Source organism: Pinus tabuliformis, chromosome 6 (assembly GCF_031772625.1).
Source record: "Pinus tabuliformis cultivar Carrire ecotype Pingquan chromosome 6, CPIR1, whole genome shotgun sequence".
Classification (NCBI taxonomy): Eukaryota; Viridiplantae; Streptophyta; class Pinopsida; order Pinales; family Pinaceae; genus Pinus; species Pinus tabuliformis.
This window is the reverse complement of record NC_142292.1, coordinates 287353299-287641656: the sequence shown is the minus strand read 5'-3', so window position 1 is coordinate 287641656 and position 288358 is coordinate 287353299.

Sequence of the window (288358 nt, the reverse complement as noted above, 5' to 3'; positions counted from 1 at the left end):
TCATCAGCTGGCTTTTCAAGTCACCAAAAATATAGCAAAGTATGAGGCTCTACTATTGGGCCTTAACGTAGCAAAAGACAGAGGAATCAAGAACATAAAGGTGTTTGGAGATGCTGATTTGATCATTCAGCAAGTAAATAGAACATTTCAAGCAAAGCATCCAAGGCTGAAAGCATACAGAGATGAGGTATGGAGACTCAAAGATTCCTTTGATAATTTCTATATTTCATATATCCCTAGAACCAAAAATCAGCTTGTTGATTCCCTTGCTGTGTCTGTTAGCATGTTTATCCCTCCGATTCCTCCCAGACTGGTTTATGAAGTGAAAATTAAATACAGACCATCCTTGCCTGATAATGTCCACCATTGGAAATTTTTTGAAGATGATGATGAAATAAATAGGTTTTTGCAAGTCGTTGATGAGTTTTCTGAAATTCAAATTGACCAAGAGAATGAAGCCTTGGAACAAAACGCCCAGTCCTAGCTTAGAAATAAAATTGGCAAAGATAACATTGTCGAGTTTCCCAGCAATCATATTCCTAAGGGTTTAATTCCTTTGGAAAGATTATTTGACTAGAATGATGTGCCTTACAAGACTTCCCAAAAATAAGATCAATCTGTAGTCTGTAAGCATGACATAGGGAGTCCAGTTCAGCCTAGATACATAAATCTATCCTCTCATCTATCTGTTCACCAAAGTTCTAAATATTGCAATTTAATGAAGCAATTTGTTGATGTCTTTGCCTGGGAATATAGTGACCTGAAAACCTACGATAAAAAGATCATTCAGCATAAAATCCCTCTAGAGAAAGACACCATACCTTTCAAGAAGAAGCTGAGACCAATAAATCCTATGCTCCTCCCTCTGATTGAAAAAGAAATTAAAAAGTTGCTGGCTGCGAAGAGTATAGTCCCTCTTAGATATTCCAAGTGGGTAGCCAACCAAGTAGTAGTGAGGAAGAAAAGTGGATAAATTACACTGTGTGTTGATTTCAGAAACCTAAACAAATGCTCTAAGAAAGATAATTACCCTCTTCCCAAGATGGGGCATTTTCTGCAAAAATTCTCAGGAGCCAAAGTGATGTCTTTCCTGGACGGAATTTTAGGCTTTAATCAGATTTCTATGCATCCAGATGACCAAGATAAGACTGCATTCACCACTCCTTGGGGCACTTTTATGTATGCCAAGATGCCTTTTGGGTTGATGAATGCTGGAGCAACCTTTCAGAGAGCTACGGATATAACATTTGTCGGAGAGAAGGATAAGTTTGTCCTTATCTACCTTGATGACATAATAGTATACTCCAATGGCCATGAAAACCATTTGCAACATTTGAAAAAAGTGTTTCTTAAGTGCAGAAGGTTTGGGATTTCAGTCAATCCTAAAGAATCACAATTTGCTTTAGAAGAAGGCAAGTTGTTGGGACATATTGTTTCTGCTGCAGGTGTCCGAATTGCCCCAGAAAGAGTAAGAGCATTACAGACTTTATCTGTCCCGAGATCAAAGAAGGATATTCAGTCCTTTCTGGGCAAGATTAATTTTGTGAGGAGGTTTATATCAAATTTTGCAGAATTAGTGAAGCATATTACCTCCATGTTGAAGAAGGGATTAGAGATAAAATGGACTGATTCAGCAAGAAGATCTTTCTAGTCCACCAAGAAAGCCATTATGGAAGCTCCCACTTTAATAAGTCCAGATTACATCAAGGAGTTCCATATATTTTCATTTGCCTATGAAGACACTATTGCAATAGTTTTATTGCAAGTAGATGAAGAAGGTTCAAAGCATCCAATGGCATTTTTTCAGAAAAAACTTAAGGGATGTTGAACTGAGGTATGATATCATTGAAAAACAAGCATATGCTCTTATCAAATCCTTGAAAGCTTTCAGAGTTTACATTCTGCATTCCAAGATAATTGCATATGTACCCTCTACTGCAGTAAAAGATGTCTTAACGCAACCTGATGCTGATGGAAGAAGGGCTAAATGGATTGCAAAGTTAATTGAATTTAATATAGAACTGAAGCCCACCAAACTAGTCAGAGGTCAGGGTATTGCCAGGTTTTTAGCTGAAGAAAATTGCAGAACATTGGACATAAACCTCATGGGCTCAATTTTAGAAAATGGTCAAACAAAAGAAGAAGAAGCAACTGAACCAAAAAAGAATCAGACACTAGCTACAAATCTAGCTTCTTGTGATTGGTATTATGTCATAGTTAAATTCTTGTTGAAGCTAGAAATTCCTCCAAGATCAAGCACAAGTCAAGCCAGAACTATTAAGCTTAGGACAGCTAAATATTACATTAATGAAAATCTACTCTACTGGAGCGATCGATCTGGAGTGCTTTTGAGGTGTCTGGACAAAGAATAGTCAATAGAAGTCATGCAGCAATTTCATTCCGACATGTGTGGAGGGCACCATTATTGGAAGACTACAGCCCATAAAATCCTCAGAGATGGATATTACTGGCCCTCCTTATTTTCTGATGTATTTTCATTCGTTAAATCTTGTGATAGGTGCCAAATATTTGAAGGAAAGCAGCAGTTGAAGTCCCTACCCTTAAAACCAATACATGCAAAAGGACCTTCTCAATAGTGGGGCTTGTATTTCATTGGAGAAATCAATCCACATTCCAGTGGCCAGCACAGATGGATATTAGTAGCCACTGGTTATTTCACTAAGTGGATTGAAGCAATCCCTACCAGAAAGGCTGATCATAAAGTGGTTTTGAAGTTTTTGACAGAGAATATCTTCACCAGATTTGGTTGTCCACATAAAATAGTCACAGATAATGCAGCAACCTTCAGGGAAAAAGAATTTGTAGAAATGTGTGATTCAATGGGTGTTAAACTGGTTCATTCCACCTCATATTATCCTCAAGGAAATGGTCTAGGAGAATCCTCTAATAAAAGCCTGATAAGGATAACCAAAACGTTGTTGGAGGTCAAAAAAAAGAATTGGGATTCCAAACTCAAATATGCACTGTGGGCTGACAGACTGACCATTAAAAAATCCACAGGGAATTCTCCTTTCAAGCAGGTATATGGTACTAATGTTGTATTCCCAATTCAGTTAACTTTCCCTGTGGAAAAATTCCTTCAAGAAGAGTAGAATGAGGAAGAAGACATGGAAAAAAGGATCACTGATTTGGCAGAGTTACATCAGATTAGAGAACAGCTGGTTGAAAAGGCTGCAACACATCAGAAAAAGATCAAGGATGCTTTTGATAGGAATACAAAGATAGACATTTTTCAAGTTGGAGATCTAGTTGTGAAATGGGATGCATTGAAAGAGACGAAAGGAAGTCATGGGAAGTTTGATGCTTTCTAGACAGGGCCTTTTATCATTGCCCAAATTCGAGGGAACAACCCCTTCATACTAAAAAGTATGGGAGGAGAGGCAATTTTTGATGGCCCAGTTAATGGGCGGTTTTTGAAAATTTATGTTGTTTAAGGTCTTTTGGCCTTAAAATTGTAAATATTTGATTTTATCAGTCTTAGTGTAGGTCCAGTCAGACTCCATGCCCAACGGAACACTAGGAATTTTGCTAATTTGTTTTCATTGGAATGGCATTGATATGTAGGTTCTCGAGACCTCACAGGGAGGGTCTCATCCCCAGAAGGAGATAGTGTTAGCTCTGCTATAGTTGGAGGAGCCGAGGTGGACTCGGTGCTTGATTTTGCTGAAAGGAGATTCTTGCTAGTAGCTTTAACCTTCCCCTATGCCTCATCTATCTCCCTTTCACCCCCATTTCCCGGGCCACTCGTTAAAATCCATATAATTCTTTTAACCCCGAGAGCGGAGTTTAGACCATCATATAGCTATATTCATATGGCCACACATGTTCACCGACTTTTTCCCGCCACTACAACCCTTATCCCGTGTGCTAAACCCCGTTCAGTTCTCCGTTGTCCGATCATTTGCCACATGATCCGATAGCATTTGCACCTCCCATCGCTGAAACATGCCCTTGCTTTAACTCGCGGGGAAAGCAGTTTCCCACCGATCCCATCCACCACGCATCGCTTTTATATTGGATCACTAGCCCATATACAGATACTGCCCACCTTCAAAAAGTAGTGAGGGAATACCGCCCACCACAGAAACTGCCTCCCCTCGCTCGCTAACGCTTACACAGCTTCATCGCTCGATGATCGTTGGATCTCCCCGCCCGAGATCCAATGGCCTGCGATCTCCCCACTCTCCTATCTCCCGATATCATACGTAAACTAATCCTTTCCGCTCATCTCCTGGATCCAATGGCTGATATTAGTTCTGGTCTTGTCCATGCATCTGCCATACTGTCTGTGCCACACTTGAATATTCTGTGTTGTCGAAGGATGAAGGCGATCATCTACCAGCTCTCTGCATAGTTAAGCTTCAACTACTGCATTCAACGCATTGTACACCCGAGAGAAAGAAGGACGATGCCAAAGAAGAAACTTACATTCAGCAGTTAAGGAATTCCGTCCTTTATGGCATTCCACCTGCTTGAGGAATAAAACAGAGTACTAGAGAATGTCAAATTCATTCATTGGGGTAGCAGATTGTAGAAGAGGCCCATTTTAGACAGTTAATGTGGTTGGTGGTCAGTTATGACCCCTCCACGCATAGGATAGAGAGAATTTTGGTAATCAACCTCTATATATGCCCAGAAACAAGATGTAATGAGGGTTGATGGTTGTTGTTTTGATGTAAGGTTCAACTTCTGGAGAGTGTAACCACTGTGGTACCTACAACATTTGGTCTTCATTTTTAGCTAATACAAGCTTCTTTTGCTGTTAATTTCTCACTTTCCACTTTCTACTTTGTTCTAGGCTGTGCCTGCTATGTATTTTTCATGTGCTCTTGATGTTTAGCGTTAGAGGGCCTGTCATCCCACCTCTGTGTTAGAACCTAGTATGTATCATTGGATGTGCTAAGCATGTTTCTTTTTACTTAGTGCCAGAGAGTTGTCATCCTGTCTGTGTATTAGGAAATAGATTTGCAGACGTCTTTACTAGTTGTAGCTGGCCATCACATGGTCTTGTGCATCTGTTGGTGTGGTCAGTATTCTTCACCTTCACCTATTCCTTAAACTGTGGGTGATTGGTGGTCTAAAGCCTTGTAGTCTAAGGGTGTTCACCCATGTCTGGGGTTAAGCATAGTAGAAGTGGTTATCTAGCTTGAATATGCATCATTCCTTTGATTCATCCACCTATTTCCAACATTTTTGTTGAGTTTGTAATGTTCCCGAGCATCTCTGAGATACAACCTAGGAGAGTTTCTTGGGGTGATAACAAGTACCATCAATTTCAAATGTTGATACATTTGGTGACCATATGTCACTCAGTCCCATTGAGATTGAATATGAACCCATCTACTTGACCTATTTGACACATTCTGATTTCAATTCCTTAATAAATTAGGTTGATCTTTCCAAATATTTGAGTTCATCTTCTAATCCTTTCACCAATAGATTCTATACTAATGAAAGCATCATGGAAAGCATGATGTGAGATGATGCACCATGGGACAATAACCATTGTCATTCCTCTTTACCGAAAACCCTCGAAAATAATATTAGAGATTTTTATTCACCCAATATTATTGATACATTTAAGGATTTTGTATTCATTCATGACATCAACTCTAAGAATAACTTAGAAAATATTGAAGAGACCATTACTCTTGACATTTCAATTAAACACAGAGTTATAAAAATTGTCCATATTGGTGCATCTTGTTCGTGTGACGAGGTCAATATTTGTAAAGTCCTTTTTCAAGAATTTCGCGACATTTTCGCCTTGATATGTGAAGATATGCTATTTATTGATCCAAATGTCATATCACATGACATAAAAAATTATGCAAATGCTAAGCTAGTTCGACAATGCTTACATCTGATTCACCTTAAGAAAGTTTTTGCAATTAAAGCATAATTTGGAAAACGTTTGCATGTTGGATTTACTTAACAAGTTCCTCTCACTGATTGGGTCTCCAACATAGGCCATGTGAGGAAGAAACAAGGAACTATTTGATTATGCATCGAATATCGAGATATTAACCATGCTTGTCCCAATGACAACTACCCAACCCCATTTATCAACCAAATTGTTGATGATTATGTTGGCACTATATTTTTTGTTTATGGATGACTTTTCAGGTTATAATAAAATCAACGTACTCCCATCGAATCAACATAAGACTGCATTTATTTGTCCATTGGGCACATTTACCTATCGTAAGATCCCTTTCAGCTTGAAGAATGTTGGTGCAACTTTATAGAAGGCAATGAATTATGCCTTTCATGATATCAAGCACATTGCACAACCTTCTTTGGATGATTTACTTGGCCACTCCAGACATCGTGAGGATTATCCGATGCATCTCAAGGTTATTTTCCTACATTATTAGCATTACAATATCAAAGTAAATCTGCACAAATGCATGTTTTGTGTCCAATCTAGTAGACTTATCGACTTCGTTGTGTCAAGCCAAGGAATCTGTATCAATCCACTCAAAGTATAGGTGGTTATTGGTTTTCCTGCACCTTTCTCACTTGTTCAATTACAACGCCTCCAAGGGAAGGCTAAATTTCTATGGAGATTTGTCTCAAACTATGCAGAATTGAAAAAAGGATTTAGTCAAATATTAAAGAAAGGGGTTCCCTTCCATTGGGATTATATAGCCCAAAATAATTTTAATGCCTTGAAAGATTTCCTAGTCTGAGCATAATCACTGTATCCCCCTTATTATTAACACAACTATTTCTTATATCTTGATGTAGCTATTACCACCATTGATATGGTATTGTTCCAAGGAGGTTTGTGTTTTTCCTAGAAGTTTTCTCATGGGTTTGAAATATTGTATGGACCATTCCATGCCATCCCATTACGCTTATCATGTGAGATGATGACGAGAGATAGTATAACCTTGGAGCATTGCGCCTTCGTACAGTCACCATATTTTCGCCATATCTCTTTAAGCCTATACCCAGTATCCATGAAAGTTCTAAAGCAGATGCGTGGAGGTGATATGAATAATACCACATAATTTTAGGTCCAAATGCTTCATGGTTTTTGATAAATGAGCCACTATCATCTATAGCAATTTTTGTATTTTCTCGAGATCTGTGAGTCCAATTTGGCTCAATTTTTTTGTGGGGAAGGGATAATATGATATTAATTACTTTTTTTTTCAAAAAATAAGCTCAAATTTATTTACCTTTTAGGAGATATTCAGAAAATACTTTCATTGCATAAAGAAGGTAGGGGAGGGGTTGCATGTTGAGACAGTTAGTCATTTGACTAGCACATTCGATTTCAAAGCTTCCAAAACTGAATTTTAGGATTGTGACAAGTGTCCTTGAGCATTAGGATGTTGAATATATACATCATTGTAAATATTTAATGTTGTGTTAAGAATTTAGTTAAATATTTCATTAGGTAAACTCATTCCTAGTTTTAAGCATAGCAAGTCTACATTCGCTGCATCAAGCTGATAACCATTTCTCATTTGGGAAATTAGGTTATGCTAGTTGGAAACTTAATTGTTTGATGTATATATTGTGTAAATATAATAGGAGAAATGTGTTGTTCATTGTGTCAGAGATAGTTCATGGTCTACAAATTATAAACATTTTTGAGATTAATGAAGCTTATGTGAATCAGAAGTACTTGATCTTGACTTTCAGAGATTCATGTGAATGTGTTCTTTATGTATGTTTCTTCTCTCGGTGTATGTTTCATTTGTCATATCAAATCCATCTTAGTATTTCATTCCTTTATATGTATCATATTCAATGCATATGTATCAAAACTCACCAAAAAATTGATGATAAGTTTATATATTCGATTAATTCTTCTATTGTTTTCTTAAGATTTACTTATGATTCATCCTAGTTAGATGCCCTAAGTTTGAAGCATCTATTTTCTTTCTTCAATCCATTATCTACAATGACATTTTTATCAGCATAATTAATACTTTATACCTTTCCTCTGAAATTTAACTCAATCAACCAAGTGTTTGCATGATTCATTAATCTCTACCCTTGGTGACTGCATGCCCAATGAATCTCTCTCTACCCTACCATTACACCTATAAAGTTTTCTATTTTCCTGAGATCTAGCCATTGTTATTCATTGAAAGCAGTCTTCAATGATTGAGTTGAAAGAGAGATCCCTCTCTGGGGTTGGAAGGACTAGTTTTCAATTCCGCATGTGGTTTTTGGTTACCTCTCGGTTTCCTTTGAACAACCAAAGGAAATTATAGAGTGCTAACATATTCTACACGAAAATCTCTAGGGGAAAATACTCTAAATGAATTGTTATTTTATAGGATTTTGATTTGGAATTTCTCAAATCCAAACCTAAAAATTCCTTAGTGTTTGTTGAACTGATATGTGAACTTCCCACATTTGAAACTAGGTTTACATCCAATGATTCTATTACTGACGAGTTGGTGTTTCTGATTGATTCATCAGATCCATGGTATGGATATATTATTATATATCTCCACACCTAATATTTCCATCCTAATACCTCTCTCTCTCATACGCGATGTATTCGATAATAGGATAGAAATTACATTAGAATCGGCGACACCCTATATTCCCATGGTATCAATATGATCTTAAGGTAGTGCCTCACTAATGAGGAGGCTGAGAAAGCTTTAAATAGATGTCATGCTAGAGCATGTGGCGGACATATGTGTGGTTATATCACTACCAAAAATATTTTGTGAGCCAGTTACATTTGGCCAACCATGTTTCAATTTTGCATCCTTGTAGTCCAAAAGTGTCATGCTTGCCAGATCTATCTTCATAATGCTCATGCTTCTCCTACTCATATGCATCTTATTATCATTTTTGGTCCCTTTATGAAATGGGGCATTGACTTCATTACTTGTGGCCCTCATTTGGTCAGGGGGCATGGCTACATTATTGTGGTTGTTGATCATTTGACCAAATGGGTTGAAGTGATGTATACATACAAAAACACTAGCAAAACACATGCATTATTTCTTTTCAATCATGTCTTGCTAGATTTGGTGTGCTGCAAGCAATCGTTACAGACCATGGTAAACATTTTCGAAATCACATGGTGTCTTAAATTACCACCAAGTTGGGCCTTCAAAATGATAGCTCGAATCCCTATTACCCACAAGCTAAAGGGCAGGTAAAATCCATTAACAAGGCTTTGAAGAAAATGTTCCAGTGCATCATAGGGTTTCATAAAATGAATTGGCACATCATTCGTTTCTCAGCTTTATGGGCATATTGAACATCTATTTGGACTGTGACTATATTTACATCCTTTGAGATGGTGTATGGTCTAGAAGCACTCCTTCCCATCGAATTTATGATTCCATATTTGAATCATGTTTTCGAGCTTATCCCCATAAATTCCATAGAAGAGGAGAATTTTTTTACATATAACACACATATATGTAACCTGATACGATGCCACAATGGCCAATGAGGCCCATAAGAAACACATCAAAGCACAATATAGCAAAAATTTTAAATCTCATTCCTTCTTAAAAGTGACCTTGTCTTTTTGTATGATGAGGAAGCCGATAAGTTAGGGGTTAGGAAGCTTGAACCGATGTGTCTAGGCATGTATATAGTCAAATTTATACTTGCAAAAGGGGATTATGAGCTGATCTATTTTGATGGAATCTCTTTGGCGTAGCCTAGAAATGGGTTGTACCTTAAAAATATTATGCCTATATTACCTTTTAATAGTAACTATGTACATCTTAGATAGGTATGTTAGTGCAAATCAAAGCGAACTTCACCACTTTTGGTAGATCTAACGTGATTGGAGGAAACTGGTTGTCCTCCAGCAATTAACATGCAACCAACAAAATTGAGAGTAAGAGTCAGGCATAAGGGAAGGTCTTACTCTCGTCTTATGCTTCTTTGTAGTTCGCGAGGAATTCACTGCAGACATAGCGAGCTTGAATTTGTCCATCATTCGCACGGTGAGGTTGCGCTCACCCGTCCTTCCACCAAATTCAATGGCTAGATTCAATCCTAAGTGTAGGAGAAAACTGATCCTATGGATCAACATGTCCGTGATTGGTATCGGTTCTCCCAACCATAGGCATACGTTGTGCACCAAACATAGCAATTGCTTGATCACCATTAAGGTTATGGGTGTGCGGTGCTAATGCGGCACCCATTGCAGGTTTAGAAGTCCTACTTTGTCCACCCCTCTAATCCACTTCTTTGGCTCCAGTGCAGTGACACCTGTATCTTTGTAGAACACTCGGGTTATAAAGGTGTCAGTTTCCAAGTGGGTAAATCACTCTATGTCTGCCGAATCCCAATCCTCCATCTTGAGAGAGGGTATGCGCAGCAATCACGGGCCTTCAAAGGTAATTTGGTGTGGCAACAATGGGGTATTCAACATAAATTTTCTCTCATTCGGATCCTTCAGGACCTTCACTTTACCTTGGCAGGGAGGGATGTACTCAGGAAGCTTTGAGATAGGGTCTAGACCCTCTATGTCAATGTCTTCTTAGCCCATATCCACATCTTTGCCCTCCTCAGATTCAAAATCTACCACCTTGCCTTTCTCCTGTGCAGTGGGATTTTCCTCCTTCTGGTTTTTTCTTGGTGACTCACACAACGATTGTGTTGCTTTCTGCTTATTCTTCTTTGTCTTGGGACCCTCTTTGGGTGGCATAGACCTTGGTATAGGCGACCTCTGTGATTTTGGCACTTCCGTAGCCATTTCTTCACTCACAACCTCTGGGGCAGCTCCCTTAGATGCCATTGATCCTCCAGCACTTGTGGTTTCGATGAGCACTAACATAAATCCTGTAATAAGCTCTTGGGTTGCTTTAGGCAACTTGTCAAATACTAAACTAGCCACAAAAACCTCGAAATAGTCAGGGTTCATGCGCGCCTGATATCTCAACACCTCAATTCTCAGAATGTAAAGTTTTTTCCCTTGGGCGGCCATCTGTAATTTATAGGAAATTTGATTTATAATCCGACCATTCCCCCCACAACCTGCTCATAAATGTTAGATTGGCAGCATATTTTCACAGATCTCACTCTTAAATTCTGACTTAAATGCTACCCAAACCCCCCCCCCGGCCCCCCCGCTCCATTTAGCCATTTTCCCACTGTCAACTCATGAATAATGACCATAACGCTCACTTTTTGGTTACCCTGCGTGGTCTCTCATTCTATAGTGCATCTCCCTTCGCGCTTCTATTGATACTGTGACATTCCTCCCTTCTGCGCAATTCCCCAGTCACGTAGCTCTACAGCCCAGGTAGTGTAGTTTATAGTCTCACACCTCCTTTCACCTGCCTAAAGCTTAAGACTGTGCTTCCATTCAACTTCACCAACTGAACTACTCCACCATCGGTAATTTCCTTGATGACATAGGGAGCTAGCCAATGCATCTGAAATTTTCTTGGAAATTTATCAAACTTGCTATCATATAATAACACTAAATCATTTACCTTGAAGGTGTGAAATTTGATGTGCCGATCATGCCATGCCTTTTCGTGCTCCTTTTGAACTTGTTGATGGAATCAAGCCAAAAATGTATCTTCTTCCAGCTCTATCGACTGCACAAACCTTTCTTATAGGGCTCCACGATCTGCCATTTCTATGAATGTCACTATGTGCAGACTAGGTACATTATACTCCATCCATGTCACAGCTTCTACGCCATAAACTAGCCTAAAAGGCATTTCTCTAGTAAGCTTTTTGCAAGTCATCCCGTAAGCCCATAGCACGCGGGTATGCGTACATCCCACTCATTTCTTTGTGCGTTGCAGACATTCATCAGTGCGTTCTCCAATACCTTATTAAATTCTTCCACTGTTCCATTAGCCTATGGGTGATATGGCGTACTCTTCTAATGATAAACTTGGACCTCCTCTGTCAACGCGTCGATCATCTCATTAAGGAAATGTGTATCGCGATCACTCATCAAAATCTTTGTGCAACCAAATCTAGTCAGCAAATACTCAAAGAGGAATTTTGTTGTTGTTTCCCCTATACAGTCCTTTACACGTTGCACCTCCACCCATCTGGTCAAATACTCAGTCGCGGTGATGATGTACCTCGCACCCATCTTCTTTCCTGGAGGATGAATTGGTCCTACAAAGTCAATCACCCACTTTTTGAATGACTGTAATGACATCTATAGATTCAGAGGTAGCTCATCCCTCCGTGATGTCCTACCCATCCTCTGACATTCACCACATGCCTTACAATAAGCATTTGAATCCTTATGAAGCATTGGCTACCATAGCCCAATACGTAAGATCTTTTGTGCTGTAGCTTTTCCTACATAATCTCCTCTCGCGGCTCCTCCATGAGCTTCATCAAGGATGATGTTCCATTCAAAGTCAATAGAATTTCATCTGAGCCCATTTTATATAAATTCCCTGCAATGACAGAAAAGTTTGTTGTGCACACCACTAGATCCTTCTTCTGTTGACTAGTATACCCTTCTGGAGTTGTCCCCATTGTTAGGACGTGTATGATATTTGCAAAGTGATTGTCCATGACACATACCGCAAAGAACTGTGTGCCAATCCTTCCTCCAAATTAGTGGGCTTCTCTCCTATTTCAATGCATGACAAATGATCCAGTCTGACATTCAATCATTCTGGCTTCACAATAACCTCAAAATCGTATTCCTGAAACAACAACAACCATTTGCATATCTCCCCCCCAATGCAGCCTTGTTCACCAAGTACTTCAATTGAGAATGGTCAGTATACATCTTAAAGTGTCTACCTAGGCAGTAGTGTCTGAACTTCTAGAGCGTGTACACCATTACCAACCCTTCGCACTCTATTTTTGAATAATTCTTCTCAACTTTAGGCAACTTCCTACTTGTGAATGCTATAGGATGACCCAATTCTCCTTCACCGGCCTATGTCAGTATTTCCCCGAGCGCAATACATGACACATCCACATGCACGTCAAATTCCTTCTTCCAATACAGGAAGACTAGGATCAGCGCGGTGACCATCGTTTCCTTCATAACAACTAAGATTTGATGACATTCTTCATTCCAATAGAATGTGGCATCCTTCTTTACTAGCTTCTCCACCAGTGTGGTAATTTGGGCATAGATTTTGATGAACTTTCTATAGTACACTATACGCCCCAAGGTTGCGTGCAACTATTTCACACTTCTTGGTGCCTCCAAATTGATTATAACCATGATCTTAGTAGGGTCTACCATCAAGCCTTGTCTGCATGCCATATTTCCCAACAGGATCCCAAAAGGGACATACAATAAGCATTTCTTCACATTGAGCATGATCTGATAAGCCCTTTAAGGTTTATTGATATACTTCTCTTAATCGTCCTTTAGACCTCTATGAAGGCCTACGACTGTCCTTCGCATACCCTAAATAGGTAGATTAGGCACTTACGTGCCTCTATAATTACTCTTACTTTTATATTTACCTAGGTTAGCTTAAGTATTGGATTACTTTAACATGCATTATGATTATCTTCGCATAAATAGATATTCTTAGTTGCATCCATATAACAAAGCAACACATATAGATTTGAACATTAATACAATATTAAATCATAAACCCAATATTCAACATGACATAATCGCATGCATTCATAACAGAAGTAAAATAACTCATACACAGGTAATTCTAGAATACTTCTTGTTACAGGGAAAAGTGTCTATTTAGAACTGCTCTATCCCACTAAGGTGTGATAGCTACCTTAGAAACAAACAGAGAAAAGCTACTTTTGTATTTCCTTTATGAATTATAGATAGAGAGGAATAGAAAGAACCAACCTGTGTCTTGCGCTAATCCTTTGATTCGATCCCTCTCTTCTTTGATAGTCTCCAGCTACCTGCTCCCTTGCACGCCCAGGTTCACAAAGTACCTGTAAGATCATAGAAGCATAGCACTATACAAAGACATGGATCTATATTCATAAACAACTTAGGATCAGATTTAAATTGACCATACAAATGTAACAATCATCAATGATACAAAAGCATGGAGGAGAACTCAAATAGCTTTTATTGATAGACAAGAAAAGATCCAGGAGGAGTTACAACCAGTGGTTCCGACCCAGCATCAACCTCCCAGCAAAGAAGCCCCTCTTCACCTCAAACAAAGCATAGATCACACAACAATCTGATGTTTGTCTCTAGAAACCAATAGCAATTCCTCACAATATGCAAAATTCGAGCCTCTGGATCTCTGGGATGAGGGATCCATATATAGATATCTGTAAGGAGGATGAGTCAGCTTGTGATTTGATTAGTGCTTTCTCTCTGTCAGTTCTTGCTTCCACTTGGAGATTGAGGGCCTCTTACTCATCCTTGGTCGAATTCAGTGAGGCAAGTGTCACAGGAGAAGATTCTGGAAGCTTCCATTGCCTCTCCACCTCGCGGAATGACAGTGCGATTTGTCGTTTCTCGCCCATCGCACCCCACAGAAGGGAGTTTTGAAATGCAACGCACCCTCATAGTGCATTTGGGTGAGATGCAATGCACCTAGCCAGTGGAGCAGCTGTAATGATCCTGTTCTGACCAATTTTGAGTAGTTTTTCATGGAGAACTTCTGGGAGAAGTTGTAATTTGTTGACCTTGTTCCTTTAGGGGTTAGAACAACACTTTTAGGGACTTAGGAGACCTTGGTTTATGGACATTTCATGCTTGGAGTTGTAGGGCACAAAAATGTCTATAACAGTTGCCCCCTAAAGTATGAGGCCGTTAACCTTTTGGTGTCGGGTGAAATGCTTTATTATGAGGATCTAAAGTTCTTTCAATGTTGGGAGGAGACCTGTAATAAGATACAATACAATACATTATCTTCATAATATTTTCATGATCTAGCTGAGGCAGGCATTCCCATGCTCAGCTTTATAAATCCATTTTCATGTACATAGGACAGACAACCATCTGAGTGTAGACTGATGACTCTGACAGAGCCATCATCCTTTTGGTAGGATGATTATCTGTGCTGCAATGCTGTACATTTAGTGTCTTTATTTCCCTGAATATATATCGCAGCCTAGATGGATGAAACTAGATCTGGGGTCTTCAATCTTGTCCGATCTTCACTCGAAGTACAAGTCGATCAATGTGAGAAATGTTCTGAAGTCGAACATGGAAAGACATCGCTTGATTACCAGTCAATGATGTAAAATGTTAACAAGCGCGAGAGGAATCACCGATAATGATAATGACCCTCAAGGTACTGCAATACAATTCACGTTGTGTGAATAAAGGACTTGGCGTCGAACACCACACAAAATCTTTCGGTCGAAGGCCATTGATGTAAACCTATCGCCGGAAGTTAGAAACTTGCCATTGAGGCATGCAAGCTTCAAAGTACTAAATGGGGTGTTCCTAGATCAACTTCTTGGATAATGAGCTGATGTCGACAAGAAGTGATCCGTCACAGGAGGGCCTTAATGAATCCCACATCAATGACATGGTACAGAGCAAATGATTTTGATGGAGGTGAAAACGATCTAGTGATATAAGGTTCAGGGTGGCGGTCATGAAAGAATGGAGTATAATGTATGGTAGTGGGTGAGACACAGGTGACTTTTCTAGATGACTTCTCTTGAACATATCGGCGACACTGATGTGATGGATTGGTAACATTAACCCCAAATGTGGATGGTATGGCGTGACCATGGTGTTGTGACTGGTGAATGAAACAACCCAACCCGACTCGGACACGGAGTGGAAGTGTCATGTTCAAGAGCGACTTGCTACCAATAAAGTTTCTTTGAGTTTTCTTCCCAATTTTTCCCCAGTCATTGCTGACCAGTACCTCTTTATTTTTGTCAAGCTTGAGGAGGAAAACATATGCTTGTTCTATAATTTGCCCTTCGGGCAAACCTATCGCTATGTTTTAACGAGCCTAGTGATAGTGAAACTTGTTCTCGTCTAAAGACAAGTTTGTCGCTATTAATCTTTTTAACGAGTTTGACAACAAAGATAATTCGGTCCTTTTCAATTTTAGAGAGTCTGAAAAGGAACGTAAAGGTAACTCCAAAATTCCTTTTTCGTCATCTAATCCCTTAAGTCCGAAAAGGTATAAAACAATAAAGAAGGGATGAATTTTCAATAGTTTTAATGAGCCGAACAAAACAAGCGCTCGATCTTTTTGTGTAATAATCCCTCAGGTCCAAAAAGATTAAAATCTAGAGGAGGGATAGCACTTCTTGTCCCTTTAATGAGCTGGAGAGGCCAATGGCTCAGCAATCTTTTCATATTTTACGAGTCAGTTGAAAAGAGTTTAAAGGAGACTCGTCTTTTGAGGAATGAGTGATAAAACGGGTAGTAGCTGATTCCAGGTAAGGTTTGGAATTTTCCAATCACGGCAGTGTCACAAGGATGGCTAGTGAAATCACTCTTCGCAACTGTTCCTCAAAATGGGTAAACAATCAAATGGAGGTGAATGATCGGCCAATGAAAAGTGGAGGTGATGGTGCAAACACGACCAAGGCTTTAATGTCTGAAGTACTACATTCACGACGGTTATTTACCGGGGAATAGTTCATTTTTTAATGAGCTTAAACGCGGGTGGAAACATTTGCTCATGTCTTATGTTTATTTTTTAACGAGCTTGAACTATGTGCTAAAACTGCTCGATGCGGGTTTATTTTTTAACGAGCTTGAACCTTACGGTAACACTGCTCGATTAATCCAGTCTTGTGATAAGAATGTCTCATATAAAACGGAAACTTTTAGAGTTTTTCCCCACATCCTTTCTTTATGCAAGTTAGGAAACGACCAATCCAAAAAACAGATAAATGATCACTTTTTGCTTGCACTCCAAAAGGTTTGCATGCCCCCAAGTATAAAACAGAGTTTCAAGGTTACCCCTTTTTTAGTCTGTTAAAACATTTGTTTTACCGAGAGAGGCCTACCTCTTACAGGTTACCCAAAGATTGTTCTATTCACAGCGCAAACAAAACACTTCTCCGGCGATGTCTACTGAGATAAACAAAGGTGAGCGGTGGTGCTCGCCACCTCACATAACTTTGACAAGAGAATCTTGTTCTAGAATAATGCCCTCTTCCAATCATGGATGGGGGTATAGACTAGTCATATTCTCCCGCAGAAACCTACCCTATACCCGAAGTTTTCCTGCCGAAGCAGACCAGGGTGCATGCCCCCTGGGTTTCAGTCATATCCCTCTGAATCACTCGGGCTCATCGGGAGGACGGACTAGAGATTGAGACATTTCTTGCGTGAAAAGACCATTCAGGGATGGTATATGACTATTTGCTATGTGTGATCCGGGAAATGAAAGTTGGTCTACAAGCTTGGCCATTCTTCCTTCGTGCGGAAAACTCATCACTCTAAAGAGTGATGAGACAATGGCTCTCATGCAATAAATATAGTCTCGTCCAAGGAGTAGATTGTAATCCAGGGGTCCTTGAACTACCATTACGTTCATGTGAATGGTTTTCCCGCTCAATTTTATGGGCACATTGGGAAGGATCCCTAACGGTCGACTGGTTCCTTTATCAAAGCCTGTTAGATTTCTCATCTCAGGCAAAAGTGATGGCGAAGCAAGCGCTTTCCAAGCAGTTGAGGAAAGGATACTCACAGAAGCCCCCTCATCTATGATGGTACCAGCCGTAACCATTCTATATATTTGAAAAATAATCCGGAATGGTATACTGGCCGGTAAACGGGGTCTGCCTAGTTTATTCCAGTCGAAGGAGACAACTAGGTTGCTTGGAGGTGGGACCGAATAGACGGCCAGGTATGACTCTGACGAACTTCCTTCCTGCGGTAAAGGAACGGGTAGATTGCCCCCATGTTCGTTGGAGTCTGTGCTTATGAAAATAATTTGGACGGTGTCATCCTTATTCTCTTCAGTGATTGTATCATCTGAAGACGGAACCTCTGAAGGCAAGACCGGGTCAACTGCCGCCTCGACCTTTTGACTTTCGTCTGGTATGGATTCAGATGGTTTATCCTCAATGATAGGTGCTTCGGCCGACCACCTGAGTGGGCCAGCCGGATTTTCAACTAGTGACAGACTCGATAAGAGTTTTTTGTATCCAGGAGGAAGTCGTAACGGTGAAACCGGACGATCATACAAAACTCTTTTAGCTTTGTCTAAGAAGGGACAACGGTGGACGACATGATCGCCTTCACACAGTTTACAAGGAAATCTATGTTTTCCTTTTTGTCCTGGGGCTTCACTTTCACTAGTTGACGGTGTGTTTTCAACATGATCATCAGAGGTTGACGACACCGGGTTGTGCAAACGAGGAGACCAGTCCCTTAAGATCCGAGGGATGCAAGGACAATCTCTATGATAGTGGTCTCCCTTGCAAATGACACATGGTGATTTAGGCTTGGATGGTGCAGCGTGTGGATTTTCATTAGACGACACTCGTTTGCCCCCATTCGCTTTTGGCTCCTTCTTCTTCTTCTTCTCTTTCTTCCTCTTTTCCTTCTTCTCCTTAGGAACTTGACTTTTGGCTTTACCAGCCCCATCAAGCGAAGAGGAAGGAGGAGAGGAAGAATTAGAGGAAGTAGAAGGTTGGTGGGTAACTCTGGACTTGTCTAATTGCTGATTTGATTGTTCAGGAATAGTGGTGTTCTGAACGATAGAGGTTGAGAAGAGCCATACAGGCAAACCAATTTTCAGTCCTGGAAGCGACAATGTGGCCATATGGGGTGCACCAACATCTCCCCAAGAGGAGAAGGGACTAGGATTTCCTCCAAGGAGAATTCCTTGGTTTGTGGACTCCATTTTCTCAACCCAAGATCAACGTAGGAAAGGGGTAATGAATATTCCGTTTAAAATAAATTTTTAGACGCTTTGACACAACTTGTTTTTTCAATTTTTAAGAGTCGAGAAAAAACAAAAGATGACTCTAGTCTCCTTCGATTTTTAATGAGCCTGAAGTGACAAGTGCTCAGATGGACCTTTCCCGTTAAGGAGTCTGAAAAGGAATGAAAGGGACTATTCTGGAAGTCTAGGTAGAGGGAGTAGCAAACCAATCGCAAAACTGCAGAATACTTTTTACGGTACGGCAATCAATCTTCCCGAATGTTGTGTTCAGTGCATTGCGATCGATAGGGCGGCAGACAGGGCTTCCTATGGATAAAGGATTTAAGCCTATAGGGGTCTCCCAAAATATACTCGACGGTACGTGGGAGCACAAGTCTATACTGGCACTTATCGTCTCAAAGTGGAGGAATCACCCAACCATCAGTGAGGACAACAGTTACCAGGCTTTACGACGCCGGAATACGTCTCCAGCCTAGACCTCTAAATGTTGTGCGTTAAGTTCCAAAGCGTTGTTAGATTCATTGAATTTATTTTAAGTTGATCTTGTTTATGAAGTTTGCCTTTCGGGTTCACCACGAGATGTAGATGTAATTCCTGAAATGCAATCTAAAGATGATAAACAAACTTTTTATCTCTTTTGTGCAATGAAAATCCTAGCTACTAGGGAAAAGAAAGACAGAGTCTTTTCACAAAGAGCAAAGAGCACACTATAAATGCACTTTCCTAAATCAAGCCAAACGTACTGTCTATATGCAAATGCACATGCATGTATTTGTTTTTGACTTTCTTAGTATTGACGCTAAAAATAAAGTTGATGTACAAATCTGAAATTATTTTCAAGCGACAAATATAAACAAGCTCTTTTTCGAAATCAAAAATAGAGATGATTACGACACCTTACGATTTTGAAATGAACACTCGTTCTTGACACTAGAAAATTACAAATTCAGACCAAAGGCAATAGTAACGGGATAATCGACCATCAACAGCAATCAAACTTTCTCCTATGATCGAAATCGACACTTGTGACAGATTCAAATCAAAGGACGACAGTACGACTATGCTACTTTTGCAAAGGAAAACTATAAACGACTCAACAAACACACAAAAACATCTACAGTTCTTTTGTACAAAGGAGGCGGAATAACAGCAAGGAAAAGGGGTTTCAAATAGACATATACTAATCACAGGTAGCAAAATTGAAGGATAGAACTGGAAAGAATGAAGCACAGGAACCACAGCTGCACAGAGCTAGTCTGATCAGCGCACCTGTAACACAGAGAATCTGAAATGTAGCGCAGGTTGTCCCTTCAGGAAGTGCGCTGAAATTCAGAATCTCTGAACAGTACCTGCGCTAGGCCAGAAACAAGACTCTGTCTGGGTTTCGGGTCATAGTTTGCAGTTCAGTCCTTGGTTTTTGGCTGAGTAAAAAGCAATCAGTAATGCAACAATCAGGGGTAGATCTAAGGAGGATCTAAGAACTATCACAAGGGAAATCAGATAGTTTGTGAATCAGCTGTTTAAATCATAAATAGATCCAGTGAATGGATTGAAGCAGCAGTTATCTACTTTGCATTTGTTATGGAAAATGCAGTTCGAATGCTACTTATAAGTTTATGAAACAAACAAAAAAGAATGATAAACAAACAAACTAATTATATCCCCAGTGGAGTCGTCATTTTGTTACAGGGAAAAGTGTCTATTTAGAACTGCTCTATCCCACTAAGGTGTGACAGCTACCTTAGAAACAAACAGAGAAAAGCTACTTTTGTATTTCCTTTATCAATTATAGATAGAGAGGAATAGAAAGAACCAACGTGTGTCTTGCGCTAATCCTTTGATTCGATCCCTCTCTTCTTTGATAATCTCCAGCTACCTGCTCCCTTGCATGCCCAACTTCACAAAGTACTTGTAAGATCACAGAAGCATATCACTATACAGACATGGATCTATATTCATAAACAACTTAGGATCAGATTTAAATTGACCATACAAATGTAACAAGCATCAATGATACAAAAGCATGGAGGAGAACTCAAATAGCTTTTATTGATAAACAAGAAAAGATCCAGGAGGAGTTACAACTAGTGGTTCCGACACAGCATCAACCTCCCAGCAAAGAAGTCCCTCTTCACCTCAAACAAAGTATAGATCACCCAACAATCTGATGTTTGTCTCTAGAAACCAACAACAATTCCTCACAATATGCAAAATTCTAGCCTCTGGATCTCTGGGATGAGGGATCCATATATAGATATCTGTAAGGAGGATGAGTCAGCTTTTGATTTGATTAGTGTCTTCTCTCTGTCAGTTCTTGCTTCCACTTTGAGACTGAGGGCCTCTTACTCATCCTTGGTGGAATTCAGTGAGGCAAGTGTCACAGGAGAAGATTCTGGAAGCTTCCATTGCCTATCCACCTTGCTGAATGACACTGCCATTTGTCATTTCTCACCCATCGCACCCCACATAAGGGAGTTTTGAAATGAAACACACCCTCACAGTGCATTTGGGTGAGATGCAACGCACCTAGCCAGTGGAGCAGCTGCAATGATCCTGTTTTGACCAATTTTGAGTAGTTTTTCATTGAGAACTTCTGGGAGAAGTTGTAATCTGTTGACCTTGTTCCTTTAGGGGTTAGAACAACACTTTTAGGGACTTAGGAGCCCTTGGTTTATGGACATTTCATGCTTGGAGTTGTAGGCCACAAAAATGTCTATAACACTTTTCTCTATTGATGTTCAGATATCTCTTATAGACTCTAACTACCCTGTTCACACAGCCACAGGGGTCCATACACTCAACTATGAACTTCTACCCTAGGCCTTTCCGCACTTAGCTGTAGAGCCTCTTTCCTACAATAAGACTCTTTGCTGTTAGCCCTCACAAACCCATTACATCAATAAATTTCCAAAAAATACTAAGAACTAAATATTGCCTTAGAATCTTCTAAGACTCTCCTTTTTATACATTCCCATGGTCTGCGGACCAAGGGTGGATCTGATAAAGTTGACACAAGTTACCTAAAATAAGGGCAGAAACCCTTGATGACTCTTTACATCTTCGTGCTTCGTGAGAATAAAATTCGGAGACTTTACATTCTTTACACAAAAATTGGGCCTTTAGCCCCAAAACATGGGCTTTTAACCTCAAAATTGACCCTAGGGGACCCATTCCCAACACATGTCCAGTCCGGAACCAATAAGACAAAAAAATTCATTTGAGCACATCCAACATATTTGCTAGCAGGTCCATGATATTCTAGTGAAATAAAATGCCAAGCAAAAGGAGCGACATGATAAACATCAGGTGCCACATAAGTTTCAGGTGGGCGAAAAGGTCTGGTTGGATTTGCAAACGGAACGCCTCACCGGAGCCTATCAAAAACTCATACCACTCCGATATGGTCCTTACACCATTAACAAGGTTGTGGGAGACAATGCATTTGGGCTCAACATTCCCCCATTCCTTGGCCTGCACCCAATGTTCAATGTGGACCACCATTGCTAAACACATCAGACATTACAGAACAACTCACACCTACAGACTTAAATCCATATTGCATGGAACAAGCCACAACTGATCGGATCATGGACAGGAAGATCAAGAACACCCAACAAGAAAGGATCCAACTATATCGAGTTGTCAAAGCAGGCCAACTCCTTCAATAGGGCAAGTGGCTCACCAGGGACCAAGTTCAGCAGAAGTTTCCTCAACTCATGGAGAAACTCAACGCAATGGGGACCATTGCTTCCTAAGGGGGGAGGAATGATCCAGGTGGATATTGGTGGCCACCTGCCTATTCCACTTGGACCCCCACCATCATTTCTTTCAGTTTTTCAGTTTCCTTATTTGTAGCACAATCTACTATTTTTGGAAGTTTTTCGGGTCCTGAACTTTCGGAGCCGTTTTGAGGCCCTAAACGACATTTTTTTTGGAAAATCGGGAGCAACATTGGTTGTAGACCAATGTCTAACACTCAAAAATTGTAGTCCTCAGATAGATATTTCTAACGAGGTATTGTGCGCGTTGTTAGTGTCGGTATCTTCATCCCTCCATCAGTGATCAAATTTCTCTTTTTTCATGCATATTAGGTGTCTCATCCGATCAGCTACACTCCATTAGGTCATGGATCATCTGATGGTAGTGGTTCTTTGTCAATTTCCCTCATGCCATTCATCATCTGCCCCATTTTCACATGTACAAGTCATTTGCTATCAGTTTTATTTCATTCCATTTGCAAAAGTCATTTTAGGGTTTTTAGGTCTCATTAGGTCTAGGGTTTGCCACCGTGGTCTTCAGAAACTCAATAAGAGGTCATCAGGCACATGAGGATGTATAATAAGTTCATAAAATCATAAATTTCACTGATGATTTGCTCCATAAAGGGTTTTTACCTCAAAACTCTATTTTGAGGTGAAAACAGAGTTTTTCTATTTCATGTACAAATTTTATGTAATTTTAATGTTTTCATATGTAATAAAGCTTCAACTACAGCCGTTGGTCACCTTGCCAACTCCAGCACTCCAGCCACTGCAAAGAAACAAAAACTTCCAAGCATCGGTTCATCCAATGATAAAATGAGCCAAATTGCAAAAACAGAGTTTTTAAAGCAAAGTGAAAAGAAACTTTAGGAAAGTGGGTTTGAAAAGGAAAAATTAAAGTCAAGATGGATATAAATTTCTCCTTGGTATTTGAAAACTTCATTTTGTGCAAGAGAGAAAGAGAAAGAGAGAAAATCGCATTTTGTGGGAGAAAGAGGGAAATCACAACAAAGCATCAAGTTTTTCACCGGCACTATGCACTTGGGCACTGGTGTGACGCACCTACCTAGCGCTACGCACTGGGTGCAGGTTTTGAATTGTAGTTTGAATGTGGGCTACGCATAGAAAGTGCGCTATGCACCTGGGTGTTGGCGCAGTGCATCTGCTGGTTGAACACCAAAACACATTGCATCGATTTTACAAGCCTCTAATTTTGCTAATAACATCTCAACAAGTAAGTTCACCCTCTCATATGGTCTAGAAATGGATTTTTTAATCCATTAAGATGATTTGAATGTTGAAAAAAATGAAACTCTAGTTGCCTCAAAGTTGTCTTGCCAAAATTGTTTAGGGTTTTGTTATTTTTGTTGTTTTTACATCCCTTGTTATGATTTTCCTATATCCCATCCCCCTGCACTAAATTTTCCTAATTCCCTTCTTCTTTCCCTCTCCCATTGACACTGACCTTACCCCCTATCACCAAACCCTAAGCCCTATACATAATTCCTACCATTCTCAAAACCATAATTCCCATTTCCCAAACCCTATCATTCCCTAAAACCTTTTTTTTCCATCACCCAAACCCTCCTTTGCATTTATACTATCAGTCAATCCTTTTATTCATAAAGAGAAAAAAACAGTCACCCTATACTTGAGAAAATCTCTTCATACTCATCATCCTACACTCCACGTTTGTAAGTATGGAAACAGATTCAGCACATGAGAGGGATGATGAAATTGTTATTGGCTCTTCCTTAGAGGCTCATGCACCAAGAAAACCACATAAAGGAGGAAAACAGATCTGGGAGGAGCCCGTCACTCTCATAGAGTTACTAACTTGCCCTCTTGTAGTAACTTGTTTTAAACAACAGTCTTGTTACCAGTTTTGTGAAATGGTGGAGAGGGTGAAAATTCACTTGTAGAAATTGCTTGAGAAAGCCAACAAGGAGAAAATGATGTTTCGCCACATGGCTTATCACTATTTGGCCCGGAACAAAATTTGCAAAACAAGGATAAGAAGCCTAAAAGCCAAGTTAAGGAGAAATTTGAGGACCAAGAAAGAGCAAGATAAGCTCAATATCTTGGTTGAAGCTTCATTGACCCAACATAGCACCTAACATAGATCACTCATGCCAAATTTCAAGAAATTTGGTGAAATTTTTGGCATTTTTTATTTTTTCAGGGAAAGAACAGGTTTTCCCGGCAGGTGCGTAGCGCCACCAGTGCTACGCTTTTGATGGGGACCTCCATTTGCATAAAACTTTGCATTTTTGGATTAATCATGAAAATTTATGGATGCTCAGAAATGGCTAGGACATTTTGACAAGTTCTGGGCCTCCAAAAGGGCCAAAAACACTAAAAAAATAACCTCTTTGCCACTTTTTGGCCACAGAGGAAGTAGTCTTGGGAGATTGCATTTTTGGAGGGGCAAATGAACTCCAAATCAAAAAAACAAATTTTCCAAGAAATTAGACTCACCGAGCTCTCCAATGAGCTATCCTGTACCTAATTTGGACTTCAGGAAGCCTTCCAAAAGTGGCTTGGAAAAAATGATATGGACAGAAAAATGGCGCTACGCACAGGATGAAAAATTGCCAATTTTTCCTGTTTGCTCAGAATTTCGCCTAGTTTTCTTCCAGTTTGAATTTTTCTCTCTTATAGTCAAATTCATGATGTGACATGATATAAATAGATGTACTATGATGTAAAACTGATAAAAATTGACTTAAGGCGGTAGATATATCAGTTGCAGGTGGTTTTGAGTTGAATGAATTAGTTTCATAAGTTTTAGAGGCAAGTTATTCCACTACCTACTTTTGTGTTCCTAGTTTAGATATGGTTGAAACCACCCCTTTTCTCATGCATTCAACTACTGATGGATAGCAGAGGTGGTTTGGATGTCTATATCATGTGTTTTTTAGTCATTTGTAAAGGTTGGACTCTTGTGGATGCTTTGAGCACTATTATACATCATTTCTACAATTTGGCAAGGAAATAGACCAGGGTTTGCCCCAATTTGTGGGATTCTTGTGGAAAGGTGAATTAGTATTGTTTTTTCCTCTGTGATTCAAGTTATCATATGTCTATGTGTGCCATTATCTCTCTCTTTTCTGCATAACTAAAATAAATCAAGTATAAAGGTGGAATTCATTGATGTTTCAAAGCTCTGCCTTGGGGTTTATTTAGCTTTACATGTTTTCTACTATTTGAAGAGGAATCATGACCCCCTCATTCTCTCTCCAACTCCTCACCAATATGAAGACTCACAATTACACCTAATTTAAATTACTAAAACATTTTCCTACCTCGCTCCACAGAAACCTCTGCAAATTAGAGTTCATTCCCCGGACCCAAAACTGCCTTTCACATCTGATCCAGCTAACAACCATAAAAATAAATCAAACTCCTCTGAGCATATGCCTAGCCTAAAATTAGTCTTTATATTAGTCATCTCAAGCTTTACTTGCCATATTGTTTTGAGATTGACAAGGAGAGAGCCCTCTCCCGACCTGGTAGGGCTAGCTATCAGGTTAAGCATGGTTTGATGTTACCCTAGACCTATCTTTCTCAACGTGAGGTAGATATAGTCCATAACACATGTCAAACATAGATCGTATGCAAAAGCTATGACCCTAGGAAGTTAATGTACCAATTTACCCAAATGGAGCCCATAGTTTGGCACTTCATCTCCTAGGGTTATTTTTTGGATGTTTGGGGTTTTCCATTTTTTATCAATAATAAATAGGCCTTGGATCCTCATTGTAACAAAGTTTAGAGGCATGTAGTCGCCACATCTCTTCTCAAAGATAAGCTATCATTGCCCAAGTTAGTGTTATTTCCATTATGTTTGTAAGCATATTTCAGTATTTTATATTAATGAAATGAAGTGTTATCACTACTACATATTTGTATTTATGGTTATATCTGTAACTTGTTGCATTCTTCTTTAAATCTAGATCATTATTCTGATGCTTCATTTTCTTCTTCTCCTACAACTTTTTGTATTTGACAAGGGAGAGGTTCACCATCTACTTGTGCTTCCATTTTGGTACCTGTGGATGCTTCATCAATCATAACATCTATACTTTCAACAGTATTTTGGAGCAATTTATTTTAATATTTATATCCTTTCCTTCTGGAAGAGTATCCAAGCAGGATTCCTTCATCAGCTCTAGATTCAAACTTTATAACATTATCATCATTTTTCATTTTAAAACATTTTCTTCTAAATATTCTAAAGTGTTTGATGGTTGTAGGCTTACCATACCGAAGTTCATATGGAGTTTTATCACTATTTACTCGAACATGAGACTTCTTGAGCATATCCATGATTGTATGTACTGCTTCTCCCCAAAAGGTGTGAGGTGTTCCTGACTCATCAAGCATGCCTCGTGCCATTTTTTGAGCTATTATGTTCATTATTTCTATCATTGCATTTCATTGAGGAAATTTAGCTATGAAAAACCACCTTTTGATGCCATGTTATTCACAAAAATTGAAAAATCCATCTCATATAAACTCTTCTCCTCTATCAGATCTAAGACATTTATTTCTAGACCGAAATCATTTTCTACCAAGCCTTGAATATTTTAAACTTTTCAAATTTTTCGTATTTATACTTTAGTAAACCAATCCAACACATTCTTGTAAAATCATGAATAAATAATATGAAGTATTGTTCACCACACAGAGACTTATTTCTCATAGGTTCACATAAATCATTGTGAACAAGTTCAAGGTGTTTAATTGAAGTGCCTTCTTTAGCTTTAAACTAAAATTTGGATTGCTTACCAAATTGACATGATTTTCAAATGCTGTTTCCAGGTGGAAGAATTTTGGGCAAGTCATGAACTACTTGTTGGCATTATGATGCATGTGTTGTACTTGATGGAAACCCACTTGTAGCAGAACAAATCTCTTATATATGGTAACTAAATGAATCTACAAGAGAGATATCAGATGTGTTAGAATGTATGATAGTAGTGCTTATAGATGTGATGAAATGCAAGGTAGCCTCAAGGAATCAGTTCAGAAGGCAACTCGCTCAGATGAAAGATCACAACATAGTAGGTAAACAGCAAAGAATTACAGTTCAAACTACAAAGAATGAAGAAAGAGAGGTATACGCAGGTTCGCCTTGACCAACCTACATATACATGCAGGTTAACAGAACAAAAGGAGCATATAACGTACACACGCACTTTCACAAAAGGAAAACCGCATTTTGGTCCAAAGTATTTGGTCCATGGTATTTGGTTCGAGGCATTGACCCTAGGTATTTGATCCAAGGTATTCGTCCTAAGTGGTTTTGGTGCATTGTATTGAGAAAGGGCTAAAACTATAAAAGGAGGAGAAGATCATTAGGCCATCAGACAGAAGCATTGAATATCTGATGAATAGTAAGATGTAGTATGCAGGTTATTGGGTTATCGTGCATTGCTGGATCAGAACCAAGGATGAACCTTAGCATTTTATGAAGGATGAGATGTAATGATGTAGCAGATCTTAAGGCTTGAAATGATTTATCTTTATATGGTTTGATCATGTATAATCTAGACCTGAATACTGATGCATGTATTACTCTGTAAATGTTATGATCTAGGTATAATGAAGTCTAGAATAGTTGCAAAATTATGAATGAATATTTACAGATGTATATGCTAGTTGACTTTGGTAAAAGTGCATATACACGCAGGTTCTACACATCTAAGTAGTGTATACCTTATGAACTATGATGTTTGTGTTAAAAAATTGACTGCATAACATAAATAATTTCTGAGCGGAATAAATATAAAAATAACCAGAAGCAACCATAAACACATAAATACAAATGTTTATCTGGGAAAACCCAAAATCAGGGGAAAAACCAAACCTAATAAGATCTTATTAGCATTGGCCAAAACCCTGGCCAATCCGACCAAGTGAGCCTTCACCGCTCACCTCCAGGTCTTGCATTACAATGAAGTCCTTCCAGCCTTTTATAAGCTCCATTACATATAATACCACAGGCAGAATACTATGGGTGCACAATACCATGTGCCCCAAAACCATCACTGTTTAACCTCATCAACTTTGACTCTATCCCGAGTCAATTTTACCTAACAATTCCCCCCTTAAACTTGACTTGGGGTTCCTTGACTAACTCCAGCCAAACTTGCTAAGTGAGGTAATCCCACTCACTCTAGCTCTTACCCCCCTTAGAGTTTTTACCTGGGGTATTGTTAACCCAACATCGCCCTATCACCTAAGTCTAACCTAGAATTTACCTGTGATTACCCACTGGTAGACATGCCTTACTAGGTCTTACAGTAGTATGCCCATTTACATGCAATAATTTTGACTTCATTGTATTATTTTTTTTTTTTTTTTTTTTTGTTGCGATTCTAACCCATCCTCTCTCAATTTTGGGCATCCTTGCTTCGTTCCTTTTCTACCTTCTTGCCAAGTTTAACTTCCTTTAATTTCTGAGATGAAGCCTTGAAACCCTCACCTGGGGTGACTTCACCAAGAGGGTTGGATTCTCCAACGGCTTCGAGGGAGCCAATCGCCCTCTCCGCCAAACAAGGAACAAAACGCAACCAATCAAGATGGCTAGAGATGTAGTCAAGAGCATCAACAGTTGCGAATTTTCCCTCAAAACAAAAGTCGACCCCATCATCGCCCCTAGATCCCCCCTTTCCATTTACGAAAAGATCCAAAACATAGTCAAGCCGAGATATCTCTAGCAAGCTCTTACCCAAGCCCTGGGCACCGCTCTCCACGATGTTCAAATTACCCTGCATTCGGAAGGATCAAGAAAACCATGGAAAAGTGACAAGAAATAGGATCTCTCTCAGATATTCGAACCTGTAACCAGCTTCAACGACCTACGAGTATCTCATCACCAAAGTCCTGTACCTCAGACCTAACATGCCTCCAATGCGTTATCGACGTCTCATGCCAGACTCTTGGAAGTCGATATTGTGATCCACACCAGATCTTACTAGCTCTAGCTCCTTCATAATGAGAAGCGGTGCTTCCTCTGCTGCTTGTGACTCTAGCTTTGTCAACGCACTTCAATCCATAGTATGTTGTAGAATCTCAGACCTCGTCACTTGATCCGTGGCCTTAACCATTACTACTCGCTCTAAACTTGAGATTTACACCATATTTGACTTTATGGAAGCGCGCAACCACAGAATTTACATCTTCAGACATCAGATGTGACATATCTATTCAAATCACTCTCTTTCCACAATGTTTCAACATCATGAATGATATTGGCTAATAAAATGAACCACGATCTTGTAAGGAAATTGGCTCTGATACCAGTTGTTAAGAAATTTACTGCATAACATAAATAATTACTGAGAGGAATAAATATAAAAATAACCAGCAACAACCATAAACACATAAACAAAATTTTTTATCCGGGGAGACCCCAAATCAGGGGAAAAACCCAACCTAATAAGATCTTATTAGCATTGGCCAAAACCCTGGCCAAGCCGACCAAGTGAGCCTTCATTGCTCACCTCCAGGTCTTGCATTACAATGAAGTCCTTCTAGCCTTTTATAAGCTCCATTACATATAATACCACAGGCAGAATACTATGGGTGCACAATACCATGTGCCCCAAAACCATCACTGTTTAACCTCATTAACTTTGTCTCTATCCTGAGTCAAGTTTACCTAACAATTTCCAGTTGTTAGAAAATTATATATTATGGAGCAATGGAACACATAAAATATTGTAGAAATATAAACATAGAAAACACATAAAAAAAGAGAGACACAGATATACATGGTTCACCCAGTTTGGGCTACGTCCACCCAGAACAGCCAGTCCTTCCTTTCTATTATCTAGCAATATGAAGAGACACAACCTACAACAAATCCGTTGTAATCTCCTCTGTTTTCTTTCACAGTCTCACCTCTCTGTTTCTCGCTTGGAGAATACACATCCATATCATAGCCTCAAATACAATGCCCTCATACAAAGAGAGGGATTGCCTTCTGGGGCAAAAAAACCTAAACTAAACATAAGTTCTACCGTCAGATCATCTGCCTAATGAACGGCCTAGATTGACTAGAAAGTACTATACTTTTACAAGGCAATTTTACATCTACTTCTGGCTTCGGGGGCACTGTCCCTGAACCCCCACTAGCCCCCGGACCCCCCAGCCGGCGGGATTGTCCCCTCCAGACCCCCACGGGGGGGATAAGTCCCCCCCGTACCCCCTCACATGGAGGGGTGTACAAACTTCTCGGGGTATCCATCCGGCTGAAACAAAAAGACCTCAAAACAATCATGCTCCACACACAACAGTTTGAAGTTATAGTTGGTTTTGGCTGTTGATACAAAGTTCTGGGTTTTTCTTTATCTTCTGGTGACTGCATTCTAGTGATAGTGTTCAGATTGATTGAGTGTGACTTATCATTATGTGATCTAATGGACTAGATCTGATTGCTAACACATGTTTTATCCTTTATATGTGATGATCTGGGTATATCTAATGTTGGAAAGAGCAGCTAAGTTATAAGTAAGTATTTGCAGATCTATACGCTGGTTCGCTTTGATGAAGTTGCATATACCCACTGGTTTGACTCTTCCAAGTTGCGTATGCACTCTGATGCATGAGTTTGAGATTACAGCTGTATCTGAATGATGAGGCAGTGTTCTGAGTACAGATCTGTGTACTGGTTACAATGATCTATTCGTTCTAGCTAATTGATTGAATTTGATTAAGTTTGAATGAATGGTTGATTCAAATGTGATAGAGGTTTAGTAAGTATTTCATTTAGTTGTGTTAGAGACTCTGTTACCGGGAACAGTGTCTATGCAGAGCTGCTAATCCCACTAAGGCTGGTAGGTACCTTAGAAACAAACAAACTAAAACTACTTTCATTTTCCTTTATGAGAGATAGATGAGAGAAGAATAAAGGAGACCAACCTTTGTCTTGCGCTTGGTTCCTTGCTCGATTCCTCTCTCTTCTGATAGTCCTTTGCTACTTGCTTTCTAGTATACCCAGCTTCACAGAGTACTTGTAGAATCAAAGCAGCATAACACTATATGAGAACATAGATCTATTATCATAAGCAATATAGGATCAGATGTATATTAACCACACAAATGCATAAAACATCAATCACACAAGTGTATGGAGGAAAACTTGAATAGATTTATTGATAATCAAGAAAGAGCCAAGAGAATTACAACCAATTGTTCTGACCCAGCATCATCCTCTCAACAAGAAGCCCTTCTTCACCTCATGAAAAGCTTATATCACCCAACACTATGGTATTGCACCAAGAAACCAGCAGCACTTCCTTACAAGATACAAAATTCCAACCCTCGGATCTCTCGAATGAGGGATCCATATATAGATGTCTGCAAGGTAGGTGAGTTAGCTTTTGAGATTTGATTAGTGTCTTCCCTCTGATAGTTCTTGATTCCACTGGGATATTGATGATCTCTTACTCATCCCTGGTCGAATTCAGAGAGGCAAGTGTCACAAGAGAAGTTTCTAGAAGATTTCATGCTTCTCCACCTTGCGGATTAACCCTGCCATTTGTCCCTTCTCACCCATTGCACCCCATAGAAGGGATTTTTGACATGCAATGCACCTACTGTGTGTATTTATTTGAGATGCAACGCACTATGCCTATGGAGCAGGTGAAATGGTCCAGTTTTGACCAGTTCTGAGTGGTTTTTCATGGAGAACTTCTGGGAGAAGATGTAATCAGTTGACCTTGTTATTTTAGGGGTTGGAACAACACCTTTAGGGACTTAGGAGCCCTCAGTTTATGGACATTTATGCTTGGGGTTGCAGTGCCCAAAAATGTCTATAACAATTGCCCCCTAACGCATGAGGTCATTAATCTTTTTGATGTCGGGTGAAATGCTTTATCATGAGGATCCGAAGTTCTTTCAAGCTAGAAGGAGACCTGTAATAAGATACAATACAATACATTATCTTCATAATATTTTCATGATCTAGCTGAGGCGGGCATTCCCATGCTCAGCCTTATAAATTCATTTTTCATGTACATGAGACAGACAATCGTCTGAGTGTAGACTGATGATTCTGGTAGAGCCATCATCCCTTAGATTGGATGATTATCTGTGCAGCAATTATGTACATTTGATGTCTTTATTTTCCTGAATATATATCGTAGCCCGGATGGATGAAACTAGATTCGGGGTCTTCAATCTCGTTCGATCTTCACTCAAAGTACAAGTCGATCCATGTGAGAGATGTTCTGGAGTCAAACATGGAAAGACATCGCCTGATTACCAGCCAATGATGTAATCCATTAACAGCCGTGAGAGGAATCACCGATAATGATGATGACCCTCAAGGTACTACAGTACAATTTACATGGTGTGAATAAAGGACTTGGCATCGAACACCATGCAAAATCTTTCGGTCGAAGGCCATTGATGTAAACCTGTCACCGGAAGTGAGAAACTTGCCATTGAGGCATGCAAGCGTCAAAGTACTGAAAGGGTTGTTCCTATATCGACTTCTTGGATAATGAGCTGATGTCGACAAGAAGTGATCTGTAATAGGAGGGCCTTAATGAACCCCACATCAATGACATGGAATGGAGCAAATGATTTTAATGGAGGTGAAAATGATCTGGTGATATAAGGTTCAGGGTGGCGGTCATGAAAGAATGGAGCGTAAAAGTATTGCAGTGGGTGAGACACAGGTGAATTCTGTGAGTGACTTCTCTTGAACATAACGGCGACACTAACATGATGGATTGGTAGCATTAACCCCAAATGTGGATGGTGTGATGGAACCATGGTGATGTGACCAGTGAATGGAACAACCCAACCCGACTTGGATGCAGAGTGAAAGTGTCATGTTCAAGAGCAACTTGCTACCAACAAAGTTTCTTCAAGATTTCTTCCCAATTTTTTCCCAGTAATTGCTAACCAGTACCTCTTTATTTCTGTCAAGCTTGAGGAGGATAACATATGCTTGTTCTATAATTTTCCCTTCGGGCAAACCCATCACTATGTTTTAATGAGCCTAGCGATAGTGAAACTCATTCTTGTCTGTTATGGACAAGTTTGTCGCTATTAGGTTTTAACGAGTTTAACGACAAAGATAACTCGGTCCTTTTAGATTTTAGAGAGTCTGAAAAGGGACGTAAAGGAAACTCCAAAAAAATCCTTTTTCGTCATCTAATCCCTTAAGTCCGAAAAAGTATAAAATAATACAGAAGGGATGAATTTTCGGTACTTTTAACGAGCCGAACAAAACAAGCGCTTGGTCTTCTTGTGTAATAATCCCTCAGGTCCAAAACGATTAAAATCAAAAGGAGGGATAGCACTTTTGGTCACTTTAACGAGCTGGTGAGGCCAATAGCTAGGCAATATTTTCATATTTTATGAGTCAGTTGAAAAGAGCTTAAAGGAGACTCATCTTTGAGGAACGAGTGATAAATTCGGGTAGCAGCTGATTCCAGGTAAGGTTTGGAATTTTCCAATCACGGCAGTGTCACAAGGATGGCTAACAAGATCACTCTTTGCAGATGTTCCTCAAAAGGGGTAAACAATCAAGTGGAGGTGAATGATCGGCCAATACAGAGTGAAGGTGATGATGAGAACACGACCAAGGCTTTAAAGGCTGAAGTACTACATTCACGACGGTTATTTACCGGAAATTGGTTTAGTTTTTATTTTAAAATGAGCTCAAACGCTGGGGGAAACACTTGCTCATTGCTTATGTTTATTTTTTAATGAGCTTGAAGTCCGCGTTAAAACTACTCGATTAATCCAGTTGCATAATAAGGATGTCTCATATATAGAAACGACATTATTTCAAAGCTTTGCCCCACATCCTTTCTTTATCCAAGTTAGGAAACGACCAATCCTGCGAGTTTAAAGGGTTAGAGGGCCTATAAATTTAAGAAATAAATGGTCACTCTTTGCTTGCATGCCAAAAGGTTTGCATGCCCCCGGGTATAGTGAAATAGAGTTTCAAGGTTACCCCTCAATTTGCAGACAAAGCATTTGTTTTATCGGGAAAGGCCTACCTTTTCAGGTTACCAAAGATTGTTCTATTTGTGCCACAAACAAAACACTTCTTCGGCGATGTCTACCGAAATAGACAAAGGTGAGTGGTGCAGACGCCTCCACTCACATAACTTTGACGAGGGAATCTTATTCTAGTCTAATCCCTTTTTCCTAAATGGACAGGTGTGTCAGACTAGTCATATATCCCTCGCGGAAACCTACCCTATACCTGAAGTTTTCCTGTCGAAACAAGCCAGGGTGCATGCCCCCTGGGTTTCAGTCATGCCCTCCGAATCACTCGCACTCATCAGGAGGATGGACTGGGGATTGACGAGACATTCCTTGCGTGAAAAGACCATTCAGGGATGGTATATGACTATTGGCTATGCATGAATCGGGGAATGAAAGCTGGTCTACGAGCTTGACCACTCTTCCTTCGTGTGGAAAACACATTACTCTAAAGAGTGAGGAGACAATGGCTCCCATGTAATAAATATAGTATCGTCCAAGGAGTAGATGTAATCCAGGGGTCCTTGGACTACCATTACGTTCATGTGAACGGTTTTCCCTCTCAATGTTATGGGCACATTGGGAAGGATCCCTAACGGTCGACTGGTTCCTTTGTCAAATCCTGTTAGATTTCTCATTTCAGGCAAAAGCGATGGTGAACCAAGAGCTTTCCAAGCAGTTGAGGAAAGGATACTCACAGAAGCCCCTTCATCTATGATGGTACCGACCATGACCATTCTATATACTTGAGCAATGATTCGGAATGGTACACTAGCTGGTAAACAGGGTCTGGCTAGTAGATTCCAGTCAAAGGAAACAACTAGGTTGCTTGGAGGTGGGACCGAATAGACGGTCGGGTACGACTCTGACGAAATTCCTTCCTGCAGTAAAGGAATGGGTAAGTTGCCCCCATGTTCATCGGAGTCTATGCTTACGAAAAGAATTTGGACGGTGTCATCTTTGTTCTCTTCGGTGACTGTATCATCTGAAGATGGAACCTCTCAAGGAAAGACCACGTCAAATACTGCCTCGACCTTTTGACTTTCATCTGCTATAGATTCAGATGGTTTTTCTTTAATGATAGGTACTTCGGCCGACCACAAGGGCATGTCAGCCAGATTTTCAACTAGTGACGGACTCGGCAAGAGTTTCTTATATCCAGGCGGGAGCCATAACGGTGAAATTGGACGGTCGTCCAAAACTCTTTTAGCCTCAGCTAAGAAGGGACAACGGTGGACGACATGATCGCCTTCACACAGTTTACAAGGAAATTTACATTTTCCTCTTTGTCCAGGGGCTTCACTTTCACTAGTTGAGGGTGTATTTTCAACATGATCATCAGAGGTTGACGACACCGAGTTGTACAAATAAGGAGACCAGTCCCTTAAGATCTGAGGGATGCAAGGACAATCTCGATGATAGTGGTCTCCTTTTCAAATGACACATGGCGATTTAGCCCTGGTCAGTGCAGTGTGTGGATTTTCGCTAGACGATGCTTGGTTGCCCCTTTTCACCTTTGGCTCCTTCTTATTCTTTTCCTTCTTCTTCCCAAGTACTTGATTTTTGGCTTTACCAGCTTCATCAAGCGAAGAGGAAGGAGGAGAGGAAGAATTGGATGAAGTAGAGGGTTGGGGAGTAACTCTGGAATCATTTAGTTGCTGACTTGATAGTTCAGGAATCGCGATGTTCTGAACGACGGAGGTTGAGAAGAGCCATATGGGAAAACCAATTGTCAATCCTGGAAGTGACAATGTGGCCATATGGGGTGCACCAACATCTCCCCAAGAGGAGAAGGGACTAGGATTTCCTCCAAGGGGAAGTCCTTGGTTGGTGGACTCCATTTTCCTCAAACTAAGACCAACATAGGAAAGGTGATGATTATTCCGTTTAAAATAAATTTTAGACGCTTTGACACAACTTATTTTTTCAATTTTGAGGAGTTGAGAAAAAACAAAATATGACTCTAGTTGCCTTCGATTTTTAATGAGCTTGAAGTGACAAGTGCTCAGATGGACCTTTTCCGTTAAGGAGTCTGAAAAGGAACGAAAGGGACTGCTCTAGAAATTTAGATAGAGGGATTATCAAACCAATCACAAAACTGCAGAATACTTTTTACGGTACGACAATCAATCTTCCCGAATGTTGTGTTCAGTGCATTGTGATCGATAGGGCGGCAGATGCGACTTCCTATGGATAAAGGATTAAGCCTATTGTGGTCTCCCAAAATACACTCGATGGCACGTGGGAGCACAAGTCCATACTGGCACTTATCGTCTCAAAGTGGAGGAATCACCCAACCAACAGTGAAAACAACAGTTACCAGGCTTTACGACGCCGGAATATGTCTCTAGCCTAGACTTCTAGATGTTGTGCATTAGGTTCCAAAGCGTTTTTAGATTCATTAAATTTATTTTATAGTTGATCTTGCTTAAGAAATTTGCCTTTCAGGTTCACTGCATGATGTAGATGTACAATTCCTAAAATGCAATCTAAGATGATAAACAATCGTTTAATCTTATTTTTGCAAATGAAAATCCTAGCTACTAAGGAAAGAGAGATGGCGTTCTTTCAACAAAGAGCAAAGAGCACATACTATATGCACTCTCCTAAATCAAACCGACAAACAGTCTAAATGCAAATGCACATGCATGTATTCCTTTTTAGCCTTCTTAATGTGTAAATGATAAAAAGAAAGCTAAGCACAAATCTGAATTATTTTTCAAAGCGACAATTACTAACAAGTTTCTTTTCAAAACAAAATGAGGACAATGACAACACTTTGCGATTTGGAATTGAAAACTTGCTTTCGACACTAGAAAAACTACTAATTCAGATCAAATACAATAGTAACAGGATAATCGACTATCAAGAACAATTAGATTCTCTTCTATGACTGAAAATGACACTTGCGACACTTTCAAATCAAGAAACGACAGTACAATTACAGTACTTCTTTATAAAGGAGAGGCGGAATAACAACAAGGAATAACAGTTCGTTGCACAACGGAGGCGGAATAACAGCAAGGAAAGGGGTTTCAAACAGAGGTGTACTGACTACAGGCAGCAAAACTGCTGAATAGAGCTGAAAAGAATGAACACAGAAACCAAAATTTAGGAACAAGGCCTTGTCTGATTAGCGCACCTGTAACATAGTCAAAATGAAATACAACGCACCTACTACACTCGAGAAGTGCATTGCATTTGAAGTTCATAGAACAGATAGTGCGCTGGACCAGGGATGAGACTTTGATTGGGTTCCGGGTCACAGTTTGTAGTTCAGTTCAGGGATTTTGGCTGAGCAAGTGGTAATCAGTAAATTAATCACAGGGGTAGATCAAAGGAGGTTACTAGAGCCACCACCAAGGCAATTAGAGAGCTTGTAAATCAATTGTTTAATTCATAAACAAATCCCAGAGATTGACTGAAGCAGCGTTGATCTACTTTGAAATTGCATAGCAAATGCAGTTCGAAGGCTAGCTAGCTTGACTTCAGGCTCCGTCTATAAGTTTATAAAGTAAACAAATGTAGATGAACAAACAACCTACTCTCTCCCCAGCGGAGTCGCCATTTTGTTACCGGGAACAGTGTTTATGCAGAGCTGCTAATCCCACTAAGGCTAGTAGCTACCTTAGAAACAAACAAACTAAAACTACTTTCATTTTCCTTTATGAGAGATAGATGAGAGAAGAATAAAGGAGACCAACCTCTGTCTTGCGCTTGGTTTCTTGCTCAATCCCTCTCTCTTCTGATAGTCCTTTGCTACTTGCTTTCTGCTATACCCAGCTTCACAGAGTACCTGTAGAATCAAAGCAGCATAACACTATACGAGAACATAGATCTATTATCATAAGCAATATAGGATCAGATGTATATTAACCACACAAATGCATAAAACATCAATCACACAAGTGTATGGAGGAAAACTTGAATAGCTTTATTGATAATCAAGAAAGAGCCAAGAGAATTACAACCAATTGTTCTGACCCAGCATCATCCTCTCAGCAAGAAGCCCTTCTTCACCTCATGAAAAGCTTAGATCACCCAACACTATGATATTTCACCAAGAAACCAGCAGCACTTCCTTACAAGATACAAAATTCCAGCCCCCGGATCTCTCGGATGAGGGATCCATATATAGATGTCTCCAAGGGAGGTGAGTCGACTTTTGAGATATGATTAGTGTCTTCCCTCTAATAGTTCTTGATTCCACTTGGATATTGATGATATCTTACTCATCCCTGGTCGAACTCAGAGAGGCAAGTGTCACAGGAGAAGTTTTTGGAAGATTCCATGCCTCTCGACCTTGCGGATTGACCCTGCCATTTGTCCCTTCTCGCCCATCGCACCCCATAAAAGGGATTTTTGACATGCAACGCACCTACTGTGTGTATTTAGGTGAGATGCAACACACTTTTCCTATGGAGCAGGTGAAATGGTCCCGTTTTGACCAGTTCTGAGTGTTTTTTCATGGAGAACTTCTGGGAGAAGCTGTAATCAGTTGACCTTGTTCTTTTAGGGGTTGGAACAACACCTTTAGGGACTTAGGACCCTTGGTTTATGGACATTTATGCTTGGGGTTGCAGTGCCCAAAAATGTCTATAACAGACTCATGGGGTCTCAGTGATTGAATTATTTTGGTTGATTCAAAAAGTAATGATTAAGTTTCAGTGATTGCAGTGGTGATTAATTATGGGTCTAGTATGAACATTGGATGAAACGAGGCCTTCAGATTATGGTGGTGTGTTCTAGGAGTATCTAGTATGAAAATTTATGAAACATGGTGCCTAAAGGAAGAGAGAAGGTTGTAGCATTTTGTAGGTAGGGGCCTATGTGCTGGTAAACATATCAGCTAGTACAAGAGCTAGGGGGTTGTAGCTCCCTTCAAGTAGAAGCTGGAGAACAAGAGAAGGTTGTAGCCTTCTGTAGGTAGAAGCCTACGTATTGGTATGAGTCTGCACTAGTACAATGTTGTAAACATATTTTCTTATTATTAAAAGAATACAAAGACAACAACAACAGGTGGTTTTTACCCACATTTGGTTTCCACCTTAAATCTTGGTGTTCATGTGTGTTTCTTATGTGTGATGGTTCTTTCTGTTATTAACTGCACATGGTTACTGTTTAATGTTTAATAAAGTACTGATGCACAGATTAAAGATCAACATATGATGAATTAGTTGAATCATTAGTTTGCTGGATATACACTTGTTTCCTTAAACACAGTTGCGTGCACACGCAGGTTACCTTCATTGAAGTAGCGTATATGAAATTGAGTATGAAGAAGAAAATGATTATTAACTTGACTAATACTGATTCACCCCCCTCTCAGTATTATTTCCAACACTACTCCATCTTGCTTGATTTGTATAATTGAGAGACGCTGTGGTAACCCAACCTTTTATGCCAAAGCTAACTTTCTTCATAGTTTCCTAAAAAATTGCGCTCTTTGTTTCCCTCTAGTATATATACATTTCCTAGAGTTTTGGCTCCCTTCATTATTGTCTTACCTATATCCAAATTGCTTACCACACAATGATTGCATCTGATTACGGATTCATGCCCCTGATTGCACATTTGACTTACACTGAACAATTTAAGTCTTAGCACATCAACAAATAATACATTCTCAACCTTGACCTTTTTCTTTAGAAACACATATCCTTTCCTTTTAATAGAAAAAGGTGAGTTATTACCAAGGGTCACATTCTTTTCTTTCTTTATTTCTTTAAAATAAACAAACTTATCTCTCTCACCTATCATATTCTTTGAACATCTCATGTCAATGTACCATAGATTCTTTTGATCTCTTGCATACAATGCTAGACCACAATTTTCAGATGAAGCAATTTTCTTTTTCGATACCTTCAGTAGTATTTTCTTTTGTTCTTGTTGATAAGATGTCTTCATCCTAATTTTGCATTTAGTTTCTTCATGACCAAATTTCTTGCAAATAGAACATTCTATTTCATTCTTAAGAGGTGAGAAAACAATATAAGAATATTTCTTTGTTTTGATAGCATTCTGTTCTTTTCTTGCTTCTCTAGTCATAATCATTTTACAAGAAACACAATGAACTCCTTTGTCACAAAAGTTATGAAAATTGAAGCATTGACAATTGAAGAAAGAATACCTAAGAGTATAATACCTTCTTGAGTAGATTTCCCTTTGTTCATGGAAAGGTTGTTTTGTATGAGAAGGATTTGATCCTCCATTCTTTTTGTAAGTTCTATAATTCTAATGATTGTTTCCTTTTACTCTGTTGACGTGGCTTCTTGTACTTATTTCAAAATATTCCATAGGCTTTTTTTTTCAGCATTCAGTTTCTACCCAAGACCTATCTTGATTAGACAAGAGAATTTCACTTTAATGATCTCTTATAAAGTTTCAGATCCATTAGCAAATCTAAGATTTAGAGCCTTTGTTTTCTCAAGTTACCTTCTTAGACCCACAATTTCAAGTTCTATGTTTTCAACGTTCCTTTCCTTTTCTTGGACTTGTTTCTTCAAATCTTCTTCAACTAATTTAGCTTCTTCTAGGCAAGTTTTTAGCTGAGTTATTCCTTTGACAAGGGTGTTTTCCTTATACATACTAATTTCATTTTTGTGATTCTTGTTTATGAACCTAATTCTATCAATTTCTTCTATTGAATCCATTAATACATCATTAGATTCTTCTACTCATTATCCTTCAAATGCCATAAGTAATTGACAATCCTATTCTAATTCATCGTCTTCATTATTAGAAGAATATGCACTATCTTGATGAGTATAGAAACTTTTCTTGCCATCAAAATTTCTTTTAACATTTTTCCTTGGAACATTATTCTCCTTCTCATGATTTTATTTATAAGTACATTTAGTGGCATAGTGACCTACTCTTCCATAAGAAAAATATTTAAAAGGAAGCTTACCCTTGAACCTTCTAGTTCCTACTTGGAGCTTCTTCATAAAACTCACTTCTTCTTCCCCTGAAATATAACATGTTCCTTAGGCTCTTTTTTTTATTTCCCTTTTTTTGTGGCTTTGAATGTCATTTCTATAATACCTATTGTACCTTGTTTTCTCATCTCATAAGTTGTCAAGATCTCATGAAGTTATTCAATAGTGAGATTCTTTAAATCCTACATTTCTTCAATAGCAGAGACTCTGGAATTGAACTTTGAGGTTAGAGACCTTAAAATCTTTTCAAAAACAGTATAATCCTTTATTTGTTCATCAATATTTTTCGTTGAGTTAACAATCTCGTCTAATCCAAGGAAGAATCTTTTAATACTTTTGTCGTCATGCATTCTAAGAGTCTAACAATGAATTCTAAATGTTTGAAGTTTAGCACTTTTTACCTTAGTGTCACCTTCATAGCTTTAAACAAGTTTGTCCCATATTTCCTTTGTAGTATTCAGCTACATGACTTTCACAAACTCAGATTCAATCAAATTCCCAAGGTAGAATTGACTACCTTTGCATTGATCTCATATTATTTCTTCTTTGCATCATATGTGGGAGTGGAGTTTATGTATTGATATACACCTTCAAAAGTTTCTCAAACATCATCTCCTAGTGCCTGCGAATATGCTCTCATTCTAACTTTCCAAAAATTAAATTTTGTCCCATTAAACAAAGATGCCATAATAGAAGATGCTCCCTCTTGATTTCTCATATTGAAGTATCTCCCTTTAAGCGATCAAGCTTCTTCTGAGAGACTTTCTATGATACCAATTGTTAGGAAAAATATTGGGAGAGTGGGGGGGGGGGGTGCAGGTGAATCAATATTTTAATTCACTATAAATTCAAATTTCATATATATATATAATTATGTACAGTACTGTTGTTAAAGCAACATGCTTGTGTACACAACTTTATTGAAGGAAACCCGCGTATATCAAGTTTAATAATTTTTTCATGTATTCCATCAGATGCTTAACTTTAGCCATTGTATCAATAACTTAATAATTTTCTAGTATGCAGTAAAAGATAGAAAAATGACATCACATAAGGAACACACAAAGAACACCAAGAATTCAGGTGGAAACCCTATGTGGGATAAAACCACCGTTGTCATTGTCTCAGTCTTATTTTTTATTATATTAATAAAAATTCCATTATACTTTGTACTAGTGCAGACTCTTACCATCACATAGGCACACACCTGTAGGAGGCTACAACCTCCTATTGTTCTCTAACCCCTATTGGAAGGGGGTTACAACCCCCTAAAATCATTTACCAACACCTACTGAAAGGGTTCTCCAACCTCATTACTAAAGGATGCAACCCTCAACTTCTTGTGGACCACTTTTAAGAATGTTTTAGACTAGATGAACCTGTTAAGAAATCATCAAACAACCTACAAGCCACTTTTAATCAAATTTTCATACTGGACCCACATCATCAATAATCCCAAACCAATATCCAAATAGAAATACTGAAATAGAATTATGAATTACTAAATCTATGTAAGTCAAATGAATCTCTGAAGCATGAAACTACTATATACAGATCCCTTCTAGAACAAATGAACTTCATAATATGTATACAAGTAATTTTAATACAACTTATGTATATACACGCTTCATATGCATAAAACCTACCTAGAGATCTCATATTATTGAACACTATATCTTTTGGCTAATTGAATCAATGTAACATTGAATCACCCACTGAATCAATTATTGAACCAATCAAATATCATTGAACCATATCCAAACATTATAACTGATCAATATAGCAATTAACCCAAACAACATTGCTGCATACAGATCAAGACATCATTGATAGAAAACAATAGATAAAACAGACATAATCAATAGTTATCATCAATCATCATTGTAAACCTTGACCAGATATGATTCCAAATATATATGCGCACTTATAATTAAGCAGACTAGCATATATACACACTTATGATGTGGAAAACCTGCGTATATATCTCAACATATTAAAAAATACATCGATGAATATATATGTGACTACACAAAAACATATCCACTTATGTATGTAACTATTCAAAATCATACCAACGTATAGATATTAAATCACTGAACTAATCCTTAGCTACAAATATAACACATACACACATAAATTACTACCAAATCATTGGATTACATTCATATCATATTATCACATATAACCACAGATTTATCATTAAACCAGCAAATCAAACAATCATATATTTGAACATGTCTTCAGATCTTTTAGATCTGAGTCTTCTCCTTGCTCTATGATGGACACCTATTTCAGATCTGATCCAATATGAATGAAAAAATTACTTACACCAGCAACACCTTGATCTCCATATCTTAATATAATTTTTTCCTTAGCCAATACCCTAGGTAAATCCTTTGGTAATTTCATAGTATTCGTTGATGGTATGAAATGAACATTGTCACTACAATCAATACAACCTTGTGCCATGGTTATGATCCCTGATATCTAGATTTCCATGGCTCGGATTTTGTAGAATTTTTCTCACAAGGCCCATGTATGTACATAAACCTTCTTCACAGGAACCGTGTGTACTTTCTCAAACATCACTTTTGTCATTCATTTGCAATTGAACTTCCATTTCTCTATCCATCTCCTTTGTATCATTTGTACTACTTTTCATTAGTTCCACAGTTATCAATGTTGACATAAAGTGCATCCAAGTAGTTTTCCATCAATAACAACACATTAGCCATAATACCAACATATGGAAGCAACACTTGTTGATAATGGTGTGTTGGAGCACACCAAAACTGACATTCCAAAGCCAACAACATTGGATGCATAACAGTTAGCCTAGTGGAAGAATTATACTGTAAAATCTAGGAGGATAATCCTGGAGGGTGTGAGAGACCACATAGTCTTGAATTTACATGGCAAGGAGACTCCCTTCGATATGTGGAAGGCCCTCACTGAGCTATTCAAAAATAACAGTGATGCAAGGAAATTGGCATTGAGGGACAAGCTTAGAAACATTTGCATGTAGAAAGGAGAAACCATTCCACATTACCTCTCTAGGTTCACTTAGTGTCGAGATGAGGTTATAAGAGTTGGAGAAAATATTCACTCTTCAAAAATAGTGAAGCTAGCTCTCTTAGGCCTTCTAAAATCTTGGTACAGCTACAAGGACTCTCTAAATGGAAGGGAAGATTTTCCAAAATGGAAGAGAATTTGGTCTGATCTGGTGCAAAAATAAATTCAGCAGAACACTAGAGATGGAGTAACTTCCAAATTTGAGGAGGAAGAGAATTTTTCCTCGGTTGAGAAGGGAAAGAAAGGAAAGGGCAAGAAGGCTCAAATAAAACCAGACATAATCCATAACAATGGAAGGGAGAAGGACTTGAGCAAGATAATATATTTTCACTGCCATGAATTGAGGCTGTTGTAGATCTAATCCAAAAGATATATGAGAATAGAAATAACCCAAGAATAACAAAATCGAAATATAGATAAATGCTTGTTTATTGATCAAAACCCTTAAGGTAGGGCAACACCATACATTCACTCCTTAAGGAAGGAGAACACTCCACAAGCCATATGCATGTTCATACAAGAATACTTCTCTTCATATCCCTCCATGTGGAGTCTCTAGCCTCTATATAGGCCTCATACATACAATACCATGCATCATTACCATGGTTTCCTCATACCATCAACTAATACCATGGGCCTACTACGTTATTATTAACTACTTGTGGTCCCTTACATGACATGGGTTAACCACCTTATTTATTACTATGGCCCATCCCATTATTACATTATTACCTTGGGTACCTCCCTTGGTACCCCATATTATCCCCCCTAGGTATATAAGATTCCACCCCCCTAAGTATGTTTCATCCCCGAAACATGGGAAGAACATAAATAATAAGATCTACTCAAAAGAGTAGTCCACTAATACCATGCACGTGCATCTAGCCAGCCAAGCGAAAGGTGAACCTTCGATCTCGTTGGTGCCTCGCTCGCTTGAGATGGAAGTTGACTGTGGCATCTCTTCTGTGTGTAGTAGGTGGATCATCGCTCCTCGTTATCCGTCATACGGGGGTTGTTGTCCTTGTGGCTAATTGGTTGCCATCTTGTTGGTTGTTGTCTTGCGGGGTGATGTGGGTGATGATATGTTGAAGTTTTAACCCACGGTGTCTTTTTCTTTAATTCACCTTGCTGTGGTGCCTGTTGTGGTGTCTTCTTTTCCAATATGACTTCAACCACTAAACCCTCATCAGATGTGTCAGCACCTGTTACCTTTTCTGCTTCCGCCTCTATTTGTGTTTGATTGTCGATCATCACTGGCTCATCATCAGATGTGTAAGTGTCATTCCCTGGAACATCTTCTGCTTCAGCCCCCTTGGACTCTACCTGTTTATTAATGGAAATATCCTGTAATATAATTTTCTTCTTTTTATACCAGAGCTTCAGGAATTTCTTCTGTACATTAATATTGATAGTACCCCCTAATTCCATCCAAGGGTATCCCAAAACAACATCCATGTTATCCATATCTGAAGCATAAAAATCACCATGAAACACATACTTATCCATAGAAAGCTTCAAATCCTTATAGATTTGAACCTCCTTATCATCAACCTCTGTATGTTCAATTTGTTTTGCTGGGACTTGCAATTTCTTTGCCAAGTTGACATTTATAAGATTTTGTTTGCAACTCGGATTGATAGACACAATGATTTTCTCCTTCTGAATCAATCCATGAACCCGCAATACAGAGATATCAGCCAAAAATAACCCTTTTTGTTCCTTGGTTTCCTTCATTCCTGTAAGAATAAAAGCTTTGCTAGGCTGTGTGTATGTTTGTGTGTGCTTATCCACAAGATTTGATTTACGGTCAAAGCACTCTATAAGAGATTTTTTGAAGGCATCCCAATTCTTAAAAGGTCCATTGCAACGCTGATGCCATTCCGCCCATTGGCATCGTTCATTTTCCAGGTACCTGGTCCCCTCCATAAGCTTAGTCCAATCATCTAGGATATGATTCAATTTGAAATACTGATCCATTTGTGCTAGCCATGTTGACGTGTGAGAACCGTTAAATTTATACAAGTCCCTCGAACTCCGATCTAGGCCCGCCATCACAAAAATATTGGTGAAAAATTGAAATGGTCACAGATCCATCAATATTGCTCAGAATCTCTATTATAACCTGTTTTTAGAAATGGAACAACCACTCTGCACCTGCCCATGTGGTAGAAATCTTGATCCAAGCACTTGAAATTTCAGATCTGCGCTGCTACTCTCCCGCCGTCACCCAAAATTTCTGCAAAAAGAGCTGATTTTAAATCAGCGATATCTCCCTCATCCGGACTCCGATTCGACTGATTTTTTTTTTGAAATCATGTGTTTTTTCACAAAGATTCCAGATCTACAACTAGATCTTGTATATCTGGCACCAGGACTTCTAGATCTGCACCGCAACTCACTGTCCTGAAAATTGTTTGCAACCCCACTGATTTTTAAATCAACGATATCTCCTTCATCTGGACTCCGATTCAATTGATTTTTTTTTTTGAATTTGGGTATTTTTTCACATGGAATATAGATCTGCAATTAGATTCTGTAGATCTGGCACCAAAACATACAGATCTGATCTGCAAATTTGCCGCCCCAGAAACCCTGCAAAAATGAAAAAAAAAAATTATCCACGGTTTTCCCAAGAAAGTGCTCCGATACCACTTGTTGTAGCTTTGATACCACTTGTTATAGATATGATCTAAAAATATAAGAGAACACAATATACCCAGAAATAAGATAGAAATAGATAGAAATGCTTCTTTATTATCAAACCCTTAAGGTAGGGCAACACCATACATTCACTCCTTAAGGAAGGAGAACACTCCACAAGCCATATGCTTGTTCATACAATAATCCTTTGACTATATTCCTCGACTTGGAGTCTCTAGCCTCTATATAGGTCTCATACATACAATACCATGGGTCATTACCATGGTTCCCTCATACCATCAACTAATACCATGGGCCCATTACATTATTACTAACTACTTGTGGTCCCTTACATGATATGGGTTAACCACCTTATTTATTACTATGGCCCATCCCATTATTACATTATTACCTTGGGTACCTTCCTTGGTACCCCATATTATCCCACCCAGGTATATAACATTCAACCCCCCTAAGCATGTTTCGTCCCCGAAACATGGGAAGAACACAAATAATAAGATCTACTCAAAAGAGTAGTCCACTGGTACCATGCACATGCATCTAGCCATCCAAGAGAAAGGTGAACCCTGGTGCCTCGCTCGCTTGAGATGGAAGTTGACCATGGCAGCTCTTCTGTGTTGATGTGTAGTAGGTGGATCTTCGCTCCTCGCTATCCGTCATACGGGGGTTGTTGTCCTTGTGACTACTTGGTTTCCATCTTGATGGTTGTCTTGCGGGGTGATGTGGGTGATGATATGTTGAAGTTTTAACCCACGATGTCTTTTTCTTTAATTCACCCTGCTGTGGTGCCTGTTGTTGTGTCTTCTTTTCCAATATGACTTCAACCACTGAATCCTCATAAGATGTGTCAGCACTTGTTACCTTTTCAGCTTCAGCCTCTGTTTGTGTTTGATTGTCGACCATCATATGCTCATCATCTGATATGTCAGTCCCTGGAACATCTTCTGTGTCAACCTCCATGGACTCTACCTGTTTATTGATGGAAATATCCTATAATGTAATTTTCTTCTTTTTATACCAGAGCTTCAGGAATTTCTTTTGCACATTAATATTGACCGTACCCACAGATTCCATCCAAGAATATCCCAAAACAACATCCATGTTATCCATATCTGAAGTAAAAAAGTCACAATGCAACACATACTTATCCATAGAAAGCTTCAAATCTTTATAAACTTGAACATCCTCATTATCAACCTATATGTTTTCAATGTGTTTTGTTGGAACTTGCAATTTTTTTGCCAAATTAACATTAATAAAATTATGCTTACAACTAGGATTTGTAGACACAACGATCTTCTCCTTTTGAATGAATCCATGAACCTTCAATAAGGAGATACCAGCAGAAAATAACCCTTTAGGTTCCTTGGGTTCCTTCTTTCCTGTCAAAATAAAATCTTTGCTAGGTTGTGTGTCTGTCTGTGTGAGCTTATCCACAAGATTAGCTTTACGGTCAAAGTGGTCCATAAGAGCTTTTGTGAATTTGTCCCAAGTCAAGGGCCTTCGACAGCGACGTTGATGCCCTTGCCACCATTGCAATCTTTCAATGTCTAAGTACATTGTTCCCACACTCAGTTGAGTCTCATCATCCATGATGTAATTCAATCTAAAACATTTCTCCATTTTTGCTATCCATTTGGCTGGATGAGAGCCATCAAATGGATACAAGTCCCTCAAATTCAGATCTAGGCGCACCATCACAAAAAATTGGCGAAAATTTGAAATGGTCACAATTCCATCAATATTGCTCAGAATCCCTATTATAACCTGTTTTCAGAAATGGAACAATCATTCTGCATCTTCCCATGTGATAGAAATCTTGATCCAGACACTAGAATTTCAGATCTGTGCTGCAACTCTCCCGCCGTCACCAAAATTTCTGCAAAAAAGAGCTGATTTTAAATCAGCGATATCTTCCTCATACGGACTCCAATTCGACTGATTTTTTTTTTGAATTTGTGTATTTTTTCACAAAGAATCCAAATCTACAATTATATTTTGTAGATATTGCACCAGGACGTCGAGATCTGCACCGAAAACTCGTTGCCCTGAAAAATTGTCTGCAACCCCACCAATTTTTAGATCAGTGATATCTCCTTCATCCGGACTCCGATTCAACCGATTTTTTTTTTGAAATCAGCTATGTTTTCACAAAGAATACAGATCTGCAATTATATTTTGCAGATTTTTCACAAATCCTGCAAAAAAAAAAAAAAAAAATCTCCACTTTTGTGCCCTAGAAAGTGCTCTGATACCACTTGTTGTAGCTCTGATACCACTTGTTGTAGATCTAATCCAAAAGATATATGAGAATAGAAATAACCCAAGAATAACAAGATCAAAATATAGATAAATGCTTCTTTATTGATCAAAACCCTTAAGGTAGGGCAACACCATACATTCACTCCTTAAGGAAGGAGAACACTCCACAAGCCATATGCCTGTTCATACAAGAATACCTCTCTTCATATCCCTTCATGTGGAGTCTCTAGCCTCTATATAGGCCTCACACATACAATACCATGCATCATTACCATGGTTTCCTCATACCATCAACTAATACTATGGGCCTATTACATTATTATTAACTACTTGTGGTCCCTTACATGACATGGGTTAACCACCTTATTTATTACTATGGCTCATCCCATTATTACATTATTAACTTGGGTACCTCCCTTGGTACCCCATATTATCCCCCCTAGGTATATAGGCCTTCTAAAATCTTGGTACAGCTACAAGGACTCTCTAAATGGAAGAGAATTTGGTCTGATCTGGTGCAAAAATAAATTCAGCAGAACACTAGAGATGGAGTAACTTCCAAATTTGAGGAGGAAGAGAATTTTTCCTCGGTTGAGAAGGGAAAGAAAGGAAAGGGCAAGAAGGCTCAAATAAAACCAGACATAATCCATAACAATGGAAGGGAGAAGGACTTGAGCAAGATAATATATTTTCACTGCCATGAATTGAGGCACTATACAACAAAGTGCCTACATAAGAATTCTAACAAGAAGACTTCAGGAGGAGCAAGAGGTGAAGCACTTACCTCACAATTTGAATTAGACTTCACCCTGATTACATGCATGGCTAACACTATAATGAGGAGTGTGTCGTATCTAGATTCAGGTGCCTCGTTCCATATGACAAGATCCAAAGAATTCTTCAGTAGCATAGAGGAGAAGGATCTCGAGATGCACATAGAATTTGGGGATGATGGGTGATACATTACTAAAGGAATTTCTACTGTAACCTTTAAGAGGGAGTTTGGCTCTCATCTTCATTTGAAATATGTTATGTATGTACCTAGGCTAAAGAAGAAATTGATATATGTAGCTGTGTTGGAGGACCATCGCTATGATGTTGGCTTCAGTAAGGGGAAGTATTTCTAAGACATATAGATACCTGGAAGGTGAAACATATTGGGTTTTGAGTGAAGAATCTCTACAAATTTGAGGTGGAATCTTGTGCTGCATTGAGTAGCAAGGAAAAAAGTGTACAGAGTCAAGATGTTGGAAAACTCTACCATATTCACATGGGACACTTACAACATGGGGCCTTAAAAGTCATGCAGTAGATTACCACTCGTCTCCCAAAATGCACCCTTGACCAGCATGATCTATGTAAGGGATCCACATTGGTAAAATATGTCAAATTGACCTTCGAGGGCAGAGATAGTAGAGCTGGAGCAATCTTGGTGTGAATCCACTCTAATGTATGTGACCATTTTCTACAGCCTCTACAACAAAACACAGGTATTATGTTATTTTTGTTGATGACTTTTCTAGAATATGTTGGATCTTCTTCATGGGTAAGAAGGATTATTTTTCCTCAAAAAGTATTGAATTCAAAGAATTGGTTGAAAAGGATATTGGTGAGAAAGTGAAATCCCTAAGAAATGTAAATGGAGGAGAATTCATTTTAACACATTCAAGGAATTTTGTGTGAAAGAGGGTATTAGAAGAGAACTGATAACACCGCATAATCCACAACAAAATGAGGTGGCTTAAAGGAAGAACACAAGCATAGTGGGAGCAGCAAGAGCCATGTTGCATGATCATTGGTTGCCATTTCATATATGGGCAGAAGCATTCAACACTAGAGTTTATTTATATAGTAAGAGCCCTCATAGAATACTTGGCAGGATCACACTCGAAGAAGCTTTCTCTGGGAGGAAGCCTGATATATCTCCTTTCATAATTTTTGGAGCTATTGTCTATTGTCATGTCTCCAAAGATAATAGGAAGAAACTTAAACCTACAACCGAGATGGTAAATTTTGTAGGATATAAAAATACACCACATAAGTATAGGGTGTATTGTCCCTCACTCGGGGTTACAGTAGTGAGGATAGATGTCAAGTTTTATGAGGAGAAGGCTATGAGATTCTCTCTACAACGAGATCTAAGTATCAAACAGGAGGAGGAGCTTTTAGTTCTGAAGGAGGAGACTCATGCAGATGTTGTGGAGTAGCCAGATATGGAGGAGGAGAGAGGAGGCTGAGTGGAGGCACCCACTCAAAAAAAATATTCTAGAGGGGGGAGGAAGATAACCAAAGAAGCTGACATATTGGTTTAGGATGCAAGGGAGCATGTGGGAGATCCTACATCTTAGTGCAAATTGAAGAGCTTACGAGACAAGTACACTAGGTATATGGCTCTGGTGAAACAATTCATTGAAACATAGCCTTTTTCATTTGAGGAAGCAGTTTCTCAACTAGTGTGGGTTGATGCCATGGTGGGGGAGTATGACTCCATCATGAAGAACAATGTATGGGAGGTGGTGCTGAGACGAGATAACAAGTCAGTGGTTGGTTCCAAATGGATCTACAAAGTGAAGCATGCAGCTAATGGGAACATTGAGAAGTATAAGGCCAGATATGTGGCCAGAGGTTTCTCGTAGGTAAAGAGAGTAGACTATGATGAAACATTTTTCCATAGTGCCAAGATATTCCTCAATCAGATCCATTCTAGCATTAGCTTCACAGATGGGGTAGAAGATACATTAGATGGATGTGAAGAATTCATTTCTCAATGGTCTTATTGAGGAAGAAATTTACGTAGATAATCCTGAGGAATTTGAGACATATGACATGGAGAGACATGTGTGTAGACTCAAGAGAGCCTTGTATGGTCTCAAACAAGCACCCCAAGAATGGTACACTCAAATCGATACATATCTTAGTGGACTAGGATTCGCCAAAATTGAAGGAGCTGCAAATATCTATCACATTGTGGTAGATTGCAAGTTATTTATCTTTTTATTGTATGTTGATTACTTGATACTTACAGGAGATGAGTAGTTGATCCGTTCTTGCAAGGAGGGCCTTGCGATAGAATTTGAGATGAAAGATATGGCATTGATGCATTACTTCCTTGGGTTGGAAGTATGGTAGGTTGATGGTAGATGTTTGTGAGTTAGGGGTATTATGCATGTTAAATACTTCACAGATTTCACATCGAGAACTGAAAGCCTCTGGACACACCTTTAGCTACAAACTAGAGGAAGGAGAGTGCTTGTTCAAGAGAAACAATAGATTCTACCATCTATAGACAACTTGTGGGATCTTTGATGTATTTAGTGAACACAAGGCCCAACATATGCTATGAAGTTAATCAATTGTGTTAGGCCATAATGAATCCTACCAAGTTGTATTAGAAGGCAACAAAGCATTTATTGAGGTACCTCAGGAGCACAACTAAGTATGGGTTATGATACAGAATGACAGAGGGAGTGAAGCTCCAAGGCTTCATCGATGAAAATTTGGCAAGGAGTCCATGAGACAAGAAAAGTACTTTAGGTGCTATCTTCAGTGTTGGGTCTGCAGCTATTTCTTAGTATAGCAGGAAAAAATATATATGGCACTCAGTTCAGTAGAGGCTGAATATATGGCTGCAATTCAAGCAACATGTGAGGTAATATGGATGAGGAAAATATGTGTGGGTCTTTTCAGTCAATAAATGGATGTAATAGTGGTTTATTGTGATAATCGGAGTTGTATCAAACTATCTGAGAATCTAGTATTTCATGAAAAATCCAAGCACATTGATATCAAGTACCATCACTTGTGGGATTTTGTGCAGAGGAGAATTATGATGCTACAATACATTCCAACTGAGGAGTGGGGTGTAGATATCTTGACAAAGACATTGCTAAAGAGAAAATTTGAATTCCACAAGTGCACGATAGGGGTGGTGCAGAGTCCCTTTCTTGCTAAGAGGGAGTGTTAGAAAATGTAATAAGAAAGGCTAAATTTGACTTATGCATTAGCTACATTTAGTAATTCAAATTTTCCACATGAGTAGGATGACTTGGATTGTAGTTAACCTGTGTGACATGGCCTTGTCTACTAGTGAGCTTAGTAAATTCAAGTTATAAAAGTAGATTTGTGTATGTAGTGATTCCTGAAATTTAACAATCTAGTTCATTTATTTTCAGTTTGAGTGAGTGAGTGAGCTCAAGTACCTAGTTGAGTTAGTTAAAGGACATTTGAGTAGTAGAAAATGTGTTAACTCAATGATCTCTTAGTTAAACTAGTTAATCAACTAGAAATAGTCCAGACATGCATGGAATTCAAATTGTGTACCTGGAGTGGAGAAAAATGCACATTGTAATTATCAATTATTTACTAGTTGAGTGTACACGCTTGACAGTTAAGTAGGTAAATCATTCCTTAGGAATTGCACAAGAAAATAAGACAAAATTTCCATCTTTTAGGAGCTAATTTCCTCTAGGATTGCTCAAGCAAATAGGAGCAAGCTAGGGCCATGAATTCGCTAAGTGTTGGTCTAAGCACGACAATCAACAAGATGAAAAGGTTATAGTGTACATTGTGCTTCATGATCGAAGCAAGATATTGTAATATTTTTTCATTCTCATATGATTAAACGAAAGCAACAAAGTGGTTTTTCCGAGTTGGATTCTCATGTAAATCATTGTGTTCTTGTGGTATTTTAATGGTTGAAAGTCATTGAATGTGTTTCTAAAACGTGTTTTTCATTCAGCAAAAAGTAGAGGAAATTTGTAATATCTTGTTTTCGGTTCAAATATATAAGTGATAGCAAATTTCTATTAATTTTAACATATTAATATTTTTTTTCTCTTTCAAATATTATTAAAAATAAAAATCTGTACAAAATTTTATCACAAAAAATCCTCTAAAATTATATATAAATTTATTTTAAATAAAAAACAATAAACAATGTCTTTAAATAGTAAAAACAACTTCCCTCCGGTTTTCCTCAGTGTAGTATACGATTACTATACACTATTATATTTTAGATTATAAATGTTAGATCCATATTGCATAAAAATAATATCTTTTTGAAGTAAAGAAAATCTCATTTTCAATATTAAAGAACATTGGAACCATTGTTATTATATACACAGCACTTCTCAAATGGAAAAACAATTTTTTTCTTCGTTATGAAAGCTACAATAAAAATTCTTATTTACCTAGAACAGCAATGCTTATTTATAAACCAGAAAAGTTGCTTTATATATTTAAATCATCGCATTATTTTTCTAAAGAGCAATCACGAACACTGGCTTCATTTGTTTAGAATATGAGTCAGATCATCACACTGTTTCCGTGCCTTATTTTAAAGAAGTTGTTATAATTGATTGTGGTGATCTGTCATGCTTTTTGTAAGCTTTCTCAAACTCCAAGCGCATATCAATTATAATCATGGCTTGGCTTTTTTTGTTTTTTTGCTCATATGAAAATTACACTCAGAAGGATGCAGAGTTAGGCTCCAATAATCATAATTATTGAAATGATTGATTTATGATTTATTCTTAACAGTTCTTATGGTGTCACTGTCTTTATGATTAACATGATTCATGTAACCACCAAACCATCATATTATGTAATATTTTGCAAAGTGTTGGCCTTTCTTTTGACTGACTTTATCTTTGATGCTTGCAACTTTTGTTTGCATTATTGTTGATGACATGAATATGATGAATTCAATTCAATCATAACAGAAATATCATAACAGAAATAATGATAACAGAAATATCATTATTGAATTCAATCATATTCCAATGATCAGAGAAGAATCGTAGAACGCAGGGAGTCCCATTAAAGAAAGCAAAGTTTGCTGGCGTTCCCAAAGTAGGGCCGTCTACTTTAAGTCCTTTTCGACCACATTTGCATTGCTGGTAGGGACGAACGAAATTGAAAAATTAAGACATACCTAATTTTTAGGGTTTTTAAGCTGATATGCCGACCCCAACCGCAAATACTAAACACAGTTAAGACGTTCTCGTAAAGAAATGGGATATCGAAAATCGCATAACTCTTTGATTTCATCATTGTGATTAGCGAAACAAGTGAAGAAATTGACCTACATCGATATAAGCGTTAAACATGAAAACGTCCTGAACCACATCGATATAAACTTTAAACATGAAAACGTACTGGCCATCTTGAAAATTAATAGCAAAGGACGGAACACATATCACATGTTAACGTACCGTCCATCTTCAAAACTAGTTAGAAAGAAAGGACCCAAACACACAGCACAGCAACCAACATTACAAGCATTCCTGCGACTTTTTTCGTCCATTATATCTTTCACGGGTTGTGTAAATACGGACACACCTACGATTTTTTTTAGTTCATAAATACTTATGATGGGCAGCGTAAATATGTTATAATATTGATTTGAAAATAATAGGAATTACGGCCGTATTTTGAGAAAAATGCAATGAAATATAAAAAATATTGAGGAAACACAAATATAGAAACCCATAAAACAAGAGAGACACTAATATACATGTTCAAGCTGAGAAACAATGAGTCTTTTTTTATATTATCCAGCGAAATGATGAGATACAACCTATAACCTATAACAAATCCACTGCAATTTCTTTTGGCTTACACCCAACCTCCTCTCTCTTTCTCAATAATCATATACAGCCACAATACAGTTCCCCGCATGTAAGCAAAGGGTTACCTTCTAGCAAAAAAAACTTAAATGAACAACCCAGATTCTCTACTAAATTACAATAATTTACAAGGTAATTTTTCATCTATTTTTAGCTTTGGAGGCACTCCTGAACCCTTATAGAGGGGCTCATAAAAGTCATCGTGGAACCCCTTCACCCCCACAAGTGATGTGATTAAATAGATGGTGTTGTTACCCCATTAAGAACAAAAATCCAACACTGTTGAAACAAAAAACCTCTCAACAATCACAAAGATAATAAGGCTCCACACCAACAAATTTCACTAAAATTTTTGATAATATGGGTTACTATTATTAAACATAGAATTCCGAGGCTCCCACAATAAAATTTCTTGAATTTTTTTAGAAAGAATTGTGAAATTTTGGCCTCATTAGACAAACTCTATCTTTGAAAACTAACATACTTGCATGCGAGGATATATATGCAAGTGACTTCTATCACTGAGTTAATTTGTATGATTAAATGCCACTTGAATGATTAACGATATTGACTTGAGGGTAGTCATGATCATGGAAACTAGAGGAGGTCATCATTCTACAACACAATAATCTATAGAGTTTAGTCAATTAAGAATATGTTGGAATGATCAATGGAACTAGTCAAATTTTTAAGGTAAAAATTTGGGTTATTGTTAATTAGACGGCTCAGGGATATATTCTTCCTTTCGATAGTCTTCCTAATCAAAGAAGACCCCTTAGAAGAATCTAATTTGGTTAAGAAAAATTATGTTTTTAATATAGAATCTAAAAAAGATAGGTTTGCCCTAAGAAGAATCTTAACACCCTTGAAAGCCTATAAATACAAGTCAGGTGACCTTCATTTGGTGATCATCAATCATTCTTCTCTCTTTGGTTTTGCTTGCACAAGGCTAGAGTGGTTCATGGAGATTGGTTTGTACAGGTCTGAAATTGCAGGTTCGAAGCTGGAACGTGTGATCTAGGGTTTTTATTTGCAGTCATAGGTTGCCAGAGAGAATCTTTGCTTGCAACTACACACATCCAGTCTTATCCATGCAGCTGGAGAGTTTCAACTTCACACATATATACTCTTTTTTTGCCAGTGGAAACTAGGATTTCATTTCATAGCTTGACCACAAAATTAAGTAGCTGACCATAGGCCTCTAAATAGGGTTTTAGTTATTATTATTGCTAGGTTCATTTCTTGGATGTTGTTTAGTTGATCTTGCTAGATAGTTTTGTGGTTGAAGAACTTGATTATTGTACTCTCTCTTTGTTGAATCATTCGATGACAATCTAATAAGTAGAATAATCTGAAAGGGTTTCCCCCTTGTGGTATATTTCCCTCGTCTCGGACCAATCCTGGTGTCTCTATATATGAATGTTTTTCTTCTATTGTTTCTTTATGTTCGGTGCAATGATGATTATATTGTTCTTTATATATAGTTTCATAAGTTGTTGAATAATGTTATGATGTTATTGAGTGAATTCAATATGTAAATAATGAAATGCAATTATCTAAAGACAAAAAAAATATAGCCCTAAGAAAAATTAACAATTAAAGTAAAGTTGAAGAAAAGCATCACTATATTGGTAATTTTTGTGAGATTTTTTAATTATAATTAGGAATTAATATTAAGTTTCAGGTAATTTTTTTTGAAAGTGCATGATTTCATTGATATACATTCAATAATGAGACTATAAGATATTGACCTTTTAGTAAATGTTCTTTAGGTTGACATTACATTTTTTTTATGTAATATGATTTACAACTACTTTTGATTGCTTAAGAATTTTTCTTCTTAGAATGTAAAGAGAAAGTTAATGCTCGAGACCCATGGTAAGTCTTAGAAATTGATTATTTTTTCTGGTGAAATTTATTTTACACATAATGAGGCAGTTTCAGGTAAGGGAGTTAAGTATGTAGTTTTCAATATTGTAGGCATTTCACTGCATTGGAAAAACAATTCTCAATGTTCCCTTTGGTCCTATTGCTTCTATTTAAACCCATCTCTCCTGAACAAAAGGAGGCTAATTAAGAAATACCTAAAGACATGTGGTAAGAGTGGAAATTTTATCTATGACACTACCAACTATTTACATGGCATGAGATTTAGTGTCTACTTCATAATAAAGCTACATGATTGACTATGGAGATAGAAGTTGCATGACTGACTATGGAGATACTGATAGGTAGCTACTATATAGAAGTTGTATCAAGCCAACATACCTAAAGGCATGTGGTAGGAGTGGAAATATTGTCTTTGAGACTACCAACTATTTCCATATAGTGAGATTTGGTGTCTACTTCATAATAAAGCTACATGATTGATTATGGAGATAAAAATTGCCTGATTGACTATGGATATAGTGATAGTTAGCTACTATATCGAAGTCGTATCAAGCCAACAACCAGAAAAATAGTGGCTAGAGTTAACTATAAGCAAAGACACTACTACAAGACTCCAAATTTTGCTATCCACTTCATCAATTTGTCTTCATATTTAAACCATCATCATGGAGCACTTCCATTTAGAAAAATACATAAACTTCTACCAGATTTGGAATTGTTCCATAAAATCAGTGAGCCATGTTAAAGAGTGGGTGGTCATCCATGAACCACCACCACTAGAATACATCGATTATATATCTCATTTGGATTGTGATATTGATTAAAGCACCATTTTAGAGAAAATAGTATCCCTTATATATTCTTCTACTCACATATAACCCTTTCTATAAAGGGGAATGTTGAAAACATAGTCCTCTTGGGTTATGTAAATTTAGAATATTAACTTATGTGCAAGGCTAAAAGCATGAACTGGATTTGAAAGGTAATGATGAGTCCAAGAGAGGTCTTAGATGAAACCAAGGGTCATTAAAGAAACTATTTATGTCTATCATATTAATAAGAAATGCAACTAAAGTTTATCTATCTCATTAGATTTTTATGTGTATGCTAAGAGTGGTATCATATCTAATAAAAGAGATAGATGATAAGCATGAGATCAATTTCTCATTCATATGTTAAACATCAATACAACATTTTGTCACACTTGTTTCATCTTCTAATATGTAGTTGGGATTTTTAACAACTTCTCAACTTCACTTGAGGCTTACAAAATGAATATTCTAAATTTACATAACCGAAGAGGATTATTTTCTAATATGCCTTGTTAATATCAAGCAATGTGTGTGAGTGCAAGAAGAGAATTGAAATAGAAATGTGGATAGGAGCCAATGGCTAGATGTTCTATCTTAAATTATGGTTTAAAGAATACCACAAATCAAATTGGTTGCAGAAATTGAATTATTCTGGTGGTGGTGGTGGTGTGGTTTGATGATTACCACCAAACACTCCAACTTGGATTGAAGTAGTTTTTGTAACAATTGTGAGTCTCCCTAGAAGTTGATGTCTTTTAAGAAATGGAAGTGCACCTTGATAATCATTAAACAAATTGGTAGCAAAAGTTGAATCCTTATACTGTTGGTGGTTTAATGCTACCCAACAACCAAATTGCACTCATGGAACATGAGGGTGGTGGTGATTTAAGTTTATCCAACAACTAAATTATGTTGATGTAACATGACCCTGTCTCTAGCTACAACTACAACTTTACTCTAGCTCTACCTCACTCACCTCTAGTTCTAGATATGGCTCATGCTCAATTGATATGACCTCAAATCTAGTAGTTGACTATCAATTCCCCTATTAAATAAAAGGTGAGAAGATGAAAAATATCTCCATTACAAGATGTGCTAATATTCAAGAATGAAGTCTAGCTTATGATGGATATATCTTGGCTGCTCAGAACTATTTGTTATCAACACAAAATCATCACCTAGCCATTTCTAACTAGGTGGATCGAAATACACCATGTAGATTTACCTTTACCATAGTAAAATCACTTTCACTGTGGAAAATAATTTAGTAGACCATTTTTATTAAATTATTTTCTTATTTAAATAAGAAAACCCCGTGAGAATAATTAGATAAATCATTTTTTATTTAATTTTCTCTAGGAATAATTATGAAATCATTATTTAAATAATTATCCCTTGCCACCTTTGACTAAATCCCTTAGGAATATTTAAATAAATCATTGTTTATTTAATTTTCCATATTTATGTTATTAGAATAATTATTAAATCACTATTTAATAATTATTTTGATTTCACACCATTCTTACTTCTCGTGAAATAATTAATAAATCGCTTTATTTGTTAATTATTTATAAATAAATGTATTTAACCATTTTAAGTATCTTTTCCCTCTCTAATAAATATAATAATGTATTCCAAGCAGTTAGATCTAAATTTAGTTAATATTATTTTATTATTCTCCATTTTCGATATTAACTCCATACTTTGTTATAAATAGAAGGTTTTTTCATTCATTCTTTAGCATGATCATAATCATCGTCAACATTATCGTCTTTTTTCTTTGAGCTCCCATTTTGAGTTCTCCATTTTTTGTTTGGGTTGTTTCACATATTGAGAGAGAAAATTATTTTTTGAAGCATTAAGGACATCAAATGACTCATCCCATGAGGGGACTTGCACACCCATCTGTAGCTCTCCTTCATTACGTGTTATTAATAAAATATTTATTCATTCAAATTATTTCCAATTGGGTTATTGCATTGGATTTTTTATATTGCTTCTTTTTATTCTCGATCGTCTATAGTTTTATTGTAGATTTGAATTACTAGCAGCCATCAACTTGTTGTTAGGGTCACTTGTCACCTAGTGACTTAAGTGAAGTGTTTTTGCTACACCTTTCAAGAAATTTTACGCTAATAAATTGTGACTCCACCAGTGTAGTAACAACGTTCTTGGGTGACTAAAGTTTCAGAAAAATTCAGGTTTTTCTACAAGTATTTTTTAGCCTCTCAATTTCTATTTATAGTATTAAACACTATTTTATCAAATTTTTGGATTCTGGTGGTTTTCTGGTCTTTTCCACAGGTCACGAGTACCAGTCGTGTAGGAGACAAAAAAATATGTGCAAGATCTGCCGATCGAGAGTCCCGAGAGCATAGCACAGTTTTTGGCCAAAAATATGTGTTTTCCTTAGTTTTAGGTCAGCAGTTACATTTTAGACCTTTTTGGAAAATTTTCAATTTTTTCACAGAATTGTCGAGAGTGCTATCTACAGACTAGATTGGGTACCTCACTTATGTTTTCAGTCTCCTTTAGGCCTAGATCAACTTGATTTGTCTCTTTGTGGAAAGAAAACACCCCTAGCGTTTAGAGTACACCTCTACATTGTTACAAACAAATTTAATGAGTGAGGAGTCTAGGGCTTTCAACATTTTCAGCCATTAATTTTCAGATCTAATCCATTACTTTTCAGATCTATTGGATAGGATTTTTCTACCTTTTCTCCATTTAGAGTTTGGGTCTACCTCTTCCCCCTTAGAATCCTATTGAGCATCCTAGGTCTTAGAGCTTCACACCTACATTTTGTAGCATTTTTCACCTCTGTTTTTTATTGTTTGTCTACATCATTTATAATAGATTAGAACCTTTAGATCCTAGTCCCTTGACATTAGATCTTTTAGGCCTATTTATGTGTCTTTCAGTAGCTTCTTTCCCTCTATTTCTTAGCTTCTTAGTAGCCCTTGTGGGTGGGGTTTTGTGTGCTTGATTGGTTGTTTATTTTCTATCATTTTTAGATTTATTTACAATATTTTAGCATTTTACTTTAAGCAACACATGGCATCATGAAAGATGATTAATTAACTCATCCACTTGACACATTATTTTCACAGACTCACATCCTAAGCAAACGTGAGCTTGGTTAACACTACCAAGCCAAGGCTTGAAACACTAAACCTTAATAAATCAACGAACATAGATTAAGCCCACTTGGGCACTGGGGCCAAACAAGGTTTGTAATGTAGGTGTAATATTGGTGGGATAGGCTTCCAATAACACCCATCGATCACTTTCATTGAAACATAGAAGTTGAAATGTTAGGGAGCTTAAAATCCTTCACCATCCCACGGTCAAAGCCAGAGTGCGTCAGAAACCCAATTTAAAGGGGGTTAGGCTAGGTCATCGCACGAGTTGTTCTCCTCGGGGCTACCCAACCCATGGTAGAGAATTTCATCTAGTGGTTTACTACCAAGAAGCTCAAGACTTGACCATCCCCATGGGACAAAGGTAACCATAGTGACCAATCTTAGGAAAACACCCTATAAGGCTTATTGTGGGAACCAATTGGTCCTCTACCCCACCTTTCTCTTAACAGCTCTGCCTGTGAGGATCAGAATTCATCAAGTAAGAAGTTCTTTGGAAGGCCATCTAAAACAGTAAATCTAGGATTGTTTCAGGATTTAGATCACCTACAGGCTAGATGTATTTTTTTTATAGGAAATGTTTTCTTGTATTAGAGTAACATCATTAAAATAGTGTTTACACTTGGCACCACCACACTAGGTGTTTTCTTGTTGTTTGTCTCTCTTTTATTACTATCATCACCCTTTAGTTCTTAGATCGTTATCCTATACACATCATTGTGCCCCCTAGGTGTTTATCGCATCTAATTCAAGGTCTTCACCCTCAATTCATGTTAGGACATACTCCTCCTCCTCGTCGAGTTAGAGTACATCCTCCAAATCCTCCATCGAGTCATCATTCTTATTCTAATTCTGATTATGCTGATTAATCTAGTTCATCCTATGATTTTCCATCTTCTCTACTGATATTGCCACCATGTCAGGCACCAATGTGGGTGTGGGAAACCAACTTGGGTGCCCCCACTAGTGAAACCCCCACCGGCGTGGTCACTCCTACTCCCTTGCTTCCTTTTATGGTTGGTTTAATTCTCCCTGATTTTAGTGAGCATATCAATGATTCTCTTATTCATGATCCCACATGGCCAACTATACCTACTAAACTCCCTTCATACATCCAAAATTTTGAAGGTAATACTGGAAAAGATCCAACTAATCATGTTCGCTCCTTCCACATGTGGCGTTTATCAAATTCTATTACTAAAGACTCCATTCATATTCATTTGTTCGAATGCATGCTCACTGGAGCTGTTGCTAAGTGGTATGTCAACTAGCCTAGAGCAACGCATTCCACTTTAGTGGCTCTTGCCACATATTTTTTTAATATTTGTAGTTACCTCTCCATTATGATATGATACCAAAATTTTGACTTCTTTCCGTCAAACTTCTTCCAATCGCATTTCCGACCATGTTCAAGAATGGTGTAGAAGGAGGAGTATATATAGAGTTCATGATTTTGAAGACTGAGTCTATATGGATTGGTTCCTTAGATCATTGTTGGCCCCCACTACTAAAGATTTCATGTCACACTTCCCCCATTTTGAGGAAGAGGCACTCTAAATAGCTTTAAAATTTGATCTGGTCTACACTCAATCAGGTTATGTTTACACTGTCATCCCTGATCTTCCTCGAGCTGGTGTTGCTAATGCACCAGGACCATTTCATGCCATGGATGGCATATTTGGAACCATTTCACACCCTCAATCATATGCTTCACCTCATATGAGTTATGGCCTACCTGAGGGAGGGACTAGTTCCACTTACAATTATCCCTCCCCCAATCCTCCTTAGGGAAACCCTTATCGAGTGCCCAGCACACCATATGAATATCCCCATACACATCAACAAATTGCGGGGCCAGTTGTTGCACTGCATTTTTATACCAATTTTTACCCATATCCTTATTATTAGTATGCAGAGCCTAGTGCTCCATCTCCTCTAACACCATCACCCCAACCCCCAATGCTTGCTCCCCCTCCACCACAACAACTACCTTCTCCAAAAGGACAAGTGTATGCTTAGTAGAGTGGACCCAATCCACTTAAACCAAATAAAAGGAACAAGGGGAAGGGTATTCACAACTAGTAGTCTCAAGGTAATCAAGGCAACTAGGGGCCTCCACCCAATGCCACTCAGGGTCCTCAACCTAATCTCGCAACCTAGCAACAGGGCAGTCAACCCAAGAAAAACAAGGCTCTTGATATGAATAATCCTTGTGCTTAATGCAACGTATATTGTAAGTATACCCATGAGTGTCCTCTTTTACCTCAGATGTAGAAAGTATGGGAAGCTTAAGCAGCTTCTCAAGGATCGCAACCACTGATCGTCCTTCCCCTCCTGCTTCATCTGAACCGGTAGCTCTTACCAATCCTTTCCCCCACTAAGGATATATAGCTACCCAACCTACACAAGGTCAGTAAACTCAACCAAATCCACCATTTGCTCACCATGGTTATTAGATTCTTATGATGAATTTTGATGAAGTAAATACTAAGAAAGTCAACCTTCAACCTTGGTCGCACCACTATAACAAGCCACCCGCTAAGTCAACAACTAAGTGCCAACCCAAAGTGTCCACCCAACCTCTCTTTTCATCTAATGGCACCTTACATAACCCTCAGCCTAAGGTTGAGGTTATTCCCAAGATCCCCAAAGGTCAGTTATGTCGAAATGTTGCTTCTACCAAAGCCGCCCATACATATAGCATAGTAGATGACTTAGCGTAGTCTCTTGCAGTGATGTGAATAACGGAAGTTCTGCAAATGTTCCCATCAAAAAGAAAAGATCTAACATCTACCTTGGTGTTTTGGATCCTCAAGACGATTAGATGATTGTATGCCATGTTGACAATTCACAAAATCCTCCCTTACCTTCATCTGTTTCATTTCAAATACCAGTCTCCGTTAGAAATTCCATTGTTCAACGATGTATCACTAACGGAGCCACACCCACCTATGTGATGGATGCTAGTGTTTGGAAGAAACTTGGATCCCCTGACCTATCCTTTTCCACCATCACTCATTGGGAACGGCATGGTCATCCTTCACAACCCCTTGGCTTATATCACAACTGCCCAGTCACAGTTGCTGACAAGACTGTTTGCATTGACTTTGAAGTCATTGATGCTCCCCTAGACTATAACATCCTTTTGGGTTGTAGTTATACTTTTGCCATGTCATCTATTGCATGTTTCGTTCATCTTAAGATTTTATTTCCCCACAATGGAAAGATCATTACAATTGATTAGTTGACATACTATGACCACAAAACCCAGACTTCACCTCAGTACAACATTTCTTCCATGGATGATAATAAGATTGTCTCTTTTGTCTCTCCAGAAGACTACAAAGGTTCCACCTTGCTTTTTGCTTACTATGGTCCACCTCCTACCCCCTCTGAGCCTAGCTCATCTAGTGCTTGCATGCTCCAAGCATTGAGGGCCACCCACAAATGGTCCAATATGCCTTCATAGTAGACCGCACCGCCACAACTTGTTGTGCCTAACTCAACACAGCATGTTGGTATTACTCCTCAAGGATCATTCCCTTTTGGTTGGTGTCTCTACTAATCCATTCCCACCCATAACCTTTCCCCTAAGCCTTAACCATTATGCAGTCTTTCCTCAAGGCCATTATCCTTCTCGTCAGATACCGTTCTTATTTCCACCTCTTGGAGTTATTCTACACCTGTGTTGGCTACATTGATTTTACTCAACATTACGTTGGGGGATCCCAGTCTGGTACATTGATTCCCTTGCAGACACTTTACTCAATCAATTGAAACCTTACAGTGCTTTGACCCTAGTCTAACTTATTGTTCCTACCGCTTCCTTTGCTTCATTTCCACAACAATCTCAACAAGAGCTTACTCCTATTGTGAAATTATATGGTGATGGGGGAAAATCCAAGGAAAAGGGAAATAAAGGTAAGCACCCCCCCACAAATCCATCTCCTCCAAAGCCACTAAAGACTCTTCCTCCTTGAAATTTGTGTGACGTTGTCTGTCATTCCACCAAAAATTGTCATGAATTTCGTCATGTTAAGGATGTGGTCACCGATACCTTCCCTGATTCTAACATTCCTGAGGTCCATGTCACCTCACCTAAGTTAGATAAGAAGAACAGATCATTATGCACAAACCACCCATGTGCTTTGTGTGATAATTGTGGCCACTCTTATCATCATTATCATTGTCTTGAAGATTTTCGTGATACACCTCAAGTGCTTCACAAATTAGAGGTCGCTCACAATCAATCTACCTCTCCATTACCTGCGAATTGTGGTCCCACTCCTACATCGAATCAGGTGGTCTCTCAAAAACCCATTATGATCCCTCCCACTAATGTCGAGATGATGGATAGTATTGCTCCTATTCTCTACCTATTATCATCCATGAGATCAATGCCTTGGAACTCCCTTCAAGTCTCCTCTTGTGATTTTGTTGAACCTTCTTCGACAAACAGCCCAGTCTGAACATTAGTAGATATTCTATCTACTATTCATATGCCTCCAAACCTTGACGATGCATTTGTGAACCGTGTCTCTCATTAATATGCTTCAGGTATCTCCTCGCCATCATCTGGCCCTTCTTCCTCCAGTCTGCCCATCTTCCATTCTGATGAAGAAATCATGGAAGCTATGACCACCCTTGATTACCATTGGGATGATATGCACCATGTGTGTACTTCATTCTATAGTAGGCCCATGACCAATATGTTGTGGAGTCCAAAGACTTCATTCATGGTGAATTTGATTGGTTCAAAAATCCCATTCCTACACCAAATGCTTTTGAAGAAGGAAATATGGCTAACATTTCCCCCACCATCAAAATCATCATTTTGAACAAACCATGGGTTGAAGAAAAAATTGTCTTGGGGGAATAGTGCACCACAGAAGAAATTGATGCTTACACTAAGCTATTCAAGGAATTCTGTGAATTTTCTCGCTTGGTCTTATTCTGAAATGCTCAGAATTGATCCCACCATTGTTGAACATCACATTGACACTTGGCTCAATACCATGCCCATCCACCAAAAACAAAGGCATATTCATCCTTCCAAATGTCAAGCTATCAAAGCTAAAATTGATAAGCTCAAGTAGGCTAGTTTCATATACCCCATTGAATACATCACATGGGTGTCCAATCCCATTCTCATTCTCAAGAAACAAGACACCATCTGTGTTTACACTAACTGCCTTGATCTAAACAAAGCCTATCCCAAAGACAAGTTTCCCACACCCTTCATAGACGAATTCATTGATGAGTGTGTGGGGCATGAGGTTATATCCTTTATGGATGTATTCTCTGGATATAACCAGATACATATCCATTATGACGATCAGTTGAAAACCACTTTCACTATTCCATGGGGAACTTTCTCTTACAAAGTCACGCCTTTTAGTTTGAAGAATGCTGGGGCCACTTCTTAGCATTCCATGTCCTACTGCTTTCATGACTTGGCTCATACTATCCTTACATATCTCAATGATCTCACCACTCATTCAAAAATTTCACTACAACACCTTTACGACTCCCATACCATGTTTCTATGATGTCTCAAGTACAAAATTTTCCTTAACCCCCTAAAGTGTGTCTTTTTCATTCCCATCGGCCACCTTTTAGGCTTCATTGTGTCCAAAGATGTTATTACTCTTGACCCACTCAAAGTTCAACCAATTATTGAACTTCTTCTTCCTCCTACCCTTTTCCAGTTACAAAGCCTCCAAGGCAAAGCTAACTTCCTTCATTGGTTTGTTCCTAACTATCCCACCATGGCTCATGGATTCCTTAGACTCCTTCGATCTACCATTCCATTCTTTTGGGACTACCAACCTCAAAAACCTTTTGATGCCCTAAAACATGCTCTCACTTCTTCTCCCTAGATTACTCCACCAAACTTTGAAAGGGATTTCATCTTCTACATCTTCGCATCCACCTATTTAGTTGTTGGGGTCCTGACACAAGAACTTGATTCCATAAGAATTGAACATGTCATATACTATGTTAGTAAGAACATTAATGGTTCCTCTATGTCCTATTTCCATGAAGAATAGCTAGCGTTAGCTATCGTGTTCTTTGTTCAGAAACTTCATCATTATATCCTTACATGTACCACCAAATTTGTGACCAATTCCAACCATATTTCTTTCCTGTTGAGTCGATGGATCATCAACGACAAGTATGCCCATTGGATCGATATCCTTCAAGAATACGAGCTCGAGTTTTCCACACCCAAAAGTAAGAAAGGTTTGGCCCTCACCAAACTCATTTCCAAATTTCCCACTGGTGCACCTAATCGTTGGTTAATGACGATCTTCTAGATGAACACTTGTTCTCCATTACCTCATATGATCCATGGTATGGTGACATCCTTATATATTTTCGAACCCATAATTTCTCCCCCCACCTCACTCGTGATGATCGATGACATATTCAACAACAAGCCCCTTGCTACCTCCTCATTGGTGATGACCTATATCGTCGCAGTGTCAATACTATCCTTCGTTGTTGTCTCACCCATATTGAAGACGAGTAAGTACTCAATGCCTGCCATAGTGTTGCTTGTGGTGGTCACCTCTCCGGAATGGCCATAGCCTAGAAAATCATGTGCATCGGGTACTTTTGGCCTTGTCTCTTTAGTGATTATATTGAGGCACTCAAACACTATCCCAATTTCCAATTATACGTCCCTAAGGTGTGAGCTCCACTTGCTCCCCTCCATCCAGTTATCACAGGTAGTCCTTTCTATAAATGGGCTACTGAATTTATGGAGTGTCAACCCCCATAAGCTAATAAGCACAAGTATATTATCATAGCCATCAACTATTTTACCAAATGGGCTGAACCCATGCCAATGTTCAACAACACCACGGCTACTACAACCATCTCCTTTTTCAACCATGTTATTGCTTGATTTTGGGTTTTGAAACAATTGGTTTCAAACCATGGCCGACACTTTGAAGATGAGATATGGTGTGATCTATCCTCTCTGTTAGGATTTGAACATAAATATTCATTGTCTTATTATCCCCAAGGAAATGGCCAATTTGAAGATGTTAACAAGATCCTTAAGACTATGCTTCAACTGATGTTGAATAAAAAAAAGACCAACTGGCATTTAATGCTCTTCCCATCTTTGTGGGCCTATAGAAATTCTATCAAGACTGGCACTAGCTTCACTCCTTTCCACCTTGTTTTTGGAGAGGACGCAGTTTTACCAATCGAGTGTGAAATCCATTCCCTTCACCATGTTGTTGAACTCCTCCCCGACACCCAACCCTTAGAAAAATGACTCATCATGCATGATCATGCTACTGAAGCCTGTAAACCATCAAAGTGGCCAAAAAGCACACCAAAGTTTAGTGTGACCACAAAGTCCACCCTTTTACCTTCCATGAAGGCGAACTTGTTCTTATGTATGACCAAGCTCATGATTTCCTCGGGTGTGCGAAGTTCCAATCATTATGGCTAGGGACTTATGTCATTCATAAGTGTTTGGACAAGGGGGCATACCTGATAAAGGACCCAGAAGGAGACATCCTTCGCTTTCCTCAAAATGCACTCTACCTCAAGGAATTTTACCCATATCATTTTCCATTGAAATGCATGTATTTCTTTCATTCTTCTTGCATTTAGGTAGATTTCATCCCCCACATTCTTACACATTGTATTGTTGTGTCTTTCACATGGATCCAACATCCACACCTTTATCAGTTTTCCAATGGTGCGAGTCACTTTCCTAGGAATCTTGCCTTGACAACTTAGGCCATTTTCACCCCCTTACATTCATTAGTCCACTGTAATGGAATTTGCATTGGATCTATGACCAATAATAATGTCGAATATGATGTTGTGATAGGTTTGTTACTCGATACCCTTGACCATCGTAACCTCCACCTTCATGCTTATCTAGATTCCTTGCTACTTTTCATGTAATTGAATGGTGTTTATCATGTCTATAACCTTGTGCTATTTAGAAAATATCTATGAGCTAATATTCTGCCATGTGAATTTGAATCGATTTCATTAAATCATGTTCCTAGAGCCCAAAGTCACTATTTAGATACCATTGCAAATAACATTCTAAATTGGCATTTATCACATGTAAGAAGACATCCATAAATAAATGGAAAACCGCAATTGTCACATAAAAGATGCATAATCATAAATATGTATCGTCATATAGTGTTTTGAGTCCACTACTCTAAACACATCCAAGATGCTCACTCACTTGTTATCATAAAACAAAAATGGGGACCCACATGTCCTTATGCCTAATCACTATCATATTGACATTATCGAACCAACGACTCCATTCTCCGAGCCCGGAGATCTTGTATTCCCTAACAGGCCATCGCCATGCACCACATGATTCCTCACCACTCAGAGGGAAGACCTGTGCACTCATATGTATACCGATTTTCTATCTCATTCCATCTGTGGTCTATCACTCCGATCAGTGATATGTCACATCTATGTCTGAGATCCTCCAGAAGAGCACCATAATCTAGTCTCTGTCATGATAAGGTACCGCCCTAATCTGCTACTCCAAGCACTGTGGCTCATCCCATGTATCATGTCGGCCTCACTGATGTTATATCTACATACCACAAAAATTAGAAATAAGTACCATGTACACATATTTCTTAAACTATAAATGCATCAAATACATAGCAACTTTCACTTATCATCTGGGCCCCATGCTTGTACAAGTGGGAGTGGTAAGTTAGGATCCCCCTGATAGTTCATGTCACTATATGGATAGTCGTCTATGCATAGTGGAATATGGTCCCAAGGAGCAAAAACATTAGGTTGTAGCACTCGTACAACTCCCTATCCACCTCCTCATCTTAGTAGCTTCCCCCAACGACACATCGTGGGCTCCTGTGGGTCCCCATCACAGATCTGAGAATGAGGTCACATAGTGAGGATCTTCTCAAAGAAGAGTGGGCATAAAACTATCCCAAATGAAAAACTACCATTGGTCCTCCATCTGCATAATTTCAACTTTCGTTTCAATCATGACAACATCGTCTGGGCCCACCCATATTAGGTCCCTCCCAACACACTCTCCACTAGCATCATCTTCCCTCCAATGATATGGTGGATGGAATGGATACCACAAATATGTAACACGACTGCAGTTGTAGCTCATGTCTTAAGCCTCTCCAAGTCATTGATATTTATGGTCGTGCCCTTTTCATGACTCCCCAGTACACAATAATGATCAACAAACTCGTCAATATGCCTCCCACAAGACAACACTGGATGTATCTCCCCTATCATCCCCAAGGGGGGCTATCCTATCAGAAAATATATGTCTTGGATCTTGAGCTTTATCATGTGCCCTTTTACCACAAAGGCATCCTGATCTAGGTCCCAGTAACTCACTATCCTCGATAGCAATGGCTCACCAACCCTCATCAAAGGGTTCTCTAGGAACTTCAACATGCCATATCATGCCAACATCCCTCTCACTGCTTGATTCCTATGAATCTCAGCACAGAGGGACTCAAAATCTCATTCTCTCCATAATATATTTAACTCATACATACTTGCAAAATACCATTATATTTTTTCAGTCAAGAGTCAATGACATTGATGACATGAACTTATCTTCAACTTTTAGAATACCATGAGTCCTTCCCATCCTCTTAGCACATAATGCAATTTTTTCCTCAAAAATATGTTAGATGCACTTGTGGGCCCCATTTCTGCACTCCAGTGCGCAGATCAGACCCCCAAAAAAGTGCATTACGACCGTAAGGATGAGAAAGGGTCCCCTACAAAGAGTTGAAACGCTAATATGAAAATCTAATCCACCAAAAATGATGAGTATGGTTAGGACACATACCTCCAAATTGAAAATCCTGATTCCGATAGTCGGTTTGTCCACTATGATCTCCACAAAATTTAGGGCCTTCTACTCTCTAAATTCGCCATATCTCACTATGAAAATGAATTGGATTTGCAGGCAAAAATCCCTTCTATAGGAAAATCCCTATTTTTTTTCATCGCCCATAGTGACAAAACCATAGCTCCATTTGATCAACCATCAACACTATTGGAAAGCTCTCACCAAGTTCAATAATGGGTCTCTATTTGTTTTTGGTAATTTGAAACTTCACCTGGAAGCCATTTTTCCGAGGAGGTCTCACTTTGCCACCTCTTAAAACTAAAACTCTTCATTTGAGCCACCCATACTCTTGTACCACTTTACCTTTGCACTGGTTGATTCATGTATCAAATCTCATCAGGAGTAACCATCATTTACTCATGTTTTCTTGGTCCACTTTAGGCCTCTCCCACGTGGCAACATCATCGAGTCACCCTTATTCAAAGCATCTGATATGTGTCACCCTTGTACTTATGGAATCTGTTCTGCATCCCCTCAAGTCCTATGACAATGTTTCATTCATCTTAGTGTCACATCCCTTCCATTTTACTCATATTTGACCTATAGTTCTTCTGCTCCATCTTTGTCGAACCCCTGTTTGAGTCATTGACCATCCCCTTAGGAATTGAGTCAGTGACTGCCAATCCAACCATATTTATTATACTCTAAAAATGGAATTCGTTACTCTACCACCCATATTCTTTTATTCCATCATTATCCCTCGTGTCAGTCCATCAGTCACTCTATTACGATCTCTCATGCCTTTGTTGAGAATTCCTTACTGCCTTAACTCTGGTGAGCCTTGTTTTTTCGACCTCAACACATTTATTCTAGAAGAATGGCCTTGACAGTACTGTACCTTGGTTCCTTCTGTGCCTTGGATCAAGCAAAGGGAGTCACTCATTATTTCTATTTGACTTGGTTGTTTCTCATGTCATCTCCTTATCGCATGATTGAGTTTCATACACTTAATGGTTTGGTGCTCCAAACGATTGTCCCAATGATTCCGGGGTGTGTGTGAGATGTTTCAAACCTCATGAGGGGGTGGCCCTTCAGGTACCTCCCCACATGCCTGGATGACCACATATGTTGATCCAGCCTCAAATGCAGTTTCGTAAATGTGATGGGTTTGGTTTATATCACTTGCAACATGCACAACATGTATGTCTCATTCAAATGATCTATTCAGATTTTCAAATCCCTTTCATGTTTAGTCAAGCTTCTTTGGTTTTGATCCCCCCTCACCATGTCATCTTGAGGGGATTTACGTCTCATGTACTCGAATGTTATTATATTCAGTCATGGCTTATGTTTTTCTAGGAGCATTATGTATATTGGATCCATTGTATTATTTTTTGGCTTGTTGATGCCAGTGTATCATGTATCATGCATCATGTACCTTTTAGCTTAGTCGCACATTGTTGGGCTCATCATTATTCTTTGTATGTAGTTATCTCAATGGGTATGGGTATGCCTCCCTTGCCTCATTTGATATCATGTACTACCACACAAAAGGATACTTCTATCAATTTAGTAGGTCTCACTGCTCCATTATTTGTATGTCCTTGGCTTGCTTTAGTTCTCTCTCTCTCTCTCTCTTTGACTCCCCTTTCAGTGTATTGTGGAAGTGTAATCTACAATCTATTTTGGTCATATGATTTTATCCTAACACTCATACGTGTGGGGTTGATATTTTATCACCAAAAAATGATCATCTAGCCATTTCTAACTAGGTGGATCGAAATACACCATGCAAATTTATCTTTAACATACTAAAATCACTGTCACTATGGAAAATAATTTGGTAAACCACTTTTATTAAATTATTTTCCGATTTAAATGAAAAAACCCCATGAGAATAATTAGATAAATAATTTTTTATTTAATTTTCTCTACGAATAATTATTAAATTATTATTTAAATAATTATTCCTTGTCACATTTGACTAAATCTCTTAAGAATATTTAAATAAATCATTATTTATTTAATTTTCCTTATTTCTATTACCAGAATAATTATTAAATCTCTATTTAATAATTATTTTGGTTTCACACTATTCTTAATTCTCATGAAATAATTAATAAATCATTTTATTTATTAATTATTTTCCCTCTCAAATAAATATAATAAATTATTCAGAGGATACAACCACTTGATTATGAAAATACAACATTCATGTGTCTAAGATGCATGCAAATAGGGCATCTTCAAAACACCTGCCCACTGGGAAAGAAGGACCCTAATGAGAACAAGAAACAACAAAAAAAGCCGAAAGGATGGCAGCACACCGATTGGAGGGGAAAAGAGGATATGCAGACAGAACCTACAGGGAACCAATCAAAACCTGACACACAAATGGAACAGGAATATACACAGGAAGGAAATGCCCCAGACACACAATTGGGGCCTGACAATATGAAACAGCAACAAGAAATACAGTTGGAAGTAAGCGGCATCAAACGAACTCATGGATCTGAAGGCTCGGAATCTGACAAGGAACAACTAATAAATACAACGGAAAATCAGCTGGCTATCACTGCACCCAACTCCAACTCTGATGGCTGGCGAAGGGTGGAGAAGAAGAAGGGCAGGAAAGCATAGGCCCGCCGACATTTATTTTTTATTATTTTTTTTGTAATCTCTGTTCGTTTGTGAATACAGGGATAGTCATTTGCATATGCTTAAGCATCTACAAAATGTAATTTTTTCATATGAATAAAATTACGACTTTTTCTACGGGAAAAAAAATATAATAAATTATTCCATGCAATTAGACCTAAAGTTGATTAATATTATTTTATTATTCTCCATTTTCAATATTAACTCCATTCTTTGTTGTAAATAGGAGGGTTTTTCATTCATTCTTCACCATGATCATAATCATCATCAACATTATTGCCTTTTTTGTTTGAGCTCCCATTTTGAGTTCTCCACTTTTTGTCTGAGTTTTTTCACATATTGAGAGATATAATCATTTTTTGAAGAATCAAGGACATCGAAGGACCCATGTCATGGAGGGGGACTTGGAGACCCATATGTAGATCCCGTTCACGAAGTGTTTGTTGGGCACTAAATCAGGCTATCTTTTTGTTGCACTTCCATCCCTCTTTGTGTGCTTTTTGCACTTATTCATCTATATTTACTATGCTAAATCTGCAAGGTAATTACCCCTTTCCTGTCTATTGGAATATTTTATTAATGAAGTAAAGTTGCGGGGTTTTTCCTATTCATAGCACTAAAACACATGTTTGACCGCAGCTTGCAGAGAACAGGTACCGATCTTTCAGCGTCCCGTAGCAGATGCATGATTCACAGACACAACCAACCATAAAGGAGCCATGTGGCTAGAGTCGTAGATGTCCTTGAACAATTCTTGGATCATTTTCTAATCTTGTTCATCAGGTTCTGGTGTTGTTTTGAACCGATTTATATTTCTGGGTATACAGTTACTAGTCTTAGGGGAAGGATTTTGTTCTCCTTCGCCTTGTATAAATGACAGGTTATTCCTATAGAGGGGGGGAGGCTCCCCATCGATATTGTAATATTTTTCTTCCAGTTAATAATATACCACTCCTTTTGCTACTCCACTCTTCACTGTGATTAACACAACCCTAATCAGAGAGTTGGGCTCCCTCTTCTGATGAGGTGCTGCATAGTTCCTGTTGTGTGTCATTTATCATTTTATGGTTGCTGTTGCATATTGTTATTTCTTATAATTTCTTTTCTTGAGTACTGTAGTTAATTTCAGTTTTACTACAATTCTTTGAGTATTAATCACAAACCCATGGTTGGTGATGGATGGTAACCTTGCCCTTGCATATACTTTGCATGTTGCCTTGAAAAGGATATGCACCCAGATTGATAGATTAATGTAGGAAAAAGGGTCAATAGATTGTTCATACCTAGACCCCTACATTTTAGCATTGTTTTCAGGGAGGCGAAAAAGGTGCAAGACATGATCCAGACCAACCAGAGGGTCAATCTCTCATACTAGGGAGAGGACGTGTTTTCTCACTCTGCTCTAGGTCCTGAGCGTAGGTGTTTCTTTTTACTCGTTTTTATTTGCTTTCGTATTTTCATAGGGCCAACCTCTTGTCCTGGGGAGGGAGGAGTATTTTCACACCCTGCTTCAGGCCTTGAGTTAGATTTATTTTTCAAACCCTTTTATGTTTGGGAAACCCTAGCTTTTACCCTGGGGAGGGAGGAGTCTTTTGATGCACTACTTTAGATCTGGAAGTATTAGGTCTTCTCGAAGGTGTGTTTTTGTTTCTATTTCTTGTCCTAGGGAGGGAGGAGTCCTTTGATGCCCTGCTCCAGGCCCTAAACCTTAGATTCCTACTTCTTTTCTCTTAGCTGTCTCTCTTCTCATAAGCTCTTTTGTCTTGGAGAAGGAATGGTCTTTTGACACCTTAATTCAAGTCTAGAGCATTGTAAGTCGACACCAAGACCTTCTGTCATATTAATATTTGTATGAACAGTGAACCAAATAAGAGGGGCAAAGGGAGAGCCCCAAAGAGGGGAGGACCAGACTTGGGGAGAAAGACTTACATCCAACAAATTATAGCAAACATTAATCAGAAGCTTCCTCTCGCGCAACCGTGAGACCAGGTGCACGGACGACAAAACCCGAGGGACAATTGGTAGATCAACCAGTGTCGTCCACAGTATTCTTGGGTGATTTGACACAGTAGTCCCTTCCAACAGTTGAGGAGACATCTAGCAATATACCTAAGCAGGGGAACCCTACACTGGTAATAGAAAGGGAAGAGGTTGCAAGCAGAACATCAATAGGGTCAGGCCACTCCAGCAAGGGAAAGGAGGTTGTAGCTGAGGGATCAAGTCAGCAAGACACAGGAGAAGGAATTGTAGGGGTATTCGCATCACCAAGGGACCGAGGAAGTGCCATCAAAGTAACTCGAACTCAAGTGGTAAGAAACCCTCAGCCATCTTCTACAAAGCCTATTGAAAAACCTAGTGGTTATTGGAGGATATTTATGGCACCTACAACCTCCACTATCAATTTCCCAATCAGGGATCTAGAGGCTAGTGCGCCCACGAATCCCATTCCATTAATAGCCTTACCAAGCTTTCATGGGCTTATTTCAGAAGGTCCCGACTCATTTTTGTTTGAGTTTGACATAGTGTGTCGGGGGTATGAGTATATGACGGATGCCCAAAAGTTAAAAATTTTCCCTGCCACACTAAAAGGGACAGCTCTGCGATGGTTGATGGGCCTTGGAGGTAGGTATATTTCCACATGGGATGATATGTGAACAACTTTCCTGGAAAAATATCAGGATTACTACAAATCCCAGAACATCAAAGAGGAACTTTTTAAATTCACACAAAAAGAAGACGAGAGCTTGGAAGACTGTGTGGAATGATTTAAGTACACATTATAGAGGTTAGGTCATTGTGACCTGGATAGGGATATTTTTGAAAATTATCCTCCTCCGGGTTTTTCGTGAGGACTCTTTAGAATTGTTGAACATCGTAGGAAAGGGAGATATAATGAAGGAAAGCTTCAATTCTATCTGTGAGCTATGCATTTAGTGGTTGAGGGGACTTGCACGAAATAGACAAGGGATTTTCTCAGCAAGGGTATCTGATGGGGGTGTTATGAAGGTAGAAATTGGAAACCTATTAGACAACTTAAGAATTGATATCCTGAGTACTATGTCGGCATAGATGGACACGCTACAAGTGAAACAAAACCAGCTAGAATTGGATGGGACCATGGCTATATTCTGCCCAAAGTGTAGAAAGAAGCATTCAGAGAGGGAATGTCCGTTGAAATCCATAGAGGAATGCGTAATCTGTGAATTAAATCATACAACAAGCTCATGCTCATCCTTGCCAGGCCTGAAAGTAGTGTTTCAAGGGATAGGAGAAGACAAGGAGCAGTTGTACCTCATGGGGTCTAAGAGGCCATGGCAGCCGCGACCGCCAATGGGAAATCAAGGTATGTACTCAGACCCACTCAATACTTTAGTAATTTCAACATGAATCCTCAGTCCATGCCCTATCCACCTATGTGGCCACAATACCAGTTTTGACCTTGGCAGTAGTGGAGCCCTCGAGATGGTTTGAGCTCCCCATGGGCTCCAACTTGGTGAGTACCTTCTCCTAGGAAGTTTCCTCAGCCGATGCCACAACAGAAACTCCAACTGCCCTCTAATGTGCCTCCTAGTAGCCAACATTTTCATCCCCAACTTCCCATCCAACCTAACCCGAATCCTAATAATAAAGGAGTTCATCAAACTCACACTCTCAGCCTACCTTCATATGCATTTCCACCAAAGAATTGTATGAAATGAATTTACGATCAGGGTGGACAGTCGATGCTCAACCTCCACTAGTTACCATTGAACAACTTAATAGTGAGGGTAAAGAATCAGAATTAATTAATACGGAACTGGAACAAATTAGTAGAAATCAGATGCCTCCTACAAAACAACATCAAATTGAACCACCCTATCCAGAAAGACCGACTTTGAGTAAATCAACCCCTCAGGCTGAATTCGACTTATTAGTTGAATTACGGAATTTATTTGTCAAAATTCCCCTATTACAAGCTATGAAGGATGTATCGATATATGCAAAGACTCTTAGGGAATACTATTCAAAGAAGCCAACAAAGAAATCCAAAGACCCCCTTACTATTCACGTCATGGGAAAATTATTAGATTTTATGATGGGAAAGTCAATGCATGTAAAGTGTGGAGATCCAAGGAACCCAATTCTGACAGTGGAAATTAATGGGATAGAAATTCCGAACGTGCTGGTAGATCTGGGTGTTGCCATCAACGTTATCACCATTGAAACCATGCATACATTAGGTCTTTGTAACTTGAAGCACACACCTACAGTGTTAGAACTGGAAGATCGATCTACAGTAAAACCAGTAGGAAAGTTAGAAGATGTAACAATTTTGGTGAATTCATGGCACTATCCCATAGATTTCCTAGTATTACACACACAATCTTCGGTCGACAACCATCCCCTGATTTTAGGTACGCTGTGGTTGGCTACTGCAGATGCTTACATTGGGTGTCGTTCAGGGCACATGGTTATATCAAAAGGGGACAACACTAAGAATTTAGTGTTATACCCACTTGTAGAACCAAACCCATCCAAAAACAATAAAAACTTATCCAGGAAGGAACCTGAATCAGAAAATGAGGAATTAAGACCGGTCCTTACTATTGGACAGGCCCTTCAGTTAAAAATGGAATTGGAGGATGATGCAATCACCTCCTTTATGAATGATCCTTGCTCTGTTTTAGAACCAAATAAACAAATCCTATAATCCGTCTTAAGCTATGAAACAAAAGAAACTATTGAAACAACAAAGGGATCATAGTTGCACCCCATGGAAGTATCCCAGTGGAATTAGAACCAAGACAAATCCTGAACATTAACCCAGATGTATCATAATCCTAGAAGAAACAACTATTAGATGTCCTTCGGAAACATAAAGAAGCCTTCGCCTAGGTTTACTCAGACATGAAAGGGATTCCTGCTAATTTATGTACCCACCATATATATATTAAGGAATATTGTCATCCTGTGAGACAACCTCAGAGAAGGATGAAGCCTACATTGAAAAATTTTGTTAAAGAAGAACTTCAAAAATTACTAGACGTAGGTTTTATTTACCCCATTTTAGATAGCCAATGGGTTTCTCCATTAGTAATGGTCCCTAATAAAAATGTTAAATGGTAGATATGCGTGGATTATAGAGAATTAAATAAGGCAACGCAAAAAGACCATTTTCCTCTACCATTTATTAACCAAGTTCTGGACACATTAGCTGGCAAAAAGTTTTTCTCCTTCCTAGACAAATTTAGTGGGTATAACCAAATCTAGATAGCTCCTGAAGATCATGACAAAACCACTTTCACATACCCTTGGGGAACATTCGCATACTAGGTCCTTCCTTTTGGCCTATGTAATGCACCTGCAACATTCCAGAGGGAAATTTTTGGGATATTCTCTGATTTGGTAGACGATAGTGCTGAAATTTACATGGACAACTTTACTCCATATGGGGATTCATTCGTAGAAGGGTTGATAAATTTAGAGAAAGTTCTTGAAAGGTGCATACAGGCACATGTCTCCTTAAGTACAATAAAGTGCCATATGATGATGAATGAAGGAATTGTTCTAGGAAATTTTCTTTCGGCTGAAGGAATTCGGATGGACCCAGCTAAAATAAAGGTAGTTCTACACTTTCTAATACCCAAAACACCAATGGAGGTAGGCAGCCTTATTGGTTGTGCCGGTTACTACAGGCGCTTTATAGAAAATTTTGCTAAAGTAGCACATCCACTTTTTCAATTGCTGACAAAAGATGCAGATTTTGTGTGGACAGATGACTGTGGTGTAGCCTTCATGAAAATCAAGGAATTGGTCTATAGCGCTCCGATACTTAGAGGGCCAGACTGGGCATTACCATTCCATATTCACATGGATGCTTCCCAAATAGTGGTTGGTGCAGTATTGGAACAGCAAGAGGATAGGGTACCATATGCAATTTGCTATGTTAGTAAGAATTTGGTCCCTGCTAAATTAAGTTACACAATGACCGAAAAATAGTTCCTTGTTGTCATCTACGCCATTAAAAAATTTCGGCATTACAATACCGGGTATCCTACCTTTGTACATATTGATCATGTAGCTATCAGGTATTTAATGAATAAACCTGTTACCCCTAGTCACATTACAAGATGGCTTTTGCTACTACAAGAATTTGACATTACTATAGTAGATAAACCAGGGAAGGACAATGTGGTTGTTGATTTCCTGTATAGGATAGAAAATGATGGTAAGAATACACCCATTGAAGATAATTTTCCAGATCAAAATCTTTTTGTAGTTTCTACTAACACTTCGTGGTATGAAGATATTGCTAACTATCTTGCTACAGGGAAGGTGCCTCATCATTTTTCATATAAGGATCAGAGGAATATTATTCATCATAGTACCCAATATTCATGGATGGCATGGTATCTCTTTCACATAGGGGTCGATCAACAGATTCAACGTTGTATGGTAGAGGATGGCATCTATGAGATATTAAAGGCCGCCCATGATGGACCCTGTGGAGGACATTTTGGAGGTAAGAGAACAGGACACAAAGTGTTGTAGATGGGATACTACCGGCCTTCCATATTTTGTGATGCTCGGGATTATGTTCGTAGATGTGATACAAAAGCAGATGAAATGCCTCTACAGCCCCAGATAGTCCTCGAACCCTTCAAGAAATAGGCCATCGATTTTGTTGGACCTTTAAACCCACCTTCTCATAAGAAAGCTTACATCTTGGTCTGCACTGATTATGTGACTAAATGGGTGGAAGCCAGAGCAGTCACAAGAGCAACAGAGCAAGTAGTGGCAAACTTTATTTTTGAAGAAATGTTTGCTCAATATGGTATTCCAAGGGAAATTGTGTCAGATGGAGGGGTGCAATTCACATCTCACATGATAGGGAAGCTGATGCAGAAATACAGGGTTAAACAGAGAGTGAAAACCCCTTATCATCCCCAGGTGAATGGATAAGTAGAAAGTACAAACTAAATATTGGAAAATATCTTGACAAAAACAATAGCAAGTCATTGCTAGGACAAGTCACAAAAACTTCCAGAAGCTTTATGGGCATATAGAACAACATCATGGAACACAACCAGGTTTTCTACATTTGAGTTAGTCTATGGGAAATCCCCCTTGTTTCCAATAGAATTGGAGATCATCACACTTAGAATAGCTTTAGAAGTAGGCCTAGACTTATCAGAAGCACAGAAACACCGATTGGAATAGCTCAATGAGTTTGACGAGATTCGATCAGTAGTTGTCTAGAAAACTACTATTGTTCAACAGCAGAGAATGAAATGGCATGGTAAATTTATCAAGAGCAAGGTGTTTTACGCAGGGGATTGGGCATTACTTTACGCCTCCTGATTTAAAGATTTCAAAGGCAGGCTTCACACTCGTTGGATGGGACCGTATGAAGTGGACGCAACGTTTGAAAATGGAACAGTTAGACTAACTACAATAGATGGGAATCATACTTCGTTCTTAGTAAATGAACACCGTCTAATGCTATACCATCATCCATCCTCTAGAGATGCCTTTGCCAAACATCTTTCTGATTCATCTGGTTTAATGGTTGTTTGTATAAAGGACACTCTCACTCTGCTCCAAGAAAAATAAAAATAAAGAAATAAAGAAATAAAAAATAACAAATAAAAAGAAAGCACTATTATTAATTACTTGTTTGTATATTACAGGAGTAACAAAGGAATATAGCCAGGAGTAATGTAACACTCAGTGCTGTTACTCAGTCGTTGTTGTTACTCCATTGATGTTGTTACTCCACTGGTGTTGTTACTTCATTGGTGTTGCTACTCTGTCTTTGTTGTTACTCCGCCGCTGATGTTACTCCACCAGTGTTCTTACTCCGCCACTGTCGTTTCTCCATTGGTGCTGCTACTCAGTCGTTGGTGTTATTCCATCGCTGTTGTTACTCCATCGATGTTGTCACTCTGTCGATGTTGTTACTCTGCTGGTGCTGCTACTCAGTTGTTGCTGTTAATCTGCCGTTGCTGTTACTCCACCGGTGTGGTTACTTCACCGATGCTGTTACTCTGCTAGTGCTGTTACTAAGCTGTTGTTGTTACTCCACTGGTGTTGCTACTCCACCAGTGCTCTTACTCTGTCATTGTTGTTACTCTACCAGTGTTGTTACTCCACCATTGATCTTACTCCGTCGTTGTTGTTACTCCACCGTTGCTATTACTCTACCAATGCCATTACTTCGTCAGTCATTTTGCTATTACTCCACCACAAGGTAGGCCCCTAGGTACGTCTCTACTAACTTTTACAAATTTAATTAAAATATTCCAAAAGACACTAATACATTATGCGGATGGCCGTAATTAAGTTTTTTGGGGGGGGGGGTTCCCGTCATAATAAACGACGACATACCAACAACAATGCATTCATATGACAGGATTCACACCAAAATAAATCTAATATGAATGGAAATAAAAATATTATGACGATTTTATAATCACAACCTTGACGCATTAGAATTCATATTTGTATGCAAAAAGTTATAATCGGTCACTTCCCCAACATGCCACATTGAACCATTGAAAACATCCAACCGTACTGCCATAACTCGCCATCATTCTCTGAGATTTCTTCAGACGTACCAGTACTGTTACCATTCTTTTTCCCGAGGCTACCATGATGTTATCACTATTACCAATGGTTTGGGTCCCTGTCATTTTCCCCTACCAGCTAACTATACTCGTCATGCTGATCCCACATCTACAATGATGGGTGGATGGTCTGTGCGGCATGAGCCAGAAGACACAACAAGAGTTCGAAATAGTCAGGAAGTATGGCAGGTCTTTGAAAATGTAGGTTGGGATGTCTACTTTGACAAGTTGAGGGGGTCCAATGAGGCAATTATGGTGGAATTCACACTCAATCTAGAAGAAGAAAGTTCTCAGGTCCACGGGATAAAGTCCATGTTACGGAGGAAGCCATTGCGGAAGTTAGTGGGCTCCCTCAATATGGAAAGAGATGGTTTTCAAGGAGAACTTCCCTCCCAGAGTTTCTTGAAGCCTTTTTGTAGGCAGGAGAAAGCATTGCTCAGATGGGGCGACGATACGACCAAAAATCATTACGACATCCATGGGGAGAGGTAGCAGAGTTTGTAATAAAGTATATAACTTGTGATGGGAGGTACTCCACTATGTTTAAATATCATCCCCAGATATTAGCTCACCTCTTATTCCCCCAAGTAGAGGCCTTCTCATTAAATGTGCCTTATTTCCTACAAAGGAGTCTCTAGATATTGGCACAGTCTGTTCAACATTCACGACAGGTGATGGCAGTCATTACCCACCATGAGCTAGTCCAGCTACTGGTGATGAATGCAATTAGTCGGATTCCAGTTCCATGGGAGCTATTTTGGGATTCCATGGAGGAAGAGATAGCGACTACTGTGGCCGCCACAGAAGAAGAACCAAAATCAATGGAGGAAGAATATAGAGAAGGAGATTACTATGTTGACTAAGAGGAGCCAGAGGAGATGGAAATGGGATCTGAAGAACTTGAAGAAGAGGCTGCTCCTCAACAGTAAGCCGCAACCATGCAACCAATGGAGGAAGACAGCCTGAATGAAGAAGAGGTTGTGGCTGCCCCGACCATAGAACCAATGGAGGAGGATGAACAGGGATGAGAAGAGCTCAAGGCTAGGAGAACCATGGAAACCATGGAGGAAGTTCTAGGAGAACTAGGGCATGAGACTGGTGCTGCTCCACAAGAACCAGCATCAACCTCGGGACTAAACACTGTACAAGTAAGGAATACGACCCAGAACAGAATTGTCGAAGGCCAGAATGAAGATCCCTACCAATTTTCCTTTCTCTCTTCTATTCCGAGAGGAGCAAGGGTATCTCGTTCCCCATAGCACATAGAAGAAGATATTGCCATTCCCCCTGCTTTGAAATTTGACGAGTTGACTAGAAGAAGAGGTGATAGAGGATTGTTGACTGTGGACTCCCAATAGGACCATTCTGAAGGATAGCTCAGAGAAAAGGAGCCTGAAACATCACAAAGACCACAACCAGGTAGGATAGATGTTGCCCAGATGACAAGCATCTCAGAGCCTAAAAGAGAACAAGAGGCAGATATCCCTAAGGCAAGTGAACCTGGAGGGGTTCTAGTAGAAATATTAATGGGTGATCATCTCACAAGGGCATCACCAATCGTAGTGATCACACAACAAAAGGAATTGGTGAATAGGAGGGACCAAGCGAAGCAGTGGTAAGGCTGGGTGAGAAGGCCGTAAAATAAGAAATAATTGAGGAAGAACGAGCAATGGAAGGAAACTTGACAGTCGGCATAGCAGAAGCTTTCTCGGGGGATTTACCTCCAGCTGAACCAGTTGCAGAAGATGAAGAGGTTTTGGTTAAGCAAGAATGGGTGGAGTTGTGTGAATAATGAAGACTACCTGTCAGACAAAAATACCAGCTGCAATTCAGAGAAACAATGCAGCTCAAGACAAAGGTTAGGAAGTTGAGAAAACAGGTACATAAATTGCAGAAGCAGGTGAATAAATACAAGCGGCAGGCCAAAAATTCCCAAGCCACAACAGTTGATGTAGGGACTCAGGTGGAACAGGTAGCCACAACTTCTGCTACCACTCAAATGGATCTGGTCGAGAAACTTTTTGAAGACCATGAATATGCCCTAACAGCTGAAGTGTAGACTTGGAAATCCACTACAAAACAGTATCAAAGCGAGGTAAAAAGAACTCAGGAACGAGCCTCCACAACCATTTTTGAATATGTGGAGTGTATAGATGTCGTGAATTTGACGCATGCGAAGCAACAGCTCAAGATGGAGCAGTTGGAAGGGCAAATGGCAAAATTGAAAGCTGATAAGGAGCATATGTTTAACTTAGCAGGTGATGGCATGTCATTCCCCTACTTCTTGTTATTCTTTATTCTTGCATGAACATTTTATTTTCTTCTACATGGAGAGCATCAAGAATGAAATTAGTTATGAAATAGAGGACGATGTACAATTCCTCCACATATTAAGGAGCCATGATTTTCCAACTCAACATTTGATGTGGGAGTTTTACATGCATGGGTATCTGGGATACATTCATCCAAGGGATCTCACCTCTTACACTTTTAACTATATCAGTTGGAAGAAGGCTTTAAATACATTTGAGTCCAATCAGGTTACAAAGCCCTTTATAGTAAGAGGAGAACATGAAAGGTCAATAACCATGTTCAATAAACACAACAACTTTTTGGGAATTATGGGAAACAAGGAAAGAATGCTAAGAACATAGAAATGGTGCCTTAATCTTTGTGTCAAACAATTAGTCATGTTTCAAGATGAAGCCCTTGATTGTTGTTAGAAAATATGGATGATGTCACCTACAGCTGTGCAGAATAGGGAACCATTTGGAGTACCGAATTTTGCATGAGCACTCAGCAGAGTGCCAAGATATGTAGCATGTGTCCAAACATGCGGGATCTGGTGGATGGGGATCTGGTTCCAGTTCCCCACCATCTGGTTGCCAGTGGAAAATTACACCCCAGCATATAATGTTCTGGGTGATTAGTGGAAGGAAATCCTCCTCTCAGAAGGTTTTAAGGTTCTAGGGATAGAGATGGCAGAAGAGTATGATCTCGCTTAGCTCTAGGAAGTCAACAGTCTGCATAACCTAGACCTGCAGAGGCAGTGAGCTGCATGAGGACATGCAGAAGGCTACTTGGGGGGAGATGTTGGGCACCAAATTGAGCTATCTTTCTGTTGCATCTCCATCCCTCTTTTTTTCCTTTTTTCACTTATTCATCTATATTTACTATGCTAAATCCGCAAGGTAATTACCCCTTTCTTGTATATTGGAATATTTTATTAATGAAGTAAATTCATGAGGTTTTTCCTATTCACAACGCTAAAACGCACGTTTGACCATAGCTTCTGGAGAACAAGTACCGATCTTTCAACATCCTGCTGCAGATCCACGATTCACAGCAACGACCAGCCATAAAGAAGTCGTGTAGCAAAAGTCACAAATGTCCCTGAACCATTATTGGACCATTCTCTGATCTTGTTCAATTGGTGTTGGTGCCATTATAAACTGATTTATATTTCTGGGTATATGGTTACCACGTTTTGGGGAAGGATGTTGTCCTCCTTTGCTTTGTATAAAAGATAGGTTATTGCTGTAGAGAGGGGGGAGGCTCGTAATATTGTTCTTCCAGTTAATAATATACCACTCCTTTTGCTGCTCCACTCTTCACTATGATTAATGCAACCTTGATCAGAGAGCTGGGCCTTCTCTTCTAATCAGGTGTTGTGTAGTTCCTGTTCTGTGTCATTTATCACTTTATGGTTGTTGTTGCAGATTGTTATTTCTTGTAATTGTTTTTCTTGAGCACTGCAGTTAATTTAAGTTTTACGACAATGCTTTCAGTATTAATCATGAAGCGTTGCTTGGTGATGGATGGTGACCTTGCCCCTGCATATACTTTGTGTGTTGCCTTGAAATGGATATGCACCATATTGATAGAATAATGTAAGAAAAAGGGTGAATAGATTGTTCGTACCTAGACCCCAACAATGCTATTAATAAAATAATTATTCAATCAAAGTATTTACAATTGGATTATTGCATTGGATTTTTTATATTGTTGCTTTCTATTCCAAACCATCCATAATTTTATTGGAGGTTTTCTATTTTTATTGCATATCTGAATCACTATCAGCCATCAAATTGTTGTCAGGGTCACCTGTCATCTAGTGACTTAAGTGAAATGTTTTTGGTACACCTTCTAAGAATTTTGATAGTAACACTATTGGCAAGAACTAATCCATTGAAGGTTGATATTTTCTCTTGCCAAAGTTTATGTGTCTAAATGATGAGTTTTTTTTCCACAATTATCACAAAGGTGAAGACAAAACATTATCTTTTAAGTGGCCAAATTAATGGTAATGTTGGAATTTGAGAATATGATCAACATATCTACTAGCTAAAAATGAATTTTGCTAAAGAAACATAGACTCTCCAACTATATTCATTTGGAGCACGGATTCTATTGTTGTTATTGATGAATCCATTGATGACTTCTTCTGAAAGTACCATAATGGGCTTAGGAAGTGCAAGCTCAACTTCTACATGTTCATGTGAATCACATACCAATCTAATCATGTGTTGGCTACTAATGAGAATGAATATGAAAAAACAAGTTTTTCTAAACAAGAACCACTTCAGAATGTTGATTCCTTTATTGTACTTCATCTTGTTATAGCTACGAGTCAGGTTGAATAAACATTCTTTGTAAATAGGTTCCAATATTTGTGACAACTTTATTTTTACTACATGATAAAGAGTAGAGAATATCAAAGTAGTTAGTATCTCTAATACTCCACTCCATTTTTCAATAATTGAATCTCAATGAATGAAGGGTGTCCATTTCTACACAAAATGCACCCATTTATGATGCAATTCAATTGTGAGCTATATTTTTTTATTGTAGAGTTGAACTGACATGATTTCAAAGTTTGGGCTGCAAATAAGATAAAAATAAAGGACATATTATCATGTAGCACCCTCCTCCCACAACTACCCAAGTAATAAACCAACCGGGGTAAACATGTGACGAGAGGGAAGTATGATGGGATTGAACCTCCTATGTGCACTTAAGGAAGTGGAATCGACGGAAACACAACACACAAACCTTCCACATGAGCATGAGGAATTGCGCAAACATTTCCAACCTCTTAGGTAACTATCCCCTGGGTCCCACTGAAGTTTTACACCAATTAACTCTTGGACTCTCCCATGCTATGGGCATGCCATCATCCAGAGGGCTCTAGATTCTCCCACAACATAACATGCTAGTATCCAGGGACTATTTTTCTCAATGTTGTGCCAGAGTCCCCAAGATTTGAGCTACTTTTTCAGGCCCAGAGCCCAAGTCACTGCCCAAAATTAAATGACACTTTCAGAACAAGAATATAACAAGGAAATGATGAAGAAAATGAAATTACTTAAACAATTTCTTGAATGCACCCCTACTAGCCATGACAAAAAATTCATCAAGCATATCACAAAAATGTAATCTACAGCTGTAAACACGAGATCTGAGTATAGAGGTCTCATACTTATTTGAGAATCGCTAAGAAGTATTGTTCCCTTATGCCATTAGCTACATTATCATCTATTAGGTCATAGAGACATTGCTAATTCATTTACAAATCAAAACAGGAGGAGATCCATACATCATCATTATCATAATATATGCTTATAACAACCATAATAACAATAGCAATATCGTGGATACATTAGCTATAGAATCCACATATAAACCATTATAATACTCATGAAATAACAAGGAGAAATAACCTCATATTAATGATGCAAAATCCAACCTGGCATGGGACTACCACGTTCCACCCAACCATAGAATGGCTGAGCCAAATCTCTCTTTAGCCATTCACCCCCATGCCATATTCAAAACATGAATGTGGGAGTCAAACCAAAAGAACCAATTGGGCATCTCAAGGTTAAACCACCTCACCCTCATCAATAGAAACCATGCTTTATATTAATCCATCCTAAATCACTAGGCCAAAAAAATAAAGATGTAATAATAGGATTTACAACAATCCACATTGGATCACTATACCCTAAAATGAGACAACAATCTCTAGGATGTACTGCAATCCATCCCAGATCACTAGGCCCTAACTAATACTTCACTCTCTATGCTTTACCATACATCCCATCTCGGGATTACTAAGCGTGATGGAGAGCACCCACCTATAGGATTTACCATATATCCCACCATTAACTGGTTGAGGATTCCTAATACAACTGAGGAACACAATACCTAGATTTACCGCAACCCACAATCTAATTTAGGGGTCACTACGCCACTTTCTTTACCACATTCCATAGTCAGATCCAAGGATCACAAGGCCATGTGTTGTTTCTTTCGAAGATCCACCTCACTCAGCTTTGAATCCATCCAGAAATCCACCTCAACCAAAACATGAGAACCCCATCAAGCCATGGCTATTCAAAAATGGAAAGGATAGACTAAAAATATTGTCACACTTGGAAAAACCCATGCCATAACAGGAAATAACCACATGCAATTCCATGCACGTCAAATCTAGCAAGGAAAACACACATGCAAATCAAAACTTGCAAAGAATCATGGTGTAGTTGCTTGATCCTACTCTTCCTTGCTTACTTCTTTTGTCCTCTTGCCTTCTTTTCCTTTCTTGATCCAATGCCAAAGTGGTCCAAGAAAAATCTAAGTGTCCCAAAGTACGAGAGAGAGAATAGAAGAGAGCTCCACCAAAACCTATCAAAATATTTCCAACTGATCATCAGAAGCCTTTTCATCAATTAACTCTCTGTTTTCTTCATTTTCCATTATTTTCCTTGATTTTCCTCCTCACATGCAGCCTGCAACATTTCACATTCCTTTTCTCCTAATTTCCATTATTTTCATAAAGAAAATGCCAATAAATGCCATTTTTCGTTTCCAAAGCCTTTTCAATTGCCTTTGCCAATTTCATTAGCCATAATAAATTGAATGAACACCAAATAAGATGTTTTTCCCACCATTCAGCTTTGGAATATGTGTCCCATGACCAGGGCCTTATATATTTTTACATGGATTTTTAACCAGGGCTATTAAAGAACCATCCCCCTTGGGGGAACATTGTCCTCGGTGTTCAATGACACCTATAATGAATAGGATTGATGAAACAAAACATACTTCCCATGGAGCTTTATAACGTAGCTCATTGTAGTATTTACAATGAGCATCTATTCAAATATGACAAACATATTGTTTACTTGAGCTTTATAGAACAAGTAATTATGGTATGTACAATAATAACCACATATACATACATACACATTTTCTTCACCCAACAAATAATCATACTATATATGGAGCTTTATAAATCTAGCTCGATACAATATTTACAATGATATACACATATTCACATTTGATCATCTAGGAAATAAAAGGATACAATGCTTCGATCCACAATAAGGGAATCCAGAGGCTCACACATCCACCCTTAAAGTAATACTAGGATTCACCTTCTTCCTAGGAAGTCTAGTATCCACTTTGTCAAAGTCAAGGTTGCATACAATATCCAGTGCTAAAATTCAATGCCACTTGACCTCTCACCAAACAGTTATCAACTCATTGTTCCATGGAACACTCCCAATGTACATCTATTTCTACCTGGCAATGCTAATGACCAAGAAAAATCCATCCCTAACCTTTCCTTCTCTGCTACATAGTCCCTCAGGAAATCCGGTCACCCCCTTCCGTGAAGTTACTCACCTTCCAAGTTCCCCGGCATCCCCTATCCTGGGTGATCCATCCCTTGTAAATTATTCCTCGCATTGGAAGGTAAAAATACAAAGGCATATACCTGCCTCAAAACCATCGGAATGTACCACAATGGCCCTTCTCCTGAATGCTTTACCAGCATACTGCTACTTGTTCCAATTTTTCACTACTGCTGCTAATTCTTGTAGTCAGTTTCAACCACCCAACTGAGCGTTTCATGCTTTCCTATAACAAGCACATAATTTCCATTAGACTCAAAAATAAATTGAAATAACTTCAAATCATACTTCATTGGTGGCTTGTCCATAAGGTATACTTGTAAGTTTGTTCACTTCCTATCACAACAAGTCAAACTAGCATCTTTGACCAAATCATCATGTATAAAAATATCACATCAGGTTAGCTCAAAACATAACCATCAAAATCATAAATCACATATAACCATCATAAACTAGAATCATATATCACATGTAATCATCATAAACTAGAATCATAAATCACATGAACAATAATTTAAATTGAAATGAAAGACTTGTACTTATCCTTTAATTAATCCTTAGCTTCTCCCTTTGTCCTTATGCACACCAAATCGGTTGCCACACCCGAAAAACATCTAGTACCTTCTCCTAAACCATGTGTACATACACAGAGTGTGCATCACACACACACAACCACACACGACATACAACACCATGCAATACATGCACCTACATCTGACATACCACACATACACCTACACCCAGTGTACAACACAACACATACATACACCTACACTCAGTGTGTGAAAAAACACAATATATATGCTTACATCCGGTGTACACCACAACACAATACATACACCTAAACCTGATGTACAACTCAATAAATATATGTACATAAAGTACAACACAACGAATAGACATGTCATGATACCATGATTGCATAATTCACATACATAATACTGCATGTATGTAACACAACATGTATGACATGCGCATAATACCGAATTGGCACAAGTACCATATGTTCAACATGTACACAATACCACTTGAACACAACATTTCCTGCACAATGTGTGCATAGCATGAGATGTGCACGACACCACCTACACAATGTGTACATAGCACCATATTGTTATAGGGAAAAGTGTCTATATAGAACTACTCTATCCCACTAAGGTGTGACAGCTGCCTTAGAAACAAATAGAGAAAAACTACTTTTGTTTTTCCTTTATGAATTATAGATAGAGAGGAACAGAAAGACCAAACTCTGTCTTGCGCTAATCCTTCGATTCGATCCCTCTCTTCTTTGATAGTCCTCAGCTACCTGCTCCCTTGCACGCCCAGCTTCACAAAGTACCTGTAAGATCACAGAAGCATAGCACTATACAAATACATGGATCTATATTCATAAACAATCTAGGATCAGATGTAAATTGACCATACAAATGTAACAAGCATCAATGATACAAAAGCATGGAGGAAAACTCAAATAGTTTTCATTGATAAACAAGAAAAGATCCAGGAGGAGTTACAACCAGTTGTTCCGACCCAGCATCAACCTCCCAGCAAAGAAGCCCCTCTTCACCTCAAACAAAGCTTAGATCACCCAACAATCTAATGTTTGTCTCTAGAAACCAACAACAATTCCTTACAATATGCAAAATTCCAGCCTCTGGATCTCTGGGATGAGGGATCCATATATAGATATCTGTAAGGGGAATGAGTCAGCTTGTGATTTGATTAGTGTCTTCTCTCTGATAGTTCTTGCTTCCACTTGGAGACTGAAGGCCTCTTACTCATCCTTGGTCGAATTCAGTGAGGCAAGTGTCACAGGAGAAGATTCTGGAAGCTTCCATTGTCTTTCCACCTCGCGGAATGACACTGCCATTTGTCATTTCTCGCCCATCACACCCTACAGAAAGGACTTTTGAAATGCAACGCACCCTCACAATGTATTTAGGTGAGATGCAACGCACTTAGCCAGTGGAGCAGCTGCAATGATCCTGTTTTGACCAATTTGAGCAGTTTCTCATGGAAAACTTCTGGGAGAAGCTATAATCTGTTGACCATGTTCCTTTAGGGGTTAGAAAAACACTTTTAGGGACTTAGGAGCCCTTGGTTTATGGACATTTCATGCTTGTGGTTGCAAGGCACAAAAATGTCTATAACAGTTGCTCCCTAAAGTATGAGGCCGTTAACCTTTTGGTGTCGGGTGAAATGCTTTATTATGAGGATCCGAAGTTCTTTCAATGCTGGGAGGAGACCTGTAATAAGATACAATACAATACATCATCTTCATACTATTTTCATGATCTAGCTGAGGCGGGCATTCCCATGCTCAACTTTATAAATTCATTTTCATGTACATAGGACAGACAATCGTCTGAGTGTAGACTGATGATTCTGATAGAGCCATCATCCTTTTGAGTGGATTATTATCTGTGCAGCAATGATGTACATTTAATGTCTTTATTTTCCCTGAATATATATCGCAGCCAGAAAGGATGAAACTAGATCCGGGGTCTTCAATCTCGTCCGATCTTCACTCGAAGTACAAGTCGATCCATGTGAGAAATGTTCTGAAGTCGAACATGAAAAGACATTGCTTGATTACTAGTCAATGATGTAAACTGTTAACAGGCGTGAGAGGAATCACCGATAATGATAATGACCCTCAAGGTACTGCAGTACAATTCACGTGGTGTGAATAAAGCACTTGGCATCGAACACCACGCAAAATCTTTCGGTCGAAGGCCATTGATGTAAACCTGTCGCCGAAAGTGAGAAACTTTCCATTGAGGCATGCAAGCTTCAAAGTACTGAATGGGGTGTTCCTAGAATTAATTCTTGGATAATGAGCTGATGTCGATAAGAAGTGATCCGTCCCAGGAGGGCCTTAATGAATCCCACATCAATGACACGGAACGGAGTAAATGATTTTAATGGAGGTGAAAACGATCTGGTGATATAAGGTTCAGGGTGGCGGTCATGAAAGAATGGAGTATAATGTATGGTAGTGGGTGAGACACAAGTGAATTCTCTGAATGAATTCTCTTGAACATATCGGCGACACCGATGTGATGGATTGGTAGCATTAACCCCAAATGTGGATGGTATGGCGTGACCATGGTGATGTGACCGGTGAATGAAACAACCCAACCCGACTCGGACACGGAGTGGAAGTGTCATGTTCAAGAGCGACTTGCTACCAATAAAGTTTCTTTGAGTTTTCTTCCCAATTTTCCCCAGTCATTGCTGACCAGTACCTCTTTATTTTTTTCAAGCTTGAGGAGGATAACATATGCTTGTTCTATAATTTTCCCTTCTGGCAAACCCATCGCTATGTTTTAACGAGCCTAGCGATAGTGAAACTCGTTCTCGTCTATAGACAAGTTTGTCGCTATTAATCTTTTTAACGAGTTTAACGACAAAGATAACTCGGTCCTTTTCCATTTTAGAGAGTCTGAAAAGGAACGTAAAGGTAACTCCAAAATTCCTTTTCGTCATCTAATCCCGTAAGTCCGAAAAAGTATAAAACAATACAGAAGGGATGAATTTTCGATACTTTTAACGAGCCGAACAGAACAAGCGCTTGATATTTTTGTGTAATAATCCCTCAGGTCCAAAAAGATTAAAATCTAGAGGAGGGATAGCACTTCCTGTCCCTTTAATGAGCTGGAGAGGCCAATGGCTCGGCAATCTTTTCATATTTTACGAGTCAGTTGAAAAGAGCTTAAAGGAGACTTGTCTTTTGAGGAACGAGTGATAAAATGGGTAGCAGCTGATTCCAGGTAAGGTTTGGAATTTTCCAATCACGGCAGTGTCACAAGGATGGCTAGTGAAATCACTCTTCGCAGCTATTCCTCAAAATGGGTAAACAATCAAATGGAGGTGAATGATAAGCCAATGAAAAAGTGGAGGTGACGGTGCAAACACGACCAAGGCTTTAATGGCTGAAGTACTACATTCACGATGGTTATTTACTGGGGAATAGTTCATTTTTTAACGAGCTTAAATGCGGGTGGAAACATTTGCTGATGTCTTATGTTTATTTTTTAACGAGCTTGAACTATGTGCTAAAACTGCTCGATGCGGGTCTATTTTTTAACGAGCTTGAACCCTGCAGTAACACTGCTCGTGGCGGGTTTATTTTTTAACGAGCTTGAACCCTGCAGTAACACTGCTCGTGGCGGGTTTATTTTTTAACGAGATTGAACCCTACAGTAACACTGCTCGTGATAAGTTTTCATGCCCCCAGCATAATAACGCAAATCGAGGTGCATGCCCCCCAAGCTTCATTGCATTCAACTCGGTGGTTGGAATGAAGGTTTACCTTTGAGATTTGGAAAGGGGATTTGTTTCATTTTTTAATGAGGTTGATACAGTAAAAGAACTATCCTCATGACTCCTTGTTTCATTTTTTAACGAGGTCGACACGAGATAAGAACCATCCTCGAAATCCACCGTATTTACAGTATTTGATAGAAAATAAAAAACTGATGGATGATTAACGTTGTTGGAATAATCTTCGTGGTAATCCGGAAGATGGGAGCGATGGTGGTAATCTTCCCTTGGTGCCTCTCTTATCATCATTGATTGAATGATTCCTTCGTCTGTAGAATGTACATGCGACCAAGGATCTGAAGAGGTGCCATATTCCTTAGACCTATCTATCCAAACACTCAATGAGTGTTGATTTGGTTTTTCCCCCAAGCCAAGAAAATTGATTGCTACAATATTTCTATTAGGGCGATGATCCATGCTGACAAAATGTTCAGGAATCTTTTGATTCCAATAGATATAGAAGATTTCATATTGCAGGTTTCCACTGTCGCCACTTCCGCTAGATTACTTGGAGTTGGTAGGGCAAAAGTACCCATTAAGGCAGGGTCTTTTAGGAGACCTACTCTGATATTTTGAAGCGAATGATTGCTTCCATGGATCATTGGAATGCTTCACGTAACTTGCGAACTTTTGGGGAGAAATGTTTGTTGGTCGACGATTGTAATTCTTCCTTGGAAGGGAAATGCAATCTTCCTGAAGTAGGTTGACACAACTACGGCCATGGCATATATCCAGGACCTTCCCAGTAGGATGTTGTAATCGAGGTTTCCGTCGATTACTTCAACATCAATTTCTATTGTTTTGCCCCCCAGTTCAACTTGCAAGTTACTTAAAATCCTGTACGGAGTGTATGATCATCCATCAAATGCTTTTAACGTCGTTGACGATCTCGACAAGGGTGGTGAGCCTAAATTTTTCCAGCAACTCATCGACATAATACATGTAGATGCCCCCTCATCAATAATTGTTTGATGAACAATTTTGTTGAGGGCTTTCACTTGAATAAGGAAAGCTAGTTGAGCTGGTAACTGAGGGTCATATCCTTTATGATCAAAGGCCACAAGATTGGAATCCATTGGGCCAATCCCACTTATTGCTGATAATAAAGCTTGCTTTTGGGAGAGGCAATTTTGTGGTACCTCAAGTGTCGACATAGCGGACGGCGATTGGGCCAGGTCCTCTACTATATTATAATTCTGTGCTACTTTTGGATGAGGATTAATTATCGATTTGTGTACCACTCCCTTTGGCGACTTTACCATTGGTTCAGGAATGATGGGTGGCACAACTTCGGTCAAAGTTGTTGTCGAACTACTAGGTTGTTCATTAGCCTTGTTATTCGACAGCTGTGGATTCCCGTAATCTTTATTCCTTGTCAAAGCATCATTTTCTTGTTTTGAGATAGACAACATAAGCACTTGGGATCGGGAAGCATTTTGATTAGCAACCAGTTTGGTTCCCGGGTTTGGAAACGGATCAGTCAATACTGCTGAGGTTTTTGAACTCTTAAAGAGTTTCTTAACTTCAGCTTTATGTGGACAATCTCTCGTCCGATGATCCTCATCGCATATATGACACCCCGCAGGGGGTTTCCTTTGCCCAGAAGGGTTTGCAGAAGCTTTATCGTGCTTCTTTTTTCTCCCTTTATTTTTCTTTTTGCCCCCTGGTTGCTTTAGTTGTTTTCCCTTGTCAGTCGACACGACATTTACTTCTGAGGCAAGAAGTTCCTCATTTGCATTTTGACTAGAAATCTTACAGGCATTTTTAGATGTAGCCTTTGTCGATTTCGCGTCTGTTGCGTCAATCACGCCATCGCCGACATGAGAGTCAATGTTTGATTTAGGAGGAGGTGGAACGGAAAATTCTGGTCTGGGAGCATCAGGGATTTTATCGTAGAGCGTGCCGGACTGAGTGTAAATCAAGTCCAAATATTGCGCACGAGCGATAACCTGCTCTTCGGTGATGACCCCCCCTTTTGCCACATCTTCTGTGATGGAAGGCAGTAATGACTTGATAAACCATTCAGCTAAGAGCTGATCGGGGACATACATTTTTACCATTCTACAACGACGTCGCCACTCATGTATATGATCAGATATGTGAGTGGCCGTTGTCTGTTTGAAGTTGTTAAGAAGTTCTGTTCCCGTTTCGTACCTTATCGGTAACTGAAAATGGGTTAAAAATGTTTTGGCTAGGGTACTGAAGTTATCGAATGAAGCTCTAGGCAATTCGATATACCATTTTGCTGCCAGACCAGTTAACGTCCTCTGAAAAAGGCGAAGCCTAATCGAATCATTGTTTAGGGTGTTTGATGAACACCACAGATGAAATGTCATCACATGATTCGACGGGTCTTCACTCGGATTTCCATTAAATTTAGGAATATTTGATGGAAGTTTATGCGGAATCGCTGGCCACCAAGGGGCATAAGTAATTGGATCATTCGTCAGCCAGTTTAGATCTGCTAATTCTAGAGTTGCTACAAAGGGCAACTGTTGATTCAGGTTAGGTGAAGTATACCTAGGATAAGATGGAATCGCCTGAGCAGTGGGTCTTTGCATACAAGCATAATGTATTTGATGCTGGCAACTTTGACAAAGTTGATGGGCATAACCATTATAATATGGTTGTTGATAACCGCTTTGGAAATGCGGTTGCCCATTACTTACAAAGACTTGTTGCTCAGGTCCTTGATATGATTGCTGGAATGGCGGTTGTTGAGATTGTATCAGCCATGGTTGTTGGACCATTTGCTGTTGCCCAATACTGGATGATTGACCAAGATGAGGAGCCACAGTACTTGTTTGAGCCTGAGTCGCTCCAGATAATGAGGCACTAACCTGAGGTTGTGATTGAGTCGTTGAGACAAGAGGCTGTTGTATTCCAACCTGAGAAACTTGGGGTTGACATACAACAGGTAGCGCTTGTACTTGCGACGCAGTCACCATAGTAGGTATAGTGGGAATATTCGACACAGGGTGGACTGGTTGCATTGAATATACAACCCTTGGTTGCTGAGGCAGTATTGGTACCCAACCACTGGATGTAATTCCAGTTTGACCTGAACTTTGTTGTAAACTCCCACATGGTTGTTCTACGGGAGGGAACAATGAAAAAGCATACTGCCCTCCATATGGTGGCAATCCAGTACTTAAAGGGTATATTGGCCTTTGAAGACACATTGGATCGATTTGTTGAGTTTCAACATAAGAAATACCAGATGATAATCCGGATGAAGAAATAGGAACAGACCATGCCAATGAAACAGTCCCTGATTGGACTCCGGCTTGTTGTTGATAACTTGCCGGGACAGATGGTATACTGGCGAACATTGTTGGAGTAGCAGTAGGAGGTTCTGCTGCTGCTGTGTCGGATGACACAGTCCTAGATGTCGACGGTTGTTCAGACATATCTAGTCTATCCAAAAGATTTCCTAGCAATTCTACAAGAAGTTGCGATGAAGGGAGACTAACTTCGCAGACCAACGAGGGAAAGGTGATGATTATTCCGTTTAAAATAAATTTTAGACGCTTTGACACAACTTTTTTTTTCAATTTTAAAGAGTCGAGAAAAAACAAAAGATGACTCTAGTCACCTTTGATTTTTAATGAGCTTGAAGTGACAAGTGCTCAGATGGACCTTTTCCGTTAAGGAGTTTGAAAAGGAACGAAAGGGACTGCTCTGGAAATGTAGGTAGAGGGAGTACCAAACCAATCACAAAACTACAGAATACTTTATACGGTACGGCCGTCAATCTTCCCGAATGTTGTGTTCAGTGCATTGCGATCGATAGGGCGGCAGACATGCCTTCCTATGGATAAAGGATTAAGCCTATTGGGGTCTCCAAAAATATACTCGACGGTACGTGGGAGCACAAGTCCGTACTGGCACTTATCGTCTCAAAGTGGAGGAATCACCCAACCATCAGTGAGAACAACAGTTACCAGGCTTTACGACGCCGGAATACGTCTCTATCCTAGACTTCTAAATGTTGTGCGTTAAGTTCCAAAGCGTTGTTAGATTCATTGAATTTATTTTAAGTTGATCTTGTTTATGAAGTTTGCCTTTCGGGTTCACCACGAGATGTAGATGTAATTCCTAAAATGCAATATAAAGATGATAAACAAACTTTTTATCTCTTTTATGCAATGAAAATCCTAGCTACTAGGGAAAAGAAAGACAGAACCTTTTCACAAAGAGCAAAGAGCACACTGTAAATGCACTTTCCTAAATCAAGCCAAACAGACTCTCTATATGCAAATGCACATGCATGTATTTGTTTTCGAATTTCTTAGTATATGGATGCTAAAAGGAAAGTTGATGTACAAATCTGAAATTCTTTTCAAGCGACAAATATAAACAAGCTTCTTTTCGAAATCAAAAATAGAGATGATTATGACACCTTACGATTTTGAAATGAATACTTGTTTTTGACACTAGAAAATTACAAATTCAGACCAAAAGAAATATTAACAGGATAATCGACCATCAACAAAAATCAAACTCTTTCCTACGATTGAAATCGACACTTGCGACAGATTCAAATCAAAGGACGACAGTACAACTATGCTACTTTTGCAAAGGAGAACTGTAAATGACTCAACAAACACACAAAAACATCTACAGTTCTTTTGTACAAAGGAGGCAGAATAACAGCAAGGAAAAGGAGTTTCAAACAGACATATAGTGATCACAGGCAGTAAAATTCAGGAATAGAACTGGAAAGAATGAAGCACAGAAGCCACAACTGCAGAGAGCTAGTCTGATCAGCGCACCTGTAACACAGAGAATCTGAAATGCAGCGTATGTTGTCCACTCGGTAAGTGCGCTGAAATTCAGAATCTCTGAACAGTACCTGTGCTGGGCCAGAAACGAGACTCTGTTCAAGTTCCGGGTCATAGTTTGCAGTTCAGTTCTTGGTTTTTGGCCGAGTAAAAAGCAATCAGTAATGCAACAATTAGGGGTAGATCCAAGGAGGATCTAAGAGCTATCACAAGGGCAATCAGATAGTTTATGAATCAGTTGTTTAAATCATAAACAGATCCAGTAGATGGATTATAGTAGCAGTTATCTACTTTGCATTTGTTATGGCAAATGCAGTTCGAATGCTACTTGTAAGTTTATGAAACAAACAACAAAGAATGATAAACAAACAAACTAATTAGCTCCCCAGCAGAGTCGCCATTTTGTTACAGGGAAAAGTGTCTATATAAAACTTCTCTATCCCACTAAGGTGTGATAGTTGCCTCAGAAACAAACAGAGAAAAACTACTTTTGTTTTTCCTTTATGAATTATAGATAGAGAGGAACAGAAAGACCAACCTATGTCTTGCGCTAATCCTTCGATTCGATCCCTCTCTTCTTTGATAGTCCTCAGCTGCCTGCTCCCTTGCACGCCCAGCTTCACAAAGTACCTGTAAGATCACATAAGCATAGCACTATACAAAGACATGGATCTATATGCATAAACAATCTAGGATCAGATGTAAATTGACCATACAAATGTAACAAGCATCAATGATACAAAATCATGGAGGAAAACTCAAATAGTTTTTATTGATAAACAAGAAAAGATCCAGGAGGAGTTACAACCAGTTGTTCTGACCCAGCATCAACCTCCCAGCGAAGAAGCCCCTCTTCACCTCAAACAAAGCTTAGATCACCCAACAATCTGATGTTTGTCTCTAGAAACCAACAACAATTCCTTACAATATGCAAAATTCCAGCCTCTGGATCTCTGGGATGAGGGATCCATATATAGATATCTGTAAGGGGAATGAGTTAGCTTGTGATTTGATTAGTGTCTTCTCTCTGATAGTTCTTGCTTCCACTTGGAGACTGAAGGTCTCTTACTCATCCTTGGTCGAATTCAGTGAGGCAAGTGTCACAGGAGAAGATTCTGGAAGCTTCCATTGTCTTTCCACCTCACAAAATGACACTACCATTTGTCATTTGTCACCCATCGCACCCTACAGAAGGGACTTTTGAAATGCAACGCACCCTCACAGTGTATTTAGGTGAGATGCAACGCACTTAGCCAGTGGAGCAGTTGCAATGATCCTGTTTTGACCAATTCTGAGCAGTTTCTCATGGAGAACTTCTGGGAGAAGCTGTAATATGTTGACCTTGTTCCTTTAGGGTTAGAACAACACTTTTAGGGACTTAGGAGCCCTTGGTTTATGGACATTTCATGCTTGTGGTTGCAAGGAACAAAAATGTCTATAACACATATGTACACCAGACCACTTCTAGAATGTCCACAAAATACCACATTTACACATCGCCACATGCACAACATGTACATGACACCACATGTACACAGTGCCACATGCATGACATGCACAAAAAACTCGATGTACAACACAATACATATACGTACACAAAGTACATCACAATGAATACACATGTCATGATACCATGACTACATAATTTACATACATAAAATTGCATGCCTGCAACACAACATGTATGACATTCACACAATAGCAAATGTACACAAGTACCATATGTGCAACATGTACACAGTAACACTTTTACACAACATTACCTGCACAATGTGTGCATAGCATGAGATGTGTATGACACCACCTACACAACATGTACATAGCACCATATGTACACCACACCACCTGTACAATGTGTACAAAATACCACATGTACGCATCACCACATGCAAAACATGTACACAACACCACATGTACACAGTGCCACATGCACGACATGCACACAAAACCACTTGCACACACCACCACATGTACAACATTTACACAACACGACATGTATAGTCATTCACACAACACCATATTTACATAGTACCATATGTACAACATGCACGTAACACCATATGTACATAGCACTGCATGTACATGTACATAGCACCATATGTACACAACATCACATATCCACAACATGATATGTACACAACACCGCATATCCAACATGTACATAGCACCATCTATACCAAATGTTGCATATGGAATATTCATAGCACACTTACTATAATACCCTGTAAATAAAATTTCATAAAAAACATGTACACACACTATATATACACAACACTACATGTGCACAACATCAAAGATGCAAAATGTACAACATATATACCATATGAACAACAATAATACCACACATCCAAAACCACATTGCCTCTACCAAGCAACCTTGCTTCCAATGTCTCTCTGTCATCAATTCTTATCATAGCATGTTGCAGACCACACTACTTTAGTTTCTCTCATGTATCCCTCAGAGTTACTTTTTATAACATAAACATAGGCATAATATAAGCATACAATATCAATTCATATTCGCATGATATTGACTTGATATATTTGTCATGGCTACTCTCCCCACTTGATTCTGATAACACCAAGAACCTCGTCATGCCATTCACTTGCATAACCAGTAATTCCTACAAAAGAATGATGCCTTACAACCATGTTTGATAGTGACATAGATACATAGATACATAGATTCATATACATAAACATTAACATAAAACAATCATGATCCTTCCAGACAACAACATACGTACACTCATAAATATTTATATAAACATCAACATAATCATGATCATAACATAATTATTAGCTACCATAAGATCAAGGTTAAGAGAACTCCCTTTATCTATGCACACCATGAACAACACTGAGAACAATGGTTATGTTGGGTTGTGTTATATTCTTTCCATGACTAGCCCACATACTTAACTAGGGGGTTAGAGTGGGGGTAGAGCCCCTCTTCCTTGCGCCGATTGCACAACAGGGGGGATCACAGGGGGGTTTGAGGGGAGTGAATATCCCCCCTCTACGCGGTCAGGGGCAGTGCCCCGACAAATTTTTTTTTGGACCCTATATTAGGATGGGCAAACGTACCTATGGTTCTGTGCATGATTTCGCACATGTTTTTGGACGCGATGGTTTTCGGTCCATGGTTTTGGATGCGATGGTTTTTGGTCCATGGAATTGGATGCTTCGGCATGTATAAATATGTATTGTAACATTCAAAGGAACATAATGAAAGATCAAGCTGGTAGTCCCGGTTTTGGGATCCAGGGGAAAATCTCTGTGTATATGTGTTTTATGTGTTATGCTCCTGCATTGTTTATTTTTTGTGTTTTAGAATTCATATGCAGGTAATTTTTGTATGGGTTTAAAACCTACATTTGGTATCATAGTTGTTTTGGCTTCAAGGGGACGCCTTTGTTGCTGAAGGTTTTTGCTCGGACCTATAGTAGACCCTGTTCAGTGGGAGATCTTGTTGGCTACTTGGGGTCTGACCCAGGTTCAGCAGTGAGTTTACCTAAGCAAATCCCGGTACTACCGGCCGTTTCGACAATAGTCCGCGGTGAGTGGACTGAGGTCTCACTCAGGGAAGTATGGGAGGGTGCTGGAACCAGGTTTCTGCACCCTAGGGATGTCTTGATGAAGTTTGGGAAGTTCGTGAACCAATATGTGTGCTTGTGCTGCTCCGCGCAGCCATCTGTCCTTTGCGACTTATGCAACTTCTTCCGTGTAGCTCTGTAACGGGCGCGAAGAGATGCTATCTAGATCCTTTATCCCTACTGTGATTTTATGATAGATCTTTGTGGAGTACTAAAAAGGTATATTTTTGATGATCATTTCAATGGTTTTTCAGTGGAACTTGTGAACCTTTTTGCATCATGAACGTGAAAAACAATAAAGAATTATAACAAAACATGTGGGATTAGTATGCAAGACTCAACCGCTGATAGTTGTCATTCTCCTGTGCAGGAAGGGGTAAAAACGAGGAGTTGCTATTCCAAAGAAAAAGACAAGAACAGGGTAACTGTTGTCCCTTTGACGAAGGACCGAGTGCAAACGAGGCTAAGCAGGTTGAAGCAAACCGGTCCGGAAAAGGAGGAGAAGGCACCACCTCGGCGGAGGAGAAAAGAAGTGATTAAGGATTAACAGTTTGGCGAATCCCTCAAGATCTTTGATGCTGAGGGATCGCTGCTTTATTTATCTTATTGCTTAGACATCTCCACCGTCACTCTTATATAAAGGGATGGCACTGTTAGCTTTGGGGGATTATGCTTTTATGTAACTTTTGTTAAAGATTGAACTTTGATCATCGAGTCTCGTTGAACTTGGCTCATTGTACTTTCTATTTTATGCATTAAAATAAACTTGGTGATTATCTTATCTCTACGTCTGGATTAACTTAAAGCGGTGTACCCTTGAGGCTAAGGGCCCGGCCCCAGAGGACACTTGCTTATGTATCACTACGATTTGATTTCTGCGTGGTTTGCTTATCGTCATTACTTGGTAATCTCATATGATTTATAAGTTACATCATATGCTCTATTAAGATTCGTTCATTAAGGTTTTTACAGACAATAACTGTTGTATTGACTCTGCATTATATAACTAATCCTTTCAGAGTTGATTGAATATTATTAGACTTAACTGAACATTGTTACTATTGTGTTACAGAGCTCTTACGCTGTATATTCGTGTTGGGGAATTTATCTGAAAGTTGTGTTCTTTATGATTCAGGAGTAATGTTGTTCCATTTTGAAACGTAGTTGTATTCCTGTTGATGACGATTGGTCCTAAATCATATTACTCTTCAAGTGTGTTGTGTGTGTGTATGATTTCCAAACGTTGTTCCATAACTTACTAGTAATTAATGCTATTCCTTTAGTGTGTGCTGCTTGATTTTCCTGGAGAATGAAAGAGTGATGCTTGATTACAATGAGTGCATTTGAGTTGGTAGGATAAAGCTTGATTACTGCTCGTGAGATTTAGTTGTCCGATTGTTGTTCCATTTCAGAATTGTTGTTCCATTTTAGCATTGCTGTTCCATTTTTCTACTTGCCATTTCATTTACTCGCATTTGTTATTTTGGTGTGAGAGACGATCTGTGGCTGTAGCGAGCCTCGGCATTTACTGCCTAGCTCCCAGACCTATGGTCCATGCCCTAATTTCCTTTCCATCAGTTTCCGAAGGGATGGGCTACTGCTATCGAACCCTTGACTGATAAAGTTGCCTAGTCTTAGAGTGTGTGATTTATTCTTTTGAAGTAACCTAGTTATAGACAAGCATCCGTTTACTCTTGTATTTTTTAACGTTGTACTACTAGCATTACTCTGACAAGTGATAGCCTCAAACTGAGTCACTCTTTGAAATAACAAAACGCTCCTGGATTGACATATTAATGTGAGATAATTAGAGGCGAAAGAGACCCTTTTTATAGCTCTACATTTTGGCGCCGTTGCTGGGGAAAGAGTGTAGCCATTTGTCTTTTTCAGAGTAGTGTACGAACCTGCTAGGGAAGAGTTGGATCTTAAAAACGGAAGGTAAGAACCTGCGTGTGGAGCATGTAAAAGCCCTGCTCCACTGTCCGCTTTCCTAACAGATTTGTTGTTGCTTTGTTTGAATAGAATTTAGTAGTTCATTTGAGTGCATGACTAAGCAAAAAAAACCAGAAAAGAATATTAAGCTTCCATCCAAACCCGAAAAAGCTAAGGGGCCGGTGACCCTTGGCCGAACAACCTTCATAGACGAAATCTATAAGAAAAGAGAATCTCAGCCATCAGTAGGCCCTAGGAAAATCATTTCTAAACAACCTACTAGTTCCCTTCGGGCCACAGGATCACCATCTGTAGTCTTTGCTGAGGTGCATAGTCAAACTGAAGAGCATGACTTTCAAGAAATTGAAAATTCTACTCCAGAACTATTGCAGGAAGGGAATTTCGGCAAATTTTGTGAAGGAGAAGGAGAAACAGGGGAAACCAAGGAACCAAAATCTCCCATTGGAACAGATCAGCCATTAAACAACCCAGATAAGGGGAGAGTTGCGAAAATCATTGTTGAAGGAGTCCAATCTCGTCAGACATCAGGTATTCCCCTTATCACAGATAAAGGAAGTGTCATTAAAACTATCCCTGCCAAAACCGTTCCCTCTCAACCTAGGAATACCCTCCTAGATATCCCAGAAGGTTATTGGCATATATTCGATCCTATGGCTCAGAACCAGCCAAATACTCAAACCTCTACATTACAATATCCTATAGTGGATTTTGCAGCAAATACACCCATGAAAGCTATTCCTCTTCAACATATCCCTACATTTCACGGTCTCACATCAGAAGATCTCGATGCATTTTTATTCGAATTCGATGTGTTGTGCAGGGGATATGATTACATCACTGATCCCCAGAAATTGAAATTATTCCCCTCTACATTAAAGGGGGCTGCTTTAAGATGGTTTTTGGGACTAGGTGGTGGGGTCATCAACAATTGGGATCAAATGAAAGAATCCTTCTTAAAAAAATATCAGGATTATTGTAGGTCTAGAGAATTGAAAGACGAAATATTCCAAATGACAGCCAAACCGAATGAAACATTAGAAGAATATGTGGAATGTTTTCAGTACAATTTACAAAGATCTCCTTATGCATCACTACCTTTACCTGATAATGTGTTAAAAACTGCATTGATAAGGGGCATGAAGGAACAGTGGATTGAAACATTAAACATCATGGGAAAAGGGGATATTTATCAAGAGAATTTTGCTGACATCATTGATTTATGTATCAGGAGTTCGAGAGGCAGCACAAGAGTAAAACCGACATAATATGATTAGTTTGCAAGAGACAACAAAATATCAACAGAAGGAGTAACATGTGTGGAGATTAGAAATTTATTAGAAAATTTTAAAATTGATATTCTAGGGACACTAACTACACAACTTGATATTATGCAGGCCAAACAGAAGCAGATGGAGGCAGAACAGAATTTGGCAATCTTCTGCCCCCGATGCAAGAAAAAGCATAGTCACAAGGAGTGTCCACTGGATACAGTCCAAACATGTGCCATCTGTACAAAAGATCATCTTACGGAAAGCTACCCCTCACTTACTGGATTAAAAGCAGTATATAAGGAAGCAGAGGAAGAACTAGAATCGATGTACTTGATCAACTAGCGGTGCCAGTGGCAGCTGAGACAATCTGGTATGTTTCCAAACCCAACTTCTTCTTTTCAGCCTCCATAATATAATGCTCAACAATATAGTATGTGGCAAAGTCAGTCCCAACCCCCATTTTCAAACTGGTCACCACCATCGTTTCCTTCTTCAAACCCGTGGCTGAATCAGGCAAGCCAATCTGGTTGGCCGAATTTCCCTTACACTCCACCATATTGGAAAAATATCCTATATCCTCCACAATGGACTCCCCCTACTTCACAAAGTTCACCTTGGCAGACAAAGTGGCAAAGAACGATGCACCAGCCAGTAGGAACTATTCTGCTCCCTCAACCTACTTTGCCAACTTTACAACAAAATCCCCAGTCTAATCTGAGACCGCAACTCCCAGCCCAACCCAACCCCAATCCAAATAACAGATCGGTCCAATCTCTTCAAATCATAGAATCACCAGAAATAGGACTCGACCTGTGGGAGTGTAACGATCTTCGATTACGATCTGGACGTATCATTGAAACTGAGGGAGATAAAACAACTCATATTCAAGATCAGTTATCAAGAGAACATTAGTTGCAACAAGAGGATGTAAATAAGCAGCAGACTCATAATCAAGCAACCACATCAAGAAACCACATCCTCTCCTTCGTTCCCAGAACGATTAGTCATACCTCGACCTTTACAGTATCCTGACTTTGACATTCTGGGAGAATTACAAATTTGTACATAAAAATCCCATTCCTCCAAGTCATTCAAGACATTCCTATATACGCAAAAACTATCAAAGAATTGTGCATAAAGAAACCAAGGAGGAATATAACAACTAACCTAAGAGTCCAAGTACTCGGTACTTTATCTGATTTATTATCCGGGAAAGAAACATCCATTAAATACGAAGACCTAGGAAATCCAATTGTAACTGTTCAAATTTATGGTCAGACTATGTCTAATGCCTTAGTTGATCTAGGAGCTGCAATCAATATTTTAACAACCACTACTTGTCAAAAGCTCGACATTATATATGTAGAACCCACCTCTACTTTGTTAGAATTGGCTGACCGATCTGTGGTTAGACCAGAGGGTACTCTACATGATGTCATGGTCTCTGTAGATTCCTTGGAATATCCAACCGATTTCCAGATAATTCATCCAAAAACCCGACATGATGGACACCCGCTAATCCTAGGTAGACCTTGGCTTGCCACTGTTGATGCTTACATTGGTTGCGGCAAGGAAATATGACCATAACCAAAGGACCTGATATCAAGAATTTAGTTCTATAACCTCCAGCGCAGCCAAGTGTCACAATAATTAAAACTAACAAGTATCATGGATCATACCTTACTGATAACATTAGATCTCCATTAACTATACAAGAGGCACTTGAATTTAAAGATCAAATAGAAGATGAAGCCATTAACAACTTCATTAGTCAAACTGAATCCGAATCCTGCACACAATGTCACATGATAGAAGCAGCATTTGATACTGAATTAGAAGAAGATCCTCTGAAAGATACGCATGATCAAACAATACCTGTTACTTCTGTCGCAAATAGTAAAATTGTGGAAATTGAACCGGGAAAAAATTTAAATATCAATGCTAGCCTCGCACCTGAACAAGAGACGAAGCTCATCCATCTGTTAAGAAAATATCAAGAAGCATTTGCATGGGATTACCCTGATATGAAAGGAATCGATCCACAATTGTGTACACACCACCTTTATATAGAAAAAGATGCTAGACCTGTCCGTCAACCGCAAAGAAGACTTAATCCTCATATAAAGGATGTGGTAAAAGCTGAACTTCAGAAACTTTTAGATGTCAATTTTATTTATCCTATTTTTGACAGTAAATGGGTTTCTCCACTTGTGGTGGTACCAAAAAAGAATGGGAAATGGAGAATTTGTGTGGATTACAGGGAACTCAATAAAGCAACACAAAAAGACCACTTTCCTCTCCCATTCATAGACCAAGTGCTAGATACTTTGGTAGGAAAGAAATTCTTTTCTTTCCTGGATGGCTTTAGTAGATACAACCAGATTCAGATTTCCCCTGAAGACCAGGACAAAACTACTTTTACTTGTCCTTGGGGAACATTTGCCTACCGAGTTCTACCTTTTGGCCTATGTAATGCTCCTGCCACATTCTAAAGGGCTATCCTTAGCATTTTTGAAGATTTAATAAATGATGGACTTGAAGTATATATGGATGACTTTACACCATATGGAGATGATTTTGATCCAGCACTAAACACCCTAGAAAAAGTCCTACAACGCTGCATCGCTACCAGGCTTTGCTTAAGCCACGAAAAATGTTACATGATGATGACTGAAGGACTTATTCTAGGACACTATGTTTCAGCAGCTGGCATTCAAGTAGACCCGACCAAAATCCAAATACTTTTGCTTATTCCCACTCCTACTACTCAAACAGAGGTACGCAACTTTCTTGGATTTTCTGGTTATTATAGACGATTTATAGAACATTATTCACACATTGCTGCACCTTTATATGCACTAACTGGTAACGTTTATTTTCTTTGGACAGAAAAATGTGAACGTGCTTTCAAGGATTTAAAGAAGCTTGTATCCACAGCCCCAGTCCTTCGAGGACCAAATTTGGATTTGCCATTTCAAATATCATCTGATGCCTTAGATACAACCATTGGCGCAGTCCTTAGGCAGGAAGAGGATAAAAAACCATATGCTATTTATTACATCAGCAAAAATTTATCCCCTGCTGAATTAAACTACACTGTTACTGAAAAAGAATTCCTAGCTGTAATACATGCTGTCAATAAGTTTAGACATTATATTACAGGCTATCCTGTTATCTTGTATACAGATCATTCCGCCATAAAATATTTAGCAAATAAGCCTGTCACAAATGCCAGAATAACTAGATGGTTGATCTCATTGCAGGAATTCGATATCACAATCAAGGATCGGCCTGGAAAAGAAAATCCTGTAGCTGATTTTCTCTCAAGAATACCAAAGCCAATTGATGTAGCAGCAGTTGAAGATCAATTTTCGGACGAACATCTGTTTGTTGTTGCCGTTCAAACACCCTGGTATGCTGATGTTTCCAATTACCTTGCAGTAGGTAGACTACCAAAACACCTAACCCCTAATGAACGAAAACAGATTGTTCTGAAGAGTACTCGATTCTCCTGGATTGGGGGCTATTTGTTTCAGACAGGGGCAGACATGCATATCAGGAGATGTGTTCGAGAAGATGAAATCTTTGACATCCTAAAAGCCTTTCACGATGGACCATGTGGGGGACACTTCGCTGAGCGTAGAAGTGGACACAAAGTATTACAGACAGGATATTATTGGCCCACGATTTTCAGAGATGCAAAGAAATTTGTCCAAGCCTGTGATAGCTGCCAGCGAGCGGGACGTCCTGGTCAAGCTGACGAGATGCCTCTGAAACCACAGTTAGTCATCGAACCATTTGAGCGATGGGCTCTTGATTTCGTTGGACCCATCAACCCCTCATCAAATCAAAAAACATATATCTTGGTGGCAACAGAATATGTGACCAAATGGGTTGAAGAAGAAGCATTGCCAAGAGCCACAGAGGACTCTGTCATACTGTTCCTGTTCCATCTATTTTTACGTTATGGCGTTCCAAGGGAAATAATTACAGACGGAGGACCACAATTTGCTGGCAATAGATTAGCTGCAACACTTAATAATTATCATGTCCAGCATAAAATCACTACTCCATATCACCCACAGGTGAATGGACAAGTAGAAAGCAGCAATAAGGTAATAGAATCAATCCTAAGGAAAACCATTGCGTCACATAGGCGTGATTGGGCTGCCCGACTACCTAAAGCACTCTGGGCCTATAGAACAACATGGAGAAGCACCACTGGTTACTCACCTTATCAATTAGTGTTTGGAAAACAACCCATTTTTCTTATAGAATTTGAAATCCAAACATTACGAACAACACAGGAAGTTGGGTTAGATCTGACTGAGGCACAGATTAATCAGATCAATGAATTGGACGAAATTATGCTCTCTGCACTGCAAAATACAGCACAGATTCAACATTGGCGAGCTAAATGGTACGACATGCTCATCAAAAACAAAGTCTTCCACGAGGGAGACTGGGCTCTGTTATATGACTCTCGGTTTCAAGACTTTCCTGGGAAACTCCAGACTCGTTGGTTGGGACCATACGAAATCCAGAAGGTACATGACAATGGGACCATCACTTTAATCACCATTGACGGTTTTGGATATGCCTTCAAACTAAATGGCCACCGAGTTCATCTCTATCGTAAAAAACTCACTCGGGAATCCTTCTGCCAGCAGCTACGCAGCGACACTGATATGGAGATTTTAGGAGAGGAAGAGAAGTCTTCCTCACCTATAATTCATTAAGGAATTCATTTCTTTTTACAATTTGTACATAACTTCTTTTCTTTAAGTCGTTGATGTACATATGCTTGAACTAAATGTGTTCTTGTCATTTTTTTTGCTCAAAGATTTCGACTTTTGCCGTTCTGTTTCTAAACGAATGGCATTTGCGTGTTTCTGTTGTTCCTTTCTAAAAGAACAACATTCTTGATTTTTCTGCTATTCCTTTTCAAAAGGAACAACATTCTTGATTTTTCTACTGTTCCTTTTCAAAAGGAACAACATTCTTGACTTTTTTGCTGTTCCTTTTCAAAAGGAACAACATTCTTGATTTTTCTGCTGTTCCTTTTCAAAAGGAACAACATTCTTGATTTTTCTGCTATTCCTTTTCAAAAGGAACAACACTCTTGATTTTTCTGTTGTTCCTTTTCAAAAGGAACAACACTCTTGATTTTTGTTGTTCCTTTTTCAAAGGAATGGCATTTGGTTTTTTTGCTGTTCCTTTTCTAAAATGAACAGCATTTTGATTTTTGTTGTTCCTTTTTCAAAAGGAACGGCACTGTGGTGTGTTTGTTGTCCCTTTTCCAAAGGTGCAACATATTTTTGATTTCTGCTGTTCCTTTTTCAAAGGAACAACACTTTTGCGTTTTTCTGCTCCTTTTTCAAAGGAATAACATTTTTCATGGCTACTATTCCTTTTTCAATAGGAATGTCATTTTGAGTGTTTTGGTGTCCTTTTTTTTCAAGAAAGATAGCTTTTTTTTTTTTTTTTTTTGTTGTTCCTTTTTCAAAAGGAACGACATTGGTGTGTTCTACTGTCCCTTTTTCAAAAGGAACGACATTTGCACTTTTGAGACCTATGCTCCTCTGTTGTTCCTCTTCCAAAAAGCAACACTTCTAGCATACTTTTTCTCTCCTTGTGAAACAACTTATCCCTTTTGCTGATCTAAATTGAGGATGCTTCTTGCTCCTGTTCTTTCAAAGTCTTTTAGAGACAGCTATGCACTTATGCAATGAACACAAAATCGCAATATACTGAAATCAGAAAATTATAAATCACTATCTTTATAAGGCTCTGTATCGGTAAGAGAACAGAAGGAAGGACATACTTATTCATCATCTTTTGTTGTCACTGTCTTACTAATTTTGCCTTGATTGGTTACCTTTATCATGACATTCTCTTTAATCCTCTTTGATTTTTGTTTAGGAATAAGAGCAAAGGGTTTATATCTTCCTATTGATATGATAAGACTTCTTCCACCATTCCTACTCTTAAGGAGTGTTGAACCACCCTTTGTGTATAAATAAGGAAAAGTGCTTTATGAAAAAAAGAAAGTAAAAAAATGAATTATAAGTTGTCAAATATAAGATAGGGGGTCTCATCACGAGCCGACCTGCCCACTCTTCGCTCCCTCCTCGTGAATGGCAATATGGCTAACTGGTTACCAAGCCAGCATAATGGCCTACACTTTGACATTACATTCCTTAATATGCACATAAAGGATCATGGTTCCATGGGTGAAATAAACAACTCTGCCAAGGTTATGGACACCTGTCAGCAACAGAACACTGTTAATGGTATTGAAGTCACATTGATTACACAATTAGGTAGGATACTAATACTCTTTTGTTTCTTATATCCTAGGCACTAATCATACATTATTTCCCGACTTATATATGGCATGAACATTTATTACCACCAATCATGGCAAAGGAGGTGACAATGACCACTTGAGATTTGGCAAGTATGACACATGTCCTATCCCCTAGCCTCACATCATATCACAGCAGCCTCTTACGTAATACGTGATCCAACTCTATGCCTCGATTTCGGTAATTCGTTGTTTTTCTAAACATGGCATATTTTCATACGTTGTTCCTTTATGACTTGGTTGCAGATCGGGTGTTACTCCTTTCTTTGACGGCTGGGACAGCTTATCACATTGTGGGGGGGGACGTTAACCTTATTATTCCCCGGGTTATGTGTCAGCTCACTATTCGGGAAAGATAGTGTACTAGGGAATGGCACAGCTTAACGGCATGATATTTCTATTTTTTACACAAGTTGATGTTCATAAGCCATTTCTGTTGCATACTATGTTTTTTTTCAAAATCTTGCGATTATTACCCCCTCTGTCTTTCAAACAACACAAGCAGTTACTGTTCCATTGAGAATCCATAGTGAAACCATGGGAGACAGGGCAATTCGAAGCGAACCTCAGGAGTTGACAGTCTCCGCTGCTACCCGGGAGATCCTGGAAAGAGCAGGATGGTTGACTTATCTCAGTTTCTTGCAGGAGTCTAATGAAACAGTGGCGATGGAATTCCTGCAGAACCTGCAGGAGGATCACTCCACAGTAAGGGGGAAGCACATAGTGGTCACCGATGATATAATCGCAGAAGTCTTGGGACTACCAGCCACCGGACCTGTATGGACACTAAAGAAGGAAAGATTACAGAAGATCATGGAAATTTTCCAGGACGAAGGCCAGAGCTTGACGATTAAGAGGAAGGGAGTTCTGCCAGCAATGCTAGGAGAACCCTGGGTGGAATTAGCAAGAACAGTGCAAAGCTACATCACCTACGAGGGGAGGAAAGACATGGTAAGACCACGACATCTTAAACTCTTAGCTGTTCTAAATCAGAAATGCTCTGTAAATCTTCCTGCACTTTTGAATTCATTACTTCATGACGTTGCACAAAGCCTAAAAAGGCACAGCATGTAGAGTCAGTTGTCAGCCACCATGGGTTAATTCGATTAATAGTCAGTCATAGCCTCACCCAACAGCAAAGTAGCTGGGAAGAGCTAATTGCAATAATTGAGGGGAGGGCGACAGCACCATCCCCAAAACGCAAACATACTACAAGCACACCAGAACGTCTAGAAAAACGCAGAGAATTAGTAAAACAAAAACATGTTGCGAGCACATCTGAATGACCAGAAACACGCCAGGAATCAGCAAAGCCTAAGAATGACACCGTTACACCTGAACAGCCAGAGAAACACAAAAAATCAGTCCGGTTAGCCCGGATAAGAGGAAGGCTGGAAAATCTCCAGGAAAGCACCAGCCAGCCAGTGGTAATTGAGGACGAGAAATCCTCACGGACAGAAGTAGAAGAAGAACAAGTTGAAGGAGAAAAGAAAGGAGAGGCCGAGGAGGCCAAGCAATCCGAAGAGGAAAATGAGGATGAAGCCGAGCATACTGAAACAGAAGCTGAGCATCCTGAAGCAGAAGCTGAGCATTCTGAGGCAGAAGCTGGACAATCCAAGAAGGAGGAGGAAATGGGACAGCAGGTAGGTAGCCCACCACAGGACCCAGTGGGAGAAGATGAATTGGCCATAGTCTTGGCCAATATGGGTGAGTATGGCCAACCTTCCACTCCTTCAGACCTCCATTGCAAAACCCAGGAAGAAGATGCATCTGAAAAACCACATGCACAAGAGGCAAAAGAAGGAAATCTGTCTGTTCGTGATGAAGAGGAGATATGAGACACTGAACATGAACAATCTGTTCCCAAGGCACCAGAGGAAATTCCGGAGGAAGTAGGAATAGAAAAAGAAGTCACCCAAGAAGTGACGGAACAAGTTAGGGTTCCTACCCTAGAACAGCCAGCACAAAACAGTGAAGAAGCACCCGAGGAGAAAGATCCAAGGACTAGTCATGGCTCAAAACGCAGCAGAAAGCCTACTGTTCCTTCTAATAAAACGCTGGAAATTAGGGAATTACGAAAGGAACAACGGAGATTATTAAGAATAATAGCCCAACTCCACCAGCAGATTAGGATCCTGAAAGCGAGGCAGAGGGTAAGGAAGACCGCAGGGAAGAAAAAGATGACCACTGCAGTAAAAATCCGCAAGATAAAAAGGCGGAGGACCAAAAATCGCCCTGCTGTTCAAAACCCTGCTTAAGATCCAACTGTTGTTCCAAATGATGTTGAAGATCAAGCTGCTGTTCCAAATGATGCTGAGGAACAGACTGTTGTTCCATTTGAAAAGGAACAGCAGAAAGCTGATATTCGTGTTAAAAAAGAAACGGACAACAAGAAAATTCAGACGGAGGCACCACCCTCAGGGGTGATAAGGGTTCTGAACTCGAAACAACGCAATAAAAAAGTTCAGGTAAAACTCCCGGCCTCCACTGCTGCATGGAGAAGAGATCCAAAGACAGTTACCTTCCGCAAGGGATTGAAACAGGCTCAGCAAGAAGCAGAAAGGCTTAGAGAGCAAACAGTCCCTCACGAGAAGTATGAAGAACTACAACAACAACTAAGGAACATCAATCAATCCAAAAGCCAGGCCTTTGAAGGGTGGCGAAAGGAACAAGAGAATGTTGTAAAGGTAATTCGTAGGCTAGATACTGTTATCAAGCAGATGGATACCTTGTGTTCTTTATACAATGACGTTTTAGCATGTAGGGCCCCTGCCAAAAACTATGCTCTTTTTTTACTGGAATGGTACTTACAATTAAAAATAAAAGTTGTTAAAGCAGGCGCCCCGATACAAATTAACACTGTCAATGACTTTATAGACTGTTGTAAACATTATGGGGTGAAGATCTAGAGATTGTTGTGTGAATTCTATTTGCATAACCTCGTGCTAGATCAGGAGATTGAACTGAACCCTGGCCCTTTTGTTGGAGACATCCAATTGCAAGCATTTATCTCGTTCGGGGTTAATCAGATTAAATGGCTCAAAGCCTATAATACTTTCCAGAGGTAGGAAAATGGCCTAGACTTGGGGGTAAAGGCTGAGCCTAGGGACCCAGTACGGTTGTTGAAAGCACATAGAAACCTCATGAGAACTCCGGGTGTCATCGAAACGTTAGGACCCATGCACGAGGCACTCATTCGACAAAGTTTAGAATATTTTCTTTCTATCAAAGACCTCGCCATTGATGCAGCCAAATTTCGGTACTGAATCTCTAATCCAAACATCCAACTCAAGGAGCCATTTAAGTATGAGAATTTTCAATTAGCTGCCAACCGTTTGAACCTCTATGGCGAAATCATTTTGAGGGCAGGGCCATCCTGGTTAGGATATAGATTCCGCAGTCCAATTATCTGGCACCCTGCATCCGGATATCAAGCCCTATATGAGATGCCTGAGGGTCAAACAGGTCAGTTCTTTGACTACCTAGTCACTCACCATGGCTGTAGGCCTCTGCATGAGATTCCTTCTCCATCCTATTCTCTCATTGCTTTGCATGTCAACTACAACGTTTTCATGAGGGCATGAAACAGGGTAAGCAGGGGGGTGTGTGGAGTACTAAAAAGGTATGTTTTTGATGATCATTTCAATGGTTTTTTAGTGGAACTTGTGAGCCTTTTTGCATCATGAACGTGGAAAACAATAAAGAATTATAACAAAACATGTGGGATTAGTATGCAAGACTTAACCGCTGATAGTTGTCATTCTCCTGTGCAGGAAGGGGTAAAAACGAGGAGCTGCTGTTCCAAATAAAAAGACAAGAACAGGGTAACTGCTATCCCTTTGACGAAGGACCGAGTGCAAACGAGGCTAAGCAGGTTGAAGCAAATCGGTCTGGAAAAGGAGGAGAAGGCACCAGCTCGGCGGAGGAGAAAAGAAGTGATTAAGGATTAACAGTTTGGCGAATCCCTCAGGATCTTTGATCCTGAGGGATCGCTGCTTTATTTATCTTATTGCTTAGACATCTCTGTCGTCACCCTTATATAAAGGGACGACACTGTTAGCTTTGGGGGATTAAATGCTTTTATGTAACTTTCTGTTAAAGATTGAACTTTGATCATCGAGTCTCGTTGAACTTGGCTTATTGTACTTTCTGTTTTATGCATTAATATAAACTTGGTGATTATCTTATCTCTGCATCTGGATTTACTCAAAGCGGTGTACCCTTGAGGCTAAGGGCCCAACCCCGGAGGACACTTGCTTCTGTATCACTACGATTTGATTTCTGCGCGGTTTTCTTATCGTCATTACTTGGTAATCTGATATGCTTTATAAGTTACATCATATGCTCTGTTAAGATTCGTTCATTAAGGTTTTTACAGACAATAACTGTTGTATTGACTCTGCATTATATCACTAATCCTTTCAGAGTTGATTGAATATTATTAGACTTAACTAAACATTGTTATCATTTTATTACAGAGCTCTTATGTTGTATATTCATGTTGTGGAATTTATCTAAAAGTTGTGTTCTTTATGATTCAAGAGTAATGTTGTTCCATTTTGAAATGCAGTTGTATTCCTGTTGATGACGATTGGTCCTAAATCAGATTACTCTTCAAGTGTGTTGTGCGTGTGTATGATTTCCAAATGCTGTTCCATAACTTACTAGTAATTAATGTTGTTCCTTTAGTGCATGCTGCTTGATTTGCCTGGAGAATGAAAGATTGATGCTTGATTACAATGAGTGCATTTGAGTTGGTAGGATAAAGCTTGATTACTGCTCACGAGATTTAGTTGTCTGATTGCTGTTCCATTTCAGAATTGTTGTTCCATTTTAGCATTGTTGTTCCATTTTTCTACCTGTCGTTTCATTTACTCGCATTTGTTATTTTGGTGTGAGAGATGATTTGTGGCTGTAGCGAGCCTCGGCATTTACTGCCTAGCTCCCAAACCTGTTGTCCATGCTCTAATTTCCTTTCCATCAGTTTCAGAAGGGATGGGCTATTACTGTCGAACCCTTGACTGATAAAGTTTCCTAGTCTTAGAGTGTGTGATTTATTCATTTGAAGTAACTTAGTTATAGACAAGCATCCGTTTACTCTTGTATTTTTTAACGTTGTACTACTAGCATTACTCTGACAAGTGATCTCCTCAGACTGAGTCACTCTTTGAAATAACAAAACGCTCTCGGATTGACATATTAATGTGAGATAATTAGAGGTGAAAGAGACCCTTTTTATAGCTCTACAATCTTAACTTAATTATGTGGGCCCAATATTCTTATTAATCATTCAACATTTATAACCAATGCACATAATCATAAACTATAAAGAGATGCATAAATATCATAGAAGCAATAGACACACCGTATTCCAGAATCATCTTATCTTTTATTAATCCTCTTCTCAAGTACAATCCCAACTCCACCCTGCGCACTCAGCTGCAGGGGTCCTTGCACAAAGTTGCGAACTCTACCAGGCCTCTGCACACATAGCTATAGAGCCTGTCCCTACTACTACTACCCAAGACTCAGACTTACAAACTCAGAGCGAATGCTTCACCCAAAGAATATATGACATAAGATCAAGATTAAAAACTGACTTTCCACTTAGAGCCTCGCTCTATTTATACAATCCCATGGCCTCGGACCATGGTTAGGTCGACACATTGTATATTTAATTACATTATATTAGGGTGGAAAACCCTAGACTCTTGCTCTCTGCCCCGCATTTTACTGGGTCTTTACAATACGTTGACCAAAACTCAGGCTTTAAGCCCCAAAACTTGTTATGGGGGGATCCACTGAACAATAAATCTGCGAGATTGATTCTAGTGGTGAAAGAATATGGCGAGCAGTGGAAAGATAGAGATCGAGAAATTTAATGGTCACAGTTTTGAGTTGTGGTAACTCAAGATGGAGGATCTGTTGGTGGATAAAGATTAGTGGATCATGGTAGATCTGGCTACTAAACCAAATGGAGTGTCTGATGAAGAATGGAAGAAGTTGGATCGGAAGGCAAATAGCACAATACAATTGTGTGTCTTAGATTCAGTATTGCTGAATGTATCAGGGGAAGCTACAGCGAAAGCTTTGTGGGACAAGTTAGGTACTTTGTACCAATCTAAGTCTCTAGTGAATAAACTATTCCTACGGAAAATGTTGTATAACTTGAGGATGAAAGATGGAGACTCAGTGACAGAGCATATAAATGCCTTTAGTACTGTGGTAAGTTAGTTATCTTCTGTTGATACCAAAATTTCAGATGAAGATAAGTGCATTAGTTTATTGTGTTCTCTACCAGATTCATGGGATAGTCTGATTACTGCAATAGGTAGCAATGCAACTGCCTTGCAGTTTGATGAAATAGTCTCATCCTTTCTAACAGAGGAAATGAGATGGAAAAATATGGACAGACATAATGGTGATGCCTTGTCTGTACGACGACGGTCCCAAAATTGAAACAAAAATAAGTCATCGAGTGGGAGATCTAAATCTAGAGGGAGATCTAATTCTCCAGGAAAATCTGTAAAGGTGGTGTGCTTGAAATGCAGAAAGGAAGGGCACTACAAAAGGGACTATAAATATAAAACTCCTAAAAAAGGAAAGGATCTGATGATGCTCCTTCTATAGAGGCGAAAACAACCTCAGATGAATGTGTGGATGTGTACTTGGCTTCTTCAAGTACACATGTATATCATGAGGCATGGTTGATTGACTCAGGTGCATCCTTTCACTTCACTCCCCATAGAGAATGGTTCTACGAGTATGAGAAATACGATGGTAGTGATGTCTTCTTAGAGGATTATAGGAAGGCTAGAACCATTGGTTGCGAAAAAGTAAAGTTAAAGTTGCAAAGTGGAAGGGTTAGAACACTTCCGGGTGTTCTACATATTCTTGCATTAGCCGAAAATCTGATTTCTGTAAGAAAGTTGGATGATGCAAGTGTAAAAGTAGTGTTTGAGAAGGATACCTACAATATGGTTTGGGAAGCACTGATATTGATGTGGGGAGTTCAGATTGGAACTCTTTACAAGCTGCAAGGTAGCACTATTGTTGATGGGTGCAATAGTTTTGTGGTTCCTGAAAGTGGAGCAGAAAATCTAGTGGTCTCTGGAGAGAAGACCATGATGTGGCATCAAAGGCTTCGACATATTGGAGAGAAGGGCCTTCGAATACTTCATGGTAAAGGTATGGTAGAAGGTATGAGTAATAGCTCTCTGGATTTTGATTTCTTTGCAAATTGTGTATATGGGAAGTAGAATCAGGTGAGTTTCCCCTCTAGTAGTAAAAGGGCGAAACAAATATTAGAGCTTGTGCACAGTGATGTGTTTGAGCCTGTGAAGGTTCCATCACTGGGAAAGTCTTTGTACTATGTATCATTCATAGATGACTTCTCAAGGAATACATGGATATATTTCCTTAAGAAGAAATATGAAGTTTTTGACAGGCTTAAAGAATTTAAGGCTCTGGTGGAAAACCATCCAGAGAAGAAGATAAAGGTGCTGAGGAAAGATAATGGTGGAGAGTTTTTCAATAAGGAATTTGAAGAATTATGTAAGAAGTGTGGTATAGCAGGACATCAGACTACTCCATATACACCTCAACAAAATGGAGTTGTAGAAATAATGAACAAGACATTAATGGAAAGGGCAATAAGCATGCTTAGTGGTGCTGGGTGAGGACAGGAATTCTACAAAGGTGATGGAGACAACATGTTACCTAGTCAATAGATCACCTCATCAGCGTTAGAGGATAAGACTCCACAAGAGGTATGGACTAGTAAGAAACCCTCTCTTTTACATCTGAGGGTATTTAGATGTGATGCATATATACATGTTCCAAAGGAGAAACAAACCAAGTTGGATAGTAAATATGAAAAGTGCATCTTTATTGGGTATAAGGATGGTTTAGAGGGTTATAAGCTTTGGAACCTAGTAACAAGGAATGTTATGTATAGTTGAGATGTAGTGTTCAAAGAGGTGACAAATGTTATTAAACATGAAGTCCAACCAAAGGAACCCGAGAAGATAGAGTTTGAGCTTAAGGAGGAAGAATCAGCCTCTATAGCAGAAGAGGAATCAGAAGATGAAGAGCCACAAACTATGGGTGTGAGAAGATCAGTTTGAGAAAGAATTCAACCAGAAAGGTATAGTCCATCTGCTTTTGGTTCAAATTTTTCTTTATCTATTATTGATGATGATCCCAAAACCGTGAAGGAAGCAGTAGATTCAGAGGATGGAAAACTCTGGAAAGAGGCCATGGTTGATGAAATGGCATCTTTGCACAAAAATGAGTCTTGGGATACGGTGGAATTGCTGGCTAGAAGGAAACCCATTGAAAAAAAATGGGTGTTCAAGAAGAAGACAAATGCAGAAGGAAACGTGGAGAAATACAAAGTTTGGTCAGTAGCAAAAGGTTATTCCCAGGTGTCGGGAATTGATTTTGGTGATATTTTCTCTGATGCTGCCAAGGTAACTTCTATTAGATTACTTTTGTCTGTTGCTGCTGATTTTGATTTTGAGGTAGAACAGATGGATGTGAAGACAACATTTCTTCATGGGGATCTGGAAAAGAGATCTACATGAAGAAACCTGAATGCTTTGTGGTGAAGGGTAAGAAAGAATTGGTATGCATGTTAAAGAAGTCTCTATATGGATTAAAACATTCGCCAAGGATGTGGTGTAAGAAATTTGATACATTTATACAGGGACTTGGCTTCACCAGAAGCAAAGCAGATCACTCTGTGTATTTTAAAGTAATTGGTGACCGTGTATTTATTTGGTCTTGTATGTGGATGATCTGTTGCTGTTTGGAAATGACAAAGAAATTATCTAGGATTTGAAGACCCAATTGTCCTCCAAATTCGACATGAAAGATCTTGGTGCTACAAACTATATTTTGGGAATGGAAATTGAAAGAGATCGGGCAAAGAGGAAGATCTGGTTAAACTAGAGGAAGTATGTCAATATAATAATGCGAAGATTTAATATGCAGGATAGTAAACCGATTAAGGTTCCTATTCTTGTAAGTGTGAAGCTATCTGCTGAAAAGTGTCCCAAGACACAAGAAGAGGAAGAGGACATGTTTCGTGTTCCATACGCAAGTGCAGTCGGTAGCCTGATGTATGTAATGTTCTGTACTAGACCAAACATTGCACATGCAGTGGGAGTATTGAGCAGGTTTATGTCAAAACTAGGGAAGGAGCACTGGACAACAGTGAAGCATGTTTTTAGGTATTTTCATGGCACTAGTGGTTATGGTTTGTGCTACCAAGGAAGACCAAGATTGGATAGAGTGTTGGATGTTCATGGCTTTGTTGATGCAGACTGGGCTGGAGATATGGATTAGAGAATATCTACATGTGGGTATGAATTTAACCTATTTGGAGGTGCAGTCAGTTGGATGAATAAGAAATAATCTCTAGTGGAACTATCAACTACAGAGGTAGAATACATGGTAGCCACTCATGCAAATAAGGAAGTAGTTTGGTTGCAGAGATTGTGTTCAAGTACGGGGTTATTACAGGGAGCAATAAGGATAGACTGTGACAACCAAAGTGCAATTTTCTTGGCAAAGAACTCTACTTACCATTCAAAGACAAAGCACATTGATGTTCAATATCACTTTGTGAGGGATACGATAGAAGACAAAAAGTTGTTGTTGGTAAAGGTCGACACTTTGAAGAATACTAGAGAAGCATTGAAAAAAATTGTGAGTGATGAGAAGTTCTCTTGGTGTAGAGAAACAATGGGCATTGCAAGGCTAGATAAATGACTAAAGCTCTCCTGTGGCCCTTGTGGAAAGAAAAAAACAAGTGTGATAATGTTGGGTTTGGTTATATTCTTTCCACAACTAGCCCACGTAGTTAACTGGGGGGTTAGAGGGGTGGCAGAGCCCCCTTCATTGTGGCGATTGCGTAGTGGGGGGGTCACAGGGGTTTTGAGGGGTGCAGGTAACCCCCCTCTATGGGGTTTCGACAGTGCCCTAGAAAATTTTGTTTTTTGGACCCTATATTAGGTTGGATGGACCTTCCTATGGTTTATCGCATGATTTTGTACATGGTTTTGGACGCGATCATTTTTGGTCCATGGTTTTGGAGGCGATGGTTTTCGGTCCATGGTATTGGATGCTTCGGCATGTATAAATATGTATTGTAACATTGAAAGGAACACAATGAAAAATCAAGCTAGTAGTCCCAGTTTTGGGATCCAGGGGAAAATCTCTATGTATATGTGTTTTATGTGTTATGCTCTCGCATTGTTTATTTCTGTGTTTTAGAATTTGTATGCAGGTAATTTCTATATGGGGTTAAAACCTACAGGTTCCCAACATAGCCAAGGAGTTTGATGCCTTAGATCAATTTACCTCACCTTTCCTATCACCTTTCTCATGAAGGTATTGCCACTCTCCATTTGCACCAACGGGCCAAACCAATCCAACTGATTTTCATATTCTTACCTTCAAATTCCCTTAGTCATGCACTGAGCTTTATTTGGGTCTTACATTACCTGATAGGTTTCATTCTACTTTCCCTAAGGTCTATTAACTTTCATCTTTCCAAACCAATCCCCAAGACTCTCAAAACATAAAAGACAAGAACACAAAACAAACAAGAAGAAGACCATGAAAACCAATAGCAACGTGACACCACAACAAAGAGGCATGGCCTTGCACCTGCCATAAAAAAAACTACAAATAAAGCTCAACAAATCATAAAAGACCAAAAGAAAAAGACTAGAAACAAACACCATGATTCATGTTGAAAATGCAACAAGATGATGGAGCTTAGTGGAAAGGAGTCGCCTTCACTAAGTGGGCCCGCAGGCTATTTTTGGTGCAAAGTCTATTTTTAGACTATGTATATTTTTAGACATATGGATCATGGTCTATGAGTTGCAGGAAGCTATTTTGGATGATTGGTCATGTTGGTAAAAATAGATGGACTTATATTTTTAGACATATGGGCGGAGTCTATTTTTAGACTGCCAGTCTAAAAATAGAACAGTGGAATATTATTAGCTCTTAATAATATTTGGACTATAAACATTATCTTATCCTCTTTCAGCACTTTAATTCGAGCTACAGATGTGGCACATGAAACTGTTAGGAGGAAATACACTTTTCGTATGGGTTAGTTGAGCTATTGCATGATGGGCTTCAGTTAGAACTCAAGTGATTGAGTTTGGTGGAGTTGATTGAGGAGTTGATGGAGTTATGTTCAGTTTGACTTTGTTGAACTAGTTGTATTTAGTCTAACTGCAAATACACTAGTGATGAGTGATGTGAATTAATTATTAATTAATTCACTAATTATTAACTCATAAATCAACTAAAGAATACATCAGTTAACTTATTGCATGGATAGTTCAGTGGAGACAAGTGTTAGAGGTGGGTGAAAGAGTGGGACTGCTATCAGTTGTGACTATAGTTGTGCATGAGATTTGCACAATCAATGATGGAGATTGCCAATGAGGATTGCATAGTACAAAAAAGCGAATTAGAAATTGGATCATTCATATTCTCACATTGGATTGCGTAGTAGAGGCAGGCAGACAACGAAGGAGATTTGAACCTGTGACTTGAATAAGATCTGAGCTAGTTTGTGTGTAGCAGGTGGAGATAGTACTGAGTACTTGTGAGGAGTATTGTGCTATGTATTGTTACATGTTCTATATCATTATAATATATAGATAGTGCGAGGTTTTCAGCTGTATGCTTTCCCCATTACATACTGTGTTAATGTGCGCATGTGATTGATGTTTCATTGTTTTTAATTCTGCAAAATTGATGATCAGCGTAGAGGAGGTTATGTATTATGCATGCATTCCACAATAGTGTATAATCAGGATAATCTCTGTGAATAAGTGTCATATTATTCAAAATTTCTACATGGTATCAAAGCAAGGTTGATCATCAGATCTATTATTCAGAAAGTGATTACATTTTATTTCTTCAGGTAGAGTCTGTAATTAGGCCAGGTAGCCTCTGGATTCATCCTTCTTTTGGAAGGTGAGATATTCGGTAAAAGCCCATATAGTCAATCTCTATATGAGAAATACTTTTCTCTCGCATATTTTAGATCATAAGCGGTTGAGTTTCGAGCTGGTGGAATTCGAATTTGCAGCAGTGTTTTCTTGGTGTCAAAGTTTAAATGTCTTTCAACGAATTGCGATTGGAGTATGCCCTTGAAGGCAGCTTGAATTTACATGGAAAGACAGGATGGAGGTGGTGTTAGATGACAATGGGCTGAAGGAGTTCATAGATTCTGAGGTCCCAAAGCCTACTGATGCTCCTCACGTTGAGGCTTGGCAAAAGATGACAGTAAAGTGTCGAAGGATTCTATTGGAGGGCATGAAGGATCACATTGTATCTAGCCTGCATGGAAAGGCTTCTCCATACTTGATGTGGAAAGCATTGACAAATTTATTCCAAAGCAAGAGTGACCAGAGGAAGTTGGCGCTCAAGGATAAACTCATAAACATTAAGTGTGAGAATTGAGACAGTATGCCCAAGTATCTCCGAAGTTCACCCAATTCTGGGATGAGCTGGGAAGTGTGGGGGTGACCGTCGATGATGAGGACTTGGTGAGCTTGGCTCTCCTTGGTCTTCTGAAGAGTTATCATTCCTATCAGGACTCTGTCAATGGTCAAGAGAAATTGCCAGGATGGGAGAGACTTTGGTTAGATCTTGTGCAATAGGAGATCAGGTGGAATACAAGGGACGGATCTTCATCATAGGCATCTGATGAAGAAAATTCTACTTTGGCTACCAAAGCAAATAAGGGGAAGGAGAAGGGTTCTCTTTCCGAATCTAGTTCTTCCAATGATGGGAAGAAGGTTGACAAATCAAAAGTGCGATGCTTCCGTTGTCATGAGGTGGGCCATTATGCTACAAATTGTCCACGGAGGAAATCCAAGAAGGGATCCGGGGAAGGATCTGAAGGTGAGGCACTTGCTTCACAGTTTGAGTTGGATTTCACACTCTTTGCATGCATGGTTTCATCCATGGTGGGAAGTGGTTGGTTTCTTAACAGTGGAGCTTCTTTCCACATGACCGGTGACAAGAGTTTGTTCAGTACTTTGGAGGAGAAAGATCTCCAGATACTCATAGCGATGGGTAATGATGAGAAGTATAGTGTCTCAGGTGTAGGCACGGTTAATTTTTAGAGGGATCATGGAGCTCACCTTACCTTGACCGATGTAAAGTATGTACCAGGACTGAAGAGAAACTTGGTGTCGATCGCGATGCTGGAAGACAGAGGCTATGATGTAGTCTTCAGTAAGGGAAAGGTTTTCCTTAGACACATCATCACTAGACAGGTGAAGCAGATTGGTTCACGGGTCAAGAACCTGTATGCTCTTTAGGTTAAAGATGCATGCAAAGCCTTAAGCAGAGAGGCAATTAATGGAGACTTGGTGGTTGAGAGGGGGCCTATATTACCTCTCAACATGCAGAGCCAGAAGAAGTCTCAGACGATTGTGGAGGAGCCACGATTGGTGCAGCAACTTCAGGAGGTTGTGGAGCAGCTACAACAAGGGAAGTTGAGAGGAGATCGAGTAGATACATCTACTCAAGCAGAGACCTCCAATAGGGGGAAACTTCGAGCTAGGTGGGCTGAGGGATCACATGGAGCCATACCTCGAGGTACGAGGTCGGGCAATATAGAGTGATTGTCCCAAGGAGGAGGGGCAGGATCGTTGAGGTACCCAACCTCTTGGATGAGACCTTTCTACAGGAGCCCCTATGTGGAGTAGCAGGAACTGACTGATTGGGTAGAGATATATGCGGATGGAGCGGTAGAGAGAGCAACAGTGTAGGGAATCCTAGGATAGCACATAGCTAGTAGGCTACAGAAATGTGAGAGGCACAAGTGTTTTGCACAGTGCTAGGTGGCACAGAGAAGTGTGCAATGGTTCAAGATGCATGGAGATGTTGCAGTAGCGCAGATGTTAGAGAGGGAGCACTAGTCAGCAGCAGGTAGAGCTTCAGCATCAAAGTATGTTCCTAGCCCAATAGAGTGGTTAGTTGGGAGTGTTTTTGTTCCAAGTGTTGTTGGAGCAAGCGGACGAGGCAAATGTGTTGCATGCAGAACATTCCAAAGTTGCAGGATAGGGGTTGCAGATAATCCATATCTTGTTGAGAGGGAGTGTTGAAATTGCAACAAGATGATGGAGCCTAGTGGAAAGTAGTCGCCTTCACTAAGTGGTCCCGCAGGTTATTTTTGGTGCAAAGTCTATTTTTAGACATATGGATCATGGTCTATGAGTTGCATGATGCTATTTGTGGATGATTGTTCATGTTGGTAAAACTAGATGGACTTATATTTTTAGACATATGGGCAGAGTCTATTTTTAGACCGCCAGTCTAAAAATAGAATGGTTGAATATTATTAGCTCTTAATAATATTTGGACTATAAACATTATCTTATCCTCTTGCAGCACTTCAGTTCGAGCTACGGATGTGGCACATGCAACTGTCAGAAGGAAATACGCTTTTCTTATGGGTTAGTTGAGCTATTGCATGATGGACTTCAGTTAGAACTCAAGTGATTGAGTTTGGTGGAGTTGATGTAATTGTGTTCAGTTTGACTTGGTTGAACTAGTTGTATTTAGTCTAACTACAAATAAACTAGTGATGAGTGATGTGAATTAATTATTAATTAATTCACTAATTATTAACTCATAAATCAACTAAATAATACATCAGTTAACTCAGTGCATGGACAGTTCAGTGGAGACAAGTGTTAGAGGTGGGTGAAAGAGTGAGACTGCTATCAGTTGTGACTATAGCTTTGCATGAGATTTGCATAATCAATGATGGAGATTGCCAATGAGGATTGTGTAGTACAAAAAAAGGGAATTAGAACTTGGATCATTCCTATTCTCACAATGGATTGTGCAGTAGAGGCAGGTAGACAACGGAGGAGTTTTGAGCTTATGACTTGATTCAGATCTGAGCTAGTTTGTGTGTAGCAGGTGGACATAGTACTGAGTACTTGTGAGGAGTATTGTACTATGTCTTGTTACATGTTCTCTATCATTATAACATATAGATAGTGCGGGGTTTTCATATATATGCTTTCCCCATTACATACCGTGTTAATGTATGCATGTGATTGATGTTTCATTGTTTTTAATTCCACAAAATTGATGATCAACATAGAGGAGGTTATGTATTATGCATGCATTCCACAATAGTGTATAATCAGGATAATCTCTGTGAATAATTTTCATATTATTCAAAATTTCTACAACTCAATCCCCATGGTTCTCAAAGCCTCCAAGGGAAATATCAACCCGATCCTTCTTTAATATTTCATGGCAACCTAGCTTGCCATGCAACTCCATGCATCTTACTACCATAAACACATAATCATTAATGCATAAATAAAAAAAATGTTAGGTCCTGTTAGCTCTACTATACAAAGGGATAAAAAGGATCCATGCATGCTATTTAAATCTCCAAGTTTGGGTTAAAGGCCTTCCACCGATCAAAACCATCGCAAGAGGAAAGCCCTTGGAAAGGTGGAGATACACTATCGAGAGGCAAAGAACACTCCAAAGCAGTCAAAAAACCCGAATTTCAAGGTTAAAGGTCCAAATGAACCGCAGTCGTTCGATTTGGCCGATCAACGGCCCATATCTCATCGGCGGATATGGCATCGGCGCTTCACCAAGGATCAGGGCACAAGATATTGCCGATGAGCGATCGGTGAGTCGCAATGGAAGACATACGGAGAGGTTTGGGCCTTTATATTTTGCGATGAGCGATCGTCGATATTGCATTGGCGTATCACATCGGTGCTTTCAAAGGGACGGGGCCTTTACATATGACATTCCTCTGACCCGATGGGTCGGACCCGATGGCATTATGGATGATTTCTGTTAAAATTTCAAATCCGCGCTGAAGCCATTTTCAATGGTTTTGGGCGCATTTTCTTTATATAACGAAATATAAGAAAATACAAAGGAAGCCTGGGCAGGTGCCGATTACGATGAGTCTCGGATCCGAAAGGGTTCAGAAGTAAAAATATATATATATATATATATATATATATATATATATATATTGTTCAGGTCCGCCAAAGGAAATTCTTAGTGTTTTTCAATATTTTATGTATTCTCCAAGTATAAAGAAAGCAAGGCATCGGCCCAGATCACATCGGAAATATCGCAATTGGGGATACCAAGGGTGCTTAACACTTTCATATATGTCGATACGATGGAACCGGACTCAATAGATGATTGAACCAGGCTTGAGGACTTTTAAATTCAAAATGAAGCAGAAATGGGCGGGATTTAGCAGTATTGCAGAGTTTTCGTTGTTTATGACCCAAACAGACACAATAACAGAAAAGAAACATTCACAACTATTGTCTGAAAACGACCGGTGTAGGGATTTCACTAGAACGATAGCCACTCCATTGCAGGTTCAAACAGCAAGCCATCCTTAAAGAAATCGTGCAGTTATGATTACATACCAGAGGAAGGATTCGGCAGAGGGACAGCGGCCGACAAACAGAACCCGAAAAGGGAAGGAGAAGGGCCACTACACGCCTCAACCCAAATCAAATGAGATCATGGAGTTTAACGACCCTGCCAGTGCAGCAGTCATCCTAACAAACATGATGGGGCATCTTTGGCATGAGGGAGCTCCCATGCATCACAGCAGGCTGCCCAAAATATCTGAGTATGGTTATTCCTCTGTCAGAAGAGGAAAACCTCCAAGCCATGCCTGCCTATTGAGGGAATCAAACGGTTATGGGACAGATCAGACAAGTTTAAGACTCCGAGCCTTCTAGAGAGCTCAGGAGCATTGTAAAGGGCCTATAAAAGGCAGAAAACTAAATGTAACAAGGGTTCAACTTTTGGAGATTATTCCTCCCCTGTTTTCTCAAGCTTCTCATCTGCAGTCTTTAGTAATACAAGCTTCTTTTGCTGCTACATGTTTAATGTCCATTTCTCTTCTATTCTATGCTTGCACTTGAACAGTTTGTTCAGGTTTTCTGTGTGTTTAAGGCCAGATAATTGTCATCTTATCTATGGTTTGATATACTAGATTTGCAAGCTTCTTTGCTGCCTATGGCTAGCCATTTATATGTGTGATTATATGTGCATCTGCCAATATAGTCAGTGAGTTGTTTTACTGCCTGTAGCTAAGCCATTCATATAGGTCCATGTATGCTATCTGCCAGTGTAGCCAGTGTTCTCCATCTATCCATTAATCTACAAACTATTGAGCATTAGCAGTCTAAAGCCTTGCTTTGTTGGGGGTGTTCATGCATGTCTTGAGTGTGAATAGAGCGGGAAGGGTTATCCAACTTGATCCAAACCATCTTTCATTCCAATAGTTCAGAGAACAATATTGAAGATTATATGTTACCAGGCATCTTTGATTTACAACCTTAGAGAGTTTCCTAGAGTGATAACATAATTGGCGCCATTGCTGGGGAACTGGAAACTGAAGCTCAGCTTCCCTGGGAAACGACACTTTCCCAACTTTGATGATAGACAAAGTCTGGGCACGTTTTTGGTTGTAATCATCTATCTGGCGACTCTACTGGAGGCCGAACCTCTTGGCGACTCCACTTCATAATTCTAGCTCAGTTTGTGAGGCATACTCAGAGAAATCCTCAGAAATCACAAGCTGACCCAGCACCTGATCCAGGAAAGACCATCAAGAAGAAGAAAGTATTGTAGAAAGGAGCATCGCGTTCAGGTAAACCTAAACTATACTATATATCTCTTCAGCAAGATCCTGCAATAGAAAAAATACAGGTTGAGAGTACAGACTCAAATAATAGCAGTGAAGAAAAGCTCTCAGAAATTCATAAAGTTCCTTGTTCTTTAGTTTCTCCTTTTGTGGTTAGCCCAAAGGGAAACCCACCTCCTATTCACCATACTCCTTTGGTCTTACCGATCACTCCTCCGCCTTCCGTCTTTCAGACTCCTACTACCCTTTTAGCCACCACAGTCATGGCAGGTCCGCAAGCACCCACCAAAATGGAAAGAATCATAACCGCTAGGTATGGACCTCTAATGCTTCCCACTCCTTTGAATGCTATGCCCACTGGAGAATATCAGAAGTATATGCCTAAGTTCACTGGGACTGAAGGTGTCACTGCTGAAGAACACCTAGAGTCATTTTATAGCTATGCTGATAATCTCGATATTAGTGAAGATGATGTGTGGATGAGAGTTTTTGTCCAAAGTCTAGATGGGGAGGCTATGAAATGGTTTAGAGAACAAGCCCCAAGATCTATAGCAGATATCGAAGCTTTAGATGATACGTTCCTAAAACATTGGGGAGATCAAAAGGACCTGCTATACTATCATACGGAGTTTGGAAACCTGAAGAGGGAAAATGGGGAATCCTTGTCTGATTTTAATAAAAGATTCAACCGTATGTATAGTAAAATACCAGCCGAGGTAAAGCCTACCCCCACCTCTGCCAAACTTGCCTATGCCAGTGCCTTTGACTCTAATTTCTGTTTGCTGTTAAGAGAAAGAAGATGTGCTACCCTAGCTGAAATGCAGGATGCGACACTAGAGGTCGAATCTAACATTATGGCTGTAGAAAAGCTCAAAAGACACACTGATAGGAGGAGGCAGAGAGGTGAGGCTTCTTCTTCCTCTGATCCATCCTCAGATACCAAACTTGATAAAATGACTAGAATGATCGAGTCACTGTTTGCTAAAATTTCTAAGCTGGAGATTGAGAAGAACTATGGGAAGACAAGGCTCCCATGCACATTTTCACCAAGAAATCCGAATCCATTTAGAAGAACCAGCGAACAATTGCAAATCACTCAGAGGGGTAAAGAAACTAACGAATATCAAAAAGTTAAGGCTCCTTTCCAAAATGTGGTCATGGAGGAGGAACATATTGAAGATGAGGATGAAATTCTCTATATGGAAGATAAAGGCAGTGATGCCTTTTTGACATTAGCTGCATATGAAGAGTCTTTGCTGCAGGAGCAAGACAGTCAAAGGTGGGACCGAGAGGTTGTTATACAAACTGGGGAGTAGGAAAGATATAATCTAAGGTAAAACACAAATAATATCAAGGAGAATCCTGCCCAAAAAGCTACCGTCCAAATAGAGACCCATAATGGCAGATAGAGAAGACCAGCAGCTAATCCAGTCACCCTCAAAGCACCAGTTCAAGAGGTAAAAGGTCCTGACAAGCTACCTCTCTCTTTCAGCTTCGAATTAGAAGTTCAAAAGTTAAAAATAACTGTGCCTCTGACAGAACTGGTGAAAAGTGAAATGTTTAGAAAGCCTATCATTGAGGCTCTTGAGCTGAAGATCACACGAGCCTCCACTGACTTTGTCAATTTGCAAGACGATAGGCCTGCAGTTGTGCTAAGACCAATGACTGAACCTGCCAATGATAGTTCCCCATATTTTTATGTCTCCTTGACCATTCATGACAAAATTCTCCACAACTGCCACCTAGATACAGGTGCCAGTCACAATCTGATGCCCAAAACTGTCATGGAAGAGTTAGGCCTTGACATCACCAGACCATATCATGACCTATTCTCATTTGATTCGAGGAAGGTGAAATGTCTAGGATTGATTAAAGATTTAGCCATTTCCCTAACCCAGCTTCCCATGAAGAGCATAATGATGGATTTTGTGGTGGCAGATGTCCCTCGTAAGTTTGGCATGCTGTTGTCTAGAGGACGGATTAAGAGACTAGATGGGACATTGCAGAATGACCTCTCTTATGCCACTGTCCCAGTTTTTGGAGGAGAAAGCAGGACATTGTATAGAGAAGCACAGTTGGCATACATCATCAGTGATGAAAAGAATCCTTCTAATCAACCTATTTATGCGGTGGACACTGATTTTGGAGCATGTATCCTCCAAATTGAAGAATCTCAGAAGGCCTCGTTGCAGCTCAAGAAACCAATTGTTCACACTGAGGGGAAGCAAGCAAATCAGGTTTGGGAGATGTTCTTCGATGGAGCATGTTCCAAGGAGACTGCAGGAGCAGGGGTGGTGCTGATATCTCCAAAACAAGAAAGCACACAGCTGTCTTTTAAGCTAGCCTTCCAAGTCACCAATAATATAGCAGAATATGAGGCTCTCATACTGGGCCTTAATGCAGCAAAAGACAAAGGAATCCAGAATCTGAAAGTATTTGGAGATACTAGTTTGATCATTCAGCAAGTAAATAAAACGTTTCAAGCAAAGCACCCAAGGCTGAAAGCATACATAGATGAGGTATAGAGGATCAGAGACTCTTTTGATTATTTCTGTATTTCATATATTCCTAGAGCCCAGAATCAGCTTGATGATTCCCTTGTTGTGTCTGCTAGTCTATTTATCCCTCCCTTGCCTCGCAGGTTGGTTTACGAAGTTCAAATGAAATTTAGACCATCCTTGCCTGATAATGTCCAGAATTGGAGAGTTTTTGATGATGACGATGAGATAAATAGGTTTCTGCAAGTCATTGATGAATTTTTCGAAATGAAAATTGACCAAGAAAATGAAGCCTTGCAAGAGAACCCCCAATCCCAGCTTAGAAACAAAATTGGCAAAGGTAGCATTGTTCAGCTTCCCAGCAATCATATTCCTAAGGGTCTAATTCCTCTAGAAAGACTGTTTGACCAAAACGATGTACCCTACATAGCTGCCCAAAAAGAAGATTCATCTGTAGTCTGTTAGCATGATATAGGGAGTCCAGGTCAGCCTAGATATAAAAAGTTGTCTTCTTGTCTATCTGCTGACCAAAGTGCTAAATACTGCACATTAGTGAAGCAATTTGCTGATTTCTTCGCGTGGGAATATAGTGACCTGAAAACCTATGATAAGAATATCATCCAGCATAAAATCCCTTTAGAGAAGGGCACCACACCTTTCAAACAGAAGCTGAGGCCAATAAATACTATGCTTATCCCTCTTATTGAAAAAGAAATAAAAAAGTTGCTGGCTGCCAAAATCATAGTCCCTCTCAGATATTCCAAGTGGGTAGCCAACCTAGTAGTGGTGAGAAAGAAAAGTGGAGAAATCAGACTTTGTGTTGATTTCAGTAACTTAAATAAATGCTCCAATAAAGACAATTATCCTCTACCCAAGATGGAGCACTTCCTGCAGAAGGTCTCAGAAGCCAAAATGATGTCTTTCTTGGATGGATTTTCAAGGTATAATTAGGTTGATGTGCATCCGGATGATCAGGAGAAGACTGCATTCACCACTCCTTGGGGCATATTTATGTATTCCAAGATGCCTTTTGGGTTGATGAATGTTGGAGCCACCTTTCAGAGAGCTATGGATATAACATTTGTGGGAGAAAAGGATAAATTTGTCCTTATCTACCTGGATGATATAACAGTATACTCCAGCAGCCATCAAGACCATGTGCAACATTTGAAGAAAGTGTTTTTGAAGTGCAGAAGGTTTGGGATTTCAGTAAATCCTAAGAAGTCATAGTTTGCATTAGAAGAAGGCAAGTTGTTGGGACATCTTGTTTCTGCTGCAGGTGTCCGAATTGACCCAGAAAGAGTAAAAGTGATACAGGCCTTGTCTATCCCGAGATCGAAGAAGGACATCTAGTATTTTCTAGGCAAGATTAATTTTGTAAGGAGGTTTATCCCAAATTTTGCAGAACTTGTGAAGCATATTACCTCTATGTTGAAGAAGGGGTCAGAGATCAAGTGGAATGGTGTAGCGAGAAAGTCATTTGAGTCCATTAAAAGGGCAATTATGGAGGCTCCCACTTTAATCAGTCCAGATTATAGCAAGGAGTTCCGCATATTTTCTTTTGTCTCTAATGACACCCTTGCAGCTATCCTGTTGCAGCAAGATGAAGCAGGTCAAGAGCATCCAGTGGCCTTTTTCAGCAAGAATCTGAGGGATGCTAAACTAAGGTATGATATTATTGAAAAGAAAGCTTATGCTCTTATCAAATATTTGAAAGCTTTTAGAGTGTACATCTTGCATTCCAAAATAGTTGCATATGTGCCTTCTACTGCAATAAAGGATGTCTTAATGCAGCCTGATGCTGATGGAAAAAGAGCAAAATGGATTGCAAAAATGATAGAATTCAACATAGAGCTGAAGCCCACCAAGCTGGTAAGAGGTCAGGGGCTTACTAAACTATTGGCTGAAGAAAATTGTAGGTCTTTGGACATGGATTTCTTGTTCAATGTAGCAGAAAATGGTGAAATAGAAGAGCATGAAACTGCTGAAATGCAGAGAGGACAGTCAGTGGCCAAGAACCTAGCTTCATGTAGCTAGTATGCCGCAATAATTATATTCCTGCTAAAGCTAGAAGTTCCTTCAGAATTATCTCAAAGTCAAGCAAGAATGTTAAAGCTCAAGGCAACGAAATATTGCATAAATGATAGCTTGCTTTATTGGAGGGATCCATATGGAGTGCTTTTAAGATGCCTGGACAAAGAACAATCAATTGAAGTTATGCAGCAATTCCATAACAGCATGTGTCGAGGACATCATTATTGGAGGACTACAACCCAAAAGATTCTCAGAGCTGGGTACTATTGGCCCTCTTTATTTTCTGATGCATTTTCTTTTGTTAAATCTTGTGACAGGTGCCAAAGATTTGAAGGTAAGCAGCAGTTAAAATCCCTGCCCCTAAAGCCAATAATTTCAAAAGGACCTTTTCAGCAGTGGGGCTTGGATTTCATTGGTGAAATCAACCCACACTCCAGTGGCCAGCACAGGTGGATATTAGTTGCCACTGATTATTTTACAAAATGGATTGAAGCAATCCCAACAAGAAAGGCTGATCATAATGTGGTAATGAAATTTTTATCAGAAAAAATTTTCAGCATATTTGGTTGCCCACATAAGCTTATAACAAATAATGCAGCAGCCTTCAAGGCAAAAGAGTTGATGGAAATGTGTGATTCAATGGGCATTAAACTTGGTCATTCCACCTCCTATTACCCCCAAGGGAATGGTCTAGCAGAATCCTCTAATAAAAGTTTGATCAGGATTATTAAGAAACTGTTAGAGGATAATAAGAAGAATTGGGATTCCAAGCTCAAATATGCACTTTGGGCAGACAAAGTGACCATCAAAAGATCCACACGCTGCTCTCCTTTCAAGGTGGTATATGGTACTGATGTTGTTTTTCCCATTCAACTTACCCTCCCTGTGGAAAATTTGCTCCAAATACCGCAGAATGAAGAAGATGATATGGCCAATAGAATCACTGATTTAACAGAATTATATCAGATCAGAGAGTAGCTGATTGAAAAAGCTATAGCATATCAACAAAAGGTCAAGGAAGCCTTTGAGAAGAAGGCAAAAAGAAAAAATTTCCAGGTTGGGGATTTGGTCATGAAATGGGATGCTTTTAAAGGAAAGAAAGGCAATCATGGGAAGTTTGATGCTCTCTGGACAGGCCCTTTCATCATTTCATAGATTCAAGGGAACAATACCTTCATACTGAAAAGTATGGCAAGAGAACCTGTCTTTGATGGCCTAGTTAATGGGCAGTTTTTGAAAAACTATGTGATTTAAGGTCTTTGGGCCTTAAAAACTGTAAATATTGTTCTTTTATCAGTTTTTAGTATAGTTGTAGTAGACTCCATGCCCAATGGAACACTAGGAATTTTGGCTAATTTGTTTGTTGCTGGAAAGGCATTGATCTACAGGTCCTTGAGACCTCACAGGGAGGATCTCATCCCTAGAAGGAGCCAGTGTTAGCTCTGTTATACGAAGGGATAAAAGTGATCCATGCATGGTGTTGAAATCTCCAAGTTTGGGTTAAAGGCCTTCCACCGATCAAAACCATCGCAAGAGGAAAGCCCTTAGAAAGGCGGAGATACACTCTCAGGAGGCAAAGAACACTCCACAATAGTCAAAAAACCTTAATTTCAGGCTTAAAGGTCCAAATGAACCGCAGCCATTCGATCTGGCCGATCAACGGCCTAGATCTCATCGGTGAATATGGCATCAGTGCTTCACCAAGGATTGGGGCACAAGACATCGCCGATGAGCGATCAACAAGTCACAATGGAGGACTTACACAGAGGTCTGGGCTTTTATATTTTGCGATGAGCGATTGCCGATATCGCATCGGCGTATCACATCGGTGCTTTCAAAGGGACGGGGCCTTTACATATGACACGCCTCCGACCCGATGGGTCGGACCCGATGGCATTATGGATGATTTTTGTTAAAATTTCAAATCCGCACTGAAGTTGTTTTCAATGGTTTTGGGCACATTTTATTTATATAACGAAATATAAGAAAATACAAAAGAAGCCTGGGCAGGTGCCGATTGCGATGAGTCTCGGATCCGAAAGGGTTCGGAAGTAAAATATATATATATATATATATATATATATATATATATATATATATATATATATATATATATATTGTTCAGGTCCGCCAAAGGAAATTCTTAGTGTTTTTCAGTATTTTATGTATTTCCAAGTATAAAGAAAGCAAGGCATCGGCCCAGATCACGTCGACATATCGCAATCGGGGATACCAAGGGTGCTTAACACTTTCATATATGCCGATGCGATGGAACCCGACCCAATAGATGCTTGAACCAGGCTTGAGGACTTTTAAAGTCCAAATGAAGCAGAAATGGGTGGGATTTAGTAGTATTGTAGAGTTTTCGCTGTTTATGACCCAAACATACACAATAACAGAAAATAAACAATCGCAGCTATTGTCTGAAAAGGACCGGTGTAGGGATTTCACTAGAACGATAGCCACTCCATTGTAGGTTCAAGCGGCAAGCCATCCTTAAAGAAATCGTGCAGTTATGATTACATACCAGAAGAAGGACTCAGCAGAGGGACAACGACTGGCAAACAAAACCCGAAAAGGGAAGGAGAAGGGCCACTACACGCCTCAACCCAAATCAAATGAGATCATGGAGCTTAACGACCCTGCCAGTGCAGCAGTCATCCTAAAAACCATGATGGGGCATCTTTAGCACGAGGGAGCTCCCATGCATCACAGCAGGCCGCCGAAAATATCTGAGTATGGTTATTCCACTGTCAGAAGAGGAAAACCTTTGAGCCATGCCTGCCTATTGAGGGAATCAAACGATTATGGGACAGATTAGACAAGTTTAAGACTCCGAGCCTTCTAGAGAGCGCAGGAGCATTGTAAAGGGCCTATAAAAGGCAGAAAACTAAATGTAACAAGGGTTCAACTTTTAGAGATTATTCCTCCCCTGTTTTCTCAAGATTCTCATCTGCAGTCTTTAGAAATACAAGCTTCTTTTGCTGCTACATGTTTAATGTCCATTTCTCTTCTGTTCTATGCTTGCACTTGAATAGTTTCTTCAGGTTTTCTGTGTTTAAGGCCAGATAACTGTCATCTTATCTCTGCTTTGATATACTAGATTTGCAAGCTTCTTTGTTGCTTATCGCTAGCCATTTATATTTGTGATTATATGTGCATTTTCCAGTATAGTCAGTGAGTTCTTTTACTGCCTGTAGCTAAGCCATTCATATAGGTCCATGTATGCTATCTGCCGACGTAGCCAATGTTCTCCATCTATCCATTAATCTACAAACTATTGAGCATTAGCAGTCTAAAGCCTTGTGTTGTTGGGGGTGTTCATGAATGTCTTGAGTGTGAATAGAGCGGGAAGGGTTATCCGACTTGATCCAAAACATCTTTCATTACAATAGTTCAGAGAAAAATATTGAAGATTATATTTTACCAGGCATCTCTGATTTACAACCTTAGAGAGTTTCCTGGAGTGATAATAGGTCCCTATAATACTAGTGTATTCCCTCATTGTTATTGTCAGTGTAGCCCACTTATTGTTATTGTTGTTCCCATGTAGTCCCCATATAGTTATTATTGTGCCCCATATAATCCCACTATTGTTATTGTTGTGCCTTTATAGTATTATTGTTATGTCAGCTCTGATTATATTGTGACCGCTTAGTCTCTTATATATAGAAGGGAGGTTTTGTCATTTGAATCATCCTAGAGTGGTTCATTTTCGTAATCTAAATGATGCTTCCCCCTCAAAAAGAGTGGTTCTATTTTGTGAGTTGGTTGCATAACATTTGGTATCTGAGCTTTGGATTCTAGTGTTTCGCTAGTGCAAACAATTCATCATGGAATTTATGCTATAATGTTTTTTATACGAAGCTTCAAAAGTTGAAATTTTTATCAAAAGGAGTCGAAATCCTGATGAACTTGCTGTGACAATTTTAGATCTTGGTTTGCTATATTTTTGGTGATATGGTCCAATGAAGTTAGGGTTTCTTCATGATCCATATTTTTGTCTCAAATAGGCAACCTTAGTAAAATTGCCATATTTTCCTCTAAGAGCATCAAATTTGAATTTCATAAAATGTGGCTGAAAGAGAACAACCTATAGTACTTGTGTATCGTTGTCTAGGCTAAAGGTTGAAATAGTGACACATGGAACTATGTATAAGCTCGTTCTACGGAACCAGTCTATAATCAAGAAATCGTGGGAGATTGGACATAACTTTATGTTGAAAAATTGAAATTTGGTATGAAATGCAATACTAGAAATAAGACTTAGAGGGATAAAAGAGGACCAAATTTCAGACCTTGGAGGTCCAAATTTATAGAGATACAAAATATTCAACATCGAGCTATTATAAAGAAAGAAAAACGTGTGTTTTTTTTAATTTTCATAAGTTTTGTTTTAAAATCAATTTGAAGTGATTCAAGGGGCGTGGGGAATCATAAATATCATTGTTTGATTTGAAAACGACTCTAATAAATAAAATGGAAACACCTAGTAAGAAACGAGAAAGCTCTACTATAATGCATGAAAAAGAGGAAGAAATGCAACATGATATATCAAAGTTACGAGACCAAGTGCAACAAATTTCACTCGCGCAAAGAGTAACCAAAAATGAAATGGAAGCTAATATGGAAGTTAAGATGGATGGTTTGAATAATCATTTCAAATAAGACATGGTAGGTTTTTAAGATGGCATAGAATAAAAAATTAAAGGAAACATGAAAGATTTGAAGAATGGTTTAAAAGAAGACATGGAAGGTTTGAAGGAAGGCTTGAAAAAGTTTCTAAAAGAAATGATTTGTAATGGAGAAAAGCTATTAGATGAAACTCATGATGAGGGAAAAGGAAGGTTAATCATGATTTAATAGGCTCTAATGTTGGATTGAAGACCCACCATATTCTAAATATAGATATGAGAAAGTTTCATGGAAAGGATCTGGTAACATGGATACTACAAATGGAGCAATATTTTAATCTCGATAATGTGAAACACACACAAAGGTACTATGACTTTGTTCTTGTAAACCACTTGTCACTTGGTAAATTTTTACAAAGGAAATGATAGCACATTATGAGGATACAAAGAGCAACACCTTCTTTAGCCAATTGATAAATCTCAAGCAAAAGGGTTCAATGGAAGAGCACATTGAGGACTTCCAAAAATTGAATATTAGGGTAAATGATATTCCAGAGGACCATAAGGTTTATGTATTCATAGGGACATTAAAGGATAACATCCAACATGAGGTTCACCTTTGGGAACCTCATTCATTGGAGAAGGCATTCAGGGTGGCCAGAAAAGTGGAAAGAAAAATTATGGAAACAAGGAAGTCTACCACTCACAACTATAAAGACGAAAGTGTTGTTGCTCCTAACCTTCCATAACCTACAAAGTTGACACCACAATAGTCGAAGGAAAAAAGAGAAAGATTTATTTGTTATAGTTGTGATAGAAAGCACAGTAAAGGTCATAAGTGTGTTGAGAATAAATTATATTACATAGATTGTGGAGAGGAGGAATAAAAGGATCAAGAAACTTCAAAAGAAGAGGATATGCACTAAGAATCAACCCTGAAGAAAGAAGAAATGAATCCAACCATATCTTGAAATGCATGCATATGAATTATCACTCCTCAAACACTCAAGATAGAAGGACATATCAAGAAGAAAAACGTAATAACATTGATTGATTTGAGTAATACCCATAATTTTATTCATTATAAGATAGCCAAGGAATTGAATTACTCCTTATATCAAGCACCAGAGTGTCAAGTAATGGTTGCATATGGAGGAACCATAAATTGCTCCAGAAAGTGCCATAATATCAAGCTATGAATGGGAGAATATGTATTGAATAGTCCAACACTTTCCATTCTAGTGGGTGTTGATGTTGTACTAAGAGTCCAATGCTTACATTTTTTGGGTATGATAGCTTTTAATTTTCAATCACTTTTCTTGGAATTTTTCTTAGAAGGAAAGGAATTTTAATTAAGGGGTATCATAGGGAAAGTAGGAAAGATAATCAACTTCAATGGCATGCAAAAGATTGTAAAGAAATAATAACGGGACGTAATTGCACAATTATGTTCACTAGAGCTTCAAACATTGAAATCATCTATTTCCCCATATCTCCAAAATGTATTGGATAATCATTCTAAGGTTCAAGAAATGGAAGATCACATCAAGCGTCAACAACAATTTCTCCAACTCTTAAAGGATAACCTAACTTTGGTGCAGAATAGAATGAAACAATAGGCCGATCAACATCACAGCGAAATAAGTTTTGATGTATGTGGCCAGGTATTTTTACGGCTACATCCAAACAAAAAAAATTCCCTCAAGCAAGATAAGAAAGATAGTAAATTATCACCAAAGTATTATGGTACTTACAAGATGTTGCAAAATATTGGTACTATGGCATACAAATTGGATCTTCCTACATCTTCCTAAGTGGATCCAGTTTTCCATGTTTCATGCTTAAAGAAGGTTATACATGACAAGCCCCCAATTTTGACAATATTGCCAGAACTTGATGAGGAAGGAAAAATCATATTGCAACATGAAGCAGTCACGGAAACAAGAACTTGAAAGCTATGAAATTGATCAATTTTAGAGTATCTCATCAAGTGGAAGAACTTACCCATTGAATATTCCACATGGGACGATGAGAATTTTATACAAAAACATCCAGAACTACTCAAGCATTAAGGAAAACACTTTTTGAAGGAGAGGGGCAAGTTAGGTCCTTATAATACTAGTGTATTCCCTCATTGTTATTGTTAGTGTAGCCCCCTTATCTTTATTGTTGTGCCCATGTAGTCCCCATATTTTTTTTATTGTGCCCCATAGAAGCCCACTATTGTTATTGTTGTGTCCTTACATTATTATTGTTATGTCAGCTCTTATTATATTATGACCCCTTAGACTCCTATATATAGAAGGGAGGATTTTTCATTTGAATCATCCAAGAATTATTCATTTTCGTAATGTAAAGGAGGTTTTCCCCTCGAAGATGCTAATTTTGGAGTCGTTGATCTATCTCTTCTTCTATTTGTGAGCCGGTTGCATAACACATAAAAACATACTAGTTACCTTACGTTGTTGTCGAAAGAACATTCCCTTGTAAATGAACATTTCCATGCCATCTCTCAAGGGACTCAAATTCCCTTGACGAATCCATCCATTATTGGAAACTATTTTATATACCTGTCGAATACATGTTCATCACTATAACACATATCCACATAAGGTCAGGCAAAATCATGGTTAAGAAGACTTCTTGTATGCAAAGAACTCATTTGTTTAGAATTAGGGTTCCCAAACATAGTTAAAGGGACCCTTTCCCAATTCCTTTATTTTACCTTTTACCTTATTTCAATCCAACCTTACTATGTATTTCCACATCACCCAACTATTAGACGTAAACATATCAAGTGTTACCATGTCATGCTAATACCAAGCATGTTACCCTGCAACTACTCACACATGTTGATCACATGTTCCAAATATGAAGACAATCATTTCTATCAATTTGAAATCAACCTTTACCAAGACTAAAAATCATGCCACAATCCATATTCAACTCGTAGTCATTCAACATAATGCTATAACTATCATCTACTTACACTCAAGTACATATCAGCTATCTCAACACATATGTATTGGTACAACCATCCTAACACAAGATCATTTGAACACATACTCATATTATGCAAGTCAACAAACATCCTACCCACTTGCAAACATACCATGTTAAATTAATCAAACCGACAACATAAGAAAACAATCAAGTGCCAAATATATGACATAAGAAAACTCATACCTTAATGTATCTCAGAGAAGGCTATCTTGTATGGGCAATGAATCCAAATTAGCATGTTATAACTTCATGACATATTAACTCAAACATAAATAAGGTCATGATATCCATAAGAATCACTAGTTAAGATGTTCACGTCATAAAATCATAAACAATTATCATGCATACATAATAATCACATATGCACAGTCAGTCTAGATTAGTATGACATAATATCACAACATATTATCTCATACATGAATGTCATAACCCTAACCATTTACATAGGCCAATCTAATTTAGTATGATACATATAACATCAAGATCTTAATGTAATAACCATAATCATAAAATTTACTGAAATATACCAACAACAATTTAACCTATAACATATTCATTAATCAACATATAACATAATCATCAATTTATCTAACATAAAATAAGAATATCAATGCATACAACTAGAAGTTACTATCTTTCATGACTATCTGACACACATGCATATGACTACACTAATAAACTAGACTTTATCATGCATGTAACCATAACATCAATAGAATGGAAGGCATACACATAACCATAATGCATATAAAAATCATAAACCTTCATACCTGCATGCTCAACATACAACCTATAGGATGACATGCTCTTGCCTCGACGTCTAATTCTGCAACTTCACCTTGATGATTTGCATCTCCTTCTCTATCTCAGCCAACACATTAGAATCATAACATACCAATAGCATCATGATAAACCAAACAACATGCAATGACCTCACAATGCATGTTTGACCTACTAGCAAGCACAACCATAACCATGACAATGCATGCATAATAACATATATACACTGACATGCATAACAAATGCATATACCACCATACACTCATGACGACACATCCCACAACAACACCATCAACTTTCACATGGTGACATCACTACAACCATGATCAACACCATCCAAATGCAACAAGCACATGAACTGCAAACCTAAGGAACACATATGCAACCAACATGAATGCATGATGAATACACCGCCCAGCCACTATGAGGGCTGAACCACTCTCTGATATAATTTTGTGGTATTAGATCTGACCCAAAGAGGGTGCAACCGGATTTGATACCACTATGTAGCAGCCTCCTCCCACATCTACCCAGGTAATTGTCCAACCAACGTAAACATGTGATGAGAGGCTACTATGATGGGATTCAACCTCCTATGTGACCTTAAGGAAGTGGAATTGATGGAAACACAACACAAAGATCTTCCACATTAGGATGGGGACTCCTGGGAACCATCCGATCCTCTTAGGTAACTAGCCCCTGGGTCCCACTGAGTTTTTAGACCAATTAGCTCTTGGACACTCCCATGCTATGGGCATGCTAGTGTTTAGACGACTCTAGAAACTCTCACAACATGGGATTCCAACATCCATGGACTGTTTTCCTTAGTGTTGTGCCAGTGTTCTCAAGAATTGAGCCAATTTTTGAGGCCTAGAGCTTAGGTCACTGCCCATAATTAAATGACACATTCAAAACAAGAAGATGACAAGGAAATGGTGATCCAAATGAAGTTACTTAAACAAGGAATTAACTGGACCCCTACTAGCCATGACATGAATTTCATCAAACATATTACAAATATATAATCTATAGGTGCAAACAAGAGATCTGAGCACAGGGGTCCCATACTTATCTAAGAATCACTAAGAAGCATTCCCTTATTTCATTAGCTACATTATAGTGTATTAGGTCATAGATACATTGTTCATTCATTTACAAATCAAAACATGAGGAGAGCCATACAACATCACTATCATAATACATGGTTATAACTAGCATAATAACAACATAGATATTAGGGATACATGAGCCATAGAATCCACATATAAACCAGTACAGTACTCATGAAATAAAAAGGAGAAATAAACTCATATTAATGATGCGAAATCCAACCCAATATGGGACTGCCACATTCTGTTCGGCCATAGAATGGATGAGCCAGATATCTTTTCAGCCATTCACCCTCATGCCATATTTCAAGCATGAATGTGGGACTCAAGCCAAAAGAACCAACCAGGGGATCCCAAGGTTAAACCATCTCACCCTCATCAATAGAAACCAAGATTTACCGTAATCCATCCCAAATCACTAAGCCAAAACATTAAACATGTAATAACAGGATTTACCATGATCTACACATGATCACTAGGCCAAAACAAGCGTGGATGCCACTGAATTTCTCCACCTACACTGTGAGGAATTTTCCTATCTCCTAGTCTCTCAAGCTTTACCACAATCCACATCAGATTACTAGTCCCTAAACCAAAACACCAATATCTAGGCTTTACCAAAATCCATCTAAGATCAATAGACCCTAACCAATACTTCGCTCTCCATGCTTTACCATATATCCCATCCTAGGATTACAAGGCCTTATGGAGAGAACCCAAATTTAGGCTTTACCGTATATCCCACCAATAACCGATCAAGGGTTCCTCAGCCCACCGAGGCACACAATACCTGGCTTTACCCCAACCCACAATCTGATTTCAGGGTCACTAAGCTGGTGGCTTTACCACAATCCACAGTCTGATCCAGGGATCTCTAGGCCATGTGTTCTTTCTTTTGGAGATCCACCTCACTCAGTTCCAAAACCATTCGGTAATTTAGCTCAACCAAAACATGGTAACCCCATCACACCATGACTATCTAGAAATGGAAAGGCTAGGCTTAAAACACTATCACACCTGGTAAAACCCATGTCCTAACAACAGAGAACCACATTGAATACCATGCATGTCAAATATAGCAAGGAAAACACACATGGAAATCCATACCTTCAAAGAATCCTATTGTAACTACTTGATTGTACTCTTCCTTGCTTGCTCCTTCCTTCCTTTTTCCTTCTTTTCCTTTCTTGATCAAATGCCAAAGTGCTCCAAGAAAACTCTAAGTGTCCAAGAGTATGAGAGAGAGAGAATAGAAGAGAACTCCACCAAAACCTGTCAAAAGATTTCCAATTGATCCGCATAAGACTTTCTATCAATTAGGCCTCTATTTTCTTCATTATTCCATTATTTACCTTCATTTCCCTCTTCACATGCAACCCGTCACCTTTCACCTTATTTTTCTCCTAATTTCCATTATTTTCATAAATAAAATGCCAATATATGCAAATTTTCCTTTCTAAAGTCTTTCCATCGCCTTTGTCAATTTCCTTAGCCATAATAAACTAAATGAACACCCACTAGGATTCATTTCCCACCATTCAACTTGGAATGTGTGTCCCATGACCATGGTCTTATATATTTTTACATGGACTTTTAACCAGGGATGTTACATTTCATGTCTAAAAAATAGCTACATCAATCTATCTAAAAGCATGAGTGGCATTTAGAAAGCAAGGTATGTGTACAAACCCTCCCTCCAACTCATAGATTCAACAAGCCTACAAAATTTAAACAATCAAGCATTTTTCCAACACTCATATTCCAACCTCAAATTACTATCTTGGAAAGAGTTAAAGGAAATAGGTCAAACGAAAATTAGAAAATCATACACCTAACCTTGCTAACGGTGCTTAGATATGGGGATACTTCACCTTCCCATCGTGTCAACCCTATGTATGATGTAGAATAATTTTAATTCGAGAAACATCTACAACACTTTTTCATGCATCAGGTGGAGGCATTGAGATTCAGAAAAAAGGACTTGTGGAACTTAGCCCTTGATGTAGAAACAATGAACATCAGTTAAAATCCTAAAAAGAAACATTGACATCGAAATAATGAACACACAATCAATTTTTTGTTTTAATAACAGTGACACAAAGTCCCAAGCAATTCATGTGACATATTTCTACCATTTTTAATCAAGTGAACCATATCTATGAGAATTTGTATTTGTTAATACACATCTACGACAAAACTCAACAAGGGTTTTCAGAACTATATACCTAATTTGGTATGTTTTCCAACTCCACAGAGTGTCATCATTGGAATTAGTGTAGGTAGCCTCTTGTGTGTGGCTCCCTTGATCGACCCACTATGAGATGCTTTTGAATCTCAAAAAAATATTAGTTTATTGTCTCAAAATTCCCCATAGAAATGGTTCCCCTGGGAACCAACAAAGTCATGAATATGCAGAACAATGTCATCTATACACCTCATGTCATGATCTTTCCTTGCATGAGTATCTAACACCTCATCCTTGTTACTCAACTTTCCAAATGCCTCTCTAAAAATTGTGGAGATTCAAAATCCAAGATGAATAATATCTTGCTTGACGCATAGATGGGATTCCATGCTAGTCACTAATCATATCAAAATACCTTTAGATCTTTCATCCAATTCTTGCAATGTGCTATGAAAGTAGCTAAATTACCAATATACTGAAGAAAAGCCAAGATACATAGATATCAATTTAAGGAAGACCATCTAGGATACATACATGGGAATTCACCCCACAAATGTGCCCATATAGTGTGGTTTCTCAACATGGAGAGAGATAAGTGAGTAGTTGGAAAGAAGACAAATATGAGTTAGGGTTGTTGGAGCTACAATAAAGAATGGGAATAGAATATGGATAGCCAATCAATCACATAGATGGACAAGACAAAAAATGCATGAAGTTGGACCAGATAAAATGTTTAGGGTTTGTAATTCACACACATAGTGATGTGAGAGCGTGCAAAACATTCCCAGATACATATGGGAGCAAAGACTTCAAATTGTAGGAAAATAAGATATTAGAAAAATTGATAGTAGAAAATAAGATTTAAAAATACCTACACTCTCATGTCAACGTTAGAACTCATAAGCAAATTGAAGAGATAGATGTTAAGCACCAAATCCAATTTTCATTCATATGTTACGTATTAATACAATATTATGTGACACTTTGTTCCATTTGCCAAGAGATGTTTTTGACTCCCAATGAATTTTCAACATTAGTTGCAGCTTTTCTATTCTAAATTTACATAAAAGTATTATGTTTCCAATAGATAGTATCAATAATATCTAGTGCCACAAATAAATGTTCATAATAGTCCAAATTGGATCATTATATTGTTTTTTAACCATATAAATGGTTTAAGAGTGGAAAAAGTGGAGGGATAAGGTCAAAGATTCATTAAAGAAATTTTTTTTGGGCAACAATTTCACTGCTTATTTTCTTTATATTATACACATAAACAATACCACTCCAATTATTCATGGAAAACGGGTTAGCCAAGTGATTGTAATTATCATGAAGAACACTCTAGAAGTTAAACAAGAAGGTGGGGTGAGGGTAGATGTTACGCAAAACATAATCTTGAAAAATAATTATGTCATAATGTTACTCAAATCATTAATTAAAAATTTGAAAACATGAACGTTTAGCAACAAATTCTTTCACTGCAATTTATCAAGTATCAAAATAGATTTAACTGCAGCATGAAATTAGATTTAAATGGCATGATAAATCATCCTATATATTTGATTAACCAAGTGAAACTAAAAATATATTGCCCAAGAAAATAGAAGTGCATTTAAATATTGAGTTGATTTTTTATTGTAATGCTAAAAGATAACTCGAAATAGATTGCATAAACATCCTGGCTTACACCATGAGAAGTGTGTAATCATTATGTCACAATATTAATCCTTAAATCTGTGAAGGTTATTGCTAGTTATGAGTTATATTTAAGACTAGATTTCATATTTATATGACTTCAATAACTATTAGATCATAGCCATAGATGCATGTACAAATAAGTAAATCCAATTTGTTGCTTAGTACCTTAAATATATCATCCGTCCATAATTATGAGAGTTGTGACGTGGTAAATTCTTTCTTAAGAGAATATTATTGACGTGTTTACATGTAACTAGAAAGCACAAATTAGAATGTGAGGTATGGCGGATTAATCAATACAAGATAAGAGCGCACAATAGAATGAAAGTGAAACATGTAAAAAAAGGAAACCACAATTTTCCTTGGACTACTTGAGCTTACTCGATGCATTTTTATTTAAAATATAATATTGGAAAGAGTTACTTCAAAATAATAACCAATAAACATCTAACTAAATGTTTAGATAATGGAAAAAATGATGAAATGTTAAATAATTTAAAACCAATATTTTTAGATCTGTTTCAACATTCACATTATATATATTATATGAAATAAAATGACCTCTTTAAGGATACTTAGAATACCAAAGTGAAGAGGTGAAACCAAACAAAAACATTTTTAAATATCTATCACAAAAGACCATTGATTTTTCTTAAATGTTCAAGTATATTCAAAAGATTTGAATTTAAGACTAATAAACTTGATATGCAATCTAATATAATGATGATAACGCTACTGTAAAAATTTAAATTCCATAAAACAAAATAGAGAGGTGAAATTTGTATTTTTAGAAGGTTGTGAAAAAGAAAGCTTACTTCTTACTCCACTTGGGTTGGAGTCACACATATATCTTTCTTAAGGTTATGTCTTTGTGTAAAATTTGGGCTTCACAAACAATAAAACAATATGCATTGCATCGTGAATGTATTATGGGTTAAGGATCTATTCCCAACTTTAACTATAGATAAGACACAAATAAATTATAAGCATATGGGGAAGCACCTAAGCTATATTTACTTTTAGGAAAGCTCCAAAGTTGCCTCTACCTCTATATGAAAGACAAAGACAAGAAATCTATTAATGTTCTAAGCCTAATGTATTGAATAAAGAATTTAAATGGCCAAGTACTATAGGATGAGAATAAACTTACCACTATATCCTCCTTAAATGTAGCATGGCTTTCCCTGGTGGCCCTATGTCTCCTTTTTCTTCCATAAACTTCTAAGGAAATATTTCAATGGTCCCCTAAAGTATATATCCTCAGTAAATGATACAATAATATGAGATAAAATTTATGCAAAGATAAGGAAAATTTATCTCCTATATTTCTAATGAAAGCCACAATGTGGAATGGATCATTCGAGAACCTCCCAAATAGAAGAATAATAGATATCTAACCATCCATGCTCAAAATACAAACTCTCCATCCTAATAGAAGGATATTTTCTTAAAAAATATAATAAGCTAGACTAGATGCCACATGTACAACTAACCGCTTAAACAAATGGGTACCCTCCAAAAAATGGTAAAAAACCACCTGAAGTAAGTGTGGATGGTCTAAGCAACATGTTTTTGGAAGATGTGTTTTCATTGATGTCAATGCCATGGGCGCTGAAATTTCAATGCAAAATAGTTTCGATGAATCAATGTTAGGGAGAGCATATATAATGGTTTTAATTGATGTAAAGACAAGAATGAGCACAAGGAAAACTCTTGAATCAATAATTAACAACGTACAATAGTCAATTACCAGATCATCTCGTTAGTGCAACTTGGATGAGATCAATGACCCTTATTTTGAGTGGCCCGAACCTATGCAGCACTTAACTGTGGTAGGGTTCAAATTTATGTAAAGTGATAAAATCACTACATGTACATGGAATTTGACGAATGCATTAGACCTCACACCCCTAACCTTGCTAATCATCCCATTAGTGTAACTTGGATGAGATTAATGACCCTTATTAGACATCACGCCTCGTGCCCCCAAACCTCACCTCGCTTAGCCCCTAAACTGCTTGAGGTGATATGAAATTAACTTATGGTGATGTGGCAGTAGTGAGGCTAGATATGACAATTCTAACTCAGTTAAAAAATAAAATTTTATGTAGTAGTTGACATAACAAAAGATATGAGTTCCATATAGAATTCAGCCCATCAAGCCCCCAAATCATCATATTTTTTTCAATATAAATGCTCTTGGATCTTCCTTATAACTTATATGGTAAGCCTCTCATCAAGCTCTTGGTGACAACTTGGTTAAGGATTGGCTCCCAAGAGTTAAGCACCTAAATAAAATCAGGTATTAGATGTTTTTCAAAGCCAAATTTAATAAATTTACCTACTTCCCAAGATACGTGGCTCCTACTCAAGCCCTTGGTCATTCAGGGCTAAGATATGGAATGTAAGGGCTAAAATCCCCATCACCCCCTTAGAACATTAGATGTGCAAAAGTCAATAGGTTCCTCTCATACCCAATATGGTCAACTCCTAGTCAAGTCACTAGTCATGGAACTGCTATAGGATAAAATGCATGTTGTATGGAGAATGGACATACCCTCAAAGGTCTTCCTGGGACCTTTGATAGACTGTAAGATTATCTGCAGCTGTCACAAATTTATATGCATGTCCGTAAACAATAACTAACTATCAAAGCAAAACAGATTGATTACCTCAAGCCTTCGTGTAGATTTATTTGAGAGTGCAATGCAACTAGGTGGAAGTCCCATGAGCTGGCTCCAGATCAAGTCATGTACATAGAAGAGAGAAGAATAATCACAACATACAACCTTGATAACTAATACATCTAGTTACACATAACTAAGCTACTCATGCTAAAAGGTATTGGACAAACAAGTAAATGAATGATAGTACCACACCACAGAGTAGACAGTACAACCACGGTTCTATATTAATGTCGGAGGAGTGATTAAAACCATCTGTTGCATCAGCCTTCCCTTACCCCTCCAGCTTCTCTCTCTCTCTCCCTTCTTACCAACTTCTTATTCTTAGATTTTAGACTATGCTCGACAATCAAGTAAGTTATCCTTTCAAATGATCTAACCTCTATCACCATAGCCCTAGCTTTTCTTATGTAGAAATTGAGTTACGGTTGCCAAGTTCCTGCATGAGTCTCTTAAGGAAAAAGAAATGATATTGCCATGATTTTCAGCTCTTTCCCATTTTCCTCATTCATTAGGATTAGAAATCCCACAAATAGGTCGAACTTGAGATGTTTCCTTGCTTTTCTGAGTAGATTTAGGAGTGAATATAAAGATATTTATGAGTCAATTCACTCCTTTTACCTCTAGATGCTCATTAGGATCCACTAACATTGTTCCCAAACTAACAGCTAGAGTTAGTAGGGTCACTAACGCTCCCTTAGGCTTACAGAGAAGCTTTAAAAAACATGTTGTCAGTGTTTAGCCAACGTTAGTGTGGAAGCAAAGCTTGTGATCTTGGTATTTGCTTCAGCTATCATATCTTTCCCCTCTGAGCTAATGAGGGGGTCATTTTGATGTATAATAGATGCCCCCTAAAGTGTGAGATCAGAGGTTGTGACGAAGGCTGAAATAATTTACTTAACTGTAATTTTCCTTCTTCGACAAAAAGAGAGAGAGGATTGGAGCTTCGAGTGGTATGGGAAACCTGATACAACACATGCGCACACACACACACACACACACACACACACACACACACACACACACACACACACATATATAACAACTAAAATTACGTCCTAAGTCAGGCATTCCCATGCTCAGTAGCTATGTCAGAGTGATTTTCTCATAAAATAGATATGACGATGCTGGCCGCCGATAAGAAAAATGCAAAATCATTTTCATAATAGGATCATTTTGATGAGCTGTCTCCAACAAAAAATATACGCAACTTGGGAGAGGAAACAAGGCTGATTGATGCAAGCCTCTACCCAAGGTCGTGATTTCCACTTCACTGAACAACATAGATCGATGCATGTGAATATATGCGTTGATGTTGAACATGCATGAAATCATCTGATTACCAGTCAATAATGGAGACTGTTAACGGCTGTGAGGAAGGCCACCAATAATGGTGATGGTCTCCAAGATGCATAGTATAGTATAGCTAGTGTGAAAAATGCTTTCGACATCGAACACTCATAAAATTTCTTAACAAAGAGCCAATAACGAGAACCCCTAATCAAACACAAGGGGACCTGCCACTAATGTCTACAAGTACCAAGGCACTGAATGGGTTTCTAGGTTGACTTCCTAGATAGAGTGTCGAAGTCGATAGGAAGATACCTATCGAAAGGTAGGCAATACTGTGTCCTACATCAATCGACACGAAACGGGACAAGAATGATTTGTTTTTGACGAATATTTGAGCATTGGGTCTAAATGACAGAGGGCATGATGAAAGAATATGCTTGATGGGTTGGTGGAGGAAACAAAAGGTTAACGCTTGAGCAATAGAAGGCATGACAACAGTTTTAACCATGCAGCACTAGACTCATGAACGCCAAAGAGTGTTAAGATACACAGAGGTAAGAACATCGAGGTATTTAGGCTAAACTCATAGGATGGTAGGATTCGTATTCAGAGGTCATCACAAGGAAGGTTTATCTAAGGGAGTGCCACGTTCAAGGGAAGGAATGCTACCAAACCACGCTTTCTAATACTAAAATACAGTTGTATTGTACACTTTCCCCGCCTGATTAGTTTAGTGAGTCGAGATGGGTAAAATCATCGATCTTTTCATTTTTTAAGAGTCTGAAAAGGACCACAAAAAGAGCAAATATATTCCCTATCCAATTAGTTTAATGAGTCCCGACAAGCAAACTCATCGATCTTTTGATGTTTTGAGAGTCTGAAAAGGATGGTACAAAGAACGACTTTATACCTTGTTTGTTTCATTTAATGAGTCTAGACGAGACAACTCAATGGTATTTTCATATTTAGAGAGTCTAAAAAGATCATAAAGAATGACTCTAGGGTGGTCCCTTTGTCATAATTGTTAACTGGGTACGACAAAGGGTTAATAGTATACTCGGATCAGTTGCTTTTCTATGAGTTAATCTATTGAATCTGGATAAAGATAAATATGTTCAATAGATGTTGACCTCATTTTGTTATGAGTACGAGGAGACAAACTAAATTCATTTTTCGTCATGAATTTTTAATGAGTCATGCAACGATAAGGTCAATACCTTCATCAAATTTTAACGAGTCAAATGAAGAAAACTCAAGGTATCTTTTTCAGTTTATTGAGCAAGGAAAAATAGGTAAAAGAACTGATCATTCCTTCTTCATAGATTTAATGAGCCCGAAGAAGGGGAAAAAATTGAGAATTTTTCGATTTAAGAGTGAGAAATGGTCCTAGAAAAGTAAGTGCTCTTATTGTTGTCGTAGATGTTTTAATGAGCCCGATGACAAAAACTCGAGATTTTTCAGTTTAACGAGTGAGAAAACTATCAAAAATAATACTCAGGTCATCTTTATAAATGTTTAACGAGCTTAAAGAAAAAACTGGGGATTTTTTCAGTTTTATGAGCGATAAAAAAGCACCTAAAGAGAATGATCTAACGATCTTTTTTAGTTTAATGAGCTAGAAAAAGAGTGAGAAAGAGTTACTCAGACCATCGTGGTATGTGTTTAATGAGCCCAATGATGACAAACTTGGGGATTTTTCAGTTTTTTGACAGCGAGAAAATATCCCATAAAAGAAAAGTGCTCATTGAGAATCGCGTGCAGTGCTTTACTACTTTTCATTCCTTAGGGTACTTTCATGAAAAGTGGGAAAAAGTATAAAGAGGCAACAATTCCTATCCATATGGGTTCATGCATGATAAAAAATTATGGGGAAGGTACTACTTCCTCTTTAATGATTCCAAAAAATCATGTCTCCAAAAATAAATATAAGGAAGTTCTTTGAGCTTTCACATTCACCATTTTCACTATTTGAGGATTGTGAGAGCATTTTGGAGCCAAAGAGGAGCATATTTTATGCGGACCATTGTAGGAGATCTGGGCAACCATTCAACGTTTTTTCAGTCCTAGGTACAGGCCAAAACCTTTCTCGATGCATTGCTTAACCTTTTATTTATCAGTTTCTAGGGTGGAGTTTTGCATATCTAAGGTGCCCTAAAGCAGGGTTTGCACACTAACACCATTCAACTAGCCTGTAGCAAGCGTTAAATGCTTTATACGACCTATTGGAGGGCATTAATCCTCCTTGTGTACCACTAGGGGGAGTGTTAGAGCTTGAGGTCATAGTTTAAAACCTCATGCAGTGATTCCTGAAGTTGTATTGCCCCATTTTCACTGAGTTTTGGGTTATTTTGCATAGGTTTCAGGCCATAATGACTAGACTATGGAGAAAATGGGCCCATGATAGCCAAGAATTGCTGATGCAAAATGATCGAGCATGCATACTTGTTTTGCGTCATTGTGTTTTATTGAAGTATGAAAATTTGGAGCTAATGAAAGGGTAGGAGGATTTATTTAGATAGATTATCTAGCGCTGGGATGAACACGAGCAAGTGTTCAGGATTGTAGATCATCAGCTGGCTATTGACCGTGATGAAATATACTTTTTAACTGGTCTTTCGTTTCATGGGGCATAGGCAAACCTCAACAGTGGTAGGCCTGATCCACGATATACCCTAGAGCTGGTGCAATCCTACTGCATCCCTTAGAGTGGACTTGTCAGTAACAGTGTCCCCATAGAGAGGATAGGGTCCAAGTCTATGAGGGATATTTTACGGTTGATTGTGCAGTTGGTGGGGTCAAAGAGTCCCCACGTCATGACAACGACCCAACTTTTTCTTGCAGTTGACTGTGTCCAGCCACAGATGTTCAATTTGTCTGAAGCAGTGCTTCGCTAGTCGAAAGAAGAGTTAACCGCATGCAAGACTCGAACCCAACAAAGTTTTGGGTATGGTAATCTCATAGTCCCATTCATTCTTGAGAGGGTACTTGTTATGCACCCAAGAATGAGATTAGGTCCCTTTAATCTGAGGGAGGCGAGACAGGGGCAATGGTCATCACTCAATCCTTGGATAGGAGGAGGACCGATCCGACATTTCTTCGAGTGGCTTCGTGGCTAGATCATCATGATTAATGACTATGCTTGTGAGGGCATGGACTTCACCAACAACCCTGACTTGATTTTTCTGCCCGAGACCAATTGGGTTCCTCAAGGTGAGAATGATTTTTGAAAGTACTTCAAGTATTTTTTAGCTTTTGAATGTTTATGTGATGTTTTTTTATGGGTGAACAAGTATTGACATGAAGCATTATGCTTAACATAAGTGTGGTGCCATTACGACCTACAGGAAAACCTCACCATATGAGAAGATGAGGCCAACTACCTTATGGGGCGGTGATGGCGATAGCCTTCATGAGGTTCTGAGGAACCTAGAGGGCTTGAGCATGGGCGTGCCCCCCCTTCCTATAAGGGAGATTCCAGCTCATATGCAGCGGCACACAATCGGTGAACCTGAGTGGTTTCTAGTTCCTCCTCGAAGGATAGCGAGAGAAGTTTTAGCATTTCAGGAGCAATAGGCTCTTTCTAGCAGGTGTTTTGGTGTAGCCAAAGGCTATTTGCAGCTAGGATTAGTAGCCATTTTGTACTTAAAACATCTAAGTTTTTGAATATTTTGATGGCGTAATTTTTTTTTAAATGTTTTTGTAAAATTTTTAACTTTGTAAATTTTTACTTTTCATGCATGCTTCTATAGTGAATGAGACAGATGCCAATCTAACACGTAGTTTTCTAATGAATTAGCAACTGTATTAAATTCTCTAGGAATGTGTTCATATATGATAACTTCAAATTGACATTCCTGGAGCCGTACTCTTATATAATGACGTAACAAGGTTGGATTATGAATGTGATAATGATTTGTAAATTACATAACAACTAGCTAAGAATCTAACCTGGCCACTAGATTGGAGATGTCCCTTGATGAGGCTTCAGTGAGAAGTGAAATTACAGACATGTACTTAGCAATATTGTTTGTGGCGGTACCAAGAAATACTTCTTCGGAACATAATAGTTCCGACTTAGGTGTGTAGATGACCCAAGTAGCTGATGCAATGTGATGTTTGTGATGACTGTCACCATCCGCATATCCTACAGATTCTAAGGGTAATGAAGACATCTGAATTGTGAGAAGGATGCATGAGACAAATACTCCAATAAATATCAAAACAATCCAATCACACCAAAAAGGGAAGAAAAACTTATAAATACATAAAATTACAAAGCACATGCCTAGAGCAATACTAGGCATAATACTTTTTCAGATAGAGCCTATTTTTGGGCTCAGCGAGCGGGACTCCTTCCTAGTCATGAAGTTCATATTCCCCTTTGGAGAGGGCTTTCTTGATGACATGGGGACCTAGCCATAAGGGTTGAAGTGTTCCTACCCCCAAGAGGTCATGTATTTTATCATAGAGCAAAACAAGATCTCCCTCTTGGTAAGAACGAGGCTTGACCTTTTTGTGATATTGGGTTTTTACCTAGCGCTTGTGAGCCTCGAGTGCCAATTGAACATCTCGATGGATTTCATCCAGTTGGTTAAGGTATAGTAGGTGCTCTTCTTTAGTAGTAGTGCTGGGTAGGAGTTCAACGACTATTTGTAAGGAAGGGATCTGACACTCGATGGGTAAAACTGCTTCCAAGTCATAAGCTAGTGGAAACGGTTTAAAGCCTGTGGCAGTTTTTACTGAAGTTCAATATGCCCATAGCACCAAATATAACATTCGATTCCAATTGGTTTTATGATTTCCTACCAACCTACAGATCATGTTTCTTAAGACACCATTGACAACCTCTACTTGACTATTAGCTTGGGGGTAGTAGGAGGATGATTAATCCTGGCGAAAACCTAGCAACGATGTTAAGTCGGACATAATGTGATTCTGGAAATGAGACCCATGGTCTATAACGATCGTGTGGGGTACATCGAAGCAATAGATAACTTGATTAAATAGGAATAGCATCGCAGTCTCCCCATCAGCCCAGTAGGTGGGAAGGGCTTCAGCCCATTTCGTGAAATAATCCACAACTACTATGATATAGTCGTGCCGGCAGAGGAAACGAGATTACAAGTTACGAAGTCTATCCCCCATTTGGAAAAGGGGCCAATGGGGATAACAAGGTGTAGTAGGGCTGGAGAAGCATGCATTTTCTTTTTGCATACTTGACAAGGATGGAATTTTTGGATGGCCTTAACACAATCTTTGAACAAGGTGGGCCAGTAATAGTCGGCGCGCAAAATTTTATTTGCAGTAGATATGCCAGAAAGATGACTGCCACATATCCCAGCATGCCAGTCATTTAAAACATGTTCTGCCTCTTCATGGGTGAGGCAACGTCGAAGAACTATATCTGCACCACAATGATATAACATATCGTTAATCACTAGATACTGTCACGCTTTGTGGCGAATGCGACGACAGTCACCTATCGATAGTTCGGGGTAGAACCATTGTACTTATAGGTAGATAAGAATGTCACCATACCAAGGGTTAGTGTTGTCGATAAGATAGATAGCTTTATCTGGGAGAGGATCATGGGCTATCTCGTGATGATGGACAACGGGAAGATCTAACGAAAGTTCGGCAAATACTAAGGAGTTTTTCACCTTGGCAATAGTGAAAACCAAATCAAATTGTTGGAGGATCATAATCGATTTCGAATTTTTTCCTCCAATTACTTGACGAGACAAAATGTGTCTCATGGGATTCTCCAAGGAGATGACAGTAGTCTGTCGCAGCAAGATGTGGTGTCGGAATTAGTTGACAATAAAGACGACTGCCAATGTCAGGTTTTCCACATGTGAATATCTTAGTTCAAGCCTATCCAGGCCTTTGGACAGATAATATATCACATGTTCACTCCGGTCATCATGAGTTTGAACCAAGACCATTCCGAGAGAGGATGGTGAGGCTGCCAAGTATAGAAGAAAGTTGCGACTGTAGTTGGGAGCACTAAGGAGTGGGGTTGATATAAGTGCCTTTTTCAAGGCATCAAATGATCATTGAGCTTGATCATCCCAGAGATACGACACTCCCTTCTTAAGTAGATGCATAAAGCCATTTGTCAACTCTGCATAGTTTATGATGAACTGTCGTAAAAAGTTTTCTTTCCCTTGCAAATGTTCGAGCTGTAGAATGGATTGTGGTTCAAGAAATTGAGTAATTTCCTTGAACTTATTGGGATTAACCCTAATCTCATACCTAGAGAAAATTAATCCAAGTGAGTGTCCAAACTCGACAAAGAAAACAAATTTATATGGATTCAGACGTATGTTGTAAAACTGGCACCTAAGAAACATGGCTCTTAAATGGTTTAGGTATTGCGTTCATTGCTTGGAATGGGTTGGAAGGTCATACAAGTAAGCTTGAATGATATTCCTGCTATCGTGAAATGCGTAGTCCGTGGCTCTTTGAAAAGTTGCTCCAACATTCTTTAAATCAAATGGGAGTTTGCGATAGGAAAAGATGCCCCATGGGAAGACGAAGGTAGTTTTGTGCTAGTCTTTGGGTTTTATAGCAATCTGGTTGTAACTTGAGAATCCATCCATGAATGAAAATGATTCGCAACCGGCGTAGTCATCAATGATTTGATCGATGAATGGTGTCGGATAATTATCCTTGGGACATGCGGTGTTCAAGTCTCGATAGTCGACACATACGCGGATGGTTCCTTTTTTTTTATCAATAGGAACTATATTGGAAAACCATTCCATCAGAGGAACAACATAGATGAAAGCAGCATGTAACACCTTTTCCACTTTGTTTTTGATGGCTGCTGTTTTGTGGGGATGGACTGGTCAAAGCCTTTGACAGATAGGTTTAACTTGTTGTAAAGCTTGACCTCATGCTCGACAATAGATGGATATATGTTGGACATTTCCTCATAAGACTAGGTGAATACAATGCAAAATTCCTTAAAAAGGCAGGTGAAGCTTGCAATTTCCTCAGGATTGCAATCCGCTCCAATCTGGATGTTTTCCACGATGCCTGTCTTGATAGAAATATTGATGAGCAATGTCTTTGAAATATTGCCCATGTTTCCTTCTGCCTCCAAAGTTTGGATAGTTGTATAGGGTGAGGAAATGATTTCTAGTATGTCAGGTGACAGGATTTGAAGAGGCATCATGTCCGAATCATATATTGAAACACGATGGTGCGAGTCCTCCCAAGTTCGCTCTTTCTAAACTCATGCTTTCTCTAATATCTTCGTCTCTAGCTAGGACTTAATTTAGTGGATTGAAAGAAGGAGTCGTTATGGGAGGGGTGGTGATACCGTTGGCCATAACCAAAGTGACCAGAGATGCAGATGCAGATTGAATGGCTTGGTAGGCCAACTCAGCTGGTGACAACAACATTTGTTCTCTGTAAGTGTCAATGTCTGAAGGAGCCGGTAGGATCCATGGATTGGTCTATTCATGAGGAATGGATGAAAGCATATTGACCATCTATGAAACCTTGGGTGGTTGAAGAGGGAAACAACCCATCAGGGAAGAAGGCTTCAGTAGAATGGTACAGATACTGATGTAAGAGTCAGGTACACCACCTACTAGGGGTACATAACCGCTTGGTAAGGGGGAATAATCATGGATGCAAAAGGATAGCTGGTCCACTATAACTACCTTTCCATCCAATGGAAATAGGATGATGTGAAAGATAGTAGATACAATGGCCATCATATCATATGTCCAACTGTGACTCAACATGAGATTATAGTCGATTTTTTTATTTATGACTTCTATGTCCACTGTTACCATTTTCCCATACAAAGTGATGGGGTAGCTAGCTAGGTAACCTTTTGGGATGAAAGTGTGGCTGTCAAAAGCGCTAAGGGAATTTGACGGTGGGGAAATGGTTCGAGAACCCAAAGTGGGCCAACATGAAGCTAACATGACGTAGGTAGAAGCACCTTCATCGATGATAGTTCTATGTATACTTTTACGTTTCAAAAAAAATTGCACTTGAAATGCAAGCTGGTGGAAAGGGGAATTTTACACTTTTCCATGTTGAAAATTGTAAGCATGGAATCCAGTGGGTCGATACAACCAACAGCTGAAAGCAAAGATCTTCTTTGTGTTGGACATGTTTGTAATACTTTGAGCGTTGAAATAGCTGACAATACTTGCACCAAATCTTCTACAATGTTGTAGTTTTGGGCGGCATGTGTAGATGTATTGTGCATTGTGCGTCAAAGTGCCCCTTTAGGGGGCCGAATCACAAGGTCAGCAACTAGCCTTTTGATATGAAAATCATTGGGCGGCCTTAGGTTTTGACTTGAGGAAAGTTCCTTTGCATAAGCGACAGGAGCTCCATAGGATTTGGCTCTTGTTTATAGATCTACTGTTTCAAAGGTGTAAACAGTAGAAGATCCTTCACCAGCTGAAGGATGTTGTGAACCACTACTGCCCCCTTGTCGGGGTTAGGGTTGGTTTGTAGTAAGTTGTTGCTACTACTAAGTAGGGAAAGGATTATTAAGGATAGTGGAGGTCCTACCAGTATCCTTTTTAGCAAAAAATCTGGTCATTCCTAAAGACATGGGCAGCGATAGGTCATGTGGTCTTTAGGACAGATTTTTCAAGGGAATCTGGCAGGTTTATCCTTTCGATCGTCAGGAGGCGTAGCGACCTGTTGTTTTGGGTTTTGTTGCATTATTGACTACTCCATAGAAGGAGCAGTCTTTTTCTTATTCTTCTTGTTCTTACCACCAGGTTTTTTTGTATACTCCACAGAGTTTATCATAGTGGTAGGAAGAACAGTCGATTTGGTAGAGGGGTCCATTGACATTTGGGCAATGTGACCACTGAGTTGTTTTACAGTAGCCCTGGAGGTTGCACCGATAATCCCATCGACGTGCGCTCCAAGGTGTTGAGTAGCGAGAGCATTGGAGTTGCAAGAAGCATTGGGGATTACATTGTAAAGAGTTTCATACTATGAATATATCAGATCTAAGTTCTAGGCATGATGTATGGATTGGTCTTCTATGACTGCACCACCTAAGGTGACATCTTTAGCAATTTGGGGGAGTAGGGACTTGTAGAACCAGTCCGATAAGAGATAGTCTAGGAGGGAATATTTGAATAACCTCCTCCTATGTCTCCATTCATGTATATGATCAGAGATGTGGGTGGCGGTATCCTAATGTAATGAAGTGAGGACTTCAGTCCCAGTCTCATGGTGGATGGGTAGCTGGAAGTGCTTTAAGAATTCCATTGCTAGAGTGTCAAAGGTATTTACTAACATGCGTGGTAACTCGATCTACCACTTGGAGGCGTTTCCAGTAAAGGTGTGGAGAAAAAGACATAACTGGATACTATCATCGATAATGGAGATAGAAACACACCAAATATGATAGGTGGTGATATGGGTACCTGGATCCTCCCCTTGTTTCCCTTCGAACTTGGGGATGTATGTTGGTATTTTATGTAGGATTGGCGGCAAGAGTAAGTTATGATAGATGGGGTCATTTGTAAGTTTCTACAAGTTATGGATATCGAACATTGCCAAAAAAGGTAGAGTGTGTGATGCCCCTGATTTTGACCAAGGCGATGACATATGACTTGAGGATCCTTGTGATCCCCCCATCGTTTGAGTCCCAATATTATACATAGGTTGCGTGGTATAGCAGTTGCCTTGGAGTATGGCACTGTAATGAGGATTTCCATGGGGATTGTGATGCTAGGGTATATCATTTCCCCCAGGATAAGCAGTGCCCCCTTAACTCATTTGAGGTTGTGACTAGGATGCCCCCATGGATTGCTTGGGACCTCCTTGAGGATTCCCTCCCACCAGAAAACTAACCATATGTCCTTGACTAACATAAGGAGTGCTCATGTCAATCAACGATGGACCATGCATTCCTGAAAATGGAGGGGGAACTGTTATGTTCCCTACCAGTATATGCATATTGGGAGTGCCCCCAAATACTTGAATCTAGGGGTTATAACTATACAATCGATGCCAACCATATTGTTGGTTAAAGGGACCTATGATAACTGTGCTATATTGAGCGTTATAAGGAGAGATGTATGTAGCACTTGTCAAAGGTATAGAGTTTGACACTAAGGGGGTGGAGCCCAGCATAGGTTGGGTTCCACTCATGGAGGGTGTCATGTGAGTGTTTGTACCTAGGAAAAATGAGATAGCAGGGTTCTCCATCAACAGTGTGGTGGTGACTGTCGAATGGGGAAGTGGTGGGGGGCCAAAAGTGTCCACAAAGTTCCACGACTCGTTAGTCATCACCGGGATGGATGGAAATGTTCCAACTGAAGACACATGAGGTACAGGTGCCACGTGAACCAAGAGTGGGTCCAATGAATTCTTGATCGAAGGGTTGTAGGGAGGAAGAAATCCTACAGTGAAGAAATCCTGTAGTAAACTTGAATCATCACTTGTCCAAATAGATTCTGTGTGAGACCTTGGAGACTGATCTCCCAAAGATGGGGAATCTAGTTCACTGGAGCTCAGTGGATCTTCCACAATGAGTGGAGGAAGTCCTAACAATCGTCTAGATTGACGACGAGGGCCGAATGTAGCCACGGTGACCATTAAATTCTATCAATAATTTTTATCATGATATTTGTTAAAGTCCCAATGATAATAGTCAGGTGCCTAAAAAATAAAAAATTACAATAAAAATACACTAAGCGAAACAATCATCAAACAGAGGGAAATGACCCTGTCTGATAAGAACTGATCATTAGGGATGAAACCCAGTATCACAATGAATAACAGAGAGGGCTGGCCAAATGTATAGTTACAGTTACTTTAGAGCTTTGCCTAAACCTTAGATGGAGGGGCCAAGTACTCTCATGAAGATGAGAACCCTCCCAAAAACTGAAGACAGAGTAGGTCCATCTGTGTTAGGTACCAGGGCAGCCTACCCCAGTCATCTTGTCTAAGTCCCTAAAAATATGTCCACTAAGGATACCTTAGATCAAAAACACTACTGGGGGGACATAGTCATAGACAGTACGCTATGTGGGTAGGATACTTGAGTCCCCGACTCAGCTCCGAAATCCCCGAAGGGATCCCCAATACACAAAATACCCAAAGGAGTTGTAAGAAAAGGTAGGATACCTTCACTTACAATCTGATGTTGTCTAATATTTATCTCTGCTTTGATTGGAGTGATCTTGGTAGTATGCATACTGAAGGAATTTCCTTTCTTTTAATGACACTAGTTTTGGTTTCTGATCTTGGGCAGTTTACTCACACTGCCTATCCCAAGATGCTAGCCTGAACTAATGTCCATTTGCTCTATAAAGAGTTATTGATTAATTTTAGGTCAATTTTATGTGTACCTTTTTATTTTCTTTGGTAGGGGTGTTGATGTATGATATGTGGTGGGACTCTGACTCAAAAATCATGCAAAATACAATTCTTGAAAATATTCAATTCGATGAAATAAGTTGTATTCTACGAGTGAAAACCTTTCATACATTCATATTTCTTCCATGCATCCTAGTCATTATAACACATGCATAACCAACAAAAATATTTCCAATGCTTTCTAATAACTATTTGAAACCAAAATAAAGTAGATTTTAACCAGCTAACATAAGAATGAATAAAAAAAATGTTGATTTTTCTTTTATAAAAACTTTTTACGAAAGAAAAAAAAAAACTTAATTCCTAAAAAAAAAAATTCTCTTAGGACATAGATCTTGCTAACAAACTACAACTATAGATCCTTTTATAGTCCATAAGTAGGGTTCCCATCCCTTTGAGTTTACAAACATGTCAAAATTTGGGTGACTAACGCTCTGTAGCAGAGTCCACAAAGAGTTATTGGTTCACTAATGCACTATTTGTGCAGACACAGAGCTTTATAAAGCTTTGTTTGCTCTGCTAAACTGCATTAGTGTGGGAAAATGGTTCAAAAACAAGGCTTTGGGGATTAGATCTATGGATGAACATATGAGGGAAGAATGCAGCAAGGCCTTGATGGGCCAGAAAAGGAATGTAGAAGTATGGGGAGGTATAAAAGGAGGAGGAAACTGATAACTGCCTAGGTGAATCGGGAACTAAATATATAGCCCCCAACAGAGTCGCCAATTCTACTATAGGATAAAATGCACAGTGTATGGAGAATGGACAATCAAGTAGGCTATCTTTTCAAATGATCTGACCTCTATCACCATAGCCCTAGCTTTGCTTATGTAGCAATTGAGTTAGGGTTACCAAGTTCCTCCATGAGTCTCTTAAGGTAAAATTAATGATGTTGCCATGATTTTCAGCTCTTTCCCATTTGCGTCCTTCATTAGGATTAGAAATCCCACAAATAGGTCGAACATGAGATGTTTCCTTACTTTTCTGAGTAGATTTAGGAGGGAATATAGAGATATTTAAGATTTGATTCACTCCTTTGACCTCTAGATGCTCATTAGTATCCACTAACATTGTTCTCGAACTAACAATGAGAGTTAGTAGGGTCACTAACTCTCCCTTAGGTTTAAAGAGAAGATTTATAAAGCATGTTGTCAGTGTTTAGGCAACGTTAGTGTGGAAACAAAGCTTGTGATCTTGGTCTTTGCTTCAGCTATCATGTCTTTCCCCTCTGAGCTGATGAGGGGGTCATTTTTTTGTATAACAGGAGCACTATGATATAGCACCTAAGTGTTGAAACTTGCATCAGGCCCCTAAAACATGAAGTGGTAGAGTCACAATGTTGAATGCTAGCTGGAGTAGGTGAACTAGTAGTGGAGTACACATGTCACCTAGTTTTTGTGTTTTAGGATGGTCAACTATGTAAATTTGACTTACATGTGGCATGCATCAACAAATACATGTAGCAAAGGATACTTCAACATTGGCCATGTGTTGGATTATGATTTTCTTTTGCAAGAATGTTAGGGAAAGGTAAATCGACCCCAGAGCCCTTGTGATGCAGGAAAGTGTTCCCTCTACAAACAAAGGCAACCCCTCTAGCCCTAGAGTGGGTTTAGTCATAGCAAGGACAAAATAACAATTAATTCCCTTAAATAGTCATCGTTGGAGGCCTACCTCAAACCGGTGGTTGATGAAGCTCCGTTGCACTGCTCCAGCTTCTGTTTCCTTCTCCTTAATGAGTGATCAACCTAAAACACCACAAAGAAACAACAGAGAATGTAATCGAGAAACAACAATGATCTATTTACTCATAAAGTCAAGAAGTCATGATCTATGAAGTAAATTACATACAAGACATGGGAAATCATTATTGGTTGTATTAATAATAAATCAAGAGCAAAGCTTACAACCAAGTCATGACGCCGCAAGCCTTCTCAGAGGGTCCAGCCAGTGTGTTTCTTCAAGCATTCAGTCTCAAAGATGGGTCTCCCAAATAGCAATATATCCCTCTCTCTTATTCATAATATTTAACACAAGGTTAAGGGCACTCCACACCTTCTTACAAACTATGTAGCAATCCCACACTTGTCACACTCACACCAAAACTATCTATCAAACTCAAAAGCAGCAGCAGCAATGTACAATCCAAAGAACTAGCAGATGATAGAAATGGTGAGTGATTTTATAAGAGAAGGAGTCTCCAGGAAATGAGGGAGAGGGAGCTTATCCTCAGGGCAAGCAGAAAAAAAGGCAGAACTACGATGCTAGACAGGGAAGGGTGACCCAAACTGACCCAACAACTAGGTTCAGAGGCATCCAGAAGGCCAACTGTTGGAATGAATTCACCCAATCTGTATCGTCTCTGGTTGTTAACTAAGCTTTAGCGCCGACAACGCTAGGAAGCAATGTATGCAGACAAACTGTTGCTAAAGATAGCTAATAGCCCTGTGCCAGGGCTTGAAATCCGACTGTCGCTAGAAATAGGTGTACTCCCACGTCAGGGTCACGACAGGACTGTTTATGAGAGGGGTCTATCACATCTATTAAATGTATTCTCACAACGAGGTAGAAAACTTAGGAAAAGAGGGTTGATTGGAAACATAAGAGAGCATTTGTTTAATATGAGCATGTTTTACTGGACGCATGACATAGTAGAAGGACTGGGGTGAAGGCAGTGACAAATTACTATGTAACAAATTCCCCCTAAAGTATGAAGCCCGAGAGAGTCAGAGGGGTGAAATGCTTTACGAAATTGTCTGAACTGGAACACCACCTGGAAGAACCTGTAGGCGCAAGTACAACTAATATCTCTGATAGTGAAATACATGTAGTCTAGCCATGGGCTCACCCATCCAATAGACATACGAACATGGTCTATGGTATGGACGCAGCCACCCAGCTAGTAAGACCATGATAATGATAAGGGTATGGTCGTAACCATCCATGAAGACTTAGGTATGGTCACATCCATCCATCAAAGAGTCATTTATGTAATCACAAACCAATCCATGTAGCCCAAACATGTGTAATCTTAGTCCGGTTTCTTGAAAACTAACTGATCATAGTACAAATTCTAGAATGCGAACAGATGTGCTGAAGTCGAGCATGATAGAAAGTCGCTTGATTACCAGTCAATGATGAAAACCATTAACAAGTGCGAGAGAAACCATCAATAATGCTAATGACTCTCAAGGTACTGTCTACTACAATCCACAAAGTGTGAAGAATAAGCTGAAGTCAAACATTCGTGGAATCACCCAATTAACGACCAATGATGAAAGTTGACCATCAGGCGCGAAGAACTTGCCATTGAGGCATGCAAGCTCCAAGGTACCAAAGCGGATCTCTAGATCAATCTCCTAGATAATGAGCTGGCATCGACAAGAGATGATCTGTCGCAGGAGGGCCATGATATTTCCCTCATCAATGACACAAGAGAAGGAACAAGTGGTATATGGTGAAGCAAAGCATCAAAGGAGGAGGTAAGGATGTGAACTGCAGAGGATTATACTCTTGAACATATCAGCGACACAACTTTAGAGGGTGGCAGCATTTAGGTACCATGGGATCACAGGCTTAATGGATACAGCATGGATCAGATGGAATGAGGCTAAATGGCAACCCAAAACCATGGAAGGCCAAATGACGATATATGGATATCCCAACCCAACAAGAAGCGAAAGTGTCGATGTTCAAGAGTGACGAGCTGCCGCAGGTAACCAGTGATGACTTCCAAAATTTCCCCCACCATTTCTAGCGAGTACCCTAATTATTTTTGAAAACAAGCTTGAAGGGGATAGCATATGCTTGCAATATAAGTTCCAACTTCGGTCGAATCCAACCTAGTAATAGTTTAATGAGCCCTAGGGAGGAGAAGCTCGAGTCTCATCATGGTGACAAGTTTGATGTTGTCAGGGTTTAACGAGTCTGACATAGGTAAAACTCAGAGTCTTTTTCATGTTTAGAGAGTTTGAAAAGGATAGAAAAGAAAACTCTAGGGCAGTCCTTTTTCGTAGATTTGTGTCCCTTGAGCCTAAAAAATTATAAAATAATACTTGAGAGAACCGCTTGACCATTACGATCAAGGGGTATGTTTCTTCATTAGTGACCTCGATCCAAAAGAGTAGAAAAGCGATCGAAGACATGTCGTTTCGTAACCAATATCAAACATGAGATGACAAAATTTTGGCAATCTTTTCGTGTTTATATGGTCAGAAAAGAGCTCAAAGTGGACCACCTCTTATTTCATTTAATGAGTCAAAAGGAATAACTCGACAATCTTTTCGTCTTTTAAGTTGAAAAAGAGCTTAAAGAGGACTTTGCGGAAAATACAAACCAAGTGTATACGGACTGTAATATGAGCCAGCCATTGTCATTTCTTTACAAAACATGCACCATAAGATCCATTTGACATAAATAGATTATATGTGTGGAAATATGGTCAAAAACCCAAAAAAACCTAATTAAAAACGCGATATAAATGAGAAAACCCACACCCTAAAGTGTAGTTCCTAATTTTTTCAAAAAGCATTGTAAAAAGGGGTCTGGTAATTTCTATTTTTTACCATTTACATTGTGCATTTTTACCTTTGGCATTTTGGAGCACCAACCTGAGTGGACTTACCAAGTCAATTCTAGCATTGACTATCCACTGTTCTGCCTAAAGCTTTCTCCAAGTAAGTACATTCTTCTTTGCACTACATTTGAGTGGTTTTTTTATGCAATTCAATGTTAGATAGGTGGTTTTAGGTAGATTTTAAAATCCGAGTCCACCTCTCAGTCGTTGCGGAAAAGGCGCTCGAGTTAGTGATGACCGAGCGTGGTGACATGGACCACCTCCGTGTTCGTCGTGATAGATAGATGTACTTTCACGATGATCGCGGGAAAAATGAACTATTGACCTCGAGCCATCGCCTCTCTTTGGAAAACAGCTATGACAGTGCCATCAAGTTGAATTTTTTTATAATTTATGGGTTTAAACTTGTGAAAAGAGTTCTAACACATTTTTCTTTCAACTCAGGGTAACATGGCGTTTGTATGGTAAGAAAGAACTCACGATATCAACGACGAACAAGCTTTCAATGATCCTGGATGCTGAAGAGCTTTACCTACTTGTGGATTACTAAAAATTTTCCTCACTCTGCATCTTTGGGCCCAACCTAACTTGTTAGAGTTGCTAATTCGTGCTTGGAACCCAACGGATAGAAAGTTCGTTATTCAGGGCAAAGACATTGAGTTCGATGCTATGGATATATATTTCTTGACTAGATTGTCCTGTCATAGAGAGAGGCCGATTTTAGAGGGCCAATGAATTGGCAGCGAATCACTAGACATGTTGATAGCATGGGTGTGCCCAGGGGCACGTAAATCAACCTCTAGCGGGAAATTCGTGATTCCAATGGTAGAAGACCTGGTTCCCTGCTCAGTTCTATTTATGGTGACGAGGGTAGTGGGCTCCCAAGCCCAACACGAGGAAACAAAGACCCAAATTCGGTTGGCTCTTGATTGCCTTAACCTGACCATGTACAACTGGGCTGAAGCAGTGACCGGTAACATGAAGAGGTAGCTCACCAAATGTCGTCGCGGAGAGGCAAAGCAGTTTGGTTATTGGTCTATTTTGATCCCGCTCATGCTGGAGCGAGTGCCATCACTTCAGTTACAGGACATGGACTTAGACAGATCTAGACTGCAAGAGACCCGGATCACTCATTGGGCACATGTCATGCCACAAGGGGGTGGTGGTCGACCAGTGTCATGGGGGACACTATTCTGAGAGTGGCTAGATCACTAGATGATCTTTGTCGAGGATTGGCCATACATAGGTATGGATTTTCGTGGGGACACCGACATGATGTTGCCTGCTGGCGAGCAATGGTACGTGTTAGCCTCCTATACAAATAGGTTTTCATTTCTCATGATTGACAGTGGAAGTGCCAAAAAATGTTCATCTTCCGTGGTACTAAGGTTCCATTTTTGTGAAAGAAACAGACAGTTAAAAAATGTAAAGAGGGTATGCCTTAAAAGAATAATCAAAAGGCAAGAAAATGAACTGGTCAAAGAAAAAATAAATGAAATGAACCGCAAATAGAGACCATGAAAGTGGCTAATCCAAAATGCCACTGCTACTTTGATGGGTGGTCCAACAGCTCAAGCTCGGCCATACCATGTTCTAAATTGCATGTTTTAGACTAGAAAGGAAGTACCTGCTCAAACAGTTCAAGCTTGACAGATGACTAGGTGGATAGAGAAAGCAAGGAGCCCAACTGCTTAATCTGGGCCCTTGGAAGTCATAAGGGTAGACTTAGATAGGAGGACAACAAAAAGAAAAGAGAATTATCAGGGTTTGCAAGGCTAAGTGCAACCATCCAAAGGAAGAAAGAATGTTAGGCATATTAGGCAGGGTAGGCAGTTGAAGGTTGCAGAATACAAGATCTAAGCATATGACATGAGAAAAATCACATATGATGTCACCAGTAGGAGAAAGGCAAGATCAATGGCCTATTTGGCAAGCTACCAAACCATCACTAACTTCCCTCATCCCCTTCAAAAGTTTCTTACTAACATCCCCTTGAGCACTGCAGGATCTGCCTGAACAGTCCTCCTTACATTTCTCATTTATAAATTTCATGTGAAGTTGTGACTTCTCTCTCTGAAAAGAAGCCACATTTCCTGTGTAAAATCATTCTTCACTCCCATCTGCTTCTAAAGCTAAGTTTACTCATCAAACTTAGCTCTCTATTCCTCTCTCACATCCCTAGTTCATATTAATTTCTAATTTTACTATATAAATCCCTAAGTGCTACCCCTCCCCCTACTATTATAGCATTCTATGCAAAGAACCCAGAAAATACATAAATATCCCCCCCCTTTAGCATTATAGCTAATTAGCACTTATATGGGAGACATTAGTCCATCAGGGACTATAGTCAACCCTTACTTGGGAATTACTCTAACCCCTGGTTAGATTAATAGCCTACACTAAACCCTCACCTACCCTTTTTCCGAAAAAACCTATGAAAAATCCCCCCCCGCGCTCAAACCTAATGTTAAGTGTTGTTCGACCCCGACACATTAACCTTTATGCACTTTGAAACCCATAAAACCCTCCTAACCCAAAGTTCTAAACCCACAGCATTTAAATGATTATTTTATTGTTTGGCGGGTCCCCACCCAAACTTGCACGTTGGGTCGGGGCGCCCGCCAGCCGCCGATCTTCTGCTGCCCCCAATCCAAAGGTGGGCGGTCATTCTCCGCTGTGGACCTGTCGCGGTTTAGCGTCCAGGGAGCGGGTGGTTTTGCTCCCGTACGCTGGACGCGTGGTAGCCACCGGGGTTGTTCGGAGCCCCTCTCCCCATTACCGCCTTTCCCCAATAGCGGTGCGGGGAACCCGAAAACCACCCTCCCGCAATACGCCTCCCCTGTCGCGTCAGTCCCGCGTCATGACGACGTCATACCCAAATCTCCCGCCCCCATGCCACGTTGCCCTCCACGCCATCTTCCAGACCCCACGTCCCTCCACCGTGTCTCGCCACACTGGCCTCCAACTCAGCACCCACGTCATCATCTGTAACCGGGCCCTGCCGATGACGTCATGCTGACGTCATCAGCGGAAAAGCGCCAAAACCCATATGTGCCGAATTTGTCGTTATAAACGCGTAATTGAGCTGTTTTTTGTCATTTTCGCTGGAAAAGAGAGGGAGCCGTTTTACTCATTCACTCCAAAAAATTTCCTCCACGCTGCAAATTCAAAGTTTGGGACGCCGCCACTCACCAATTCAGCTACATTCTTCATCCATTGCTCAACCCGGCAGCTCTCGGTGCTAATTATCTAGGTATTTGCCGAAATTTACCTATTTTTCCCGTGTTCATGCCATTTCTCTGCAAAGTTATCCACTAAATACCTGGTAAATCCTAAATTAAATACTGTCATTCAGTAAATGCTGGCCCAAAACAATCCACATTGTCCCCTTGTTCAAAATTCACTGTTGAACAATCATTTTCGGCCTTAATTTGCAATTTACCCTCCAACTGCCCGGCATTGTTCCATTTTGCCGAGCATATAATTGAAGAACTGCATTTCACCAGCCTATAGTCCTGCCCCCCCCCTGCAATTCATCCTCAGTGTTCACAATCTTGGTGAATTTACCAGAGAAGAGCAGAGGCAAGTCTTCTTAATCTACTTACTCCTCTTTGAAGATATATCTGGCATCACCTGCATTTAGTCTGCCACCTGACTTCTAAAAAGATTTACAAGCTATTACATTCACATTGTTACATTCAGAAACTGCATTTCAAACACAGCACCTAAAGGCTATACAATGGCTGCACCCACATCTCTCAATGTTGCCCACATGAATCCACCTAACAAAGAGCTTGAGGCCATGCCTCTTGCTGACAGAGATTACCTCATCCAAGACCTTGTGGGTGACAGGAACCATCTACAGACCTTCCGGGAATTGAGGGACAACTATTTGAGCAACAATGACACATATGGGATATGGGAATCCAATCTGCCTCACTATTTTCTCCCATCTGTTAATATTTTTCCAGAAATCATCCGCTTATGTGCTGAGAATTATGATCCAAATCACAGAGCTGTCAAGTCTCCATCTGGGAGCATACTCTTCCACATCAATGCTGACTCCATCAACCAGATGCTCAACTTCAAACAAACTCAGCTACTGTATCCCTTCTCCATGAACTATCTACTGGATACAGGTGACAAGCTTTCCACTGCTGACATTGAGAAGATCACCAGGACATTTATGAGAGCTGACCGCCAGCCCACAGGGCCACCTCCTTTCTTGCATGTCCATTTTACTGATGTAGGCCAACTTCTGGTTGACATTATTTCTTATGTGTTGGGCTATAAAACCAGTGAGCACGTTGATGAGATAGTGCTGGTGTTATTAGCTGCTTATAGCCCAGGCCAACCTCCTGCTTACAAATATAACTTTGCTAAATTCATAGCCAACAAGATACATGACCAACTCTTCAAAGTGGACAGGGAGGGTATATTCAAATATTCACCATATATCTACCCCTTGTTCATGTATTATCAATCTGAGGCCTTTCAATGCCCTATCAAGAAGATGGATTCTAGGGGAGAAAGAAGGTCTGTCATCTTCTGGTCATCAGTTTTCCACCAAGTCCAAGATTCACCATATTCATACTGTGAATTTATTGATCAATTTGTCTACCCGGTCTCTTGCCTATTGATGAGGTCCCCTCCTCTCAGAGTGTCATTTGAAATCCAGAAAACTCTGCAGCTGTCCAAAAACTATAAAATAGGTGATTGGTACCTATACCAAAATCATATAGTCATCAGAATTTATGGCTGCGAGCTCTATCCATATAGGCTCCCAAGATATGTACCAATGAGACTCTTCGCCTTGGAGTACTATAGGCAGATGATTAACTCTGACCTCACCCACTTTCATAGTGCCAAGAAGAAAGCCCACCTCAAGTTCAAACACCACCTGGGCCCCTTTATCATGAACAAAAAAGAGGGATGGCAAGAGGCTGAGCAAATCCTCAGAGATAAATGCAAGCTATCAAGAAGCTTCTGGTGGGTCCCTTATGACCCTGAAGGCTTCATCAGTGCTAGAAGAGTCAAGTACAGACTTCTAGGCTATGAGCACTGTAAAATTCCACAAATTGAGCAGTATGCCAATCACCAAGAATGGTTGCAAGACACATTAGTTGAGGAACTAACTCAAGAATAAATAATGCAAAGAAATGTCAAGGATTTGGAAAAAACTCTTGACTTAGATTCTGTGCAACAAGTAATTTTCAAGCAGCCGCATCCGGTTGGAGAAGGAACCTCAACTACTACAACTACACCAGCCGCCCAGGCACCATCTACGGCAGCATCAGGCACAGATAAGGGCAAAGGAATAATGGGTGATGAAGAAGAGATAGTAAAAGAAAAGCCTGCCTCCTCAATTGGGCAGCAACAAGAGCAAACCCCTCCACCACAAACAGAACCACCAACAGTGCCTGCATTGCAGACCCCTGCACATGAGGAGAGGGGCAAGAAACGAGACAGAGAAGAGTCCACTCCCGCTAGTGGATCCTCCCAGCTACCTGAAGCCAAGAGGCAAAAGGTTGACTCCCCAGTCATAGAAGAAATAAGCGAGGAAGTCCTTGAGAGTCCAAGGAAAGAAGGAGGAGACAGTCAGCAAACGGCTACAAGCTCTTTTCAACAAGAGCAAGGATTACAGCTTGGCATGGAGGTGTCTTCCTCCACTCAGCAGAGCAAGAAGCCTTCAAGCACCAAGGCTTCCTTCAAAGAGATAAAGGCACAAAACGAGCTGTTGAGAGTGGAGGTGTACAAGCAATTCCTCAAAGCAACACCAGCTAAGCAAGAGAGGTTGATGTCAGTGTATGATATACAAGAGGAAAAGATAATCCTCAGCCACTTCAAACCCAAAGTACCGCAGCCTCACTCAGCTGCAGATTTTGTAAAAACAAAGCTGGAAGTCATGGCAAAGGACATTCACCCCATGGACCAGATAGAGCTGCACAAGCAAACGGGGGAAATGGTCTATGCCACCTTGGTAGACAGGGCCACAATGGCCCATGAATTGAAAGAATCGCTGAAGAACACCAACATTCAGCGAGATTTCGAGAGAATGTCCTCCACGGCCAAGGACAACAGGATTAAAACACTGGAGGACATCATCGTGGACCTAGGACATGATCCTAAGGACCCAAAGGGTGTGAGGGCCCTCATGAAAAAGAAAGAAGATGATATTGCTGCATTGAGGAAAAGACTAAAATTGCTTCCCACTGAGCACCCTCAAACAACAGAATTGCAAAAGGAAAAGGAGTTTGATGATCAACTCGATCTAATAATGCAGCTGAATCAAAAAGTTATTGATCTGGAGAAGGAGCTAGAAGAGGCACTGCAAGACAAACAGGGAGAATCAACCTCCCAACCTCCTCAAACTACCTCAACCACTGCCACCACAACAGAGGCAGCAGTAACCCCTGCAGCAACTACAGCAACAACAGAAGCAGCAACAACAACAACAACAGCTCCTGAGTCCAGCTTAAACATGGATGAATTGACAAAGGCTATCAAAGAGCTGGAACTTCAGGCAACCGAGATCAAGCAGGCCAAGGAAAAATTGGCAGAACGGGAGGCTAAATATGACAAATCAAAGATGACTGTAGCAGAGAAGACTAGAGAAATTAAGGCCCTCAAAGACAAAATAAAGGCCTTAGAGAGAGAGCTCAAACTTGAGAATACTCTGGCAGAAATAAAGAGGATTTTGTGGGCCCGGATTGACCACTCCCTTACTAGACAATGGAAGTCAATCAAGATAGTGCATGAACAAATGTAATTGATTGGCCAAGCACAAATTGAGAGCCAGAAAGCCAGAACAGTATTAGGGAACAGGCCTGAGCAAGCCAACAGAATGATAAATTTTCTCAACAATCAGACCAAGGAGGAGCTGGCAGCCCTGAACATAATTAACAGAACAGATGCTGTCCTTACAGCTAAAAAAGTGCTCACACTCAAAAATTTTGTACAAACTTTAGAAAGAAAATGTCATGAAATGCAGGCATAGGTGGATGAATACAAACTCAAAATGGGAGCACTACAAGAAAAGGGACTGCCCAGCCTACTAACCAGCACGGGAAGATTGCTCCCCCGTGAGCAGTATGCCACCATGATGACAAATTTTATTGAAAATCAAATCACTGCATCCGCCAGTACCTCTGAGGAAACAGGGCCTCCAACAGGGCAGGGCCTCTATGACAAGCTTGAAAATCCATTTTTTATTGAACATGAGATCAATCACCTATTTGAGGTTCCTCCAAATTTCTATAGTTATACAGAGGTAGATGAAACCCTGGTAAAAATACGAAGACACCAACTGCCCAAAGAGGATTGGTGGCAGGCAATGCTGCAAATTTTGCCTCAGTAATTTCAATTGATCAATCCTAGTCAGCTTCAACTCAGTCAAAGGAAAAAAACATAATCTGGACAGCATACAAGGCAGCCGAAAAGGGTGACTCAGCATGAAGACAGCGACAGCAAGCCAAAAGATAGGAAATGCGCAAATTTTGGGCAGCGCGGCTTCAGCCGACTCCATCGGTCACAAATTCAACATTCTCTGACCATTTTGGACAGCTAATACACTAAGAAGTTACTACAGCATTTATTTTCTCAGCTGCAACGCTCCAGGAGTTGGCACAATATTAATGAGCCATTAACTCACCAGCTAGATATTTTCTAATGTAAATTTTGTATATATACCTCCCCTGGCAACGTATTTGGGGTTGGTGATTTTCACTCTAAGGCAAATATATTGTATATTTTCAGATGATCTAATAAAAAGGCTGGAAAAACTCAGTGTTTCCTGAATACTTGATGTCTCAATGATGCTCTGCGTGCTGCTGCAGAATTCCTGTGCTGTCTAATGGAACAATAAGTTTTCTTAATCTATGTCTTATCTTCTTATGTTTATTTGAATCATATGTATGTTTCACCAATCTGACAATAGAGAAAAGGAATAGTGCAGGATATGTTTGTTTACACCCTGTATTCAATCTCTGTTGTTGTAAATGTTTTCTTCAGAATTAATCATGAACATGAATTCTTAATTGCTCATGTTTACATCAATTCTATAAATATGAATGTTATGCAAGAATTCTTTAGTGCTCCTAAGTAATATTCCCACTGTTCTCCATATCAGCTTACTGAAAGATCCTTAGTTGCCTTTCATGCCCTGGTTACATCACACCCAATTACAGATTTAAAGAATTGTTCCTTAGACACTTATCTGGCTCTGTAGCATCACTGTTGTATCAACGCAGACCTATCAAGCAATTAAACATCATTGACTCCATGCCCAATGGCCTAGATCACCCTGTAAACATTTATCTGTTCTGACTGAAATCATCATCCAGCAAAATTCAAAACAAAACCTTGAGCATCATAACTAGCCTAAAATATTATACAAACAAAGTTAAATCACAAAGAGAGAGCCCTCTCTGGTTACAGGTAGGCTAGAACCTGTGACCCAAAGATTGGTTAGTGGTTACCTCGGCCGTATTCCCTTGGGAGTCAAAGGGAACAACCTGAGTGTTAACATTAATTGGCGACTCCACTGGGGAACAGAGCGTATTTTTCAAACTGCTGTCTGTTTCTAGACAGTGGTTCCTAAAACTTGAACAGTTCCTTACAAAATTCTAAAAATATTCTCAAAAATACCACAAGCAAGTTCAGAAGCTGGCTCCTAAAAAGAAAACTAGGCACACCAGGTCAAATCCTGACCCAAATCCTCCTCCTATTTTCGACAATCCAAATTTGATCCATAAGACTCTTAGGATCCAGAAGGAACCAGAGCAAACTCCTGAATCTAGCCCTGAGGCAGTTCAGCAAAGTTTTATTCCAACCCCTGCAAAACCATCAGTCCACCTTCATATAACTCATTCTTCCCCCTCTTCATCATCCACTTCACAAAACATATTGTCTACACCCAACACACAAACTGCTACTGCTGTCCCTGTTGTCCCAGTTGTTCCCTTTCTACCAGTTGTCCCACTTATCCCTCCAAATATGGCTAATCGTTATGCTCCCCTTCAGTTACCTGGTAATCCTGGGGCCATGCCTCAGGACTACCAAAGTAAGATTACTTATTTTGATGGAACCATTACATACACTGCCTTGCAGCATACCAAGAAAATGCAAGATTACTTTGAAAATTATGAGATAGATGATGATGATGATGTGAGAATGAAGATTTTCGTGCAAAGTTTGGCAGGTGAAGTAAGAACTTGGTTCAGGGCACTGGCTGCAAATTCTATAGCTGATTCGGGTGCCCTTTATCAGTCCTTCCTGAACATATGGGAAAAGAGAAAGGACCCTCTACACATTTTATCTGAATATGACACCATAAGGAGAGGCCCTCAAGAAACTGTCTTGGACTATTGCACTAGATTCAACACTATCTATAATGCCATTCCTCAAAATCTTAGGCCTCCACCTGATTTAGCATTGATTAAGTTCCCTGATGGGTTTGATGCTGATATGGCATATCAACTAAGGGAAAGAGCCCCTGCAACCCTGGCAGACACACAAAACATAGATGTAAGTGTAGAGGCAAATCTGATTGCTAAAAGAAACCGGGCAAGGACTGAAAGAAGAACTACTTTTAAAGAAGAACCCTCATCATTTGAGCAAAAGCTAGATGCAATCATCAAAGGGATGGACAGACTTGGAGATAGGGTGGAAACCATAGAAAGAAAATCATCATGGGAAGGTCAAGCAAGCAATATTAGAAACCCAAACTTTAGAAAGAATCAAAGTCCCAATGTTGGAAGGACTGATCCTGACCAGCATGTCAGACCTCCTTTCCAAGAAAACTATGTTGAGGCTTCCACATCTAGTGAACCTAATGAGGACCCTCACATCAACCTAATGGGTCTGGATAGTGAACATCAAGTCTTCTTAACACAGGAAGATCAAGAGATTTACAATGACAATCAATACCACACTAAGTCAGGAGAATCATTTGATTTCAAAGAGGGTTATGATGCAGCTGTGTATGAGGTACACAAATAGTACAAACTAAGGACTAGAACGATAGATGTACCTACACCCCTCAAACCAAAGGACAATAAGCAGTCAAAAAAGATCAATGATAATACCACTCTCCCAAAATCAGCTGGCAGCTCAAACCTACCTACCACAGAAGTCACTGTAGAGGACATCTCAGAACAACAGGCCTCTGAAAACCAGCCAGCTCCACCCCACCCGTCAAAGACAAGGGTAGATACTCGCCCAGGAAACAAACATGGCACCAGTTTTACTCAAAATCAAGCCAACTATGAGCAAAAGACCACTGACAACCCAACTGAAAGGGAAAAGTCTGTTGCACTAAATGCCAAAATTCAAATGGAAAAACCTTTTAACTTGGAAACAAAAATAAGTAAGCTTAAGATATCAGTTTCTCTTTCGGAATTAGCCAAACATGAAATATACAGACAACAGATTAACAAGTCACTCCAGGTATCAGACAATAAAGATGCTGTGAATGTCCTAGATGACCAACCAGAGTTGCTATTCGGACCTGAGGTTAATGGAAAAACAGAAAATGGAGGGGTTCCACCCTTCTATGTCAGTCTAAACATTCATGATAAAGTTCTACATAACACAATGTTCGATTCTGGGGCCTCACACAACTTAATGCCCAAATCTGTAATGGAAAAACTCGACCTGGATATCACAAGACCTTATAAAGATCTATTCTCATTTGATTCAAGCCAGGTTAGGTGCTTAGGCTTGATTAAAGATTTATGTGTTTCCCTGGTTCAATACCCAACCAAAACTATCTTGATGGATGTAGTGGTAGCTGACATACCCCCTAAGTATGGCATGCTCTTGTCCAGATCCTGGGGGGCCAAACTCCAACGATCTTTGCAATTATATATGTCCTATGCAACTATCTCAGTCTTTGGGCAGCCAAAGAGATTATACTGTGAAACTTTGATGAAATATGTGGTAAGCAGTCAAGAGAAGCCCCAAAACTTCCCAATCTATTCAATACACTCTGACATGGATTCATTTATTCTCTACAATGCTGACATCTGCAACAAAGCTTATTCTGAACGATTAATGACAGTAGAGGCAGAGGAGTTAGATGACCAAGGCGCTTTCAAAGACCAAGGGACTGCGGGTATAGCTAATAAGACAAAGGAACAGGATGTATCAAGTAACTTGCAAGAAACCAACCTACCCATGATCCAAATTTCCAGTGATCTCAATCCAAACCTTGATCATGAAACCCTATGGTATTTAGAATTTGATGGTTCTGTAAACCAGTTGGGAGCTGGGGCAGGAGTCTGGATCCATAATATGCACAATGACCAAGCTGAGGGCCATGCATATAGACTAAACTTTCGATGCACAAACAACATGGCTGAATATGAAGCCCTTCTGTTGGGTCTGAAACTCATAAAAAATCTAGGTGCAACCAAAGTCTCAATCTTAGGAGATTCAGATCTGATCATACAACAGATGAAAGGAAACTTTACCACAAATGATCTAAGGTTGAGAGCATACAAGGGAGCAGCTATTCAGGTACTTGAGAGCTTCTCACAAACACAGTTGACTAAAATTTCCAGAGAACTCAATCTACATGCTCACAGCTTGGCAACTTTTGCCAGCACTTGTAAGTTACCTTTCAAAACCAATCATACGTTTACTGCTGAAATCAAACATATACCTTCAGTTCCAGATAACATCAAGAATTGGCAAGTCTTCGAGAGTAATACTCAGATAAATAACTTCCTCACTCTAAAGGAAGAATTTTCCGGCATGAACATTGACACTAGCACTAGAGATGATCAACCACAGGCATGCACAATTACACAGAAAATATCAGCTGAAACAGCTGATCTAGTTTTACATCCTACCACCTTTGACAAGGAAACTATACGGGAGTTGAAACAACCAGATGGAGAGGAAATGGTTGAAACAGAAGCTGAGGTAATTGAGCTAAAGGATAATTTCCTGCCCACAGGTTTAACGCCTTTGGAGGATCTGTTTGATTCAAATGATATCTCGAGAAAACAAAAAATGCAACCACTGAATGCTGAAATCGAACATTGTAACATTGGAACTACAGAGAATCCCAAAATGATAAAATTATCTAAGGCACTACCACCTGAGCAAAAACTGAAATACATTGAGTTATTCAAAGAGTTTCAAGATGTCTTTGCCTGGAGCTATGAGGGCCTTAAATCTTATGATACCTCAGTCATCCAGCATACTATACCTTTAAAAGAAAAAGAAAAGACTTTCAAGCAAAAGCTTAGGAGAGTCAATCCGGTCCTCCTCCCCCTCATTGAAAAAGAGGTTAAACGTATGTATGAAGCAGGGATCATTGCCCCAATCAGATTCTTAGAGTGGATCTCAAACCTAGTGCCTACTAGGAAAAAGACAGGGGAAATCAGATTGTGTGTTGACCTAAGAAATTTGAACAAAGTCTCTCTCAAAGACCATTACCCCTTACCAAAAATGGATCATATCTTGCAAAGGGTAGTGGGAGCCTCTAGAATCTCCTTACTAGATGGTTTCTCAGGATTCAATCAGATTCTAGTATACCCGGATGATCAAGACAAAACTGCCTTCACAACACCTTGGGGAACATTCAAATATGTCAAAATGCCTTTTGGGCTTAAAAATGCAGGGGCCACATTCCAAAGAGCAATGGATATTGCCTTCGCCAAAGAAATCCATGATTTCCTAGTTGTCTATCTTGATGATCTTACCGCCTTTTCAAAATCAGATCAAGAACACTTAGAACACTTGAGGCAGGTTTTCACAATTTGTAGAAAATATGGCATATCTTTGAACCCAAAGAAATCACTTTTTGGGCTGGAGGAAGGCAAACTCCTGGGGCATATAATCTCAAAAGATGGTATTAGGATTGATCCGGACAGAATTCAAGCTATCCTACAAGTACCACATCCAAGAAACATCAAAGAATTACAAAGCTTTCTAGGAAAAATCAACTTCTTGAGGAGGTTCATTCCCAATTTGGCTGAACTCATAAGACTGTTAAACAATATGCTGAAAAAGGATTCCAAGGTCAAATGGACTAACAAACACACCAGTCCTAACAAGCCCTAGATTTGATCAAGATTTTATCATTTTTTCTTTTGCATCTGAGCATACAATTGCTGTTGTTCTGCTACAAAAAGATGACCAGTGCTGTGAAAAACCCATTGCATTTTTTAGCAGAGCCCTTAGAGAAGCTCCCTTGAAATATCAGATCATGGAAAAACAAGCCTATGCATTGGTAAAAGCCATCAAAGACTTCAGAATCTATATCCTGTACTCTCATATAATCGCCTATGTTCCTAATGCAGTGGTCAAAGACATTCTAACCCAGGAAGGAATTGAAGGCAAAAGGGGCAAGTGGATTGCCAATATCCTAGAATATGACATCGAGATTAAACCTACCAAACTGATAAAAGGACAAGGTCTAGCTAAACTAATGACTGAAACCAATTTTCAAGCCCTTGACATTAATGAACTGGACGACGAACAAGAGATGGCGACTCCACAGATCAACCAAGCCTTTATGCAATCTCCCTGGTATGCTGATATATGTTTTGTATTATTAAACCTACAAGCTCCTCCAGGGTTGTCTAGAACCAAGAAAAGATTCTTGAAAATGAAAGCATCAAAGTTTTGTATTATTGACAGTGTTTTATTTTGGAGAAATCATGAAGGGATCTTACTCAATTTCTTAACATTAGAGGAAACTGACAATGTCCTCAAAGAATTTCATGCAGGTGACTGTGGAGGACACTTATATTGGAAGTCCACAGCTGATAAAATCCTAAGGGCTGGATTTTATTGGCCCTCCTTGTTTGCTGATGTGAAGAAATTTGTAATGTCTTGTCACAAATGCCAAATTTTTGAGGGCAAGAGAAAGCTGCTGCCTTTACCACTCAAACCAGTTTCAACTGAGAGACCATTCCAGCAATGGGGTTTAGACTTCATTGGTGAAATTCACCCTCGATCCTTTGGCCAGCATAGGTGGATTCTCACTACCACAGACTATTTTACCAAATGGATAGAAGCCATCCCTTGTAGGCAAGCCAATGACTCCATTATTATACAATTCCTAGAAACCAACATCTTGTCCAGGTTTGGCTGCCCAGATAAAATTATTACAGACAATGCTGCTACTTTCAAATCCAAAAAAATGATCAACTTTTGTCACAAGTATCACATGACCCTAGGTCATTCCACTGCCTATTATCCTCAAGGTAATGGCCTAGCTGAGTCTTCTAATAAAAGTCTCATCAACATCATTAAGAAAGTTTTGGAAGAAAACAAAAAGAATTGGCATAAAAAGTTGGTCAATGCCTTGTGGGCAGACAGACTAACCACCAAGAGATCAATTGGCATAAGTCCATATGAACTGGTCTATGGGCTAGAAGCAAAGTTTCCTTCATCTTTAGGAATTCCTGTCATCAAGTTGCTGCAAGAAATACAAGCTGAGCCCAATGACATTCAAAGAAGAATCAATCAGACAATTCACCTACAGCAAACGAGAGAGGAAGTCTATCAAAGAACCCAAGTACTGCAAGAAAAGCTCAAAAGAATATTTGACAAAAGAACCAAAGCTGAAGATTTCTTTATAGGAAACAAAGTGTTAAGATGGGATTCCAGGAGGGAGGATAAAGGCAAACATGGCAAGTTTGATTTCTTATGGAAGGGACCTTATGTCATTTATGCTATACAAGGTAACAACACCTATTTTCTAAGGAGTTTGGATGGCTCAAACACTGAGGAAGGCCCAGTCAATGGGAGAATGCTCAAGCATTATTTTGACTCCCTTTGATCAAACACTGAACAGTCATATATTGTACATAAATATTTGTATTTTCCAGTATTTTCATTTACAGCAGATAAATAAAGCACCAAGTGGAGCATATTTTGAGGAAGACCAGGGTGCTGCACTATTTTCTTTTTTGTAATATGTTTGATCCTGGCATTAGAAAGCAAGGGAAAACACAGGGGAACTATCAAGGTGATGAGGAGAAAATCTAAGAAACAGATAGTGAACAGATCTTCAACTTCACAGCAAATCAACTCAATGGGTACTGCCTGTAAGTATCTAAGATCCTGGTCAATAGCCTCCAACAACAGAAAAATTCAGACTGCAGCAAGAATGGAGAAATTAGGCAATCTGACCTGTTGTTCTTGGCTTTTCATTTGGAAAAGCCATCCCCAAGTGGAGCCACTGTTAGCCTCCTATACCAATAGGTTTTCATTTCTCATGATTGACAGTGGAAGTGCCAAAAAATGTTCATCTTCCGTGGTACTAAGGTTCCATTTTTGTGAAAGAAACAGACAGTTAAAAAATGTAAAGAGGGTATGCCTTAAAAGAATAATCAAAAGGCAAGAAAATGAACTGGTCAAAGAAAAAATAAATGAAATGAACCCCAAATAGAGACCATGAAAGTGGCTAATCCAAAATTCCACTGCTACTTTGATGGGTGGTCCAACAGCTCAAGCTGGGCCATACCATGTTTTAAATTGCATGTTTTAGACTAGAAAGGAAGTACTTGCTCAAACAGTTCAAGCTTGACAGATGACTAGGTGGATAGAGAAAGGAAGGAGCCCAACTGCTTAATCTGGGCCCTTGGAAGTCATAAGGGTAGACTTAGATAGGAGGACAACAAAAAGAAAAGAGAATTATCAGGGTTTGCAAGGCTAAGTGCACCCATCCAAAGGAAGAAAGAATGTTAGGCATATTAGGCAGGGTAGGCAGTTGAAGGTTGCAGAATACAAGATCTAAGCATATGACATGAGAAAAATCACATATGATGTCACCAGTAGGAGAAAGGCAAGAGCAATGGCCTATTTGGCAAGCTACCAAACCATCACTAACTTCCCTCATCCCCTTCAAAAGTTTCTTACTAACATCCCCTTGAGCACTGCAGGATCTGCCTGAACAGTCCTCCTTACATTTCTCATTTATAAATTTCATGTCAAGTTGTGACTTCTCTCTCTGAAAAGAAGCCACATTTCCTGTGTAAAATCATTCTTCACTCCCATCTGCTTCTAAAGCTATTTTTACTCATCAAACTTAGCTCTCTATTCCTCTCTCACATCCCTAGTTCATATTAATTTCTAATTTTACTATATAAATCCCTAAGAGCTACCCCTCCCCCTACTATTATAGCATTCTATGCAAAGAACCCAGAAAATACATAAATATCCCACCCCTTTAGCATTATAGCTAATTAGCACTTATATGGGAGACATTAGTCCATCAAGGACTATAGTCAACCCTTACTTGGGAATTACTCTAACCCCTGGTTAGATTAATAGCCTACACTAAACCCTCTCCTACCCTTTTTCCGAAAAAACCTATGAAAAATCCCCCCCCGCACTGAAACCTAATGTTAAGTGTGGTTCGACCCCGACACATTAACCTTTATGCACTTTACAACCCATAAAACCCTCCTAACCCAAAGTTCTAAACCCACAGCATTTCAATGATTATTTTATTGTTTGGCGGGTCCCCACCCAAACTTGCACGCTGGGTCGGGGCGCCCGCCAACCGCCGATCTTCTGCTGCCCCCAATCCAAAGGTGGGCGGTCATTCTCCGCTGTGGACCTGCCGCAGTTTAGCGTCCGTGGAGCGGGTGGTTTTGCTCCCGTACCCTGGACGCGTGGCAGCCACCGGGGTTGTTCGGAGCCCCTCTCCCCATTACTGCCTTTCCCCAATAGCGGTGTGGGGAACCCGAAAACCACCCTCCCGCAATCCGCCTCCCCTGTCAGGTCAGTCCTGCGTCATGACAACGTCATACCCAAAGGCCCCGCCCCCACGCCACGTCGCACTCCACGCCATCTTCCAGCCCCCACGTCCCTCCACCGTGTCCCGCCACGCTGGACTCCAACTCAGCACCCACGTCATCATCCATACCCGGGCCCCGCCGATGATGTCATGCTAACATCATCGGCGGAAAAGCGCCAAAACCCATATGTGCCGAATTTGTCGTTATAAACGCGTAATTGAGCCGTTTTTTGTCATTTTCGTTGGAAAAGAGAGGGAGTCGTTTTACTCGTTCACTCCAAAAAATTGGCTCCACGCTGCAAATTCAAAGTTTGGGACGCCGCCACTCACCAATTCAGCTGCATTCTTCATCCATTGCTCAACCCGGCAGCTCTCGGCGCTAATTATCCAGGTATTTGCCGAAATTTAGCTATTTTGCCCGTGTTCATGCCATTTCTCTGCAAAGTTATCCACTAAATACCTGGTAAATCCTAAATTAAATATCGTCATTCAGTAAATGATGGCCCAAAACAATCCACATTGTCCCCTTGTTCAAAATTCACTGTTGAACAATCATTTTCGACCTTAATCTGCAATTTACCCTCCAACTACCCGGCATTGTTCCCTTTTGCCGAGCATATAATTGAAGAACTGCATTTCACCAGCCTATAGTCCTGCCCCCCCTCTGCAATTCATCCTCACTATTCACAATCTTAGTGAATTTACCAGAGCAGAGCAGAGGCAAGTCTGCTTAATCTACTTACTCCTCTTTGAAGATATATCTGGCATCACCTACATTCAGTCTGCCACCTGACTTCTAAAAAGATTTACAAGCTATTACATTCACATTGTTACATTCAGAAACTGCATTTCAAACACAGCACCTAAAGGCTATACAATGGCTGCACCCACAGCTCTCAGTGTTGCCCCCATGAATCCACCTAATAGAGATTACCTCATCCAAGACCTTGTGGGTCACACGAACCATCTACAGACCTTCCGGGAATTGAGGGACAACTATTTGAGCAACAATGACACATATGGGATATGGGAATCCAATCTGCCTCACTATTTTCTCGCATCTGTTAATATTTTTCTAGAAATCATCTGCTTATGTGCTGAGAATTATGATCCAAATCATAGAGCTGTCAAGTCTCCATCTGGGATCATACTCTTCCACATCAATGCTGACTCCATCAACCAGATGCTCAACTTCAAACAAACTCAGCTGCTGTATCCATTCTCCATGAAATATCTACTGGATACAGGTGCCAAGCTTTCCACTGCTGACATTGAGAAGATCACCAGGACATTTATGAGAGCTAACCGCCAGCCCACAGGGCCACCTCCTTTCTTGCATGTCCATTTTACTGATGTAGGCCAACTTCTGGTTGACATGATTTCTTATGTGTTGGGCTATAAAACCAGTGAGCACATTGATGAGATAGTGCTGGTGTTATTAGCTGCTTATAGCCCAGGCCAACCTCCTGCTTACAAATATAACTTTTCTAAATTCATAGCCAACAAGATACATGACCAACTCTTCAAAGTGGACAGGGAGGGTATATTCAAATATTCATCATATATCTACCACTTGTTCATGTATTATCAATCCTAGGCCTTTCAATGCCCTATCAAGAAGGTGGATTCTAGGGGAGAAAGAAGGTCTGTCATCTTCTGGTCATCAGTTTTCCACCAAGTCCAAGATTCACCATATTCATACTGTGAATTTATTGATCAATTTGTCTACCCGGTCTCTTGCCTATTGATGAGGTCCCCTCCTCCCAGAGTGTCATTTGAAATCCAGAAAACTCTGCAGCTGTCGAAAAATTATAAAATAGGTGATTGGTACATATACCAAAATCATACAGTCATCAGAATTTATGGCTGCGAGCTCTGTCCATATAGGCTCCCAAGATATGTACCAATGAGACTGTTCACCTTGGAGTACTATAGGCAGCTGATTAACTCTGACCTCACCCACTTTCATAGTGCCAAGAAGAAAGCCCACCTCAAGTTCAAACACCACCTGGGCCCCTTTATCATGAACAAAAAAGAGGGATGGCAAGAGGCTGAGCAAATCCTCAGAGATAAATACAAGCTATCAAGAAGCTTCTGGTGGGTCCCTTATGACCCTGAAGGCTTCATTAGTGCTAGAAGAGTCAAGTACAGACTGCTAGGCTATGAGCACTGTAAAATTCCACAAATTGAGCAGTATGCCAATCAGCAAGAATGGTTGCAAGACACATTAGTTGAGGAACTAACTCAAGAAGAAATAATGCAAAGAAATGTCAAGGATTTGGAAAAAACTCTTGACTTAGATTCTGTGCAGCAGGTAATTTTCAAGCAGCCGCATCCGGTTGGAGAAGGAACCTCAACTACTACAACTACACCAGCCACCCAGGCACCATCTATGGTAGCATCAGGCACAGATAAGGGCAAAGGAATAATGGGTGCTGAAGAAGAGATAGTAAAAGAAAAGCCTGCCTCCTCAATTGGGCAACAACAAGAGCAAACCCCTCCACCACAAACAGAACCACCAACAGTGCCTGCATTGCAGACCCCTGCACATGAGGAGAGGGGAAAGAAACGGGACAGAGAAGAGTCCACTCCCGCTAGTGGATCCTCCCAGCTACCTAAAGCCAAGAGGAAAAAGGTTGACTCCCCAGTCATAGAAGAAATAAGCGAGGAAGTCCTTGAGAGTCCAAGGAAAGAAGGAGGAGACAGTCAGAAAACGGCTACAAGCTCTTTTCAACAAGAGCAAGGATTACAGCTTGGCATGGAGGTGTCTTCCTCCACTCAGCAGAGCAAGAAGCCTTCAAGCACCAAGGCTTCCTTCAAAGAGATAAAGACACAAAACGAGCTGTTGAGAGTGGAGGTGTACAAGCAATTCCTCAAAGCAACACCAGCTAAGCAAGAGAGGTTGATGTCAGTGTATGATATACAAGAGGAAAAGATAATCCTCAGCCACTTCAAACCCAAAGTACCACAGCCTCACTCAGCTGCAGATTTTGTAAAAACAAATTTGGAAGTCATGGCAAAGGACATTCACCCCATGGACTAGATAGAGCTGCAGAAGCAAACGGGGGAAATGGTCTATGCCACCTTGGTAGACAGGGCCACAATGGCCCATGAATTGAAAGAATCGCTGAAGAACACCAACATTCAGCTAGATTTTGAGAGAATGTCCTCCACGGCCAAGGACAACACGATTAAAACACTGGAGGACATCATCGTGGACCTAGGACATGATCCTAAGGACCCAAAGGGTGTGAGGGCCATCATGAAAAAGAAAGAGGATGATATTGCTGCATTGAGGAAAAGACTAAAACTGCTTCCCACTGAGCACCCTCAAACATCAGAATTGCAAAAGGAAAAGGAGTCTGATGATCAACTCGATCTAATAATGCAGCTGAATCGAAAAGTTATTGATCTGGAGAAGGAGCTAGAAGAGGCACTGCAAGACAAACAGGGAGAATCAACCTCCCAACCTCCTCAAACTACCTCAACCACTGCCACCACAACAGAGGCAGCAGTAACCCCTGCAACAACTACAACAACAACAGAAGCAGCAGAAACAACAACAACAACTCCTGAGTCCAGCTTAAACATGGATGAATTGACAAAGGCTATCAAAGAGCTGGAACTTCAGGCAACCAAGATCAAGCAGGCCAAGGAAAAATTGGCAGAACTGGAGGCTAAATATGACAAATCAAAGATGACTGTAGTAGAGCAGACTAGAGAAATTAGGGCCCTCAAAGTCAAAATAAAGGCCTTAGAGAAAGAGCTCAAACTTGAGAATACTCTGGCAGAAATAAAGAGGATTTTGTGGGCCTGGATTGACCACTCCCTTACTAGACAATGGAAGTCAATCAAGACAGTGCATGAACAAATGGAATTGATTGGCCAAGCACAAATTGAGAGCCAGAAAGCCAGAACAATATTAGGGAACAGGCCTGAGCAGGCCAACAGAATGATAAATTTTCTCAACAATCAGACCAAGGAGGAGTTGGCAGCCCTGAACATAATTAACAGAACAGATGCTGTCCTTACAGCTAAAAAAGTGCTCACCCTCAGAAATTTTGTACAAACTGTAAAAAGAAAATGTCATGAAATGCAGGCTGAGGTGGATGAATACATGCTCAAAATGGGAGCACTGCAAGAAAAGGGATTGCCCAGCCTACTAACCAGCATAGGAAGACTGCTCCCCCGTGAGCGGTATGCCACCAGGATGACAAATTTTATTGAAAATCAAATCACTGCATCCGCCAGTACTGTTGTGGGGAAAGGTATCCGACTCGGATGACCCTATCCCTACTCTAAAGGTGACAGTCTTTAGCAACAACTAAAAGTAAAGCTTTGATATTTTCCTTTATGAAAGTACAGAGAGAAGGAAGAAAAGATTAACCAACCTGGTGTCTTTCGCTTAGTCGATCCTTATCCTCTCTCTTTGTCTCTTGTTCCAGCTCCTTGCTCTCTTTGCCGGTCCAGCTACACACAGATCCTGCACAAAACAAGAGAGGAAACTACAAGATACATGTACTCATAACTGATGCATGGATTAGAGTGAATCAAATATACAAGTAAATACAATACATCAATGCAATACAAGTATATAGGAGAACATGCAAAACTTTATTGATAGAAGTAACAGGGTTCTGAGAAGGTTACAACCAATGATGGCTCCAATCCAGCAGCACCTCCCCAGCAGCAAGAACTCTCCTCTTCACCTCTAGTAAAACAATCACCCAATAGCTCTAACTGTAAACCAACAACACCTCCTTGCTTTATACAAAATTCCAGCCTCCTTAGACCTCATAGAAGAGCTCTATATATAGGAGAGAAGAAGAAAGGATGAGTCAGCTTGAAACTGACATGAAGCTGCCTTGTGTCCTCTCCCTCTCCAGTTAATCTTCAGTTCTTGAGTCCACTTGGAGATCCTTGCTTACACATGGTGATCAAGTACCTCTTACTCATCACAGGGCGAATCTCATGAACCAAGTGTCAGTTTGGAAGCTTCCTGGGCAGTTGACACCTTGCAGAATGACTGTGCCACTTGGCCAATCTCGCCCAGCGCAGATAGCCTTCATTAGATTTGACTTCCAGCGCAGGTACAAGGAGGAGCATTTGCATTCCAGCGCAGATGCTCAGTGGAGCAGCTGACATGATCCAAAATTAGCCTATTTTGAAGTGTTTTCAGGTGGAGAACTGATTGGAAGTGCTGTTGTTTGATGACCTTGTTCTTTTAGGGGTAAGAACAACATGTTTAGGGACTGAGGATCCCTGTAATTATTGACATTTCATGCTCCATGTCGCGAGGCACAAAAATGTCTATAACAAGTACCTCTGAGGAAACAGGGCCTCCAACAGGGCAGGGCCTCCATGACAAGCTTGAAAATCTATTTTTTATTGAACATGAGATCAATCACCTATTCGAGGTTCCTCCAAATTTTTATAGGTATACAGAGGCAGATGAAACCCTGGTAAAAATACGAAGACACCAACTGCCCAAAGAGGATTGGTGGCAGGCAATGCTACAAATTTTGCCTCAATAATTTCAATTGATCAATCCTAGTCAGCTTCAACTCAGTCAAAGGCAAAACACATAATCTGGACAGCATGCAAGGCAGCTGAAAAGGGTGACTCAGCATGAAGACAGCGACAGCAAGCCAAAAGATAGGAAATGCACAAATTTTGGGCAGTGCGGCTTCAGCCGACTCCATCGGTCACAAAGTCAACATTCTCTGACGATTTTGGACAGCTAATACACTAAGAAGTTACTACAGCATTTATTTTCTCAGCTGCAATGCTCCAGGAGTTGGCACAATATTAATGAGCCATTAACTCACTAGCTAGATATTTTCTGATGTAAATTTTGTATATATACCTCCCCTGGCAACGTATTTGGGGTTGGTGATTTTCACTCTAAGGCAAATATATTGTATATTTTCAAATGATCTAATAAAAAGGCTGGAAAAGCTCAGTGTTTCCTGAATACTTGATGTCTCAATGATGCTCTGCTTGCTGTTGCAGAATTCCTGTGCTATCTAATGGAACAATAAGTTTTCTTAATCTATGTCTTATATTCTTATGTTTATTTGAATCATATGTATGTTTCACCAATCTAACAATAGAGAAAAGGAATAGTGCAGGATATGTTTGTTTACACCCTGTATTCAATCTCTGTTGTTGTAAATGTTTTCTTCAGAATTAATCATGAACATGAATTCTTAATTGCTCATGTTTACATCAATTCTATAAATATGAATGTTATGTAGGAATTCTTTAGTGCTCCTAAGTAATATTCCCACTATTCTCCATATCAGCTTACTGAAAGATCCTTAGTTGCCTTTCATGCCCTGATTACATCACACCCAATTACAGATTTAAAGAATTGTTCCTTAGACACTTATCTGGCTCTATAGCATCACTTTTGTATCAACGCAGACCTATCAAGAAATTAAACATCATTGACTCCATGCCCAATGGCCTAGATCACCCTGTAAACATTTATCTGTTTTGACTGAAATCATCATCCAGCAAAATTCAAAACAAAACCTTGAGCATCATAACTAGCCTAAAATATTATACAAACAAAGTTAAATCACAAAGAGAGAGCCCTCTCCGGTTACAGGTAGGCTAGAAATTATGACCCAAAGATTGGTTAGTGGTTACCTCGGCTGTATTCCCTTGGGAGTCAAAGGGAACAACCTGAGTGTTAATAGGACGATGGAGTTAAAACACTTGATCACACTATTTTTGTATTTTTTCTTTTATGATGTTTTTGGTTTTTTTTCATGCATATGTATTAATGATGTATCTTATGTTCCTTGCAGATGTGGGACCAGAGAGGCCTATGGGACTAGCTCCAGAGGCACTGAGGGAACAACAAGGCATTAAAGAGCTGGCCTTGGTTACCCCTGCTGGCAGTTCAGTGGAGACAGTGGCCCATAATCTTAAGGGCTTGATAGAGGGTATCCTAGATTACAGGGGGATCGAAGAGGTCCCCATAGAGTATCAGATACATACAGTAAGGGTGATACCTAGGGTGCATAGACTCTTGAGATGAGTCGCATGAGTAGTGGTGTTCTACAGAGAGAATAACCCACCACAGTAGATGCCTAGGTTTTACTTTCTGTTGATTTTTTGAGAGACATGTGTTTCGGATGTACACGATAAGAGATGGTACGGTAAGAGATGGTAGGGAGCAAAGCAGATCAATGAAGACGACTGACTTCTTAGACATGGTTGTAGTAAACTCCAAGTCGAACTCTTGAAGGATGACAATACACTTTGAGTATTTTCCCCCCAGTAACTGACATGACAAAATGTATGTCATTGGGTTTCAATAAAAAAATCACCGTCGCGGTGCGCAATAATATATAGTGGCAGAAACATTGGATGCTGCAAACGACAGCCAATGCCAACTTCTCAACATAGGCATATCAAGTTTCTGTATCAAGTAAATTGTGTCTGAGATAGTAAACGACATGCTGAGTACCATCATCATCGTCTTGGACCAGAACCATGTTGATGGTGGTATCGACAATGGCTAAATAAAGAGTGTAGTCACGGTGATAATCAGGTGGACGTAAGAACGGAGTAGAAACAAGGAGGGCCTTGAGGTGCTTGAATGACTCTTATGCAACAATATTCCAAATAAAAGGGATGTACCACTTTAATAACTGTGTATAGCCTTTGGCCACTTCAATATAATTCGAAATGAAATGACGTAGAAAATTAGCTTTACCCTGCAAACTTTGCAATTGCTGCAAAGAAGCAGGGGGAGGGAGATTCAGGATGGCTTTTACTTTAAGAGGATCTAGACGAGTACCCTCCAGGGAGATGATGAACTCGAGAAGTCTGTCAGATTCCACGCAGAAGACACACTTATGAGGATTAAGACGGATACGATAGTGTCTGCAGCGGAGAAAAATTTCGCTAAGGTGGTTTGGATGGTCTTGGCATTTTGCTGAATGAGCCAGAAGGTCATCCAGGTAAGGTTGCACAATGTCTTGAATGTCATGAATCACATAAGACATTGCGCGTTGGAAGGTAGCACCAACATTTTCTAAACTGAATGGGATCTTTTTATAAGCAAAAGTGACCCACGGACAAATAAAGGAGGTCTTTTGTTGATCCGCAAGCGAGATATTAATCTGGTTATAACCATAAAAGTTGTCCATGAATGAATATATCTCACTCCTGGAACACTCATCAATGAGCTGGTCAATGAAAGGTGTAGGGTAGTTGTCTTTGGGACAGGCATGATTAATGTCATGATAATCAACACATACCCCAATAGTGCCCTGTTTTTTAGTCACAAGGACAATATTAGAAACCCAATCTGTGAGTGGGGTAGGATAAATGAAGCCAGCCTTAAGAAGCTTTTTGACTTCCGCTTTAATAGCTATAGCCTTTCAGGGGTGCATGGGGCATAGACGCTGTCGGACAGGTTTGGCACTCGGATATGTAGGTATTTCATGTACCATGATGCTAGGATCGTTGCCGAGCATCTCTTCGTAAGACCAAGTGAACACATCACGAAATTCGCGAAAAAGATCAATATAAAGCTGAATCTCATCTGGAGTACAAGTTACTCCAACATGAATGTACTCGAGAATCCCTGGTTGAATAGAGATGTCGATTGGTTGAGTTTGCGTAATGTTCCCCATATTCCCTTTAGAAAACACTTGATGAATTTGGATGGGTGTTTGAAGGGGTTGGCAGGGCAGACAAGGAGTAAACTACTGGAGACAAGTAAGCATTTCCCGATGGGTAGGGAGAAACGAGGAATGATGGTGATGATCAGACCAAAGCGGTTCCTCAAAAATACATAGTCTCCATAATCACTTCATCAGAAGGAAAAATTTCATGTAGAGGATTTGGAGAAGTGCCATCTGCGAGCCAATGGGATTGAATGTACGAGTCGAGAGTCCTGCTCAAAGGAGCAGGTTCAGAGGATGAAGCCGATACGGAAACAATTTTGACGTAGTTGAGCTTGGCAGGAATCAACGGAATCTCATCGCCCCAGGATTCTATCTAATAAACAGGAGGAAGAACGCAAGGATCAGAGCGAACATAAATCATATTAATTGGAGTGATGTTGGGAGGTGGGAGTGAAAAAACACCCATAAGGACAGGATGTTTAAAGACTCCAACACCCACACTCTCACATGGAACGGAGGTATGCTCCACGAAAGGCATGTTGCCATTGGAGTAGGAAGAGGCAAAGAAGGATAACTGATATACCGTGACAATTTTACCTTGATGAGGAAAATGAATAACATGAAATAGAGATGAAGCCACAGCTCGCATGGCATATGTCCAGCTTCATCCTAAAAGGAGGTTGTAAGTTAAATTGGCATCGACAACTTCAACCTCTACTTCGAGCATCTTCCCTTCCAGAGTAATAGGCAAGCACTGGGGTATACCATAAGGATGAGACTCCCTCCCATCAAAGGCTTCCAAGGTCATGGGAGATTGGCTCAGAGTCAGAGAACTGATAGCTTTCCAACAAGCAATAGACATAATGAAAGTAAAAGCACCTTCATCAATGACCGTGCGGTGAATTGTTTTAGAATTGATGACGACTTGAATAAGGAAGGAAATTTGGTGAGGAAGTCTCGCTACATAACTGTCTAGGTCAAAAGTGATCAAATCCAAGTCAACCGCATCAATGCCACAGATGGCGAATAGCAAGGACTTCCTCTAAGAGAGGCAGCTCTAGAGGACCTCTAATGCGGATGTAGCTGAATGAGCCTGGACTAAGTCCTCAATGATGTTATAGTGCTGAGTAGCATAAGCATTAGGGTTGTAAGAAGACTTTCAGAGTACCCCTTTAGGAGGAGGTCGGATGAGCACCTCAGTACTAGGTCACTCGATATGGAGGGGACCAGAGCTGGACAGAGGAGCACTAGAGGGGACCTCAGTTTCCTTCTCGATAGGTGAAGGATACTCTTTTTACCAAGTGCTAATGTGGACGGGAATTGTCCCAACCATAAATACCTGAGAACCAAAGGGAGAGGAGGATTGAGATGGATCAGCCACCATTTGAGTTTGCTGTGAGGGAAAAGGCTCTTTGAGCATAGCAAGAGTCCCAGAGGCACCTTTTAACAAACGACTAACTTCACACTGCCTGGGGCAGTCTTTAATATAGTGATACTCATCACAAATAAGGCAAGGATACTTAGGCTTGCATTTGGCACCTTCCTCGAGTAGAGGTTTAAGGGAATCTTTCTTCGGTTGATCGGCCTTATTCTTTCATTTTCCCTTCTTCCTTCCTTTCGAAGTTTTGTCTGCCGTGGTGGACTGAATGGCTTTAACCTTGGAAGTGTTACCGGAATTGAATACGGCCTGAGAAGCGTTTTCATTTGAAGTGTTCGGCTTTTACTTCCTAGGGTTCGTGGAAGATTTCTTAAAGGATGTATTGAAAGAACTGATGACACCGTCAACAAATGGTGTTGATGGGGTTTTGGAAGTTCCAGGTCTCGGAGCATCAGGAAAATAATCATGTAGTGTGCCAGATTGGGAGTAAACGAAGTCAAGGTACTGAGCACACGCAATAGCTTGCTCTTTAGTTACACATGCCCCCATAGCAATGTCCCAGGCTATCAGACCGACAAATGAGGTTGTGAACCAGTCAGTTAGAAGCTGATCAGGAATCCAAAACTTAATTAAAGGATGATGTATCCTCAATTCATGGATATGATTGGAGATATACGTGGTCGTGTTTTGCTTCAAGGATGGTAGGAGATGTGTGCCTATTTCATATCAAATCAGCAACTGAAAATGAGTTAAAAATGCCATAGCCAATGAGTTAAAGTCCTGAAAAGATCCACAACCTAGCTCAATATAACATTTTTTGGCAGATCTAGTGAGAGTCCGTTGAAAAAGGTGAAGCTGGATTGAATCATCAAGCCATGAATTTGATGAACACCAGAGATGATAAGCCATGATATGAGCTTGGGGATCTTCTCCAGCTTTACCATCAAACTTGGGACAATCACCTAGAATTTTAGTTGGAACCAGTGGCCAATACGGATTATGAAGAATGGGATCATTTGTCAGTTTGGACACATCTGATAATTCCAACGTCGCTAAAAATGGTAATTGAGGGTTAAAGGACATCTGAGGCCACGAGTAGGAAGTAGTACTAGAGTTCCATCCAGTTCCTTATTGGCCCCATTGATTTTGTCCGAACGGATTTGGCCCATGAGGGTTTTTTCCGTAGGGATTTTGTCCATAGGATTTATAACTATAGCTGGACAGTTGACCCTCGATTTGACCCCCAACATTCCACTGATTATCAGCTTGGCCTATAGGAGCAACATATGGTTGCTGGAAATTCTGATAAGGATTAACCTGCAGCTGTTGATAATTTTGGTATGGGGAAAATTGGGTTTGCCCTTGGGATTGCTGGAAAATGTAAGGCAGCTGGGCTCCAAACTGACCCTTGGGACCAAAATGAATTTGATAAGCAGATTTGGTTTGGGATCCAACCTAAATGTGGAGACTAGATTGGGTCGGGAGGCCAGCCTGGGGCTGAAAACTAGGTGGAGCTTGAGAAGCAATGAGTGTTTGAGTGCCTGGTTGAGCAAGCCGAGACATATGTCCTTGGGAAAACTGTTGTAGGGAAAAGTATCCGACTCGGATGACCCTATCCCACTCTAAGGGTGATAGTTCCTTAGCAACAACTGTAAAACAAACTACTTAAGGTTTACTTCTTTATGAAAGCAAAAGAGAATGGAGAAATGCACTAACCGTTGCCTTGCGCTTAATGTCGAATCCAAACTCCTCTCTTTGGCCGCTTGCTCCTAGCTCCTTGTTCTTTTGCTTGCCCAGCTACAATGAGATCCTGCAAAACAACAAAGAAGGAAACTACAAGAGGCATGCAATCATAACTGGTTCATGGATTAGTGTAAACCAAACATGCAATCATCACAATATATCATTGAAACAAGAGCACATAGAAGAACCTCAATAGCTTTTATTAATGAAGAAATAAAGGTTCTGAGAGTATTACAACCATTGAAGGCTCCAACCCAGCAACACCTCCCAGCAGAAAGAATTTCTCCTCTTCACCTCTCTCAAACAATCACCCAATAGTTCTATAGTGAAACCAACAGCATATCATTACTTTGCACAAAATTCCAGCCTCCTGAGCTCATAGGAGAGAGCTCAATATATAGATGAATTGAGAAAGGATGAGTCAACTTGCAACTGATGTGTAGCTGCCTTGTGTCCTCTCTCTCTTTAGTTAATCTTTGGTTGATCTTTAGTTCTTGAGTCCACTTGGTGAACCTTGCTTCCACTTGGAGAAACAAAGCCTCTGACTCATCACAAGGCGAAATCCCTGATCCAAGTGTCATTTTTGGAAGATTCCAAAGCAATGACTCATTGTGCCACTTGTCCCATCTCGCTCAGCGTAGGTGGCCTTTGTCCCACTTGCTTTACAACACAGGTACACCATGGAGCAACTGAGTTTCAGTGCAGAAACCTAGTGGAGCACCTGCTTTGATTTCAGGATTGCTTGTTTTTGAGTGTTTTCAGGTGGAGAACTGATCTGAGAGCTGTTGGTTTGCTGACCTTGTTCCTCTAGGGGTAGGAACATCATGTTTAGGGACTTTGGATCCCTTGGATTATTGACAATTCATGCGTGTTGCTGTAAGGCACAAAACTGTCTATAACAGATGCCCCCTAAAGTATGAGGTCGTTTATCGGGTGAAATGCTTTATTGAGAGGATCCGAAGTTCATTCAATCTGCTGAGAAGTGTCCTGTAATAAGATACAATACGATACATTATTTTTCATACATTTTCATGATCTAGCTGAGGCGGGCATTCCCATGCTCAGCTTTATAAATACATTTTGGTACATAGAACAGACGATCGTCTGATTGTAGACTGAAATTATCATCCTTTGAGAAGGATGATCATCTGCTGCAATGATGTACATATCAAATGTCTTTATATCCTGAATATATATCGCAGCCCGGATGGATGAAACTAGATCCGGGGTCTTCAATCTCTTCTGATCTTCACTCGATGTACAAGTCGATCCATGTGAGAATTTCTTGAAGTCGAACATGGAAATACATCGCTTGATTACCGGCCAATGATGTAAACCATTAACAAGCGCGAGAGGAATCACCGATAAGGATGATGACCCTCAAGGTACAGCAGTAAAATTCACATGGTGGGAATAAAGGACTTGGCGTCGACCACCATGCAAAATCCTCTGGTCGAAGGTCATTGATGTATACCTGTCGCCGGAAGTGAGAAACTTGCCATTGAGGCATGCAAGCTTCAAAGTACTGAAGGGGTTGTTCCTAGATCAACTCCTTGGATAATGAGCTGATGTCGACAAGGAGCGATCTGTCAAATGAGGGCCTAAATGAATCCCACATCAGTGACACGGAACGGAGCTAGTGATTGTGATGAGGTGAAAACAAACTGTGATGTATGATTCAGGGTGGCGGTCATGAAGTGGATGAAGAATAATGTATGGCAGTGGGTGGGACACGGTTGACTCTTTGCAGAACCACATCTCTTGAACATATAACGACACTGATGTGATGGATCGGTAGCATTACCCCAATTGTGGATGGTGTGGCGAGGACCATGGTTATGAGACCGGTGAATGAAACAACCCAACCCGATGTGATACGGAGGACAAAGTGTCATGTTCAAGAGCGACTTGCTACCATTAATGCTGTGAGGTTCTCCCAATTTTTCCCCAGTCATTGCTGACCAGTACCTCTTTATTTTTGTCAAGCTTGAGGAGGATAACATATGCTTGTTCTATAACCTGCCCTTCGGGCAAGCCCATCGCTATGTTTTAACGAGCCTAGCGATAGGGAAACTCGTTCTCGTCTAAAGACAAGTTTGTCGCTATTTAATCATTTTAACGAGTCTAACGACAAGGAAAACTCGGTCCTTTTCATTTTTAGAGAGTCTGAAAAGGTACGGAAAGTTAACTCCAAAATTCCTTTTTCGTCTTCTAATCCCTTAAGTCCGAAAAAGTATAAAACAATACAGAAGGGATGAATTTTCGATTGCTTTAACGAGCCGAACAAAACAAGCGCTCGATCTTTTTGTGCAATAATCCCTCAGGTCCAAAAAGATTAAAATCTAGAGGAGGGATAGCTCTTCCGGTCGCTTTAACGAGCTGGAAGGCCAAAACTCGGCAAACTTTTCATATTTTACGAGTCAGTGAAAAGAGCTCAAAGAAGACTCGTCTTTTGAGGAACGAGTGATTAACAGGGCAGCAGTAGATTCCAGGTACAGTTTGGAATATTCCAATCACGGCAGTGTCACAAGGATGGCTTAGTGAGATCACTCTTCGCAGCTGTTCCTCAAAATGGGTAAACAAACATATGGAGATGAACGATTGGCCAAATGAACGGATGGAGGTGAGACTGCAAGAACACGACCAAAGGGCTTTAATATGGCTGTCAAAGGTTACATTTACCAAGGTTATTTACCGGTTCATTTTTTCTGGGTGAGCTTGAACTCTAGGGGAAGATTGCTCACAACTTATGTTTATTTTTTAACGAGCATGAACTATGCGCTAAAACTGCTCGGATCTTGCGTTTATTTTTTAACGAGCATGAACTGTGTGCTAAAACTGCTCGATTGTTATGCATGCCCCCAGCATCATAATGACACATGTCAAAGGAGGGTGCCCCCCAAGCTCCATTGCATTCAACTTGGTGGTTGGAATGAAGGTTTACCTTTGAATTTTGAAAAGGGGATTTGTTTCATTTTTTAATGAGGTTGACATAGTAAAAGAACTATCCTCATGTCTCCTTGTTTCATTTTTTAACGAGGTTGACACGAGATAAGAACTGTCCTTGGAGCCCACTGTATTTACAGTATTTCCATTAGGGCGATGATCCATGCTGACAAAATATTTAGGAATCTTCCGAATCCGTTGGATATAGAATATTTCATATTGTAGGTTTCCACTGTGGCTACTTCCACCAGATTACTCGTCGGCGGTAGGGAAAAAGTACCCATTAAGGCAGGGTCTTTTAGGAGACCTAGTCCAATATTTTGGAGTGATTGATTACTTTCATGGATCATTGTGCTGCTTCCCGTAACTTGAGAACTGTTGGGGAGAAATGTTTGTTGGTCGACGATTGTAATTTTTCCTTGAAAAGGAAATACAATCCTCCTGAAGTAGGTCGACACAACTGCAGCCATGGCATATATCCAAGGCCTTCCCAGTAGGATGTTGTAATCAAGGTTTCCGTCGATTACTTCCACATCAACTTCTACTGTTTTGCCCCCCAGTTCAACTTGCAAGTTATTTAAAATCCCGTATGGAGTGTATGATCGTCCATCAAATGCTTTTAACGTCATTGACGATTTCAACAAGGGTGGTGAGCCTAAATTTTTCCAGCAACTCGTCGACATAAGACATGTAGATGCCCCCTCATCAATAATTGTTCGATGAACAGTTTTGTTGAGGGCTTTCACTTTAATAAGGAAAGCTTGTTGAGCTGGTAACTTAGGGTCATATCCTTCATGATCAGAGGCCACAAGATTGGAATCCATTGGGCCAATCCCACCTATAGCTGATAATAAAGCTTGCTCTTGGGAGGTGCAATTTTGTGCTACTTCAAGTGTCGACATAGCGGACAACGATTGGGTCAGGTCCTCTATTATATTATAATCCTGTGTTATTTTTTCACGAGGATTAAATGTAGACTTGTGTACTACTCCCTTTGGCGACTTTATCATTGGTTTAGGAACGATGGGTGGCACAACTTCGTTCAAAGTTGTTGTCGAACTACTAGGTTGTTTATCAGCCTTGTTATTCGACCGCTGTGGATTCCGGTAACCTTTATTCCTTGTCAAAGCATTATTCTGCTGCTTTGAGGTGGACAACATAAGCACTTGGGATCGGGAAGCATTTTGATTAGCAACCAGATTTTGGCTTGGATTAGGGAACGGATCAGTCAATACTGCTGGGGTTTTTGAACTCTTGAAGAGTTTCTTAACTTCAGGTATATGTGGACAATCTTTCGTCCAATGATCCTCATCGTATATATGACACCCTGTCGGGGGTCTCCCTTTCCTTTTCTTTATCTTCTTGCCCCCTGGTTGCTTCAGTTGTTTGCCCTTGTCGGTCGACATGGCATTTACTTCCGAGGCAAGAAGTTCCTCATTTGCATTTTGACTAGAAATTTTGTGTTTGCCAAACACGCCATCGCCGGCGCGAGAGTCATTGTTTGATTTAGGAGGAGGAGGAATTGAGAATTCTGGTCTAGGGGCTTCAGGTATTTTGTCGTAGAGCATGCCGGACTGAGTATAAACTAAGTCCAGATATTGCGCACGAGCGATAACTTGCTCTTCTGTTACGACTCCCCCTTTTGCCACATATTCCGTGATGGCAGGAAGTAATGACTTGATAAACCATTCAGCTAATAGCTGATCGGGAACGTATGTTTTTACCATCCTACGACAACGTCGCCACTCATGTATATGATCAGATATATGGGTGGCAGTCGTCTGTTTGAAGTTGGTAAGGAGTTCTGTTCCCGTTTCATACCTTATCGGTAATTGAAAATGGGTTAAAAAGGTTGTGGCTAAGGTACTGAAATTGTCAAACGAAGCTCTAGGCAATTCAATGTACCATTTTGCCGCCGGACCCGTTAACGTCCTCTGAAAGAGGCGAAGACGTATCGAATCATCATTCAGGGTGTTTGATGAACACCATAGATGGAATGTCATCACATGATTCGATGGATCTTCACCCGGATTTCCATTAAATTTAGGAATGTCTGACGGAAGTTTATGCGGAATCGTTGGCCACCAAGGGGCATAAGCAATTGGATCATTCGTCAGCCGGTTTAGATCTGGTAGTTCTAGAGTTGCTACAAAGGGCAACTGTTGGTTCAGGTTAGGCGAAGCATATCCAGGATAAGATGGTATCGCCTGAGCAATGGGTCTTTGCAGACCAGCATAATGCTGACAACTTTGAGAAGGTTGATGGGCATAACCATTATAGCATGGTTGCCCATTACTTATAAAGACTTGTTGCTCAGGTCCTTGATATGATTGCTGGAATGGCGGTTGTTGAGATTGAACCAGCTCTAGTTGTTGGACCATTTGCTGTTGACCAATACTGGATGACTGACCAGGATGAGGAGTCACAGTACTTGTTTGAGCCTGAGTCGCTCCAGATAAGGAGGCACTACCCTGAGATTGTGGTTGAGTCGTTGAGACTTGCGACACATTCATTATAGCAGGTATGGTGGGAATATTCGACACAGGGTGTACTGGTTGCATTGAATATACAACCCCTGGTTGCTGAGGCAGTATTGGTACCCAACCGCTGGATGTAATTCCAGTTTGACCTGAACTTTGTTGTAAACTCCCATATGGTTGTTCTCTGGGAGGGAACAATGAAAGAGCATACTGCCCTCCATATGGTGAAAATCCAGTACTTAAAGGGTAAATTGGCCTTTGAAGACACATTGGATCAATTTGTTGAGTTTCAACATAAGAAATACCAGATGATAATCCGGATGAAGAAATAGGAACAGACCATACTGTCGATATAGTCCCTTGGTGGACTCCTTCTAGCGATTGAGAGCTAGTTGGGACAGATGGTATGCCGGCGAACATTGTTGGATTTGCAGCAGGTAATTCTGCTGTCGCCGTGTCATTTGACACAGTCCTAGATGTCGACGGTTGTTCAGACATTTTGAGTCTATCCAATTGATTTCCTAGTGATTCTACAGGAACTTCCACTGGTGATGGACAAACTTCTGTTGTAGCAGGAAATAGAGTGACCTCTACTCCAAAATGAATTGGAGTGGATACTTGCGGTTCCTCTATAATTTCCTCTATCGCAATCAGACCAGGTGGAAGAGGAAGACCGTCAGGTCCGTAAAAGATTTCCGGTGCCGAAGAAGGGGTTGTATCAACAGCGACAGATGTTTGAGGAACAAAACTCTCTGGACCAGTTACAGATGGAACTGGTTCAGTTATACAAGTATTTTCCCCCAGACTAGGATCAGTATTACTGTCCTTCTGTGGCGGTTGAACTTCTTCTATAGAGGCAAGATTTCCAGAAATGTTTGGAGTAACCAGAATCTCAGATGTTGTCGGAACACTTGTTCTAACTTTTAAAGGAGATTTTGAACTGGTTCGACGAGCTCGCTTTGTCCGGATTATTTTCGATTCCGGAGACAAAGACGGTTGACTCGCAAGCCTCCGAGAACGACGGATATTCAATTGACTTTCTTCCACGATTGCGGATTACTCGATCAACTAAAATATAAAGGGGAAAAATTTGTGTTTCCGTTTTGAATGAATTTTATTAGACGCTTTTAAACATAACTTTGCTTTTTCATGTTTTAAGAGTCGAGAAAAAGCTAAAGATGACTCTAGTCTCCTTCGATGTATTAACGAGCCCGAAGTGACAAATGCTCGGTTGGACCTTTTCAGTTATAGAGTTTGAAAAGGGCCAAAAGAAACTGCTCTGGAGATCTAGGCAGAGGGTGTGCCAAACCTTTCGCGAAACCACAGAATACGTTTTACGGTACGGGTGGTCGATCTTCGTGAATGCTGTGTTCACTGCATCGCGATCAGTAGGGCGGCCGACACGGCTTCCTATGGATAAAGGATAATTGCCTATAGGGGTCTCCCAATATATACGCGACGGTACGTGGGAGCACAAGTCCGTATTAGTGCCACTGACTCTCAGGAGGAATCACCCACCTTCGTAGAGATCGACAGTCACTATGTTTAACGACGCCGGAACACGTCTCTACCTAGACCTCTAGATGTTTGCGTTATGTTTCAAATGCGTTGTTAGGTTCATTCAGTATATTTTAAGTTGATCTTTTTAAAGTTTGCCTTTCAAGGTTCACCACGAGATGTATATGAACAATTCCTAAATGCAGCCTAAGATGAGAAGCAAGCTTTTTCAAATCTTTTTGACTAATGAAAATCTTAACTACTGAGGGAGAAGAAAAGAAAATCTTTTCACACAGTTCATACAGCACAAACTAATGCACTTTCTCCTAAATCATCATGCAAACTTTTTCAAATGCACAATGCATGTATTTTCTTTTCCCTTTCTTAATGTGGATGGATTACAAAAAGAAAGTGGTTATATAACTTTGATTTCGATTTAGAGCGAAAACAAACAAGTTTGTCCAAAATCAAAAGACACCTTAAGATTCACTTGCTTAATCACTAGAAATACATGAAATCAAACCATACTAACGAAAGAAAAAAGGCTAATCAGCTATGGACAGCAGACAAGCTAACTCTTTAGACCAGCAAAATGCCTAACACAGGTTCAGATCTAAGAGGCCAAAAGCAAGACTAGTTTACTTTTCGTTATGGGAAATTGTAAATGAGTAAGAAATACAAAGAACAAGTACAATTTCGTTATATAACAGAGGCGGAATGATCGCAAGTAATATTGGTTTCAGAACAGGTGCAAGACTGGTAACTGGCAGCCAAATCAATAGTGAAAACAGACAAGAAAAAGGGAGGAAACCCCAAATGCACTAGGCAAATTTGGGCCAACGCAGGTGCTGCACAGCCAGTCTGGCTCTTAGCGCAGGTAGCCCCTTCGGGACCTGCGTTGCAAAGCAGGTAGCCTGTGTACTACCTGCTTTGGAAAACGAAAGTTGCGTTTTCACAGTTTCCGGGTCATAATTTTCTCAAAAATGCACAGTTTTTGCTCAAATCAGAAGCAATCAGTCAAGCACACTCAAAGGGATGATTAGGAAGGTAAAAAGCTATCACTAAGAGCTTACAAGGATCCTTGTAGATCATCTTTTCAAATCATGAACTTGCTTAGAAATGAGCCAGAGTAGCTGCCCTCTACTTCGCTTTTGATATAGTCAAAAGCTTTTCGATTTGGTACTCTTTTGTTCAGGAAATGAATAGCAAAATACTACAAACACAATCAAATGGATACAATCCCCAGTGGAGTCGCCAGTTTGTTGTAGGGAAAAGTATCCGACTCGGATGACCCTATCCCACTCTAAGGGTGATAGTTCCTTAGCAACAACTGTAAAACAAACTACTTAAGGTTTACTTCTTTATGAAAGCAAAAGAGAATGGAGAAATGCACTAACTGTTGCCTTGCGCTTAATGTCGAATCCAAACTCCTCTCTTTGGCCGCTTGCTCCTAGCTCCTTGTTCTTTTGCTTGCCCAGCTACAATGAGATCCTGCAAAACAACAAAGAAGGAAACTACAAGAGCCATGCAATCATAACTGGTTCATGGATTAGTGTAAACCAAACATGCAATCATCACAATATATCATTGAAACAAGAGCACATAGAAGAACCTCAATAGCTTTTATTAATGAAGAAATAAAGGTTCTAAGAGTATTACAACCATTGAAGGCTCCAACCCAGCAACACCTCCCAGCAGAAAGAATTTCTCCTCTTCACCTCTCTCAAACAATCACCCAATAGTTCTATAGTGAAACCAACAGCATATCATTACTTTGCACAAAATTCCAGCCTCCTGAGCTCATAGGAGAGAGCTCAATATATAGATGAATTGAGAAAGGATGAGTCAGCTTGCAACTGATGTGTAGCTGCCTTGTGTCCTCTCTCTCTTCAGTTAATCTTTGGTTGATCTTCAGTTCTTGAGTCCACTTGGTGAACCTTGCTTCCACTTGGAGAAACAAAGCCTCTGACTCATCACAAGGTGAAATCCCTGATCCAAGTGTCATTTTTGGAAGATTCCAAAGCAATGACTCATTGTGCCACTTGTCCCATCTCGCTCAGCGTAGGTGGCCTTTGTCCCACTTGCTTTGCAACGCAGGTACACCATGGAGCAACTGAGTTTCAGCGCAGAAACCTAGTGGAGCACCTGCTTTGATTTCAGGATTGCTTGTTTTTGAGTGTTTTCAGGTGGAGAACTGATCTGAGAGCTGTTGGTTTGCTGACCTTGTTCCTCTAGGGGTAGGAACATCATGTTTAGGGACTTTGGATCCCTTGGATTATTGACAATTCATGCTTGTTGCTGTAAGGCACAAAATTGTCTATAACAAAAACAGAGGTTGAGCCATCTGGCTAGAAGGTTGGCCTAGTTGAGGTTGAGGTTGGCCCATCTACCTAGAAGTTTGAACTTGTTGGGTATTGGGCTGACCTTGTGCAGCCGAAGGTTGTCCAGACTGACCCGATGGTTGAGTAGGCTGAACAATTGGTTTGCCTTGTCGAATTTGAGGCCGACCAACTTGTACAAAAGGGTAACCTTCCTGGGTACTAGGTTGGCCTTGTTGAATGTAAGGTTGTCCTGGGTTACCAGAAGGTTTCCAGAAGTATGTGAAAGATGACCCACTGAAGGCTGAAGGTTGTCCCTGAATGGGTTGTACTTGTCGGCAGACAGCTTTCCCTGAATAAGGTTGCTCATAGTATGGCCATCCATAAGACTGTTGCCCATAAGACAGTTGACCTTGATAGGGTGGTCCTTGAAAATTTGAAGATTATGCTTGGCCACGATGATAAGCCATGTTACCCCAAGCGACAGATAACGGAACCGAGACCTCAACCACAGGTTGAGATGCTATGGGTCTAGGGTGGTAAATATGGGCTCCTCAAGAATCATAATAGTGGAACAGAGTTTGTGGATCTGGATTCTGAAGAGCTTGGAGATATTGATCATATGCTCCCCCTACTGGAATGGAACCAGAAGAAGGTGGGGCACTAAGGCTAGTGTCAACAACCCCAGATATAGGTCCCGAAGGGCCACTATTTGAAGGACCTGTGGAAGGTCCGGAAACAGTGGTCACAACTGAAGGTGCAGTGAGGGCGCTAACAATGGGGGTTGAGGAAGCCACACAAACAGTTGGAATAGTTGGGATGAATGTGATAGTTACATTGTGAATCTGGGGAGTAAAGGGTCCCGAAGTTGGAGTGACAGTGCGAGACCACATGGAACTCATAAGGGGAGACCTAGAACCCATGATATCAGCCAGAGCATTATAGTCGAGAGGCAACATGATACCAAGACAGGTGACACAGAAGGGTGAAGTTTCTGTAGGTATAGGGATTTCACCACTTGCCATAAAGGACTCTTCACTCGTGACAGGGTTCGTCTCATCCATGTTAGAAGAAGACATTGGGACCGAAACACCAGGAGGAGTAAGGGGAAAGTCTTCTTCAGAAGGCTCCCAAATGGGATTCCAATGAATATCGTAAGACTCGTCTTCTGGAGCACAAGAGTTCAGCAGTTGGATACTTAGAATAACAGGGAGAGTATCACTAGCAACCGGTACCTTAGGAGCGACAGAAGATGGAGATCCTTGGTTGCCTAGAATGGGAGATGGGATCGGTGATTCCGTCAAGATGATTTAACTCAAAAGCCCTAGGGAAAACTAATCGAGTAAGGAGAAACAAGCCTACGCAAACTAAAACGCAACAAGACCTAACAAGGTAAGTGTAAATGTGGCCAAATAAATTTTAAGACACATGAATAGAAATTGACTTTTTCATCTTTAAAGAGTTGAGAAAAGGACTAAAAGATGACTCTAGTCGCCTTCGAATATTTAATGAGCCTGAAAGGACAAGTGCTTAGATGGACCTTTTATTTTAAGGAGTATAAAAAGGAATGAAAGTGACTACGCTGGAGAAACTAGGCAAAAGGTTTACCAAACATCCTGTAAAACTACATATACACCTTGGTGATCATATGAAAACCAAGGACTTTCTGTACGGTAGTCAATCTTTCCGAATGTTTTGTTTTGTGCATTACGGTTTGTAAGGCGGCATACATTGCTTCCTAGGGAGATAGGATGATAACCTAGTGGGGTCTCCCAACATATACTCGATGGTACTAGGAGCACAATTCTGTACTAGACTGCTATTGAGTCATAGAAGGAGGAATCACCCAACCTTGAGTGACAAAAATAGTGACTAGGTTTAATGACGTCGGAGCATGTCTCTAGCCTAGACCTCTAAATAGTGTGTGTTATGTTCCAATGCATTGTTAAGTTCATTCAATTCATTTTAGATTTGATCCTGAATTATGTTTCAGTTTCCAGGCCTTACTGTATGTATACAAAATCTTAGAATGCAGCTAGAATGATTAAAGCATCTTTTACTTCAATGAACACCTACCTACAGGAGGGTAGAGAGATCATTTCGAAACCAAGAAAAACCAAGATAAGCTAATAGACACAATGCATAAATACATAAACCCTATAGTGCATGGATATTACTGATGACAGATTTTATCATTTTCTTTCCAATATGCAAACTTGAAATGCAAATACACTTTCACTTTCATATACTAAATGAATGCAGTCTCTTGATTTGGATTGTTTTGAATTTAAAACAAACAAATAAGCAAGTTTGAAAACTGGTTGATCCAAACAATTGTGATCTATGTTCGGTACTGAAAAGAAATCGAATGAATACCAAAGATTGGTTCAATAATTGTCACTAAAAATGAACTAGAAAGAAACAAGCAATAGAGAAGCCTCAAAGGAATCAACAAGAAGGTTGTAGATGAACCTTGGGCAAAAAAGAAACCAAGCCAAGTAATTCAAGAATTTGAAAGAAAAAACTAGGTCACAAAACCAAAAATGAAATATTCATCCAATAAAACCAAAGAGAGAGTACCTTAACCATAAGTAATCAAAAACAAGCTAATGGGCAAGAGAAAGATAACAAGGGATCAATAGGACTGGTGAATTCAGGAGGTAGAATTGAAAAAAAAAATCTTCAGGAATCATCATAGGCATAACACCAACAACTAGGGATGATCAGCCATTAGTTGTAGCAATAGAGCGACATCATAACCAGAGTACACGTCTCTTCCATGACGGGCTGATTTCAAGAGTTTTCGTGACTATACGATGGGATTCAGTGACGCACAGAACTTTACAATAGAGAAAAATCGATGTCAACATGACTGTTAAACTATTTTTAGTGACGATCGTAAAAACAATGACAGATGAACCAAAGACTCCCAAACAAAGACCAACCTATTCCATAGATAATAAAGGGATTTCCCAGATTAACCCAGGTAACCCAAAAGAATGATAGTTTATCCCCAAAATTCAAGAGACACTAAATCAAAACCAAAACAAGAGCAAACAAGAGAAGAAACATGCAAAGGACTCCCCAGCGGAGTCGCCAACTTGTGATGCAGGAAAGTGTTCCCTCTGCGGACAGAGGCAACCCCTCTATCCCTAGAGTGTGTCTAGTCACAACAAGGACAAAACAAAAATTAATTTCCTTAAATAGTCATCATTGGAGGCCTACCTGAAACCGGTAGTTGATGAAGTTTCATTGCACTGCTCCAACTTCCGTTTCCTTCCCCTTAATGAGCGATCAACCTAAAACACCACAAAGAAACAACAAAGCATGAAACTAAGAAACAAAAATGATCTATTTACTCATAAAGTCAAGAATTCATGAGCTGTTAAGTAAATTACATACAAGACATAGGAAATTATCATTGATTGTATTAATAATAAATCAAGATCAAAGCTTACATCCAAGTCTTGATGTCGCAAGCCTTCTCCAAGGGTCTAGCTAGTGTGTTTCTTTAAGCGTTTGCTCTCAAAGATGGGTCTCCCAAATAGCAATATATCCCTCTCTCTTATTCACAAGCTTCAACACAAGGTTAAGGTCACTCCACACCTTCTTGCAAACTATGTAGCAATCCCACACTTGTCACACTGACACCAAAACTATCTATCAAACTCAAAAGTAGTAGTAGCACTGTACAACCCAAAGAACTAGCAGATGATAGAAATGGTGAGTGATTTTATAGGAGAAGGAGTCTCCATGAAATGAGGGAGAGGGAGCTTATCCTCAGGGCAAGCGGCAAAAAAGGCGGAACTACCATGCCAGAGGGTGAAGGGTGACCCAAACTGACCCAAACTGACCCAACAACTAGGTCCAGAGACATCCAGAAGGCTGACTGTTGGAACGAATTCACCCAATTTGGATCGTCATTGGTCATTAACTAAGCTTTAGCGCCAACATCGCTAGGAAGCAATGTATACAGACGGACTGTCACTAAAGATAGCTAATAGCCTCATGTCGGGGCTTGAAATTTGACCGTCGCTAGAAACATGTGTACTCCCACGACGGGGTCGCGACAATACTGTTTATGAGAGGGTTTCATCGTGTGTATTAAATGTATTCTCACGATGACGTAGAAAACTTAGGAAAGGAGGGTCGATTGGAAACATAAGAGAGAATTTGTTCAATATGAGCATGTTTTACTGGACACATGACACAGTAGAAGGACTGGGGTGAAGGCAGTGACAAGTTACTGTGTAACAACCCTAGAATCCTATAGTGGTGTTTTTCTATTAAATCACCTAAATAGTTGATGGAAATTTCTAATAGTTGATGGAAATTTTGGCATCACCAAGCCCTTGGAGCCCCTAAATATCAGTGTGGTGTTTTGCAAAATAATTCCCTATTTCCTAATAACATTAGCACTTAGTCATAGGGTTTTATCACAAGGAGTTGATGTTTAGAACATCAAAATTGTTAATATGGGAGAAATGTACACATATTTGTAAGGGTGAGACAATGCCCAGAGTCAGAAAACAACATGTATAGAATAATCTTTTCCAGCTGCAAACATCATGAAAATAAAAAAAATCAATGATTTCCCAAAGTCCAATTAAAAAGATCAACCCGCGTGGGTGCTCCAAAGGCAAAAATTCAGTACTGGACAACATTTTATTTGATAGCCAAGCAGGTCGCTCAAAGTCCATTTGGTAGTCCAAGACCACTCCACATGACTTGAGTTGAATTTCCCTAACAGGTATGAATCAAGGATAGACGATTTTGTGCCAATTTGGGGAATGCAACCCCCAAACGAATGCTCATGTCCTTCTCGCATATCATTTCTCATTGATGGGCTAAGGGAGCGAAAGAGGAGATCAAATTATATATATACAAGGTATTAGAAGACCAATAAGAAGAATAAGTTTGTGTATTTTTATGTTAGAAAAATTTCTCCAAAGCAATATTACATTCCATTGTTGAGAGGCTTCCACGACTATTGAGAGTTCTCTTTACTTCTTTGAGAGAGAAGGAGTTTGCAAAGGAGATTGGAGAAGGGAAATTCTAGATGATAGCTCTTGAGCACCATTTCTCAAGAAACTCTCTCAAAGTGTCTTTATATCCTATTTGTAACTCTTCCACTACCAGAAATCAATAAAGAGGATCTTGTTCATATACCTTTGTTGATGTGTTTCTGCTTCACTAAGCTTGTTTCATGTTGATTATTTTAGTTTTAGCTTAATATTTCTAATGCATTGTTTTAATTACATTCACTTCTTTATTTTTTTGTTTAAACACTAACATAATCCAAGTGTTTGTATGCTCCCTGTATGAAACAAATAGTTGCAAAGAAGGTGCTTTTGGGACCCTTAGTCAACAAACTCACCCTATAAAAAATGGTGACTCCACTTCTTTTCCTTATTTAATCTCATTGGTTGTTTTGCAAGTCCTTCTCCTTATAATTTTCACTTTGTTTTTCATCCATAATAATTTTGGAATTGTGTAGGCCTCCCTAGAAGTTGTTTGTGGCTCGAAAAATACCTCTGTTAATTTTTTTGAGCTAGCTCTTGCGGCGTTTTCCATAGCTAGACACATAGGTCAAATGACTTTGAAAAGCATGACCCATGAGACACACAAAGAGTTAAAAAATTCATTGTAATTTCTCTTTCCAGAGTCTCAATGTGCTAGCCTTTAGTGAATTACCTACACTCCTGATTTTTGGTAGTTGAGATAAGTTTCTAAATTTATTTTCTAACCACTATTATTAGGGAAATTTATTATTTTTACTTTGAAAATTTTGAGACTCACATAGTTTAAGTAGGGGAAATTAAGTGGCCATAATCCACACATATTTTCTATCTTATTTTTCTCAATCCAAATAATGACACTTAGCTTGACTAGGAGGAAAGTAACTGGCACACATCTTTTTGACTAACCAAATATTTTCATTTTTCAAATTATTATCAGGACCAGAACTAGGTGTTAGTAAAGAAAGGGAGTAGCCCCTGCTTCCCTTGAATCCTTGTGAAAATCCTATGGTGGCATCTGAAATATTTCTCAAAGCACTCAACTTCCATCTACCTATATGCTCACATAATGTAATTAGGAAGCAAGTAAGTGGCCCATTACCCACACATGATTTCTTTTGTTGCTACCAAAAATAATAATATAGTGTAATTAGAGGATTTGTAATGGATCACCCCATATCCATATTACTTCACACTTTGTACGCTCATAAGGTCACTTTCACACTTGTACCTCACACACTAATGTTATCAGGAAATCTAGTGTCCACACGGAGCTACTAGTCCCAGTAAGATTGGTAGCTATCTTAGAAACAAACAAAATAAAACCACTTTCGTTTTCCTTTATGAGAAGTAGATAAGAGGGGAATGAAGGACACCAACCTCAGTCTTGTGCTTGGTTCGTTGCTCGGTTCCTCTCCCTTCTGACAGATCCTTGCCACTTCTCCTTCGTCTATCTAGCTTCAAAGAGCACCTGTGGAATCAAAGCAGCATAATACTATCGAAGAACAGAGATCTACAATCATAAGAAATATAGGACCATATGTATATTGACCACACAAATGCATATATCATCAAATGTACAAGAATGTGGAGGAAAACTTGAATAGCTTTATTAATAATCAAGAATAGCAAAGAGGATTACAACCAATTGTTCTGACCCAGCGTCATCCTCCAGCATGAAAGGCCTTCTTTCACCTCATGAAAAGCTTAGATCACCCAACAGTATGATACTCCAATAAGAAACCAACAACACTTCCTTACAAGATACAAAATTCCAGCCTTTGGATCTCTGGGATGAGGGATCCATATATAGATGATTGCAGGGGGGTGAGTTAGCTTCTGCGATTCGGATTAGTGTCCTCTCTCTGATAGTTCTTGATTCCACTTGGAGATTGATGATCTCTTACTCATCCCTGGGAGAATTCAGGGAGGCAAGTGTCACATGAGAAGTTTATGGAAGATTCCATGATCATCCACCTCGCAAACTGACTCTGCCATTTGTCCACTCTTGCCCATCGCACCCCATAGAAGGGATTTTCAGTATGCATCACACCTCCCATGTGTATTAGGTGGGATGCATTGCACTTTAACCATGGAGCAGGTGAGATTACACAGTTTTGACCAGTTCTGAGCAGTTTTTCATGGAGAACTTCTGGGAGATGATGCAATCAGCTGACCTTGTTCTTTTAGGGTATGCAAAAACACTTTTAGGGACTTAGGAGCCCTTAGTTTATGGACATGTTTGATTGGGGTTGCAGTGCCCAAAAATTTCTATAACAATTGCCCCCTAAAGCATGAGGTCGTTAATCTTTGATGTCGGGTGAAACGATTTATCATGAGGATTTGAAGTTTTTTCGAGCTGGAAGGCGACCTGTAAGAAGATATAATACAATACATTATCTTCATAATATTTTCATGATCTAGCTGAGGTGGGCATTCCCATGCTCAACTTTATAAATTTATTTTCATGTACATAAGATAGACAACCGTCTGTGCGGGAGACTGATGATTCTAATAGAGTCATCATCCTTTGATTCGGATGATCATCTGCGCATCAACAATGTACATTTGATGTCTTTACTTTCCTGAATAGATCACAGCCCAGATGGATGAAACTAGATCTGGGGTCTTAAAACTCGTTCAATATTCACTCGGAGTACAAGTCGATCCATGTGAAAGATGTTCTGGAGTCAAACATGGAAAGACATCGCCTGATTACCAGCCAATGATGTAAGCTGATAACAGGTGTGAGAGGAATCACCGATAATGATGATGACCCTCAAGGTACTACAGTACAATTCATGTGGTGTGAATAAGGGACTTGGTGTCGAACACCGTGCAAAATCTTTCGGTCAAAGGCCATTGATGTAAACCTGTCGCCGGAAGTGAGAAAATTTCCATTGAGGCATGCAAGCTTCAAAGTACTGAAAGGGTTGTTCCTAAGTTGACTTCTTGGATAATGAGCTGATGTCGACAAGAAGTGACTCTCCATAGGAGGGCCTTAATGAATCCCACATCTACGACATGGAATGGAGTAAATGATTTTGGAGGTGAAAACGATCTGATGATATAGGGTTCATGGGGGTGGCCATGAAAGAATGGAACCTGAATGTATTGGAGCGGATGAGACACAGGTGAATTCTCTGAGCGACTTCTCTTTAACATACCGGCAACACTGACATGATGGATTGGTAGCATTAACCCCAAATGTGGATGGTATGATGGGCCCATGGTGATATGACCAGTGAACGGAACAACCCAACCCGACTTAGATGCGTAGTGAAAGTGTCATGTTCAAGAGCGACTTGCTACCAATAAAGTTTCTTCAAGTTTTCTTCCCAATTTTTCCCCAGTCGTTGCTGACTAGTACCTCTTTATTTTTGTCAAGATTAAGGAGGATAACATATGTTTTTCTATAATTTTCCCTTCAGGAAAACCCGTCGCTATATTTTAACGAGCCTAGCAACAGTGAAAATCGTTCTTGTCTGTATGGACAAGTTTGTCTCTATTCGGTTTTAACAAGTATAAAGACAAAGATAACTCGGTCCTTTTCAATTTTAGAGAGTCTGAAAGGGACGTGAAGGAGAATCCAATAATCCTTTTTCATCATATAATCCTTAAGTCTGAAAGAGTATAAAATGATACGAAAGGGATCAATTTTTGGTAATTTTAATGAGCCGAATAAAACAAGCGCTCGATCGTTTTGTGTAATAATCCCTCGGGTCCAAAAGGATTAAAATCTGGAGGAGGGATAGCACTTTTGGTCACTTTAACGAGCTGGAGAGGCCAATTGCTCGGTAATATTTTCATATTTTACGAGTCAAGTGAAAAGAGCTTAAAGGAGACTCGTTTTTTGAGGAACGAGCGATAATTTCACGTAGCATCTGATTCCAGGTAAGGCTTGGAATTTTCCAGTCACGACAGTGTCACAAGGATGGCTAATAGGATCCCTCTTCGCAGCTATTCCTCAAAAGGGGTAAAAAATCAAATGGAGGTGAAGGATTGGCTAAAACAGAGTGGAGGTGATGATGAGAACATGACCAAGGCTCAAAAGATGATGATAATGCATTCACAATGGTTATTTACTGGAAATTGGTTCATTTTTTAATGATCTTAAACTCTGGGGGAACGTTTGCTCATTTCTTATGTTTAATTTTTAACGATCTTGAACTCCACATAAAAAATACTCATGCCAGTCGTATAATAAGGATATCTCATCTAAGATGCCATTTTTTATGGAGCTTGCACCTTACAAAGCTTTGCCCCGGATCCTTTCTTTATGAAAGTTAGGAACGACCAATCCTACGAGTTTAAATGATTTTAGAATCTACAAACTAAGAAAATTAATGGTCGCTCTTCACTTGCATGCAGAAAGGTTTGCATGCCCCTAGGTATCATGAAAAATTTCTAGGTTACCATATAAAAGTTACGGCTTTCGCAAGATAGTTTCCATCCATACCGTAGATAGAAACACTTCCTGGCTTAGTCCATCTGGACCAGGGTGGTTCTAAATCCCAACCTCCTAACCTTGACGAAGGAATCTTATTCCAATCTAATCCCATTTTCCTAAATGGATGGGTGTGTCAGACTAGTCATATATCCTCTGTGGAAATCTACCCTATACCCAAGGTTTTCCTCCCGAAATAGACTAGGGTGCATGCCCCCTGGGATTCATTCATGTCCTCCTGAATCACTCGTGCTCATCAAGTGGACGGACTGGAGATTGATGAGACATTCCTTGTGTTAAAATACCATTTAGGGATGGTATTTAACTATTAGCTATGTGTGAGCCGGGAAACAACAGCTAGTCTACGAGCTTGACCACTCTGCCTTCATGCGGAAAACACATTACTATAAAGAGTGAGGAGACAATGGCTCCCATGCTATAAATATAGTTGCGTCCAAGGAGTAGATTATAATCTAGAGGTCCTCAGACTACCATTATGTTCATGTAAACGGTTTTCCTTCTCAAGTTATGGGCACATTGGGAAGGATCCATAACGGTTGACTGGTTCCTTTATCGAAGCCTATCAGATTTCTCATCTTAGGCAGAAGCGATGGTGAACCAAGAGCTTCCCAAGCAATTGAGGAAAGGATACTCACAGAAGCCCCTTCAACTATGACGGTACCGACCATGATCATTTTGTAAGCTTGTACAATGATTTGGAATGGTACATTGGCCGGTACTCGGGGTCTGCCTAGTAGATTCCAATCGAAAGAAATGACTAGGTTGCTTGGAGGTGGGACCAAATAGACGGCCGGATACGACTTTGATGAACTTCCTTCTTGTAGTAAAGGAACGGGTAGACTACCCCCATGTTCATCAGAGTCTGTGTTTACGAAAATAATTTGGATGGTGTTGTTCTCATTCTCTTCAGTGATTGTGTCATCTGAAGATGGACCTTCCGAAGACAAGATCGGGTTGACTGCCGCCTCAACCTTTTGAATTTTGTCTGGTATGGGTTCAGCGGGTTTATCTTCAATGACGGATGCTTCGACTGAACACAATGGAGTGTCAGTCAGATTTTCAACCAGTGATGGACTTGGCAAGAGTTTCTTATATCCAGGAGGAAGCTGTAATGGTGAAGCTAGATGGTCATCCAAAACTATTTAGCTTCATCCAGGAAGGGACAATGGTGAAGGGCATGATTGCCTTCACACAGTCTACAAGGAAATTTACATTTTCCTATTTTTCCAGGGACTTCATTTTCACTAGTTGATGGTGTGCTCTCAACATGATCGTCAGAGGTCGATGACACCGGATTGTGCAAACGGGGAGACCAGTCCCTTAAGATCCGAGGGATGCAGGGACAATATCGGTGGTAGTGGTCTCCTTTGCAAATGACACATGGATTTATGCCTAGATGGTGCAGTGTGTGGATTTTCGCTAGACAATGCATGGTTGCCCCTTTTCACCTTTGGCTCCTTCTTCTTCTTCTCTTTCTCCTTCTTCTCCTTCTTCTTCTTAGTTACTTGGTTTCGGGCCTTACCGGATTTATCAAGTGAAGAGGAAGGAGGAGAGGGAGTATTAGATGAAGTAGAAGGTTGGGGGGTAACTTTAGCACCATTCAGTTGTTGACTTGATTGTTTAAGAATCACGATGTTCTAAATGACGAAGGTTGAGAAGAGCCATACGGGCATGCCAATTGTCAATCCTGGAAGCGAGAATGTGGCCATATGAGGTGCACCAACATCTCCCCAAGAGGAGAAAGGACTAGGATTTCCTCCAAGGGGAACTCCTTGGTTGGTGGACTCCAATTTTCTCAACCTAAGACCAACGCGAGAATGGTGATATTATTCTGATTAACATAAATTTTAGATGCTTTGACACAACTTGTTTTTTCAATTTTTAAGAGTCGAGAAAAAACAAAGGATGACTCTAGTTGCCTTCGATTTTTAATGAGCTTGATGTGACAAGTGCTCAGATGGACCTTTTCCTTTAAGGAGTCTGAAAAGGAACGAAAGAGACTACTCTAGAAATCTAGATAGAGGGATTACCAAACCAATCGCAAAACTGCAGAATACTTTTTACGGTACGGTAGTCAATCTTCCCGAATGTTGTGTTTAGTGCATTTCGATCGATAGGGCGGCAGACACGACTTCCTATGGATAAAGGATATAGCCTATTGTGGTCTCCCAATATATACTCGATGGTACATGGGAGCACAAGTTCATACTGTCACTTTTCATCTCAAAGAGGAGGAATCACCCAACCAACAGTGAAAGCGACAGTTACTAGGCTTTGTGATGCTGGAATACGTCTCTAGCTTAGACTTCTAGATGTTGTGTGTTAGGTTCCAAAGCATTTTTAGGTTCATTAAATTTATTTTACAGTTGATCTTTATTAAGAAATTTTCCTTTCAGGTTCACTGTGTGATGTAGATGTACAATTCCTAAAATGCAATCTAAGATGATAAACAATCGTTTAATTTTCTTTTTGCAATGAAAATCCTAGCTACTAAAGAAAGAGAGACGGTATTCTTTCAGCATAGAGAAGAGAGCACACACTAGATGCACTATCCTAAACCAAAACAACAAGCTGTCTAAATGAAAATGCACATGCATGTATTTGTTTTTAGCTTTCCTAATGTGTGAATGACAAGAAGAATGCTAAGTAGAAATCTGAATTATCTTTTCAAAGCGACAGTACTAACAAATTTCTCTTCAAAAACGAAAGGAAGATAATGACGACACTTTACTATTTTGAATTGAAAACTATTTTCAACACTTGAAAAACTACTAATTCAGATCAAATACAAGAGTAACTGTATAATCGACCATCAAGAAAAATAGGTTTCCTTTCTTTCACTGAAAACGACACTTGCGACACTTTCAAATCAAAAGACGACAGTTCGACTATGCTACTACTTTGCAAAAAGAACTAAAAATGGCAGAAAATACATAAAAACATTCACAGTTCTTTGCACAATGAGGCAGAATGATGGAAAGGAAGGGGGTTTCCACAGTGGTATACTAATCACAGACAAAAAAACTCCATAATAGAGCTGAAAAGAGTGAAGAAAAACCAAAACCTGGAGGCAAAATTAGCCTTTTCGGATCATCGCACCTGTAACACAGGGAAACAGGGATGCATCCCACCTACTACACACGAGAGGCACGATGCATCCAAATTTCCTTGAAGAGAGGGTGCGATGGTACTAGGATGAGACTTTACTTGGCTCTTGGTCACAATTTGCAACTCAATTCAGGGTTTTAGGCCCAAGCAAATGATGCACAGTAAATAGTCCATAGGGGCTAATCTAATGAGGTTACTAGAGCCACCACTAGGGCAATTAGAAGGTTTGCAAATCAATTGTTTAGCTTATAAACAAAACCCGGAGATAGACTGAAGCAGCATTGATCTACTTTGCAATTGCATAGCAAATGCAATTCCAAGGCTAGCTAGCTTGACTTCAGGCTCAGTTTGTAAGTTTATAAAACAAACAAATATAGACAAACAAACAATCTATTCGCTCCCTAGCACAGTCGCCATTTTTTATCAGGAAATCTAGTGTCCACTCGGAGCTACTAGTCACACAAAGATTGGTAGCTATCTTAGAAACAAACAAACTAAAACCACTTTCGTTTTCCTTTATGAGAAGTAGATAAGAGGGGAATGAAGGACACCAACCTTAGTCTTGCGCTTGGTTCCTTGCTCGATTCCTCTCCCTTCTCACAGATCCTTGCTGCTTCTCCTTCGTCTACCCAGCTTCAAAGAGCACCTATGGAATCAAAGCAGCATAATACTATTGAAGAACAGAAATCTACAATCATAAGAAATATAGGACCAGATGTATATTGCCCACACAAATGCATATATCATCAAACGTACAAGAATGTGGAGGAAAACTTGAATAGCTTTATTAATAATCAAGAATAGCAAAGAGGATTACAACCAATTGTTCTAACCCAGCGTCAACCTCCAGCATGAAAGCCCTTCTTTCACCTCATGAAAAGCTTAGATCACCCAACACTATGATACTCCAATAAGAAACCAACAACACTTCCTTACAAGATACAAAATTCTAGCCTCTGGATCTCTAGGATGAGGGATCCATTTATAGATGATTGCAGGGGGATGAGTAAGCTTCTGGGATTCTAATTAGTTTCCTCTCTCTGATAGTTCTTGATTCGACTTGGAGATTGATGATCTCTTACTCATCCCCAGGCGAATTCAGAGAGGAAAGTGTCATAGGAGAAGTTTCTGGAAGATTCCATGATCATCCACCTTGCAAAATGACTCTGCCATTTGTCCACTCTCACCCATCACACCCCATAGAATGGATTTTTAGTATGCATCACACCTCTCATGTGCATTAGGTGGGATGCATCGCACTTTGACCGTGGAGCAGGTGAGATGGTCTAGTTTTGACCAGTTCTGAGCAGTTTTTCATGGAGAACTTCTGGGAGATGATGTAATAATCTGACCTTGTTCTTTTAGGGTATGGAACAACACTTTTAGGGACTTAGGACCCTTGGTTTATGGACATGTTTGATTGGGGTTGTAGTGCCCAAAATGCCTATAACAACTAAGCTCATATAAACTTTTCATCAAGGGTATCCACCTTTTGGAATCATGATACTTAGTTTCTTTGAAGTTTAAATATTTCACACCCTAAGTGAAGATAATGCTCTCTAAAAATAAGCCTAACACTTGAACAGGCTAAATTCCCCATAGGGGTCACAAGATAATTTATAATTTAGGACCCCAAGGGTAGGAATCCCATAAGCCATCGTGGTTGTTTACACATTGAAACATAGAAGTTGTCTTATAAGGAGGTTAACATCCTTCACCATCCCATGGTAAAAATCAGTGAGTGTGAGAAACCTAACTAAGAGGGGGTTAGGCTTAGGTATCAAATCACATGACTCTCCATGAGGATTCCCAACTCTTTGGTCTAGGGCTTTACATTTTTTATTGACTAATAAGAAGCTCAATATCAACCACCCTCATGGCACAAAGGGAAACCTAGTTGCAAAATTTTAAGGCATATTTCCCTATAGGTTGAGGTGTGGGAGGAAGACAAACCTGAGGTGATATTTGTAAGGCTACTCGAAACATCGCCAATACTTTTGAGATGTCACCCCAATAGTCCCCATTATAACTCCTCTCTATACCTTGGTTGATTCTTGGATGTTGGAAGTGGTCCTAGTAATTTCAGGACGTGGTCCTAATACACTACTATAGAATCCTTGAAAGGCCAAATTATTGTTTGAGTGGAAAGGATGTATAGGTACTTTTAGGATTTTGTATCATATGCAAAAAAAGTATAAAACATTTTTTTGCTTGATTGGTCACATAGGATAAAATTAAAGGTAGAATTAACCATTTATTTTTGCTTTGTTTTATGTATGTAGTTCATTTGCTTTGATAAAAATTCCCCTCTCAGCAGATAAAGTAACACACACACACACACAATAGAACCATAGGGGAACCAAGGGTTACTCGTCACTCCGATCGCATTCTAAACCTCCCTCGTTTGTTGAGAGGTGTGTGAGGTATCTCACCATTTAGGCATAGAAGACACCATTCAATCACTTTGATTGGGTCATTGTTTATTGGAGAAACCTTGATTGGGACCCCTCCCTCTCAAAGTACTCCTTTTACTACCCCTTTAGGGAGTCCACATACTACTCCCCCAAATAGTCCTACTCATTCTCACCCACACGGGAACTCTTTTTAGACTACATACCAAGGTCATTCCAATATGGAATATAACAACAAAATATCGTTTGTAGCTTCTATAGACCTACCATATCTAATTAAGATCACAAATGATCCAATTTTTCATAATCCACAATGGCCTCCCATGCCAACTGAGCTCCCTTCAGACGTTCTTAAGTTTGAAGGTAAACATGGGGAATATATTGCCAACCACATTATGAACGTTCATTTCTGGTGTTAATCCAACAACATAATTGAAGACTCAATTCATCTACAACTGTTTCAATGCACCCTCATTGGCTCTGTAGCAAAATGGTGTGTCAGTGAGACCTCATGCCCCCATGTAGCCTTTAATTCGCTAGCCAACTCATTCCTCACATTTTTCTAGCTCCCATTCTGTCATGATAGGGGGTTGGAGTTATTGATTCACTTTTTCCAAATTACTTCTACCCATATCTCTGACCATATTAACGAATGGAGAAAACATCGTACTTTATGTAAGGTCGATGTCACTCCACCTCTTCTTCTGGTTTTTTGATTGAAATCTCTATTTCCTTCCATTGCAAAATATTTGGCCACAACTATGCCACAAATAGAGGAAGAGGTTATTAGAAAAGCTAAACAATTTGAGCTTATCTATACTAAATTACGAAACGTTTACTCTATATTTCTAGATTCTCCCGACTTGCAAAATATTGGCCAAGACAAACCTAGAGCATCAAACGTTCTAGATGGTTTGATTTCCATTTCAAACTAAAAATAATTTCCAATCGTATAGAATAATATACGGTCCCTCGCCTCACTTCCAATCATTTGGTAGGCCACCTATACCCTCAGTTCCATCTAACCCTAGGTTCTACCCAAATCAACTTGTGCCTCCTCACAACCCTCCCATGCAGGGTAATTAGTACTCGCCATGAGTGACATAAATGGTATCAACCTCCTAGTCAAATTATTCTACCCCAAGTCAAGGGATCCCTTATTACCCTTTCCCTTCCCCCCAATAACCTAATCCCCCACCTCAGCCAAATATAAGAATCAATTTTGTATAACCTTCCTTCCCTAAAAAGTGGTAGGCATTCGAAAGCCCCAACATGGGCAACAATCTGAATGTTAACAAAAGTAAAGGGAATAACAAAATATAAGGGGACCAAAGTTGGGGGGTGTGGTAACACTCCACAAAAACCTCCATGAGCACCAACTCGGGACCACCCCTACTAAAAATCCAACCCAGAGACATGGTACAACCAACCCACAAAAGAAGAAAAAGAATGCTAGTATTAGGATCAACCATGTATGTGTTATTTTTCAGGAATATGGACATTACAACCATCATTTTCGTCAAATCCCAGAGCTGAAGAAGATGATAGATGCTAGGGGAAAGGGTGAATGAAACAACAACCTATAGTAATGTAAAATCCTTTCCCTTGTCAGGGAGCAGTGGTGATGCAACACGAGGTCGCTCCCCACTAATACGAAAATCCAACTGGGGGCAGTTCTAATGACCCAACGAGTCATGAAATTTTCATGGCCAAAGCAATTTTCTCCCGCAAACATGAAACGAGGGTAATAAAACACCTCTAGAAACCAATCCTTCCACATCATCAAACACATTGTTTACGTCAACTTGACAATAATACGACCCCATATTGAAAAATTTCTAAAAATGATTAAAGGGTCATTATGTCATGCTACGCGTCTCTTAAAGGAAGCCACTAGTTACAATATTGTTGATGACCTAGCTCAACCCCCCTTAGCCATGTCAACATTGGAGGTCTTGCAAGCCTGTCCAACTTAATGGAAAGCCATACTTTCTACATTAGGCACAATCAACTCCTCTAATTCATGATTTGTGGCTTTTTATTTAGACAATGCTACACAGTGACTCCAATCTATAATTCCCTTTCAGATACCGATCACCATTCAGAACATCACCATCCATCGATATATTATAGTTGAGGGGGCATCCACTTGTATTATATCAAAATCATTTTTGCCCCTGAACTAAACACATCGCCCATTACATTAAGGGCTCATGACGGATGTTTCTCTATAACTATCAGACTTTTCCAGAATTCCCCGGTAGACTTTGCTGGAAAAATAGTTCTCATAGAGATCGAAGACCTTGATGCCCAATTATACTATAATATATTACTTATCTGAAACTAAATTTTTGCCATGACCGCAGTAGAATCATCATTATTTTGCATCATGATGTTTCCCCATGATGGGAAAAAATTCACCATAGATCAACTAATATACTATGAGAAATGAGCATTCAAACCCCCCAATGGTGTGTTACCTTTCACAACATACCATAACAAGTTGGTCCCTTCATTCACTAAACTAGGTTTAGGGATGTTCATATCATCATAACTCCTAGGGATATACCAAGGAGACGCACTATTAATCGAACCTAATTCTACATCCTCGGTGTGTATGTTGAGTTCATTAAGTGCTACCCAGTCTCAAGAACCAATTTTAAACACACACAGTGCTATGACTACTAAGTCATCATTTCTACCATACCTGCCAACCTAAATTTCTTTCTAATATCCCCGACCTATTCTTGTCTCGTAGCAAGTTATGGAAACACTTACCTTGCCGAACGCAGCTCTCTCGAATCCTATTTGGTATGTGGCTCTGCAGCCCATGTCAACAACTCAAGTATTACTTCAACTAGAGTGAATATTCCTTCAACCACACCTCAAGGAACCATATATACAACAATACCAACAAGTTCCACCAAAAAGGAGAAACATAAAGGTAAAAATGTTGAATGCCCAACTAATTCCTCTTCTAGGGTATCTTCATCATGTGCATTATGTGAGGTATTAGGGAACCCTACTGACCAGTGCATAAATTGGAAGAATTGGAAGCCCTTCTTCACACCACACAAGCACTTGTTGCCCCACCTCTACCTCTAGGAGACAAGGCCACATGATTGGTCAATAATGCATTACGTACCAACCATCCATGCACTATATGTGCACAATACAAATAGTACACACACCACTGTTCAAAACTCTCTTGCTATCAAGACGCATAGGAAGACCTCACCCAAGCCAATACTATCAAACCTCCACTTCCCAACACCCAAGTGGCGCATGATATATCTCAAACCATTTATTGTCTCTTCGAGGAAGAAAACTCACATAAGGATCACCATTGTGCTCATTGTAATTCAACCTCACACTTGATATTCATCTCCTCCAAGATGGAAAAGCTACCAAAAACAAGCATGCCTACATCTACACACTCATGTGCCTTATGTGACAAACCAAGGCATTTAATTAATCAATGTCGAGAGTTGAAAAAGATCAGGAAACTTTTCCTCTTGCTGATCCACCTTCCTTTTCCTTTTCACTCAAACAAGTCTAGATGAAACCACAACCATTGTTGCATCTTTTCTCAAGTCCATCATACATGTCACTACACATACCTCCCTAAATTTCAAGATGCAAGGGCATATTTTTGGAAAACTAACACAAGAACCTAAAATCTTTCTCTTATTGCTGATGCTAAGCTCAATGGATGCCACACGCCTTTACCACATGCCCATATCATGACCCCATCCCCTAATAATCATCATGAACCATGAGAGACGCTATTACAAAGACCGTTTATTATATAGGCACAAGACCTGCATTACATGCAACACATCCTTATGCCATTTGTACTGACACCTTTCATAGTTTGGCAACATGTCTAAAGTTTCAAAAATTTGGACAACTTAACATTTGATAGTGCCCACTCCATGAAGTGCTTGAAGAATATTCTCTCATAGAGTAAGATTCCCTGCACCTAAGGACCTCATCACCTTCCCATGACACTTTCCCTACACACCATCAAGCTACCATACAAGAGATTCTCCTAGCACATGGTGTTTATGACACCCAACACCACATATAGTTCATATCCTCATATGTACGAACATTGATTCATGTGTTCTACTCACTGTTCTTTGATGTAGAGAGTACTTCACCCCTTGCAAATATTGCACCACCCCCAACTATGAAGATGCACACAATATGCACATTTTCTACATCATTAGTTTCTATGACAACGACAACTGAATAATTTTATTCCTTTTCAACCAACACCATTATGTGATAATTGTTAGTGTAAATATTTTAGGAAAGTGTACCTAAAGTGCTTCACTTAAGGCATTGGTCACAAGTTACCCTAACAAAAATATATGCGTGTTTACGCTTCAAATCTGCAATGACACAATAAGGAAACCCTGCGGAAAAATATTATATGAAACCCAAAACATAGAACAACAAGAAATAAACAATGCAATAACCCAATAGAAGTCTTTAAATGAATAATAATGTTATTGAAACACTCAGTGAACAATATTTACAACATGGTCTATAAATCTCCCTCTGTGGAATGGGTCCTTTTGTTATCCTTTTTCTTTAGTGATATGTTTCTCTCCCTTAATATGTAGAAACCCCAATAGAAAGATGGAACTCAAGTGGGATTTCAAATGCAATAAGATGATAGTGGTGACGATGATAGTGATCATGGTGAAGAATGGATAGAAAACCCTCTTATTTATAACAAATTATTGAGCTAAATTAGGAGTTTGAAAATAATAAAATATTATTTACCAAATTAAAATCTAACCATTAGGAATACTTTATTATATTTTTTGGAGAGGGAAAAGATATTCAAAATGGTCAAATATCTTTATTAGAAAATGGTTGAAGTAATTAAAAAATAAAATGATTTATTAATCACTTTATGAGGATTAAGAAAGGTGTAGATTTGAAATAATTATTAAATAATGGTTTAACAATTATTCCACAAAGAAAATAAGGAATAATAAATAAATAATGATTTAATTAATTATTCCAAGGTGATTTAGTCAAATGTGACAAGGAATAATTATCAAATAATGATTTAATAATTATTCCTAGAGAAATTTTGATTTATTTAAATATTCTTATGGGGTTTTTTAATATTAATCAAAAATAATTTAATAAAAATTATTTTCTAAATTATTTCCTATGGTGAAGGTGAATTTACGATGGTAAAATTAATCCTACATGGTTTATTTCAATCCACCTAGGATGAAAGGGCTAGGTGATCATTTTTGGGTGATAATAAAATCCAAACTTAAACGGGTACATAAAAAATTACAAATATAACCATAAATATAGAGGTGCTACAGAAATAACAGTTCACTTGATTAATGTCAAATACTAAAATATGCTTACAAATAGAAAGGAAATAAAACTAGCTCGGCCGATGGTAGATTATCTCTGAGGAGAGATGTGGCAGCTACATGGCTCTAAAATCTGTGTTACATTGAGGCTTGAAGGCCTATTTATTATTGAGAAACAATGGAAAACCTTGAAAATCCAAAAACCTAACCCTAGGAGATGAAGTGCCAAAACTCTAGGCCCATTTGGGTAAATTGGTCCATCAACTTCCTGAGGTCATAACTTTGGCATACGATTTTTGTTTCATGCGCAAAGTACCTCTTTCAAAAAATATATTTGAGGAAGACAACATTTGTGTGGAAAACATCATGAAAAGCCTAAGTTTGCTCTGTTTTTCCCAAAAAACATCGTTTAGGGCCTCAAAATCGCTTCGGAATTTCATGACCCAAAAAACTACAAAAAATAGTAAATTGTGCTACAATTAAGGAAACTGAAAAACTAAAAGAGACACGGGTCAGGATCTAGGTGGAATAGGCAGGTGGCCACCAACATCTACCTAGATTAGTCCTCCCCATTGCGCTGAGTGCATCCATGAGATGGGGGAAATTCTTTTGAGCTTCGTCCCTAGTAAGCCACTTGCCTTGGTGCAAGAGTTGGCCAACTTGGAAAACTCAATATAGTTGGATATTTTGTTAATGAGTGTTCTTGATTTGTGTGTCCATGTTCCGATCAGTTATGGCATGTTCCATGTAGTGTGGGTTTAGCTTTGTTGGTGTGAGTTTTTCTATAATGTTGGATGTGTTCAACAATGGTGGGAAGTATGACTGAAGACGGTCTACATTGAACATTGGGTGCAGACCAAGGAAAGGTGGAAATATGAGGTCAAATGCATTGCCTCCTATAGCCTTGGTGATGGTGTATGGGCCATATCATAGGAGCTGAAGGTTGCTGTCGGGTCCAACGAGGCTCTCCTTTTGAAAATGTAGCCAAAATTTGCTGCCCACCTAGAACTTGTGCAATACCCGATGTTGATCATGGAATTGTTTATACTTAGCATTGGATTTGTCCAATATATCACGGACCTATTGGTGGATGTGTCCCTCAATGAAGTTATTAGCCTTTTCATATTTGGATTAGACGTGAGCTGAATCTGCCTAAGTCGCTACAAACGGTATGGCCATATAAATGAGACATAATGGCTGAAATATTATCCCTACCAAAAAGGGGTTGTGGCATGTTGAGCTATGAAGAGATCTATTGTAGTTGTGCTGGATATAGGTGAGGCTTTCATCACATGTGTGTGGATGCTTCAAGTTGTACATGCACAAAATGTGTACAATAATCCTATTTACGACCTCTGTTTGGCCATCAGTTTTGGGGGTGGAAAGTCATGGACTTCGTAATTTTGGTATCCAGCATCAACCAAATACTTCACAAAAATGCATTTAGGAATCCGTTGTCCCGATCTGAGACAATGGACTGTGGGATCCCAAAGTGTACCCACACTTTCTCAAAGAAGAGCTTAGTCGTGGCCTCCATTGTGATACTCTTCTTGCAAACCACTGTAATGTCCATATTAGAGAAACGACCATGAAAATGCAGTCGTTGTTGTGCTTAGTTGAAGGAAGGCTCAACATGTAATCCATGGATATGGATTTCCAAGATTGACTAGAAGTAGCCAGAAGAGTATATAGGCCTTACTTCTTGATGGTTGGTTTGGAAATGACACAGGCAGTGCAAGATCGATTGTACTTCCCAACATCCTGATGAGGGTTCGACTAATGAAAATACTTATTAGTATTGCAACTATTTTCTCTACTCCAAAATGACCAGCAATCCGATTGTAGTACGCCTCCCAAATAATCATGGCACACTCACTTGAAGGATCACAGGTTTGTTCCAAGTGGCATAATAGTCCATACTAGGTGAAAATTTGGGACTTGCTGACCTTCCAGGAGTCTCTAGTATGTGCTGCTGAATTCTGGATTGCTCTTGTAAAGATGTGGCCACCCAGAACTCTCATTGCCACACGAGTCGAACATAATGGTTAGTGCCATGACTAGTGGTCAGTTGAGGATGTATGCAACATTATTTTTTCTACCCTTCTTGTACTTAATGTTCAAATGGAACTGTTGTAGGTATGTGGACCATTTCAGATGGCGATCATTTTTCAACTTCCCTTGTCTCTGTTTGAACTACAGGGGTTGTTGGTCTATGGGGATGACCTTTTCCTTCCTCATAATATAATGCTTCCAACGACGATAAGTCTACAGAATGGATACATGTATTTGTTATAGGTGTGATACTTTTAGACTGTGTCTAAAAGTGTCTCAATGTGGTAAGCTACTCGATGCCCCTGCTGAGTAAGAATTGCACCAATAGCATATTCAAATGCATCTGTCTCAATCTCAAGTGACTGTTGCACGTCTAGTAATGTGAGCACTGGTGTAGAGAAGAGGCGGTGCTTCAACTCCGAAAATGAACTATGTTGGGTTTTAGAAGAAAATAAATTTTCTTTCGTTCCGCCTTTGGTGACTTGACTTAAAAGCCAAGTGATATGAGAGAATCCCAACACAAACATATGGTAAAAATTGGCAAGAACCATAAATATGCGAAGCTCTCTTACAATGGTTGTGGCTGGTCAATCCTGAATGAATTGTATCTTGGCTGGGGTCCACTTGCACACCCTCCTCATCAATGATGTATTCCAGGTATTGAACCTGGGTCATGCAAAAATTGCATTTCTCCAAATTGGCACACAACTTATGTTGTTGCAAGGTTTTGAGGACCTATTGAATATGATGGAGGTGCTCTTCCCAACTCTTGTTGAAGATCAAGATATCATCTAGATACACCACCACGAATGCATTGGTGAAGGGTCATAAGATGTCATCCATCAATATCATAAAGGTTTCAGGGGAATTTGTCAACCCAAAAGACATGACCAAACATTCAAAAAGTCCCTCATTGGATTTGAAGGCAGTCTTCCACACATTGGAGGGTTCAATATGAACCTAGTGGTAACTGAAATTCAATTGATCTTGCTGAAATATTTGGCCCCCTTGATATGGTCCAGAAGGTCATCAATTTGTGTGATTGGGTAACTATTTCATACAATGATCTTGTTTAGCACCCGATAGTCAATACTGAGTCTCTATGTCCCATCCTTCTTCTGTACCAATACAATTGGCCTCTCATAGGGTGATGAGATGGCCTTATGTTCCCTTTCTGCAACAACTCCTGAATATACCTCTTGATCTCATTGATCTCCAGAATAGACCATCGATAGATTGGTCCATTGGGTAGCGACACGCTCGAAGTTAGATCAATGGACTGCTTGACTTGACAGTGTAGGGGCACCCCTATAGGTGAGGAGAAAATTTTGATGTACTCCTCCACGACCTTGTCCATCTGCAACTTCTATGCAGAGAAGCCTTGAATGAAATTCATGGCCATAATCTTCTTTTTTCCCGTGTGAATAATAATGAAAACAAATTTCCTATTTTGTGAAATGATCTTACTACATTTCTTTACAGTGATGAAAGAGATGGTGGTAGGCACGGATACCTCTAGTATCATGTAAAACTTATTGCCCAAATTAGTAATCACAGAGCGAGGTATAGACTCGTCTATAGAATGCTACTTCCACAAGTATTTCTATCCTCAAAATACATCACAAACTTCAAGAGGGGAAACATCAAACAATACCTCATCCTATAAGGGCTTGATGCTGTTGGGAAAGTGACACTATTGGTTGATGAAAAGATCTCGTCCTTGGTGAAGCCACCTAATGGTGTATGACTGTGGGTGTGTTGTAGTTGTTAGGCCCAGCTACTTCATGACCTCTCTTGAAATGAGGTTCCTTTGGCTCCTGCTATCGACAATCAACTGCAGCTGAGAACCCTTCACGTAGAATATATTTGCAGGTGAAGATAGGTTGGTGAAGGGGTGGAAGATCCTTTAGGATATATTTTGAGCCATAAGCAAGTACCATTAGTTGGAGAGCGTGGGACAACTGGGAAAGAGCTATCAGAAAATATCCAAACCATTAGTCAATGTGGAGAATAGTTGAAATGGAGGAGAATTGAGACCATAATGGCTGAGGAACTATTGAAGACCGATAAGAAGACCCGACTTCCCCATTTTGAGGCTTGGTTGAGAATGTTGGAAAGTCGTCGATACTATGTTTTGCTAGTATACTCATTGTGAGTCAATTATAGTTAATTTTGTTATTCTATATGCCTGTGGTTGTTATTCAACTCATTTGTGGAGGGAGTTTGTAGGTTAATTCTATTAGTAAGATGATAAAGTGTTCAAAGTCATTGATACCTCATGATGTAGAAGTATGTATTATCTTATCTCTAATTATGTTAAGCCTCACGAGCCAGATTCATAGGACTTTTTTCTATAGCTTGTTGCACATATCTTTCTATCGTGAAGTAATGAAGAATGAATAGATTACCCCTACCTTTGTCTATGAATGCATGTGTTGTTTTAGTGCTACTTTTTGTATAGTTTGATAATGTTAAATTCAATACTATCTAATGAATTTCTGAGCAGGGTAAGTTAGTATGACTGTGGTGTTCTTTACATTTTATCATTATGAATTTTGAATAGTAAATCGAATAGTGAGAATAAAGTTTTGTGAGACCGTGTGTGGTATATGAGCTCATGATAGTTGTGATCTCTTTGTTTGTTAGATGTTATGACACCTGCACAGTAAGTTAAGCCACTATTATCTCAAATATATAGCAATATCATTGGATTGTAGAAACCAAGTTCTTATAGGCCCTGATGGCACTTTGACTGAGACATCATCCACTCTGTGGGTGATGCCAAAAGGGCCATTGCTTAGTGGATTGTTGGCCGACACTGTAGGCCAAACTCAAGTCTCTCTGGACCTTGCGTGAATAGGCATTAGTGCATCATAAGCATCAAAATACTTACTTCATGATACATGCATATTGCCAAGATGAAAAAGAATTCATAAAATTGAACTAAATTATAAGTTTTATTATTATTATTATTATTATTATTATTATTATTATTATTATAATAAAAGGAATTAATATGTGACTTAGACGTATATACCTTTAAAAAATACATAACAAGATTCACTCTAACTTTACCATAAAGATGCTTAACATGCAAATAACCTTTGTTGCATTACCATGACTTATCAATATGAAATGCCCAAAAAATCATAAGTCATTTTTGAATGATAATTTCTAATATGATAGGTTTTGTAATTAATAAGTTTAATTAAAATGGTGAAAGAACATAACTACATTTGAGATAAATCTCATCTTTTGGTCTCTCACTACTACTAAAATAATTCTATAATATTTTTTGGATATTAAAATCCCTAACATCCGCCTAATAATTATTGATAACTAAATTAAATTCTAAAAATGTTCCAAAATAGATACTCACTCCTTCCTATTAAGGTCATCAATCAATAAACACATGTTAAGGTATATGGAAACATGTATTTTTCTTTTGGCTTGATGCAAATGGATTTGAACATTGAATCTCATAGTCTACATGATACTTCATAACACAACCATCACCAACTACATACTACTTGATATCACAATCATCACCAATTGAAATGCTCTCATAGACTTGAGACATGTATTTTTTAAGAAAGTGCTTTTGTTTTATATTTGAAAGTTTAATTTTTTTGGTTTTCTAACACGAATTTATTTTATTTTTTAATGTTTTATATTTTTTTTTTCTTAAATAAATTTTTTTATTGTTTTTTTAAATAGCAATGGTTTTTGTTTTTAAATTTATATTTTACCTTATAAAAAAAACTATTTATAATTTTTAATTGAAATTATAAAAATATAATAATTAATTAATTTAAAAAATATAGATAATACCATTTTTAAATTTAAAATTTGTTTTATGGTCTATTTTTGAAATTACCAATTTATGAGAACAATAATTTCATTTAATCCATCGTTTTACTTTAAAAAAACCAAAAAACTCTTAGAAAAATAAACATTTGAAAAGAATAATAACTTGTAAATTAAAAAATTATCCTTAATAAATCTAACCTCTTGTAATAATCAAAGTAGTTAAATTGATAATATTTAACATCTTGTAATAATCAAAGTACTTGAATTGATAATATTTAAGATTCTTTCATTTCAAGTTAACTTATTTTTGGGTTCATTTTAATTTCCTAGTAATAAATATAACAATGAGATAGGTACGAAACCAAAAAATAATCACATATTTAAAAAATTAATATGTACAATCGCATTGCTTGATATTGAGGAATGACATTCACATGGATAGAAAATCGATCTCGATTTCTAGATGTTGGTTGATGCAATTACTACATGATAAACGGATATGTAACTAACGAAGTTATTTTTCTATGTGCTTTTCTTTATAGAGCTACGTACTCAACAGTTAAGATTCTTTGAAATTACTTTAAAAAAATTCTTAATCAAAATCTAATATTGATTAAATCTAATATTTCTTTCATAGAAATGGAGAAAATGAAAAAACTTTAATCTCAATTTAATAAAATATTTCCTTTCATAGAAATGGAGAAAATGTCAAATTTTAATATCACTGTTCTGTGGTGTTGTGTTACAAGTTTGCCCTTTCTTTTAACATAAGGATGCCAGAGTCCTACTCAGGGTAATTTACTTCTGGTTATATTAGTGAATCCGGGTTTTTCTCATTAAAGAACTTTGCAAACACACTTATGCGGAAAAATCTATACAAAAGAAGCTAGATTACTTTATTGTCACTGGTAATGTTGAGAAAGGTACTGCTCATTTTAAAAGAAAATGTTTATTTACCTCTAGGAGGTAAACGAACTATGCCCTTTTTTCCACTAAGCGACATGAAAAGACAAACTCAACACCAGAGAATATATATTAAAATCATCACATCAATTTTTAATGAACACTCTATAAAGCTAAGATATCGTATTTGGAATTATATGAAATGAATAGTGATGCCATTTGTCTCATTACGAGCTCTCTCTTTCAAGTAGTTGTGAAGTTGATTTGTAAGTATATGATACCTACTCTATTTTTTAACAAACTCCAAAAAGGTATATATGGCCATATTTTAAAAAATTGGCAGGTCAATTATTATACTTTTTCAAATTCCGATATAGATCTTACAATCCAAATGATGCATAATATAGCCTCGAATCAAACATTTTTATGGAAATAATATTATCAGAACAGTTTGGATATTTTTTAATTGATAGTGCTAGGGGAAGCCAAATGAAAATGATAATGGGAAAGGGGAAAAAATCTGGTTGGTTTAACTCAGTATCTTGATCGTAGATTTCCAAATGTTTCAGAATTTTAACATATTTATCGAAATAATGTTATCAGAACAGTTTGGATAATTTTTAATTGATAGTGCTAGGGGAAGCCAAGTGAAAATGATAATGGGAAAGGAAAACAAATCTGGTTGGTTTAACTGACTATCTTGATCGTAGATTTCTAAATATTTCAGAATTTTAAATTTGAGTAAAGATATTACACTTCACACGTTGCATAATATAGCTTCCAGTAAAACATAGTAATGGAAATAATTTTCTCAGAACAGTTTGATATTGTTCAAATGATAATGAGAAGTGAAAGCAATTTATTGTTGGTTTGCATGATTGTAGATGTCTAAATATTTTAAAATTTTAATTCATAAAATTAAAATGATGTTAGTTTAACTAGTTGTTACTATTTTGGTAGTAGATTTTTAAATGATGATTGATAAAACAAAGTGAATGTATTTGAATGATTAAGCATGGAGGTTTGGTCTACATATAACTGTCTAATTTTAAGACTCTGTATACTTAATCCAAAAACAATTTCTTCAATTAAAATAAACAGTTTGACTTTACCCATATCTATCTGATTTTCCAAAATTTACATTCCACTAATTCAAGACTAGCCAACATTCACGACTAGCCCACAGAAGCTTCGCCTTATTTAAAAACGTTGAGAAATGGCTTTGACCACATTTTTATTGCTTTGCTGTTATAAAACTTTGCTTTTATAAAACGTAGGGGATGAGATCACTCCCACTTTATCCAAAACTAACCATACATATATTCCAATACATACATCATTTGTAAGTTGATTCCTCCTCCGACAACCACTAACATAGAAACACAATTAAATCAATTGTCACTAAGAAAAGAAAGAGAAATCCAAAATCGTACACCCAATATTCCATGACTTTCACTGTGAGGAGCGATCAATTTTGTAGGGTGGAATTGACAGCGTACAGTCAATCTTGAAAAGTAGTAAGGAAAGGACGATAACAGTGCAGAGCAGGTAACATGGCCGGCAGTATTTTACTTGCACTTAATATTTCATGTCTGCCATTGCTCAGCGATCGAATCTCTCTGCAGAGGCATGGCAAATATGTCTATATATGGGCCTGCAAATTGTCTTTCTCCATTACTGTCTTCTTCAGAAGTTGTTTCCTGAAGTGTTTTCCTGTCATGCAGCAGGTCACCATAGAGATGACAAGGTACTGCCATCATGAAAATGGGAAAGAAAGAGGTCTTAGTCTAATTAGCTTATAAATTTATTTTGAAACTAATGAAAATTCTCGTAAAATTATAATAGAAATTCTGGTAAAATTTTGATAAAATCTGTTGGGATTTTTTTAAATTTAGGTCATAGTTGTTAAACTTCAAGATTTTGTGTGTTTCAAAGGTAATCTATTTCCACTATCAAAAACATGATTCAAACACTGCTACTACCAGTTTTTTGAAAAAAATTAAGCCAGATTAAGACCCTTTTGACCATTCCAGCAATTCTTCCACCTCTGTTGAAGACACCAAGAACAAGTAGCCCACATGACCCAGCCCTATTACATTTTAAGAATGGTTGTTTTCTAATTATCATAAGTTTTAGAATTTTGGTACTCGTATTCTTAAACAATTTTTAATTAATTTTAAATGTTTAAGATGAATTTTTGATTAAATATATATATTCAATACACTAAATTTATTTTAGAAACAAACAAACTCAAACTTATAATTCTAACAAAATTAATATTAAATTCTATGATAGATAAATGCTCAATAAAAAGTCCCAAACTTATAACAATCATACTACTGCTTTACACGCTATCGTTCATCACGGCTCTAATTGTCTAGTCCTTCGAACTTCTCACTAAACCTTGACCTTGATGTCATAGGTTGGGCAGGCCGGAACCTTATCGATTTATAAAGTTAATAACAGAAACATTGTACACGTACAAGGGTTCAGAAGGGATTTTCAAAAGCTGCACAAATTTTGCCAATAAGAATCATGTAGCTTTGAAGCCATAGGGTGGTAGGGTAAACCAAGGCCGTGTTGTCGAAATTCCGGACATGATTTCTACACCATCAACGTGTTAGTCAGATGACAGCTTCATGATTGAATGCCATGTAACAGATCGACGTCATAAACTTCGTCGTGACGCAAAAGAAAGGTAAACCCTAGCGCCAATAGAAAGAGATTGTACCGATTGCACTGAATTGTGAATAACAAGACTAGAATTACGAAAATGCGTGGAATTATAGTGATAGTAAGAGTGTAATACACCTTTTAAAGTTTTCTTCGAAAACTTCCTTTGTAATCTTAATATGACAATGACCAGCATTGTTAATCCATATTTCTAAATAAATAAATAAAAAGATTCCTATGCAATCACAGTGTGACAATTACAGCAAAGTTAATCAAAATTTTAAGATCGGTAATTGAATTTACAGAAAACAAAAAGCATGTGATTTTAGGAGGTAGAAATACAATATTCATTTACATGACCACCAGTCACATGGAGTAGTAATGTATGTATGTTGCATCATTATTTTAATTTTTAAGGAAGTTTTTTTTTTAATTATATTTAATGATTGATATTGATTAATATTCAATAAAGTTTATATCGTCACAAAAAATATTTTGAATTTTTTAACATTTTATTTTTATTTTTCTGAAGTTTCCTATAAAAATAAAGTTTTTGAAGCTGTGCAATCATCATAAAAAGATGAGAGAATCTAGTGAAATTGAAAAGTGCTTTATTAATCTTCTTAATATATATATATATATATATATATATATATATATATATATATATATTTTGAATTCCCTATTAAAATATTATCAGATATTTTAATATATTATCAGATATTTTAATATAATAATATTTGAATCTAATTGTTAAATATTAGTTGTCTTATTTGATAGCCATTTCCTAAATATATTAAACTTACTGTGATTATATTTTTACACATATTCAATTCTTATTATATTATTACTAAATTAATATAACTAATTCAAATATTACTAAAATAAAATAAAAGATAACAAAATAATTATATATATAAATTTATTCTACTAATTTTTAAGAGGTCTAATTTTTAACACCTATTTCTTAATGGCTAAGTTTGGAACCACATGCATCTTTTCTATTTAAACATTTTCACCTTTGTCCTAAAGATGAACCACATTAGATGGTTAGAAACGTCAACCAACAACTTATGATTTTATTAATCCTAAAGACTTTATCAAAATCATTATGGATCACAAAAGTCTAAAATCAAGCAGTTTATAAACCCTCTTATTATAATATAAAAGTGACCAAATCTTTCATTTCATCCTGGAAATTGGGCAAAGTCACTTTCACTATGAACCTCATGAGAAATTATTGTTAGTTTAGCAATGCCCATTTTAACATTACTCAAGTAAAGGAAAACCTACTTAAATTGTTGTTGATAACCCCCTTTATAATATCTTAGTTTCTTTTTTCATTCTACCACATTATTGCCTCACAATTTTATCTTTAATATTTGCCTTATTTTGTAATTTTAGAAAACCTTTTAGCTTCCATGTTGATTAATTTCTATATAAGTAGTCATAGTCATACTTTCAAAGTGGATATTTTGGATCTATTATAGCTTTGTCCATGTCTCAGTCCAAATACCAAAAACCTCAAACCTCACATCCATCTAAAAGGAAGGGAGTGATGAGTGTGTCAAAGAGGAGTTTACTTTTATCACGTATCCAAAGATAAGCTCACTTACAACTATTTCCAAATACCAAAAAACTCAAACCTCACATCCATCTAAAATGAAGGGAGTAATGAGTGTGTGAAAGAGGAGTTTATTTTTATCCCATATCCAAAGATAAGGTCACTTACAACTATTTCCAAACTTGGTGCACACTTCCTATACCCCATTTATCCTTTTGTAGATGTTATAATTCTAATTGAGCTTGTGATGGATCTCCATTCCAATGTACTTGTATGAACTAACTTAATATAAGTAGTTGTTGCCATATGTGAAAGTATCATATGTAATCAGTTTGAATTTAATTATCCTCACTTTAGTTTTCTTATTCTTATCCATTTTGGAGCAAAAATCTTAGAGGATTCTTAGATTCTAGCCAAGATCATAATGACTCCTTGCCAAAAAAACAATATTGTCAAAGAGTTTTGAATTTACTATTGAGCAGCCCAAACAATAAACATCTTGGTAACACTCTTATAGCATAAAGCTATATGGTAAAAAAGATAGGGAATAAGAGACACCATTGCTTGATTACCATCGTTCTTTTAATCTCTTCAAACCAAAGCTCAGTGCCACAATCATTCTAGTATAACCTTGTAACAACAACACTCTGAAACATTTTTTTCAACCCTCTTCCATAAATTTATCTTAAAAATAGTATGAAAAATAACAAATGTTAAAAAAAATCACCTTTATTATGGAGACATTTCATGATCTTATATTAGCAAAATTGTTCATAGTTTAAACTTATCCTTTAACATTGTTACCATAACCTTTTAACCATAAACCAATCTTTTTTAAATAACTTTGTACAACTTAACTAAAATAAAAGTAATCATAATTTAAATACTTTACCATAACTTTTGAATCATAAACCAATCTTTTTTAAACAACTTCGTACAACTTAACTAAAATATAAGCAATCATAATATAAATACATAACTTAGTTATCCTAATTTTTTCTTTACACTCAATCTTAAACCTATGTAAATAGAACTTACACTGCACTTACCGTTAGTTACTAAGTCACTCATCACGAACAACAGCCCATTATGACATATGTACTACATTGAATTGAAGTGAACCTAAAAGCATCCGAGTACAACCCACTAGTGAGATATCCTTAGAATGGCCATTGTAATGTCCGAAAGCTCACATCTCCTTAGGATGGCCATTACAAAACCTAAAAGTCTACGTCATTTTAACTAGCTATCGATTTATATAGTTTAAAAATACATTATTTATTAACTATTGATCAAGGAAAAAACCATTATAGTTACGGTTATTAAAAACTCATTTCTTATGATATTATTCATAAGAATTATATAAAAATAATTACACAATAAAATAAAAAGCAAAAAAATTACTAAAATTATAAATTTAATATAATTATATTTGTTTTACACAAATAAATAAATAAATAAATATATATATATATATAATATTAAAGCCTATGGATAAAGGGGATCCAAATCTTTCCTCCAACCACTTACAATAACAAAAAACGAAAAATATATATTCATTATTATTAATTAAAATATGTATAGAGTAATATATTTATATAATAATAATTTTTGTTTTATATAAATTATTATTAATAATTTATCTTATATAATATAAAATAGATATTAGCATAGGATAAATTTTTGTTTCTCAACCTTATTCAACTTGCCTTTTAACTTATAGGATTCCATGAAATTCCATTGTGAGAAACCACTTATTTGGTTGCTTAGTAATTTCAATTTTGTGAAATGGAGAAGATATATAAAATAGGCGGAAGCTTTACTTTCAAAGAGATGGGTTACCTTGCTTTTTATAAGAAAAATTGGAAGTTATAACACATATGGTATTTAAGGTCCATGTAGGTTCCAATTTTGTGACATATACTATAAAGGTTTTGAATGAATGGAAATGATTGAATGAATGGAAATGATACCTAAAATAGGTGGATTACATTTCTTTTTATAAAAATAAATTGGAATCTATACCGCATGTTATTTATGGTCCATGTAGGCGTCGAAAAAATTTGGAGTCTAGTATTAGCGTTAGTGATGTGTGATAAATAGATTATCAATCTCAATGTTAAAAAGTGAAGTTACTCAATTGCAATCCATACCTTAACTTGGAAAAACAAATAAATATCAACTATCAATAATATTTATCATAATAAAAATTTATTTATTTGATAATCCTAAACAAATTAAAGAAAGACAAACATCATGAAAATAGATCGTAGCAATAAATATGTCGATCTTAGAATAACTTTTGAACCATTAATGAAGTCAACAAATTCAATTGATGGACTATCTTGAGTTATTGGTTGCATATGTACATTATAATGTGAAATTAATTTTTTTTATGAATTCAACTAAATTTAATTGATGGACTATATTGAATTATTGGTTAGAAAATAATTTTGGCTAACTATTTAGAACATAAAAACTAATATTCTTATCTTTGGATTTTTATTGTTTTTCATTTGTATCAAATCATTAAAACAAAAGGGCCAATAAGTCCAAGCACACTTTTTAACCTACCCTCAGATCAATTTTGGTCTACTACCCTCTGTATTACTTGTCATCTTTTTTCTCTTTCCCTTAATTTGATTTTTAATATTTTTAGCTCTATGTAGCTAGAAAGCTTCAAGTTTTTGTGCCCATTTTTACAACAGAATATTGAACTTTGTAATAAAGGCTAATCCTATTTTAAACCTTAGGTTATAAATGTATATATAAAGTTGTCTACCACTTAGCATTTACGTAACATTCAATTTAACATAGCTCTTAGTATCAAATCTTAGCCAGTAGTCAAAGTGCTTATAATGACATCATTTACAAAGGATGTTCTACGTAACGTACGTAAGGCACCTAACTCACCATCTAATTATCATAAATTTTCTAAGTAGGAATTCTTTGTGTTTAATCCAACCATAATACAAACCACTAGAAATAATTATTTCATCTAGATCCTTACTCTGGAAATTGTAAGGATATGTTCCTTTTATAAAATGTAAAATCTTTGGAGAACATCTCTAATTCTAAAAATAGCAACTATAAAATGTTTAAATATATTTATATAAAAGTATTTAAATTTGTAAAGATTTTATATACTCTAAAAGCTTACGATGTTTTTAGAGTAAAATACATTTATTATGTAAAATTTGGGAAAATCACTTTGGAAAATTTGGAAATTACCAAATCTCCCTTTGGTTAAAGATATACAACAATAGCTCACGTCGAAAACTTATCCCCTCATCTCCTAAGGGGTCTAATTCTAGAACTATGTGACTTTCATCTAATCTTTTAAACTATTGCAAATATAACTTTGTGCAAGAGATGTACATAGTTCTTCTCCCAAGTTTTGATCCACTCAAGACATCTATATTCACATCTATGAATCCTCATAGCCTCATTCTCATGCAATATGATAAACTTGTAAGTTAAGGCTTGGATTGCATAACCACATCATCGAAATGTAGATCTAGTCCAAGGTATCAACAAATCTTGTGTGCAACATTATTTCTTTAATTCACTAGATGAATTGTCACAATTACAACCACATATTAGCTAGCCATTTTCTTAGTTGTTCGCCATGGAATCCCCCCAAGGCATGTTTTGGGGCTCAAAGCCCAATTTTTTACTAAATCTTGTTGTAAAGCTCCGTGAATTGCGGGCGCGAAAGTATTATAGAGTCACAGGATTGTCTGCCCTAGTTTTGTAATGTAATGTCAACTGGATAGACCTACCCATGGTCCGTGGATAATGGAATTATATAAATGGAGCGAGGCTCTAAGTGTAAAAGGGGAGATGGATAAGAAAAGAGAGGTATGAGAAGTCTAAGTGTAGTGTGTGTCTGTGGGTCGTAGAGTAGGAGAGGGCTCTACAACTGAGTGCGCAGACCCCTGCAGCTCAGTGCACAGGGTGAGTCGAGTTTGTAATCGAGGAAAGAATCAATAAAGATAAGTTTTGCTATAATTCTTTGTATCTGTTCTTGGGTTAATGCATGATTGATATAATTTGCAAATATATTATTTATTTACTGTGTGCACCTGTATGAATGTTTTATGTTGTTAAGTATAACTTAAAGCACTTAAGTAGGCAAAGATAATTAACTAACATTGGCATATAAGCAAGGTATTGGGTGATAAGGAAGAGTGTGGCGCTGAGCCCCTGGGTAGGTTTGCACAAAGGTAGTATATCAGGCCGCGAGAAAAGGGAAAGTGTGCGAAGTAACCTGTGCACAAGGACAATTTGTGGACCAGTCAAACTCATTGGACATTTCTAGGGTGTGAAAACCTTGTTCTACCACCCTCCCATACTACATCGGATGAGACCTCATTCTGCGCTCCACGGACTATTGCCAAAAGGGCCAGTAGTATGGGGATTTGTTTGGATAATTAACTATGAACTTGGGTCAATCCCCAACAAGCCAACAAATGGTTCTATTGCCAGGATCAGGATCTGCATAGATATGTCTGATGTCGTATCACTGGAATTCGACCAAGAAAGGAATTGAAGAAGAGTGGTTAGATTGCTACTTATATACGAAAATCCATGAAATTTTCTTTGCATCCTTCCCTACTAAGTTGTACGAGTGGATCACGAAGCTAGCTAATTGCTAAGGAAGGTGTAAACTCGACAAGCCTATTGTGTGGACTCCGGAATTGGTGCACAAACTCGAGCCATTGAAAGATAAGATTGCACACTATCGATCACTAGCTGGATCAAATTATAGGAGGGTTCATCACTGAATTCATGGTAGATACTTTGGTTAGATATATCAAGGCAGAATGATGCTTCCTCAAGGGACCACGAGGTAAGTACGTTAAATCTTTGAACACTTGGATTAAAATGCTACTGTGTGAAAAGAAGGTTATGCGAATAAATTGATGTTTGGGGCTACGCGGAGTGGGAGGATCTATAGAAATGAAGGTAGCATAGAACTAGAAACTAGCCACTTTATTTTAGCTCCACGCAGAGGTGAAGTAGAGCTTGCGAAGGTTTCACCAAGAAGTGCGATCAGTATGATAAAGCAGAGAATTCAGCGCATACCACCCCCACCCACACCACCACCAGTTTCACCATCTTCACCACTGACTTCGCCAATACCACCTCTGCCACCACTGCGAAGCAGTATGGCCAACGCAATAAAGCTACCAGTGTTTAAGGGAGTAGGGATTGAAGATCCAAAACAATTTTGGTTTGTGATAAAAGTTGTATGGGAAGCACAGGGTGTCACTGATGACAATATAAAGAAGGAAACATTAGTCAACACTCTGCAGGATTGCGCGTTGACCTGGTACATTAAGCATTGTAATGATAATCCGAATACGGGGACAACAGATATCCAAACTGTGCTAAACAAGGAATTTAATAGACCAAAATTGAAGGCACAGTCGATCATTGGATTCAAGGAAATCACAATGCTACTAGGTGAAACCCTGTGGGAGCTAGATCAAAGAATGAAGTGCAAAACTCGTGAAGCGAACGTGACCTTAACAGATGGGCAACATTGCGAATGGTTTGTAGCCTCGTTAACACTGCATCTACGGATCGCGCTTTCACAACAAAGGCTAAGAACTTAGGCTGAAGCTTTGGAGGTCGCGATGAGATTGCATGAGACTCTGATACAAGATCCTGACCTAGGAGTCCAGCAGATTCATGCGTAGTTGAAGAACTTGTCCCTTGAGATGCAGAGGTTGAAACAAGACAGGGCAACCCACCTAGAAGTGTGCGAGGATGTATGGTGCTTAAAGTGGAAGGGCCAGGGAAACGACAAGGACCACTGCCCGATGTTAGCGAATTACCTCACGGGAGGAGGCTAATGCCACTAAGACTAGAGGCACAAGTAGGACCAAGTGCGGTGCCTGCATTGTGGTGCATGAATTGACATATAGGAGGGAAGCATGTTACAGATAACTGCCATCTATTACAGAAGTATATGTAGAATTCCCAACAGTTGTTCTATAATTTCTATAGGTTAGTAGGATATGATGAGCACACCTGTAAGAGTTATGAACTGATGATGGATCAGATTCCTTCCTATAGAGTTCAGGCCGAAACATGGGCCCTCGATCAAAATGTAGGAATGGCACGCACTAGATTTCAGGGGCGCGGACGAGGCCGAGGTGGAATGTGAAGAGGAATATGTCATGGACCGCTGATATGTTACAATTGCGAAGGGGCGGGGCATTATGCCCAGGATTGTACAAATCCAATGAGACCATCATGCTTATATTGTATGCAGTTTTATCATGAGAGAGAGGACTGTCCCACACTGATAGTGAGGTTTCACAATAAAGGAGCACTCCAGCCTCCCTCGACTCAGAACATGTAAATGATGAGGTCTAAGACGTGCGAGGAAGACCCCAATGTAGATATCATGCTCCAGAGTGGTATTATGATAGGGGATGACAAAGGTAAGCAACTTGAAGAAAGCACATGGGTTCACAAGGCTCCAACAAAAGAACCAAAATTTTATTTCAAGCACGCTAAGGAGACCATCATGGAAGCTAAGAGGAAATTCGCTGATGCCTCCACTTCAGGAAGGAGGGACAGACTGGATCTAGAAATGGAGCCATCGATGCTCACTACATTCTTGGAGACATGCATGAATCTGCTGCGTGATAGCAAGGCTGTGAAAGGGCTACCAGAACTCATAACTAGATGCGTTGGGACTGCGCTAGGGGAACCACACGTAGTCTGAAAGCTCAGGAAGCACGCAACGCGAATAGGAAGGGTGTTGAGATTGACCATGCAGATTGGGGAATATGAGATGGATCAAGTGATTCTATATCTAGGATCGGACGTGAACGTCCTGCCAAAGGAGACATGGGAGCACATGGGTAGGTTTGTGTTGTAATGGTCTATCCAACTGTGAATGGCGAACTAGCAAAAGATCATACCTGTGGGAAGATTGTAGGGAATCACAGTAGACATTGAAGGAGCAAGCCCTGTAGTAGATTTCAAAGTGATAGATATTGTTGATGACAACAATCCCTACCCTTCACTACTAGGAATAAATTGCGCCCATGACATGAATGGAGAGATAAATCTAAAGAAGCACAAGATGATTTTTGAGAAATAGTCACTATGCGTAGTGGTACCTTTAGACCCTACTGAGGATCATGCTACACAAATCCAGTGTGCAACTATGACAACGATGATGATCTAGACTATAACTATAAGATAACTACGTGTCAGAAAGACTAGGTAAATCCAACCATGGATGGTCGAATGTCGTGGGAGCACGAAAGCTCCTGTACATCAGATTCTGATGAAGAGATAGAAATATGGCAGAACTGGTTACACAAGGTAAACACACTCAACTGCAACATGATGACAAGATCGCTACGTTGCATAGCAATGGAGGTAAGAGACCTGCCTATGTATGATGAGTTAAGCAAGGTGTATGACTTCTTAAACAAATTTGAAAGAGAAGTACTAGAACAATAGTGTTTCGACGCTCTGAAATGGGTACTAAGAGCTACGCCCGCAAGATGGTGGGGTACGCACCAAAGAAGTTTCGAGGAATAGTGGGAATGCAGAAGTATCATGTGCATGTGGTTTGGGAAGCCTCAGATGTGGCTAAAAGGCAAGTATGACAGACGAAATGGCCCGCGCTTCCACCTTTGTAGGTGGGTACAAGCATATGGTACGAAACTTGTAGGACTACACACAGTAATCATGGCAAGAGACATGCTCAAGACACAGGTGTGGGCAAGAAAATGGCATGAAAAACCCCTTTTTTTGGGACCAGGAAGTATGGTAAGACCAGGTACGCAGGAGCATATTCACGTAGAAGCTTTTGAAAAACTACATGAAGCACTGAGCATGATCCAAGATGATCTGATAATCACCCTATGAGTGATCTCAGTTAAGATTCATTACATGAAGGTATTACAGACTCATGTGCTGGTGTGTCTATGTTATTTAGGCAACGGATCGATCAGATTGCAAACACGCAAACACTTGAAATGGAAAACAGCAGAGAAATACAGTAAGAAAATATAAGAACACAAGATTTAATAAGGAGTTCACCCTATCCTCCACGGCTACATCTCTGTTCCAGCTCTCAGTGGTGGCTTTCTTTTATTGTGTCTTAAAGCAAAGAATTACAATGAAGGAGCTCAATATGAGTCCCCTGAAATAGAATTTTCTTGGCAGGGTGGCTCTTGGATTCCCCAAGCCACTAGAGTGCACAGACTCTTTTACTCATCAGCTCTTTGACCTCTTTGGTCGTTGATGGAAAGAGCCCTGTGTGGTGCTCAGTCATGACAGATCCTCTCAAGGATGGCTAGAATCCCTCAAGCTCTCTAGTTCTTGACGCTGCCTTTGGTCAGCTCGGCCCTCCGTCTTCTTTCTTCTTCTTTTTCTTCACTATCTTTCTTCATTTTCTCTGTCTTCTTCCTTTTTCTCTTTATCTCCCTCTCTGTGTTTGATGTTATTTTCTTCGTTTTCTGATGGATTTAAAACCATTCGATCCCGTGGCTGTTTGATTCCCCTTCCACTTCCCGTTTGATTGCCTACTATAGCTACCTTTGGAGCTCCCTGTCTCAGCATCATCATTAACTCACAGGGAGTGGCCACTTGTCCTCCTGCAACTGCGCCATCTCGCTTCGTGGGTTCGGTTTTTCCGTTACATTGTGGAATGAGTCATCTGCCACCTTGGCAGTCGAATTGGACATCAAATTCTTATATATCATGGCTTAATCACTTGTCGATTCTGGCTTTCCCATCGGGCGTGATCTCAGCTGTTAGATCTGGGGCCTCCAAATCTGACACCATTTTCACATTTCACACGGTTGACTTGCTCGACTGTTAGCACATGATGAGCGGTGATTTTCTCTCTCATCCACTTGCCACGCATCGGCTGCTGAGTGGAATCGCTCCGTTTTCACCAGAACTTCTTACTACCCAAGGGTGCCCCCAATAAATACCGCCGGTTTTTGGAGCGCAGGTCCCACCTTTGCCTTTAGCCTTTTTTGGGGCATCTCCTTCTCGAGGAGTTTTACCCAGTAATGCGTGATTAGCGCTAACACTAATTTTGCATCAAAAGCTACCTCGCTAATCGCGCATCAAAAACTGCCTCCTTTTCCCAATCCAAGCCTCCCAGGGGCTGGTTTCACCTCCTGCATAGCCTCCATGGGCCTCAATCAGCACGCTTTAATTGAGGTCCTCGTTGTTCCATGCTGGCTACTAACTACTACTATGACTGCCACTTTAGAGGGATCTATCTTCAACTCACCACCCCCTACTATATGACCCAAGTAATTTAGAGATGTCTTTCCAAATTCATATTTTGAGAGTTTAACATAAAGTTTTTCTCTTTTCAAAACATCTAGTATCTACTTAACATGTTTTAAGTGTCCTTCCCATGTTTTAGCATGTGATTTTAGGAGGTAGAAATACAATATTCATTTACATGAGCACCAGTCACACTGTAGTAGTAATGTACGTATGTTGCATCATTATTTTTAAGGAAGTTTTTTTTTTTTAATTATATTTAATGATTGATATTGATTAATATTCAATAAAGTTTATATCGTCACAAAAAATATTTTGAATTTTTTAACATTTTATTTTTATTTTTCTGAAGTTTCCTATAAAAATAAAGTTTTTGAAGCTATGCAATCATCATAAAAAGATGAGAGAATCCAGTGAAATTGAAAAGTGCTTTATTAATCTTCTTAAATTATATATATATATATATATATATATATATATATATATATATATATATATATATATATATATATATATATATATATATAGAATTCCCTATTAAAATATTATCAGATATTTTAATATAATAATATTTGAATCTAATTGTTAAATATTAGTTGTCTTATTTGATAGCCATTTCCTAAATATATTAAACTTACTATGATTATATTTTTACACATATTCAATTCTTATTATATTATTACTAAATTAATATAACTAATTCAAATATTACTAAAATAAAATAAAAGATAACAAAATAATTATATATATAAATTTATTCTACTAATTTTTAAGAGGTCTAATTTTTAACACCTATTTCTTAATGGCTAAGTTTGGAACCACATGCATCTTTTCTATTTAAACATTTTCACCTTTGTCCTAAAGATGAACCACATTAGATGGTTAGAAACGTCAACCAACAACTTATGATTTTATTAATACTAAAGACTTTATCAAAATCAATATGGATCACAAAAGTCTAAAATCAAGCAGTTTATAAACCCTCTTATTATAATATAAAAGTGACCAAATCTTTCATTTCATCCTGGAAATTGGGCAAAGTCACTTTCATTATGAACCTCATGAGAAATTATTGTTAGTTTAGCAATGCCCATTTTAACATTACTCAAGTAAAGGAAAACCTACTTAAATTGTAGTTGATAACCCCTTTTATAATATCTTAGTTTCTTTTTTCATTCTACCACATTATTGCCTCACAATTTTATCTTTAATATTTGCCTTATTTTGTAATTTTAGAAAACCTTTTAGCTTCCATGTTGATTAATTTCTATATAAGTAGTCATAGTCATACTTTCAAAGTGGATATTTTGGATCTATTATAGCTTTGTCCATGTCTCAATCCAAATACCAAAAACCTCAAACCTCACATCCATCTAAAAGGAAGGGAGTGATGAGTGTGTCAAAGAGGAGTTTACTTTTATCACGTATCCAAAGATAAGCTCACTTACAACTATTTCCAAATACCAAAAAACTCAAACCTCACATCCATCTAAAATGAAGGGAGTAATGAGTGTGTGAAAGAGGAGTTTATTTTTATCCCATATCCAAAGATAAGGTCACTTACAACTATTTCCAAACTTGGTGCACACTTCCTATACCCCATTTATCCTTTTGTAGATGTTATAATTCTAATTGAGCTTGTGATGGATCTCCATTCCAATGTACTTGTATGAACTAACTTAACATAAGTAGTTGTTGCCATATGTGAAAGTATCATATGTAATCAGTTTGAATTTAATTATCCTCACTTTAGTTTTCTTATTCTTATCCATTTTGGAGCAAAAATCTTAGAGGATTCTTAGTTTCTAGCCAAGATCATAATGACTCCTTGCCAAAAAAACAATATTGTCAAAGAGTTTTGAATTTACTATTGAGCAGCCCAAACAATAAACATCTTGGTAACACTCTTATAGCATAAAGCTATATGGTAAAAAAGATAGGGAATAAGAGACACCATTGCTTGATTACCATCGTTCTTTTAATCTCTTCAAACCAAAGCTCACTGCCACAATCATTCTAGTATAACCTTGTAACAACAACACTCTGAAACATTTTTTTCAACCCTCTTCCATAAATTTATCTTAAAAATAGTATGAAAAATAACAAATGTTAAAAAAAATCGCCTTTATTATGGAGACATTTCATGATCTTATATTAGCAAAATTGTTCATAGTTTAAACTTATCCTTTAACATTGTTACCATAACCTTTTAACCATAAACCATCTTTTTTAAATAACTTTGTACAACTTAACTAAAGTAAAAGTAATCATAATTTAAATACTTTACCATAACTTTTGAATCATAAACCAATCTTTTTTAATAACTTTGTACAACTTAACTAAAATATAAGCAATCATAATATAAATACATAACTTAGTTACCTAATTTTTTCTTTGCACTCAATCTTAAACCTATGTAAATTATGTAAATAGAACTTACACTTCACTTACCATTAGTTACTAAGTCACTCATCACGAACAACAGCGCATTATGACATATGTACTACATTGAATTGAAGTGAACCTAAAAGCATCCGAGTACAACCCACTAGTGAGATATCCTTAGAATGGCCATTGTAATGTCCGAAAGCTCACATCTCGTTAGGATGGCCATTACAAAACCTAAAAGTCGACGTCATTTTAACTAGCTATCGATTTATATAGTTTAAAAATACATTATTTATTAACTATTGATCAAGGAAAAAACCATTATAGTTACGGTTATTAAAAACTCATTTCTTATGATATTACTCATAAGAATTATATAAAAATAATTACACAATAAAATAAAAAGCAAAAAAATTACTAAAATTATAAATTTAGTATAATTATATTTCTTTTACATAAATAAATAAATAAATATATATATATATATATATATATATATATATATATATATATATATATATATATATATATATAATATTAAAGCCTATGGATAAAGGGGATCCAAATCTTTCCTCCAACCACTTACAATAACAATAATCGAAAAATATATATTCATTATTATTAATTAATATATGTATAGAGTAATATATTTATATAATAATAATTTTTGTTTTATATAAATTATTATTAATAATTTATCTTATATAATATAAAATAGATATTAGCACAGGATAAATTTTTGTTTCTCAACCTTATTCAACTTGCCTTTTAACTTATAGGATTCCATGACATTCCATTGTGAGAAACCACTTATTTGGTTGCTTAGTAATTTCAATTTTGTGAAATGGAGAAGATATATAAAATAGGCGGAAGCTTTACTTTCAAAGAGATGGGTTACCTTGCTTTTTATAAGAAAAATTGGAAGTTATAACACATATGGCATTTAAGGTCCATGTAGGTTCCAATTTTGTGACATATACTATAAAGGTTTTGAATGAATGGAAATGATTGAATGAATGGAAATGATACCTAAAATAGGTGGATTACATTTCTTTTTATAAAAATAAATTGGAATCTATACCGCATGTTATTTATGGTCCATGTAGGTGTCGAAAAAATTTGGAGTCTAGTATTAGCGTTAGTGATGTGTGATAAATAGATTATCAATCTCAATGTTAAAAAGTGAAGTTACTCAATTTCAATCCATACCTTAACTTGGAAAAACAAATAAATATCAACTATCAATAATATTTATCATAATAAAAATTTATTTATTTGATAATCCTAAACAAATTAAAGAAAGACAAACATCATGAAAATAGATCATAGCAATAAATATGTCGATCTTAGAATAACTTTTGAACCATTAATGAAGTCAACAAATTCAATTGATGGACTATCTTGAGTTATTGGTTGCATATGTACATTATAATGTGAAATTAATTTTTTTTATGAATTCAACTAAATTTAATTGATGGACTATATTGAATTATTGGTTAGAAAATAATTTTGGCTAACTATTTAGAACATAAAAACTAATATTCTTATCTTTGGATTTTTATTGTTTTTCATTTGTATCAAATCATTAAAACAAAAGGGCCAATAAGTCCAAGCACACTTTTTAACCTACCCTCAGATCAATTTTGGTCTACTACACTCTCTATTACTTGTCATCTTTTATTCTCTTTCCCTTAATTAAATGAAAGATAATTCTAAAATGATTTTTAGTTTTTTTAGCTCTATGTGGCTAGAAAGCTTCAAATTTTTGTGCCCATTTTTACAACACAATATTAAACTTTGTTTGTAATAAAGGCTAATCCTATTTTAAACCTTAGGTTATAAATGTATATATAAAGTTGTCTACCACTTAGCATTTACGTAACATTCAATTTAACATAGCTCTTAGTATCAAATCTTAGCCAGTAGTCAAAGTGCTTATAATGACATCCTTTATAAAGGATGTTCTAGGTAAGGTACGTAAGGCACCTAACTCACCATCTAATTATCATAAATTTTCTAAGTAGGAATTCTTTGTGTTTAATCCAACCATAATACAAACCACTAGAAATAATTATTTCATCTAGATCCTTACTCTGGAAATTGTAAGGATATGTTCCTTTTATAAAATGTAAAATCTTTGGAGAACATCTCTAATTCTAAAAATAGCAACTATAAAATGTTTAAATATATTTATATAAAAGTATTTAAATTTGTAAAGATTTTATATACTCTAAAAGCTTACGATGTTTTTAGAGTAAAATACATTTATTATGTAAAATTTGGGAAAATCACTTTGGAAAATTTGGAAATTACCAAATCTCCCTTTGGTTAAAAATATACAACAATAGCTCACGTCGAAAACTTATCCCCTCATCTCCTAAGGGGTCTAATTCTAGAACTATGTGACTTTCATCTAATCTTTTAAACTATTGCAAATATAACTTTGTGCAAGAGATGTACATAGTTCTTCTCCCAAGTTTTGATCCACTCAAGACATCTATATTCACATCTATGAATCCTCATAGCCTCATTCTCATGCAATATGATAAACTTGTAAGTTAAGGCTTGGATTGCATAACCACATCATCGAAATGTAGATCTAGTCCAAGGTATCAACAAATCTTGTGTGCAACATTATTTCTTTAATTCACTAGATGAATTGTCACAATTACAACCACATATTAGCTAGCCATTTTCTTAGTTGTTCGCCATGGAATCCCCCCAAGGCATGTTTTGGGGCTCAAAGCCAAATTTTTTACTAAATCTTGTTGTAAAGCTCCGTGAATTGCGGGCGCGAAAGTATTATAGAGTCACAGGATTGTCTGCCCTAGTTTTGTAATGTAATGTCAACTAGATAGACCTACCCATGGTCCGCGGATAATGGGATTATATAAATGGAGAGAGGCTCTAAGTGTAAAAGGGGAGATGGATAAGAAAAGAGAGGTATGAGAAGTCTAAGTGTAGTGTGTGTCTGTGGGTCGTAGAGTAGGAGAGGGCTCTACAACTGAGTGCGCAGAGGCCTAGTAGTTCACAGCTGAGTGCGCAGACCCCTGCAGCTCAGTGCACATGGTGAGTCGAGTTTGTAATCGAGGAAAGAATCAATAAAGATAAGTTTTGCTATAATTCTTTGTATCTGTTCTTGGGTTAATGCATGATTGATATAATTTGCAACTATATTATTTATTTACTGTGTGCACCTGTATGAATGTTTTATGTTGTTAAGTATAACTTAAAGCACTTAAGTAGGAAAAGATAATTAACTAACATTAGAATATAAGCAAGGTATTGGGTGATAATGCAAAGTGTGGTGCTGAGCCCCTGGGTAGGTTTGCACAAAGGTAGTATATCATGCCGCGAGAAAAGGGAAAGTGTGCGAAGTAACCTGTGCACAAGGACAATTTGTGGACCAGTCAAACTCATTGGACATTTCTAGGGTGTGAAAACCTTGTTCTACCACCCTCCCATACTACATCGGGTGAGACCTCATTCTGCGCTCCACGGACTATTGCCAAAAGGGCCAGTAGTATGGGGATTTGTTTGGATAATTAACTATGAACTTGGGTCAATCCCCAACAAGCCAACAAATGGTTCTATTGCCACGATCAGGATCTGCATAGATATGTCTGATGTCGTATCACTGGAATTCGACCAAGAAAGGAATTGAAGAAGAGTGGTTAGATTGCTACTTATATACGAAAATCCATGAAATTTTCTTTGCATCCTTCCCTACTAAGTTGTACGAGTGGATCACGAAGCTAGCTAATTGCTAAGGAAGGTGTAAACTCGACAAGCCTATTGTGTGGACTCCGGAATTGGTGCACAAACTTGAGCCATTGAAAGATAAGATTGCGCACTATCGATCACTAGCTGGATCAAATCATAGGAGGGTTCATCACTGAATTCATGGTAGATACTTTGGTTAGATATATCAAGGCAGAATGATGCTTCCTCAAGGGACCACGAGGTAAGTACGTTAAATCTTTGAACACTTAGATTAAAATGCTACTGTGTGAAAAGAAGGTTATGCGAATAAATTGATGTTTGGGGCTACGCAGAGTGGGAGGATCTATAGAAATGAAGGTAGCATAGAACTAGAAACTAGCCACTTTATTTTAGCTCCACGCGGAGGTGAAGTAGAGCTTGTGAAGGTTTCACCAAGAAGTGCGATCAATATGATAAAGCAGAGAATTCAGCGCATACCACCCCCACCCACACCACCACCAGTTTCACCATCTTCACCCCTAACTTCGCCCATACCACCTCTGCCACCACTGCGAAGCAGTATGGCCAACGCAATAAAGCTACCAGTGTTCAAGGGAGTAGGGATTGAAGATCCAGAACAATTTTGGTTTGTGATAAAAGTTGTATGGGAAGCACAGGGTGTCACTGATGACAATATAAAGAAGGAAACATTAGTCAACACTCTACAGGATTGCGCATTGACTTGGTACATTAAGCATTCTAATGATAATCCGAATACGGGGACAACAGATATCCAAATTGTGCTAAACAAGGAATTTAATAGACCAAAATTGAAGGCATAGTCAATCATTGGATTCAAGGAAATCACAATGCTACTAGGTGAAACCCTGTGGGAGCTAGATCAAAGAATGAAGTGCACAACTCGTGAAGCGAACGTGACCTTAACAAATGGGCAACATTGCGAATGGTTTGTAGCCTCGTTAACATTGCATCTACAGATCGCGCTTTCACAACAAAGGCTAAGAACTGAGGCTGAAGCTTTGGAGGTCGCGATGAGATTGCATGAGACTCTGATATAAGATCCTGACCTAGGAGTCCAGCAGATTCATGCGTAGTTGAAGAACTTGTCCCTTGAGATGCAGAGGTTGAAACAAGACAGGACAGCCCACCTAGAAGTGTGCGAGGAGGTATGGTGCTTAAAGTGGAAGGGCCAGGGAAACGACAAGGACCACTGCCCGGTGTTAGCGAATTACCTCACGGGAGGAGGCTAATGCCACTAAGACTAGAGGCACAAGTAGGACCAAGCGCGGTGCCTGCATTGTGGTGCACGAATTGACATATAGGAGGGAAGCATGTTACAAATAACTGCCATCTATTACAGAAGTATATGTAGAATTCCCAACAGTTGTTCTATAATTTCTATAGGTTAGTAGAATATGATGAGCACACCTGTAGGAGTTATGAACTGATGATGGATCAGATTCCTTCCTATAGAGTTCAGGCTGAAACACGGGCCCTCGATCAAAATGTAGGAATGGCACGCACTAGATTTCAGGGGCGCGGACGAGGCCGAGGTGGAATGTGACGAGGAATATGTCATGGACCGCTGATATGTTACAATTGCGAAGGGGCGGGGCATTATGCCCACGATTGTACAAATCCAATGAGACCATCATGCTTATATTGTATGCAGTTTTATCATGAGAGAGAGGACTGTCCTACACTGATAGTGAGGTTTCACAATAAAGGAGTGCTCCAGCCTCCCTCGACTCAGAACATGTAAATGATGAGGTCTAAGACGTGCGAGGAAGACCCCAATGTAGATATCATGCTCCGGAGTGGTATTATGATAGGGGATGACAAAGGTAAGCAACTTGAAGAAAGCACATGGGTTCACAAGGCTCCAACAAAAGAACCAAAATTTTATTTCAAGCACGCTAAGGAGACCATCATGGAAGCTAAGAGGAAATTCGCTGATGCCTCCACTTCAGGAAGGAGGGACAGACTGGATCTAGAAATGGAGCCATCGATGCTCACTACATTCTTGGAGACATGCATGAATCTGCTGCGTGATAGCAAGGCTGTGAAGGGGCTACAAGAACTCATAACTAGATGCGTTGGGACCGCGCTAGGGGAACCACACGTAGTCTGAAAGCTCAGGAAGCACGCAACGCGAATAGGATGGGAGTTGAGGTTGACCGTGTAGATTGGGGAATATGAGATGGATCAAGTGATTCTATATCTAGGATCGGACGTGAACGTCCTGCCAAAGGAGACATGGGTAGGTTTGTGTTGTAATGGTCTCTTGTCCAACTGCGAATGGCAAACTAGCAAAAGATCATACCTGTGGGAAGATTGCAGGGAATCACAGTAGACATTGAAGGAGCAAGCCCGCTAGTAGATTTCAAAGTGATAGAGATTGTTGATGACATCAATCCCTACCCTTCACTACTAGGAATAAATTGCGCCAATGACATGAATGGAGAGATAAATCTAAAGAAGCATAAGATGATTTTTGAGAAATAGTCACTATGCGTAGTGGTACCTTTAGACCCTACTGAGGATCATGCTACACAAATCCAGTGTGCAACTATGACAACGATGACGATCTAGACTGTAACTATAAGATAACTACGTGTGAGAAAGACTAGGTAGATCCAACCATGGATGGTCGAATGTCGTGGGAGCACGAAAGCTCCTGTACATCAGATTCTGATGAAGAGATAGAAATATGGCAGAACTGGTTACACAAGGTAAACACGCTCAACTGCAACATGATGACAAGATCGCTACGTTGCATAGCAATGGAGGTAAGAGACCTGCCTATGTATGATGAGTTAAGCAAGGTGTATGACTTCTTAAACAAATTTGAAAGAGAAGTACTAGAACAATAGTGTTTCGACGCTCTGAAATGGGTACTAAGAGCTACGCCCGCAAGATGGTGGGGTACGCACCAAAGAAGTTTCGAGGAATAGTGGGAATGCAGAAGTATCATGTGCATGTGGTTTGGGAAGCCTCAGATGTGGCTAAACGGCAAGTACGACAGACGAAATGGCCCGCGCTTCCACCTTTGTAGGTGGGTACAAGCATATGGTACGAAACTTGTAGGAGTACACACAGTAATCATGGCAAGAGACATGCTCAAGACACAGGTGTGGGCAAGAAAATGGCATGAACAACCCCTTTGTTTGGGACCAGGAAGTATGGTAAGACCAGGTACGCAGGAGCATATTCACGTAGAAGCTTTTGAAAAACTACATGAAGCACTGAGCACGATCCACCATGATCTGATAATAACCCTATGAGTGATCTCAGTTAAGATTCATTACATGAAGGTATTACAGACTCATGTGCTGGTGTGTCTATGTTATTTAGGCAACGGATCGATCAGATTGCAAACACACAAACACTTGAAATGGAAAACAACAGAGAAATACAGTAAGAAAATATAAGAACACAAGATCTAATAAGGAGTTCACCCTATCCTCCACGGCTACATCTCTGTTCCAGCTCTTAGTGGTGGCTTTCTTTTATTGTGTCTTAAAGCAAAGAATTACAATGAAGGAGCTCAATATGAGTCCCCTGAAATAGAATTTTCTTGGCAGGGTGGCTCTTGGATTCCCCAAGCCACTAGAGTGCACAGACTCTTTTACTCATCAGCTCTTTGACCTCTTTGGTCGTTGATGGAAAGAGCCCTGTGTGGCGCTCAGTCATGACAGATCCTTTCAAGGATGGCTAGAATCGCTCAAGCTCTCTAGTTCTTGACGCTGCCTTTGGTCAGCTCGGCCCTCCGTCTTCTTTCTACTTCTTTTGCTTCACTATCTTTCTTCATTTTCTCTGTCTTCTTCCTTTTTCTCTTTGTCTCCCTCTCTGTGTTTGATGTTATTTTCTTCGTTTTCTCATGGATTTAAAACCATTCGATCCCGTGGCTGTTTGATTCCCCTTCAACTTCCCGTTTGATTGCCTATTATAGCTACCTTTGGAGCTCCCTGTCTCAGCGTCATCATTAACTCACAGGTAGTGGCCACTTGTCCTCCTGCAACTGCGCCATCTCGCTTCGTGGGTTCAGTTTTTCCGTTACATTGTGGAATGAGTCATCTTCCACCTTGGCAGTCGAATTGGACATCAAATTCTTATATATCATGGCTTAATTACTTCTGGCTTTCCCATCGGGCGTGATCTTAGCTGTTAGATCTGGGGCCTCCAAATCTGACACCATTTGCACATTTCACACGGTTGACTTGCTCGACTGTTAGCGCATGATGAGCGGTGATTTTCTCTCTCATCCACTTGCCACGCATTGGCCGCTGAGTGGAATCGCTCCGTTTTCACCAAAACTTCTTACTACCCAAGGGTGCCCCCAATAAATACCGCCGGTTTTTGGAGCGCAGGTCCCACCTTTGCCTTTAGTCTTTTTTGGGGCATCTCCTTCTCGAGGAGTTTTACCCAGCAATGCGTGATTAGCGCTAACACTAATTTTGCATCAAAAGCTACCTCGCTAATCGCGCATCAAAAACTGCCTCCTTTTCCCAATCGAAGCCTCCCAGGGGCTGGTTTCGCCTCCTGCATAGCCTCCATGGGCCTCAATCAGCACGCTTTAATTGAGGTCCTCGTTGTTCCATGCTGGCTACTAACTACCACTGTTTAGAGGTGTTTTTGATCGCTGCTCTTAATTCTTGAAGCCTGTCCCAACCTGATACATTCACGGTTTGCTGATAAATTTTATTCATGGATCCAATTCGGATCACAGCCTTCCCAGTGAAAAGCTTTTGGACCACCAAAAGTTGGTTTTCATGCATCGACTAAGTGAGGGTACTGTTTTCTCACTTGCCTAATCTCAATCCACTTCGCACTGCTTGGCTCTGAACCTTTGAGCCCTACTCTGAGGTACTCAACGTCTCCTCTGTGCATCGTCCTCACATTCCTGTCCAACATTGTGTCTTCCTGCAATTCATTAAGATATTCAGGTAGTGGGTCATCAATAGAATACAATTGACTCTGCTCTTCAGGATCCTCAATCACTGAAGGTTCAAACAATCTCAAGCAATCTGCATTTACAACTGAGTAGATGTGCACGTAAGCTGGTAGATCAAGGCGAAAATCATTCTCACCGATCTTCTCAAGTATTTTGAAAGTTCCATACCTGATAGGATTTATCTTTTTACCTTCACCTTGCATCCTGTCCTTGCTGATATACAACCCGACCTGGTCACCAACTTGAAAACTATGCTCCATCTGATTCTTGTCATGCCTAGCCTTGTATTTGGCTTGGCTTTTCTCCAACTGTTCCTGTACTACCTGGTGGATCCCCTGGATTTGTTCAATTAACCTAGTTGCCTTGTCCACATCGTTGTGTCCATCAACTACGGTATCTTTACCAAAGAGAAAATCCAAACGAGACCTTGGTGTGAAACCAAAACAAGTCTCAAAAGGAGATCTCTATGTAGAAGAATTTTTTGCTTTGTTGTAAGCATGTTACACATAACACAAATGTTCATCCCAAAGCTTATGATGTTTGCTGCAATATCCTCTAAGCAACTGGATCATTGTCCTGTTAACTACTTATGTCTGGCCATCAGTTTGTGGATGAAATGCTGTGCTTTTCTTTGGTTTGGTGTCCATCAGTTCCCACAGAATTGACCAAAACTTCCCCACAAATCGAGTGTCTCGATCAGATATAATGGAAGTGGGTAATCCAAAATGAACTCATACATGTTCAAAGAATAATTTCGCAGCCTTTTCACCTATAATCTGTTTATTACAAGGTATCAAAATACACATTTTGTTGAACATATCCACAACAACATATAGATAATCATGACCTTTTCTGGATTTAGGCAATCCCCCAACAAAATCCATGGAAGCACTTTCCCAAGGGTGAGAAGGTACTAGTAATGGAGTGTACAAGCCTAGTTTTCTATTGCTGGGCTTGCTTTTAGCACACTTAGTACACCCTCTTACATATATAAAAATTATCTCATTCATTTTTGGCCAATAACAAAATCTTTGCAGCTATGCAATTGTTTTACTTACCCCAAAGTGACTTGATATCAAAGAAGTGTGTGCTTCCCTAATTATCTTTATTCTCTTAGTTTGTGGAATGAGAGTTTCTCATCTCGGTATAAGAGTTGGTCCTTTACATGATAATCCAATTCTTCTACTCTTTTGCCTCGACTCAAAGTTACATATGCATCTTTAAAGTCTATATCTTGAGCATATTGTTCAATGTAGCTTTCATGTAGCACAAACTTATGCTTAAGTAGAGTAGATGCATTTATAATGGGTCTAGATAACATGTCTACAATTTTGTTATGTATGCCCTTTTTATATCTGGTGACTAAATGAAGTTGTTGTAGAAAACCCATCCATTTGTAGTGTCTCGAATGCTGCAACTTAGTTTGGGAGTGTAGATATTGAAGTGTTTGATGATCAATATGTATTACTATCTCTTTGCCCATTACGTAATGTTTCCACTTTTTCACACTCTGAACTAATGCATACAATTCTTTATCATATGTAGGATAGTTAACTACTATAGCATTAAAAGTCTCAGAATGATAGCATATGGGTTTATTGTGCTGTGTCAACACTGCTCCCATGGCATAGTCAATGGCATCAATTTGGATCTCAAATGGTCTTTACAGATCAAGTAGTGCTAGTATAGGTGTTGTACTAATCTTTTCTTTCAAGGTGTCGAAGGCTTTCTGATGTTTGCCTCCCCACTGAAACACCTTGTTCAATCCTGTTAAAGCATGTAAGGGAGTTGCAATTGAGGAAAAGCTAGAAATGAACTTCCTCCAATATTGTGCTGCTCCTAAGAAGCTTCTCACTTATATAGTAGACTTGGGTTTAGGCTAGTTCACAATGACTGCCACTTTAGAGGGATCTATCTTCAACTCACCACCCCCTACTATATGACCCAAGTAATTTAGAGATGTCTTTCCAAATTCATATTTTGAGAGTTTAACATAAAGTTTTTCTCTTTTCAAAACATCTAGTATCTACTTAACATGTTTTAAGTGTTCTTCCCATCTTTTACTAAAAGTCATAATGTCATCCAGATACATAATAACAAAATCATCAAGAAAAGGTCTAAGTACATCATTCATTAATCTCATGAAAGTAGCAGGAGCATTAGTTAAGCCAAAAGGCATAACCAGCCAACTCATACAATCCCTGCTTTGTTTTCAAAGTAGTCTTCCATGCATGTTGTTCTACAAATCTGACCTAACAGTATCCACTGTGCAAGTCTAGCTTGTTGAAATAAACAACTTCCTTCAATTGATCTAAAAGATCATCTATGCGTGGAAGGGGATAACGATTTTTGATCATTATCTTATTCAGTGCTCGGTAATCAATGCACATTCTCCACGAGCCATCTTTCTTTCTCACAAAAATGATTGGTGACTCACATGGTGATGTGCTAGGCCTGATGAACACCTTCTCAAGCAACCCCTACACTTCCTTCTTGATTTCAACGTTGTCTAAAGCTGACATCCTATACATTCCAATGTTAGGCAATGGAAAATCCTGTTGCAAAATAATGTCATGTACTATTTCCTTTTTGGGTGGTAGACCTTTTTGGGTGGTGGTCTTCTTATTGAGAAACTCATCCACGGTGATAAAACACGCTGTGCACGATCATTCTGACAAGCTTGATGACTATCACTGCGAATTGATCAATATGATGCCTTGTCTTGGACCGCATATTACTAAGAGAATTAACTAGGGTGATGCGCTACAGAGGATAAGGTCTGCAACATGGCCAGTAATGGAAAAAGGTAGGTATTTCTTGGAAAGAATGCTAGATGATCGGAGGAAACCGCAAAAAGGTGGTGCAGCCACCTAACTAGCCATGGAAGGAACAATCTTAGCACTACAGGAAGTTGAAAAGGAGCACATGACTATAAACTATTATGCTGGAGAGTTACGCGACATTGGAAATCCGTGCAAAAGCACAGACTCACAAGGTCTGCGACCATGCACGAGGGGTTGCGCTATAATGCAGGTTGGCCAGAAAGTGACCATTGAAGTCACTATTCATGATGGGATGCTCGACTTGAGGCCAAATGGAGTGGGCGACAGGCATTTAAGACGTGATTTATGGGCAAGATTTGGAAAAATCTACCGCCAAGGAAGCATTAATGAACTAGATTCGAGGGGAGTGGTCGAATTCAAATTTGAAAGGTACTATAAATTACAAAGGGCTACCCAGCAAACAATACTTGGTCATTTGTGAATTGAGCTACTGAGCAGAGCCCTAATTATTGAGTGCCAAGTGTTGATTGACCTCCTCAAATCATGAGTGATAAATTTCTTCACAAATACAATGACAAAAACCAAGGATGTTATGGAGACAACAGAAATAACTGCAGAGGAGACCGCGTAGGCCATGATTGTGGGGGATGTTCCAGAATGCGCCAAGAATGTAGCGGAAATCCATAAATCACCACGCATGCCACGACCCAATAAGGACAAACAAGCAATGGTTCCCGTACGTGTGTCCTCACAGAACCCACGATGCACCAAGTTGTCGATGGAGGAAAAGGGGAAGCTATCACCATAGAAATTGATGAAGAAGAAGAATATTTGAAGGATCTTATCATTGGAGATCAGGAGGATGAAGGCATGGAGGAGGACACTCAACTTGTGCACTCTGCAACAAAATTTCCTGCCTATGTCCCCCACAAAAAGGGAAGGTGAAAGTGCCCAAGGACCTAAACGAGGTCAAGAGCTCGCTCTGGACCTCGCTCCTCCCAGACAACATTATGTTTGAAGGTACGCACTTGAGATGGGTGCCGAGACTAAAATTTGCAGATAAGGACTTCGCTAACCACAAGAACTTCCCTCACCTTGAGAACAGGAACGTCATGAAGCCCAAACAAAACACTACAGCGGGGGTGACAAAATTAGAGCTGTGGAAGTGGTTGTGCGGAGTGGAAAAGACCAGGCTACTGAACCTACTCTAGGTGCCACACTTTCACCGTGCACCAATAACCATTTTCATCATTAGGCAGCTACTCTGCCTGGTGCATGATGGGTGTTTGTGGCTGGAGGATCCCATCCCCATCACGACAGACCTGATTCACCATGTCTCTCGGCTTCCATGTAAAGGAGAGGACCCCGTTGACATATCGAAAGGGAAGGGTAGTGACTTGGCCATCGTGGAGGCCATGGAGAAAAAGTACAAGATGGAGAAGAAGAAGAGGGGCTACGCCATATCCAACATCAAGGAGAAAGTAGTGCGTGTGATGACCCAAATCCTGGTAGTAAAGGTCATGCGTAAGTGCTGCGTAGATGAAGTACCTAGGCTGGTGGTAGCACTGGCTAAGCAGTGTACTAAGGGGTCCAGTTTAACTGGTTACAGTTCCTCTGCAAGGAGATTTTAGAAAATTTCTGTGAAGCCCAGGAACAAGGAAAAACATTCCACTATGCATGGTTGTTGCTATCCATAGTGCTCATGGCTGGGGAATTTCCAGAGGATAGTCAATTCCCCATAATTGACAGGGATTTACTAGAGGCCGCAAAGTACGCTTCACTCTGGGCCACGAAGGATGCTAAGAGGATACATGAAAGCAAAATATTCTAGGTGTTCATGGAGATGAACCTCAGAATGGGGATCAACCGTAAGCTGCGGTTGTCACCCACTGTTTACAACAGTCTGCAGAGTTTTGCAGAATTTAAAGCAAACATGCATAATATTTACATCAGGGCGCGCAAGGACCCAATCAAGTAGTGGATAAAGCTACCCTTCGTAGCCACAGATGATGTCATTTTTAATGTACTGGAGGCATGGTCACCAAAGTGGCATTCCACAAACATCGCAGAGATTGAGAAGTTGGTGGCACAAAGGAAGAAAAACGAGGCCAAGTTGCGCATCACACAGTTGGCCGAAAAGCGAAGGAAGGAAGCAGTGGTAGTAGAAGTCTAGGCAGCACGAGATGCGAGATAGAAAGCCACTAAGTAGGAAAAGGCCGCAGCAGCAGCAACACAGGAGGCAGCCACGAAGACGGGTGAGGGCCACATGACATAGGGGCAGGAAGCAGAGGAAGCAAAAATAGAAGAAGGAGGCGTGAACCGACAAATTGAATCAACACAGCTGAAGCGCCAACACCCAGTAGAGTGGGAAGGGTTGTGTAAGAAGGTCAAGGCCTTGAAATTGTCCATTGACCCAATCACCCTAACCGAGGGTGGTCTGCACGACATAGGCGAAATGATGTGCAATGTCAACAATGAGGCTCTCCAAGATTTCATGCAGGAGAACCAGATTGTGTTGGGGGCCCTCAGAGCATAGTTACAGGAATTACAACTGTGACCCCCTCAGGCTGATACCCTTTCGACGAACCTTGGAGTCAGATCCATGGCAGCAGAGCAGATGTTGCACACGTGGATGAAAAATACCATAGTGCTGCCAAAAGGGGCACTGGTGACATCAAATCAGGCCGACAAGCCTATGTTCAGTGCACTGAAATGTATCAGTATCAATATAGCTGCATTCCCACGTGAGACCTTATATGTGTTGCAGGATGGGATAACTGCAAAGCTGCGAGCTAGGAAGAGACACGTGGTCCAAGTCCTCAATGAGTAGAAAATAAATATGAAACAACTAACCGTGAAACGTGACAAATTGATGTCACAGAATCAACAACTAGTATAGGTGATAGATGATTCTTGCCAAAGCATCCCGGAGCTCGCCATCCCAGCAGACATACTAGTAGAGGCACGGATCCACAGGTTAGCAATAGGGGTCTATGAGGCGAGGGAAGAAATGGAAAAGGTTCAGCTAGAGCTAAACCTTCATATCACTGAGTTGCAGTTAAAGGTGCAGCCGTCCACTCTCCTACAAATTAGAGAATAGCATGCTAGCACTATCATAGTGGGATTGGAGGAAATTGGAGGTGCAGTGCGCGACTGCACCAATATGTTGGAAGAATCACTTGAGGTCCTCTCAAATCTGTAGGAGGATCCCAACATCCAGTGCTTAGAGACAGAGGCACAAGAACTCCAACAGTAGTATGACAGTGTCGGAGGAACTATGAAGATAGTGGTCCTCACTCAAAGGCTTGCATGGATGTAGTAGGCTAAAGCACTATAGGAGAAGGTGGACTTGGCATGACATAAGAAATCAATCTTGAAGGTGCGCGTTCAGCCTTAAATAGACAAGGCCTTCACCATCACGACAGAAATTGAAGGCAAGCTCGCAAACATGTATGGGATGCACACATTGATGTAGAGAAGCACTCATGACACAAAGGTCTCAGAACAACATATGCAGCAGATCCAGTAAGAAGCAGCTCAGTGCACTGCTGACCTCCATGTAGTTGGAGAATAGTTGGAGGGAATCCATGCAAATATCACCACGCCGACAGAGTGGCTCGAGCGTGACTCACAATGTTTGTGTTGGGGGCCTGTTGGGCATGGAATCCCCCCAATGCATGTTTTGGGGCTCAAAGCTCAATTTTTCACCAAATCTTGTTGTAAAGCTTCGTGAATTGTGGGTGCAGGGTGCGTAAATATGATAGAGTCATAGGGTTGTCCACCCTAGTTTTGTAATGTAATGTCAACTGTATAGACCTACCCATGGTCCGAGGACCATGGGATTGTATAAATAGAGTGAGTCTCTAAGTGTAAAAGGGGAGATGAATAGGAAAAGAGATGTATGAGAAGCCTAAGTGATTGAGACAAAGTGTAGAGTGTGTGTGTGGGTCGTAGAGTAGGAGAAGGCTCTACGGCTGAGTGCGTAGAGGCCTAGTAGTCTGCAGTTGAGTGCGGAGGGCAAGTCGAGTCTATAACTGGGGAAAGAATCAATAAAGATAAGTTTTGTTGTAATTCTATGTATTGGTTCTTGGGTGAATGCAGGATTTATATAATTTGCAAATATATTCTTTATTTATTGTGCACACCTGTATGAATGTCTTATGTTGTTAAGTATAACTTAAAGCACTCAAATAGGGAAAGATAATTAACTAACATTGGAATATAAGCAAGGTCTTGGGTAATAATGTGGAGCGCGATGCTCAGCCCCTGGGTAGGGTTGCGCGAAGGTAGTATACCAGACCATGAGGAAACGGAAAGTGCATGAAGCAACCTACACACAAGGACAAACCATGGACTATTGCTGAAAGGGCTAGTAGTACTAGGATTTGTTTTGCTAATTAACACCGAAATTGGGTCAGGCCTCGACAAGCCAACATTAGTTACCCCAAAGCATTTACTAATGCCAAGTTCTTATTTTTTGGTGTTTCCAAGTCAACAATAAACTCCTTTACCTATATTTAATGGTGATTCTTTGTTTTGATGCAATTTAATACTTAATTAACCATCTTATCTATTGTTTTCTTCACCCTTTTAATGAAATAATCATTAGTTTCCATCTGATTCCACATTTATACATGGTTTATTTGATAAGGAAAATTAAGATAAATAAATATTGTTTGTGATATTTTCTTGATTTTTTGATAATTTAGAAGTACCAAAATTAGTTAAAATATACCTAACAATGTGTGCATTAAGTTATTAATGATTGCGAACTTGTCATGTAACTTATAGCATAACACCTTAATAGCCATATCTAGTAGTTTGAAAATGAACCAATTTTTTTGTATTTATTGTAGCATCTCAAAGATGTAAAGATATTGAGTAGTTACTCTAGCATATATGGTGGAAATGATTTGTAAATTGAAGATTACTACAACTCTATAAAAAATAAATCATAACCGTAAAACATAATTACATTAGCTAGAATTATATTAAAATTTATATTGTTATGTTATAAATATTATTAGTTGGGATTACATAACAATTGGCGATATTTGAGAATGTGAATACACACATATATATATTTTGGCTATGCTGTGTAGATTTATCAAGTTGGAATTATTTCCAAATACTGTGGAAATAAAGCCTACCTCCATTGTTTGAATTGGTCATGTAGTTATATTAAGTTAAAGATTTTTCTAACTAAAATGGATTTAGAGACTGCTTCTACACTTAAATTGAATTTCTTGTCCAGCTAATTAATGTAGTTTTTTATATTAGTCTTTTTGGGTGTAGAATATTGTATATTAATGGACCAAAAGTTAATGTCAATCTAGGGTTCATGGAATTTGAGGTGCAACACTAGAAATGCCTAAGAAGGACTTTGGGAACTTGCAAAACAAAACCCTAATTCATCGTGCAACCAAATATCATTATCCACTCCAATCCTACAATAAAAAACATTCATTAAAACTGAAACCATAAACACTAATCTTGTAAAATCATTAAAAATCTTCTAAGTTTTGGGAAATGGTGCATAGCTTCTTAATTCAATTCATACACTAGATTTGGAAACTTTTATTAAAGATAAACCAAATAAGAAATCAACTAGAATTATGTTCACTTCACTCTTCAAATAATTAATTAAAATGAACTTAAAAAAATATTTAACTAACGAGCGGACTCAAAAGAATCAATGTCAATTGGTTCCTAAAAAAATATCACAACAAGACCCACACATATTCATGTACTACTTTCAAAGTCTAAACGAGAACCACAAATATTCCAGCAGTCAAGTGAGCATAACAGAGGTTCTTGCACTAAACTAAACAATCCACTCCTCTTTGTGATTTTAAAAGTAAAGTGTGGTACTCTTAGTGTTTTAATCAAGTAAGCTTACATAAAAGGAATATCATTCTCTGTTCTACTTCTCCAAATTAGAAAATGCCCCAAACCAAAGATATGAAATTGTACTTTTAATCCATAAGGAATATTTGCAAAAGGAGGGAAATAAAACCAATCTCAAAATAAATTCCAAGTTTTGAAAGAATAGCAACAAGATACCAATCCAATCTCCAGCAAAATTTCCTATACTAATCCACTTGAAATACCATGAACACTTGTTCTACGCACAAATGAGTCAAACAAATCAAGCTCATAAATCCAAGAAATGTAATCAAGCACATTTGTTGACCAACCACATTGTATTATAGAACTCTTTTAAAATCAATCGATTTCCAGTGGATATGTTGTACAAGCATTGATTTCAATATGAATTTGTAACTTTAAACCAAGAAACCATAGTTATAACAATCAGCAAACCTTAGGAAAGAATAGAGGAATCAAAATCAATCTTGCTACAAACCACTAGTTCACAAATTGCATAAACATATGTTGTAGCTATTGTGTATGACTTGAATCATTACCAAAAGGTTTATGTTTTGATGACTTCGGTACTATTTCATTCATACCTTGTATCATGATATCTTTGAAAGAAAATAAGGTACCCTCAACACTTGAGATCTAAAATAGTTTGAAAGTTCCATAGAGGGTGCTATTAAACATTGATATCATATATTTATATGAAGCCTTCAAGCTTAAGCCACCAACAAAAGTATTACTGTCACCAAGTCATATGAGGAAAACAACCATTCCAAAGGTAGGATCTTCATACAACTCAACCCACATGGCAATAGAACAAGGGTTTTAGACAAATGAATGTTATCATATGTAAATATAAAATCATAACAACCTTTAGAACTTTGGAACGTATAGAAACCAATTCTTAGAAAGATAAATCCAAATTAAAATATTGTTGGGTCTTGAAAATGTCATTCATTTCCATTACACTTTCACTATTATGTCCATTATATCACCTCCATTGCACTCCTATGTCACCACATTCATCCCACTTTCATTATCATTGGGCCACATTTATGTTTTTCCAAACTTTATTACTTCTAATCCTTTTAAATGAATTTGTGGTTAAAAATTAGAAAATAATGTGCATATGCTTATACCTAACAAGTGGGTTGAGATTGTTGACATGTGTAGGTCAAAAGGAGGCTTCTAGAAGACCCTTATGTGGCACTTGAAGGCCAAATTCGAATTTGAGTGGAGAAAATCGTGGGATCATGAGGATATGTGTCACATCTCCTAATTGTATTGAAACTCTAAGAAGACATGTCTCTTATCAGTTCCTATTTTGATTAGGACTCTAGAGGTAGAGGGAGAGATTCATGGACTCTCATTAATGAGGTGGCTTCTCATCTTTTTGTATAAATAGGAGATATCTCTCCTTCATTTGTTAGTCTTAGCTTGTTAGTTCTTAAGCTTGTTAGCTTGTGAGATGGCTTGGAAAGCTTTGGAGAACTTTTGTGTACTTTGTAATTTTGAAGAATTTGAATAAATCTTTGATATTCTCAACATGGAAGGAGATGTGAAGTAGATGTCATGGAGCATATTAGAATGTAAGGTAGAGTAGATTTCATTTTGTAATTTTTCTTTGATTTCATTATGTCATTTGATTGCTTTCAAGTTTGATAGATTGTATTTTCCATTCATGCAATTTTAATTCATGTAAGTGTTTTCAACCGGTTGATTGTAGATTAGTTTTTCTTTACATGTTTTTGCATCAAATAATGACATGAGATTTACCTCTCTGTTGACTTTGTTTTTTTTTAGCTTTTCAATTTCATTTATGCTTTGATTTCAGTTTTATTCATTTTCTTTGTCAGTTAGTTTAGATATCAAATTCCTCATATCATTGACGATTATCTCCGAAAGCCATAGCTTAGACTACCTGGCAAGGAATCGAACTATGAACGATGTAGTTTTACTTTTCTGCAATTAGATATCAACTTGCTCATATCATTGATGATTATCTCTGAAAGCCATAGCTTAGACTACCTAGCGAGGAATCGAACTATGAATGATGTGATTTGATTTTAGTTTTACTTTTCTGCAATTAGATATCAACTTGCTCATATCATTGATGACTATCTCCAAAATCCATAGCTTAGATTACCTGGCGAGGAATCGAACTATGAATGATTTGATTTGATTTTAGTTTTAATTTCCTGCAATTAGATATCAACTTTCTCATATCATTTACGATTTTCTGTGAAAGCCATAGCTTAGACTACCTGGTGAGGAATTGAACTATGAATGATGTGATTTGATTTTACTTTTATTAGTTTGCAGTTTTTGATTTGTTTGAGTGCAATAGATTAACTTTTATTTCTGTATTTAGACAAGCAGCAGAGACAGTGATTTCATGATCAATATTTCAACTTTTGTTTGATTTAAGTAGCTGCATATTTACACTTTTGTTCAAGTACTGATTTGATCAATAGCATGTTTTGAGATCTTTTGAAGTGCTGAGTTTTGGAAGTTACCATTAGGGACATAAACCTTGTTTTGAAATCTCTATCCATACTTGACCTTTAAAAGTATTCTTAAGACCTTAGAATAGGATTTCCATTTGCATTAAACACTTTAGGAAACAAACAAGAAAAAAAACCCCAAAACAACATAAACTATAAAACAACGAAGTAAAAAAAAGGTTAACTAAGCACATATGGTGCACCACACTTCATTAGTTTACGATACTCGAATTGATAATTTATGTAGAGCAATTTAAGACATTAAATTGACTAGACAAATATCACTATCATATCTAGGCTATAATCATTCCCAAATCTAAATACAATACAAGTCTTTAGATATGAAAAGATTATAGAAAAAGAACTGAATTAGATCTCATGAGAATGCACACACTAAAATATTTCACTCTAAATATAAAACCACACAATACTATCTAAGAGAGGCATGACAAGCTGGATTGGTTGGGCCCAAACCAACCAGCTTGCACCCTCCTTAAAAAGAAGTTAAATTACAAAGAAGAGAAAATTATTAACAAAATGTAACAATGATAAAAAGAGAACCTGACATTTGTCTTTTTATTAAGAAAATATTAGTCCTTAGTACATCTTGAGCTCAGTAATTCAGATCTATTTGAACAAAGGAGGAGGGAAGAACCCCCAACACTCCAATCCACTAGCATAAGAGTTTAGAATGCTTTCTTGTCCTCTCTAGCCATAACTGTTTTCTTAGATATTTCATAATAGAAATTTGGCTTTAGACCACCTAATGCATTACAAAGAAAGATGAGAAATTCAATCCCAACTATTTTGAATTGATGGATACCAATTTCAACCATAATACAATCAAGGAAATATATATATATATATATATATATATATATATATATATATATATAGATAGATAGATAGATATTTACACGAAATTTCCCATTTTTGCAAATTTGGGCAAGATCCTAGAATACTGGAAATTTGTGCATTTTTAACAAATCTTCATGAAAGAGCCTTCTGTATCTCCCAAAACATTATGAATTTCGGGAAACAGTTTGGCTATTAGATAATTTTATATACTAGGAAAAGAACCATTAAGCCATAATTTTGAGATTCGCGTCCATCTTCACGAAAATATAGGTTAAGTTTGGCAGTCTAAAGATTGTGCAAATTTTAAATAGATTTGCTGATTTTTCTTCTAGAAACCCACATGTACAACCTGGGTGCATTCCAACTCATGTGGAGGTGTAAAAACATTATTTTGGACAAAAACCTTCTTCAGTTTGCCCCGAAAGTGTGTTGATCTATCAAATCCCTAAATTGATTGCTCTTTAGTGTAGGTAGACTAGCACATGCATAAATTTATTCCATCTAGAATTTGTTTGACCAATTTCTTGTTTGCAACAACATATGTTTTCTCAAAACCCTTGAAATGTAAAATATGTGAAAAGTGCTAAACACAACATGCACAATCTTTTCTTAGTGCGGGAACCATCAAGATGTTGGAGCACTAAGATGTCTTATTACAAGCAATCTCCATACCTACATTCATTCTCAATCCAGGGCAAGTATTTTTATTTCAAGAGTGTCAGCACTATATATGTAGTGAATTCAGAGGTCAATCTATGTTGGAATCATTGGTATTGGTAATGTTTATTTCTCTAAATTCAATCAAAACACTTCTGAAACAAATTCATAACACACTTTCAAAACTACATAATCTATTCTGCAAGAAACTAAATCAGAATGTAGATAGAGAGAATCACACTTGACAATCTAAATAGTATTAAATCTCACTCTTTTAATGTGAAGGAAGCTATGATAATTGAACAACAAATAACCATATAAACACCTCATGGAACACAATCACTCTAGATTTGAAATCTATGATAACATTATCTTAGAATTAATAGCAATTTGGAATGAACACAATCAATTCAATAAAGAGAATCACGCATATGACATAACCATTTCAATAAAGAGAACCATCCATATATAATCACACAACTAAATCTAAAATCTTGACTGAACAATAATGCAAATCAGAATCATCAATCCTCACAGTACTCAGAATGATACTAACTTTGAAAACTAATAATAATGAACAATTAAGAATAAACAGAAATAAGTATAACAAAATTTGAGCAGTAGATCTTCTATTTACTAGGACCAAAGCCTCCAGAAGCCCCCGCTGTTGAATGCTTAGAATACGATTATGAATTAAACACAATCTTCTTAATTAAAATCAATAACCGAGTTACAAGATCCAAAAAGAATAGTTACAATCTACAAATTCCTCAACTAGTTGTTCATCTCACCTTTTGGCTTTATATAACATTTAGAAAATTAAATAGATAAAATTGAATCCTCATGAACAGGGGATCTTGAGAATTTCACAATACACGATCTAGTTTCATCATAAAATAGCATTGGTCCACATGGTCTCCCACTTTCTTCCATGCTCAGGATGTTATCTCTTTTCCCTCACTAGCTGTTGTTGTCCTGTAGATTGAACAACTATCGACCAATCCATCTCCTTGCATACAAAGACAGTGAAATTATGTTTTCTATGCCGAAATTTATTAATTTGTTACCATTAAATTTCACGCAACTTCTGCTGCCATTTCCTCTATTTTATCCATAAAACGAAGATAAATATGTGAAGGCAAATGATTAATTAGGCCATTTACGAGGAGAAATCATATCTTTTCCTTGTCCTAACATACTCCCTAGCTTACCTTATTTCATGTCCTCATGTAATCAGATGGTTAAGGTGTAGTTGAGTTAAGGAATAGGCTAGATATACTTCCTCCTCATACAGCCTAAAACTGTTTTTCTTTTTAAGCATTGTGAAAGCTTGGTTCACTTGTTGATCTATGAAGTTATAATCACTACGGTACCTATCTAGGGGATACTAGATAATTGGGCTTCTATATCGGCACACTATCCACTCAGAGCCCATGCTCAAGATCATGTTACTATATTTATGTAAGCGAGTTTAGACAGCTTTAAAATTCCTGAATCCAATTGGCTCTTTGTTCCTGATAGTATTGTTGGAGGCTTCCCATCTCTATCTAGCTGCAGATAAAGATTCTTCTTTGATTTACTGAAATTACTCCTTTCTAACCTATATAATGTATGTATGCAACGGTCCTAATTGGCCCACAACACCTGTTTGTTTCATAAATTGTTTATGCTAGACAGAGAGGTGTAGGGGTTTTGTAGGCTCTCACCTTACCCACGGGTCTATGCCATATTCTTGTTTTCTAAAAGTATTATGGGACTTAGCCCATTTGATCTAGTTAGTGGAAAAGGAAAGAAAATCCTCGAATTGAATATCCCCTATGAAGGGGCTAAGATTGATGTCTAAGTCATCTTCTAAAAACAAATTATGCATGTACAATTCACATAGGAGGCATTGTACCTGTTCATTCTACTCCTTGAAACACTTAACAAAATCTGGGGTGGTCTTAATTTCTACTGACTTGCCAGCTTTAATAACTTTTACCTTCAATAGGAGATATATCTCTAGTAATAATAGTGCGCAGTTGGTAGAAGGAGCTTGGCATGACAAGGCATCAGAATAAATAGAGCAAATAGTCTCCAATTTCTCTTTAGCTTTCTGCAACTTGACCTATGCCTTTTCGACACTCTTTCGTTCATCCTTGTAATTTGAAAAAGTCTCATCCTCTATGACTGTGAGTGCCTCAAATTTCTTTCGTAATTATTGGTGTACTCGCAGGGGCACTACTTCCTCTTTATACCAAGTCAATTCGTCCTGAGTCTTCACTAGCTCATTCTGCAATTTCCTAATGATCGCTTCCCTTACCAAGGGAATGTAGGTAGGTGTCTCCTTTGTCTGAACCTCATTTTCCTGTGTTTCCATTGGGTCAATCTAAACAGCAACCTCAACCACTTATCTAATAATGCAACAATTATATTGGGTGTTTTCTTTAGTATCAGTTCGAATGGCAACAACAACAGTAGGGAATTCCATTTGAGTTTCCTGTGGGAAAACATAAGGATCCTCTGTTTGCATTCCACTGTCTTCTAAAATACATGGCTATGTTTGGGTATCTTTTGAATAAACCAACCCGGTCTTAGTCTAGGTTTCAACATCTTCCCTAGGGCAATATTTAGTTTGGGTCCATGTGGTCTCCAATTCTGCTCTCACTTTCTTAACCCTAGCTACTTTCTTCAACCACTATCTTAGTTTCTTAATTGTTTTCTTTTGCCTCCTATATTTCTTGAGAATTTTATTGAGTCTATCCTTGTATGTTTGCTTTGTTATGCGGCTTCTGACCGATGGTGGCATGACAGTATTTACTTATGGTCCTTGTTCAGGTGGAATTGTATCAACATCAGGATGGGGTTCTAATGGGACCATGTCTCCTAATGGATTTTCACCTTCCAGGTCTCTATCTCCATGAGCTTGCCTCTCAGTAGACCCCAATGGAATGGTATCTCCTAAGAAATTATCGTTTTCAGGGTAATTATGATTTTCAAGGTCTACTTAAAGGTGGGCCTCATCCTCTAGGGACTTCATAAAACTAGTGCTCCCTGGTTGACTTTCACCTTCCACGGTTTCTTTTGCAAGGTTTTCCTTAGCTGAAGGGTCCAGTGGACCAATAGCTTCTACTTGATTTCCTTCCGTAATGGTTTCCTCTCCATGTATTTCTACTTGAACAGGCTCCTCTGTAGGAAGGATTGATTCCCTCTGTTCTTCCACGTTAACAATAAACAATAGTGTTTCATCATGACCAGGACTTCCAGCAAGGGAATATTAGTTGAGGGCATAATTTTTCCCTTCAGAATTCTCAGATTACTCTCTTCCTTCACCAAATATCCCCATATTTTCCAACACTTGGGAAACCTCTTCCTCATAGTCCTACAGAGAGACATTTTGTGGACTTGGAGGGGGTGTGTGAGATGGCCTTGCCTCGTCTATTTGAATTGGGGTGTGTTGTTGTGACATTACCCTTAGAGAGCATCTTTGCTTTGTTGGGTCGAAGCCAAAGAGGGATTCTTCCTTTTCTTTGTCCTTTTCGGACCTATCACTCTTAGCCCTCGCTAGTCAATTGCTGGGTTTTCTATAGGTGGGGCTAGAGTAGGATTCACAAGGTTATCCTAGGTTAGTTGTTGTTGGACCAGACCATGAGTGATTATTAGTTTGATCAACCCATGATGAATGATGATTGTATGTGGGTCCTTTTCTTCTCTAACTCATCAGGAAACATCATGCTATACAAAATTTAAATAAAATGGCAGGTTAATTGTAATTTTTTGTTTTAAAATGGCTAATAGTTTGACTTGGAAAGGTTTTACCATGTCCTATTGTCCATCGGACATGATGTACCTTTGGACAGTGGCTGCCAATTCCTGCAATGTTTGCCTCAAATTTGTACGATGAACGCCTTTCTCTTTTTGCACCAATTGCTTGTCTGGATCGTGAAAGACTGTGATGGCTTCCTGTAGAAGAACATGTTTGTCTGTCAATCTTGTTCCTTCTACTGGTAGTCCAATGAATTTAGCTATGTTTGCTTCAAATACTATTATGCTCCTCCCTCTCACGATTGTGTGGTCATTCTGCAAATTCTTCAGAAATTCAAGTGTCACCTCCTCGTGAAATCCCTATAATCTAGTCAAATATTGTAACCAACTGGTGTGCTCAAGAATCGCCCAAGCCTCATTTGATACCCTGAGCACTATGGGTTCATTTCTAATGGCCTTTCCTCCAATGGCTATTGTTTTTCTATGGTTGGTTCACTTGCATGCACTTCTCTCAGTCTTTCACAGTTTGGAACATCAACAGAGAACGTTAAAGCTTTTGACAGGAGAATGATGTTCTTTTGAGAATTAATATCACAGAAAATTAAGTCATTTGTCTTGTCAGTAATATTTGACGCATGATCATAATCAATTTGCATGCTATCCATAATGGTTTCCTTTTTGCCTCAAATAAAAAATGGCTTGATAATTATTAAACATACACAATCATCATGTAGTCCTTTAACTGGAAAACATTTTAATAATCATCACACAACTATCCTAAATTGTCACACATGTTGTTCATACACAAAACATCCCCCCTCCAATCAAGAAATGGCATCCACATCCACCAAGCATCATAAAAATAAGGGAAAGCATCGGTAAATCATAAATGTAGGCAACCAATCAATAAAAGTGGCACAATATATGACAAGTGCAATCAAAGCAATACACGTCAATCCTGATGTTGATACAATTCTAGGGATGGTATAATAAGTAAAAAATATGCCAACCAAAGTTATAATTTTACCCCCATATCATCATATCAAAGGGATTTACACATTTGAAAGTGTGAAAGATAAAGCAGCATGGTATTAAAATAATAAATAATTTTATGATGTGTCCAAAGGGAAGATATTCAACCAATCATTATAGAGATGCACCATGTCAGCTTTTGAATAAATATAACCATCAAAAGGTTTCATAGGTCATAATGGTATTAACATTATTGTTTTTCTTTATCTTAGGCCAAATCCAACCAGATGGTTTTTATTCAAAACACAAAAGAGAAAGAAAATGGAAAAAATAATGACTAGCGATAAAACAACAAAATGAAATCATAGTTTATTCATTCTACAAATTTAAACAACAAACAGACAAAAAGAGAAATCAGGGTTGTTCAACAATCTTTCAATCGATTGAACAACATACACTCAAAAAGCATTGTTCAATAGATTGAACAACAATCATTCAATCGATTGAACAACAACACAAAAACACAAAAACTATTGTTCAATTGATTGAACGACAATCCTTCAATCAATTAAACAGCAACACAAAAATGCAAAAAGTGATGTTCAATTGATTGAACAACAATATTCCAATCGATTGAACAACAAAACACATGGAAATGCAAAAAGTTTTGTTCAATGGATTGAACAATAATTATTTAGTCGATTGAGCAAAAAAATCATGAAAAACGCAAAAATTGGTGTTCAATTGATTGAACAACAATCGTTCAATCGATTAAATAGCAAAATTGTAAAAACACAAAAAATGTTGTTCAATTAATTGAACAACAATCGTTGAATCAATTGAATAACAAAATCGTAAAAGTGCAAAACGTGTTGTTCAATTGATTGAACAAAAAAATCATAAAAGCAAAAAAAGTGTTGTTCAATGGATTGAACAACAATCATTCAATGGATTGAACAACAATCTTTCAATCGATTGAACAACAAAGTCATAAAAATGAAAATGGTGTTGTTGAACTGATTGAACAACAATCGTTCAATTGATTGAGCATCAAACTCGCAAAAAGTGTTGTTCAATTGATTGAATAGTAATCATTCAATTGTTTGAACAAAAAACACACAAAAAGTGTTGTTCAATTAATTGAACAACAATTGTTCAATCGATTGAATAAAAACCACACAAAAAGTGTTGTTCAATTGATTGAACAACAATCGTTCAATCGATTGAACAACAAACAAAACACGGAAGTAAATAAGTGTTTTTCAATTGATTGAACAACAATCGTTCAATCGATTGAACATAAAACACTCAAAATGTTGTTCAATTGATTGAACAACAATCATTCAATCTATTGAACAACAATATGCACACAAAAATAAGTGTTGTTCAATTGATTGAACAATAATCGTTCAATCGATTGAATAGCAACATGCACACAAAAATAAGTGTTGTTCAATTGATTGAACAACAATCGTTCAGTCAATTGAATATCAACAGACATACGAAAATAATTGTTGTTCAATTGATTGAACAACAATCATTCAATCGATTGAACAACAATACACATATGAAAATAAATGTTGTTCAATTGATTGAACAACACTTACGAAACAAACACAAAGACAAGAAAAATCCTCTTATTTACATAGTGATGCCTAACTAGATTGCAATAAATTGTAAAGGAATATATATGTTATTTACAACTAAAGAAAGATGCAATTTTATGAGAGCAAACATGTTGAGTCATCATTCCCTGTAACTAAAATTTTCATGGTGGGGTCATCACGTACCTGTTGGCAGAAAGACTCCTTGGTGAGTGGTTTGTGATAAAGATGCACCCGATGTCCATTGACCTTGAAAGAATGGCCAGACCCATCAATGGTATTTCAAGTGAGAATATGATTATTATGTACTTCTTGAATTTCATAAGGGCGAAGATATCTTGTTCATAACTTGCTTGGAAAGTCCTGGAATCTAGAGTCATAGAGGAGTGCCCAATCTCCTCTTTGAAACATCTTCTTTTTTTATAAGGCTGTCATGCCACTTTTCCCTTTGCTTCTCAATAACTGCAGTACATTGTAGAGCAAGTAGTCGAGCATTGTCAAATTCATTTATTTGTTGAATTCGCTTATTTTGGGCTTTTGTTAGATCCACTCTCACTTCCTGAGCTATTCATAGAGCCTTTATTTCAAATTCAGAAGGAAAAATAGGTTCTTCGCCAAACACAAGTTAATATGGAGAATATCCAGCAGTATTTCATCAAGTTGTACAATAGGTCCACAAGGTCTCTGGCAGTCTAGTAGCCTAGTCTCGCCAATGTGTTGAGACTATCTTGGTCATAATTGCTTCGATGACCTTAATGGTGATTTCAACCTGCCCGTTCTCCTACGTGTGATATAGGGAAGTGATTCTATGTGTAACGTGGTGGTTTATGAGAGTGGTTGTAATCTTGTGTCCTACAAATTTCCCTCCCTCATCTATTATCACTTCCCAAGGTAAACCATACTGCAAAAATAACCCAGAAAGGAAATTAATTACAGCTTCTCTTGTAGCTCTTGGAAAATCTATTGTTTCTACCCACTTCTTCACATAATCTATCGCAACCAATATGTAGACCTTTTGGTTTGATGGTGTATGAAATGGCCCAACAAAATCCAATGCCCATTGTTTAAAGGGTTCTATCAGCAATTGGGGTGTTGGCATTATGGCTAAAGTGTTGTCCTTGATGGCAACCCATTCAGGTGATAGATCACAGTACTTCAAGTCAGCAGCAGAGATTGATGATCAGCTATCAAATATTGAAGAAAATAAGGGGTATGCAGGTACACCTTACATAAGGTGCATACACGCAGGTCAGTGTTACATAAAGTGCGTACATACCCGCAGTTATCCCGTTCAGGAGGTGCGTACCCCCAGTGCACACATTTCAAGGCAAAGAAATTCACATGTGGGGTTTTCTTATGTTTTACTCTTGGTATTTAGCCGATGGTATTGGGTTATTATGGTGTCGGCTTGTGGTATTGATCCATGTTTTAAGGAAGAGCTTTCCTATATAAAGCAAAGGAGATCATTTGGCTTGAGTATGTTTTTGGGTTGAATATCTTATGAGGGCTAGATCTGGTCTAGATCTAAATAAGGCGAATCTATTGATGGACTGAGATCTCTTCGGCGCATGTTCAGATCTGTAGATCTGACTGTCTGGGTTATTTCTGAAGTCTTGAAATCATCTATGCCCGAAGGTACATAGGTACAGTGAAAGAAAAGTGCGTGCATACGCAGGAACAAAGCGTTTCAGGTGCACCGGTACGCAGGCACAGAATGGTTTCAGGTGCGCCGGTATGCAGGCACAGAAAGGGTTCAGGTGCGCCGGTACGCAGGCACAGAAGGGTTTCAGGTGCACCGGTATGCAGGCACAGAAGGGTTTTAGGTGCACCGATACGCATGCACAGAAGGGTTGCAGGTGCGGAGGTCCGCAGGCAGTTCAATGGACTCAGAGCGAGGTACGCAGGCGAACAGTTGAGCAGGGTGCGTACTGTAAGCAGGCAAGCAGTTGAGCAGGGTGCGTACTGTAAGCAGGCAAGCAGTTGAGCAGGGTGCTTACGTAAGCAGGCGAGCAGTTGAACAGGGTGCTTACTTCTCTTAAAATCTTTGTTTATCATTGTTGTGTTCTGGGTTTGGTCCTATTATTGTTGATCTGGTTACTACAGTTGATTGGGTGATTCTCTTATACTTGATGATCATTTGATGCTTATGGATCCAGTTTGAAAATTTATGAAAAGTGGTCCTTGTAAGAAAAGAAGTAGGGGGTTGTAGCTCCCTTCCAGGAGAGACTGGAAAACGAGAGAGAGTTGTAGCTCTCTGCAGGTTGCAGCCTACGTACTGGTAAAGGACTGCACCAGTACAAAACCATTGTAAAAGGAGTTTCTAATTTGAAAGAAGATAGAGACATATTGCAGCAGGTGGTTTTCACCCACATTTGTTTTCCACCTTACATCTTGTGTTCTTTGGTGTGACTATCTGTTTTCTTTGTTCATGCTCATTATTTTATGGTAATGACATGCAAAACTAATTCAAAGAACAAATAAGGAAGATTTATTAAAAGAATTAGATAATACTGATTCACCCCCCCTCTCAGTATTATTTCCAACATGGGGTTGTAGTGACATTTCATCAGATTGACCAGGTCAGCCCATCCTTTGGCAGCTATCACAGGCCTGTGCATATTTCTTAGCATATTTAAAATAGTGGGCCAATTAGCCCATCTGCAGTACCTTATGCCATGTCCTACGATATGCGAAGTGTCCTCCACAGGGCTCATCATGGAAAACCTTCAAGATGTCATAAATCTCATCCTCCCAAATACATTTGCGTATACACATATCAAACCCTATATGAAAAAGGTATCCTCCAATCTAAGAAAATCAGGTGCTGTGTTGGACAATCTATTTCCTTTCCCTTGCTGTCAAGTGCCTGGGCAGATTTCCTACTGCGAGATAGTTTGCTACATATGCATACTGTTAGCACCTAAATCTTCCTTAGGCTAAAGGAAGGCAAAATTCAGGGTAACCACAAACCATGCTTAGTCTGGTAGCTAGCCCTACCACAACAGGAGAGGGCTCTCTCCGGGTCACACTCAGGAAAATAAACAATAAATTCTGAGGTGACTCAAAATGAAATAATGATTTTAGGCTAGTAAATAGATGTGGAAAAGGCGATTTTTGAATGACTGACTTTTCTGGGCTATAAAGGACCAAAGGAACACCTGAGCTGGGAAATTAAATCAAGGACACAGAATATTTCGTGAAGCAAGATAGGCAAGAGGTTTAGCAGTAAGATTGAAGTAATATGGAAAGGGAAAGACTGTTAAGAGGTTGAAAAGGGCATAGCAAATGAATCCATTTCAAACAGAAGAATAAACATACAGCATGAATACCTTGCTGAGGCAGAGCAGTGAACTGGATTCCGCCTTTCTTACTTTAAAGCATTCAACTAGAAATGATTATGAATGGACTGTATATAATATAACAAATACACATATGAAACAGAAAGAAGAAATATCTGCTAAACATCATACCACATGAATCTCATGAATCAGAGCTGCATCATTTTATTAATTCCCTGGCCAAAATGTGCAGTGCAGAGCTGCGTTTTCTCTCCCATAGTCTCCCAAAAATTACAACCAACAATTTGCAACTGGTATTGCATACAATAAATAGACTATGCCATTGTGAAATAGAACGACCCACAGTAGGGGAGTTTTTCAAATCATTACAAAATGGAAATGGAAAGCCAACCATTAGTGACAGGTGTAGCATTAAAAAAATGACAAATTGCTTGGGTGACTACTTGCCTTCCTTTTCCACTTGGATAGAAACCAACCTTTAGTGAAAATATTCTTTAAAATTTGGATTAGGTGCGGAATAAATTGTAGTGTAAATGAGCGGGCCCACTTGGAGAAAGTCGCGAATCAAAATTTCGCGAAGCGGGCGCGATTTTGGCCTTTGGGTGTCTGTGCGCCTAATCTCTATGCATCGCGCTGGTTTTGAGGCAATTTTGAGGTACCTTCAGGAGTCCAAATTATGCCCAAGTATGCTTTTTGGAAAGCCCGGCCTATCTACTTTCCAATCCAAGTGGAATTTCTGAATTTGGTGTTCATTTTCCTCTCCAAAACTTCATTCTCCCAAGACTACTTCCTGTGTGTCAAAATAGGGCAGAGAGGTCATTGTTTGAGTTTTTTTGACCTCCTGGGGACTCAAATCATGCCCAAATTTCTTGTCCATGCACTAGCAGGCATGATTTTTCATGCTGAATCCAAAAATGTAAGCCATTTGTGATTTGGAGCTCCCAATCCTAAGGGAGAAAAAACCTGTGTTGTGACCAAAAATTTGCCATGTGACCAAAATTGCCCCAAATTTCTTGAAATTTGGGCTGGATCTTCCTTATCAAGTGTTATGATAGGAAAAAGAGGCTTCAGCCAATATCTGAGGTCGATCGAGCTCCCTTTGCCTCCTTTGCTTCTTGATTTCCTTCCTCAATTTCGCCTTCAAATTCTAGATTCGGGCCTTGCACTCTTTGTTTCACGCCATGTAGTGGAAAGCCATGTGTCTCAGCAATGCATGGTCCTTATCGGCCTTTTCCAGCAGCCTCTCCAAGTGCATGTTAACTCTCTTGAGATTGGCCTTCCGATCCTCATTAATCTCTTGCTCCAATGACGTGAGCTCAACTCTTCTCCTTTGTGCAGCTTGGCGATGCTCACGAATGCTTTTTAGCTCCATCATCACTTGTTGATCCTCTAGCTGTTTGTTCCTCTGCTCCAGATATTTTATGTTCCATTTGGCTCTTTCCAAATGAAGGGACAAGGCTTGAATTTTTGCTTGCTACTCCCGGATGATCTCTTTAAGATGTGCACTTGTCAGTTCTATATCTCTATCATCGTCATGAAGGAGAACGAATTTGGTCTCTCATTCACCTAAGGGCTCACCTGAAGACCCCTCATCCTGCATTGGTTCCTTGCCTTTGTCCTGTTCCTATGATGCTGATGGAGGAAGTGAGGCCCCTTCCACACTAGGTGGAGATAACACTCGCTTTGCCGCTACAAACAAACGTCTGGTTCCTTTCTGATATGTGATGAAAACTGGCACACTAGCAGTCTCATGGTGCTCATACCGACGAGAAGGTTCACCCTGCTTAACCTCTGATAATACCTATGAAGTGCTGAAGAGGTCACGTGAGATGAAATCATCCCAAGTAATGCCCTGCAATCCCAGCTGATGAACCACCAAAATCTTAATAAGAGCAAAGTGATAAACATTGTTAAGTTGCTGCTGATGGGTCTTGTGCTGCATGAAGGTGTTCATCCTCTCTATGTTCCTACAAATGAAATATGGGATGTTCATCATCCGTACCCTGGTAAAGTGCATGAGCAACCTGATGTGATAGGCATATGGACGAGAGAACCTCCCCTCACAGCTCAAGTACTTCATGATCAACTTCATGAGTGGAGCATATTCATCTTTCAAATATCAGAATGGAAAGACTCTTGTGAGCTGCCTCAAGCAACTAACCTTAATGTAAGGCTCATAATGCTGCCGATCAACCTTCTGTTTCTTGTGCCATGGTTCTCCAACATTCGGTATGCCGGTTGCTAATGAGATAGTTTCAGGTGTTAGTGTGAAGGTGACACCCACCACGATAGAGTGATCTCCATGTAGGTAAAGCACAAAAATACGGACCAACTCATGATGAACTCGAACATTAGCCACCCTTTGACAAAAAACAAAACATGATAGATGCAGGAAACATGACATAGCAAGAGGGCAGGCCTGTAATTCAGTGAGGGTGGTTGGCTCATCGCTAACATGTTTTCCACGTTTGTGATGTCTCTGGGGAGCCTGTTCTTCCGAGGATGAACCACTTTGTGTTTCCATCTCATACTCCGATGAATGCTCAGATGCCATGACTATTGTATGTGTACTGTGGTTGGACTGCCCTTTGATGATGTTCTTGACGTTTGTCAGCAAGATAAAATAATGACATGAGGGACAGTAAGGGGAGGGAAGAATAGTGAGGGATTAGGGACTATTGGGGAAATATTTGTTTGGGAAATATAGGAGGGGTTTGAGGGGTCTTATGTGTGGGATAGGGTTTAGGGTTTCGCCTTTGAAAGTTTTGGGAAAGGGAATTTAGGATAGGGTTTAGTAACTTTAGGGGATGGGGAACAAAATGAATTAAGGACAAGAGAAATAATGGAAACGATTAACTCTGGTGGAGAACAAGTTTTGAAATCCTAGGCAACAGTTTACATGTGAGGAATTCAAAATGAGAGGGGTTGAATTTTTGTTTCAATTATTAGCATCCATAAACCACCATACCCTAGCACAAACTTGGATGAAACACGAAAATGGAGGCTTTACCTACTTGTGGAATGAAGAATTTTCAATTTGGAGGAATATTTTAATGAATTTTAGGCCTTTTAGCCCTGTGCATCGCGCCTCCCATGTGCGTCGCGCCAGTGTAAATTTACACTGGAAAATTTCTCCCAGTGCGCTGCGCTCCCTCTGTGCACCGCGCCTTTTTGCAGGAGAACTTTGGAGGGCTTCCTGGTATCCTAATTGGGTGTAGTATAGCTCGTTGGAAAGGTATTTGAGTCTATTTTTCAACACAGATAGAATGTTTCAATTTCGAGTACATTTGCCTATCAAAAAGCAAATCTCCCAAGACTGGTCAAAATGTGCCAAATGAGGCTGCCTCAAGGCAGAGTGCTGTTACAGTCAAATTTTGAATGCCTTTCTCAACTCCAAATTGAGCTCATGATAGCTCATTCGAAATCTCTTTGTGTCTAGTTATCATTTGATGCATCAAGCAAGTCATTTGACCAACCGAGCTAGGAGAAAACTTGAGTTTCCCCAGGTCACTTCAGAGGTGCATCAATTCGCCCGAGGCAATTGTATTTTTGACATTTCTCCAAAACCATGACACCTATGTAAAACGTGAAGGAGTTTTTTCTTCCTTGGCTTATTTTGGACAAAAATATCTCTCATTTTTCCCAAATTCATCTTTTATTGCTCATAAACATCATTGGAGTAAAACCTATCCCGATGTGTGGAACAAGAGATTTGTCGAAATGAAGTGAAATGAAGAGGATAAGTGGCTTCTAAATTCTTGGAAGTAGGGAGGGATGTTAAGAAGTAGGGGAAAGTGGAATTTCAAAGATTGAATTAGGGGAAGGGGTCCAAAAAGGCAAAAAATAGGTCCAACCTAGAAAATTCCCAGGTTGTAGCAAGAAACTAGGGTTTGTGCGAGAATGAGGAATTTGGGGGATCTCAGTGATGGGAAGTGTTTGATAAGGTACTTTAAGGATAGGGGAAGGTGTATGAACATCAAGATACTAGTTTTGCCGATGATTTGACCATCCAAGAGAAATTGCCTTCAAAACCCTAGGAGAGGGTAATGACCTTACCCAGGCGCAATTGAAGCATGAACAAGGTGTAAAATGACCCAGAGGAACTTGACATGATAATGACAACCCTCTGAATGATGGTACAATCAGATGAACGGTGACATGAACCGAAATTTGGATAACTTTGACAGGAATAAAAGCAAACCCTAGATCTAATGCCTAGTGACCAAATTTTGCTTGAAGACTTACTGAAATGACAAAATTTGACCTTGACACTCTGAGACCACTTTGTAAGAGCATATTTGATCACTGGAGGAAGGATGCAAAAACTGACACTAACATTGGATCCAATGGGGATGGTAGCTCCAGCTCCTTGGAGGTGCCAAGAACTACAGATCTTTGGGTGAGCAAACAGTGCCTTCGTCCATTGGGCTATGGAGTCATTATTTTGACAAACAACACAAGACTTTGACACATTTATTAACTGGAACTTGACTTAAACCGACATTAATTATGAAACCAACATGACTGAAAAAACTGACTCAATGCAAAAGGAAATGACTCATGACTGACTTAACTAAAACAAGAACTGACAAAACTTATTCAATGGAAGTAGTCCATCAAGATTCGAGGGTTTCAAATTATGATGAAAGCCACCTGCATATTAAAGCAATATGTACCATCATGTGTAATGTGTCTTCCAATATAACCAATCAAGCATATGCCTTCTTGATTGTTTCTCCTGACTAGATCTCCTGGTCAACAACAAATACTGGTAACTGGGCATCCAAAAACACAGTTGACCATGATCTCCTTCATCACTGAATACTGCAATAATCACCTTCACTGCTGACTGCAATAGATTTTCCATTGGATCATGAAAAACATGAATATTTTCCTCCTGCTGAAGAAACAAGGTGTCCTTTTCTTGTGATGTTGATCTTTTCTCATAAATAAGAGTGTCTTCCTGGTCTTCAAAAAATTCTGAACAAGTAGATGAGCAGATTTCCTCTTCAAAGAACACTTCAAAACATGAGACATATGAGGAAGAATCTGAAAGAGAATCCCAAATGGTTTGATCTTCTGAAGTCTGAATATATGGTAGGTCATCTTCATATGATATGATAGCCAGATTCTCATTACATTCATCACATTCATCAATCATGAGAAAAGAAACTTCATATGTTTCTTGAAACCTAACACTAACATTTCTATCATCAGCCATAAATTCATCCAGAGGAACTCTTTCACTTGCTTGAGCAAAGATCTCATCTTGCTGTTCATGAGATGATTGGATTACCTCTTCATGAAGACTGTGTTTTGATGACATGAGGACATTTGGATCCAAAATGTTGTCTTCTTCATCCTAGATGATTTCAACAGCAGAGTTCTCTTTCATGGACTTAGTACAAGTTTTTCTTGGTCATCACAATCTGAAACTACATCTGAAATGGCTGTCTTAACATTATCACATTCTGAATTTGAAACTTGACTTCTCTGCATGCTGTCTTCTTTTATGGGCAGATCTGAAATGACACTTTCTCTTTCATCACTTTCAGCCATATGGAAATCTTCAACCTGCTGATCTATAAAGATACTTACAAGACTATCATCATTTTCACCAGAGGAAGAAGTTCTACCGTCGCCTTCTTGACCATGTGCACACTATAGATTAGCATTAACTTGAGTTGTAACCTGATCGTTCAAGAGTTGATATATATCATTTTCAGACATAGGAGATAATACTTTTTGTTTTCTCTTGCTCAAACAGTGATTTTCTTCATTAATTTCAAGTGGAGTATACAAATTTTCCTCATATAGCTGATCCATTTCATGTAATTTCTGTTGACTTTCAAGATGTAAAATTCCTTCATCTTCCACCATACTAAGATCTTGATCCTGCCGCAAATTTTCATGATCGTCTTTATGTTGCTGAAATGGATTTTCATATAGGGCTTCCATGACCTCATCATCCATAAAATTATCATCCTCATAGTATTTTTGAAGGTTTTTAATAAAAGTAGAAGCATGTTTGCAACAGTCATGAACTAGATTTAATGATGGATAAGATTCTTGATATCTTTCAATGAACAGGGCATGAAAATCCTTTAAACAGTAAATACAAGCAGCTGGCAAACTTCCATACCAAGATTGGGCTTCACCTTCCAGAGTGGCCAGGAATATCTTCATCAAGCAATCTTCAGGAAAATCAACCTTCAACTTTCGAATATGCATTTGAAATCGAACTAGATGTAAAGCAGCATCCTTCTTACCATCATCTTTAAACGTAGGCAGATTCCTTGACCAATCTACCTTCGGAATTTTCTTTGGAAAACATGGGATGTGATCTTAGCTCATGGGAGCATATCTTGCAACTCGCTCCATTTTGAAAATCTCAAAGCTACTGATCTCTCTGTAGTGGAGTCACCATGAAGGATTGATTGCTAGATTCTTCAGTGAATGGATTCGTCAGGTGAATGGTTTCAGCCTTCTTGTTTCTGATCGTTGTTCACCATCAACAATCAGCTCTGAACTTCAGATATGTACTGGGGCAAAACAATCTTCAAGAAAACCATTTTTGTTCCCCACTGGAGTCGCCACTATGTTAGCACCTAAATCTCCCTTAGGCTGAAGGAAGGCAAAACTCAGGGTAACCACAAACCACGCTCAGTCTGGTAGCTAGCCCTACCAGAACAAGAGAGGGCTCTCTTCGGGTCACACTCAGGAAAATAAACAATAAAGTCTGAGGTGACTCAAATTGAAATACTGATTTTAGCCTAGTAAATAGATGTGGAGAAGGCGATTTTTGAATGACTGAATTTTCTGGGCCATAAAGGACCAAACGAACACCTGAGATGGGAAATTAAATCAAGGACACATAATATTTCGTGAGGAAAGATAGGCAGGAGGTTTAGCAGTAAGATTGAATTAATATGGAATAGAAAGACTGTTAAGAGATTGAAGAGGGCATAGCAAATGAATCCTTTTCAAACAGAAGAATAAACATACAGCATGAATACCTTACCGAGGCAGAGCAGTGAACTGGATTCCGCCTTTCTTACTTTAAAGAATTCAACTGGAAATGATTATGAATGGACTGTATAAAACATAACAAATACACATATGAAACAGAAAGAAGAAACATCTGCTAAACATCATACCACATGAATCTCATGAATCAGAGCTGCATCATTTTATTAATTCCCTGGCCAAAATGTGCAGTGCAGAGCTGAGTTTTCTCTCCCACAGTCTCCCAGAAATTACAACCAACCCTTTGCAAATAGTTTTGCATACAATAAATAGACTATGCCATTATGAAATAGAACGACCCACAGTTGGGGAGTTTTTCAAATCATTACAAAATGGAAATGGAAAGCCAACCAATAGTGACAGGTGCAGCATTACAAAAATGACAAATTGCTTGGGTGATTGCTCGCCTTCCTTTGCCACTTGGATAGAAGCCAAACCTTAGGGAAAATATTCTTTAAAATTTGGATTATGTGCGGAATAAATTGTAGTGTAAATGAGCGGGCCCACTTGGAGAAAGTCACGAATCGAAATTTCACGAAGCGGGCGCGATTTTGGCCTTTGGGTGTCTGTGCGCCGCACCAAAAACTTTATGCGTCGCGCTACTTTGGAGGTGATTTTGTGGTACCTGCAGGAGTCCAAATTGTGCCCAAGTGTTCTCGTTGGAAAGCCTGGCCTGTCTACTTTTCAATGCAAGTGGAATTTCTGAATTTAGTGCTCATTTTCCCCTCCAAAACATCATTCTCCCAGGACTGCTTCCTGTGTGTCAAAATAGGGCCAGAGAGGTCATGTTTTGAGTGCTTTTGACCTCCTGGGGACTCAAATCATGCCCAAATTTCTTTTCCATGCACCAGAAGGCATGATTTTTCATGTTGAATCCAAAAATCCAAGC